Source organism: Salmo salar, chromosome ssa23 (genome assembly GCF_905237065.1).
Source record: "Salmo salar chromosome ssa23, Ssal_v3.1, whole genome shotgun sequence".
NCBI classification, from domain to species: Eukaryota; Metazoa; Chordata; class Actinopteri; order Salmoniformes; family Salmonidae; genus Salmo; species Salmo salar.
In genome coordinates this window covers 11,124,081-11,381,849 of record NC_059464.1, presented here as the reverse complement: position 1 = coordinate 11,381,849, position 257,769 = coordinate 11,124,081, and the positions used below count along the sequence as shown (strand labels likewise).

The 257,769-nt window shown below is 42.6% G+C and overlaps 3 protein-coding genes, 2 long non-coding RNA genes and 1 pseudogene across 13 annotated transcripts; 4 read left to right on the top strand and 2 right to left on the bottom strand.

Annotated features, from left to right (window-relative positions):
* The first annotated feature begins 9,716 nt into the window (after positions 1-9,716).
* LOC106583993 (syntaxin-binding protein 3-like) lies at positions 9,717-20,578 on the top strand (annotated as a pseudogene).
* On the top strand, positions 14,741-15,732 carry LOC123723842 (uncharacterized). Its single transcript, XR_006761547.1, has 3 exons — positions 14,741-14,924; positions 15,202-15,267; positions 15,611-15,732. It is a non-coding gene; the product is annotated as an uncharacterized lncRNA (long non-coding RNA).
* Positions 20,579-21,792: 1,214 nt separating the features above from the next.
* On the top strand, positions 21,793-49,637 carry LOC106584051 (G-protein-signaling modulator 2). 3 transcript variants are annotated; one of them, XM_014168867.2, is made up of 14 exons: positions 21,793-21,970; positions 39,487-39,708; positions 40,544-40,679; positions 43,728-43,867; positions 44,067-44,190; positions 44,368-44,483; positions 44,724-44,879; positions 45,134-45,242; positions 45,557-45,728; positions 46,140-46,216; positions 47,357-47,554; positions 47,807-47,969; positions 48,264-48,496; positions 48,719-49,637. In XM_014168867.2, exons 1-14 carry the CDS (start codon positions 21,942-21,944, stop codon positions 48,896-48,898), a joined length of 2,055 nt encoding a protein of 684 aa, XP_014024342.1. In that variant the 5' UTR covers positions 21,793-21,941; the 3' UTR covers positions 48,899-49,637. The 3 variants fall into 3 exon arrangements, with proteins under 3 accessions (XP_014024342.1, XP_014024341.1, XP_014024340.1); XM_014168866.2 differs by lacking the exon at positions 21,793-21,970 and adding an exon at positions 33,798-34,082 and having other exon boundaries at positions 43,779-43,867; XM_014168865.2 differs by lacking the exon at positions 21,793-21,970 and adding an exon at positions 33,800-34,082.
* Positions 49,638-69,307: 19,670 nt separating this feature from the next.
* LOC106584050 (uncharacterized) lies at positions 69,308-87,302 on the top strand. 2 transcript variants are annotated; one of them, XR_001323682.2, is made up of 6 exons: positions 69,308-69,514; positions 72,583-72,609; positions 72,968-73,058; positions 75,163-75,244; positions 86,081-86,464; positions 86,581-87,301. It is a non-coding gene; the product is annotated as an uncharacterized lncRNA (long non-coding RNA). The 2 variants fall into 2 exon arrangements; XR_006761561.1 differs by having other exon boundaries at positions 69,406-69,514; positions 72,583-72,719; positions 86,581-87,302.
* Positions 87,303-132,214: 44,912 nt separating this feature from the next.
* Positions 132,215-221,234, bottom strand: LOC106584049 (rho GTPase-activating protein SYDE2). 6 transcript variants are annotated; one of them, XR_001323681.2, is made up of 8 exons: positions 218,653-220,746; positions 196,829-197,563; positions 170,931-172,123; positions 167,275-167,401; positions 146,331-146,512; positions 145,708-145,939; positions 136,277-136,345; positions 135,298-135,317 (listed from the first exon to the last, which is right to left on the bottom strand). XR_001323681.2 is itself a non-coding variant. In XM_014168863.2 (7 exons), the coding sequence occupies exons 1-7, from the start codon at positions 220,859-220,861 to the stop codon at positions 134,560-134,562; spliced, it is 3,336 nt and encodes a 1,111-aa protein (XP_014024338.2). In that variant the 5' UTR covers positions 220,862-221,234; the 3' UTR covers positions 132,215-134,559. The 6 variants fall into 6 exon arrangements, 5 of the variants coding, with proteins under 5 accessions (XP_014024338.2, XP_014024334.2, XP_014024335.2 ...); XM_014168863.2 differs by lacking the exons at positions 136,277-136,345; positions 218,653-220,746 and adding an exon at positions 220,753-221,234 and having other exon boundaries at positions 132,215-135,317; XM_014168859.2 differs by lacking the exon at positions 136,277-136,345 and having other exon boundaries at positions 132,215-135,317.
* Positions 221,235-227,676: 6,442 nt separating this feature from the next.
* Positions 227,677-242,171, bottom strand: LOC106584048 (UPF0690 protein C1orf52 homolog). Its single transcript, XM_014168858.2, has 3 exons — positions 241,727-242,171; positions 230,091-230,304; positions 227,677-228,643 (listed from the first exon to the last, which is right to left on the bottom strand). Exons 1-3 carry the CDS (start codon positions 242,033-242,035, stop codon positions 228,489-228,491), a joined length of 678 nt encoding a protein of 225 aa, XP_014024333.1. The 5' UTR covers positions 242,036-242,171; the 3' UTR covers positions 227,677-228,488.
* Between the last annotated feature and the right edge of the window lie 15,598 nt (positions 242,172-257,769).

Here is a 257,769-nt window from a genome sequence, read left to right as displayed (position 1 = left end):
AAATTTGATCTCCAGCTGTCCCATAGTAATGAACATGTCGGGAGTCGGGATGAGACAGACAGGCAGGCAGAATTTCGCAGCCAGTCGAAATCATGAATCAGCTGGCATCATTTTTATGGATATATACAAAGAAATGTAAATTGATTTTTTTTTTAAACGAAACAAAGTGCAGCTAGTTTGCAGTCTTTCCAGCTTTAGTTTGAAGTGATTGTGTTAGCTGTGTTGTTGGCTAGCTCCTCTGAACAACAGTGACCTGACAAGAAAGCACATTTTCTTGCCAGGCGAAATCGCGCCTCATTGGCTCATTGTTATTGATGTATCCAAATAAATGTCACAAGAAAACAGCATAAACAATTATGGATCAAGCTAAAAACCCATAGCCTAACGTTAGCTAGCTAGCTGCTAGGAGGACATCATGTCATTGGATGAGTGGGTGAGTGACAGACTTTTCCCCCTCGTATGGCTACACAGCTAGAGATGCACGTGTCATCAGGTTTGGTGGCAAGAAATGTGAATCGCTTTGCTAGTTATGCTAAATGACGGTTATCCAGTTAGCATATCTCTTGTTCTCAAATTCACTCTGGCTAGCTATCTACTCTGATTTCAGAGCACTCTTGTTTGAGTGTGCCAGAGTGCAGAATAACTGATGAATTTACAAACACACAAGATCCACTGAATATGACTGGTGTCAGTAAATGTAGGCAAAAAAAGTAATAATTAGTCACGAATGCTCTATAAAACATGTATACAGCCTAACCAGCTCTGCTAGGGCGAGTAAAAGGGTAATTGAGGTGTTCTCTCATTTGTGTCTGGAAGTAGCTAGCAAGCTAGTCAACTTCAGCCAGTTAGCTTGGGTACTTGATTGGGACAACACATGCATTGTCAGGCAAAACTGCATTGTTGGTTAAGGGCTTGTAAGTAAGCATTTCACTGTTCTACACCTGTTGTATTCGGCGCATGTGATAAATAACATTTTATTTTCTTTGAAGCTGCAAATCAAATCAAATCAAATTGTATTTGTCACATGCGCCGAATACAACAGGTGTTGACCTGACAGTGAAATGCTTACTTACAAGCCCTTAACCAACAATGCTTTAAGAAGTTACGATTTTTTTTAAAATAAGTGTTAATAAGTAAAAAATAGATAAGTAGAAAATAGAAAATAAAAGTAACAGATACTTAAACAGCAGCGGTAAAATAACAAGCAAGGCTATATACAGGGGGTACCGGTACAGAGTCAATGTGCGGGGGCACCGGTTAGTCGAGGTAATTGAGGCAATATATACATGTAGGTAGAGTTAAAGTGACTATGCATAGATTATAAAAAGAGAGTGGCAGCAGCGTAAAAGAGGGGTCTGGGTAGCCATTTGATTAGCTGTTCAGGAGTCTTATGGCTTGGGGGTAGAAGCTGTTAAGACACTTTTTGGACCTAGACTTGGCGCTCCGGTACCGCTTGCCGTGCGGTAGGGTGGCTGGAGTCTTTAACCATTTTTAGGGCCTTCCTCTGACACCGCCTGGTATAGAGGTCCTGGATAGCAGGAAGCTTGGCCCCAGTGATGTACTGGGCCGTACGCACTATCTTCTGTAGTGCCTTACGGTTGGAGGCAGAGCAGTTGCTATACCAGGCAGTGATGCAACCAGTCAGGATGCTCTCGGTGGTGTAGCTGTAGAACCTTTTGAGGATCTGAGGACCCATGCCAAATCTTTTCAGTCTCCTGGGGGCGTATAGGCTTTGTCGTGCCCTCTTCACAACTGTCTTAGTGTGTGTGAACCATGATAGTTTGTTGGTGATGTGGCACCAAGTAACTTGAAGTTCTCAACCTGTTCAACTACAGCCCCGTCAATGAGAATGAGGGTGTGCTCGGGCCTCCTTTTCCTGTAGTCCACAATCATCTCCTTTGTCTTGATCACGTGGAGGGAGAGGTTGTTGTCCTGGCACCGCATGGGCAGGTCTCTGACCTCCCCCCTTATAGGCTTTCTCATCGTTGTCGGTGATCAGGCCTATCACCGTTGTGTCATCAGCTGACTTGATGATGGTGCTGGAGTCGTGCCTGGCCATGCAGTCATGAGTGAACAGGGAATACAGGAGGGGACTGAGCACTCACCCCTGAGGGGCCCCCATGTTGAGGATCAGCATGGCGGATGTGTTGTTACCAACCCTTACCACCTGGGGGCGCCCGTCAGGAAGTCCAGGATCCAGTTGCAGAGGGAGGTGTTTAGTGGTGAAACATAAGATATTACAGTTTTTAAGTGTATGTTGTGTAGTAAGATGTTAGTAGACCATGTTTCTCACCCTAATAATTTAGTCTATTTAGCACTCTTCATTTTGCCTACTATTCTGACTTGGTGGTGCACATGTAGCCTATAACCTGTTTTAGATAAATGTAATAATTGTAAGAGCTTTCATTGTCTGCTTATATGCCCCCTTTATTTATCCTACGGTTCTGACTTGGTGTACAGGGAGAATACTGTAAGAACGACCCATGTTCTGAATTCGGGGCTGTACATTTTAAAAATGCTAAAAAATAGTTATATTGACTACGTCCGTCCAAGCTCGCTCATTAATGTCTTAATCGAAATTACGGATTGCCTCTTATCTGCTTGTTGTCTCCTTATGCCATAGTTTGTACTTCTAAATTGTCATTAGAAACCACATTTGTTTAAGCAAGTCAGCCATATCAGCTATGTTTTTTTTAAAGGCAGTAAATGAGGCTGAATGAACTGTTTCGCTACCAGACAAGCCAGGTCTAGCAGGGGTAAGGTGTTGGGACTGCTGTTGGGACAGCTTTATATAGGCCCAAACAGTTTGTGGGTGTAACTAATGTGAAATGGCTAGCTAGTTGGCAGGGTGCGCACTAATAGCGTTTCAATTGGTGACGTCACTCACTCTGAAACCTTGAAGTAGTTGTTCCCCTTGCTCTGCAAGGGCCGTGGCTTTTGTGGAGTGATGTGTAGCGATGCTTCAAGGGTGACTGTTGTATATGTGTGCAGAGGGTCCCTGGTTCGAGCCCAGGTGGAGGAGAGGGACGGAAGCTATACTGTTACATTGGTGCCGTGACCCGGATCACTGGTTGCTGTGGAAAAGGAGGAGGTCAAAAGGGGGGTGAGTGTAACCGATGTGAAATGGCTAGCTAGTTAGCGGGGTGCACACTAGTAGTGTTTCAATCGGTGCCGTCACTCGCTCTGAGACCTTGAAGTAGTTGTCCCCCTTGCTCTGCAAGGTCCATGGCTTTTGTGTAGCGATGCTTCAAGGGCGACTATTGTCTATGTGTGCAGAGGGTCCCTGGTTCGATTCCAGGTAGGGGCGAGGAGAGGGACGGAAGCTATACTGTTACATGGGCACTGTCACAGTTTTAGTGCAATTCATGTATTGTTTAGTGGCTTTGCTGGCATGCATGCCACTTTTTTTTGGCCCACCAAGATTTACATGCCACTGGTTACTGGGTTTTATTTATTTTATTTTACCTTTATTTAACTAGGCAAGTCGGTTAAGAACAAATTCTTATTTACAATGATGGCCTACCAAGGAACAGTGGGTTAACTGACTTGTTCAGGGGCAGAACGAAAGATTTTTACCTTGTCAGCTTGGGGATTCGATCCAGCAACCTTTCAGTTACTGGCCCAACGCTCTAACTGTGTGTGTGTGAGAGAAGAATGTCAATACAAATAGTCTGGGTAGCCACTTGGTTAACTGTTCAGCAGTCTTATGGCTTCAGGTGCCTTTTGGTCCCAGACATGGCACTCCGGTAGAGCTTGCCATGTGGTAGCAGAAAGAACAGTCTGACTTGGGTGGCTGGAGTCTGATGATTTTTAGGGGCTTCCTATGACACCGCTTGGTATAGCAGTCCTGAATGGCAGGGAGCTTGGCCCCAGTGATGTATAGTGCCGTGCGCACTGTCCTTTGTAGCACCTTGCGGTCAGATGCAAAGCAGTTGCCATGCCAGGCTGTGATGCAGCCAGTCAAGATGCTCTCAGCCTCCAATAATTCCCTCTTCCTGACTGTGTTGGTGTGTTTGGACCACGGTAGGTCCTTAGTGATGTGGACACCGAGGAACTTGAAGCTCTCGACCCGCTCCACTACAGCCCGGTCGATGTGAATGGAAGTGTGCTTGGCCCTCCTTTTCCTGTAGTCCACGATCAGCACCTTTGTCTTTCTGATGTTGAGGGAGAGGTTGTCCTGGTACCACACTGCCAGGTCTCTGACTTCCTCCCTATAGGCAGTCTCATTGTCATCGGTTATCAGGCCTACCTCCATCGTGTCGTCGGCAAACTTAATGGTGGTGTTGGAGTCGTGCACGGACACGCAGTCATGGGTGAACAGAGAGTACAGGAGGGGACTAAGTATGCACCCTGTGTTGAGGGTCAACGAGGCTGATGTGTTGTTGCCTACCCTCACCACCTGGGGGTGGCCCGTCAGGAGATCCAGTTGCAGAGGGGGAGGTATTCAGTTCCAGGGCATCACTTAGTGATGTGCTTGGCTTGGAGGGCGCTATGGTGTTGAACGCTGAGCTGTAGTCAATGAACAGCATTCTCATGTACAGTAGGTGTTTCTTTTGTCCAAGTGGGAAAGGGCAGTGTGGAGTGCAGTAGAAAGAGCATCATCTGTGGATCTGTAGGGGCGATAAGCAAATTGGAGTGTGTCCAGGGTGTCTGGGATGATGGTGTTGATGTGAGCCATGACCAGCCTTTGAAAGCTTTTCATGGCTACAGATGTGAGTTCTACGGGGTAGAGTGCTGCACCTGCGGGTCTTGACAGAGATCATTGCGGCGTGGTCAGCATTTTTTTATTGCTGCAGGCGGTCAGACAGACGACTTTGGGGTGAAAATATTTTTGTTGTCCCGCAGATTATTTGGAAACGGTTGTCTACCTGCTTTGTATGCAATAACCTAAGCCTACCTATTATAGTAAAAGCAACTTTTTGCATTATTAACACACAGAAATCACTGCTTTGACTTCAGTAGCCTTCCTCTCCTAGCTGGGTGTGCGAGTTCAAGTGCGACTAGTGTGTGTGGTCTCATTGAAATACAGTAGGCTGCCTACATGGGTGGAGAATTACGTGGCAGTTAACATAAATATGAAATTAACTTAAATATGATTAGACTGTAGTTTACAACAGTGTCTGTAAACAAATATGATTAATGGAAAGAAGTGGAGGGCGCTCAACCAACATGATTCGAGGTGCAATGACATTTTAATTATAATTAAAAAGGAAAAGGCACAACCTGCACATTGTTTAGGCTACTATGGTGAGTGAGCGTTGCACCTTTTTATTTTGAATAAATATTGATTACCCATTTATTTTTCTGCCTGCAAATTATCCAACAAGGTAGTCTATATCCTATATGCAAAATGTAGCAAGTGTCACTGTCATTGTTTTTGCTGCTTTAAGTTCAATAGCCATACGTGCGAGATCAGGTGCGCTTGTAATTTGAGTAGGCTATAGCCTATACATGGGCAGAGAAGCACGGGGCAGATACAGTATCTTTCCAAGGAAATCTACTTCCTAAATATGATTAAGTTATACACTGCTCAAAAAAATAAAGGGAACACTAAAATAACACATCCTAGATCTGAATGAATGAAATAATCTTATTAAATACTTTTTTCTTTACATAGTTGAATGTGCTGACAACAAAATCACACAAAAATAATCAATGGAAATCCAATTTATCAACCCATGGAGGTCTGGATTTGGAGTCACACTCAAAATTAAAGTGGAAAACCACACTACAGGCTGATCCAACTTTGATGTAATGTCCTTAAAACAAGGCAAAATGAGGCTCAGTAGTGTGTGTGGCCTCCACGTGCCTGTATGACCTCCCTACAATGCCTGGGCATGCTCCTGATGAGGTGGCGGATGGTCTCCTGAGGGATCTCCTCCCAGACCTGGACTAAAGCATCCGCCAACTCCTGGACAGTCTGTGGTGCAACGTGGCGTTGGTGGATGGAGCGAGACATGATGTCTCAGATGTGCTCAATTGGATTCAGGTCTGGGGAATGGGTGGGCCAGTCCATAGCATCAATGCCTTCCTCTTGCAGGAACTGCTGACACACTCCAGCCACATGAGGTCTAGCATTGTCTTGCATTAGGAGGAACCCAGGGCCAACCGCACCAGCATATGGTCTAACAAGGGGTCTGAGGATCTCATCTCGGAACCTAATGGCAGTCAGGCTACCTCTGGCGAGCACATGGAGGGCTGTGCGGCCCCCCAAAGAAATGCCACCCCACACCATGACTGACCCACCGCCAAACCGGTCATGCTGGAGGATGTTGCAGGTAGCAGAACGTTCTCCACGGCGTCTCCAGACTGTCACGTCTATCACATGTGCTCAGTGTGAACCTGCTTTCATCTGTGAAGAGCACAGGGCGCCAGTGGCGAATTAGCCAATCTTGGTGTTCTCTGGCAAATGCCAAACGTCCTGCACGGTGTTGGGCTGTAAGCACAACCCCCACCTGTGGACGTCGGGCCCTCATACCACCCTCATGGAGTCTGTTTCTGACCGTTTGAGCAGACACATGCACATTTGTGGCCTGCTGGAGGTCATTTTGCAGGGCTCTGGCAGTGCTTCTCCTGCTCCTCCTTGCACAAAGGCGGAGGTAGCGGTCCTGCTGCTGGGTTGTTGCCCTCCTACGGCCTCCTCCACGTCTCCTGATGTACTGGCCTGTCTCCTGGTAGCGCCTCCATGCTCTGGACACTACGCTGACAGACACAGCAAACCTTCTTGCCACAGCTCGCATTGATGTGCCATCCTGGATGAGCTGCACTACCTGAGCCACTTGTGTGGGTTGTAGACTCCGTCTCATGCTACCACTAGAGTGAAAGCACCGCCAGCATTCAAAAGTGACCAAAACATCAGCCAGGAAGCATAGGAACTGAGAAGTGGTCTGTGTTTACCACCTGCAGAACCACTCCTTTATTGGGGGTGTCTTGCTAATTGCCTATAATTTCCACCTGTTGTCTATTCCATTTGCACAACAGCATGTGACATTTATTGTCAATCAGTGTTGCTTCCTAAGTGGACAGTTTGATTTCACAGAAGTGTGATTGACTTGGAGTTACATTGTGTTGTTTAAGTGTTCCCTTTATTTTTTTGAGCATTATAGTTTATTATGTTGCCTAGAAATACATATCGATCACCAATATTTCTGTCTGAAAATCTTCCCAATCCTTAAAGGTAGGCTATAAAAATAGCTCAAGAGAAAGGGCAAGTCTCTCCAACTCTGCTCTATTCAAACTACATCTAGCATATTGGCTGATATAGCCCAGTAATACTGATAGCCTAACATAATGGGCCACTGTGAGAATCATAGGTATTTTAACCTATTTCTTAAGTTATTTTTGCAAATTTGATATTGCCTATAGGATGCAAAATTGCTGGGACCATGGCTGGCAAGTGAGCTGCGTCACATATACCTAAAATAACATTGTGGGCACTGCGGTTGGTGGTTAGGTTTGGGACCAGTTCTTGCGGTAGCAAGTGGAAGTCAGCTAGAAAGCCAACTGGTGTGGGCGGGGTGCAGTATGAAAATCTGTGCGTGCGGGCAGGAGCGGGATGAAGAAATCTGTCCCGCGCATAACTCTACTATGGGGCAATAGTCATTTAGACAGGTTACCTTGGAGTTCTTGGGCACATTGACTGTGGTGGTCTGCTTAAAACATGTAGGTATTACAGACTGGGTCAGGGAGATGCTGAAAATCTTAGTGAAGACATTTGCCTGCTGGTCAGCGCATGCTCTGAGTAAGCGTTCTGGTAATCCGTCTGGCCCTGTGGCCTTGTGAATGTTAACCTGTTTTAAAGGCCTTAGTCATTTCGGCTACGTGATCACACAGTCATCACACAGTCATCCGTGATCACACGTGATCACACAGTCATCCGGAACAGCTGGTGCTCTCATGCATGGTTCGGTGTTGCTTGCCTCGAAGCGAACATAGAAGGTATTTAGTCCTGTATGGATAATTTGCCTGTTTGATGGTTGGTCGGAGGGCGTAGTGGGATTTCTTATAAGCATCTGGATTATTGTCCTGCTCCTTGAAAGCGTCAGATCTAGCCTGCGGATGTTGCCTGTAATCCATGGCTTCTGGTTGGGTTATGTATGGTCACTGTGGGGACGACGTCGTCGTTGATGCACTTATTAATGAAGCCGGTGACTGATGTGGTAAACTCCTCAATGTCATTGGGTGAATCCCGGAAATTATTCCAGTTTGCAAGCAAAACAATCCAGTAGTTTAGCATCCTCTTCATTGAACCAGTTCCGTATTGAGCGCAGGACTGTTACTTCCTGTTTGAGTTTTTGCTTGTAAGGAGGATAGAGTTGTGGTCAGATTTGCCAAATGGAGGGTGAGGAAGAGGTTTGTATGTGTCTGTGTGTGGAGTAAAGGTGATCTAGAGTTTTTTTCCGCCTCTAGTTGCACAGGTGACATGCTGATAGAAATTGGGTAACACAGATTTCAGTTATCCTGCATTAAAATCACCGGCCAATAGGACCACCACCTTTGGGTGAGAATTTTCTTGTTTGCTTAAGGCCCTGTACAGAGTGTTCTTAGTGCCAGCATTGTTTTGTGTTGGTAAATGGAAAGCTACGAAAAATATAGATAAACTCTCTTGGTAAATAGTATTGTCTACAGCCCTGAAACTCAACTCTAGACCTCAAAGCCAGTTCCCCTGAATTTTTTAATTGTTCCCCTATAATCAGGGACTGATTTAGACCTGGGACACCAGGTGTGTGCAATTATTTATCAGGTAGAACAGAAAACCAGCAGGCTCCGGACCTCGTAGGGTAAGATTTGAGTACTCCTGGTCTACAGCTGATCATAAGGTATTCTAACTCAGGCGAGCAGAACCTCAAATCTTCCATAATATTCGAGATTGCGCAACTGTTAAGAGACACACACCACCCCCCTGAGTTTAACCAACGCTTCCGTTCTGTCCTGCCGATTGTATAGGAAAACCAGCTCGGTTTATGTTTTCCATGTCCTTGTTCAGCCATGTCTCTGAGAAACAAAGGATATTATAGTTCTTCAAATCACGTTGATAGGATAGTCTTGAACGGAGGTCGTCCAGTTTATTCTCCACTGATTGTGTCACGTCCTGACCAGTGAAAAGGGTCATTTTGCCATAGTAGTATGGTCAGGGTGTGGCAGGGGGGTTGTTTTGTGTGTTTTGGTGTTGGTTTGTTTCTAGGGGAATGTGTTCTAGTTTTCTGTTTCTATGTTTCATTTTCCAAGTGTGGCCGAGTATGCTTTCCAATCAGAGGCAGGTGTCTTTCGTTGTCTCTGATTGGAAGCCATACTTAGGCAGCCTGTTTTCCTTTGGGTTTTGTGGGTGGTTATTTTCCGTTTAGTTTTTGTACCTGACGGAACTGTTGGTCGCGTTTGTTATTTTGTTGTTTCAAGTGCATTCATTAAAATTCTAAAGATGAGCACTATACACGCTGTGCCTTGGTCTGTTCAAAACGACGATTGTGACAGATTGCACATTCGCCAATAGAATGGAGGATGGAGGTCGTTTATTCACTCGCCGACGTAGTCTCATCAGGTATCCCGCACGCTGGCCTCTATAATGCCGCCTCTTCCGTTTTCGAGTGTCAGGGTTTTGGGCCTGGTCTGAGCAGAATGTCCTTTGCCGCCGACTCACTGAAGTAGAAAGCCTCGTAGAAAGGATGGCGGAAACGTGTGCGAAAAAGTTAAGATCTCTCATGCAACTGTTTGGACTAATGATTGCACCCCTTGACAGACCGCTAGGTCAGTGTATAGCCTACACATCATTGGTCAGTGCACTGTCAAGAAATATACAAATATAATGCACTTGAGTGTAGGGTACCTTTTCCAATATTTAGTATTTTTATATGGCCTGAGAAATATCTTTCATTGATTGTTTTGCCAGTTGGATCATTTGTGGGAGGGGGCAGCTCTGACAGTCAATAACGTAGCCTAGGGATTGACAAGTAGAACGTAATAAATACTAAAGTTAAGCTATCTGCCATTCATCTTTCAACTAGGAATAAAGGAAACAATCATCGAGGATTGCAAGAAGTCAGAAATATGGAAGGTAATGGGACTGGATCTGTTTATTTTGACACAACACTCACTGTTGCGTTCTTGAATGTATTGACTGCATTCCTTCACCGTTCCATCACGTAGACCATGTAATTGGGTTAAGTGCTGTATTCCCGACTGCACACAACCCAGTCATTGTTTTGATACACTGCTGCTTGGGAATGCATTGTATGCTGTGCTTATGATGGACATCTCTCTTGTCTAATGTGAAACATTCAACACAGTGTCTTAATCAAAAGGTATCATATCAAGGTCATAACATACATATTTTCTTTCTCAGATGTTGACACTGGACCACTTCACCACCAAGCTTCTGTCCACGTGCTGCAAAATGTCCGACCTGATGCAGGAGGGAATCACCAGTATGTCACATTAATGGAAATTATAATTTTCATAGATGTCTACTGTTTAGTCTTACTTCCGACCGTTGCGGATTGTAACCATGATTTCAGGCCAACAATATGACAGCAATTGTGGTTGTGCACAATCTGTGGTTGACTTCGATTGTAATTGGAGAATTACATTGCAAGTGGATGTTTTCACACATCAAAGTGACGCTTCTGTTTCATGTAGAAGGGATATGAAAATATTAGATCCCTGTAAGGCTGTCTGTTTTGTTATATGCAAGATGGATATAAGAATGTGTCCCCACAACAGCATAAGCAAGACTGACATATCATTAGCATAGAACTTCTTATGTACTCAATTAATAGTACAAATAACCCAAGGCTACTTCGAACATGTTTAAAGCAGTTAAAAGTGGTGTTATTGATATGTGCGCCATGAACTGAAAGTAAACTGTATTTTCTCTTAGTTGTGGAGGACCTCTACAAAAGCAGAGAGCCTGTACCGGAAATGAAGGCCATCTACTTCATGACCCCGACAGCAAAGGTTCGACATCATTAAATGTCTCTACACCATACTCCACCTCAATATGAAAACGTCTATATTGATCATCATTACAAACAAAATAGTACAACTTGTTCTTCACGTGTTCTAGGTTTGACAGGACTGTGAATGTGTATTTGTAGTGAAATATTTCCATTCTGTGCTGACAGTGTGTGGATGCCTTCATTGGTGACTTCAAGCTGAAACCTAAGAACAAAGCAGCATATGTTTATTTCACTGACTGTAAGTATATACTGAGGGAAGAAATATTATGTCTTTATTATTATAAACCCCTTTTTTGATTGTCAATTCTGGAACTCTCCCCCCTTCAGATTGTTCTGATGAGTTGTTCAGCAAGATGAAACAGTACTGTGCAAAATATATACGTGTCTGCAAGGAAATAAACATTTCCTTCTTGCCCCAGGAGTCCCAAGTAAGTTTTTTTTATTTTCTATTCACATAAGAAACTGATACTCTCCCTTACAAAATAACTTGCACCATGTTAGTTAGGTTATTCATTTTTGTTGGTCTGTGAGTGTCTGTTGGTGCTGGATTTCCGTAGAGCAAAAAGGTACACAAAATCCTGGAAGGGCATTGCTCTAAAATCTTAATATGATGTTATACAATGTGGCAATCTGTCATTGCTAGGATTCTGTAACGGAATATCTGGATACAGTAACACTTGTAGGTTTCATTATTCAAAAGACCTGTTCTGTTGTCAGGAGAAAATGCTTGAGGTGTGTGACTTGGATTCTATTATGTGTGTTTTATCCCTCTAAAAAAACTGCTTTTAAGAATGCAGAACCATGGGAAGATTATCAGTTACCGTGTGTTGATGGCCCATAGTATTGAGAGTGAAGCTGAACACAATGAACTCAGTCAAAATTATTGGCTTTCATAAATGGCATAAACACTTTTCTGGATGCTCATCCTCTCATCCATGTTTAACATCATATTTAATCCTTTTATGAAGTTAATCTGGGTAGTATTTTTTTTATTTATTTAACATGTATTTAACTAGGCAAGTCAGCTAAGAACACATTCTTATTTACAATGACTGCTTACCCCGGCCAAACCCTAACCCGGATGACGCTGGGCCAATTGTGCGGGACTCCTAATCACGGCTGGTTGAGATACAGCCTGGAATCAAACCAGGGTCTGTTATTGACGCCTCTAGCACTGAGATGCAGTGCCTTAGATCGCTGCACCACTCGGGAGTCCTAGTTCCTAATCACCAAGTTCATTTACAAAGGATCATAGCTACATAAAATGTTGGTCCCAATTTAGTATTTTCTTGTTCGAATATCTGATCAGAATCTATAGATAAAGTTGTATTCCCAAATTTAATTTTTAGGTCACATGCACTGAATACAGATAAACTCTCTTGGTAAATAGTGTGGCTACCTCAGGTGAGCAAAATCTTGAGACTTCCTTAGATTTTGTGCACAAGCTGTTGTTTACAAATATACATAGACCGCCACCCCTTGTCTTACCAGAGGCCGCTGTTCTATCCTGGCGAAAAAGCTTAAAACCCGCCAGCTGTATGTTATTCATGTCGTCGTTCAGCCATGACTCGGTGAAACATAAGATATTACAGTTTTTAATGTCCCATTGGTAGGATATACATGATCGTAGTTTGTCTATTTTATTATCGAGTGATTTTACATTGGCTAATAGGACTGATGGTAAAGGTAGATTACTTTCTCGGCGACGGATCCTTACAAGGCACCTGGACCTTCGTCCTCGACACCTCCGTCTCTTTCTCCTGCGAATGACGGGGATGAGGGCCTTATCGGGCATCTGAAGTAAATCCTTCCCGTCTGACTCATTGAAGAAAATGTATTCCTCCATTACGGGGTGAGTAATCGCTGTCCTGATATCTAGAAGCTCTTTTCGGTCATAAGACATGGTGGCAGAAACATTATGTAAAAAATATGCTACAAATAACGCGAAAAAACATACACAATAGCACAATTGGTTACGGGATCGTATACGGTCAGCCATCTCCTTCGGCGCCATTCTCAGTGCTGTATATTACATATGAACTGATGTATACCAATCCACATGAACTGATGTAAACCAATCCTTTATCTTTCAGGTGTTCACTTGTGATAACCCTTGGCCTTCCGCAGTATCTACAGCCCTCACAGTAGCCAGGACAATGGGTAGACACCAGAGACTCTGGCAGCCCAGATTGTCACAATGTGTGCCACGCTGGATGAGTACCCAGGGGTCAGATAGAATAAGTGAGTCAGTTAGAGGAGATCAGAGCTCCTTATGCTTTCTCAGTTTACACCCCTTGTCCTTACACCACTCCAGTGTTTCTGCTGCAGTCATTTAGCTGTGGCGCTGCACCATAGGAAAATCATTACCGCCATGCCCAAAAAATATAGAATATAAAAATATTTCTGCCGAGGCGCACTTTGAAGATGCTAGAACAGTCCACATTTACTTTTCCTCTGCAAACAAAACGAGTAATGAATAGAAAAATCAGACAAACCCGTAGTAGAATAGTTTATCTAGTTACCTAGTCAGATTGTTTTTGTGCTTTAAAAAGAGCTTTCCCAGCTTTCAGGGATCCCAGCTTTCCATTCCTACTTTATTTACTTCTCAACTCTATAAATATGCGCAAACAGAACCAGTTTAAGCCCAGAGTTTTTAGCGGTGGCATGAGTACCCCGGGTGGCATTTTACCCCCAGAGTTTTTAGAGGTGCCATGGGTAGGCCTACATTATATTCACTATGCTTATGCAACACAACTGTGTTTTTTGGGACATACAATTCATCTGTATGATGCTAAATAGTTAAAATATCACATTTGGGATCTAGCTAATGATAAGCTCAGTAGGGTAAATGCAGATAGGCAACCCCATGCTTCAGCCTATTTTTTTATAGCAACTATGCTGCATCAGTTGGGCTACAGGTGATAATGCTCATTGCTAATAGCATACCTGATAATATGGACTGTGCATAGTCTATATGCATGGGTCAAAATGTAAAAGTAATTTAAACAAATACATTTACCAATATGCTATTGGGCTCATTTGTGGCTATATATACAAGTTTGGTGTCAGCATAATATTCTTTTCATACATTTTTTTCAATTGATTGTCCTTTTTTTCAGACCCCCAAAACAAGGGGGGTGGAACCCCTTTTAACCCCCCCCTCCCCTTCCTCCCAATGCTACAAATTTCACAGGAGGAACTGCTGCGTCACTCCTCTGCAGCCCCCAAGCACATTCTTAGAATTGCATTATATAACCGTCGGATATAAAAATGTTATTATATAAATGTCTGTAATGTATAAATTATATATGTGTTCTGTAGCCACACCTTGATTGTTTGCTCACAGAAAACAGTCAGTCACTGCCACAACCCTTGGATGAATAGCCATCTAACTATTATGATATCACATTTACATATCATTTTTTGTCTCAACTGAGCTTTGAGTAAGAACCTTCTAAAATGAACAGAAATTGTAAAAAAAATATATATATGTTTATATTGCCATAATATCCATGATTTAAAAAAAATGTATAACCCATGCCTGACAATGTATATTCCTATCATGGAGACCATGTTGGATAATACCACTCTGGATAATGCCAAGCAGCTAGCAGCGCTGGTGGATAACAAACTGGCCCAGCATTACGAGATGGAAGATAACGACAAGAAGAAGGTGAGGTGGCCATCTTGCCTGCTGTTAGCAGGGTGTTGGCACAATAAATAAGGACTTAACTTAGTGCGTCAGAAAATGTATTATGGATATCATCAAAGAAGACGGATACCAGCCAATAGGTGACATGAAGACTATAATGACATGGCCCTAGACCAGGGGTGTCAAAATTACGGCCCAGTGGGTGACGGCGAGGAAATCATTGTAAAAAAAAATTAGTGCGGCCATCCGGACCTAGTTGAAGACTGAATGCAGCTTGACACCCCTGCCCTAGACATTGTCTTGATGTATTTAGTTAAAAGGTTAGTAGGGGTCATTTGTATTAGTAAGTAATTTAAATATCCGTATCTGGCTTGCTGTTTTTTTGCTGATGTTTTTGTGCTGTTGCCAGTGTCTTCTGTCTTTGTCTGTTTGTCTTAAATTGTTTTTTTTTGTTCGTTTTTATCCCAGCCCCCGTCCCCACAGGAGGCTTTTTGCCTCTTACCAGGCCGTCATTGTAAATAAGAATTTGTTCTTAATTGACTTGCCTGGTTAAATAAAGTAAAATCATTGCTTTTATCATTATTTTCTGTTTTCTAGATCACAATAAGTGTCTTATCCCAGCTTATGAAGAAGATGCCCCACTTCCGCAAGCAGGTGACTCAGGTATGTAGCACCATGTAACCTGGTCTGTTTTGGTTGTCATCCTGAGTTGGTCTTCTCTGTTTGGGTGTGATGCCTCTGAGGCCCAGTATATTGTGGTGTTTCTTTTCTACCTGCTCGCTATGGAAATGATACTGTGGAAAAACAGGTCAGTCCTCTATGTGACTGGGTTTGTATGGAAATGAAAGCTGTTCACTTATACTGCCATGTGGGAAAATGTATTGATATTAGAATAAAATATTAGACTGTTTTTCTCAGCCATGTTTCTATGTCAACCACAGAAAACTGTCCATGTATGTATGACCTTGTGGTTTCTGACTGATGCTGTGTGTTCACTGTTGTGTAGGACCTGGCAGTAGGGTCTGATGTGGAGGGTCAGAAGGTGAAGGACCCGATGAGGACACTGCTTCCTGTGCTGCTGCATCCCCACGACATCTACGACAAGATCAGAGCTGTTCTCCTCTACATCTTCAGCCTCAACGGCAAGTCTGCTGCTCTGACTCACCCTGTGCCCTCACAGTTTTAAAGAGAATCTTTAAATGTACATTCATATTCCATTCACACAGTTCAATGTAACAGCGATAGGTTTAGGCTACTACATGATACTCACATTTTCCCTGTACCCATCATGAGTTTGCTAGAACCTAGCCTATGATGAGTTTACAACTTAGGTGCACACCGATCCAGAGAAAAATGAGATGACAGACAGTGACACGTGGACAGAGTGACATTCAATACCGCCTTGCACACTTTTGCCTGCATCTAGCTTATCTAGGGTGTAATCATTAGTCCAACAGTTGCAAACGAGAGTTTCTATTGAACAAATTCTATTTTTATCCCCGTTTCGATTGCTTCCGTTTAAGAAACGTTTTTCAACGGAATCGGAGGAATGACTACACCCCTGATCACGCATAAACACAGTTCACTTTCATAGCATTGTATTCCTTCTCGTCTCTATGCACTTCCCTCTCACCTTTTCCCTTCGTTTGTGGACATCAATGAACAACACATCAGCTCTGTGTGACCAGGCGAAAAACCTTTCCAAGTCAAACCATCTACATCATTGTCCCCATATTAGCTAATTGTGCACTAACGTTACAGTGTGTAGTCAGTAAGCAGTTACACCGGCGGGCCCCGGTGACAATAAATTAATAAAACCAAAAGCTTACCTTGACTTGACTGGAAGAGTTCCAGTATTGTGTTTGATAGTCATAGCCAGCTAGCTAACATAGCATCCCTCTATTTGAGCCGGGTGTTAGAGTAACTAAATTAGCCAGCTGCATTTGCTAGCAAAGTAAGTGAAAGTGAAGAAAAACTACTCTCTCTCGCTTCTCCTTCATTTTTGAAGAAAATATTTGTTAAACTGTTCTATTGTCTTTCTCTCTTTGAGTCATCTACTCACCACATGTTATGCACTGCAGTGCTAGATAGCTGTAGCCTATGCTTTCAGTACTAGATTCATTCTCTGATACTTTGATTGGGTGGACAACATTTCAGTTCATGCTGCAAGAGCTCTGATAGGTTGGAGGACATCCTCCGAAGTTGTCATAATTACTGTGTAAGTCTATGGAAGGGGGTGAGAACCAAGCGCCTCCTAGGTTTTGTATTGAAGTCAATGTACCAAGAGGAGGAAGGAAGCTAGCTGTCCTCCAGCTACACCATGGTTCTACCCTACAGAGTGCAGTTGAGGCTACTGTAGACCTTCATTGCAAAACAGTGTGTTTTAAACAATTATTTGGTGACGTGAGTATATTTAGTATAGTTTTATCTAAAAAGGATAACTATTTCAATGTTTTACAATTTTATTTTTATGAAATTCACTGAGGAGGATGGTCCTTCCCTCCCTCCTCTGAGGATCCTCCACAAATGTTAATATTTGTGCATAATACAGGCAACTAAATACAATCGTAAGATTGTCTCAATGGATTACATCTTCATTCATCAGATGGTTCTATAATCGAAAAAGTCCCTGCATACAAAAATACCTTTGTTATTTTGATTTACAATGATTTAACGTTTAAAAAACAAACAAATGAGCTTGTTAAGAAGCGAAGATTTTAAGTGGGCTTTTTTTACAGGAACAGATTTTGCCCATCTTTAGTCAGCACGAAGCAGATTGTGCAGTCAACCTTTCTACCTGTTTGGGATTATGGTAAGACTATTTATCAAATTGCAGCCTCCACTACTCTTAAACCCCTGGATGCCGTTTTATCATAGCGCCCTTCGATTTATCACAGGAGACGACAGTTTTATTACTCATCACTGCATTCTTTACCAAAAGGTTAGCTGGACCTCTTTTAAAGTTGCGTAGATCACATCATTATGCTCTTTTTGTTTACAAAGCCCAGCTCCACAAGCTTCCAACTTACATAACTTGTCATTTTAAATCTTAACAGTGAAGTTATCAAACCCGTTCACTCTTGAGACTATTTTGGTGTCATCCGAGTTAGGGGAGGGTTTGGCCGGTAGGGATGTTCTTGTCCCATCGCGTTCTAGTGACTCCTGTGGCGGGCCGGGCGCAATGCACGCTGACACGGTGTACAGTGTTTCTTTCGACACATTTGTGTGGCTGGCTTCCGGGTTAAGCGGGCATTGTATCAAGAAGCACTGTGGCTTGGCTGGGTTGTGTTTCAGAGGACGTTCGGCTCTCGACCTTCGCCTCTCCCGAGTCCGTACGGGAGTTGCAGCGACGAGACAAGACTGTAACTACCAATTGGATACTTCAAAATTGGGGAGAAAAAGGGGTAAAATTAAAAGAAAAAACACCTTGCACCCTATGTTTGGATTAATTTCTTAAAGACTTTTCGTTTGGATGCTTTGGTGTCCCTAGGGTAATCCAGACAGCTGACAGAGGATTTTTAGAATGAACAATTTGTTTATTTTAATTAACTGTTTTGTATCTTAATGTGCATTTAATGTGTATATTTATGTTTATCTATACTTGCTTATTGATGTTTTTTTTTATTATTATGCAGGCTCATTTTCTAAATAGATTTAGTCTCAATGTAAAAGTTCAAGTTTATGATTGACATCCTGTATTGAGACTGTGTGGCGTTCCAGGATGCTTTGGGGAACAAGCTGGACAAAGTGCCAGCTACATGGAACAGATCTAGGGCGGTCAAGTAAGATTTTTTAATTGTTACAATTGCAGTATTTGCTTTTGGTAAAGCATGGCAACAACCTTGTGCACAAGGTTGACATTCATATTTTTTATTTAACTAGGCAAGTCGGTTAAGAACAAGTTCTTATTTTCAATGATGGCTTCAGGAGCAGAACGACAGATTTGTAGCTTGTCAGCTCGGGGATTTGAACTTGCAACCTTTCAGTTACTTATCCAACGCTCTAACCACTAGGCTACCCTGCCACCCATAAATTGCAACCCAAAGGATGGGTTGAGGAAGGGGTTATGGGGGTTAACGAAGGAGTGGCAGTTGGCACTCAAATCAAACTCAGAGGCTTCTCCCATCCCTGGCGTGTGTTATTCCAGTTTGTGACAATGAGTGGTTCACATTATTTTGCTGCATGTCAGTTATACAAGCTGAACTCTATAGCAGGAATCATCAACTAGATTCAGCGATGTATTTATAGAGCAGCTGGTCGTGGGGCCGGAACATAATTAACCACATTCTCCACATTGACCACATTCTCAGATATAATATTTAACTACAACATCATTTCAAATCTTGCTTACATTTGTATATGATCTCTCTATAACGCTTGGGAATACTCGGGACTAGACTTCCAAAATGAAAATCCCTTGGAGACGATTTCTGGTATTGTTAGGCTTTTATGTCCAAGAATGAAAATCCCCGAAAATATAAATCATTTTATGGATTTGTTTTGGGCTCAGAAACCATTTTCTGAGCCGACAGTTGGGGAACCCTGCTTTTATAGTCTAGGTCTCGGATATGGAAGAGATACAGATGTGATTTTATTAATGAAAAAAAATATATATATATGATAATATAAGTTAATAATAATAAGTTCCAATCTCAGACACACACTCTCTCTCTCCACACCCCCTCCATATCTTAATCCCTCTCTCCTGTTCCAGTGCCCGTCAGAAACACAAGGCCAGTTCTCAGGATGAGCGGAGGAGTGGCTCCAGGCTCATCATTTTCGTCATCGGAGGGATCAGCTACTCAGAGATGCCCTGTGCCTACCAGGTCACACAGTCTGTCAAGTCCTGTGAGGTCCTCATAGCTGGGTACCAACAGCAGTGGGTGAATCTCAAAAGTATTCACGGTTAGTTGCATCCTCTCTCATCGCTTCCAAGGTGAATTGAGAAGACTTTTGAGATTCACCCAACCATTGTTATTGTTCCTATTTACAGCCCAGTCAGTACCTGTACTAGTGCTTGACACCCCCTGCTGTAAATAAATGGTAGTACAAAAAACAAGTAATGAATGGAAAATGATGATTCACAGTACAAAAGTATGTTTCTGTCATGGTCTTTAATGTCAGGTAAAGCAACACTACAGAATGTTCTTCATCTGTAATTGTTATGACATTATTTTGTTAGTAAACAAACATGTAATTTTCATTAAATCTCCAGGATCATCCCACATTGTGACCCCGATCAAGCTCGTAGATGATATTCAGGCCCTGAGCAAACCAACCACCACCAAGGAGTCCTTTACAATAGTGAAGGAGTGACCCACCCTGTAACCCTTCCCCCAATGTAACACCAACCTTGCTCCCCTTTTCCCTGTACCCCTTCCTGGAACGTAACACCATTCCCCCACCTCCCATGACCTGCCTAGTTAAATAAAAATAAAAAATCCATGAGCACAAAGCGCTCAATTTCCTCAATGGATGACCGAAAGGAATTCATATTCTAGATACTAGTCATTAGCTATGTGTGTTATTAATACTTCACTTTTGAGCCTGTTGCATATTTGTAACATAACCGTTGTGCCCTACCCTAAAGTACAGTCATTACTTTTTTTCCATCAAATCTAACTGTGTGGGTGCGTCTCAAATGGCACCTTATAATAGGGCTCTGGTCAAATGTGTTGTACTGCTGGGGAATAGGGTGCCACTTGAGATGCACCCTGTGTTTTGTTTTTGTCTCCCCTGAAAACACTCATAATGTTCCATGTTGGAAAGCCTGTGAGAAATGCTTAGAGATGTAATTTGGAGGAAATAAGATGTAGAATAGCTAAGCTAATGTTGTACATATGATGTAAGCACTGTCTGCTGCTTGCTAAACTCTCTCACCCTGCTCTTACTGTTTATATTTTCTCACCTATATTATGATTATCAACTGTGTTTTTAACAGATTATTTCTATTGTATTGAATAACTGATAAATAAATGGATGTGGTCCAATGGTGTCTTATTCTTTGGAGTGATTGCTCAATTTGTCAAAATTCTGCTGTGAAAAACAACTAAACTGTAGTGCTAAAGCCATTTACTGGAACACTCATATTGCTCAAGGTTTTTTATAGAATGTGTATGTTTCATCACCACACAATATAATGTTGATTTTTTTTTAATTTTTTTTTTATCAGAAAGCCTCATCAGAACAACAGTAATGTGATCTTCGCAACACTTGTACCAAAAGCCAGTCCTCCAGTGGGCTACTACAGACAGGAAGCAGAGGCAAAGGTTCAATAGAGAGGACAATAAGAGCAGCAGGGTTTTTGACTGGTATCTGGCAGAGCTGGGACATGGGTATCGGGTGGACGAAGTGTCCTCATAACTGAGGGAGACAATGGGTCTCCCCCTCTCTGAGAATATGAGGCTTCTGTTATGTAATATATCGAGTCTGTCATATGTTTAGCCAGTCTCTGAAGAATACAGGATCACAGCCATGTTTTACATTGTGTCAATTGATTGTTGCTGGTGAATCAGCATTGGTGTGTAGGCTACATATACTACTAGTGCCCCATATTGAATTTTTCAGACAAATTTTGGGGGATAAGTGCACAGAACACTTTATGAATTGATAAGGATGTGTATATACAACATAAAATATATTAACAAAATGTTTCCACGTCTTTGGTTTTCAGATCAGCGTGTAAGAGGAAGCTGCTGTAGAGTATTGAGACTGATCCATCCCTAGTATGAGAGAGAGAGCAGAATTTGGCTCACAAATCGGTTTTTGAACACAGTATATAAATAGAGAACAGGAGATTGAACATCATTGATACTACAGAGGACAAGACTTCCTCAAATTGTTGTTGCTAAATTAATTGAGCAATAAAGCATTATTAGTGATCATTAGGTGGACATGCATGTAATTTCTTCCATTTACCTCATTGAGAGTCTTGTGAATCAGATTGCATTTCTTATTCAAATATTAGACTCATTAATAGACTAACACACTAGACTCGTTTATAGACCAAGTCCATTGATAGTAGTCTAATGCCACCTTTGTTTCAAAATTGACCTTGAAAACAGTAACAGTAAAGTAAAAATACAATATATCTAGACTATAGGTATGTCGAAATGTAAGGATACAGTGTTACAATAAGGCGTGGTTTGCTTCAAGTTGTGTTTAGCGCCATTGGCCAATTTCGTATTTTATGGGGGGTGGGCACTGGAGAAAGTAGTGAGGCAAACATTTTTCACTTCAATGATACGGTCTATTTGCTAAAAAAAATCTACATTACCGCGAAATTGAAAATATGTATAGGATTTGCGGTTAGGTTTTTAAAGTCTAAGCCACATTGAATGGGCGAATCCGAATTCACAATTATAAGGTAAGTTTGCTCAGGCTACTAATGCGAAAGTGCCAGACGACTCCACGCATGAAAACAGTTTCTTATTAACTTTGGGGCTCATATGGAAATGTGCATGGAATTGAAGTCTAAATGCATGAATATGTAAGCTACACTAACTATGTTTTACTGTACTGTGCTTGAGAAGCCTCTTGCGTGCTTTGTACTGATCTGACATACACTAACAGCGAAAAATGGCATACTACCAAGTGGACCAACCAACAAAATGTAAATTAGGGAGTAAAATGCTTGATAGGTCCTAAAATGATAAGGGTAAAACAGTTTTAATCTATAAGGTAGGTCATATACTTCGAAATCAATTGGTATATTTCATTAGGTTTAATTACTGTCTGAATAGGACAGGATATTGGGCAATAGGTGGTGTGTCAGATCTGACTTTGTGTACCAGTTCCTGACTCCAGCATGGTGGGCATGTTCATGATGTAAATATATATATATTTTTTTTACCTTTTATTTAACTAGGCAAGTCAGTTAAGAACAAATTCTTATTTACAATGACGGCCTACACCAACCAAACCAGCCACAACAACTACACCAGCCACAACAAATCTGAACTCATCATGAGGGGCTGTAGTGGCTCGCCGGTCTGTGTACCCTCATCCAGAGTGAGTGACAAAATCGATGTGGGCCTCCCTGTCTATATTTCGAACATGATTATTACAAATTCAGGTAGCTGGCTCGGCCAATTTACCAATGGAACATGTTTTAGCTGACATGGGCTATTTGAGTGAGTAAAATAACAAGAGAGAAACTTCTGATGCACAACCAAATGTGTGTATTATACTATTCTAACCCACTAAATTGAGACCCTGACAATTGTTTTTTTGTTTTGCTTTTTGAGGAATTGATCTGCGGACATACAAAAAGGGGGGCGGTTGCCCATCCCTGCTCTACAGGATATTGGCCCTAATCCTTCCAGTGCGAGGCCTGGTCTTACTGTATGTTGTTACTGCATTAAGTTACTGAGAGAGCACATTGTAACTGGAATGCTTTTCTTTATTAATCCACCATAACATTGGATTTAGTGTGCTTAACAAACTAACCGTTTTGTTTATAGGTGACGCCTGGCTTGATATTTGAAACTCTCTGACCTTGACTTTTGGCGTACACAGTTCTGTTCAAGCCCCCAACCCTTTACACGCTGAATGTGTGTATTCCTTTGTTGAATGTCTTGCCCGACCACTCTATAGTCTGGTAAAAAAAAAAACTCCAGGTGTTGTGGAGTTTCTTAGACTGCTCAGCTGATTCCGCTTTGTCCAGCTGATTCCGCTTCTGGTTGCTGCTACTGTACCTGTGTCACTGAGTCTGTGTTGCTATTGTGCTGCACATGGAGAATAAAGCCTTTTTCTCACCCAGCATCTCCAGTTTCCCTCTAATAAAACAGAGAGGAGGAGAGAGGGTGATCGAGAGATGGGGGAGGTTTACTTGTGAGGTCTTTGCTGTTGTTTTCCCCTTGTGAAACGTTTGTGTGGTGTGTTTTTTTTAAATATTTTTTTCCACTGTCTCACTTACCCTCTGGCACTCACACTGTCTCACTTACCCTCTGGCACTCACACAGCAGTGGCTGCCTGACTTCCTTTTGAAAAGGTTTGCATCTGGTTTAGTTTTTATTTGAGCTACTACATTTTATTTCTCCCAAAGTGTGTATTGTTGGTCGTGATTCCTCCACCATGCTCTCCAGCTCTCTTTTTCTCCGCCTGGTTTTAATTTAGATCGTAAGGACTTCTGTACTTGTTATGCACCCAAATGGACAGCAGTGTTTCTCTGCTTAGTGCGCAGGACGAGGCGCAAGCTCTTCATTCCCGCCACATATATAAAGTATGTGTGCTCTCTCCTCTCATTTTGGGCATGTAACTATGCCACCCTTTTTGGAATGTAATTTGATGTATTGGTTAGTTCAATCTGTGTTCCCTGTGGTGACAGTGACCGGAGGTAGGCGATTCTCTCCTTCAGTCTCAGTAAACCTACATCCCAGTGGGAGGCCAGTGATATGGAGTTGAAGTAGCCTTAACAGGCCTGGGTTGTAAGCAGTGTTTTGTTCCTGTCAATATTTAATAGCAGAATGAAACATTACTGAGAACCCTCAAGTGAATGCCTTGCTTTCTATTGTCTTTATAGTTTGGCCTCAGTCCTCCACAGTGCAGACTGTGAATGTTCTGCTCTCCATTTTGGAGCGTGTCTCTGAACTGAAGCACATTTCAAAACATGTCCAACTGTCATTCCGCAGACCGGTTTGCCTGGAAATGGAGCAAACTGGTCCGATATATCCGTATAGTGAAGATTACATAGCAACGTCTCTCTTGCTTGTAAAAACATATCCCGCCCCATTTTACTGGGAGTAAAGATCCTGGTCAACAGACAAATAATCTGTCATTGCCATGTGCATGACTGAAACTTTAATTCAATATAACCTAGACTGGAGGTGTGACCAAACCAGTGCTTTGATTCCACCTGTCCCTGTGAAAGCTAATAGGTTAACGTAGTGGTTCACCGTAGCATACACCCAAGCCGAGGGCACCTTGGGCCAGGACAGTCGTTACGGTCGTTCCATGTCATTTCACCAAGCCATGACAGCCACCACCCTCAGATTGTTCTGAAATAATTTCTGTATTTAGAAACGGTTAAGATTCGCATTCCTGTAACGTTATTTTGTCAGTATAATGTAATCTCTTAAGAATTCAGCTAATTGATTGCACCCAAATTGGCCATTTTTAATTTATAGGATTCATATAATGTTTAATAACTATAGTACCCAACATTTGTTTTTAGACAGTGAGTTAGACATATTCCTTTCAGACATAGATATAGATATACTATATACTTGTTGTTGAGGTGGGATTGGCGTTGGGAATGGAGGGTCCCTGGGTAGCTTTTAACCATTTCTTTGGATTCCTCATGTCTAACTTGGTTAGAAAAATGTTTGATACAAATCAGATGTTAGGGACTATATTTATTGAATATTAATCCTATAAATTAAAATGGCCGATTTTTGGGTCGACTCAATTTATATTTCAACAAAATGTTGCAGGAATTCTAATCTTATCTGTTCTGAAATTGTTTCTGTTAGAAACAATCTGAGATGGTGGGTGTCAATCCCCCCAAAAATTGGTGCTTTTTGAGGTGGAACAACCCGTTTTAATGACTTAATGCACTAAATACAGACAAGTGGATTTCTACAGATTGGCCTTATTTACCCGACTGGAGGATAAGTCGAGGGCCACCACAGTGCCTTGTAGGAAATGGAGTTCTTACCCTGTTTTGATGTGCTGCTGTAGTATCTACGGCTGCACAACTAACTCCATCATGGACATTTGACTTCATTATATCTGTCAGTCCACCCTTTCTCCAAAGTTCATATCAGGGGTGACTGAAACTCGTGTAGGGGTTCGCTGAATCTCATCTTCACCAATTTTAATAATCTGTTTCAAGTCAGTATTACACTACATGACCAAAAGTATGTGGACACCTGCTCTTCGAACATCTCATTCCAAAGTCATGGGCATTAATATGGAGTTGGTCCCCCTTTACTGCTATAACAGCCTCCACTCATCTGGGAAGGCTTTTTCACTAGATGTTGAAACATTGCTGCGGGGACTTGCGTCCATTCAACCACAAGGGCATTAGTGAGGTACGACACTGATGTTGGGCGATTAGGACTGGCTCGCAGTCTGCATTCCAATTCATCCCAAAGGTGTTTTATAGGGTTGAGGTCAGGGCTCTGTGCAGACCAGTCAAGTTCTTCCACACCGATCTCGCAAACACCATTTCTGTATGGACCTCGCTTTGTGCACAGGGGTCATTGTCAGGCTGGAACAGGAAAGGCCCTTCCCCAAACTGTTGCCACAAAGTTGGAAGCACAGAATCGTCTAGAATGTCATTGTATGCTGTAGCGTTACGATTTCCCTTCACTGGAACTGAGGCCTAGCCCGAACCATGAAAAACAGCCACAGACCATTATTCCTCCTCCACCAAGCATTACAGTTGGCATTATACATTCGGGCACGTAGCATTCTCCTGGCATCAGCCAATCCTAAATTAGTCCATCGGTCTGCCAGATGGTAAAGTGTGATTCATCACTCCAGCCGACGCATGGCATTGCACATGGTGATCTTAGGCTTGTGTGCAGCTTCTCGGCCATGGAAACCCATTTCATGAAGCTCCAGATGAACAGTTATTGTGCTGACGTTGCTACCACAGGCAGTTTGGAACTCGGTAGTGAGTGTTGCAACCGAGGACAGGAGATTACGCGAACAGCCTCTAGTAGAGATGAGGACAAGCGTATTGACTTGTGAGTTGGAGGGGATTTGGGAAAGGGTGAGGTCAAAAGAGGCAAGGAGGGGAAAGAGAGAGATGGAAAGAAATTAATTGAAGGCAGATGTCTGGAAGTTGAAGTCGCCCAGTATGAAGAGCGGTGAGCCATCAGGAAATTAGCTTATCAAGGTGTCAAGCTCATTGAGGAACTCTCCAATGGCACCTGGACTGTTTCGATGATGATCAAATAGCACCACCAATGCCAGACAGAAAGGCGGTTATAAACAGGAGCAACCAACTGAATGATTTTGATGAAATCAATTTTCGGGGACCGTTTCTGTATGTACAAAGAAAATACAGCTACATTTGTTTGCTTGAGTCATAACTTTCATCTGACTCTCTTTGGGGAAGGCCCATCCCTCCTTCCCTTCAAGTATTGAACACTGAGGTTTTTGGCATCTGGAACCTTCAATTGTGAAACAGGAAATTTGTGTTGTGTAAGTGAACTTGACTGTATGCCCAAGCCAACTGCAAGGTAGAGTTCTGGGAACTTCCATGACGTCATTGGCTGTATAGATGGATGTCATATTCCCATCAAGTGTCCCTCAGATGCTGAGTACAGGAATCTTAACTGGTTCTAAATAAATGTCCAAAGTGTGCACTCCCAATTTGCAGTTCTTCAGCATTGTTGCGCGTTGGAAAGGTGAAAGTCATGTCTCACGGATTTTCCCAAACTCCTCTTTGTATGCTCAGCTTGAAGGATGGCGTATGTTTGGTATATGGAAGAGTGGTTTCCAGTGTCTCAAACATTGAGCTTTCAACCAAAAAGATGCTGCGTTGCATTAATTGCAGTGAGTTTGGCGGATGCCAGGAGAATGCTACCTGCCCGAATGCAGTGCCAACTGTAAAGTTTGGAGGAGGAATAATGGTCTGGGGCTGTTTTTCCTGGATTGGGCTCGGCCCCTTATTTCCAGTGAAGGGAAAGCTTAACACTTCAGCATACAGTCGTGGCCAAAAGTTTTGAGAATGACACAAATATACATTTTCAAAGTCTGCTGCCTCAGTTTGTATGATGGCAATTTGCTTATACTCCAGAATGTTATGAAGAGTGATCAGATGAATTGCAATTACTTGCAAAGTCCCTCTTTGCCATGCAAATGAACTGAATCCCCCAAAAAACATTTCCACTGCATTTCAGCCCTGCCACAAAAGGACCAGCTGACATGTCAGTGATTCTCTCGTTAACAGAGGTGTGAGTGTTGACGAGGACAAGGCTGGAGATCACTCTGTCATGCTGATTGAGTTCGAATAACAGACTGGAAGTTTCAAAAGGAGGGTGGTGCTTGGAATCATTGTTCTTTTTCTGTCAACCATGGTTACCTGCAAGGAAACACGTGCCGTCATCATTGCTTTGCACAAAAAGGGCTTCAGAGGCAAGGATATTGCTGCCAGTAAGATTGCACCTAAATTAACCATTTATCGGATCATCAAGAACTTCAAGGAGAGTGGTTCAATTGTTGTGAAGAAGGCTTCAGGGTGCCCAAGAAAGTCCAGCAAGTGCCAGGAACATCTCCGAAATTTAATTCAGCTGCGGGATCGGGGCACCATCAGTACAGAGCTTGCTCAGGAATGGCAGCAGGCCGGTGTGAGTGCATCTGCACGCACAGTGAGGCGAAGACTTTTGGAGGATGGCCTAGTGTCAAGAAGGGCAGCAAAGAAGCCACTTCTCTCCAGGAAAAACATCAGGGACAGACTGATATTCTGCAAAAGGTACAGGGATTGGACTGCTGAGGACTGGGGTAAAGTCATTTTCTCTGATGAATCCCCTTTCCAATTGTTTGGGGCATCTGGAAAAAGCTTGTCCAGAGAAGACAAGGTGAGCGCTACCATCAGTCCTGTGTCATGACAACAGTAAAGCATCCTGAGACCATGTGTGGGGTTGCTTCCAAGCCAAGGGAGTGGGCTCACTCACAATTTTGCCTAAGAACACAGCCATGAATAAAGAATGGTACCAACACATCCTCCGAGAGCAACTTCTCCCAACCATCCAGGAACAGTTTGGTGACGAACAATGCCTTTTCCAGCATGATGGAGCACCTTACCATTAGGCAAAACTAAGTGGCTCGGGGAACAAAACACCAATATTTTGGGTCCATGGCCAGGAAACTCCCATTGAACTTGTGATCAATCCTAAAAAGGCGGGTGGACAAACAAACAACCCACAAATTCTGACAAACTCCAAGCATTGATTATTCAGTATTCCATAGTAACATCTTACAAAAATATTTAAAGACACTGAGGCAGCAGATTTTCAGAAAATTAATATTTGTGTCATTCTCAACTTTTGGCCACGACTGTACAATGCCATTCTAGACGATTCAGTGCTTCCAACTTTGTTACAACAGTTTTGGGAAGACCCTTTCCTGTTTCAGCATAACAATGCCCATGTGCACAAAGCGAGGTCCGTATAGAAATGGTTTGTCGAGATCAGTGTTTGAGAACTTGACTGGCCTGCACAGAGCCCTGACCTTTCACCCCATCGAACACCTTTGGGATGAATTGGAATGCCGACTGTGAGCTAGGCCTAATCGCCCAACATCAGTCCACGACCTCACTAATGCTCTTGTGGCTGAATGGAAGCGCAACAATGGTCCATCATCTAGTGAAAAGCCTTCCCAGAAGGGGGGACAAAGCGGGGAGCAAATGGGGGACTGACTCCATATTAATGCCCATGATTGTGGAATGAGATGTTTGACGAGCAGGTGTCCACATACTTTCATTTAGTGTAGCTCAAGTGATTGAAGAAAACAATAGCCATGGATTCACAAATGGAAATATCGGGAACCCTAACTGGTGCTGGTTCGAGAAGAACATTGGTACGTCCTGCTGCTACTTCATGTTTCTCTCCTCTTCCTTCATAGCCAACTCAACATGAAGGATTTGCATCTTCAAATCATGCTCTTTTTAAATACATTTGTTTGCGCTCATGAAATTCCATGGCCAGTTTCATGCATGCTCAGCCTCTGTTTCACTAACCTGGGCCAGAGGACAAAATCTCCCCTACTGGCTGATGCAGATGTAGTGGGTTGACCTTCATTTTGTTAAGACAAGTGATGATTACATTGCTGCATTAGAGAACATTTTATTTATTTATGAGTTGAGTTCATTACATAATATTCATTGCAGTCCAGGGATAGCACATGTTGAAAGAATGTTTCCTACCAAATGAGGATTGGAACGGTCCCCCATCTGAACTGTTCAGATGGTCCTCATCAGGGATACCTTCCAGGGGTTGCTGGCTATCAATGATCCCGTTCAACAAGTCCCCCAGCTCATCTTTCTCTGGTCTTGAAACGCTCCCTACGAGCAACAGCATTTGCCTTTTTTTAAGTTGATCTTCGTTTTTCCACAGGACCTCAGACTAAACAACATAGAAATTATATTAGTAATTATGTATGCTATTGTTTGTTACATTAGGTAACTTTCTCCAATTCCACACAATGCTTCTGTATTTGTGTCCCATCCCTGTTTTTTTTTAAGCATCCTCAGGTCAGCACCAAGTGCACATTGTTAATCTAATCAGGCTTCACAAAGATTAACTGGTTAGTCCTTACTTACCTTAGTCTTGGACTGCCTATCTCAAATTAACCAAGGTCTCAGAAATCAATTTGTTTTCATCTGGATGAATTGAAGTAAAATTAGCCTAGTCCCGATTTTAATTAAACTCCGTGGAACTGCCCCTAGTTTATTAAATCTGCCATTTTTAAAGTCATGTCCCCCTCGTCCTTATCTTAAAAAGGTCTATATAACACACTAGTGATGCACCGATATTACATTTTTGGCCAATACCCAATACTTTCCCTGCAAAAAAAAGATACCGATAACCAATATTTTTTAAGCATTCTAGTACTGTTAAATAGTTAACACATACACTTGGACGCAGCGGTCTGTCACTGCATCTCAGTGCAAGAGGCGTCACTACAGTCTCTGGTTCAAATCCAGGCTGTATCACATCTGTGTCCCATAGGGTGGCGCACAATTGGCCCAGCGTCGTCTGTGTTTGGCCGGGGTAGGCCGTCATTGTAAGTAAGAATTTGTTTTTAACTGACTTGCCTAGTTAAATAAAGGTTACACACACACACACACCACGCTGACCAAAAAGTTATTTTGTTGGCATTTACATATGTCCCCATTACCAGTAAAACATAATCAAAACCTATTTCTTTCACTTACTTGCTGTGCTGTTTCGTTGGTCATTTGTTCAGTCGTTTCGTTCTCAACCAGGATTTCATCATACATGTCAAGCAGTGAAGTTTCAGTTCTGTCTGTCCGTGGCCTCTTCTGTCGTGGGTCCTCTTCCTCGGTGCACGCTGTCACTGTGTCTGTTTCCATCTTGTCCAGCTGTGTATGTAACATTTCACGTGAACCCTGTTTCTTGTCTGCATCAAAGTAGCGGTCCTTTTACATAGCATCGAGCATGGTGGCGACACAGTAAAGAGAATGCCACTGAATCGCTTGTTCACAGCCTGTGTGGGCAGTTTTGTTGAGCAGGCGCTTAAATGCCATGACAGAGGGTGTCACGTCTGCTGCAGTCGCAATTGATGAGTTTATTTCTCGAGTCAGTTGTTCGAATGGAGCTACCTAGTGTGTTCATGTTCTCAAATGCCATTGAAATGGCAGCAGCGGTATGACAGCTAGCACATTCATGAGCATGACATACGACTTCAGTTCGAAATCCTCGACGACCCATTGCGCTGTCAGACTCAGCAATGCTCATGGGGCTGATATCGCTGGTCCAAATGTCAGTCGTGAAGCTAATGGCAGTAACGCTATTACTGTGCAACTCCGGTAGGGCAATATTTGAAAAATAGCGCACTTGGTAGTGTGTACCGGTGATCGACCAGTAGGCGAAGAGCCAACATCACCCGCGACAGAGAACAGTTGATTGTCAAGGGCAATGATTTCCATTATCTTGGTGTTAATGGATTTCGCCTTTGAGTTGTCTCGCTGAAATTGTTTGTTTTTCAAATGACTGCTCGACTTGTTGACTGCTCGATCCACACAGCAGACATTGTGGGCTAGGTTAGGAATGCTGTGTAGCGCTACAATTTACGTGGCGTCATTACGTCATGTACCTACGTTATGTTGGTATGCATGTCAGCTTTGACATCAGTTTTGCACATCGGCGTTAAACTAGACATCGGGCCGATGTTAGCATTTTTAGCTAATATCGGCCGATTCTGATATATCGTGCATCCCTATAACACTGTCGTTGTTAGAATCTTAATATGACAAACATGTAATAGTTATAACCAGTTTGGACATATAATTTTTTTGAATGGTTTTCCCCATTGCCCCTCCTCCTCCTGACGTTAGGGCCTGCTCCACTCCTTTTTCTGAGAGTTGAAGGTGCCGTGCCCAGTTGATAATTACCCCCATAATTGCCTCAACTGAACCAAAACTAATTTCACAGATATAACAATACTTAATTTATTTTAAGTATAATATGATGGTGGAGAATGGTTGTTGATGAGCGAGGGGAAGTGAACGATGCATAATTATGTAATCACCAATTTTTGAATGAAGAACAGGGCAGGTCATTCTATTGCATTCATCTATTCTAATTATAATCTCAAAATGGTGTACCCTATATCAGTCCACCAAATACCAGCAGTTTTATTAAGGTGTCAGCATGCTTCAGTTCGCCTAGTAGGTGACCTGAACGATTGTGCTTGCATACTCCCTTAAAATACCTTTTTGAGGGCCCCCCGAGTGGCACAGCGGTCTAAGGCATCACTACAGACCCGAGTTTGATCCTGGGACATGTCACAGCCGCCCGAAACCGGGAGACCCATGAGGCGGTGCATAATTGGCCCAGCATCCTCCGGGTTAGGGGAGGGTTTGGCTGGCCGGGATGTCCTTGTCCCATCACGCTCTAGCGACTTTGGCGGGCCGGGTGCATGCATGCGGATGCAGTCACCAGTTGTACGGTGTTTCCTCCGACACATTGATGCGGCTGGCTTCCGGGTTAAGCGAGCAGTTTGTCAAGAAGCAGTGCGGCTTGGCAGTGTCATGTTTCGGAGGATGCCTGGCTCTCGACCTTTCCCGAGTCCGTACGGGACTCACGAAATGGGGAGTTAAAGGGAGATATAAATAAATGTTTTAAAGACCTTTGCTTGAAAAATGAAAAAAGCGTCAGTAGTACCGTTTTGTCAATTTTTGAAATGCCATAGCCAGAATACACTCCCTCAAAATAGTCAGATTTAAGAAATGTGTCATTCATTTTGATGTTTTTTTCCCGAGGAGATCCTAGTTGCGGAATTTTACATCCAAGATGTTTGGTGCAGTATTTCTCATTGAGAAATATTTTGCATCTGATGCTGTTTTGCATCATATGATACAAAATGCATCATACGGGGATGATTTCCCTATTTTGAAAGTAAAATATCTTAACTTGATTGCTGACAAGCAAAACATTTGGGAACTATGTCAACAATGGAGTAGTGAAACAAATACCAAAAGATAGTTTTGGGGTGGAATTTTCCTCTAGACCTTAATGGAGTATGCTACACAGTGAGTGCATGCGTAATTTACAATGGCAAGACCAAGACAAATGGATGCACATGCTGCGTTACGGTTGCTACAAGATCTAAATGAAAACGTCTCCGATGATCCAGAAATGGCTGATGTCATTTCTGATTCATGCTGAATGGCTTTCCATATCTGGGAAAGGCTGCAGCCAGGTGAGGCTGCAGCCAGGTGAGGCTGCAGGTGAGTGAGTGTTGGATAATGTTTCGCATCAGATGGCATGGCTGTACTTGGTGAAAGGAGGAACTTGCTGCTGGCCTGTTGCCTTGTTCTACAACATGCTTGACTTGGCTGCTATCAACGCACGGGTGTTGTTCATGAGTCTGACACACAGGGCTACGTGAGACATATGAGGGCCAAAGCAGCAGCAAAGATTCCATGCGAAGAAACTGGCAGGTGGGCAGATGCACTTGGAACAGAACCCATGACCATGGTCAATTTGGGTGCAATCAATTAGCTTAATTTCTCAAAGAACAAATTATATTAACAAAATAAATTTGCAGGAATGCTAATTTTCTGTTTTTAGGGACCACAGCATTTGGTCCCTAAAACAGTGTGCTGAACGATCAACAGACGAACTCTAGATCCACATTCATTGAGTTGTCTGCGTGCCATAAGGAGTGAGTATGCCCAGCCTCAGAGTTGACAGGTATTTTGTAACAAAAGGCATTAGCCAATCCCGGAGCCATTTAGCTATCCCCTGTAATTACCTCTGAACTTGCTGGTTAATGAAATGTGACACGCACCAGCAGGTGGCCAAGAGGAGGGAGGAGACTATATGCTGCCGTCGGCTTAGCCCTGCTTAGTGTAGTCACCACCACAACCCCTGAACCCATATCCTGTATGTGAAACCTACTTTTACCTTGAGACTGCAGCCCTGACTAGACTGTCAACAGAAGATTTGACGCTCTGGACGTCCAAATGGGAGGGGTCAGGAGTCCAGGACAGAAGGCGGTTTATAGCCCGAAGTTGTGCTGTTACTGCAGGTCAGAGAGACGGTTTTAGAGACTGCGTTGGAGTCTTCCTGGGGATATATTTTTTTTTTTTACGGGGTCTGGGCTGGCTAACGGTTCACCGCCGTTGGTATGTGTATGCACGCCAAAGGACAGCAACTGAGTTGTCTCTCCCTGAAGGAGCCGGTCTCGATCATAGCCAGTGACGGAGTGATCAAGAAGCTTGAGATGTCTTTCCTATCAAGGGTCCGGGAGTGGGTTAGGATGAAGAGAGGCAGCAGGTACTGTATGTTAGCTATAGGTGCATCACTGAAGTCTCTGGATGACTGCTCTTGACTGGCCCATATGTCAGGCCCAAAGACAGATTAGCTTTGCATGGGTGTCGGGCGTTTTATATTGTAATCGAACTCTAATCACAGTAATGATTTGTCTTGATGGACATTGGTTGTGGTTGTTCATCAATGTACTATTTTCCTATCAGCTAATGTTCATTGAAGTTTGAATCGGATGCTGGAAAATGCTTGATTGGTAGTGAGGAGAGCAGGAGTTTACTGTATTGCAGGTGTTGGATTGAGTTGACGATGTTTTTGCCACTTCAGGCCGTGTGCATACAGCATGTGTTATATGCTGTGCCATATGGAGGTGGGGGAGTCATGCTTGGACAAAGTCATGTTAATTGTGATGTAATAATAATCCTATAGTTTACATTCCCTCAGCAGTATACTCTCCTGGTAGGTACTGTAACCTCGTCCTCAGGCTAACCCAGGAAGAGTCTGGTGAACGGCACTACTCTTCTGGAGAGACCATATAGAAATGCCTGTTGTTGTTTTGCTGCCTCTGTCTATGGTGGCATCAGAGGAAGCCTGAAGCTGTACTTTTTAAGAAGGCAAAATAACTTCCTTGAGGAGTAACCAACCACAGCTGTTTTTTAAGCTGATGGTGGCAGGGTGTGGACTGTGAAGTTCTACAGTATAGATGCAGATCCTAACCATATACACGGATGGGTGTGCTGTGGAGCCGAACTGTCTCCGTGGAATGATGTTTGGTTCTGTATACCAACATGACAAATGTATTTCAGCAGTCCATGTCATTGGTCTAGTGTATCCTGAGTGCCAGTCTGTGCTATCATGCCAACTATTGTCATGCCATGTTTGGCTTGAAAATGACAGCAATTATCATGAGCACAAACAGATCTGGGACCAGGCTAGGTCTGGTATGCTCTGATAGGGACAGCACTCTGACCTCTAACTCATATGTTTGCTATTTGCGATCTTATGTGTGTATTTGTTCTGGTGGTGGTGGTTGTTGTCGGCTTTTAACACTAGAACCGCCATAGGCCAACAGCCATTGATATTTGATTTTGTAACTATGTCCTGCTCCTTCCCTGACTTTTCCTAAATGTTTGTATTTTACACTACTCATTTGTCCAAATTTTTAAATCAATAACCGAAAAGTATTTAGGGTCTTTTTACCTCTTTGTTTCCCACACCTATTTCTAACATAATCCGCCAAGACAATGTGCTGTGGGACGTTGGTACCCAGCCACGCGCTAATGCGTCACTCTCTCCTCACTGAATGAATCACAAATGGATGAAGGGGTGATAATTGTTCACCTTACTTGACAGTTGAATTTAAGTTGGGCCTAACTGAATAATGAGGTTGATTTTTCATTTAGAACACCAATAGTGTAATGAGGAGTTTTATGCCTATTCATCAGCTTTGGCGCTCATGTTAATTTGACAGCGTTCCTTAAAACCTGTTTCGGATAGTGGGCAGTATTTTCACGTTTTGGATGAAAAGCATGCCCAGAGTAAACTGCCTGCTACTCGGGCCCAGAGTCAAATATTTGGATAGGAAAAACTCTGAAGTTTCTAAAACTGTTTGAATGATGTCTGTGAGTATAACAGAACTCATATGGCAGGCAAAAACCTGAGAAAAATCCAACCAGGAAGTGGGAAATCTGAGGTTTGTAGTTTTTCTAGTGATTGCCTATCCAAACTACAGTGTCTGTGGGGTAATTTTGCACTTCCTAAGGTTTCCAATAGATGTCAAAAGTCTTTAGAACCTTGTTTCATGCTTCTACTGTTACTGGGGAGAGAATAAGAGGTGTCTCAACCAGTGGACTGCCTGAGAGCAATGAATTGTTTACTACGCAGGCACACTGTTCCTTTTTCCTCTGTAATGAATACGCTATTGTCCGGTTGGAATATTATCTAATATTTATGATAAAAATACCCTAAGGCTTGATTGTAAACATCGTTTGACATGTTTCAACGAACGGTAATGGAACTTTTTGACTTTTCGTCTAGGGTTTTGTGCTCGCGCATTGTGCCTTTGGAATAGTGATCTGAACGCGCGAACAAAATGGAGGTATTTGGACATAAATATGGAGTTTATCGAACAAAACAAACATTTCTTGTGGGAGTCCTGGGAGTGCATTCCGACGAAGATCAGCAAAGGTAAGTGAAGATTTATAATATTATTTCTGAGTTTTGTTGACTCCAGAACTTGGTGGGTAACTGTATAGCTTGCTTTGATGGCTGAGCTCTGTACTCAGAATATTAAACAATGTGCTTTCGCTGTAAAGCTATTTTGAAATCTGACACAGCGGTTGCATTAAGGAGAAGTGTATCTATAATTCTTTCAATAACTGTTGTACATTTTATCAACGTTTATGATGAGTATTTTTGTAAATTAATGTGCTCATTCGCTGGAGGTTTTGGAGGCAATACATTTTCTGAACATCACGTGCCAATGTAAAATGGGGTTTTTGGATATAAATATGAACTTTATCGAACAAAATATACATGTATTGTGTAACATTGAGTCCTGGGAGTGTCATCTGATGAAGATCGTCAAAGGTTAGTGATTAATCTTAGCTGTATTTCTGGTTTTTGTGATGCCTCTCCTTGCTTGGAAAATGGCTGTGTGGTTTTTCTTGTCAAGGTGATGTCCTAACATAATCTAATGTTATGCTTTCGCCGTAAAGCCTTTTTGAAATCGGACAATGTGGTTGGATTAACGAGAAGTTTATCTTTAAAATGGTGTAAAATAGTTTATTGTTTGAGAAATATGAATTAAGAGATTTTTGTTTTTGTATTTCGCGCCCTGCTATTCCATTGGCTGTTGGCGAGGGGTCCCGCTGGCGGAACGGGGTTCCGCTGTTGGAACATCTGTCCTCAACAGGTTTTAAGGGTTGATACCATTCTCTTTTATGTTTTAGCTGTTACAGGACAATTTTATTTACTGTAATTCTATTACTAATCTAATTTATTGTAAGGGAAACAGGAACATGCTATGTGTTGCATTAGGCCTTCAGAATGACACAAACCATATCCTTGACTCTATCCATCTTGATGAGCAGAAAACAAACGATGCCAGTCGGCCTGCAACTAATTTTGTACGTGATGAGTTAGCCTGTAGACAAGATTCAATTGACAATCTGATGAGCATATTCTGCAGTTTCGATTACACTTTGTCAAATACAGTGCATTTGTTATTGTGTTTTTTTTTTGTTTATTTGGTAAATATTTTCTTAATTGTTCTTGAACTGCACTGTTGGTTAAGGGCTTGTATAAGTAAGCATTTCACATTAAGGTCTACACTTGTATTCGGCGCATGTGACAAATTAAGTTTGATTAGAAAGTATTCAAACCCCTTCAATTTTTCCACATTTTATGTTACAGCCTTATTCTAAAATGTATTCGATAGTTTTTTTTCCCCTCATCAATCTACACACAATACCCCATAATGACAAAGCGAAAACCTTTTTTTTTTTGTTGCTAATTTATAAAAATGAAATAATGATGCCTTATGTAAATAAGTATTCAGACCCTTTGCTGTGAGACTCGAGATTGAGCTCAGGTGCATCCAGGTTCCATTGATTATCCTTCATTGTTTCTACAAATTATTGGAGTCCACCTGTGGTAAATTCAATTGATTGGACATGATTTGGAGAGGCACACACCTGTCTAAATAAGCTCCCACAGTTGTCAGAGTAAAAACCAAGCCGTGAGGTTGAAGGAATTGTCCGTAGAGCTCGAGACAGGATTGTGTTGAGGCACAGATCTGGGGAAGGGTACTTAACAATTTCTGCAGCATTGAAGGTCCCCAAGAACACAATGGCCATTCTTAAATGGAAGAAGTTTGGAACCACCAAGACTCTTCCTAGAGCTGGCCAAACTGAAAAATCGGGTGCGAAAGGCCTTGGCCAAGAACCTGTTGGTCACTCTGATAGAGCTCCTGAGTTCCTCTGTGGAGATGGTTGTCCTTCTGGAAAGTTATCCCATCTCTGCAGCACTCCACCAATCAGGCCTTTATGGTAGAGTGGCCAGACGGAATCCACTCCTCAGTAAAAGGCACCACAGCCCTCTTGGAGTTTGACAAAATGCACCTAAAGACTCTGACCATGTGGTCTGATGATACCAAGATTGAACTCTTTGGCCTGAATCCAAGTGCCACTTCTGGAGGAAACCTGGCACCATCCCGAGCTGAATTATGGTGGTGGCGGCATCATGCTGTGGGGGTCTTTCAGCGGCAGGGACTGGGAGACTTGTCAGGATCAAGGCAAAGATGAACGGAGCAAAATACAGAGATCATTGATGAAAACCTGCTCCAGAGTGCTCAGGACTTCAGACTGGGGTGAATGTTCACCTTCCAACAGGACAACCACCCTAAGGACACAGCCAAGACGATGCAGGAGTGGCTTCGGGACAAGTCTCTAAATGTCCTTGAGTAGCCCAGCCAGAGCCTGGACTTGAACCCGATCAAACATCTCTGGAGAGACCTGAAAATAGCTGTGCAGCAACGCTCCCCATCCAACCTGACAGAGCTTTAGAAGATCTGCAGAGAAGAATGAGAGAAACTCCCCAAATACAGTTGTGCCAAGCTTGTAGCATCATACTCGAGGCTGTAATCGCTGCCAAAGGTGCTTCAGCAAAGTACTGATTAAAGGGTCTGAATACTTATGTAAATGTAATGTTATTATTTTTTGCTTTGTCATTATGGGGAATTTTGTGTAGGGGGGGAGAATTTATTTTATAATAAGGGTGTGGAGAAAGTCAAGCGGTCTGAATACTTTCCGAATGAGTTGTATGCTAAAGGGGACGCCCAGGCAATGTTTTCTAGCGGGTACTTATATGCTGAATGGCCATGTGGTTCTAGTGTTAATATTGTTTTACCCTGTCTGCCGCACAAAATGTCCAGGTGCAATAAAAATTCCTTTCATAAAGATGTGTTGGTTACATTTAACGCACCTATAGGCAGAACTTGGCGTCTTCTGAGGTTAAGGGTCTCTAGCTGTGAAATCTGCTATAGGGGTCTTAATAGATAATTCTATGTGTAATATATGCTCTACTTTGTACTAAATGGGCCTGGCACTGGGAGAATGACCGGATAAGGATCTTCATATAATGAGAGTTTTTAGGGGAGAACGTGACTGACTCTGTTGCATACATTTTCTGCCTTCCCCCTTTGTTCTGCACCCTGTTTTATTAAACATTTTAAAATACAGAAGTGGTTCGCCTTATCCTTTTTGAATATATAATTTCCACACCTGAACAACCTAAAATTCAGAACAGATGAAAGTACACCAACTTTCCTCCTAAATTAGTTTCTGTTCCTAGACTGTCTGATCACAAAAGTATGCACACACAGAAATTGGGCTATAAAGTGTTTTTCTCCTAGGATGGAGATGTCATGTCTGGAGCTGGCCCTGAAGGGAGAGCGACAGTGTAAGGTGGGGGATTACCGCGCTGCGGTCTCCTTCTTCGAGTCGGCCATCCAGGTGGGCACAGAGGACCTCCAGATCCTCAGCGCCATCTACAGCCAGCTGGGCAACGCCTACTTTCACCTGCAGGAGTACAGCAAGGCTCTGGAATACCACTGCCATGACCTCACCCTCACCAGGTACACACACTTAGCAGGACCTCACACTGACCAGGTGCACAGCACCACCATGACATCAGAACACCACTACAACCTCTCTGACCTAACCTAATATTGCAGGCGTAAAATAAGCACGTGAAACTAAATTCCATACATTCTGGTCTTGACGAGAAGGGGGAAAAAACTGTTGGGAGGTTCTCTTCTGCACTGCTCAACCAATCCAGTAAATGTGGAGGAGTTAAGATGGAGTTATTGGACTCTACAGAGGCTACTTGGGTGCACACTACCGCCATGACCTCTGACCAGGAGCACACTACCACCATGACCTTAGGAACCTAAGGTCCGCCTTAAGCCACTGTCTTTGGCCAAGTGAGGACGTCATAAGACTGATGTGAGACTTTGCTGCCCTTATAAACTGGTCCAATGAGAGGTTTTGTTTCACTCTTAAATTTACATTTAAGTAATTTAGCAGTTGTTCTTATCCAGAGTGCATACATGTTCATACTGTTCCCCCTTGGGAATCAAACCCACAACCCTGGCGTTGCAAGTGCCATTCTCTACGAACTGAGCCACACGGGACCATGTGAACTGTGAAGGTCTAGAGAAATGAGAGCTGGGGGAATGGCAAAGTGACCAAGTGATCAGTTTGTTGGTTTGCGTGGAAAATTAGCAAAGCACCCAGGTCACAGTATCCCGTGGGGATGAAATATTTCTCACCTGAAATGGGAGCCTTACTAGAGTAGGGAGACACATTTCTGATTTGTGGAACGAATTCTAATTTCTCCTTTCTGGGTCAAGAATGTCTGTCATGGTACAGTAAACCATTGATGTTTCTCATTCTGTGATTTCTCTCCAGAACCATTGGGGATGAACTTGGAGAAGCAAAAGCCAGTGGCAACCTTGGAAACACCCTGAAGGTTCTGGGACGGTTTGATGAAGCAGTGGTCTGTTGCCAAAGACACTATGACATTACCAGAGGGATGTACGATAAGGTGAGATATTCAAACGTAATCATTTAATCACAAGTGTTAGGTTCTGAACAGAGTAAAAACCTCAAACGGATGACTAAGAAAAGCTCAAACAAAGTTTATTCACCCACTGGGTCAAACAGCTATCTGTTTACACAAGCACATATATTTATACACTCTTACTAGGCGGGGTGTCAACTCTTTCCACATCTAGACAGCCAATACATCGCTGTTGCTAGTCAGGAACTTAATTGGTTCCTCTTGCTGGTGTAGTCATGGCCCCGCCTCCTGCTAGAACCTTCGTGTGCATGTAAGTATGTGTGTGTAACAGGACTGTTCCTTGTCACTTCACCTGACCTGACGCCAAAATCCTCACTTCTCCCTAATCCACGGCTGTCCTACCTTATCAGTTACTGAAACCAAACTGTTGCCCTTTGCCTCCCTCCTTAGGAGCCATGAGATTTAACAATACCTTATTTTAGTTTTTTGTCTCTCTTACCCCCCTTTTCTGGCCAATTTTGATCTCGTCTCATCACTGCAACTCCCCACCGGGCACAGGAGGCGACGGTCGAGTCATGCGTCCTCCGAAACATGACCCGCCAAACTGCACTTTTTAGCAACCGCCCGCTTAACCCGGAAGCCAGCCGCACCAATGTGTCGGAGGAAACACCGTTCAACTGAACGGTCAGCCTGCAGGCGCCCGGCCCGCCACAAGGAGGTGCTAGAACGCAATAAGCCAAGTAATGCCTTGCCAGCCAACCCTCCCCTAACCCGGATGACGCTGGGCCAATTGTGCGCCGCCCTATGGGACTCCCAATCACGGCCAGTTGTGATACAGCCTGGGATTGAACCCGGGTCTGTGGTGACGGCCTTAGACCGCTGCGCCACTCGGGAGGCCCAACAATACCATGTTTTGACAGAATGTAAACTTTATTCACTCCCCCTTCCTCACTCAGTAACTTTCCATTCAACTAGTTCTCATCCAACCTCCATTGACCCCCAACGTATACCATCCATGTAAAGTAATCAATAAGTTCTAGTATGGTAACATGAATAAATATATTTCAAGCTAGAATCCAACACAAGTAAATAATATTCTTGGATTGTAATGAACACTACTCAGCAACCCCAGTCCTGGAGAGCAACATGCTATTCTAATCTTGGTTCCAGCCCAACACTAATATCTTATTCAAACGTTCAATCAAAACATCAAGAACTTGCTTAATGAAGATTTAGTGCTAGACTGGAACGAAAGACCACTGGTTGTGGCCATAACAGGGAGCTTGTTCTTCCACTACTAAATAGTTGGGGAACTAGAATAACTGATTAATAATTACAGTTGAAGTCGAAGTTTACATACACCTTAGCCAAATACATTTAAACTCAGTTTTTCACAATTCCTGACATTTAATCGTAGTTAACATTCCCTGGCTTAGGTCAGTTTGGATCACCACTTTATTTTAAGAAAGTGAAATTTCAGAATAATAGTAGAGAAAATGATTTATTTCAGCTTTTATTTCTTTCATCATATTCCCAGTGGGTCAGAAGTTTACATACACTCAATTAGTATTTGGTAGGATTGCCTTTAAATTCTTTAACTTGGGTCAAACGTTTTGGGTAGCCTTCGACAAGCTTCCCACAATAAGTTGGGTGAATTTTGGCCCATTCCTCCTGACAGAGCTGGTGTAACTGAGTCAGGTTAGTAGGGCTCCTTGCTCGCACACGCTTTTTCAGTTCTGCTCACATTTTCTATAGGATTGAGGTCAGGGCTTTGTGATGGCCACTCCAATAGCTTGACTCAGTTGTCCTTAAGCCATTTTGCCACAACTTTGGAACTATGCTTGGGGTCATTGTCCATTTGGAAGACCCATTTGCATCCAAGCTTTAACTTCCTGACTGATGTCTTGAGATGTTGCTTCAATATATCCACATCACTTCCCATCATCATGTTGCCATCCATCGTTATGATTGGAGGAGAAAGGGGGGATGCTTGCAAGCCAAAGAACACCATCCCAACCGTGAAGCACGGGGGTGGCAGCATCTATTTTGTGAAGTGCACCAGTCCCTCCTGCAGCAAAGCACCCCCACAACATGATGCTGCCACCCCCGTGCTTCACGATTGGGATGGTGTTCTTTGGCTTGCAAGCGTCCCCCTTTTTCCTCCAAACATAACAATGGTCATTTTGGCCAAACAGTTCTATTTTTGTTTCATCAGACCAGAGGACATTTCTCCAAAAAGTACGATCTTTGTCCCCATATGCAGTTGCAAACCGTAATCCGGCTTTTTTATGGCAGTTTTGGAGCAGTGGCTTCTTCCTTGCTGAGCGGCCTTTCAGGTTATGTCGATATAGGACTCATTTTACTGTGGATATAGATACTTTTGTACCTGTTTCCTCCAGCATCTTCACAAGGTCCTTTGTTGCTGTTCTCTAGGAGACAGAACGTGTCTCCTTCCTGAGCGGTATGACGGCTAGGTGGTCCCATAGTGTTTATACTTGCGCACTATTGTTTGTACAGATGAACATGGTACCTTCAGGCGTTTGGAATTTGCTCCCAAGGTTGAACCAGACTTGTGGAGGTATTGGCTGATTTATTTTGATTTTCCCATGATGTCAAGCAAAGAGGCACTGAGTTTGAAGGTAGGCCTTGAAATACATCCACAGGTACACCTCCAGTTGACTCAAATTATGTCAATTAGTCTATCAGAAGCTTCTAAAGCCATGACATCCTTTTCTGGAATTTTCCAAGCTGTTTAAAGGAACAGTCAACTTAGTGTATGTGAACTTCTGACCCACTGGAATTGTGATAGTGAAATAATCTGTAAACAATTGTTGGTAAAATGACTTCTCTTGCACAAAGTAGATGTCCTAACCGACTTGCCAAAACTATAGTTTGTTAACAATAAATTTGTGGAGTGGTTGAAAAACAAGTTTTAATGACTCCAACTTAAGTTTTATGTAAACTTAAGACTTCAACTGTGTGTGCTGATGTCTAGACTAGTTTGACGCCCAAACCTCTGTTTGTGTGCTGGGCAAGTATTTACAATGTTGGTCTGTGTGTGTGTGTGTGTAGGTTGGGCAGGCCCGAGCGCTGTATAATTTTGGCAACGTTTACTACTCCAAGGGGAAGAGCATCTGCTGGACTGGAGGGGAGCCAGGAGAAATCCCAGAGGAGGCCAAGTTTGCGCTAAACAAAGCCACGGAGTATTACGAGTGAGTTAATCAGTGGGCTTCTAATATAGAGTCTGCCTATTCTGTAAAAGAGAGCGTAGTGGTGAATAAATATGTCTTTTGTGAATTTCTGTGACCTTTTTAATACTTTTATATGATGGAGTCAGCTGATAAATAACATAGTAAATGACAGTGTGTGAATGTGTTACCTGTAACACTTTTTCGTCTTATTATTGTATAGATTAAACCTGTCCATTGTGATGGACTTGGAGGATCGGGCAGCACAGGGACGAACCTATGGTAACCTAGGTAATGCATACTATCTGCTCGGAAACTTCCAGAAAACTGTGGGGGCCCATGAACAGGTACATACCCTAAATTAGTGGCATCACAAGTCTCAGTACATGACTATCAGGGTTATTATATATATGATGCATGTGTGAATATTGTTGTATGATATTATATGTTCTCATTACTTTATTTAGTAGAAAAGAGAACATATCACTCTGACCACTCAAATTCTTCAATGATTTGTTTTGAAGCGTCTCCTCATCGCTAAGGAGTTTGGGGACAGGGCGGCTGAGAGGAGGGCCTACTGTAACCTAGGGAACGCCTACATCTTCCTGGGCCAGTTTGGAGTGGCAGCTGAACATTACAAGTGAGTGGACTTACTTCCTTTGACCAATTGACCATCAAAGGCCCAGGGATTTCTCAGACACTACTGCCAAGTATGTTTGGATGTGGGAAAGAATAAAAACAAAAAAGAGTTCAAAGTGTCGGGGGGAATTATAATCTAATATGTTTCTGGAAATCTCTTACCAAAGCCCCACAGTTAGGGGCAAGCAAGATTAGTTTCTGGTGACCTCTTCCTTATCATCCCTTGACCTCTGTCCCCCAGGAGGACTCTGCAGCTGGCCAGGCTGCTGAAGGACAAGGCTGTGGAAGCTCAGGCCTGTTACAGCCTGGGGAACACCTACACACTGCTGCACGACTACGAGAGAGCCATCGACTACCACCTCAAACACCTCATCATTGCACGGGAGCTCAAGGACAGGTACTTACAATACTTGGTTGTTTATGGTTGTCGATCGTGTATGATCATGACCGTCTTCTTTAATTATGAGTCCTCGGATCATGACCGTCTTCTTTAATTATGAGTCCTCTGATGGCTATAGAGACCAAAGTTCTTCTTTGCCTAAGACGTGCATTGTTCAAAAGGCTTATGCAAAGTGTTCACACTAGGGAAGTGTACTTTCTGAGTTGGCATTACTCAATCTCCCTTCTGTCTGTTCTTCTGTGTTTGTTCAGAGTCGGGGAGGGAAGAGCGTGCTGGAGTTTAGGAAATGCCCACACGGCCCTGGGGAATCATCAGGATGCCATTCACTTTACTGAGAAACATCTGGAGATATCCAAAGAGGTGTTACTGCCTGGTCAATGTTTACTCCACCTCCCTATCTAATGGATGTTATCAGTACCTGTCATCTAGACACAGATCTTTCTACATGGAATTAACCTGCTCATTATTATCCAATAAGTCACAACTCTAGGAATTCCGTATGAATAAAACAAACGAGGTAATCTCTTCCAGTACCGAGGGGAGGGGTGAGGACAACAACACCTCGACTCTCTATATGGCCAGATTATTCCCCTGCTGTGTTCGAGTTGTTCTTCTTATGCAGTTCTCAGTTTTTTTCTCTCTCTAATACACTTCTAATCCTGTATTTGGTCCAGACTGGAGACAAAAATAGCGAGGCAACAGCCAGGATGACCTTGTCAGATCTGAAGTTATTGCTGGTTATGGGTCAGAACCCAAGCTCAAGCCTCAACACCAACAGCAGCTCCAACTTTAACAGCAACAGCTCTGTTCTGACTGAGAACCTCAGGAAGCAGAATACCTTACCAGGTACAAGTCCTTGCCGTCCTACCAGTAACAATGCTACAGCATTATTATTATCATTATTATCATTATTATGATGTACTATATATATTGATTTTAGTGAAAATAAATATGGTCCTGTGTGGCTCAGTTAGTAGAGCATGGCGCTTGCCACATCGATCATGGGTTTGATTCCCACTGGGGCCACCCATGCGAAAATGTATGCACACGGGTACTGTAAGTCGCTTTGAGTAAAAGCGTCTGCTAAATTGCATATAATATTAGTATAAAAAAAACATTATTCCATTTGAACTCATTATTCTGAACCGTACACAAATCTGTAGTTCAGTCAGTCCAGGTCCAAAGCCTGGCAAAGTGACACATGCAAATAGATACATATGGCACACACACCGACTTCTTCTGATGTGTTCGTTTCAGGCGTTAAGTCAGAAGGAAGGAGGAACAGTATGGAGAACTTGGAGGTGGTAGAACTGAGTCCTGAAAAAACTGTGGAGGTGGGTACAGAAAAACGTACAGTACACATGCATATTAAGACATTTACATATGCTTATGAGCAGGAATATCCCCGATCTGTCATGTTACTATTGTATTGATTTACACTACCGTTCAGAAGTTTGGGGTCTCTTAGAAATGTCCTTTCTGCAAAGAAAAAGCCATATCTCAGACTGGCCAATAAAAAGAAAAGCTTAAGATGGGCAAAAGAACACAGACACTGGACAGAGGAACTCTGTCTAGAAGGCCAGCATCCCGGAGTCGCCTCTTCACTGTTGACGTTGAGACTGGTGTTTTGCGGGTACTATTTAACGAAGCTGCCAGTTGAGGACTTGTGAGGTGTCTATTTCTCAAACTAGACACTAATGAACTTGTTCTCTTGCTCAGTTGTGCACCGGGGCCTCCCACTCCTCTTTCTATTCTGGTTGGAGCCAATTTGTGCTGTTCTGTGAAGGGAGTAGTACACAGCGTTGTACAAGATCTTCAGTTTCTTGGCAATTTCTCGCGTGGAATAGCCTTCATTTCTCAGAACAAGAATAGACTGACGAGTTTCAGAAGACAGGTCTATGTTTCTGGCCATTTTGAGCCTGTAATCGAACCCACAAATGCTGATGCCCCAGATACTCAACTAGTCTAAAGAAGGCCCGTTTTATTGCTTCTTTAATCAGCACCTCAGTTTTCAGCTGTGCTAACATAATTGTAAAATGATTTTCTAATGATCAATTAGCCTTTTTAAAATGATGAACTTGGATTAGCTAACACAACGTGCCATTGGAACACAGGAGTGATGGTTGCTGATAATGGGCCTTTGTACGCCTATGTAGATATTCCATTCAAATTCAGCAGTTTCCAGCTACAATAGTCATTTACAACATTAACAATGTCTACACTGTATTTCTGATCAGTTTGATGTTATTTTAATGGACAGAAAATTTGCTTTTCTTTCAAGGAACAAGGAAACGTGTAAGTGACCCCAGACTTTTGAACAGTAGTGTATGTAAATACCGTTTTTATTGATTGGTTATATAGCGATGGCGACGTCTCAACTAAACTGCCTATACACACCACCTATCACTCCCCTATCCTCCATGTTTCTTTTCATGTACCGGTACTCTTGTCTTCATGTACTGCCCTTACAACAGAACTGGGACGAAGGCGTGTTCAGGCCTCCTAATCCTAAATCCAGCATGGCCAAGGCCTCCTCCAAGCTGTTCTTTATCAACCGGCTCAGAGGGAAGAAACACAAGAAGCACAGCTCTCCTACCAGAGACGGAGTTCTCCAGGACACCAGCAACAAACCCACAGCCCCAGAGATGGACACACAGAAGTCAGAAGCCAAGGTAGCTTCAACCATAGAGATAAGCCTACATAGTAGCGTAATCATATAATTGGTCTTGCTATTATTTTAAATGCATTCCTACGGGTTCAACAGCCTACTTGGGTTTAACTACAGTAGATAACATGGAGGCTGGGCATGTTGTGCAGTCTATTGTAGCATTCTTGTCTTAGTAATGATAGCCTTTTTATGGTTGTCATTATATCTGAGACTTTTCTGGTTTAAGTGGGTGTTTTGTGCCTCTTTTCTCCTGTAGATTGGAGGTTCTGACACTCTGGGTGATGAAGGCTTCTTCGACCTCCTAAGTCGTTTCCAGGGCAGCAGAATGGAAGACCAAAGATGCTCCTTATTGGATGACCAGAGCAGTCTTACCGACCCCTTCTCTCTCTGTACCACCCCGCCCGTAGTCATGAGGAAATGTAAGTTAGTCTCGCCCCCCTCTGTATGCCATGTCTACCAATGTTCCTGGTTGGCACTTTGTGACCTACGCATCGTCCAATGCCTTTCCTGTACGTGCCTTCCTTATCCTATTCACTGGTGGTAGGAGCTCATGTACTTGTGATTTTCCTCCTTGAATTTTGTGTTCATAATAAAAAAACTATTGCTTTGGCAAAGGAGATGTAGCTTTCAGGCTAAACTGAAACTACTCCTTCCTTTTCCCCCTCTTTCTACCATCACCCCTTTCTCACCTCTCTGTCCTCTGCTACCTCAAGTAACTACTTCCGCGTGCGAGGCCAACCTGGAGCCTGGGCATTTCCTGGACCTGCTGGCCACCTCCCAGGGCCGTCGGCTGGACGAGCAGAGAGCCAGCGTGGGCAGCAGCTTCCCCGGTCTACGTCTCTGCACCTCCAATCATTCCCTCAGCCCCCCCATCAGTCCCCTGATGACCAGTGCTGACAAGCCTCAAGCTGATGACGTTTTCTTTGACATGCTAGTCAAGTGCCAGGTAATCAAGACAGCCTACAGTAGGCTATTTTAGCTGGTTCACTGAAAATGACTTGACTATTCAGAAGTTAGTAAAAGCCTCATTTGCTTACACCTTAGTACCTATTGTAAAGATGAATTGTAACTCATAGACCAAATTTATTGAAAAATACCATATATCAGAAATTGACTGACACTGTTGATTTGAGATCAAAATCTGGTCTGTTCTGATGTGCCTGTGTAGGGTTCTAGACTGAACGACCAGCGGTGTACAGAGCCCCCTCTCCCCACTAGGGGTTCTACTGTCCCAGATGAGGACTTCTTAAGCCTCATCCTGCGATCCCAGGCCAACAGGATGGACGAGCAGCGGGTCCCACTACCTCCCAGCTCTGACGCTGTCCCTAGCCAGCCCTGCCCAGACTGATGCCCTATATGTCCGCCTACCTATCCTCTAACTTCAGCTCAGCCCTGAACTCCTCACAGCCTGTTCCAGACTGACTCTATCCCACTTTTACCTGCCCAGGCATGAGCTCCTCAAGACTGATGCAATCATCACAGGGTTTCCTCTACCACAGCTGAAAATGTATTTACCCTGTGAACCCAAATAACCTCTGCCAGACATTCACAACAGTACTCGCTTTACACTCTGGATTCACACAGCCGGGCTCAGACAGTCAATTACATGGTTCTCCAACTCCACACAACTTTCAATGGATTAGTGGACAGTCTTCTGTCAGGGAATCATGATCTGAGCCCCCACACTACTCTAGAATCACCAGATTTGAGTTGGAAGAAGCGACATGAACTTGACTATTGCTGAAATGTTAGATTTTTTTTTTTTACTTCTATACATAGTGGTTGAGTTGACACTTTCTATTACTGTACAGAAATGTTATTCTGGCAGAGTTTCATTTTTTTTTATGGTGACCCAGCCTTTCAGCTGAACCAGACATTACAATGAACTTTGACACCAATTTACCGGACATGTCATAAACACCTTTTAATGAATTGTACATTTTGTGACACACAAGCTTATGTTGATAGAAGGATAAAATAATATGATGTGCAAAAAAATAAAATGTACAGGTCAGCAATGTTTTTTACTTCCAGTTTATGCTGACCATGGGGAAATAAATCCTCATTTTAACACTTTTTTTCCTCCACATTTTCTCCCCAATTTCGTGATATCCAATTGGTAGTTAGTCTTGTCCCATCTCTGCAAGTCCTCTACGGACTCGGCAGCCATGTGTCCTCCGAAACACGACCCTGCCATGCTACACTGCTTCTTGACACACTGCTCGCTTAACCCGGAAGCCAGCCGCACCAATGTGTTGGAGGAAACACTGTCCAGCTGGCGATCGAAGTCAGCTTGCAGGTGCCCGCTACAAGGAGTCGCTAGAGTGCGATGGGACAAGGAAATCCCGGCCGGCCAAACCCTTCCCTAACCCGGACGACGCTGGGCCGCCTCATTGGTCTTCCGGTCGTGTTTAGCTGTGACACAGCCTGGGATCGAACCCGGGTCTGTAGTGAAGCATCAAGCTGTTTCCAGTAGCCTAATCCACTCTTAATTCAATGCTCGCTCATAACTAGAAGCAAAATGTCCTTTGGAACTCCAGCTAAAAAGCTACAATCTACTGGGCTAAGGAAAAATATGTTTAGGGAAAGGCAACTTATGGCAACATTAGTCAAATGAATGGTGGAAAGTCTTTGAACAATTCACTATTTAATGTTTACAGTACATTCAAATAATCATCTCAAATATAAAGCTGGTGTATATCAGTAATGTTCATCAGTGCCTATCATCATGTGGTCATCAACTTCTGTACATTTTATCAGGCATTTTACACCGTGACTATTCATAACAGGTCCTACCTCGTCCCCAGGCTCGACGCTACTGCTTAGAGAGTTGGCTGGTAAATGCGATTTTAAAATGGGTCTAGAAGTTCAGGACAATAACAGTTTTGCAGGGCTAAACCATATAGTAATGTGCTGGTCATGGTTATGTACACGGTAAGGTTTCTTAGAGATGACTAACTTCAGGAGACAGATGAAGGTCCACTATGGCTGTCTATTGATTCAGATCTGTTTTTCTTGTGAGTCGGGGGGGAAACAACTTTTTAGAGGTTAGTTAAGTTACATTGGTTGATTTTGAGTAAAAATCTAACAGGTAACATCTAACCCCTGTGATGTCACTCAGGTTGATCTCACTTGGGGAAGCAGCTGGTTATGGAGGAACAGGCACTGGAGCCCGACTCCCCTCGACCTGGCAGCATGCTGAGGTGGGCAGGTCTTTGCACTCTGACATGAACACAGGCAGAGCTGACACTGGGATCCACTCATGTTGCTGCAAGACAAACAAGAGGATTGTTCTGATGAATATTTTGAATAGAAAGAATTGGAAAAAGGGAAAAAAAAGCAGGTGAAATGTAATAACAGAAGTGCATATTCGAACAGCAGATCAAAATATTAGGCTTAGAAATCAGTTGAAGTTAGGGTAAGGGTTCATGTCTGCTGGCTGTATACACTGCCTATAATGCATCCTAACCTTGCTGGTGTCGTAGGTATCGGAGATGAATGTGTAGAGGTAGACTCTGCTGAACAGCCACACCAAGTAATCATCTGCTGTATGTCCTTAAATAGGATGTGTCATCTCTGTTGGCCAAGGAGAACAGGCACTCTGATACTGTGTTCCAAAACTAACAGCTAAACAAAATGGTTATGGTAATAAAATAAGTTTTCCCAGTTAAGTCTCCTTTTTCTGTTAACTCCTGCACCTGTGTGGTTGAGTGGCAACACTCCAAACACAAAGATCAATCCCAGTTTGATGATGTGGCAGGGCCCGAGCACGATCCAGCCACAGAAACGGTACCCCAGGTAGATGATTCCGGTACCGAAACGCTGCTCTCAGGGTCAGTGGGAATCTAGGAATACCCAAGCACAATACACAGATCAATGGAATTCTGGTGGAATTGATCAAAGCATCAAGTGTTGAATTCAACATGAGTGTCTTGCATTGTATCTCTTGAAATAAGTAGCCCATGTAGTGTATGACTCCCATCAAAATGAGAACTGTGCCTGTCCCAAGAAAGATGCTGCAGACATTGTAATGGGTCAGAATCTAATGGGGGAAAGAACTGAAACACTGTCACCACAAATGAAACATGAATGTAATGTGTGAAGGCTAATGAGACACACATTACAAAACTTTACCTTTGTCTGGATTTCTATTTTGAGAATGGAGCCGATGACGATATACCAGACTTTCAGAAACTCCAGTCTATCTGACCATGGAACCTCAACACTGGCGGACTATACAGAAGTCTATGTACTACTGTCGATTTACATAAACAGATTTACACAGGCAGACATTTCTTTCTAAACTCAGTAAAAAAAGAAATGTCCTCACTGTCAACTGCGTTTATTTTCTGCAAACTTAACGTGTAAATATTTGTATGAACATAAGATTCAACAACTGAGACGAACTGAACAAGTTCCACAGACGTGACTAACAGAAATTGAATAATATGTCCCTGAACAAAGGAGGGGGGGGTCAAAATCAAAATGAACAGTCAGTATCTGGTGTGGCCACCAGCTGCATTAAGTACAGCAGTGCATCTCCTCATGGACTGCACCAGATTTGCCAGTTCTTGCTGTGAGATGGTACCCCACTCTTCCACCAAGGCACCTGCAAGTTCCCAGACATTTCTGGTGGGAATGGCCCTAGCCCTCACCCTCCAATCCAAAAGGTCCCAGACGTGTTCAATGGGATTGAGATCCGGGCTCCTCGCTGGCCATGGCAGAACACTGACATTCCTGTCTTGCAGGAAATCATGCACAAAACGAGCAGTATGGCTGGTGGCATTGCGATGCTGGAGAGTCATGTCAGGATGAGCCTGCAGGAAGGGTACCACATGAGGGAGGAGGATTTCTTCCCTGTAACGCACAGCATTGAGATTGCCTGCAATGACAACAAGCTCAGTCCGATGATGCTGTGACACACCTCCCCAGACCATGACGGACCCTCCACCTCCAATTCGATCCCGCTCCAGAGTACAGGCCTCGGTGTAGCTCTCAATCCTTTGACGATAAACGCGAATCCGACCATCACCCCTGGTGAGACAAAACCGCGACTCGTCAGTGAAGAGCACTTTTTGCCAGTCCTGTCTGGTCCAGCAACGGTGAGTTTGTGCCCATAGGCGACGTTGTTGCCGGTGATGTCTGGTGAGGACCTGCCTTACAACAGGCCTACAAGCCCTCAGTCCAGCCTCTCTCAGCCTATTGCGGACAGTCTGAGCACTGATGGAGGGATTGTGCATTCCTGGTGTAACTCGGGCAGCTTTTGTTGTTGCCATCCTGTACCTGTCTTGCAGGTGTGATGTACCGATCCTGTGCAGGTGTTGTTACACGTGGTCTGCCATTGCGAGAACGATCAGCTGTCTGTCCTGTCTCCCTGTAGCACTCACTGTCTCTTAGGCGTCTCACAGTACGGACATTGCAATTTATTGCCCTGGCCACATCTGCAGTCCTCATGCCTCCTTGCGGCATGCTGAAGACACGTTCACGCAGATGAGCAGGGACCCTGGCGTCTTTCTTTTGGTGTTTTTCAGAGTCAGGACACTAAAGAGGCCTTTCTACTAAGTTTTCATAACTGACCTTAATTGCCTATGGTCTGTAAGCTGTTAGTGTCTTAACGACCGTTCCACAGGTGCATGTTCATTAATTGTTTATGGTTCATTCAACAAGCATGGGAAACAGTGTTTAAAGCCTTTTACAATGATCTTTGAAGTTATTTGGATTTTTGCGAATTATCTTTGAAAGATAGGGTCCTGAAAAAGGGACGTTTCTTTTTTTTGCTGAGTTTTATATATAAAAAAATATGCGGATTCATGACTGACTGGCTGAGAAAAGACGTCCGTCTTGTCCTGACATGTTAATTCTCAATTGGAGATCGAATTTCAATATTGAAACAATGTTGTAAATGTCGAGAGACAGACAGCAACGTTTATACAACCGGCTTCGAACGCGTCTCAACCAATCACAATGCTTGTTTTGACCAACCAGTTGTAGAAGAATCCTATAAGACTCCTAAAAGAAAAAGTCTAATCATTATGCATAAACAGATACAGTATCTATTTTTTATTTACCATGATGACATAGTGTAGAAGAAGACATTACTTTCTTGTAATCATATCAGTAGACTTACAAACTGAAGTTGAATCCTGTTGAGCACAGAGTGTGTGCAGAGTGAGGGAGGGGATGGCTCTTACAATGATGAGACAGTCAGAGAGCAGTGGGTAGTTCTTAACCGACTTTAAAATACAGTGAAACCCGAAAGGATACATTTTTCTAAGAACACATAGAAAACAAATTGTCATACTGGGAATCTGTCTGCAATCTGCCTAGCTAATAGGTTAAGTGAAGTAGACAAACAGATTGAAGTCAGATGGCATACCGTGACTTTAAAGTCATAGCAGTTTGGCAGCTCTCTGTGTCTGACTGTCTGTAGATTTATGGCCTGAGAATGGCTTTGGAATGTATAACGTCTGTTTTTACGGGCTCCTGACCAATTCTGCTATTTTGTGTTTTTTTTTTTTTTTACACAAAATGTTTTCTTGGACATGTTTCCTATGACTGGAAAGAGCTTCTGGACATCAGAACAGAGATCACTAACCTCGATTTGGATAAAGATTTCTACTTCAGTTGGCGTCACAGGACATATTGCTCACCCCGGACCAGGCCCTAATCCCTGACAGTCGGAAGAGAAAGAAACAGCGATGTAAAGGCTGACGTAACTAATCCACCTCCACCCTCTCTTCTATTGGCGACAATAACTGGAGAACAAACTGGACGAGCTCCGTTCCAGACTATCAACGGGACCCGAAGAAGAAACTTTGCACATACACTGCTGCCATCTAGTGGACACAATCTAAATTGCAACTGGGCTGGAATAATACATTATGGCCTTTCTCTTGCATTTCAAAGATGATGGTACAAAAAAACGTTAGATTTTTTCTTTGTATTCTCTTTTACCAGATCTAATGTGTTATATGTAACACGTTAGATTTGGTAAAATATAATACACTGCTGCCATCTAGTTCTTTGTATGTGCAAAGTTTTAGACTGATCCATTGAACCATTGCATTTCTGTTAAATGTTGTATCAGGACTGCCCAAATGTTCCTAATTTGTTTATTAATAACTTTTCATGTTCAAAACTGTGCACTCCTCAAACAATAGCATGGTATTCTTTCTCTTTTAATCGCATTAGCTTACGTTAGCTCAACCATCCCACCGATCCTGAAGAAGTTGAAAAAAACACTGGCACATCTTGAGCACTGATCCACAACTGGAAAAGACGTTTAAAGAACCCCTCCGGTTAGTCCAGACAAACCCCCGACATCAGTCAAATGGTGGTGAGGTCTGATCTTCCACCGGAATTTAACTCTTTTTTTGTTAATACATGATTCCATATGTGTGTTATTTCATAGTTTTAATGTCTTCACTATTATTCCACAATGTAAAAAATAGTACAAATAAAGAAAAACAATGGAATGAGTAGGTTTGTCCAAACTTTTGACTGGTACTATATATTTTGGGATATGAGGACAGTCTTTTTGACCTAACGAAGATCTGTTTTAGATCTAAACGTTGTCAATAAAGCGATGAATTGGGAGCAGTGTGGTGCCAGGACAACAACCTCTCCCTCAACGTCAGCAAGACGAAGGAGCTGATCGTGGACTACAGGAAATAGAGGGCCGAGCACACCCCCATTCACAATGACGGGGCTGTAATGCAGCGGGTCGAGAACTTCAAGTTCCTCGGTGTCCAAATCACTAAGGATCTATAATGGTCCAAACACACCAACACAGTGGTGAAGAGGTCAGGAGGCTGATCCTCAAAAAGTTATACAGCTGCACCATTGAGAGCATCTTGACTGGGTGCATCACTGCTTGGTATGGCAACTGCTTGGCATTCAATCGCAAGGAGCTAGAGAGGGTAGTGTGGACTGCCCAGTACATTGCTGGGGCCGAGCTCCCGGCCATCCAGGACCTCTATAACAGGCGGTGTCAGAGGAAGGCCATACAAATGTTTAAAAACTCCAACCACCCAAGTCATAGACTGTTCTCTGTGCTACCTATGGCAAGCAGTACCGATGAACCATGTCTGGATCCAACAGGACCCGGAACAGCTTCTACAGTGCCTTGCAAAAGTATTCACCCCCTTGGCGTTTTTCCTATTTTGTTGCATTACAACCTGTCATTTAAATAGATTTTTATTTGAATTTCATGTAATGGACATACACAAAATAGTCCAAATTGGTGAAGTGAAATGATAAAATATCACTTGTTTCAGAAAATTATAAAAAATAAAAACAGAAAAGTGGTATGTGCATACGTATTCACCCCCTTTGCTATGAAGTCCCTAAATAAGATCTGGTGCAACCAATTACCTTCAGAAGAAGTCACATAATTAGTTAAATAAAGTCCACCTGTGCGCAATCTAAGTGTCACATGATCTGTCACATGATCTCAGTGTGTGTATGTATGTATGTATGTATGTATGTATGTATGTATGTATGTATGTATATATATATATACACACACACAGTTGAAGTCGGAAGTTTACATGCACTAACACGGAACCCAAACCGGCTGCGCTATCGTGCATAAATGTATTTTGTGCCCCTAAACCAAACGCGATCACGACACACAGGTAAAAATATCAAAACAAACTCTGAACCAATGACATTCGTTTGGGGACAGGTCGAAAAGCATTAAAGATGTATGGCAATTTAGCTAGTTAGCTTGCACTTACTAGCTAATTTGTCCTATTTAGCTAGCTTGCTGTTGCTAGCTAATTTGTCCTGGGATAAAAACATTGAGTTGTTATTTTACCTGAAATGCATGGGTATACCCAATGAGGAGATGGCACGTGGGTACCTGCTTCTATAGACCAACGAGGAGATGGGAGAGGCAGGACTTGCAGTGCGATCTGCGTCAGAAATAGGAACAACTTCTATTTTAGCCCGTGGCATCGTAGATGCTTGTTGGCGTGCGGGTGCCAAGACCTCAGCCAAGACCTCAGAAAAACAATTGTAGACCTCCACAAACCTGACTCAGTTACACCAGCTCTGTCAGGAGGAATGGGCCAAAATTCACCCAACTTATTGTGGGAAGCTTGTGGAAGGCTACCCAAAACGTTTGACCCAAGTTAAAGAATTTAAAGGCAATGCTACCAAATACTAATTGATTGCATGTAAACTTCTGACCAACTGGGAATGTGATGAAAGAAATAAAAGCTGAAATAAATAATTCTCTCTACTATCATTCTGTCATTTCACATTTTTTAAATAAAGTGGTGATCCTAACTGACCCAAGACAGGGAATGTTTACTTGGATTAAATGTTAGGAATTGTGAAAAACTGAGTTTGAATGTATTTGGCTAAGGTGTATGTGAACTTCCGACCAAGACCAAGGAGCTCTCCAAACAGGTCAGGGACAAATTTGTGGAGAAGTACAGATCAGGGTTGTGGTATAAAATAATATCAGAAACTTTGAACATCCCACGGAGCACCATTTAAATCCATTATTTAAAAAAATTCTAAGAATATGGCACTCACGGACCAGGCATGGAGGGCAATAATCAGAGAGGCAACAAAGAAACCAAAGATAACCTTGAAGGAGCTGCAAAACTCCATAGCGGAGATTGGAGTGTCTGTCCATAGGACCACTTTAAGCCGTACACTCCACAGAGTTGGGCTTTACGGAACAGTGGCCAGAAAAAAAGTAATTGCTTAAACATCTAGACGTTCCGCTAGCGGAACACCTGCTCCAATATCCAATGATGGGCGTGGCGCGAATTACAAATTCCTCAAAAATCCCCAAACTTCAATTTTTCAAACATATGACTATTTTACACCATTTTAAAGACAAGACTCTCCTTTATCTAACCACACTGTCCGATTTCAAAAAGGCTTTACAGCGAAAGCAAAACATTAGATTATGTCAGCAGAGTACCCAGCCAGAAATAATCAGACACCCATTTTTCAAGCTAGCATATAATGTCACAAAAAACAAAACCACAGCTAAATGCAGCACTAACCTTTGATGATCTTCATCAGATGACACGCCTAGGACATTATGTTATACAATACATGCATGTTTTGTTCAATCAAGTTAATATTTATATCAAAAACCAGCTTTTTACATTAGCATGTGACGTTCAGAACTAGCATTCCCACCGAACACTTCCGGTGAATTTACTAAATTACTCACGATAAACGTTCACAAAAAACATAACAAGTATTTTAAAAATTATAGATACAGAACTCCTTTATGCAATCGAGGTGTCCGATTTTAAAATAGCTTTTTGGTGAAAGCACATTTTGCAATATTCTGAGTAGATAGCCCGGCATCACAGGCTAGCTATTTTGACACTCACCACGTTTGACCCTCACCAAAGTCAGATTTACTATAAGAAAAATTGTATTACCTTTGCTGTTCTTCATCAGAATGCACTCCCAGGACTTCTACTTCAATAACAATTGTTGGTTTGGTTCAAAATAATCCATAGTTATATCCAAATAGCGGCGTTTTGTTCGTGCGTTCAAGACACTATCCAAGGGTGACGAAGGGTTACGCGACCGACGCGTTTCGTGACAAAAAAATTCTAAATATTCCATTACCGTACTTCGAAGCATGTCAACCGCTGTTTAAAATCTATTTTTATGCTATTTTTCTCGTAAAAAAGCGATAATATTCCTACCGGGAGTCGTTGTTTTCGTTCAAAGACGAAAGAATAAAAACATGGGGTCGCCTCGTGCACGCGCCTCCTGTCTCCGTTCTCTGATCGACCACTATCAAAATGCGCTAGTGTTTTTCAGCCAGGGCCTGCAAAGCCACCATTCAGCTTTTTGCCGCCTTCTGAGAGCCTATGGGAGCCGTAGGAAGTGTCACGTTACAGCAGAGATCCCCTGTTTTGGTTAGAGATGATCAAGAAGGCCAAGAAATGGTCAGAGAGGACGTTTCCTGTTTGGAATCTTCTCGGGTTTTGGCCTGCCAAATAAGTTCTGTTATACTCACAGACACCATTCAAACAGTTTTAGAAACTTTGGAGTGTTTTCTATCCAAAGCCAATAATTATATGCATATTCTAGTTTCTGGGCAGGAGTAATAATCAGATTAAATCGGGTCCGTTTTTTTATCTGGCCGTGAAAATACTGCCCCCTATCCATAACAGGTTATAGAAAAAAATAAGCAAACATGTCTGGTGTTCGCCAAAAACCATATGGAAAAAGGTTCTCTGGCCAGATGAGACTAAAATTGAGCTTTTTGGCCATCAAGGAAAACGCTATGTCTGGTGCAAACCCAACACCTCATCCCCCTTGAGAACACCATCCCCACAGTGAAGCATGGTGGTGGCAGCATCATGCTGTGGGGATGTTTTTCATCGGCAGGGACTAGGAAACTGGTCAGAATTGAAGGAATGATGGATGGAGCTAATTACAGGGAAATTCTTGAGGGAAACCTGTTTCAGTCTTCCAGAGATTTGAGACTGGGACGGAGGTTCACCTTCCAGCAGGACAATGACCCTAAGCATACTGCTAACGCAACACTCAAGTGGTTTAAGGGGAAACATTTAAATGTCTTGGAATGGCCTAGTCAAAGCCCAGACCTCAATCCAATTGAGAATCTGTGGTATGACTTAAAGATTGCTGTACACCAGCAGAACCCATCCAACTTGAAGTTGCTGGAGCAGTTTTGAGTTGAAGAATGGGCTAAAATCCCAGCAGCTAGATGTGCGATGCTTATAGAGACATACCCCAACAGACTTGCAGCTGCAAAAGGTGGCTCTACAAGGTATTGACTTTGGGGCGGTGAATAGTTATGCACACTCAAGTTCTCAGTTTTTTTGTCTTATTTCTTGTTTGTTTCACAATTAAACATATTTTGCATCTTCAAAGCAGTAGGCTTGTTGTGTAAATCAAATCATACACCCCCCCAAAAAAAGTTTTAATTCCAGTTTGTAAGGCAACAAAATAGGAAAAAGGCCAAGCTGGGTGAATACTTTCACAAGCCACTGTACCCCCAAGCCATAAAACTGCCAAAAAGTTTGTTAAATAAAAAGCTACCCGGACTGTCTGCATTGACCCTTTTTGCACAAACTTTGACTCGCTGCTGCTACTGTTTACTATCTGTCACTTTATTCCTAGTTCTATGTACAAATCTACCTCAATTACCTCGTACCCCTGTACCAGTACCCCTTGTATATAGTGAAGTTATCATTACTCATTGTGTATCTATTATTATGTGTTTTACTTTTCTATTGTTTCTGTATTTACTTTATCTCTGCATTGTTAGGAAGGGCCCATGAGTAAGCATTTCACTTTTAGTCCACACCTGTGGTTAACAAATCATGTGATGAATAAAATGTAATTTGATTTGATTGAGTGAACTTGATCTTCACATTCAACAACCTGCAAGCCACAAAGACAAACACAGTAGCCTATTACTGACAAGTACAACAACCTACATTTAGGACAAAAACGTGAGGGATCCAGCTGTGAATATTATGTTTGTTTACAGAGCTGTCACCCCACAACCATGTACTGTAAGCAAAATACGTTTTTGTGAATTGGATATAGTTGATACAGTTATACTACTTATGAATATAGTTTTAATAATGTTTTTTTTTTGCAGGAAAAAATGAAACATTTAATATTAGGGCCTGATACCTTTTGAAATGCACAACGAAATTCAACAGATGCTCCTCTGTTGTGCTTCCCATGGGGAACACAGGAAAACTCTCAAGGCATTCTGTTGGGGGGTAAATAACAAACAAGTGACTTAAGCAATCTTTTTTTTTATTGCAGAAATGTTTTATCAAAAACCTCATCAGTCCAATTCATAACATTCTGTTCAGACCTTTCTGACAAAGGGATTAAAGCAAATCCAACCTCCTACACACCACTGAAGGCTAAAAACTGTAAGTGACATTTAGTATACAGTATACAGCAACCATTAGCCTACCAGTTTCAATCTGTGCTTCTACAGTATATCAAAGGTCTAATTGGCTGGTGCGATGCTTCCGTTCCTTGAGGATTCCTGGCACAGAGACTGACGAGAATGGATATCCCCTTTCTTCTCATACACAAGGTTACCAATGGTGATTTTTCGCAGATGAGAATACTACATCAACTGTAACGTACTTTACTCAAATTATGTTTTATTGACAAGAGAGGATTGGATAAACTTAAGGGAACTATCAAGCTATGACAGAACAAAAGTTGGAGGCAAAACGAAACATGATGCATCATACATGTCAGACTACATTTACAGTGGGGAGAACAAGTATTTGATACACTGCCGATTTTGCACGTTTTCCTACTTACAAAGCATGTAGAGGTCTGTAATTTTTTATCATAGGTACACTTCAACTGTGAGAGACGGAATCCAGAAAATCACATTGTATGATTTTTAAGTAATTAATTTGCATTTTATTGCATGACATAAGTATTTGATCACCTACCAACCAGTAAGAATTCCGGCTCTCACAGACCTGTTAGTTTTTCTTTAAGAAGCCCTCCTGTTCTCCACTCATTACCTGTATTAACTGCACAAGAAACAGACATTGGGTAGGTATTTCAGTGGAATCATGCTCCACAAACACTGCCAGTAATAATGCATCAAAATGAAAGGAGCTAGGTACTGTGCTGGACAAAGTCCTCAGACAACAGATCTATACAAACTACTTCACGTATAGAACTCAAATTGTTCCTGAGGATGCAAAATAATGTTTACTATGTGTTGGGACTAGGGAAATATGCTTGGTGAACAGTATTTTGAGTCAACCCGAGCACTACTTTCTGCCACCTTTGGTCTCTTGGCCCTCCCACCCCTACAGGAGTTCAGCTCCCACTCAGCCCAGTCAAAGCTCTTCTCTGTCCTGGCACCCCAATGGTGGAACCAGCTTCCCCTGAATCTAGGACAGCAGAGTCCCTGCCCATCTTCCGAAATCATCTGAAACCCTACCACTTCAAAGAGTATTTTAAATAATCCCTTCCCCTCATTTAGGAAGAGATGCTCGAATGTCATGAGGTTTTCCTCTTTGAACTGGGAATATAAAAGTTATTTATTACACACACAGGATGCATTCCAATATAATATAATAGTGGCTTCCTACACTATGTATGCGAAAGTTGGTGGTCACTGTCTCAATGAGAATTGGGGGCCAACCCTGGGCATGGACCCCAGCCGCTAGGAGAATACACAAGGAGCAATTTCAAAATTTGGTTGTGCATCAGCAGTTTTCCTCTTGTTATGCCAGTCATTGATATTCAGTCAATTAGCCCATGTCAACAATTCTTTGTTGTTGATTGGTAAACCAGCCTAGCCAGCTATCTAATCATGTTTTAATTACCGACCAGTCACAAAGGGGCACGTGCGCAGGGGCCCTGACCTCCAGTGGTCCCCCATTGATTTTGTTAGCCACTCTCACTCAGATATCATATTATTAACATGGCATAGGTCATGGCAAAATAGGTCGAATTTCATGAAATTGTTTAGAAAATGCAAACATTTCTCTCCTCCCCATCGCAAAATGTGTAGAAATGCAGGAAAAGATCTGTAAAACTGAACATTTCTCTCTGCCCCATGGCAAAATGAGTAGAATTGCATGAAATTTCTTGTAAAATTACTGGATATGAGATACTGTAATTCTGGCAGTTGGAATTGTTTGAAACCATGACACTGCTCATTTGCATGATCAGGGAATGGCAGGATCTGTGCCTCTTTCTATGTTGTGTCTTTATGGTTTGGATATGGAATAGTTCACAACTAAAAAAACTTCAACAAGCCTCTCTGTTGACTATCCCCTCATTGGTCAGTGCCTGGATGGTAATGATGATGGTAATGATGGTGATCTTGATGATGTGGAGCCTCAGTTTCCAATGGTTTCCGTCTCCGTGCTCTGTATTTCTCACAGGGGTTCATGTAAAAGTATTTGATATTTCCCTTGAGGTAGTCCGATGTCTCCAGGTCCTGATGTTGCCGATGGTCTGCCCAGGCAGCATGCCCAGTCGACTCATACACAGAGCTGTATGAACCACCCAACTTCTCCATCTCTGAAGGAAATAGAAAATATGTCCAACCATAGAAATATAATCTATTTCTGTTCTAGTAGTTCTCTTTCAGCGTTCACTTTTACACAATAGGTAGCCTAACCCTATAGCTATTCACAAATCCTTTCCAAACATGCTGTGGGACCAGAACCTGTTCACCAGAAATGTAGTTTACTTTACCATGATAATAGCCTAACTTAAATGCTTTGCACTGTGGCTATTCCTCATTCTTGGTGACACTGACATACCTGGAGTGTATTCATTCTGCCAATTCTGTTGCAAAACGGAACGAAGCGGGGAGGGACTTACCTGATTTTGTCCTGTAGAAACTCTTGTTTAAGTCCCCAATTCAATATGTGTTGCAACAGAAACCATTTACCGTTTAAGAAACAAACGGAAGCAAACAGAGCAAACGAAACAGGGAGGGACCTACCTGAATTTGTCCAATAGAAACTCTTGTTTACGTTGCAAAACGTTTTTCGTTTGGAGTAATTAAATGGTTTCTGCAACAGACCAAATGTTTTGCAACAGAATCGGCGTAATGAATACACCCCTGTAACTGGTAGCCTATCATCATGACATTGTTTCTCTCTGTACATTCTTTCTGCGTTTGTCATCAATCATTCATTTGGAAAGTAAGTAGGGGAGAGTGGGGTAAGTTGAGCCAATGGCCACCATACCCTATACAAATTATTACATTTAGTTAGTTTCATGCATAGTATTTTTGCAATGTGTCATGCACATGAACTCAAAATAGTACATTTTTTATTGCTACAGAGCAGACATATTCATTTTCCTGTGTATATGAAACAGGGTTGGTTATGTTTCCACTTGACACTGCAGAAATATGTATTTTATGTTTAGGTATTTCTATTGGTTAGTTGAATTTACATATAAATAAGGTGTTATGCCATTGGTCAAGCTTGCAGATATGGGGAAATCGCAAATGTCAATTCTTCTCAGTCTGATATTGACATTCAAGTGGTAGGTCACGTTCTGAAATACTATATTCTGTTTTCATATTTACAATGTGTACGAGTTCACTATGTAAACTTCCAGTTGTACTGTATATACAGTTGAAGTCGGAAGTTTACATACACCATAGCCAAATACATTTAAACTCAGTTTTAAACAATTCCTGACATTTAATCCTAGTAAAAATTCCCTTTTTTAGGTCAGTTAAGATCACCACTTTAATTTAAGAATGTGAAATGTCAGAATAATAATAGAGAGAATGATTTATTTCAGCTTTTATTTCTTTCATCACATTCCCAGTGGGTCAGAAGTTTACATACACTCAATTAGTATTTGGTAGCATTGCCTTTAAATTCTTTAACTTGAGTCAAACGTTTTGGGTAGCCTTCCACAAGTTGGGTGAATTTTGTCCCATTCCTCCTGACAGAGCTGGTGTAACTGAGTCAGGTTTGTAGGCCTCCTTGCTCGCACACGCTTTTTCAGTTCTGCCCACAAATGTTCTATAGGATCTAGGTCAGGGCTTTGGGATGGCCACTCCAATACCTTGACTTTGTTGTCCTTAATCCATTTTGCCACAACTTTGAAAGTATGCTTGGGGTCATTGTCCATTTGGAAGACCCATTTGCGACCAAGCTTTAACTTACTGACTGATGTCTTGAGATGTTGCTTCAATATATCCACATAATCTTCCTCCTCATGATGTCATCTATTTTATGAAGTGCATCAGTACCTCCTGCAGCAAAGCACACCCACAACATGATGCTGCCACCCCTGTGTTTCACGGTTGGCATGGTGTTCTTCGGCTTGCAAGCCTCCCCCTTTTTCCTCCAAACATAATGATGGTCATTATGACCAAACAGTTCTATTTTTGTTTCATCAGACCAGAGGACATTTCTCCAAAAAGTACAATCTTTGTCCCCATGTGCAGTTGCTCTGGATACAGATACTTTTGTACCTGTTTCCTCCAGCATCTTCACAAGGTCCTTTTCACACCAAAGTACGTTCATCTCTAGGAGACAGAACGTGTCTCCTTCCTGAGTGGTATGACGGCTGCGTGGTCCCATGGTGTTTATACTTGCGTACTATTGTTTGTACAGATGAACGTGGTACCTTCAGGTGTTTGGAAATTGCTCCCAAGGATGAACCAGACTTCTGGAGGTCTACAATTTTTTTCTGAGGTCTTGCCCGATTTATTTTGATTTTCCCATGATGTCAAGGTGAGTTTGAAGGTAGGCCTTGAAATATATCCATAGGTACACCTCCAATTGACTCAAATTATGTCAATTAGCCTATCAGAAGCTTCTAAAGCATAACATCATTTTCTGGAATTTTCCAAGCTGTTTAAACTTAGTGTATGTAAACTTCTGACCCACTGGAATTGTAATACAGTGAAATTATAAGTGAAATAATCTGTCTGTAAACAATTGTTGGAAAAATTACTTGTGTCATGCACAAAGTAGATATCCTAACCGGCTTGCCAAAACTATAGTTTGTTAACAAGAAATGTGTGGAGTGGTTGAAAACAAGTTTTAACGACTCCAACATAAGTGTATGTAAACTTCCAACTATAACTGTATGTTCAAGGTGGGCATTTCTTAATAAAACAACTTTGAAGTAATGACCTTAGGCAAATCGATGTAGTTGGAGCTAGATTCCACAAAGCCTGACCTCTACTCCATGCCATTGGTGAAGTTAACCAGAAACAACCTTCACCGGAGTGGAGTTTAGTCTGCTACCGTTACTATAATGTTTAATATTAGTAGGAGTTACCCTTAGCTAGCCAAAGAAGAACAGCCACGTCACCCTTTTTCCCCATCGTCGCTAGCTAGTTCGTTTACATACTTTGTCATTTCTATCCTATCCATCAAAGTGTTTTTCTACACCCTGTTTAGTTTCACCATGTGTCACCCAATGTCTCTACAAATAGTTTTAAGAGTTAAGACAGTAGCAAGTATTTGCCATAAGATGTCGCCACAGCACATGTTTTGTTCTGACTAGCTGGCTCTGTAAACTGGGTTGAAAATTACACTGAGGACTTGTGAACAAGCCTCAATCGATATCCATGGATTTTTTTCACACACCAGACAGAAAGTAGACAAAACAGAGTAAATAAAGTAGGTGTTTGATACAGCATATTAACTCTCAATACCTTATACTCCACAGCAAATATCTCTGTGATTAGGCCTAACTACAGGGATGTCCACAAAGAGACCCAAGAGCACAGCCAGTGTGGACAGTAAGGGGAAGGCCAAAGGTGTGTATGACCCTCATATATAATAAGTATATGGTATAACCTCTTGAGTACATATAACTTTGGATCACCATATTTATTCACCTTTTTATATGATGCTAATGCAATTTAAATGAAAAGTAAAATGAAAGTACATAAAGTATGACAATTGAACATTTCTGCTGTTTTGAATCCATGTAGACAAAAAGGCTGATGAGTCTCCTGTAGGAAGTGTTGCAGGGTCTGGTAAAATTTATTTGATGCATTATACAGGCTAACAGACATTTTCCTGAATGTTCCTGGCTCATTTTCTGTAGATCAAACTCATGATACTGCAATGGCTAACACTTAAATATAGAAAAATAAGCGGGGGACTGCCCTGGCATGAGTTCACTGAAATTCACTGGACTCTCTTCTACTGCTCCAGAAATGTAGACCACTGACACTATTTTTCTGATGTTTCCCATGAAATTCAATAAACCATTAGCAACCTGAATTCTGCTTTCCGAATAGGCCAGCGATGGGTCTCTAACACAAAGGGTTGTGTGAAAAACGCTTTGCCTAAATTACTGCGGCCTTCGCTATAGTAGAATCTTACTATAGCCTGACTGATTTACAATTTGGTAATAAGGACATCATTTCCCTCTGAACGATCAAGTCTGTCTGATAAACAACAGCATGGTCTACATCTGGTTTCTCATCAATTCACATTACTATCGCAGCAGAAATAAACACAGTATTCTAACGTGTTCCTGTTCCAAAACAAACAGGACAGAGAACAGCTCTTTGCAAAGTACCCTCCTGATTGAATGGCAAGCCTGTATATGAATACTTCCATTTGTGTGAGAGGGCCTGGCTCCTACGATACATGTCGTTCACTCAGAGAGATACTAAGGGTTCGAGAGGAAGCCTAAGGCCTGAGCCTATTTTACTCTCAAACAGTGATGTAATGTGCACGATATACTCATCAGTGCTGACTCTTTGTGGGGGAAAAAACCTGTATACCCTCTGCATGCTTTTGATGTGAGCAAGGGTGTACTGTTGCAGACCCTGTGGACATACACATGACTACTGGTATAATATTTTTTTTTACAACTCAATCTCATCCCTACATTGTCAGAGGCAGAGCTGCTTTCATGTACTGTATTTCAACGCCACTCCTGCAAACATGCTTTTGGTAATCTGTCTCAATTATAAGTCTTAACAAATGCAGGCCAGACCAGCAGAGGAAAGGGGTATCTTTTTACTTTAGATTAGGTCATCGGATCTTGTGTAAAGGGAACATGAGAGTGTTATGCACTTGGGAGGGTCGTCTTAGCTGATGCAGTATGACACAGCCCTATAGAATATAATGTGTTGGAGTTGCTCTGGAGAATAGTTTAAGCTATAGGCTAAGTATGTTTGGTCTGTTTTTTGTAATTTAAAAAGGTGTGTTAGACAAAGTTCAATAGTTGAGCATTTAAACTACATGATGATTCAATATGATTCACCTACTGTTTTTTGTTGTTGTGGGGGGGCGTTCTTAGCCACGGGAAGTAGGGTTGCTGCAGCAACCACTGAAAAAGAAAAAAAAAGAAAAAGAAATTGTAGACAAAAAAATGTTTTGCTCACAAAAGTAGTGCACTGGGCCTTTACAAGTATTAGCAGAGCGATATAGCCATCTGTAGCACATGCATCAACAAAACTCATCTGCCACTAGCCATAGAGGAACCTTCTAGGGTCATATTCAGTAGGGCACACCATAGCAAAACATTTTGCCACGGAAAATATAAATAAGTGTTCTTATTGGACAAATTCCATAAACAGTCTGACCCTTGTCCCTCTCACTTCCCCATGACTTTGACCTCTGCCACCCAGGAGCTGTTTGGGTGTCGCTGTGATGAGGACGTCACTGGGGACAAGCCCTACAAGATCTTGAGAAAAGAGGACATCGTGCAGGACATGAGGATTAGGGCGGCTGTGTCTGATTAGGGCGGCTGTGATTAGGGCGGCTGTGCCCACCAGATGGTGCTGGTAGGCTGATCTAAGTCCTTATTTTCATGCAATATCCTTCCAACCAATATGATGGTTGAATCAGAGATCTCATGATTAGGTCTAGGGTCTAGGTATAACGCAAACGTCTAGCAACCCAAAGGTTGCGATTTTGAATCTCATCGCGGACAGCTTTAGCATTTTAGGTAGCAACTTTTCAACTACTTTTAAGCTACTTCGCAACTACTTAGCATATTAGCTAACTCTAACCCTAACCTTAACCCTTTTAGCTAACCCTTCCCCTAACACTAACCCTTAAACCTAACTCCTAAACTTAACCCTAACCTTAACTCTAACCCCTAAGCCTAACTCCTAGCCTAGCTAATGTTAGCCAGCTAGCTAACGTTTGCCACCTAGCTAGAATTTGTAACATATTATACGTTTTGCAAATTGTACGTTTTGCAAATTCGTAACCTATTGTTCGAAATGGACATCCCCCAATTAATACATACTATACGAAACGTAACATATTATACTAAATCGAGGGTCTCGGATTTACGCAGAGAATAATACGAAATGCTCTGAGACCAGGTTGTGGTCCCAGATCTGTTTCTGTTTTTAACCATAAGAGATGGCAAGACGGCACAAACACGTCTGGGAAAGGGCTACCTAGTACCCACCTTTCACTCTATTTCTGATAGAGTCAAAATATATAAAGACCCATCTTACACTTCTTACTCCACCTAGCATCCACCTTTCCTGTGTTTTGTAGCATGCCCCAACTGTCACGTCCTGGCCAGTATAAGGGTTAATTGTTATTGTAGTTTGGTCAGGACGTGGCAGAGGGTATTTGGTTTATGTGGTTCGGGGTGGTGGTTTTTCTAAAAAGGGCATTTGATTTATGTATTCCGGGGTTTTTGGGCACTGTTCCTTGTTTATGTAATTCTATGTTTAGTCTAGGTAATCTATTTCTATGTTGAGTTAATTGGGGTGGACTTCCAATTGAAGGCAGCTGTGTGGTGTTGCCTTTGATTGGAAGTCCTATATTAGTTGGGTGTGTTTGTCTGTGTATTTGTGGGAGATTGTTTCTTGTTTTGCTGAGTGTGCCTTTCAAGACTGTTTCGTTGTTCGTAAGTTTGTTTCATTTTGGTGTGTTCATTCTGAGTTAATAAATGTCAAGATGAGCGTACACATACCTGCTGCGTTTTGGTCCTCCATTACCAACGACGACCGTGACACCAACACTAGACTAGATCATTAAATATCACTCCGCTGTGTGGTGTAGTGCCGTTTCCATGGTGACGTGTGGGTGGTTGTTTGTCCTCTCTAACACCCTGTGACAACAACTCAGGCTCTTACTGACCCAGACCCCCCAGCCCTTGTTAATGATCTTGTGCTAATACTGTTAATGTCTTACTCACAATGACACACATTTTGATCATTTAGAGTTAAAAATCATGACCAAATGTTAAAATTATGTTGAGTCTAAAGTTTTAAATAGATATCACTGTTTTAGTCAGTGTACTTCTGCTCTGGTTTAAAAGTATCATATTTCTAACACCCGCATGTTATGCAAACCTGCAATTCCCTGTGTGCAGTGCACTGTGCACTCAATGAACTTTCTTGTGTGTGATAAAACAGGACTACCCTTAGGATGAGCTCCTCCTGGTCTACGGCAGGGACTTAATCTACGTATCCAGCTTCTACCTGCTTCTAAAAGTGGAAGCAAAGGACAGGCACCTAAAGGTGAGTCCATTTATTACCAGTAATCTTCTCGTCAGAATATTTTTTTTTTTTTGAAATATTTTTTATTGAACACACACAAGAATGGTGTATAGGTATAAAAGACAAGTTTACAGTTCTTATCTAAACATAAGAGAACAGGCATTAACCAAAAGACCCAGAGTTCTGGGCACAAAACAAATATTACAAAACAAGACATACAGAACAAGGACAGGTAGAAAGAAAAAAGGGTCGATGTAACCCCCCACTTATACCCCCCCTTATTCCACCCTATTCCCCTCCCAACTACTCGGGTGGCGGGGCCAGCACATGCTGCCCAAAGGTAGATTACCATATGACAATTGAGAGTGCGTTAAAAAGTGCAAATTCACAGCGCCACCTGGTCCAAGTAAGAGAGGAAAGGATGTTGATAATATTTTGTTCAGAATATATCTAATTCTTTCTAAGTGTACAGTGTTTGCCAATTCGCTGAGCCATAATTTGGTAGACGGCGCTTCTCTCTTTTTCCAAAACAACAAGATGAATTTTTTGGCTGAAATGAGACTGTAAAAGATGAGTTGTTTTTGGGAGTTGGTTAATCCGTTTAGGGAATCGGACACTCCCAGGATTATCAGAAGTGGGTCTGGGTCTATTGAAGTCTCCAGAACTTCAGAGAGGACCCCAAAAATTCCACACCAATACCCATACAAGTTAGAGCATAGCGCAAAGCAGTGGAGTAGTGTACCCTGCTCAGCCTGACATTTATCACACATAGGGGATGTACCAGGAAATATCCTATGCAGTTTGGTTTTGGAATAGTGTAATCTGTGTAGTACCTTGAATTGTATGAGACGATGTCTGGAGTTAATGGAGCAGGTGTGGATATACTATATCCTCCCAGTTTGCCACCGAAATATCAGTCCCTAGTTCTTCCTCCCATTTTGCCTTAATGGCATCAGTAGAGGGTGCTCTAACAGATTGAAAAGCGCCATATATACGAGATATCAGTTTGTCTGAGTTGGGGCATATTTTTATGCATCCGTCAAACATGGAAGGTTTAGCATTCCCAAATGTTGGGAGGTGTTTTCTAACATAGTCTCTAATCTGTAGGTATCTGAAAAAGTTACTTCTGGGAAGATTATAAGTTTCCCTCAGCAATTCAAAGGAAGCAAAGGTCGCTCCAATATATAAATCCCCTATGGTACTTATCCCCAACTCTCCCCATCGCTCAAAGGTGTTATCAAGGTTAGAGGGGGCAAAGGAGGGATTCCTGGCAACAGGAAGCATGAATGATATTGGTCTAAGCTCAAAGTGGACTTTAATTTGCTTCCAGATTCGGACTGTGCTATGTATAATAGGATTGTTACGGTAAAGTGACATCTCCAGATTGACAGGTGACAAAATCACAGCACCAATAGAAAAGGGGTGACACTCCTCACGCTCCATACTAAGCCAGCTGGGTGGCGGGTGTGCGTCATCCAGCAAAAAAGTAACAGCGCGGAGGTTGGCGGCCCAGTAGTAAAATATAAAGTTTGGGAGAGACAATCCTCCTTCCAACTTGGATTTACAGAGGTGTTTTATACCTATCCTGTGTGTTTTATAATCCCAGATGAAAGGATTGATAATAGAGTCCAGTTGTTTATGAAAGGATTTAGGTATGAATATTGGGATGTTCTGGTATAGGTAGAGCAGTTGTGGGAGGAAGACCATTTTAATGGCATTAATTCTTCCGAGCAGAGAAATTGGGAGAGTTCTCCAAAATTGTATGTTTGCCTTGAGTTTTTGCATCAGAGAGGGGAAATTCTCTTTAAAATAGTAAGGAGTATTGTTTGGTAACTACAATTCCAAGGTAGGTAAATTTTTCTGAAGATAGCTTAACTGGAAGATTAATTCACTCTTGTTCCAATTTATTCTGTATCCCGAGAAGGTACCAAACAAATTAATCACCTCCAGAATAGCTGGAACACTATCTTGGGGTTCTGTTACATACAGGAGAATGTCATCTGCGTATAGGGAAATCTTATTTAGAGTATCTTTAATATTATAGCCGTGTATTGCTGCATGAGATCTGACCGCTTGAGCGAGAGGTTCAATAATTAGGGCGAAGAGCATAGGTGACAGCGCACAACCCTGCCTTGTCCCTCTGTAAAGGTTAAATCGGGGCGACAATGATTGGTTAGTGAGTATTCTCGCACAGGGGTTCCTATATAAAAGTTGGATCCACTTTATGAACCCATCTCCAATATTACATTTCTGTAGGACCTTGAATAGATAGGGCCACTCAACTTGGTCAAAGGCCTTTTCGGCGTCAAGAGATATAACGGCAAGGTCCACGTTAGGTAACCTCTGAGAATGCATAATGTTGAATAGGCGCCTGAGATTGAAGAATGAGTTTCTGTTAGGGATAAAGCCAGTCTGGTCCGAATGGACCAATTTGCCAATTAAAGTGCTAAGCCTGTTAGCCAAAGTTTTTGCTAAAATCTTTTGGTCTGTATTAAGGAGGGATATTGGTCTGTATGACCCTACCTCTTCCGGATCCTTACCCCTCTTATGTATAACTGTAATAAACATCTCATTCAAAGTGGATGTGGAGCGCTCCATCCTCGTTGGCCTGAACCAACATTTTGTGTAGGTAGGGAGAGAGCATGTTGCTGAATGTTTTGTAGAATTCACCAGGGTATCCATCTCTTTAGAGATTTTATTGTTTCTCTAATTTCTTCAAGAGATATTTCCTTATTCAGGAAGTTAGAGTCTTCCTGGTTCAGGGCAGGAAGATTACAGTGCTCCAAAAAGCTTTGCATAATTAAGGGGTTAGGATCCGCTTTAGATGTATATAAAGTCTCATAAAACTGACGGAATCTGTCATATATGTCTTTGGGGGAAGAGAGTAATTCCCCAGATACAGATTTAACTTTGTGAATCATTCGGTCACTCACATTCTTTCGAAGTTGTCTGGCGAGTAGTTTGTGTGGTTTGTCACCAAACTCAAAATATTTTTGCTTGGCATAGAGAAAAGATTTAGCAATTTTAGCAGAGAGGATCTGATTGTATTTACATTTTAAATACATTATTTTTGTTATGTTTCTCCCTAGATGGGTGTCTAGCATTCTCCCTATCCAGTAAGTGAATTTGTCCCTCCAGTTCTACCAATTCTCTTCTGTTTTGCCTACTCCTGGCGGTCTGAAAGGAGATGATACAGCCTTCCCTGTGGCTCAGATGGTAGAGCATGGTGTGTGCAACGCCAGGGTTGTGGGTTTGATTCCCATGGGGGGCCAGTACAAAAAAAAAAATGCATGAAATGAAAATGAAATGTATGTATTCCCTACTGTAAGTCGCTCTGGATAAGAGCGTCTGCTATATGACTAAACTGTAAATGTAAAAATGTCTCAAATAAGCCTTCAGCATTTCCCACAGTAATGCTGGGGAAGTCTCTGTGTTGTCGTTGGTATCAAAGAAAAATGTAATTTGGTCTTTAAGATGTTCACAGAATGTTGGTTCTGTGAGGAGCTGAGGATTCAACCTCCAGACCCTCTCGTTTGGTACGATGTCACCCAATCTCAGGGAGAAGGTGAGTGGACTGTGGTCAGAGATTATTATATCATGATATCTCACATTACAGGTATAGGGGAGTAGTTTAGCATCAACCAAAAAGTAGTCAATTCGAGTAAAAACATTGTGAACATGAGAGTAAAAGGAGTATTCCCTACCCGTAGGGTTAGAGATCCTCCATATATCAAATAAGTTAGAATTTTTTATGTAGGTATTCAAGAATTCGCTTGAATAGGAGGTAGGGGTTCGCCGGGTAGAGGATCTATCCAAATATTGGTCTAGTACACAGTTAAGGTCCCCTCCAATGACCAGGACATGGGAGATATCTGGAATCAGGGCAAGGACTCTTTTGAAAAAAGAGGGGTTATCAATGTTTGGCCCATAGATATTTAGTAGAGTTACAGAAGTAGAGTGGATCTCTCCTATCACGATCACATAACGACCCTCTTTGTCCACATAGTGGTTTTATGTAGAAAGGGAATTCCTTTCCGTACCAGAATCGCTGTGCCTCTCGTTTTGGCAGAGAAGTTAGAGTGATACACTTGCCCCACCCACTTACATTTAAGTCTGTTATGAGAATAGTTTTTCAGATGGGTTTCTTGCAAGAATATAATATCAGACGAGAGTGCATTCAAGTGGGCTAGGACCTTGCCTCTCTTAATTGGTTCGTTTAACCTCTATGGGCTAGGTGAGACGCTTGCGTCCCACCTACTCAACAGCCAGTGTAATCCCGTGGTGCGTTATTCAAATTCCTCAAAAATGCAAAAACTTCAATTTTTCAAACATATGACTATTTTACACCATTTTAAAGATAAGACTCTCGTTAATCTAACCACACTGTCCGATTTCAAAAAGGCTTTACAACGAAAGCAAAACATTAGATTATGTCAGCAGAGTACCCAGACAGAAATAATCAGACACCCATTTTTCAAGCTAGCATATAATGTCACATAAACCCAAACCACAGCTAAATGTAGCACTAACCTTTGATGATCTTCATCAGATGACAACCCTAGGACATTATGTTATACAATACATGCATGTTTTGTTCAATCAAGTTCATATTTATATAAAAAAACTGCTTTTTACATTAGCATGTGACTAGCATGTCACTAGCATTCCCACTGAACACTGCCGGTGAATTTACTAAATTACTCACGATAAACGTTCACAAAAAGCATAACAATTATTTTAAGAATTATAGATACAGAACTCCTCTATGCACTCGATATGTCCGATTTTAAAATAGCTTTTCGGTGAAAGCACATTTTGCAATATTCTCAGTAGATAGCCCGGCATCACAGGGCTAGCTATTTAGATACCCAGCAAGTTTAGCACTCATCAAAGTCAGATTTACTATAAGAAAAATGTTATTACCTTTGCTGTCTTCGTCAGAATGCACTCCCAGGACTTCTACTTCAATAACAAATGTTGGTTTGGTTCAAAATAATCCATAGTTATATCCAAACAGCGGCGTTTTGTTCGTGCGTTCAAGACACTATCCGAAAGGGTAAATAAGGGTGACGAGCATGGCGCATTTCGTGACAAAAAAATTCTAAATATTCCATTACCGTACTTCGAAGCATGTCAACCGCTGTTTAAAATCAATTTTTATGCCATTTTTCTCATAAAAAAGCGATAATATTCCGACCGGGAATCTGCGTAGGTAAACAGACGAAAGAAAATAAAGCATTCGGTCGACTCGGGCACACGCCTAAGCCCATAGTACTCTGATCGGCCACTTGCCAAAAGCGATAATGTGTTTCAGCCAGAGCCTGCCTCGATATCGTTCAGCTTTTTCCCGGGCTCTGAGAGCCTATGGGAGCCGTAGGAAGTGTCACGTTATTGCAAAGATCCTCAGTCTTCAATAAAAAGAGCCAAGATGAAACACAATTTGTCAGACAGGCCACTTCCTGCATGGAATCTTCTCAGATTTTGGCCTGCCATATGAGTTCTGTTATACTCACAGACACCATTCAAACAGTTTTAGAAACTTTAGGGTGTTTTCTATCCAAAGCCAATAATTATATGCATATTCTAGTTACTGGGCAGGAGTAGTAACCAGATTAAATCGGGTACGTTTTTTATCCGGCTGTGTAAATACTGCCCCCTATCCCCAACAGGTTAAACCCTTGACATTCCAGGAAGTGAATGTAAGCCCCGCCCTCCTCTCATTTGTAGTTCCTATGGTGGCCTGCATAACATGTAAGTTACTAAAAAGGTAAGAAAGCGCACCAAACCATCACGATCAGCATATGTAGCACCTACACCCGATCAGTATCCAACCCACCCCTCCCCCCCCCTGCAAGCACCTTTACTCTCCACCCTGTTCCCCTGCTTTCCCCAACATTTACCCCTCCCATCAACCCACATTTAACAGGCATACACAAATAGGAGAGAAAAAAAAACATGAAAATAAAAATAATCAACACATTGTCTGGCCGATGCCAAAAAAGCACGGCGCGACCTCGAACAAGAGGTAAAACAAAAATAAAATCCCAACTGTACGTTCACCTCTCACTATCCTAGAACTTCTACTAACATATGAACTGAGGAGGCTCCCGCGATTGAAGTGTTCAGTTAGCATCTATTAAACCTAAACAGAATAAGTTGCAACTTAAACATATTGTGCACTTAAGCTTCATCTTGGGTCAATCCCTGAGATAAGCAAGATATAGCATCACAAGATTACATTGCTAAGCAATGCCGGTCTAAACATAAACCATCAGCAACCGACATAGACAGCAGTACAATTACATATTGTGGGTTAGGAGATGGGAACAAGGATTTTGATAAATTGAACGTACCCCCCAATCAAATTATTATTATTTTTTTTTAATAAAATATATATATTTTTTTTAATAAAAAATTAAAAAACAATAGTGATCTATATATATATATATATCTATCTATATACATACACACACATATATACATACACATACATACACATGCAGACATACACACATACGTACATACATACACACATACATATACATACATACACATACACATGTGCACACATACACACATACACACATCCACATATATACACATGTGCATACCTACATACACACACACACACACACACACACACACACACACACACACACACACACACACACCGCGCATGTATATACACACATACCCACATACGTGCATACACACACACACACACACACACACACACACACACACACACACACACACACACACACACACACACACACACACACATATACATACACACATACATTTACGCACATACACACCTACGTACACATACATACACATGTATACACACACATACAAAAAAATATACTTATAAAAATAAATATTTTTAAATATATACAGATACATACACACACACACACACACACATACATACATACATACATACACCCATACACACACATCTACATACACACCCCAGAATAATAATCTACGCTAATTTAAAATATACACATACCTAATACTAAAATGCTAAGAGAAAATAATAATAAAGTACAAATGCTAATTATATGTACGCACACCTACACAGACACAAGCCCCACGGAGGTCTGGTGGGAATCTAATCGTGAGAGCGGGCCAGGCTATGACAAAGGCAGAACAGCACAAAACATGAACATGCTATCCAGGTGTCTGCGTCTGCCCCTTCCCAGCCATCACCCCCAGACCCCCGCAAGCAATAAATAAATGGTATGGTAATAGGAATAATGTAAGAATTGAAAAATAAATAACGAAACAAAACAAAAATGGGGGAATATAAGTATATCCATCCGAAAGTGTCAATGATCAGACCTGGAAGGCCTCCCAAACAGGCATCACCCTGAACCCAGTCAGAATTAAAGTGAAATTAACGTTAAATGAGAGCTCTGACCGCCCTCCATTGGACAACTCAGCGTGTTACATGTTCGGCAGCCCTTGTTGAGACCGTTTAGTACGGTTTCACCCGTTATGGTATAGTATGGGTTCGAGTCCATGAGCAGACCCTAACACACAATGACAAGATACTCTAACCCGTACGGGGGATTGGCGTATATTCCCGGATAAACTTCTCTGCGTCCAATACCGAGGAGAGCCAAATCTTCTCCCCAGAAGGCGGGGTAATTCTTAGTCTTGCAGGGAAGAGCAAGGCTGGGCGAAGATGGAGTTTGTAGAGTTTGGTCATGACATCTCTGTAGCCGGCGCGGTGCTTTGCCACATCGGGCGCATAATCCTCATATACACGGAAGGGGTGCCCTTTATGTAACAGGTTGCCCCTCATTCGAGCCACACGCAGGATAAGATCCTTGGTCTTGAAACTGTGAAAACAGATGATTACTGGGTGAGGACGTTGGCCCGGTCGAGGCACTGGGACAAGGGCGCGATGTGCACGGTCCAGTTGGGGACCTGAAGCCAAAACATCCGATCCCATTGCATCCTTCAATAGCTTGGCGAAGAAGTCGGTGGGGCGAGAGCCTGCCTCCACCCCCTCTGCCAGACCAACAACGCAAAGGTTATGACGTCTGGATCGGCCCTCCAGGTCGACCACTTTCACAGAAAGCCTCTGCACACTATCCTGCAATGACGTGCATAGCTTCTCTAACTCGTCGATCCTACCAGCGTTGAATTCAGAAGCTTTCTCAAGGTCCACAATACTCTGGCCCTGCGAGGGGACCGTTCGAATGGTGCTCTCAATTTTAGTGTCCAGTTCAGCAATAGTAGCCTTAAGATCCTCAGCTATAGCAACACGTAGTTCTCCCAAAGCCCGGGTAAGGTCTGTAAGTGTCACGTTGTTACCTGTGCCCTCCGCCATGTCTGTCTCGTTGTTTGGCGGGGAGTAGGCCTCCGAAGTGGATTTATTGTCCTTTGGTCGCTTATTACTCGGCATTTTCACATAGAAAGTTACAATATTGTATTAGAAAGAAACGTTTGTTGTAAAAAGTGCCATAAAGTAGGTTAGGTTAGATTATTTCGCAAAAAAGTTGCAGGAGCCTCTCACACACAGCCGTTCACTCCAACATGCTAGCTCCGCCCCAGAATAATATATTTTTTTAAACAGTGTGTATTCTGCACATACTCTGTGACATACAGTAGACAATCACATGTTACTACTGTAAATAAATGAATTATAAAGAATAATGAAATGAAAATAAATGATCAAACTCAAAACAGCTCATGAAGAATATCATCATTCCTATTCTCATCATTTATAATGTGTCTGACTCATGCAGCTCATAGTGGCTGTGTGGGATGAGGGGGCTTTGGAGCGAGAGTCATCTGAAGTGTTTGCAGCACAAATTCAACAATGAGTTGGAAGGAATAGGTGACAGTGGCTAACCACAAGCATTGCAACTGGTAATTCAGACTGGGAAAATACGTTTTGAACGGTCATCCAATTCGGAATTGTAAATCTTTTTCTTTGATGACAAAATTTGCTGACGAAGGACCGCCGCTCACAACAAGGTCAGTCCAAAAATGTCTTATATGTTGCTACATAAATTATGTAATATGCCAGAGAGATATGGTCAGTCATATCAGCTATGTTTTTTTAAAAGACGAGGCTGAATGAATTGTTTCACTGCCAGACAAGGCTCCGCTGATAGCCAGGTGTAGCAGTGGTAAGCTGTTGGGACTCTGCTGTTGGGACTCTGCTGTTGGGACAGCTTTATGTAGGCCCTTACAGTTTGTGGGCACCGCTTGTCACTGTTATAGTGCAATTAATGTACTGTTTAGTGTTGTGTAGTGGCTTTGCTGGCATGCATCCCACTTTCATTTTTTTTGCCCCACCAAGATTTACATGCTAAAATCACAACTGAGTACTGCATTCTGAATGAAATTACTCGTAAGGCCAGTAAATTACTACAGAGTTTCAGGACTAGGTTTAGTAAAAGTCCTAAAATACAGTATATTACCATTTTGTGTGGTGGTACAGAATTCTTAATCATGGGTTCAACAAATATAGCCACTTACAAGGCACGCCTTAAAATATGTTAATGAGCCAGAGACTCTTTCCAGCACACACAACATTTTCATTCTACATTGTTTTACTTTTGAAATTACAGAGAGGTCTTACAGTGTGCTGTAAAACAAATGTATGGTATTTTACGGTGCATTATACGGTAATCTGCTGTATTCAGTTTATACAGTATCATAATATCGATTAATACAGTAAATGACAGATCAAATTACAAAAGTGTCTAACAGTGTAAGGATTACATTAAAAATGACCCAGCTGCTCTGTCAACCCAGCGTGAAAGTAAAAAATACCCAACTGATGGTTAAATTAACCCATGTTTGGTATAATCGCAACAAGCCAACATGTTTGGTTATTCACGCAACCCAACTGTCTGGGTCAAAAATAACCCAGCGTGTGTTCTGTCCAATATTAATGAAAAAATATACAAATATCCACATCCAACTTATCAGGTGCTTGACAGAAGTACGTGTCATGACGAAGATCTAACTCGGATCAACATTTTTTATTTTTTGTGTGTCTGATTAAATCACCATCGAAGCATAGCAGAGTTGCAGACATTTCTTTTTTCTCTGTCCAATATTTACCCAGCACTGGGTTACCAAAGAACACAAATTGGGTTGTTTTTAAACCAGCATTTTGTAGGTGTTGAGATACAGGTGTTGACACACTCTGACTAATAAACTTCTTTGTGCTGTTGTCATCTCAGGTTGTGTTATGGGATATATCCGCCCACGTAGGACAATTACAGAGTACACGCACCAGCAGTGGAAATAACATCGCAACGAACACTAACGTACAACCCAATGTCCTAAAAACACTGACTTGGTCCCCGTGGTATACCTCATGTGAGGTCATTGTTAAGTCTATCAGGAGTCACATTTCTGTTTCATTATATTCACTTCAGTCTAGATCCCCAGTTCTAAGAGTTAGCGTTAAAGCTCTGTGACACAGTGTGATGATGATGTTGGCTCGTGGCTCACTGAGTTTCTCTTCGTCCTCAGCCTTTAAAATAATTAAATGGGAATGCAACGGTCCTGATGGTCCTTTTCAAGCCAACCCTGATGATCACAACAAACCAAACCTAACCCACATACTCAGGCAACAGTTAACTACACATTCTTTTTTTATGCACTCCTGCACACGTTTCACATCACTGCTGCAACGTGACCATAAGCTTTTCACCTAAAACACCATGATGGGTTTGGGAAAAAAGCTTGCGCGGAATAACTGACACAGTCTAACTTGACTTTGTCAGGAAAAGACTCTGCACCAAAACTCAGCAGGACAGACAGTGTCTTTCTTCTCTGTTTCACCATGCTTTCCACCGGTCCTGCGTCACAGCATGGAGAAGACTAAGCTATGCGACTGCCTAAAGCATCTAAACTGAAACAACCATTTCAGTAACGGGTGCAATAAATCCAAGTAACATATTGAATTAGTTAGAAACATTTTTGTAATTTATATTTGAGTAGCATAAGATTAATTAATGAATCAATCAAACACAAACATAGATTTTGAAACAAGTATCAAGTATGAAGACAAAGAAAGAAAGATGCTCATCAGAGAACAGGGTACAACAAACAATTATAAAAATATACCTGCAGTAGAGCATGCTGGTAATGATAATATTATAATGACGGATGTGGTTCAAAGTGATGGGTGTGATTTTTACGCCCCTGTATTAGTTAAATACGTATGGCATTGTGTTAAATAAGTATTTTATTTATTGACAGCATATTCACTTAGGATCTAATTTCGTGAATTCCATGGAACTGAAAAAGGGTGAATGCAACAACCATGACTGTGTCACTAACAAATACTGTAAGGCCATGGGTGGTAAACTCTAGAATTTACTCAAAATGCAAGGCACTCGAATAAGGCTTGAGTAAGGCTTTACACTAAGCAGTGTGTTAATGTAACACTTTTCCAGTGTCTATATGGGTCCACAGACTCCACACTTTGTTGATTTAACACTCTCAGTGTATTTTGTTTTCCAACACTGGAGAATTTGCTTTGTAACCATACAACCTGGTGAGCCCAAAGCCATTGCCATCTCCATCCCATATGGAGGTGGTCTCCCGAGTGGCGCAGCAGTCTAAGGCACTGGATTGCAGTGCTAGAGGCATCACTACAGACCCTGGTTTGTTCCCAGGCTGTGTCACAACCGGCCGTGATCGGGAGTCCCATAGGGCGGCGCACAATTGGCCCAGTGTCTTCAGGATTAGGGGAGGGTTTGGCCAGTGGAGTAGGCCGTCATTGTAAATAAGAATTTGTTTTTAACTGACTTGCCTAGTTAAATTAAATAAATATCCAACCTTCATAAGTCTCTATCGCTGTTTATTACACACTTAGAAGTAAAAGAGCCTCAAAGAACATTTTGGGGTTCAAAAGATTGCCGCACAGTTGTTTTTTATTGTCACACATACCAGATAGGTGCAGTGAAATATGTTGTTTTGCAGGGTCAGCCATAATAGTAGTTCAGCACTACTGGAGCAAATTAGGGTTAAGTGCCTTGCTCAAGGGCACATCAACAGATTTGTCACCTTGTCGGTTCAGGTATTCAAACCATTGACCATTTGCTTACTGTCCCAAAGCACTAACCAGTAGGCTGCCTGCCGCTATTTGAGGAACCCCTATGTAAAGGTTCAAATAGAATCCTTTTTGTGATGGGAGGGGTAACATTTTTTACCTTTTTAATAATATATTGTAGTGGCGACACCCTATCATAAGATTGGAAGCGTGGCTTATTGGACATCTGGCATTCAGATAGTTACTTTTGGCTACCCGTGAGTGTAAATGTCATTCCTGTTCATAATGTTAAAGGTTATGAACAGTCAAAATCATGTTTTTCAGTAAATTGAATGATATTTGGATGAACCAAATCAAAGTAGAAAAAATGACTGTTGCTTCTACGGTATGTTGATCAAGTTCGATCATAAAGTTACTGTGCCCCTCCCCCATGTCAAACACTTGGATTCAGGAGGCGGGATTATTGAGGGGATAGGGTGACATCACCCTAACTCTCATTTTAATACACCAATGGTAACATGATTTATTTATTTATTTCACCTTTATTTAACCAGGTAGGCAAGTTGAGAACAAGTTCTCATTTACAATTGCGACCTGGCCAAGATAAAGCAATGCAGTTTGACACATACAACAACACAGAGTTACACATGGAGTAAAACAAACATACAGTCAATAATATTGTAGAAAAATAAGTCTATATACAAAGTGAGCAAATGAGGTGAGATAAGGGAGGTAAAGGCAAAAAAGGCTATGGTGGCAAGGTAAATACAATATAGCAAGTAAAACACTGGAATGGTAGATTTGCAGTGGAAGAAAGTGCAAAGTAGAAATAGAAATAATGGGCTGCAAAGGAGCAAAATAAATAAATACAATAGGGAAAGAGGTAGTTGTTTGGGCTAAATTATAGATGGGCTATGTACAGGTGCAGTAATCTGTGAGCTGCTCTGACAGCTGGTGCTTAAAGCTAGTGTGGGAGATAAGCGTTTCCAGTTTTAGAGATTTTTGTAGTTCGTTCCAGTCATTGGCAGCAGAGAACTGGAAGGAGAGGCGGTCAAAGGAGGAATTGGCTTTGGGGGTGACCAGAGAGATATACCTGCGGGAGCGCGTGCTACAGGTGGGTGCTGCTATGGTGACCAGCGAGCTGAGATAAGGGGGAACATTACCTAGCAGGGTCTTGTATATGACCTGGAGCCAGTGGGTTTGGCGACGAGTATGAAGCGAGGGCCAGCCAACGAGAGCATACAGGTCGCAGTGGTGGGTAGTATATGGGGCTTTGGTGACAAAACGGATGGCACTGTGATAAACTGCATCCAATTTATTGAGTAGGGTATTGGAGGCTATTTTGTAAATGACATCGCCGAAGTCGAGGATCGGTAGGATGGTCAGTTTTACGAGGGTATGTTTGGCAGCATGAGTGAAAGATGCTTTGTTGCGAAATAGGAAGCCAATTCTAGATTTAACTTTGGATTGGAGATGTTTGATGTGAGTCTGGAAGGAGAGTTTACAGTCTAACCAGACACCTAGGTATTTGTAGTTGTCCACATATTCTAAGTCAGAACCGTCCAGAGTAGTGATGCTGGACGGGCGGGCGGGTGCAGGCAGCGATCGGTTGAAGAGCATGCATTTAGTTTTACTTGTATTTAAGAGCAGTTGGAGGCCACGGAAGGAGAGTTGTATGGCATTGAAGCTCATCTGGAGGATAGTTAACACAGTGTCCAAAGAAGGGCCAGAAGTATACAGAATGCTGTCGTCTGCGTAGAGGTGGATCAGAGACTCACCAGCAGCAAGAGCGACATCATTGATGTATACAGAGAAGAGAGTCGGCTCAAGAATTGAACCCTGTGGCACCCCCATAGAGACTGCCAGAGGCCCGGACAACAGGCTCTCCGATTTGACACACTGAACTCTATCAGAGAAGTAGTTGGTGAACCAGGCGAGGCAATCATTTGAGAAACCAAGGCTATTGAGTCTGCCGATGAGGATGTGGTGATCGACAGAGTCGAAAGCCTTGGCCAGGTCAATGAATACGGCTGCACTGTATTGTGTCTTATTGATGGCGGTTAAGATATCGTTTAGGACCTTGAGCGTGGCTGAGGTGCACCCATGACCAGCTCGGAAACCAGATTGCATAGCGGAGAAGGTGCGGTGGGATTCAAAATGGTCGGTTATCTGTTTGTTGACTTGGCTTTCGAAGACTTTAGAGAGGCAGGGTAGGATAGATATAGGTCTGTAGCAGTTTGGGTCAAGAGTGTCACCCCCTTTGAAGAGGGGGATGACCGCAGCTGCTTTCCAATCTTTGGGAATCTCAGACGACACGAAAGAGAGGTTGAACAGGCTTGTAATAGGAGTTGCAACAATTCCAGCAGATCATTTTAGAAAGAAAGGGTCCAGATTGTCTAGCCCGGCTGATTTGTAGGGGTCCAGATTTTGCAGCTCTTTCAGAACATCAGTTTACTGGATTATGGAGAAGAAGAAATGGGGAAGGCTTGGGCGAGTTGCTGTGGGGGGTGCAGTGCTGTTGACCGGGGTAGGGGTAGCCAGGTGGAAAACATGGCCAGCCGTAGAAAAATGCTTATTGAAATTCTCAATTATAGTGGATTTATCGGTAGTGACAGAGTTTCCTATCCTCGGTGCAGTGAGCAGCTGGGAGGAGGTGCTCTTATTCTCCAAGGACGTTACAGTGTCCCAGAACTTTTTTGAGTTTGTGTTGCAGGAAGCAATTTCTGCTTGAAAAAGCTAGCCTTGGCTTTTCTAACTGCCTGTGTATATTGGTTTCTAACTTCCCTGAAAAGTTGCATATCACGGGGGCTGTTCGATGCTAATGCAGAACGCCACAGGATGTTTTTGTGTTGGTTAAGGGCAGATGATAATGACAATCTCTTACCTAATTTAAATAAGTACTTCCAACATCTGAGAAGTACTGAAATGGAAATTAACCTTCATCAAGCATTGATGGTTTCCAGCCAATTGTATAGAAAATAGATTAACTACTCAACGTTTTAAAAGTTTTAGTTTAGTTTATTAATTTGACCATTTAAAAAAAGAAGCACACATAAAACTTAAAAAAGCCATACATGAACATGAATAAAATCATTGAGGATAACACACAATACAGTCTGGTACTTATTTCCATTGTGGTCCTCTTGAGACAAGATGGCTAGACAAGATTGAACACAGTATGGCAGTGAAATAATAAAACAAAAACAGAGAAGAAGAACATCTATCTCATCATTCCAGTTACATCATAGGGGTTATTCATATTGGCACAGAAGACATCAAACATATTTTTACTTCATTTTTAAAGCTGCCCAGAGAGGATGTTGTTTTTATGGGCAGAGACAACTCATTCCATTCTGAGGCTCCAGTATACAAGAAAGTATCTTTCCCAGCATTACTCCTGAACCTGTACAAGCACACATCAGCAACACCTGATCTGGTGCTGTGATTGTGTGCATCCCTTACACGAGGAAAGTAATCACTTAGATATCTGGGCGCAGGACCATAAATACTCCTGTAAACCAAACCTAGTCTATTCTGGGACACCCTAGCCTCAACAGGCAGCCAGTTTAGTTCCTGGAAGCAGCTCCTGCCTATGTGAGTACGTGGACTCACCTTCAATACTACCCTGATCAGCTTATTCTGGGCTATCTGGAGCTTCCCCTTCATACATTTAGATAAGCCCCCAAACCAGGAAGTACTAGCATAGTCAAAATGGCATTGAATGAGGGCACTGGCTAGCACTTTCACTGAGTCCTTATCAAGCAGCTTGGACATTCTAGCCAAAAACTTAGTCCTGGCATTAACCTTCCCTAGCATCTTATTGGCCATGCTCACACCTTCCAAGCTTCCATCAAGGATACATCCCAAGTAGCTAACAGAGGTTTTAGTAGTCAGCACCTCACCCCCTAACTCCACTCTGATTTCAGACGACCTACACAATTTAGGTCTGGATCCAAAAATAATTGCTTCAGTTTTCCCTAAGTGCAGAGATAGCTTATTATCTCCAAGCCATTTGCGACACTATTTATCCAAGGCAAAGATACCTATATGTCTCCCCTTTCATCTGTGTCTGGTGTTAGCTAGTTACTGACTAGCTAGGTCTTCAGCCAGCATGGAACAAAATGGGGGGAAAGGGTAGTTTAAAACTCTGACGCAGTTGTCATGTCAACACATCCATCATTGCGTCTGTGAACCGCTGAACAAGAGACATGCCAAACGGGAAATGTATAAAAAATAAATAATTGTCATCATTGATGCAATGTTGCTTGAGGTGATTTTCCTGCAACTATGCTCACCACATCCATTATTCTTGTCATAGGCATTTCAAAGAGCTGTCAGTCGAGCTGATGAATATAAGGTCTCCGCCCACTCAGCCTGTCTTTTCAACTTCCTGGTAGTTAGCCATGAGAGAGAAATAAATGTTCTCATATGTTTTGACATTTTGCATGTGAATCAGAATGACTGTTTAAGTTACTAAACTGAACATTTTTGTGTTCCTCTCTCTGCACGCTTTTCTCTCTCTTTGATTTTATTTTCTTTCGACCGACTAGGGGACAGTGCTAGTAACAGTGGCTTGACTGCGGCTGGTGCTGTTCCCCTAGTCCATGGACCTCTCCGACACCTGAAGGACTGGGGACGAAGGAAAGGTAACAGTCTAGTCCCCCCGGACCCTCTGAGCCACCTTCACCACTCATATCACCCTCAATCCCTCCACCAAGACAGTTCAGGGGGCCACCAGGCAGTCAGTGGTGAGGCATGCCAAGACCTGTGAACAGCCAAGAACCACCGAATAACATAAACTACCCGCCAGAAGCCCTCAACCCCAGTAACCCATCACCATGACCCTGAAAATACCATCAGAACAGAAAGACACACTCCAGATGGCTGTTCATGTTTACATCCCCACTAGGGAATCCATCCATAGATACCACAAGGTACGTAGAGAGAACTGCCCCCACGGATGCACTCACACTGAACACCCTTCCCACCTGTTTGTGAGTGCTCCGTGGCCAGGTGGGTCTAAGCCCTGTTTATTCCCTCTGTCCTCCAGCGTCCAGCCTTTGCACTTCCTCCAGCACCAGTCCCAGCATCAACTCAGTTCCCGGTTTCCAGTACCAGACCACGAAACGAGACACAGACCTTCACTTCACAGATTGTTCTTCCTCCCCTCTACAGACCCGGTACCCAGCCATGGTTACCAGCCCCTTCGTCAACCCTGGACACAGCATTGGCCACCACAACTGCCACCTCCACCCAGCCACTGAATATACATTTTTCTATGGTGTTCATCATTTTTTTCAGCATACCTTTTGATGAGCAGTTGATTAGATTTTTCTGCTATGATTTCATGACTTATTGATGTAATTCCTTATTATTTATTGAACTGTTTATTTACTGAATTATTGATTATCTTTTAACTTGATTGAAATGTGTACATGGTTTAACTTAATATACAGTATAATATAAATAATATTAACATTGCTGTTTACATATAGTAATAAAGTGGTAACACATACACCTCTATAAACATCACTGGAACTACAAATCTTTGCATCCAGCCTTAGCATGTACTTGACAGTACAACAAAACTGATGAACAGGAATTACATTTAATCTACTGGGTAGCCAAAAAAGATCTACAGTGCCTTGCAAAAGTATTCACCCCCTTGGTGATTTTCCTATTTTGTTGCATTACAACCTGTTATTTAAATGTATTTTTATTTGGATTTCATGTAATGGACATACACAAAATAGTCCAAATTGGTGAAGTGAAATGAAAAAAAAATACTTTTTTTCAAAAAGATTATATAAAATAAAAAACGGAAAAGTAGTGCATGCATATGTATTCACCCCCTTTGCTATGAAGCCCCTAAATAAGATCTGGTGCAACCAATTACCTTCAGAAGTCACATAATTAGTTAAATAAAGTCCACCTGTGTGCAATCTAAGTGTCACATGATCTTAGTATGCATACACCTGTTCTGAAAGGCCCCAGAGTCTGCAACACCACTAAGCAAGGGGCACCACTAAGCAAGAGGCACTATGAAGGCCAAGGAGCTCTCCAAACAGGTCAGGGACAAAGTTGTGGAGAAGTACAGATCAGGGTTGGGTTATAAAAACTATCAGAAGCTTTGAACATCCCACAGAGCACCATTAAATCCATTATTAAATAATGGAAAGAATATTGCACCACAACAAACCTGCCAATAGAGGGCTGCCCACCAAAACTCACGAACCAGGCAAGGAGGGCATTAATCAGAGAGGCAACAAAGAGACCAAAGATAACCCTGAAGAAGATGCAAAGCTCCACAGTGGAGATTGGAGTATCTGTCCATAGGACCACTTTAAGCCATACACTCCACAGAGCTGGGCTTTACGGAAGAGTGGCCAGAAAAAAATTAGCAAACATGTTTGGTGTTCACCAACCCAACACCTCTCATCACCCAGAGAACACCATCCCCACAGTGAAGCATGGTGGTGGCACCATCATGCTGTGGGGGATGTTTTTAATCGTTAGGGACTGAGAAACTGGTCAGAATTGAAGGAATGATGGGTGGCGCTAAATACAGGGAAATTCTTGCGGGAAACCTGTTTCAGTCTTCCAGAGATTTGAGACTGGGACGGAGGTTCACCTTCCAGCAGGACAATGACCCTAAGCCTACTGCTAAAGCAACACTTGAGTGGTTTAAGGGGAAACATTTAAATGTCTTGGAATGGCCTAGTCAAAGCCCAGACCTCAATCCAATTGAGAATCTGTGGTATGACTTAAAGATTGCTGTACACCAGCAGAACCCATCCAACTTGAAGGAGCTGGAGCAGTTTTGAGTTGAAGAATGGGCTAAAATCCCAGCGGCTAGATGTGCCATGCTTATAGAGACATACCCCAAGAGACTTGCAGCTGTAATTGCTTCAAAAGGTGGCTCTACAAAGTATTGACTTTGGGGTGGTGAATAGTTATGCACACTCAAGTTTTCAGTTTTTTTGTCTTATTTCTTGTTTGTTTCACAATAAAAAAATGAAACACCATTGATCAAGTGCTTTGAAGTACACTGCTCAGCGATTTCAACGCATGCATCTCAGCTCAGGAATCAAACTTAACAGCACTAGGATTTACACATCCTTTGCACATCCTTTGCAAGCCAACATAACTTTTAGGCCTGATGTGTTTGGTAAACTATGAGCTTCAGGGCACTGTATTAGGGTAAAACAAATGTGTCACTGGGCTACACACAATACCCCATAATGTCAAAGTGTAATTAAGGTTTTTTGAAATTTTTACAAATTAATAAAAAATGTAAAGCTGAAATGTCTAAGTCAATAAGTATTCAGGAGTAAACATTTGCTTAACAAGTCACATAATAAGTTGTATGTACTCATTCTGTATGCAATAATAGTGTTTCACATGATTTTTGGATGACTACCTTATCTCTGTACTCCACACGTATGTGTGGAGTACAGAGATAAGGATGGATCAACAATGTTGATAAGGATGGATCAACAATGTTGTGGTCCCGTGTGGCTCAGTTGGTTGGGCATGGCACTTGCAACGCCAGGGTTTAATTTCCCCCGGGGACCAGTACGAATGAAAATGTATGTACTCACTACCGTACGTCGCTCTGCATATGAGTCTGCTAAATGACTAAAATGTAAAATTCCACAATACTAACCTAATTGACAGAGTGAAAAGAAAGAAGTCTGTACAGAATAAAAACATTCCAAAACATGCATCCTGTTTTTCTAGAAGGCACTAAAGTAATACTGCAAAAAAAATGGCAAAACAATTAACTTTTTGTCCTGAATACAAAGTGTTATGTTTGGGGCAAATCCAATACAACACATTACCGAGTACCACTCAAGCACAAGCATAGTGGTGGCTGCATCATGTTATGGTTTTTCAGGATAAAAAAGAAACGGAATGGAGCTAATCACAGGCAAAATCCTAGAGGAAAACCTGGTTCAGTCTGCTTTCCACCAGACACTGGGAGATGAATTCACCTTTCAGCAGGACAATAACCAAAACCACTAGGCCAAATCTACACTGGAGTTGCTTACCAAGAAGGCAGTCAATGTTCCTGAGTGGCCGAGTTACAGTTTTGACTTAAATCTACTTGAAAGTGTATGGCAAAACCTGAAATGTGTTGTCTAGCAATGATCAACAACCAATTTGACAGAGCTTGAAGGATTTTGGAAAATATAGGGCAGGGTAGCCTAGTGTTTAGAGTGTTGGACTAGTAAACGAAAGGTTGCAAGTTCAAATCCCTGCGCTGACAAGGTACAAATCTGTTGTTCTGCCCCTAATCAAGGCAGTTAACCCACTGTTCCTAGGCTGTCAATGAAAATAAGAATTTGTTCTTAACTTACTTGCCTAGTTAAATAAAGGTAAAATAAAAATGTTGCGCAATCCAGGTGTGGAAAGCTCTTAGAGACTTACCCAGAAAGACTCACAGCTGTAACCACTACCAAAGGTGCTTCTGCAAAGTATTGACTCAGGGGTTTGAATACTTATGTAAATTAGATATTTCTGTATTTCATTTTCAATACATTTGTAAATATTTATAAAAACATGTTTTCACTTTGTCATTATAGGGCATTGTGTGTGGATGGGTGAGGGGAAAAAAATGATTTAACCCATTTTGAATTCAGGCTGCAACACAACAAAATGTGGAATAAGTCAAAGGGTATGAATACTTTCTGAAAACACTGTATGTATAGTGTTGGGGAAGCTACTTCATGATAAATGATATCTACATTTGAAATGCCATAGACTACTGATTGCAAGAACAGTTCACTCTAGAGTCAGACGTTAACAGAATGTGTAATTTAGACTATTAACCACAAAAACTATGTTTTAGGTGAGAATTAGGCAGGTCTAATGCCCCCCAAAAATTACATTCTTGCCCACTTTTAGCAAAAAAGCGCTACAGTACATACTGCCAGTATTGAGCTACTCTGCTACATGGCAAAAAAGTAGTTAACTACTGAAAACACTACCAAGATTTTGTATTTAAATGTATTTAAATTACTAGCTGAACTACATATATTCACCTTGGATATCTCTTGGTGAAGGCCACAGGACTGAAAATAAATGCATGTAACCACCATAAGGCTAAAACCCTTGAGCAGGGCTATTCAATTCAATGCCTGCATCTTCTCTCCCTTCATTCACTGTGGCTCTGTTTGCTCCAGTCAACATCCAGTATCCAGAGTCAACAACACTCACACACACCTCACTCCAGCTCTTAACTAAGCCCCTGATTGGTCTGTTACAGCCGATACCACACACACATACACAAACACACGGCTGATATAAAACACACATCTGATTACATTTCCCCCTATGTGTTGACAGAACGAACAGTGTTAGTTCTATCAGCTAAAGGCCAATTAACGATGAGTGCTTTGAAAGGTATGCTCTTACTAGCACCTGTTACTAACTTATCAAACATAGTGCACAGTATAGGGAATAGGGTGCCATTTGGGATGAATCCAGTGACATACATCAAGGCCCATCCAGTAGACATACAGTAATATATACAGCATCTCCAAGCATGCAGCTATACTGTTTAGTCTAGATCTCTTTCCAATAATCCAGTGATCTCAGCCCTCATGAGAAACAGAGCCAACGACTGTGGTCGCCAAAGTAAAACGTTTAATCGCATGCTCTGCTTTAGGCAGTATGTACAGTAATATAAACCACATTCTGGTTTAATTTACACTGTTAACAAAGCAACTAACTACAGTGTTTGATTTCTGTCTTTGGTGGAATATAATAGAATAGAAATGATCATTCTGTTACAATAAAGTATTTATAAATATCTATTCTAAAGAGAGAATTCAATACTGTACATTTAGTTGTTTTGTTACGAGTGGAAATTCAAACCAGAATGTGGCTTATATTATAGTTACAACTCTGTATCTTCCATAGTATTATGTTACGGTGACTATTGATTGACCTTTTCAGTGTGTATGACATCCTGCAGTTTGCGGTTTGTTCTCTGCTGTTTTGTATGACTACCACACTATAAACCCCAAGGCATGTTTAACTCAAATACTTATAGTAAGTTGAACTCAAAGTCAATGAACAGTAATTATTACTTAAAATGTTTATATGGTACTGACTCAAAACTAAATGAGAAGTCACATCAAGTACATTTTTTAAGTCAGGATAACATTTATTTTTATCCAGCATGCTCTACTGTAGGTTCATTTTTTCAGGAATTGTTTTTAATATCTGTGTTTTTGCATGTACATTGAGTGATTGATTGAATAATCCTATGCTACACAAAGATAAATAACATACATTTTTCTAAACAGAGCCACTCATTTTGTTGGATTTTTTGCACCCGTTACTGAAATGGTTGTTCCAGTTTTAATGGCTTAGCTAGTCTCCTCACACTGTCCCTGTCTCTGGCAGTATGAAGATTGCAGGTCAATAAAAATTCCAACTGTTGGATATCCTAACTCTGGCTGGATTCCAATTGGAATTACATGTCCCTTTGCAAGCCAGCATAATATGACTTGCAGGTATGATTGTGGAATTCTGGTGAATTTCCCAGGTTTTCCAGAAATACCTGTTGGAAGATTAAAATCTGGGAATTTTGGTTAAAGATACTGGAATTCTGCAACCCTATTTGCATGCTTAATGTGGCCTATAAACCAGAAATGTCATGGCACTGTACTAGAGTAAAGCTAGGCCTCAACAAGGCCTTACGCGTTATGTATTGTCATAAAGAGTTCAACGATAATGTTCACCTTGGATGAAGGCCACAGAACCATATCTCTGTCACTAACAAATACAGTCATGGGTAGTAACTCTACAATTCACTTGAAAAGGCAAGGCACACTGGGAAATTATATTGGATCTGTGGGTTGGTGGGAGCGTTACATTTTTGTTGATACAACTCAAATTTGGACACCCTATAGGGTCACAGTGACTATCGGTTTGAGTAAAGAATACAAAATCACTTTAAGTAACTGTACTCAGATATATTAAGTACAACGGGTTTCCTCAAAAGTATTGAGTAATGACAGCCATTGTGGTTTTGTAACGGTTGTCGTCTGGAATGGAGGACCAAAACGCAGCAGGAATGTGGATGCTCATCTTGATATTTATTTTAAATAACAAGAACACCAAAAACAACAAAACAAAACGCAAGAACAACAAAACAGTCTTGTCAGGCTCACACAGGCAAAACAAGAAACAATTACCCATATATAGAACTCCCAATCAGAGGCAACGAGAAAACACCTGCCTCCAATTGAGAGTCCAACCCCAATAAACCAGACATAGAAATACAAGAGACCAGAGACCACATAGAAATACAAACATAGAACATTACCCAAAAACCCGGAAATAATAAATCAAACGCCCTACTAAATAAACCACCACCCCGAACCACATAAAACAAATACCCTCTGCCGCGTCCTGACCAAACTACAATAACAAATAACCCTTATACAAGAACACCAAAACCCGGAAATAATAAATCAAACGCCCTACTAAATAAACCACCACCCCGAACCACAAACAAATACCCTCTGCCACGTCCTGACCAAACTACAATAACAAATAACCCTTATACTGGCCAGGACGTGACAGTACCCCCCCCCCCTAAAGGTGCAGACCCCGGATGCACCTCATAAATAAATAAAAAATAAAAATAAAAAAAAAATCCCCCTAAACTAAAGGGAGGGAAGGGAGGGTGGCTACACCCCCCCCTCCCCAACCCACCTACAGGAGGTGGTTCTGGCTCCGGCCTCCAGAATGCAGACAGACTTAATTAGTTTCGGGCCGTAGGCAGACTCCCCTTGTTCCGGATCGTAGGCAGACCTCTTCCTTTCAACACTGTAGGCAGACTCATTAAATACATAGTTAATCATTTTTAGTTCCGGGTCGCAGGCAGACCCCCTCGGTTCCGGGTCGCAGGCAGACCCCCTCGGTTCCGGGTCGCAGGCAGTCTCCCTCGGTTCCGGGTCGCAGGCAGTCTCCCTCGGTTCCGGACTAGACACTGGTGCCGGATACTCTGGACCGCACACTGGTGCCGGATACTCTGGACCGCACACTGGTGCCGGATACTCTGGACCGCACACTGGTGCCGGATACTCTGGACTGCACACTATTGCCGAACTCTCGAGGCTGGGCTGACGCACTGGAAGCCTGATGCGTGGTGCTGGTACTGGAGGTATCAGCCTGGGAACACGCACCTCAGGGCTAGTGCGGGGAGCGGGGACAGGCCGAGTCGGACTGGGTTGACGCACTAGAAGCCTGATGCGTGGTGCTGGTACTGGAGGTATCAGCCTGGGAACACACACCTCAGGGCTAGTGCGGGGAGCGGGAACAGGACGAGTCGGACTGGGCTGACGCACTGGACCATAGAGGCGTACTGGCGGTCTCGAGCGCAGAACTGGCATCGCTCTAACTGGCTGGATGCCCACTTCCTCCTGGCAAATGCGGGGCGCTGGTATTGTGCGTACCGGCCTAAAAATACTTGGCCTCGCCACAGTACCCATTACCCCGAAGCACGGGACCTGTCCATTCCCTGGTTGCCCAGAAAAGGTACGGGGATTTGGCCTGGGGCTCAAACCTCGCCCAGCCAAACTACCCATGTGCCCCCCCAAAAAAAAATTATTGGGGCTGCCTCTCGGGCTTAAATGCCAGTCGTGTTCCCCGGTAGCGTTCCCGGTCCTCACCAGACTTCCTCCATGGGCCCTCTCCGGCCAGAATCTGCTCCCACGTCCATTTCTCCCACCAGTCCATATTGAATTCCCCTTGCTCCTTACTCCGCTGCTTGGTCCATTTGTGGTGGGAGATTCTGTAACGGTTGTCGTCTGGAATGGAGGACCAAAATGCAGCAGGAATGTGGATGCTCATCTTGATATTTATTTTAAATAACAAGAACACCAAAGACAACAAAACGAAACGCACAAACAACAAAACAGTCTTGTCATGCTCACACAGGCAAAACAAGAAACAATCTCCCACAAACACTACACCAAACAATTACCCATATATAGGACTCCCAATCAGAGGCAACGAGAAAACACCTGCCTCCAATTGAGTGTCCAACCCCAATAAACCAGACATAGAAATACAAAAGACCAGAGACCACATAGAAATACAAACATAGAACATTACCCAAAAACCCGGAAATAATAAATCAAACGCCCTACTAAATAAACCACCACCCCGAACCACATAAAACAAATACCCTCTGCCACGTCCTGACCAAACTACAATAACAAATAACCCTTATACTGGTCAGGACGTGACAGGTTTACAGTTTGACAGGATGCTGCTTTCACTGTAGAATACAAATCTTCTATTAGATCATGTAAAAACATTTATCATTTTTGTTGGTTCTTACCATGGGAAAATACTAATGTCCTTTGTGCTTGGCTATTTGACTTAGATGTGTTTTTTTCTACTTCTAAATGAAACATTCTTGAAAGTTTTCCTCATTTCAAACTCACTCGGTTCCCACCTTATCAGATCTAAACACTAACACTAACAAAGTGCCCAAAATACCAGAGAATGGGAGAACTACTCAACTCAACACAAAGCCGACGCTTTAAAGCTTTCACCCCTAATTTACGCATGATATTCAAACACTTACGTTAAAAGGGTCAACAAGGCCCTCTTACCGACCTAATGATTTCTGAGTCTAATTTTGGAATGATGAGACGGTATAAATTACAATCCAATCGGACTTAAAAGCACTTTGACCGTTATACAATTCATTTTAGCAGGATCTCAGATAGTGAATCAGTGAAAGCAGCTATAGCAGAGAAGGGCTATAGTAAGAGGTTTATAGGACAGGTCAAGGGTGAATGTCACAATTGGCTTTTAGACATATTACTGTGGTCCATCTACATCAGGGGTCCTGTCAACACGAGCCTCCCTAACAGGTCAGAGCATATAATACCAGGTGACACATCTTCAAGTAACTTGTCATGATGACTTTATAGTGCTGTTGTCTAATGATATCACTAGCTACATGCCTTTCACACAGCTTCATTTACCAAGGAAGAGAAGAGGTGTTAGGCAAGATTTTGAAACACAATGTACTGTATGTGCATTAATAATAGCAATGGAGACTTACAAGGTAACCCTTTCTTCATGCTCTATGCTTGCATGGAGTGAACATTAGTTCATTAGGCAAGGATTTTCTACTACCTAATTAAGTGTGGCTCTTGTTTTGTGTTAAGTGTGTATGTGGTAAAACGTTTCATTAATATCCACGGACGCTCTGTGGTTTAAGTAAAACCAGGCAATCATTAAAGTGTCCCTAGGGAACTAGCCCTATAAAAAGCACATAAGCAATAACATCTGAAAAATATGTGTATGCGACCAATAACATTTGATTTGATTTAAAACCATGGAGGGATGGATAGCATTACTCTAGAACAAAAATAGATCCACACACTATTCTATGCTCCCAAGTACTCTGTTATTAGAACGATGATTCAACCCTAACTGAGAAAGCATTACTTACCATGACAAGGACTGAAATTGCTAGTCTGTGCTGTGATGTAGTAGATATTTATTCATTTTCTTTCTCTCTGTGATAAGGTCTCCAGAATGGGGGTACCGATGGAGAACAATGATGGAATATATATTCAGAGGGTCAGTGGTGTATAGTACTTAAGTAATACAACTTTAAAGTACTACTTAAGTTGTTTTTTGTGGTATCTGTACTTTGTTTTACAATTTATATTTTTGCCAACTTTTACTTCACTACATTCCTAAAGATTCCTAAAGAAAATAATGTACATTTTACTCCATACATTTTCCCTGACACCCAAAAGTACTCGTTACATTTTGACAGGAAAATGGTCCAATTGACGCACAAGAGAACATCCCTAGTCATCCCTACTGCCTCTGATCTGGCGGACCCACTAAACACAAATGTAAATTATGTCTGAGTGTTTGAGTGTGCCCCTGGCTATCCGTCAATAAAAAAAGAAAGAAAATTGTGCTGTCTGGTTTGCCTTACCCAATTGGATTAATAAATATTGTAAGACTCCAACCATCTGCATCTGGGTCTCGCCTTGTGTCATGATAATGACTGGTACAGTATATGCTCAAAGTGACATAAGCATAAAATATCTGACTAAATACAATCATCCTATTTAAAAGAAATACTGAATTACCCTCTGTCTGTCTCTGTCTGTGTCTGTGTCTCTCTGTCTGTCTGTCTCTCTGTCTCTCTCTGACACCAGCAGTGTGATGTTTTGGGACATCTGTGCTCCGAGGGTGGCAACCCAGACCATGGCCGACCAGAGGAAGGAAGTGGAGAAACCCCTGGAGAATCCTCACAGAGTTCCCAACACCTTCAAGCACCTCGACCTGGAAACCACTATTCAGGGTACAGCATAACATACTGTAGCATTACTGGTTTCTAACAAACCCTGTTGTTTAGTGGTAACACTCCTGGCACATATAATGTGAACCCAGAGACCAGGGTTCAACCCCCATGTCAACCATTCTTACCTTCTCATCTACCTTCCCCTCCACTTCTAATCTGTCTGAGTTACAAATACAGTAGAACATAATGAAAGATAGTAGTGTTTCACTCTTTTTTGAAATATATATGAAATATGCCTGATTTAGTAATGTACTGTGTGTTTGACAGTTCTCTAAAGGTATTAGGTAGATGTCAAAGCTATTCTCTCTGTTATGTCAGGTTTCCCTGCCTAAGATCAAAACCGACGCAGAGTACAAGCCTTTGAAATTCAGCCTGCGAGACAACACCTGTGACAACCATACAGGTAGAAATGCAGGTGAGCATCTCTCTTCCCTCTGTTTATTTCTCTTGCTGTTAGTCTTCTTTTCCTCTTCTCATGTCCACCCTTTTTTCTATCACCTTGAAGCAACATAGGTGAGCAGAACACTGAACTGTGAAGGCAGGAAGCCCCCGAAAAATCTGTCTTTAAATCAGGAATCATAGGAGAAAGATATAAAAGATATAACAGATACGAGACTGGTTACTCTTTGTAATGGACCGTGCAGGGCACACACTATTTTTGGATTGTGTTTTTCAGTGTGTGTGAGTGTGTGTCTGTACATTGCGTATGACCTGCTTGTGTATGATGTGTGTGAGTGTGCACTGTCTCAGATTCTACTTTGGATCAGGGAGCGCCGTGATCAGTGGGGCATGGCCGCCCACACCGTCTCGGCTATCTCTTATCTGGTTTCACACTGTTTTTAACGATCCGTCACAGAACCAAACAAGGCTCTGATAGTGAAGGGGCAATAGCTTTGTTGACTGTCAGCTGTTTGCAATATGCTGCCAAGCCCCTGGGGCCAAAAGATGTTCCTTTGTCTTGGGTGATACATCAACAAGAAAACCAGCTTTGATGAAGGTTATGGAATTAATACACTTTAAGTTACTGAGCCCAAGGTCAGTTTACCTTGTGTTATTCCTTTGAATGACTTTCCTTTATCTGTCCAGCCCTTATATTTAGCCTCACAACACAGTGTTTTACCATTATATTTTCAGGACATCCAGGGCTACAAGTAGAACACAAACAATTTGACATAAACAGTTGCCTTCATGAGTTTTATTGACAAATGTCAGGTTGTCAATAAAACAAATAAGGTCTGCCAAAGCAAAAACCTGTGTAAAATGAATTTATATGAATACTGTACGTTCAGAAATTGTTTGCTCAGTGGGAAATTAATTAAGAAAAGACAGAAATGCCAAAGGTGGAGGTGTGGCTGTTTATATTCAGATCCACATTCCTGTAAAGCTTAGAGAGGATCTCATGTTAAATACTGTTGAATTAATATGGCTACAGGTTCATCTGCCTCACCAAAAGCCCATTCTGGTGGGAAGCTGCTACAGACCACCAAGTGCTAACAGTCAGTATCTGGATAACATGTGTGAAATACTTGACAATGTATGTGATATCAATGGAGAGGTATATTTTCTGGGTGATTGAAATATTGACCGGCTTTCATCAGGCTGCCCACTCAAGAAAAAGCTTCAAACTGTAACTAGTGCCTGCAACCTGGTTGTAAGGGGGTGCGTAACTGGTGGCAGGGAAGTCAGACGCAGGAGAGCAGAACTAGGTAATAGCCGGAGCAGTTCAATCGAAAAAAAACAACGGCATAAAGAATAACAAACATGGGTACAAAACCCGTTGCGCACCAGTAAGCATGTGCACAAGCACAAACACTTACAACAAACAATTCCACACAAAGACATGGGGGAGAACAGAGGGTTAAATTCACAACACTTAATGAGGGAAATAAGAACCAAGACAAAACAAATGGAAAATGAAAAGTGGATCGACGATGGCTAGAAGACCGGTGACGCTGACCACCGAACGCTGCCCGAACAAGGAGAGGAACCGACTTCGGTGGAAGTTGTGACACTGGTTCAGGTTATCAATCAACCTACCAGGGTAATTACAAACAGCACAGGAATGAAATCATCAACATGTATTGATCACATCTTTACTAATGCTGCAGAAATTTGTTTGAAAGCAGTATCCAAATCCATCGGACGTAGTGATCACAATATAGTAGCCATATACAGGAAAACCAAAGTTCCAAAGGCTGGGCCTAATATAGTGTATAAGACGTCATATAATAACTTTTGTAGAAATTCCTATGTTGTTGAGGTAAAGAATATTTGTTGGTCCGTGGTGTGTAATGAGGAGCAACCAGACGCTGCACTTGACACATTTATGAAATTGCTTATCCCAGTTACTAATAAGCATGCACCCATTAAGAAAATGACTGTAAAAACTGAAATCCCTGTGGATTGATGAGGAATTAAAAAATGGTATGGTTGAGAGGGATGAGGCAAAAGAAATGGAAAATAAAATACAATTGTATTTGTCACATGCGCAGAATACAACAGGTGTAGACCTTACAGTGAAATGCATACTTACAAGCCCTTAACCAACAATGCAGTTTTAAGAAAAATACCAACAACAAAAAATCTGAAATAAAAGTAACAAATAATTAAGAGCAGAAGTAAAATAACAATAGCGAGGCTATATACAAGGGGTACTGGTACAGAATCAATATGCTGCAAAATGAGAAATCCTGTGACTAAACTGAATAAAAAGAAGAAGAAACTACAATAAGAAACAAAGATAAATTACATAAAGAATGACAGTAAAAAGCTTTGGAGCACCTTAACCTTTTCACACATGAGTTTCAAATATCTCTAACGGTCACCCCAGCGTGAGTTATTTTATGCATGTGATATCAGAATGAACTCACTGTTCCAAAATGTGATTGTTACGCAACAGAACCGTTAACACTCGCTGCCTGCTAAATATCTATAGGCTATGTTTCAACTTGTCAATTTAAAATTATTTTTGAACAAGTTGTATTTTCAAACAACAGTTTGAATTGCGGTGTGTTCCGCTTCCTCATTAATTCACATAGAAGTAGCCAATTTCAGTGTCCCTTTTCAAGGAGAGCCCTTCCCCATTTTTTCTGCACATCAAGTATGCAGACATTTGCGCAGTCTTGCAGGAACTGGCAAATTTTTTGGCTGGCGCTAGCATTGTTGTTTTCCTTACAAATAATAACTTTGGACATGTGTGCATTCCTATCAAAGTAAGTGCCTTATTTTCTGTATATCGTGTTGTCGTTTCTATTGTACCATACAGTAAGTATGTATGTATGGATCATAATGTATTTACAGTTTTATTCACATGTTTTCAAGTACCGGTGACAAATAATGCATTCCGATTATTGCATAGATTGCAATGGACACCTATGATTTGTGTAAAATATTTTTGGGGTATTTTGTTGTACTGATTATAATGAGCTAATGCTAAGCTATTTTCCAGCTATATGTGGCACCATGTTTGTTGGCATTATACAATGCATTCTGTGTGTCACGTAAATGTCTGTCAGACCAAAGATGTTATAATGAGGTGCAGGAATGGTTCACTTATTTTTCGAGTAAACCTCCAGAAGTGAATGAAGGGAAGCGAATGATCGTAGACGACACACCCCCTTCAACATGCATACTGCAAACAGACCAAACTCATCTTGTCTCCTCTTATTGTCTTTGGTTGACACGAAAAAACAAACATGGCAGTGCGCACAAACTACCCATCGTCATATTACTTTTGATTTCTAGAAATTGTTTTACTCAATTATTTCGATCAATGTTGAGCTCACCTGTGACGTGATGAATAAAAAAAAAAAAAAATAGTAATTGCTATTAGCTAATTCATATTCTGGTCTCTGTCAGCCGAGAGTTCTCTAAATATGACCGCTTGTGTTATGTCAATCTTTCCTCAGTTGGCGCTAGGACTAATGTAGCCTACATTTTTCAGTTTAGATGATTGTGTATACTGTTGCTACTTCTGTGAATGTCTGAACATTGCATCCCAAAATAAATTGGTCACATTTAGGACATACTTTGTAAGGACTGTGTTTGTGCAAAATGTTTGTGTGAAAAAAACAGTGTGGCTAGCTCAAATGCTGACTGTTGCGTCGATTGAAACTGGGCATTTTAAATAAGCATTCTAATCACACCGGTATGAACGTTCGCTGCAGGGACCACTGTAGAATGATCGCACCTGTTTGTTGGTACGTGTGAAAAGGTTGAGGCAAACTCTGCTCCATCATTAATTGAATCAGATGGCTCATTCATCACAAAACCCACTGATATTGCCAACTACTTTAATACTTTTTTTCATTGGCAAGATTAGCAAACTTAGACATGACATACCAGCAACAGACGCTGACATTACACATACAAGTGTATCTGACCAAATTATGAAAGACAAACATTGTAATTTTGAACTCCATAAAGTATTTATTTTATTTTATTTAACCAGGTAAGTTGACTGAGAACACATTCTCATTTACAGAAACGACCTGGGGAATAGTTACATGGGAGAGGAGGGGGGATGAATGAGCCAATTGTAAGCTGGGGATGATAAGGTGGCCATCAAATCAAATCAAACTTTATTTAACACATGCGCCGAATACAACAAGTGTAGACTTTACCGTAAAATGCTTACGTACAAGTCCTTATCCAACAGCGCAGTTCAAGAAGAAGAAAATATTTACCAAGTAGGCTAAAATAAAAAGATATAATAAAAAGTAACAGCATAAGAATAGCAACATGAGACTATATCCTCTTGACGTTACCCTAGGATAGGGGGCGCCACAGCGCATTTTGGAAAAAATTCGTGCCCATTTTCAACGGCCTACTAATCAAACTCAGAAGCTAGGATATGCATATAATTAATACCCGTGGATAGAAAACACCCTAAAGTTTCTAAAACTGTTTGAATGGTGTCTGTGAGTATAACAGAACTCATATGGCAGTCAAAACCCCGAGACCGATTGAAACAGGAAGTGGAATTCTGAATTGTGGACTCAACTTCACGTCGTTGCCTATTAATCACACCGTGAGCCATCGTTCATTGAGCACTTCCTATTGCTTCCACAAGATGTCGCCAGTCTTTACAAAGTGTTTTGAGCCTTCTACTGTCGAAACTCAGTGAATGAGACGCGTTGGAAATTGGTCACAGGGGGAGGGCCATCACCATTATGACGCCGGCGGCCCTGTCTACCCCCACCTTTGGAAACGTTTTGAAACACAATGCGATCATCCCCCTCGAATCTTATTGGCTCTCTTGTTGAAACAGGCCCTGAAGATTTATGTTATACAACGTTTGACATGTTTGAACGAACCTAAATGGGAAGAATTTCTTTTTTCTTTTCGAAACGGCTGTGGCGCGCTCGGCAGAGTTTTTGGATACACCATTCAGACGCGCTAACAACAGCAAGCTAATGGAACATAAAGGATGGACTTTTTCGACCGAAAATACATCTGTTGTGGACCTGGGATTTCTGGAAGTGCTTTCTGATGAAGACAACTAAAGGTAAGGGATTATTGACAATATTATACAACATTAGATGTGATATGCGATTGTTCCAAGATGGCGCCGAGCTGTATTTACTAGCTCATTTTCTGAGTATCGCCTCCCCTTTTATCGCTAAGTGTGATTACCCAGTAAAGTTATTTTTAAATCTGGTATGACAGGTGCTTTAAAGAGATATTCATCTATAAATCTTAGAATGACAATATTACATTTTAAAAATGTTTTCGAATAGTAATTCAGTAAATTGTATCCCTGTTTCCCTGGATGCATTTGACGGGAAAATAGTTAGTCAACCAGACGCCGATGTAAAATGCTGTTTTCATATATAAATATCAACTTTATTGAACAAAAGAATGCATGCATTGTGTAACATGATGTCCTAGGTGTGTCATCTGATGAAGTTTGTAAAAGGTTAGTGCTGCATTTAGCTGTTTTTTGGTTATTTGTGATGCATGTGGTTGGTCGGAAAATGGCTATGTTGCTGCTTTTACGATGGACTCCTCTAACATAATCTAATGATTTGCTTTTCCTGTAAAACCTTTTTGAAATCGGACGACGTGGGTCGATTCAGGAGAGGTGTATCTATAAAACGATATGAGACAGTCCTATATTTGAAAAAAATAAAAATTAAATTTCGTTATGCTAATGTCGCTAGGAGTTTTCCCTGGATTTTGATCCCGCAGACGGGACGGGACGCTGGAGAGGATATATAGGGGGCACTGGGACTGAGTCAGTGTGCAGGGGTACAGGCTAGTTGAGGTAATCTGTACATGTAGGTGGGGGCGAAGTGACTATGCATAGGTAACAAACAAACAGTGAGTAGCAGCAGTGTACAAGAGGGGGATTTGTCCGGTGGCGATTTTTATGAATTGTTTAGCAGTCTTATGGCTTGGGGGTAGAAGCCTTTTGGTCCTAGAAGGGTAGGAGCCTTTTGGTGCTAGACTTGGCGCCGCTTGCCGTGCTGTAGCAGAGAAAACAGTCTATTACTTGGGTGACTGGAGTCTCTGACAATTTTATGGGCTTTCCTCTGACACCGCCTATTATATAGGTCCTGGACGGCAGGAAGCTTGGCCCCAGTGATGTACTGGGCCATTCGCACTACCCTCTGTAGCGCCTTACGGTCAGATGCCGAGCAGTTGCCATACCAGGCGGTGATGCAACCGGTCAGGATGCTCTCGATGGTGCAGCTGTAGAACCTTTTGAGGATCTGGGGACCCATGCCAAATCTTTTCAGTCTCCTGAGGGGAAAAAGGTTTTGTTGTGGCGTTTTCACGACTGTCTTGGTGTGTTTGGACCATGGTAGTTCGTTGGTGATGTGGACACCAAGGAACTTGAATCTCTCGACCTGCTCCACTACAGCCCCATCAATGTTAATGGGGGCCACAATCAGCTCCTTTGTCTTGCTCACATTGAGGGAGAGGTTGTTGTCCTGGCACCACACTGACAGTTCTCTGACCTCCTCCCTATAGGCCGTCTCATCACTGTCGGTTATCAGGCCTACCACTGTTGTGTCGTCAGCAAACTTACTGATGGTGTTGGAGTCGTGTTTGGCCACGCAGTCATGGATGAACAAGGAATATAGGAGGGGACTAAGTACACACCCCTGTGGGGCCCCAGTGTTAAGGATCAGCGTGGCAGACGTGTTGTTGCCTAATCTTACCACCTGGGGGCGGCCCGTCAGGAAATCCATGATCCAGTTGCAGAGGGAGGTGTTTCGTCCCAGAGTCCTTAGCTTAGTGATGAGCTTTGTGGGCACTATGGTGTTGAATGCTGAGCTGTAGTCAATGAACAGCATTCTCACATAGGTGTTCCTTTTGTCCAGGTGAGAAAGGGCAGTGTGGAGTGCGATTGAGATTGCGTCATCTGTGGATCTGTTGGGGCGGTATGCAAATTGGATTGGGTCTAGGGTGTCCGGGAGGATGCTGTTGATGTGAGCCATGACTAGCCTTTCAAAGCACTTCATGGCTACCGATGTGAGTGCCACGGGGCGGTAATCATTTAGGCAGGTTACCTTCGCTTCCTTGGGCACAGGAACTATGGTGGTCTGCTTAAAAGGCATTTAGCTCGTCTGGTAGGCTCGCGTCACTAAGCAGCTCGCTTCTGGGTTTCCCTTTGTAGTACGTAATAGTTTTCAAGCCCTGCCACATCCGACGAGCGTCAGAACTGGTGTAGTAGGATTCAATCTTAATCCTGTATTGACACTTTGCTTGTTTGATGGTTCGTCTGAGGGCATAGCGGGATTTCTTATAAGCGTCCGGATTAGTCTCCCGCTCCTTGAAAGCAGCAGCTCTAGCCTTTGGTTGGTAGCAACCTTATTATATTAAACCTACAATGCAATGCTCTCTCTGGGCTGGCTGGTGAGCTAACTAGCAAACGTAGCTATACACAATAATACAAAAGTCAATATCAGCATGTGAAGTAGCTAGTTAGCTGTGAAATCACCTAAACGAACTGCACTATCAATTTAGGAGTCCACAATCTCACCATGTTCAACCTGCAGATCGATGTGCCTCACAGAGTGGAGTCTGACATTGGCAACGTCCATGTAACGGCACCATGCAAGGCACCCTGGACTGAAGAGGCAGACAAATAGGAGAAATGTGGTGGACCCTGTTAAATTATACATTTCTCCAGGTAGGAATATCGCAAAAATATGATCAATGGCTCATTCGAGAAAAGACAGTATTGAAATCTGACATGTATGATAGACGTTTTCGCAATCTCAAAGTCGTATTCCTATTAACTTCCAGTGTAGTGAGAGCAGCTTTATCTCAATGCTACATTATATCAGAACATTGTTTGCTTGCTTGAACAGAAATAGCTCAGATACACATGAAACCATGAAATGACCCCGGGAATCGATAGAACAGAACATCGCTCAGAAATGCACAAAAACAATACAACATTCAAAATGGGTGAATCTTTCCATTAACATTAACACCTTACTTTAGCTGTAAAAACACAGTAACTTGTTGTAGATTTACTGTATTTTTTTTTACAGCAACTAGACAAAAACCTCCAGGAGACCATGACATAACGTTCTAAGAACATCCTAAAAACGTTATTGGGGAAGTCCCAGGAACAAATCGGGAACTATTTCACATTAGATCATGTTTTCACATGTGCTCAAATGTTGTCTCGTGTAGTTTTATGGTATCACATGTTAACATTTTGCATCCCCATGTGTCACATTTATTTCACATTCGTTTCACGAGATCATGTTTTCACATGTGCTCACATGTTGTCACATTAACTTCACATGAAATCACATGTGAAATTCATGTTTTTTTCTGTAAGGGTTCTCTGTGGAGTCTCAAACAATACCTACAGTATCTCCTATTACTGTATCTTCCTAATCATAATGTAGTTTGTTTAAGCACAGGTGAGGTCAGTCAAGAAACAAAACAAGCCATAGACTATCTTGGGAATAGATGGCTGCTATACAACAATAGTCTCACTACTAAAGTATTGAGCCATTCAGCAATTTATAGCCAATTACAGGAGATTGGTTCCCTCATCTCGTTTTGGCAGGGCACAGTAATGTGATTACTTAATAATAAATTGTGTCTCGTGTCACTATAGCTTCAGGGTCGACAGAGGTTATTTGTTTGTACATTAATGGAAATATGCTCCCTATACAGCACGTTGCTCTCAGCATGTTTAAATTATTAGTTAATAAAGATGACAATCTGCTTCACACTGTATGTCTTGCAAAAATATTTTCTCGACCCAAAGTCAGATGTGCTTAGCTACTCCAATTCTGTAAAGTCAAGCAGAGTGTGAGAGAAGCAGGAATCTGTTCTCTCTCACGACTATTTCATTGTTGGGTATTTCATTCTCAGTAGCAGCGAGCTGGAGAGATATACAGTGTGTAATATTGACATCCACCTAATAGTCTATCAGAGGGAGATTGATTGCTTTGGACTGAAGCAAAGCAGTGGTTTTCAGACCAAGGAAAGCACTCCTTTCCAAACTAACTGGTTTCACATAGCCATCAGATCCATTATCTGATGCTTGCGTGGGAAACTTTGAGAACTGTGAAAACTGAAAGGCAGGCAAATGGCTGTGATTTCAACAAAGGTCACTGCATAACATACATAGATTTCACCTTTTGTACCCACAAAAAAGATCTTGCCCGTTTTTTAAACAACCTGTCTAGAGAGCATAGTTGTTGTTGAGCAACCTTTGCTGTTTGAGAGGTTTGTTATATTCCCCTGTAAATCACTCGTTCTCATTAAACAGTACTTAGTCTGTAACCATTTCAAATCAAATCAAAGTAGATTTTTTCACCTACACAGATTAGCAGATGTTAAAGCATGTGCAGAGACATGTTAGTGTTTCTAGCTCCAGCAGTGCAGTTAAATGTCTACATTTCTTGTTTCTTCTTCTTTTTGTTGTTGTTGTGTATTACTATTGTACTGTTCAACTGCACTGCTGGAGCTAGAAACACAAGCATTTCAAATATTAAGAAAAAAAAGAAGGAACAAGAAATGTAGAAATACCAGAACGAGAAATGTCAGAATCCAAAATATAAATATGTGGTGTGTATAGACAGAATAGACATTATAGAGTGCATTCGTAATGTATTCAGACCCCTTGACTTTTTCCACATTTTGTTACATTACTGTAAGGACAGATGCTTGGAGACGAGAAGCAAGTACAGGGAGCGAACATTTAAATAATAAACAGACATGAAACAGAACACGGTCAGTGTCTGGACAAGGGAAAACAAAACAACAATAATGCTGACACGGGGATGAAACAGAGGAAACAGACAGACATAGGGAAGGCAACCAAAACGTGAAGGAGTCCAGGTGAGTCCAATGAGCGCAGATGCACGTAAGTATTCAGACCCTTTGCCATGAGACTCAAAATTGAGCTCATGTGCATCCTGTTTCCTCTGATCATCCTTGAGACGTTTCTACAAATTGATTGGAGTCCACCTGTGGTAAATTCAATTGATTGGGCATGATTTGGAAAAGCACACACCTGTCTATATAAGGTTCCACAGTTGACAGTGCATGTCAGAGCAAAAACCAAGCCATGAGGTCGAAGGAATTGTCCATTGTGTTGAGGCACAGATCTGGGGAAGGGTACCATAAAAATTCTGCAGCATTGAAGGTCCCCAAGAACACAGTGGCCTCCATCATTCCTAAATGGAAGATGTTTGGAACCACCAAGACTCTTCCTATAGCTGGCCTCCAAACTGAGCAATTGGGGGAGAAGGGCCTTGGTCAGAGAGGTAACCAAGAAACCAATGGTCACTCTGACAGAGCTCCAGAGGTTCTCTGTGGAGATGGGAGAACCTTCCAGAAGGACAACCATCTCTGCAGCACTCCACCAATCAGACTTTTATGGTAGAGTGGAGAGATGAAAGCCTCTTGTCAGTAAAAGCCACATGACAGCTCGCTTGGACATTAAAAAAAAGACTCTCAGACCATGAGAAACAAGATTCTCTGCTCTGATGTAACCAAGATTGAACTCTTTGGCCTGAATGCAAAGCGTTACGTCTAGAGGAAATATGGCACCATCCCTACAGTGAAGCACGGTGGTGGCAGCATCATGCTGTAGGGATGTTTATCAGCGGCAGGGACTGGGAGACTAGTCAGGATCAACGGACAGATGAAAGGAGCAAAGTATAGAGAGATCCTTGATGAAAACCTGCTCCAGAGCGCTCAGGACCTGAAACTGGGGCGAAGGTTCACCTTCCAACAGGACAACGACCCTAAGCATACAGCCAAGACAACTCAGGAGTGGCTCTGGGACAAGTTTCTGAATGTCCTTGAGTGGCCCAGCCAGAGCACAGACTTGAACCCGATCGAACATCTCTGGAGAGACCTGAAAATAGCTGTGCAGCAACGCTCCCCATCCAACCTGACAGAGTTTGAGAGGATCTGCAGAGAAGAATGGGAGAAACACACTAAATACAGGTGTGCCAAGCTTGTAGTGTCATACACTAGAAAACTCAATGCTGCAATTGCTGGCAAAGGTGCTTCAACAAAGTACTGACTAAAGGATCTGAATGCTTATGTAAATTAGATTTTTCAGTTGAATTTTTTTTATACATTTGCAAAAATGTCTAAAAAACTGTTTTTTCTTTGTCATTATTGTGTATTGTGTGTAGATTGATGAGGGGAAAAAACTATTTAATCAATTTTAGAATAGGGCTATAACGAAGCAAAATGTGGAAAAAGTCAAGGGGAGTGGACTGTATAAGTAGGAAAAAGGTATGTACAGTTGTAGCTATATAGGATTAGCTATTTCGAGAATACAGTATGTACATATAAAGTGAGTAATCAATAAGCTTAATTTCTCAGAAATAAAATACAATTTCAACAGAATAATGTTGCAGGAATGCTCATCTTATCTGTATCTAACTACAGAAACTATTTCAGAACAATTACCATTATGTAAACATTATTCACGCGACCAGTGTTAAATGACTCTGTGTACCTACGGCAACAGTCAGTCTCTAAGGCGCAGGGTAGCGTATCGGGTGATAGCCGGCTAGTGACAGTTTCTAAGGTTCAAGGCCAGCTAGTGATGGCTGTTTAACCAGGCAAGTGCCCGTGATACAAGTCAGTATTCGACGTCCCTCCATGTCTGATGACGACGGGAGATGACGTGGAAACCGGCCACTAGGGGCAACAGTGATTGCTGTTACCTTCAAGTAGGTTTCGGTTTTGCTAGGGTGTTGTGGATGGCCGTAAAATGCTTGCAAGTTCAAGATTTTGTTTTAGGCCTGTCTCAAACCTTAACCCTTACCTTAGCCATTGAAAGTTAATGCCTAACCTTAAGAATTTAGAGTTAATGTCTAAACGTTACCCTAACCTTAAAAACTTGGAGTTAATGCATAAACAAACCATAAACGCTCTGAGATTTGACGTTTGGAACAACTTCGAAATTTGATTTTTGAGAAACATGGATGAATGTCTAATTCTGACATGAGACTGTGAAATCTGGATGAGTTTAACAGCCTGATGCCCTAGAGATAGAACCTAAACTCATATGAAGGAACACAATTTAAATCATCCCCCAAATTGTACCTTAATGTATCTTTGCCACCCCAAAATGGAATGTCTGCTAATCTTAACCATATACCATTGTAGAACAATAAGGGAAGATGACAGTGATTATGATTGAAACCTGCGTTTATCCTTTTTGTTCAGAAATTATACCGTATTTGGCTCAGAGATGATGTTCATTTATTCTCTTTCCTCTCAAATAGACAGAACGAAATGACTGTTATGGCATAAATGAATGTCAAGATGATCGAAGACTAGCTTAGGGCTAGAGAATATATTTATTTTCAATTCAAACAAATCTCTCTCATCCACCCATTGTTTTACGCTCAGTTGGAGACACAACCACACAAATTAAATTCCGACTAGACCAAATACTTTTACGACTAGGCTACATAGACGCCAACCTCAAGAATGTAAAAACAAACACAGTAATTACTGTTTTCAGAAATGTGTTTAGATTTTCTTTCGTCTGTCCCTGATAAGATTGAAATTCAAAATGCTCTTTATTAAAAAAAAACTCTCTCACTTTCTCACTCACACCACACACTGAATTTGTACTTGCTAGTCCTGGCCTGTTGCTAAGGAGTATGTGGACTGGGATGTGGATATGAAACTAGAGTTAAGGTTAGGGTTGAACCGGGATGTGGGACATGAAGCTATGGTTTGGGCCAAGATTAGACCTCTTGAAATTCAACCATAGCACTGTTGCGGTGTGAGAAAGAACAGTCTCTTGATGAAAGTATGTCCATGGCAACACTGTGGCATTATGTGACCTCCTGCTGTCCTCCTACCAGCACAGCACTGCGGTCTCCATCTGACTCTGCTTTCATCCGCTCCTATTTGCCTTCCTGTCATGTGAGGTTTCACGCTGCCGCTTTAGTGTTCACATCCACTTCAAGCAGGGGTGTGTGTGCGTGCATGTGTAAAAATAAACGTGTTAAGTGAGTGTATGTTCGTGTGTGAAGATAAACGCGTGTTTGTGTGTCTGGACGTGCAAGTGTTTGCGTTACGTGTGTGGGCTCTTGAAAACATTCTTTAGCCCCTGCAGCTGGGCCTAAGAGCTGAGATGAGCATGTGTGAAATGTGTGGAGTTCGCAGAAAGATTTAGACCTCCCTGTGAAACCCCCAACCCTCTACCCCCCACCCCCTCCCTACCCCTTCCCTGGACCCCCACACCCCCACTAAGAGCAGCTAGCAGCGAGGGCCAGGCCAGCACAATGTCCCAGCCAATGGCTTAATTTGACAGATCAGATTTACAGGCCTCCTGCCCAGCACCTGCTTGCGTTGTTTCCCAGGATTTGGAGGAGAAACCTCAAGAGGCTGCCAGCGGTGATAAAATAGGAATGCAGCCCAGGCCAGGCAAGGAAAGCATCCCCCCGTAGTTTCTTCAGATGTCTCGCAGTTACAGATCTCTTATTTTTATGTTTGGGAAATCTCTGTGGCTTAGATGCTTAGATGAAGAAATCAACTGAGGAAAATCTGACAACATGAATACGCTCCTTCTCTGGAGGGGGGGGGATTCTGGCGAGTTCAAAGGGTTTATGAGAGTTGTTGTTTACTGTTCTGTGAGGGCTACAGCGTGACCATCTTGATAGCAGCTACAGCATACTTTCTGTGTTTGACTGTAGGTTTAACAATGTAGTTTGACAATGCATACTTTCTAAAACTACAACCACCAACCTGTGTATGCTTAGTCAAGTATCCCCTCATGAGCTTCTCAACTATAACTTATGAAACAGTGTCATAACTGCATTAATGCAGATTATAACTTTGTTACAACCACAGATATATGTATGTTGGAGCACATTCAATAGCCAGCCTGGGAGTGCAGCAGTCAGATCAGGTCCCAGGGAGAGTTGGGGACAGAGTGGTGGGAATATGAGGGGTCCTTTGTCACCCTTCGCTTGTTGGTGCTCGGGGGACATATGGATGCCTGCCTGCCTGCCCCATCCCTCAGACCCCCCTACACCTGCCTCACTGACCCCTCCTCCTCCCTCTCACCCCTTCCACCTCCTCTCTCTGACAGGTCCGTGTGAGTAAGTCATGGAGAGTGAAGTCCCCTGTGTGGCGTTTCATCTGTCCGACATTCTATCCCTTACATTCTTTACCTTGGTGTTCTCCATGCTTTCTCTCATACTCTGTGTATTTATCTTGCGTTCTCTCCCTCTCCCTCTCCCTCTCCCTCTTTATGCTCGCTCAGAGATGGTATCGGACCCATGGCGTGACAACCTGGCAAAAGCTAGCTGCCCCCGCATTTTGCAGTATCCCCTCCCTCCCCTAATCCATCCATTGCCCTCCCTCCCTCCCTCCCTCCCTCCCTCCCTCCCTCCCTCCCTCCCTCCCTCCCTCCCTCCCTCCCTCCCTCCCTCCCTCCCTCCCTCCCTCCCTCCAGTGTCTTTCATGGTAACCACCGCCTGTCACTGGTGACTATGGAGCTGTTTACCCATCTCGACCTCAAATGTAACCCTGTCCCTCTCTTTTCAGTTTCCCTATTTCACCCCCCAGGGAAGAGTGCCCCCATAACAAACCAGACCAAACTCACCCCATTTATTCCCAAAAGCATCACTGTCAATCTCAAACCCAGCCCCTGCATAGGGTAAATTCATAAAAAGTTCAAGCAATTCTTTTTATTTTTTTTCCCAAGCTACAGATGGCTATATCGGTCCGCTAATACAGAATTAGTAAAGGCCCAGTGCACTAATTTTGTGAAATAATTTTGTTTTATTTATTCTGCAGCACCCTCAGCACCCCTAATTCCCATGGCTATGCAGACATGTGTGTATGTGTGAAAAACTCACTCATTATTTATGAGGAAGCTCTCTCTTCACTGCATGTACCTGCAAGCAAACCAAGATTCACACAGTTTTCTGAACAATTTAATGAAAACAAATCCAGATTTCAATAGTGTACATAGAAAATATAGAGTGTAACAAATGACATTTTCAATCGAATAGACACTTTGTGGCACTGTGTTAAATGAGTGGTGTGGGTGGTGAGCCACTGGTCTCAGAAAGCATCAGACATCAGACTGAACACTGGACACCAGGATTGGGATCAATTCCATTTCAACTCAGCAAGTAAGCTGAAATTCCAATTAAATGAACTGAAATGGAGTTGACCCCAACCCTGCTGGTCACAGGGTGTCTTATAAGGTGTCAGACTGAACAGTGGGTTAGGGTAGGATGTCAGATCTCAGACCCATGTCCCTCAGTATGACTTTCTCCAAGGACAAGTATTCCTGATAAAAAACATTCTATAGCCCCTGCAGCTGGGCCTAAGAGCTGAGATGAACATGTGTGAAATGTGTGGAGTGACCTTTTGCAGAGAGATTTAGACCTCCCTGTGCAACCCCCATAGCTTTATGTCCCACATCCCGGTTCAACCATAACCTTAACTCTAGTTTCATATCCACATCCCAGTCCACATCCTAGGGTTAGGGTTTGGGTTGTGGTTGGTTAGGGTTGAACCAGGAGGTGGACATTAAGCTAGGGTTAGGGTTGAGGATAGGGTTAGATGTACACCAGGATGTGGGCATGATGATAGGGTTAGGGTTAGGATTTGGGTTGTGGTTAAGGTTAGGCTTAGCGTTGAACCAGGACGTGGAAATCCTAACCCTGGCTTCATGTCCACATCCCGGTTCAACCCTAACGTTAGCCTCAACCACAACCATAACTCTAGTTTAATGTTGACATCCTGGTTCAACTCTAGCCCTAGCGTCAACCACAACCCTAACCCTAACCCTAACCCTAACTCTACCTTCATGTCCACATCCTGGTTAAACCCTAGCCCTCAGCCAACACTGTTTACATTGTACTGTAATTACACAGTAATAACAACACTGTAATGTAAAGTGTTTAACACTTAAGTTGATTTTACAGACTGATCATGAATTTGCTGCCACACATAAATCACTCATGTTTCCTCTAAAGCCCCCTCAGGGATGGGAGGTAAATTTCATTAGTTGACCTTTGAACCCATAAGAGATCAGGTGGCCAAGGTATTGGAATGGATTGTTACCTCTTGACTCCTTTCATTTTCTCTTTTTAAAGCTATGTTGAGTTTTGACTAAAGTCTAGGCCTACTCTATCCACCATAAAGCTGACAGCTGAGGCACACAGTGTGTGTGTGTGTGTGTGTGTGTGTGTGTGTGTGTGTGTGTGTGTGTGTGTGTGTGTGTGTGTGTGTGTGTGTGTGTGTGTGTGTGTGTGTGTGTGTGTGTGCGCCTGCCTTACAGTCCCAGTGCGCTCCGGGTAACCTGATCTGAGACGATTTAAGCAGAACTTTGAGAGGAGACTGGGTGGTGTCATCTAGGCATTCTGGAATAGCAAAACCACTGCACTTCCTCCTCTGAGGCTTGAATCATCACCACAACCAATATTGTATCAATCAGGCCAGGGGCAAATGTATGAGAAAGGAATGAAGCCAGAATTTGTGGTGAATAAGTGGACGCTAGTTGAGATGTTTCGCTTGCAAATTGTAGGGGTCCAAATCTCGATGACAAAGACCAACGCAGCTGTCAAGGGATATTTTAAAGCTTACCGTTCACTTTGCTTTCTCCTTCATCCCCACCGAAGCCAACGCTGATCCTCATCCTGTTCTCACACTGAAAGGAGATTGCTTTCCTGAAGAAGGGAGCGAGGGAGAGAGAGTAAGAGAGGGAGGGGGAGAGAGAGGGAGAGAGAGACATAGAGAGAGATAGGAGGAAAGAAAAATAGAGAGGGATAGAGAGGGGTGATTCCTCTAAGAGGAATTATTAGCCTTATTAAAATGAAATTTACTAGTCCTGAGTGACAGACAAATGGTGGCGGAGCCTCAGAGGCTAGGGGATAGTTGAGGGGCCAGTTTGGAGACAGCGAGCAGGGCTACTCTATGTTGTGTGGCACCGACCACAGGATCAGAAGCGCCGCTTCTCTGTTTTTTCCTCTCTCCCTTTCCTCTTGTCCTCATCGTCTCCCCATATAACCCTGTCTCCTCTCATCCTTTCTTCTCCCTCTCATCACACCCCTTCTCTGTTCTCCCCTCTCTCCATTCTTTACTTTCAACTCTTTACTCTTTATCTCCTATCTTCTTCATCTTCTCTAATTATACCCCCTCTCCACTCCTCCTCTCTTCCTCCTCTCATCTCACCAACCTGCTCCTGAACACAGCTAGCTACCAGAGGAATCTGTCAGTGATTTATCAGAGATATGCTCTACAGGCTTCAGATGAGCTTCCAAGTAACAGGGCTGCCGCCGGCAGGAAGAAAAGACCAGCAAAAAACATCAGAAGGAAGCAGGACTTTGGGTAAAATGTGATTAATAGTCGTCCTATTGAAGGAAATAATTATTTGACCCCCTCTCAATCAGAAAGATTTCTGGCTCCCAGGTGTCTTTTATACAGGTAATGAGCTGAGATTAGGAGCCCACTCTTAACGGGAGTTGAAGTCGGAAGTTTACATACACCTTAGCCAAATACATTTAAACTCAGTTTTTCACAATTTTGACATTTAATCCTAGTAAAAATTCCCTGCATTAGGTAAGTTTGGATGACCACTTTATTTTAAGAATGTGAAATGTCAGAATAATAGTAGAGAGACTGATTTATTTCAGCTTTGATTTCTTTCATCACATTCCCAGTGGGTCAGAAGTTTACATACACACAATTTGTATTTGGTAGCATTGCCTTTAAATTGTTTAACTGGGTCAAACGTTTCGGGTAGCCTTCCACAAGCTTCCCACAATAAATTGGGTGAATTTTGGCCCATCCCTCCTGACAGAGCTGGTGTAACTGAGTCAGGTTTGTAGGCCTCCTTGCTCGCATGCACATTTTCAGTTCTGCCCACACATTTTCTATAGGATTGAGGTCAGGGCTTTGTGATGGCCACTCCAATACCTTGACTTTGTTGTCCTTAAGCCATTTTGCCACAACTTTGAAAGTATGCTTGGGGTCATTGTCCATTTGGAAGACCCAATTGCAACTAAGCTTTAACTTCCTGACTGATGTCTTGAGATGTTGCTTCAATATATCCAAATCATTTTCATTCTTCATGATGCCATCTATTTTGTGAAGTGCACCAGTCCCTCATGCAGCAAAGCACGCCCACAACATGATGCTGCCACCCCTATGCTTCACGGTTGGGATGGTGTTTTTCGGCTTGCAAGCCTCCCCCTTTTTCCTCCAAACATAACGATGGTCCTTATGGTCAAACATTTATTTTTTTGTTTCATCATCTTTGTCCCCATGTGCAGTTGCAAACCGTAGTCTGGCTTTTTGATGGCGGTATTGGAGTAGTGGCTTCTTCCTTGCTGAGCGGTCTTTCAGGTTATTACGATATAAAACTGTGTTTTTACTGTGGATATAGATATTTTTGTACCTGTTTCCTCCAGCATCTTCACAAGGTCATTTGCTGTTGTTCTGGGATTGATTTGCACTTTTCACACCAAAGTACGTTAATCTATATCTAGGAGACAGAACGCGTCTACTTTCTGAGCGTTATGATGGCTGCGTGGTCCCATGATGTTTATACTTTCGTTCTATTGTTTGTACAGATGAACGTAGTACCTTCAAGCGTTTGGGAATTGCTCTCAAGGATGAACCAGACGTGTGAAGGTCTAGAATTCTTTTTCTAAGGTCTTGGCTGATTTCTTTTGATTTTCCCATGATGTCAAGGAAAAAGGCACTGAGTTTGAAGGTAGGCCTTGAAATACATCCACAGGTATACCTTGAATTGACTCAAATGATGTCAATTAGCCTATCAGAAGCTTCTAAGCCATGACATCATTTTCTGGAATTTTCCAAGCTGTTTAAAGGCACAGTCAACTTAGTGTATGTAAACTTCTGACCCACTGGAATTGTGATACAGTGAATTATAAGTGAAATATTCTGTCTGTAGACAATTGTGTCACCACAAAGTAGATGTCCTAACCGACTTGCCAAACCTATAGTTTCTTAACAAGAAATTTGTGGAGTGGTTGAAGAACGAATTTTAATGACTCCAACCTAAGTGTATGTAAACTGCCGACTTAAACTGTAGGTATTCAGAACCTTTACTCAATACTTTGTTGAAGCACCTTTGGCAGTGATCACAGCCTCAAGTATTCTTGGGTATGACGCTATTAGCGTGGCACACCTGTATTTGGGGAGTTTCTCCCATTCTTCTCTGCAGATCCTCTCAAGCTCTGTCAGGTTGGATGAGGAGCATCACTACACAGCTATTTTCCGGTCTCTCCAAGTCAGGGCTTGGGCTACTCAAGGACATTCAGAGACTTTTCCCGAAGCCACTCCTGCGTTGTCTTGGCTGTGTGCTTAGGGTTGTTGTGCTGTTGGAAGGTGAACCTTCACCCCAATCTGAGGTCCTGAGCGCTCTGGAGCAGGTTTTAATCAAGGATCTCTCTGTACTTAGCTACGTTCGTCTTTCCCTAAATCCTGACTAGTCTCCCAGTGTTGCCACTGAAAAACATTCCCACAGCATGATGCTGCCACCACCGTGCTTCACCCTAGGGATGGTGCCAGGTTTCCTCCAGACGTGATGCTCGGCATTCTCGGTTTCAACAGACTAGTGAATCTTGTTTCTCGTGGCCTGAGAGTCCTTTAGGTGCCTTTTGGAAGCTCCAAGCGGGTTATCATGTGCCTTTTACTGAGGAGTGGCTTCCATCTGGCCACTCTACAATAAAGGCCTGATTGGTGAAGTGCTGCAAAGATGTTTGTCCTTCTGGAAGGTTCTCCCATCTCCACAGAGAAACTCTGGAGCTCTGTCAGAGTGACCATCGGGTTCTGGGTTACCTCCCTGCCCAAGGATCTTCTCCCCCGATTGCTCAGTTTGGCTGGGCGGCCAGCTCTAGGAGAGTCTTGGTGGTTCCAAACTTCTTCCATTTAAGAGTGATTGAGGCCACAGTGTTCTTGGGGACCTTCAATGCTGCAGATTTTCTTTGGTACCATTCCCCAGATCTGTGCCTCAACACAATCCTGTGTCGGCGCTCTAGGGACAATTCCTTCAACCTCATGGCATGGTTTTTGCTTAGATTGATGAGGAAAAAAATGTAATCCATTTTGAAATAAGGCTGTAACGTAACAACATGTGGAAAAAGGGAAGGCGTCTGAATACTTTTCAAATGCACTGTATATACATACATACATACATACATACATACATACATACATACATACATACATACATACATACAGTACCAGCCAAACATTTGGACACACCTACTCATTCCATGTTTTTTCTTTATTTTTTTACTGTTTTCTACATTGTAGAATAATAATGAAGACTTCAACACTATGAAATAACACAAATAAAAAGTGTTATTTGATATTTAATATTCTTAAAAGTTGCCAACCTTTGCCTTCATGACAGCTTTGCACACTCTTGGCATTCTCTCAACCAGCTTCCACCACCTTGAATGCATTTCAATTAACAGGTGTGCCTTGTTGAAAGTTAATTTGTGGAATTTCTTTCCTTCTTAATGCGTTTGAGCCAATCAGTTGTGTTGTGACAAGGTAGGGGTGGTATACAGAAAATAGCCCTATTTGGTAAAAGACCAAGTCCATATTATGGCAAGAACAGCTCAAACAAGCAAAGAGAAATGACAGCCCATCCTTACTTTAAGATGTGAGTGTCAGTCAATCCGGAAAATGTCAAGAACTTTCAAAGTTTCTTCAAGTACAGTCGCTAAAACCATCAAGCGCTAATATGGAACTGGCTCTCATGAGGACTGCCACAGGAAAGGAAGAACCAGTGTTACTTCTGCTGCAGAGGATAAGTTCATCAGTTAACTGCACCTCAGATTGCAGCCCAAATAAATGCGTGAATCAGGTCTTCATGGTCGAATTGCTGCAAAGAAACCTCTACTAAAGGACACCAATAATAAGAAGAGACTTGCTTGGGCCAAGAAACAGGACCAATGGACATTAGACCGGTGGAAATCTGTCCTTTGGTCTAATCAGTCCAAATTTGAGATTTCTGGTACTAACCGCCGTGTCTTTGTGAGACGCAGAGCAGGTAAACGGATGATCTCTGCTTGTGTGGTTTTCACCGTGTGTGGTTCCCACCGTTTGTGATTTATTTAGAATTCAAGGCACACTGATCCAGCATGGCTACCAGAGCATTCTGCAGCGATACGCCATCCCATCTGGTTTGCGCTTAGTGGGACTATCATTTGTTTTTCAACAGGACAATGACCCAACACACCTCCAGGCTGTGTAAGGGCTATTTGACCAAGAAGGAAAGTGATGGAGTGCTGCATCAGATGACCTGCCTTCTAACAATCACCCGACCTTAACCCAATTGAGATGGTTTGGGATGAGTTGGACCGCAGAGTGAAGGAAAAGCAGCCAACAAGAACTCCTACATGACTGTTGGAAAAGCATTCCATGTGAAGCTGGTTGAGAGAATGCCAAAAGTGTGCAAAACTGTCATCAAGGCAAAGGGTGTCTACTTTGAAAAATCTGAAATATACAATATATTTTGATTTGTTTAACACTTTTTTTGGGTTACTACATGATTCCATATGTGTTATTTCATAGTTTTGATGTCTTCACTATTATTGTACAATGTAGAAAATAGTACAAATAAAGAAAAACTGATTAGAGTAGGTGTGTCCAAACTTCTGACTTTTACTGTACATACACACATATACATAAATATACATACATATACACATACATGTACATACATGCATATAAATACACACATATATATATATATATATATATATCATATATTTTTCAAATATATTTTCCTTTATTATTTTCCACTAACCATATCATCCCTTCCCTAATTGGAGTAATCTAATGAACAACAACACATAGGCTTCTACTTCCAGCTTATACATACTATTTCCATTTTACGGACACATTCTATTTTACAATAGTTATATTTTGTTTGTTTTTAGTCCTGTCTTTCCTTTACCCTCAATCTTTCCCATCTATTTCTGATGTCCATCCAGTTTGATTTCTATATGCCACATATTTTTAATTGTGCTGCTTCACAAACATTCTGAACCTATAGATATTTTACAGATACAGTATATTTTACATTAGTTATCTTGTTGTTATTGGTCCCACCTTCCAGCTCCATTCAACCCCTCCCATCTATCTCTTAACACCATCCATATTGGATTTCTATTTGCCATACATTTGTCAACTGTGCTGTGATGTTTGACAAAAGTTCTGAACCTTTCTATTCTCATAGTTTCTACAGATTGTAAATTAAAGATAAATATTTTTGTTAAAAGTATTGTTATATTATTGATCGATTGACTATGACTTTTCAAATCACCCAGTAGTGCTCTCTGCAGAGTTAGCTCCAGATAAATCTTGCTATTCGTCAGGTATTCCTGGACATGTTACCAAAAACGAGCTACATATGGACAGTACCAAATTAAATGATCTAATGACTCTGTCTCTTCGCAGCAAAATCTGCAGAGCTGGGAAGGTTGTATCCCTCAGATATATAACATTATATTGGTTGCAATAATTTTGAATAATAATTCAAAGTTTTGAATCCAGCATCGTTTTGCGTGTCAGTTCATAAACCATGTGCCATGGAATCAGTGCATCAAGACAATATAGTTCTTCCTCTGTAATTGGGCCTTCACATGAGTCTTTCCCCACTATTCCACCCACTAAAACCCCTCCCCATCCCAAGTTCGGTTGTCATCCCAGACCACCCACATCCCCCTGGATCCCAGGGCCCCCAATAAACCGGGTCCCATCCTTCGAAAAGAGCACACAGTGCCATTCACAGAACAGAAGCAGATCAATCGCCCTCACCTTGATTTGCATTAAATATGGGTAATTCTTGGGCTCGGGTAATATTTCAGTCCCTCTGACTTTTTATATTATATTTCAAGTATTGGGTCACCAAAATGAAATGTTAAAAGATTTTATATATAAATTGAAATGTCCAGTATAATGAATTGAAATAGACATAGCATTAATTTAAACTTTATTATTAAAAAATCCATTTTTTAACCAACACTAAAAATTGTGTCATGTCCCCAGGCCTTTCACTTAATTTTTACTTGGGGAATTAATATTAATATGTGCACATAATTCATAACTTTTGCCATTAATGCAAACATATATTTGTGTTCTTTTGTTGAGAAAGTATTTTTATCAAATAAATGCATGATTATTGATTAAAATCACACAATTTAGCTCTGTCCCTCAGTCTACACTCAACCCAGTCACGCCAACAAAACTCCGCCAATAAAAATGATCAGTCCACCCTTATGTGCCATCATCAACAGGAAGTGACATCATTCAACAATTTTCAACTGCATGGTACAGAAACAGGCAAGTAATCACATTCTTTTATATCTGTAGTTTGTTGTTTTTTAAAGTCAGGTGGGGATCGTCGAGCTGACCAACTCAACCCAGTTACATGAAAAAAATATACAATCTATTAATTTCATGCACACCATGCGGTCTCCTGTCCTTCACCACAAGAGGAGCAGAGGCCATTTTGAATAAAAAAACTCAACCCCGACACACTCAACCCTGTCACATGTTTCATCGTAACGGGGTTGTAAATTTGTGACAGGGTAGAGTTATTTACTTTATTTATGAATATTGCATCTAAACAAATGAATTATTCAATATATTATACATTATATATTGTGTATATTCACTTATGAAACATGCTGTAATGTGTTCCATGTGAACAAAAAATATATTTTAAGGCAGGTAACCTAGTGGTAGGAGAGCTGGGCAAGGCTCTTAACTTCAGTTGTTCCTTTAAGTCGCTCTAGATCCACAAGTGTCTGTACTGCACTTTTTTAGCCTTGCGCACAGTATAAGCAGAGAGGCAACGTTCTGCTTTTCACAACAGAATTACACAAACGTGGATTCAAAGTTGGTACATGGAACTTTTTTGAGTCATGCCGAGGAAAAGTGGCTCCTGATGGTGTGGGAGGAACGTTGAAGAGAACGGGGGACAGGTTGGTGGCTAAGGGCCGTGATATCAGTGATGCACAGGAGCTTTACAATGCCCTCAGTGAGACAGACACATCAGTGAAGCTGTTCCGATGTTGAACGTTCGATGGAGATTATGCCAAGCCCAATAAAAATAGTGCCCTCCACCATGAGAATACACCAGGTCATCACCCTTGCTCCTGGTGAACTGATGTCTCATGATGTCAGCTGCCTTTGTTCAACAAAGAAGGACCTAAACTGTACATGCTTTAACACACAGCACTTCAGTTTCAGGCAGAAGGTCCTGGCTGATCCAGAACAGCCAGCCAATGAGGAAAATCCACAACCTGTGGACGAAATCCAGTGGGGAAATCCAGGTCTTCTTGGGCAGTGGTTTGTAGTGTAATGTGATGATGACCTTTATCCAGGCATCATCCTCGGCACGGATGAAATGAGTGTACAAGTGAAATGTGTGCATGGCGTAGGACCAAACAGATTTCTCTGGCCTTCTCGAGATGACATCGACTGGTATCAGTTTGATGAAGTCCTTGAGATGATTCCACCCCCACAGCGTGTGACATCCCGCCACGTAGAGGTTGAGATAGATGTGTGGGCCAGACTCTCAGGAAGAAAACCATGAATGAATGAATATGGAGCTCCTGAGAGGAAGGATAGTCATGCTGACACTAGTGCTGTAGTTACAGCTGTTCTAGTGTTCTAATTGAACTTGGAAACTTTTCCTACAGTTTGATGACGCGTTGAACTTTTCTGATGAAACCTGTTGAATGTTATTAATTACTCTAATGCCTGATGTGTTTTTATTTGTTTCAATATTTATTGCAGTTCGGTTAATAAAACCCAGATTATTCTAAATATATCTAATGCCCTTATTACATGGTTGCATACAATAAAATGCAATGTTTTGGGGGTAAATCATGGAGGGATTTTGACAGTAAACTAGACTAGTTAATATGGAAACCGATGTGTCTCTTCAACCCCATTACAGTATTCAACCCCGTCACCCTAGTCCGAATCCCGTCAAATGACAATATTTGTTCAAAAAAATGGCAAAGATGAATAAATATGAATTTGATGTTTTCTGAGCTCAGTCTGAAATGTTAAGGACAATCCCAAGGAGATTAGATTTATGTTAAAATTCTGAATTGAAAGCATTTTTTTTTTTTAAATGATGAGCCCGCTGACACATAATGTTTCTATTTCAGGGTTCAATATAGCAAAATCATTTCATATTTATAATCATTGAATTGGTTTTGGGGTGCACATGAGCATTAGATACATGTTGATTTTATAACAAGTATATTTTATAATCATATTCAGACAACTTCCATATTGTCTGTGATGGGGTTGAAGAAAATTGGTCTCCATATCAGACAAAGATGGACAATAATAAAAGGGCTTTAAAGCCTGAGGTGGGAAAATCTGTTTTCTTTAAGGTTTCATATGTAGTTAATGTTGTGGGGTGTTCAGAAAATGAATTTATTCTAGTAAAAAAATTGTATGGTGTAGTTGTAGTTTATTACTTTAACAAATGTTGTATTTTATTGCTTTTCTATGTATGTATTTTATTACTTTTCTATGTATATATTTTATTACAATTCCTACCATGGCTAGTACTGGGTGTTCCATTATTCGACTCCTCTATGGGAATTTTGTAATATTTAGAATAGCCATGGAGTAGTCTTTCTGTCTCGGAACATTTGGTTATCAATATGCAGTTCAAATCAAATCTAATTGTATTAGTCATATACACAAATTTAGCAGATGTTATTCCGGGTGTAGCGAAATGCTTGTGTTCCAAGCTCCAACAGTGCAGTAGTATCTAACAATTGAAAACAATACACAAATCTAAAAGTAAAAGAGTGGAATAGAGAAATATCTAAATATTAGGAGGAGCAATGTCGGAGTGGCATTGACTAAAATACATTGGAATAGAATACAGTATATACATATGAGATGAGTAAAGCAGTATGTAAATATTATTAAAGTGACTAGTGTTCCATTATTAAAGTTGCCAGTGATTCCATGTTTATGTATGTAGGGCAGCAGCCTCTAAGGTGCAGGGTTGCGTAGCCGGGTGGTAGCCGGTTAGTGATTGCAATTTAACAGTCTGATGGCCTTGAGATAGAAGCTGTTTTTCAGTCTCTCGGTCCCAGCTTTGATGCACCTGTATTGACCTCGCCTTCTGGATGATACCGGGGTGAACAGGCCGTGGCTCGGGTGGTTGATGTCCTTGATCTTTTTGGCATTCCTGTCCTCTCTGTCAGAAACGGTGTACACGTTCGAGTTGGATTTTGTCGACAGCTTTGCGTGGGATTTGAAGCACGGTAAAGAAAGATTTCCTTCACAACATTTTCAGGAACTTCGCCATCTTTTTCTTGGATACCAGTAAGTACCAGATTTAACCTCATAGATCTGGTCTGTATGTCAAGTAAGGCTTCTCACAGAAAGATGTTCCCTTTTTTAAGTTCATTAACGTCCTTTTCAATCTTATTGACTGTCCCTTAAGGCTTGTTTGTTTCTTTGAGCTTTGCCTTCAACTCCTTTATATCTTTACTGACTAATTCAAGTATGCCCCGTTTGTCATTTATCAATTTTAACAGATCTTTTTCCACCATTACCATTCCCGGTGGTGAAAGCATACATTGTCTGTGTTCGTCGAGGAGTAGGGTTTTCTTTTGGAGATTGGTTCTCCTTGTTTACTCTCCGTCATGTTTGGGTATTGCTTGTTTTCGTAACATTTTTGATACATTTTTATAGCCTTGTGTGTGTTGTTATCCAGATTGAAATGTTATTACCCATGAGAGTGTAAAGTGCTAATATTTAGTCTAACATACAGATATTGAATATTACGTTTTTATCTTGAGGCGATCTGCACCGCTGTGTTCAATCCACCATCTTACCTATCTTGGGGGTACTGTTTGTTACTTACATTTACATTTACATTGTCATTTAGCAGACGCTCTTATCCAGAGCGACTTACAAATTGGTGCATTCACCTTATGATATCCAGTGGAACAACCACTTTACAATAGTGCTTCTAAATCTTTTAAGGGGGGGTTAGAAGGATTACTTTATCCTATCCTAGGTATTCCTTAAAGAGGTGGGGTTTCAGGTGTCTCCGGAAGGTGGTGATTGACTCCGCTGTCCTGGCGTCGTGAGGGAGCTTGTTCCACCATTGGGGTGCCAGAGCAGCGAACAGTTTTGACTGGGCTGAGCGGGAACTGTGCTTCCTCAGAGGTAGGGGGGCCAGCAGGCCAGAGGTGGATGAACGCAGTGCCCTTGTTTGGGTGTAGGGCCTGATCAGAGCCTGAAGGTATGGAGGTGCTGTTCCCTTCACAGCTCCGTAGGCAATCACCATGGTCTTGTAGCGGATGCGAGCTTCAACTGGAAGCCAGTGGAGAGAGCGGAGGAGCGGGGTGACGTGAGAGAACTTGGGAAGGTTGAACACCAGACGGGCTGCGGCGTTCTGGATGAGTTGTAGGGCTCCCTGCACAGGCAGGGAGCCCAGCCAACAGCGAGTTGCAGTAATCCAGACGGGAGATGACAAGTGCCTGGATTAGGACCTGCGCTGCTTCCTGTGTGAGGCAGGGTCGTACTCTGCGAATGTTGTAGAGCATGAACCTACAGGATCGGGTCACCGCCTTGATGTTAGTGGAGAACGACAGGGTGTTGTCCAGGATCACGCCAAGGTTCTTAGCACTCTGGGAGGAGGACACAAGGGAGTTATCAACCGTGATGGCGAGATCATGGAACGGGCAGTCCTTCCCCGGGAGGAAGAGCAGCTCCGTCTTGCCGAGGTTCAGCTTGAGCTGGTGATCCGTCATCCACACTGATATGTCTGACAGACATGCAGAGATGCGATTCGCCGCCTGGTTATCAGAAGGGGGAAAGGAGAAGATTAATTGTGTGTCGTCTGCATAGCAATGATAGGAGAGACCATGTGAGGATATGACAGAGCCAAGTGACTTGGTGTATAGCGAGAATAGGAGAGGGCCTAGAACAGAGCCCTGGGGGACACCAGTGGTGAGAGCGCATGGTGCGGAGACAGATTCTCGCCACGCCACCTGGTAGGAGCGACCTGTCAGGTAGGACGCAATCCAAGCGTGGGCCGCGCCGGAGATGCCCAACTCGGAGAGGGTGGAGAGGAGGATCTGATGGTTCACAGTATCAAAGGCAGCAGATAGATCTAGAAGGATGAGAGCAGAGGAGAGAGAGTTAGCTTTAGCAGTGCGGAGAGCCTCCGTGACACAGAGAAGAGCAGTCTCAGTTGAATGCCCAGTCTTGAAACCTGACTGATTAGGATCAAGAAGGTCATTCTGAGAGAGATAGCAGGAGAGCTGGCCAAGGACGGCACGTTCAAGAGTTTTGGAGAGAAAAGAAAGAACGGATACTGGTCTGTAGTTGTTGACATCGGAGGGATCGAGTGTAGGTTTTTTTCAGAAGGGGTGCAACTCTCGCTCTCTTGAAGACGGAAGGGACGTAGCCAGCGGTCAAGGATGAGTTGATGAGCGAGGTGAGGAAGGGGAGAAGGTCTCCGGAAATGGTCTGGAGAAGAGAGGAGGGGATAGGGTCAAGTGGGCAGGTTGTTGGACGGCCGGCCGTCACAAGACGCGAGATTTCATCTGGAGAGAGAGGGGAGAAAGAGGTCAAAGCACAGGGTAGGGCAGTGTGAGCAGGACCAGCGGTGTCGTTTGACTTAGCAAACGAGGATCGGATATCGTCAACCTTCTTTTCAAAATGGTTGACGAAGTCATCCGCAGAGAGGGAGGGGGGGGGGGGAGGGGGAGGAGGATTCAGGAGGGAAGAGAAGGTAGCAAAGAGCTTCCTAGGGTTAGAGGCAGATGCTTGGAATTTAGAGTGGTAGAAAGTGGCTTTAGCAGCAGAGACAGAAGATGAGAATGTAGAGAGGAGGGAGTGAAAGTTTACTTTACACCTATGTCATTAGGGCACCTCAACTCATCCTCTTCAGTCTGTGCTTTTGCAAGTACATTGATTGATTGATTTATTAATATTATGCTACACAAAGATAAATAACATACATGTATCTAAACTAATCCAATCAGTCAGATTTGTTGAAACTGTTACTGAAATGGTTGCCCAGTTTAAATGGCTTAAGTAGTTTCCTCACAATTTTGAATGCAGGTTGCGCTTGAATAAAAATGTACTGTTGGATATCATAACACTGGTTGGATTCTAATAGCAATTACACTTCACTTCACTTTGTAAGCCAGCATAATGTGACTTGCAGGTATGGTTGTAAAATGTTAATATGTTTTCCACATTTCCTAGGACTTCCAGAAATCCCAATTGGAAGGGAATAAGCAGGAAATCTGGGAAAGTCACACGAATCCTGCAACCCTACTTGCAGGCGTGATGTGGCCTGTAACTCTACAATTCACTCGACAAAGGCAAGGCACACTGGGTCATTATATTGGAGGTGTGGCTTAGTGGCTTTCAGTTAGTTAATTTTGGCCACCCGTGAGTGGAATTTCTGTTCCAGTTTAACTGGTCTATGATAGAGGCACATTATATTTGAGGCATGGCTTAGTGGGAGGGTGGCTTTCAGTACTTATTTTTGGCCACCCATGAGTAGAAGTGTTGTTCTATTTTAAATGGTCTATGGTAGACATACAATTTTACCTCTGACAGGGAATAATTAGCTAGCCTATCCAACGACAGTCCGTTCTCCTGTATCAAAGGTACAACATTGTCTGAGTTGGTTATCTAACTAGCACTAAGGTGTATGCAATCTTTCAACAATGATATTTTCCATGTACAGAATTTGTTTCATGTAAGATTTTGTATATGGAGCACTGTATTAAAGGTCCTGAACAGTCATTCTGATTCCCATGTAAAATAGCCGTTTGATTGACTGAAATACCACCCATAATGTTTTGGGAGAATTTTTTGGGGGCATCGCGCGATGATATGGTGTGTGCTCCTCCCACTACGACTTGGGAAACCATGCAGTTTATTAGGCTACAGATGAAATAAGTTATGCTGAACTTCAAAGGATGGTGAAAGTGCACTGTATGAGCTTGATGCTCCTTTCCAATAAATGTTGAGGGTCTTATTGTGGTGACATGATGATCGATGCTTGACTGCCATTTGAAAAATGTAAATATTCCATAATAATGTCATCATGTAGACTAACCTACCCGCACTGTATCTGCGAACTGTTGGCTAGAGCACGTGTCAAGACCAGACTAGGCATATTTGCTATTTAACAAAACTATCAGTAGAGTTGAAAAAGCGATGGAACATTATTAGACTTTTATTCGGTACATGAAAACTTAAGCAAAAAAGTTCTACGTCATCACTTACGGATTATTATCAGTTATGTGGATTTTAGAACATTCACATGAAAATCTGTCACCAATTGGATGGAAACATAGCTATTGATATCATATTTTTTTATACATCTCCCGTTTGGCATGTCTCTAGTGATGCATTTTACATCATCACTGACGGATGTGTTGACATGACAACTGTGTCAGAGTTTTGAATGATCTTTTCCCCTCTTTTGTTCCATGCTGGCTGAAGACCTAGCTAGCCCGTAACTAGCTAACACCAGACAAAGATCAACGGGAAGACATAGAAGTGTTTGCCATATATGAATAGTGTAAACTTTTATTTGCTGACACCCACAGTCAAATTTTGGCACCAGTAGAGTAGCTATCTAGCTACATAAACCATGCCCCTCCTCAAACATGGCTTCTCCGATGTTGGTTACAAGGCTGTACTTGTTTAAATTAGGTAAGAGAATATCATGTTACCATTGGTGTGTTAAAATGAGAGCGGGTGATGTCACCCTATCCCCTTAATAATCCCGCCTCCTGAATGCAAGTATTTGACATGGGGGAAGGGACTAGTAACTTTATGATCAAACTTTATCAATGGAGAAGCAAAAAAAAAATCATACTTTGGTCATCATACTTTGATCTGGTTTTTCATGAAATTGGATGATATTTTAGGGAGGCAAACTTTGTCCTTTTGGCGGTCCAGAGAAACTACGTTATGCCGCTGCTAGTAGGCCACTTTTGGTAAGCAGAACTGGTGCTGGGGTTCATCCCCACTGTTCATCCCGCAGTGCCAGTTCTGCTTCTCTGAACGGTGACCAGAGAGATTTTTTTATGCTGTGTTTTTTTTCTAATTAATACTTGATGTAATGTATACTGCTCAAAAAAATAAAGGGAACACTTAAACAACACATCCTAGATCTGAATGAAAGAAATAATCGTATTAAATACGTTTTTCTTTACATAGTTGAATGTGCTGACAACAAAATCACACAAAAATAATCAATGGAAATCCAATTTATCAACCCATGGAGGTCTGGATTTGGAGTCACACTCCAAATTAAAGTGGAAAACCACACTACAGGCTGATCCAACTTTGATGTAATGTCCTTAAAACAAGTCAAAATGAGGCTCAGTAGTGTGTGTGTGGCCTCCACGTGCCTGTATGACCTCCCTACAACGCCTGGGCATGCTCCTGATGAGGTGGCGGATGGTCTCCTGAGGGATCTCCTCCCAGACCTGGACTAAAGCATCCGCCAACTCCTGGACAGTCTGTGGTGCAACGTGGCGTTGGTGGATGGAGCGAGACATGATGTCCCAGATGTGCTCAATTGGATTCAGGTCTGGGGAACGGGCGGGCCAGTCCATAGCATCAATGCCTTCCTCTTGCAGGAACTGCTGACACACTCCGGCCACATGAAGTCTAGCATTGTCTTGCATTAGGAGGAACCCAGGGCCAACCGCACCAGCATATGGTCTCACAAGGGGTCTGAGGATCTCATCTTGGTACCTAATGGCAGTCAGGCTACCTCTGGCGAGCACATGGAGGGCTGTGCGGCCCCCCAAAGAAATGTCACCCCACACCATGACTGACCCACCTCCAAACCGGTCATGCTGGAGGATGTTGTAGGCAGCAGAACGTTCTCCACGGCTTCTCCAGACTCTGTCACGTCTGTCACGTGCTCAGTGTGAACCTGCTTTCATCTGTGAAGAGCACAGGGCGCCAGTGGCAAATTTGCCAATCTTGGTGTTCTCTGGCAAATGCCAAATGTCCTGCACGGTGTTGGGCTGTAAGCACAACCCCCACCTCTGGACGTCGGGCCCTCATACCACCCTCATGGAGTCTGTTTCTGACCGTTTGAGCAGACACATGCACATTTGTGGCCTGCTGGAGGTCATTTTGCAGGGCTCTGGCAGTGCTCCTCCTGCTCCTCCTTGCACAAAAGCGGAGGTAGCGGTCCTGCTGCTGGGTTGTTGCCCTCCTATGGCCTCCTCCATGTCTCCTGATGTACTGGCCTGTCTCCTGGTAGCGCCTCCATGCTCTGGACACTACGCTGACAGACACAGCAAACCTTCTTGCCACAGCTCGCATTGATGTGCCATCCTGGATGAGCTGAACTGCCTGAGCCACTTGTGTGGGTTGTAGACTCCGTCTCATGCTACCACTAGAGTGAAAGCACCGCCAGCATTCAAAAGTGACCAAAACATCAGCCAGGAAGCATAGGAACTGAGAAGTTGTCTGTGGTCCCCACCTGCAGAACCACTCCTTTATTGGGGGTGTCTTGCAAATTGCCTATAATTTCCACCTGTTGTCTATTCCATTTGCACAACAGCATGTGAAATTTATTGTCAATCAGTGTTGCTTCCTAAGTGGAGAGTTTGATTTCACAGAAGTGTGATTGACTTGGAGTTACATTGTGTTGTTTAAGTGTTCCCTTTATTTTTTTGAGCAGTGTATAATAATCCTGTTCTAGACTTCTGAGAATATACTTAACTGAAGTTGTGTTTTTTTTTCTCTCCTCCCTCCTTGAGAGAGAGGGTTGCTTAAGCAACACACGCAGAGGCTGAGTTTACACAGGCAGCACAATTCTGATCTTAAATTCAGTAATTGGTCTTTTGATCAACCAGATCAGCTCTGAAAAAGATCTGCCGTGGAAAGAGTTGAAGTAAAAAAGACTAATTAGTGGAAAACATATCAGAATTGGGCTGCCTATCTAAATGTAGCCACTGATGCTTATCTAAGGAGGGTTTAGGGAGGTTGAGGGACACGGATGGAGTAGGCCTAGTTTCAAAGAGACCTATATCGCTCTCTCTCCTTCTCCCTCTCCCTCCAGAAAATGATCAAAAGATAGATGAGTTCACTCCAACAGACGGGCTGATATCAAGTGACGGCTGCGGCCCTCACTGACAAAACAAACTAGAGTTATGTCTACCTGGTCTTTGTCTCCTCATACGGAGTTTCAATTTGCTTATTTCATTAAGATGACAGAGAAAACTACTTCAAAGGGGAAGCGATCAAACGTTATAAGTTTAGGAAATAGTTTTAAAATAGAATTTTGATGTTTGATTATGGGTCTGCCAACTGTAGCCTACTGTACCTAAATAAAAGTGGAAGATATCAGTAAATTGTTCTGTGTACAGGACAGTGTCAGCCAGGTCAACCGTGATACAAGTCCGTATTCAACATCCATCTATGTCTGAGGTCGTCAGGAGATGACATGGAAAGTGGCCACTATGGGCAACAATGAGCATTGTTACTTTCAAGTAGGTCTTGCATCTGCCTCCGATTCCAAAGGTTGCAAGTTCAAATCCAGTGATAGAAAGTCATTTTTGATATTTTAGTTTTAAGCCTATCCCAAACCTTAACACTTACCTTAACCATTCTGAGTTAATGTCTAACCTTAAGAATTTGGAGTTAATGCCTGAACTTAATCCAAACCTTAAAAATGTTGAGGTAATGCCTAAATTTAACCTTAAACATTTTGAAATTTGACGTTTGAGAAACATGGATGAACATCAAATTCTGATGTGAGACTGTGAGAGCTGGTAGACAGTGTACCTTTACAATACTTTATAACACTTACCTGCTTATTCATATAGTTACATCATAGTTATATATCTTGAAATAACAGCTTTAAAACTTTCTTAAGGGCACGGAGACAAACTGTTGCCTACTTGACACTCAGACAAGCACGTAATACAGTATAACCTGAAATGATATACAACTTGATATTCTCTATGAAAACTTTGGCTTGCTCTAAAAGGGCTGAAATGTCAATCTAGATTTAGACTGAATCAAAAGCGCTGGGAGAATTATAGATTTTTTTCACAGGGTGATAAAAAGCATAGCCACAGGCTACAGTAGTACTACAGTCACCAGAAGTACTGGTGTGGTAAACTCTGTACCCTGAAGCTTCACTGTAATGAACCTAGTTCATAACAAAAATGCCACACGAACGCCCATTAAATCAAAAAAGTTACAAAACCATTTACAGCTCAAATTTCACTGGATCATCTGGAATTCTATGTTCACTCACTGCTGAAGGTGTTTATAATTGTAATGTTACCACTTGGGATGGGCCACTCAACAGGGCTACTATGATGAGGGCTGTCTTTTGGGAATGTCCCCGAAGCAGTGTTGTGCACCGGGAGATTCCCACAGAGTACAGGGGCAATTCCCAAAATCATTTGGAAGAAGCCAGGAACTTTTCTCTTCTTTCTTGTGATTTATTGCTTTGCTCCAACTGTTAGCGAAAATAGATTAACAAAAATTCCTGCAGAACTCAACATCTAAATCACTAATTAAAATAAAACAGGAAATCACAATAGATTTCCAGGAAGCAACACAGTAGAAACTAAGATCCAATATTTACTGTTGTTTTAGTGTTATGACATTGTAATAAATTGTCAAAAGTGAATAGCAAAATGGTGTATAAAAGACACATGCATCTCAAAATGGAATGCTTCACTGTTTTACTTGGTCCACTTTACTCTCAACAGGGCAATCATTTGGCCTCAGAAAATGATTGAAATCAAATGGAATAAATGTTGTAACCAGAAAGACGCAAAGACACGTGAAATATATAATTTAATATGACCATACATTTCTCACGATCAGTACAAAGTAATATTCTGTTTAGTGACACTTTCATCATAGCTCTCTATTTCCAAGAGACAGACAGGACAAAGATGAAACGAAACGATTATTACAAAAACAAGAAGAGTACAGTACACACAGACAATTATGTATGTGTGCACTTTGCATGTGGACATCTGGCACAAGATCGAGAGAGGAAGGAATGCATTGATAGAGACGGAGAAAAGGAAGCTCATAGAGAGTGAAAAGAGACGGAGATGATACTTGACTAGCTTAGTCGCCTGTGAGTGCGTGTGTCTTCCCTGTGAGTGTGTGTGTGTCTTCCCTGTGAGTGATAAACAGCTGTTAGACTCTACTGGCACTCTGCTGAACCTTTCAAACTGAACCTCCAGTCTACACGCCATCCATGCCTGGAGGTAAGGAACCAGTGCCAGACCAGAATTTCAACCAGAAAAACATACTTATGTAATGGCATGTAGGGCTTTGTTCAAAAGTAGTGCACTATGTAGGGAATATGGTGTCATTTCGGACACAACCACAGCTTGACACTGGATAGTTTTCCCATCACCATCAGAAACGACTGCACTGCCATAGCCTCAGGGATTAGCTAGCTAACTGAATGATTTTCCTTTGTTTTATTATTTGAATTTAATGTCAGTTTGAACAACCTTGTTGTTAGTATGTGTGCGCGAGCAGCTGCCAAAGGGAGGACAAAAGAGTGCGATAGGAACACATTTTAAATAATTATGTACACATAAATATGATACGATAATCTCAGGAGATGGGAAATATACTTGTTTATGTCAGTTTAAAGCTTTTGACCATGCAACAATGCTCATCAGTACCTTTAAAACACAAATATGTACACAGCTCAGACTAACCAGCGACAAAAACAGATGGCAAATATGTACAAAAAAAATATAACAAAAATAGCAATATCTCTTATCCTGCAAGAACATATTTCTATCTAATTTATTTTACAGCTTAAAATTGTACCATTAGTCCAGCACGTTTAAGATGTGTACAGGTAGCTTGAGGGGGAGGAAACAAAGCAACGCAACATATAGTCTGAGACAGTTACTATCTATAGATTCATACTACAAGGTAATGGAGAGCATTTAAATATGCCTGTATGGAAATATATATTAGCTGTAAAAAAAAGAATATACTCCAAAAACATTGATATATACATATATTTGTTAAATACTGGTCATTCTAAATCCCTGGATATCTGAAAACTTGCTTCCATCTATGAATTTAGGTAGAGGACTCTCGTAGCCCTCGCTGTTTCTATGAAACATGGGAACTGCTGTTCTTCAGGCAGTACGTACCGAAACATAAGTTTCCCATATTTGGCTTTTGCCTCTTTAAACCCGCAAGTGATCACTGTCTGTTTCTAGATCATGTAGGAGGTTGGGGAGAAGGTAATGAAAGAAAAACAGACAGCAATGGTTTTCATCAATGTCATCATATTCACAGATTATTTTTTTCAAATACATTAAATCATTTTTCTATCTGTCTTCTATTTGCTTTAGATTAGCTACTCTGCGTGTTCCAGCGAGTAGAGAGAAACACTTAACACCCGTATCTCCTCATTTATATGTGTATCTCCATCGTATTCAAGCAGCTGTGTCTGTGACTTTGTATATGATGGAGCCTGGGATAGACCCACAGACCCTATCTGCCCATTCGACAGAGCCCAGCAGCGTTGTCCTTGTGCCCCAGGAGGAGGGTTCAGTGGGCTAGCCGCTAGCTGGTGGCTTTCCTCCCAGTACATAGCCAGCCATACTGCATGTATCATATACTGTACCTAAACCTCATCTACTATACAATAAAGCCTGCCTCATAAGTGCATTGTTGTACATCATAATCGTACCTCAATAGAAAAGCTGTCCCCTGCCTTAAAGTCCAACCTTCACACAATTAAGGCACTGTTTACACCCCTGGGGGTCAATGGGTTCTTCTAATAAGAAGAGAAGCAACAACAACAAACACACAAGCGGACAAGAACAAACAGAAACAAGTCAACAAAAACAAAACATTAATGAAACATCCCGTAATGTATTGCGAGTAGGTGCTAAATGAAGTGTCCAGCCAATCACACACCAGAGTTCTAAACACCAGAGTTCTGCAGGAACGCACAATACTGTTGGTGCACATGCCACTGCGTCGTCATGGATTCACCACGGCGACCCTGCGGCCCAATTCCTGAACCTCAACAACTCCAGTCTTGAGCTCCTAGAATAGTTAAGCCCCCCCCCCCCGCCATTGGGGGCGTGTGTTTGAGTCAGTATCCTGTTGAGCTGTGTGTGTGTTGAGTCAGTAGCCGACGTTGAGCTTGTTCTTGTTGAGTTCTCTCTCCAGGTTGCCTATAAGCGTGTCGATGCTCTCCTGCAGGTCTCGCAGGTTGACCTTGTTGCTGAGCACAGGGCTGATGTCCTGGATCTTCATGTAGGCCTGGTACGTGTGCTCTTTGGGGAGATGGAGGGGCAGGATGCGCTTATCATCATCATCATCATCATCATCCTCATCATCACACACCCTGTCATCTGACGGTTGACTGCCACTGGAGCCATCGCTCTCCTCCACTCTCCTCTCTGCTGCTCTCTCCTCCTCCGCTTCCCTCTCCTCTTTCTCCACGTCTACAGGTCCTTCCATCACCTCCTCGGGTAGCAGGGGCTCCTGTTTGGCTGTGGCTGGCTCTGCCTGTCCCCTGTCCAGTAACCATTCCTGTCTCTGCTCCTCTCCTCCTTCCTGTCCCTTGTCCTCTACCCCCTCCAGTTCCTCTTCAGTGACCTCCATATCCTCAGAAGGAACATCAGCATAGTCATTCTCCACCCGGGACCGAGGAGAGGGGAAGTAGCTCTCTCCACAGCGGCTCCAGTCCCCGGCGTAACGGTTGCTAGGGCTGTCCAGTCGGCCCGGCCTGGGCCGCAGCACCCCGGCCATCTCTGCATTGCTCAAGTTCAGCACCTGGGGGCGGTCCTTCCTCCGACGTAGGGGGGGAACGGCCAGCTGGTCGGCTGGGCCGGGGGGCTCAGGGATGGGGGAAGAGGTCTTTTCATGTGGGTCCACCACTGGAAGGAGAGATAGAAAGACAGGGAGAAAGAAAGAGTTAAAGAGTAAACAGGAAGCGATTCAGTCAGTGCCATAGTCCTCGCTGTGTTAACTCCTTGTGTATGACACATGCTCTTCAAGCAATGTTGGTGTAAACCAATTACTCAAATCCAATATTCATATTTAAAATGTTTACTTGTAAAAAATGTATATTACCCCTTCTTTCCCCCAATTTTGTAGTATCCAATTGGTAGTTACAGTCTTGTCTCATCGCTGCAACTCCCATACGGACTCGGGGGAGGCAAAGGTTGAGAGCCGTGCGTCCCCCGAAACACGACCCAACCAAGCCGCACTGCTTCTTGACACAATGCCTGCTTAACCCGGAAGACACCAATGTGTCCGAGAAAACACCGTAAACCAGGCGACCGTGTATGCGCTCGGTCCACCACAGGAGTCGCTAGAGCGCGATGGGACAAGGACATCCCTGCCGGCCGAACCCTCCCCTAACGAAGCTGGGCAAATTGGGCGCCGCCCCATTGGTCTCCCGGTCGCGGCCGGCTGGTCGACGGAGCTTGGACTCGAACCAGGATCTCTAGTGGCACAGCTAGCACTGCGATGTAGTTCCTTAGACCACTGTGCCACTCGGGAGGCCCTCATTTGAAATGTTTTAAGCACACTGTACACACAAGGTCCTCCTGGAGTTAAATTCAGGATCTAAAAGTGGTATTTCCGACATCAACCCATGCCATGTTGCAACGACATGCTAAATCCACTCCAACACACTCTACTACTTCACTTCTACATCTAGTACCTTTTAACTTAGTCTTCAAATACTAGGTACAAATCACATCTAACCTAACACACATCCCTGCTTTGGGGTGAAGAAGGAGAGGTGGGGGGCGGGGGAAATCACATGATATGAGCATGTCTGATCTAAGGAGAAGAACACTGAGCACTCCAACCACCACTTCCCAGTTACCTGTCCTCCTGTAGGTCTCTCTGTGTACCTAGTACACTGTGTCCCCGACAGTACATCTTTAGATACCTCCTACAGTCAGTGGCGGAATAAAACAAAAAACAAAAAAAAACATTTCAGAGGTAAAACAGACAATGTCCACTCACTGCAACAACAGCAACCTGTCAGTCAGACAGTTTACAGGAAAACACCTTTGCATTTGACTTGACTTTTACATCTCCTTTATGCTGAAGGAGGAAGAAAGTAAAGTACACAAACCCCACAGTGGTACAGTAGAGCCAACCGTTGGTTCTGATATCATACCGTATGAATAATACTTTGAATCATTGTAAACCCATTGAGAAACTGTTGATGGACAAATAATGCTTGTGCATCTCCCATTGATCCAAAGATAAGGAAATAACCCTGAACTCCCCTCCACCCCATCCTGCCACACACCTTCCTGGATACTTCCACATCCAGGGCTGCTACCACTGTACTGGGATCAGTTAAAAAAAGATCCAGAGCCTCAGACACCCTTCCTCTCTCCTCGCTCCCCTACACGCCACTACTCTGCCATAGTGTGATCTCTCTCTGACCACAAAATAAACACCACAGCATGCACCAAAGCCAATGCACCAAAAACCAAGGCCCGGCAATCACATACAGTAATACACATAAACATATCAGCCCACACGCACGCACGCACGCACGCACACTCTGGCAACCCATCATTCAGGGCAGGTGGCGCAGGTCATTGACAACAGATAAAATTACGTAAAATCACGTTATATCTACAGTAGCTTTGATTGGACTGATTATGTCAACCTGTTTTGAGTCCCACCTTTTAAGCTAAGGTGTGGCGCCTGTTTCACATGTTATTTTGACATTAATACGTGTCACATATCAGTTTGCAAGCAATGTAAAAAAAAAATATCATTGAGTTAATAAAGCTGCATACAAACTTGGTCTATTTTTGCTTTCTTGAGTAAGGCAGCTCCAAAATGCAGGTGTTTCAGCCTAGCGCTTTCTGTGGTGGTGCGGCAGCCAGCGAAAATACGGAGCGTAGGGGTTGGTAATATTCTCTAGTTGCACCATGATTGGGTAATGTTCTCTAGTTGTGCCGTGATTGGCTCAGTGCTCTGTCACTCATGGGGACACTACGTCACAGCCAAATCTAAGGGTAGAGATTGAAAATTCGAGCCCCTTGGGTGCTGCCATAGAGTAACATAAGAAGTGCCCATCCAAGAAAGCTCAAGGTCATTGACAACAGATAAAATGACGTCAAATCACGTTATATCTACAATAGCTTTGATTGGACTGATCATGTCAATGTCATACTTTCAAAATCTTAGCTAATAAGCTAGCAGTCATCATCATTTATCAAGTCGACAATCTACTGGTAAATGCTTTTTAATCCTTGTCATATGAAGATAAAGAATTAAGAGAAATTATAGATAAAACGTATCGGTGCTCATCGGCCATTGGACATAAACATTACACAACAAGTTGGAAATCGCAAATTCAACCATGAGTGGTTTGGAAGGAATTATTGGCTAACGGCAAGCATTGCAAAGCAATCACTAGCCTTCTATTCAGTGGGGTTGGTGTGTGGTTCCAATTCTGGGTTTAAGGGTCTCTTTCCAATGTGAAATATACCTGCTGGAGCGCATGCTACGGGTGGGTGCTGCTATGGTGACCAGTGAGCTGAGATAAGGAGGGGCTTTACCTAGCAAACGACTTATAGATGACCTGCAGCCAGCGGGTTTGGCGACAAATATGAAGCGAGGGCCAGCCAATGAGAGCATACAGGTCGCAGTGGTGGGTAGTATATGGGGCTTTGGTGACAAAACGGATGGCACTGTGATAGACTGCATCCAATTTGCTGAGTAGAGTGTTGGAAGCTATTTTGTAAATGACATCGCAGAACTCAAGGATCGGTAGGATGGTCAGTTTTACGAGGGTATGTTTGGCAGCATGAGTGAAGGATGCTTTGTTGCGAAATAGGAAGCCAATTCTAGATTTTGGATTGGAGATGCTTAATATGAGTCTGGAAGGAGAGTTTACAATCTAACCAGACACCTAGGTATTTGTAGTTGTCCACATATTCTAAGTCAGAACCGTCCAGAGTAGTGATGCTGGACGGGCAGGCAGGTGTGGGCAGCGATCAGTTGAAGAGCATGCATTTAGTTTTACTTGCATTTAAGAGCAGTTGGAGGTCATGGAAGAAGAGTTGTATGGCATTGAAGCTCATCTGGAGGTTAGTTAGCACAGTGTCCAAAGAAGGGCCAGAAGTATACAGAATGGTGTCGTCTGCGTAGAGGTGGATCAGAGAATCACCAGCAGCAAGAGCGACATCATTGATGTATACAGAGAAAAGAGTCGGCCCGAGAATTGAACCCTGTGGCACCCCCATAGAGACTCCCAGAGGTCCGGGCAACAGGCCCTCTGATTTGACACACTGAACTCTGTCTGAGAAGTAGTTGGTGAACCAGGCGAGGCAGTCATTTGAGAAACCAAGGCTGTTGAGTCTGTCAATCACCACATTCTTATCAGCAGAGTCGAAAACCTTGGCCAGGTCGATGAATACAGCTGCCACAGTATTGTCTCTTATCGATGGCAGTTATGATATCGTTTAGGACCTTGAGCGTGGCTGAGGTGCACCCATGACTAGCTCGGAAATCAGATTGCATAGCGGAGAAGGTACAGTGGGATTCAAAATGGTTGGTGATCTGTTTGTTAACTTGGCTTTCGAAGACCTTAGAAAGGCAGGGTAGGATAGATATAGGTCTGTAACAGTTTGGGTCTAGAGTGTCTCCCCCTTTAAAGAAGGGGATGACCGCGGCAGCTTTCCAATCTTTGGGGATCTCAGATGATACGAAAGAGGTAGAACAGGCTAGTAATAGGGGTTGCAACAATTGCGGCGGATAATTTTAGAAAGAGAGGGTACAGATTGTCTAGCCCGGCTGATTTGTAGGGGTCCAGATTTTGCAGCTCTTTAAGAACATCGGCTATCTGGATTTGAGTGAAGGAAAAATGGGGGAGGCTTGGGCAAGTTGCTGAGGGGGGTGCAGGGCTGTTGACCGGGGCAGGGGTAGCCAGGTGGAAAGCATGGCCTGCCGTAGAAAAATGCTTATTGAAATTCTCAATTATCGTGGATTTATCGGTGGTGACAGTGTTTCCTATCCTCAGTGCAGTGGGCAGATGGGAGGAGGTGCTCTTATTCTCAATGGACTTTAAAGTGTCCCAGAACTTTTTGGAGTTTGTGCTACAGGATGCGAATTTCTGTTTGAAAAAGCTAGCCTTTGCTTTCCTAACTGCCTGTGTATATTGGTTCCTAACTTCCCTGAAAAGTTGCATATCGCGGGGGCTATTCGATGCTAATGCAGTAAGCCACAGGATGTTTTTGTGCTGGTCAAGGGCAGTCAGGTCTGGAGTGAACCAAGGGCTATATCTGTTCCTGGTTCTACATTTTTTTAATGGGGCATGCTTATTTAAGATGGTGAGGAAAGCACTTTTAAAGAATAACCAGGCATCCTCTACTGATGGAATAAGGTCAATATCCTTACAGGATACCCGGGCCAGGTCTATTAGAAAGGCCTGCTCGCTGAAGTGTTTTAGGGAGCGTTTGACAGTGAGGAGGGGTGGCCGTTTGACCGCAGACCTATTACGGACGCAGGCAATGAGGCAGTGATCGCTGAGATCTTGGTTGAAGACAGCAGAGGTGTATTTGGAGGGCAGGTTGGTTAGGATGATATCTATGAGGGTGCCCGTGTTTACGGATTTGTGGTTGTACCTGGTAGGTTCATTGATCATTTGTGTGAGATTGAGAGCATCTAGCTTAGATTGTAGGACGGCCGGGGTATTAAGCATGTACCAGTTTAGGTCACCTAACAGTATGAGCTCTGACGCTAGATGGGGGCAATCAATTCACATATGCTGTCCAAGGCACAGCTGGGGGCAGAAGGTGGTCTATAGCAAGTGGCAACCGTGAGAGACTTGTTTCTGGAAAGGTGAATATTTAAAAGTAGAAGCTCAAATTGTTTTGGCACAGACCTGGATAGTATGACAGGGAGATATGTATACCGTAGCTAAGAAAGTAATACTAAGTGTATGTTGTGTAGTAAGCTGTTAATAGCCCATGTGTCTCACCCTAATAATTTGGTCCCTTTTCCCCCTCTTAATTTCGACTACTGTTCTGACTTGGTGGTGCACATGTAGCCTCGCCTGTTTTAGAGAAATGTAATCGAATATTGTAAGATCTTTCATTGTCTGCTTATATGCCCCCTTTATTTATCATATGGTTCTGACTTGGTGTACAGGGAGAATACTGTAAGAACGACCCATGTTCTGAATTATATTTCAAAAGCGCTGAACAAATAGTTATATTGACTACGTCAATCCTAGCTCGCTCATTTATGTCTAAAACGAAATGATGGATTGCCTCTTATCAGCTCGTCGTCCCCTTATGTCATAGTTTGTACATCTCAATTGTCAATAGAAACCACATTTGTTTAAGCAAGTCAGCCATATAAGCTATGTTTTTTTTAAAGGGCAGTAAATGAGGCTGAATTAACTGTTTCGCTGCCAGACAAGGCTCAGCTGATAGCCAGGTGTAGCAGTGGTAAGGTGTTGTGACTGTTGTTGGGACTCTGCTGTTGGGACAGCTTTACTTAGGCCCTATCAATTTATGGGCACCGTTTGTCACCGTCATAGTGCAATTCATGTATTGTTTAGTTTTGTGTTGTGTAGTGGCTTTGCTGGCATGCATCTAAAAAATATATTTGTTTGCCCCACAAGATTTACATGCTAAAATTGCCACTGCACACACATACAGTACATTAACACTCTCCTCCCCGACACAAAACAAAGCACGTACAGAGACCAAGCCAAGCATTCTCCCACTCATACACTCCCAGACACACACTCCAGGCCTATGCAACAATGCATTGGAAGGTGTGGACCTTGTGAAGAAGCTGAAAATATCCTATAATGGTTTTTAAATGTTAGAGTAAAGCTGGGAGAGCTATGGGCTAAGGTTAGGACTGGAATGTCCTTAATTATAGACTGGCCACATTACACACTGAGCTGAGGAAGTGGGCATAAAGGACAGGAGGTATATGTGTGTGTGTGTGTGTGTGTGTGTGTGTGTGTGTGTGTGTGTGTGTGTGTGTGTGTGTGTGTGTGTGTGTGTGTGTGTGTGTGTGCGTGCGTGTGTGTATAAACATAGGGTTGCAGGCCAGCCAAGACTTAAATTTCAGCTTGGTCAAGGTTAGAGTTACTCACTCAGGACACACCTCTAGGCTCTAGCCAGGGATGGAAACTACACTGTGACCCCCAAGTATGTTTTACTCAAATACTTCTAGTAAGTTGAACTCAAAGTAAATGAAAAGTGATTATTACTTAAAATGTTTATATGGTACTGACCCAAACTAAATGAGAAGTCGCATATACTACATTTTTTAAAGTTATGATAACAAACTTTTTACCCAGCATGCTCTACTTCAGGTAGATTTTTTGGAAATGTTTTTAATATCTGTGTTTTTGCATGTACATTGAGTGATTGGTTGATTCATATTATGCTACACAAAGATAAATAACATACAATTTCCTAAACTGATCCAATCATTTGTTAGATTCTTGGCACCCATTACTGAAATGGTTGTTACAGTTTTAATGGCTTAGATAGTATCTGCACATTGTTCCTAATCCCGGCAGTCATTATGAAATAAGGTTGCAGGTGAATAAAAATTCCAACTGTTGGATTTCCAAACTCCAATTCCAACAAAAATTACACTTTGCAAGCCAGCATAATGTGACTTTCAAGCTTCCAGAAATCCCAGATGGAAGATTCAAATCTGGGAATTTGGAGAAAGTTACTGGAATTTTGCAACCCTACTAACAGGCCTGACGTGGCCCGTAAACCATGAGTTTCAGGCCACTGTATTAGGGTAATGCTAGGCCTCAAAATAAGGCCTTAAGAGATATGTAATGTATCATCATAAAGAGCTTAATTATAATGATAATATTAGCCAAGGAACTCACTTGAAGGCCACAGGTTCAAAAATGTATGAATTCAAGAACCATGTCTCTGTCACTAACAAATACATTCATGGGGGGTAAGTCTACAATTCGCTCGAAAAAGGCAAGGCACACTGAGAAATTATATTGGCTTAATGTTGGCGAGGCTTCCAATTTATTATTTTTGGCCACCCGTGAGTAGAAGTGTTGTACCAGTTTAACTGGTCTATGGTAGAGCTAGATCTTTGCAGCTGACAAATTAATGGGTACAATATTCAACAGCAGTCTGTTCTCTCAGGTACAAAATTATCTGAGATGGTTTCCTTGGACTGAATATCTAACTAGCACTAACATGTTTGCAATCTTTAAATAAGGATATATTCCATGTACAGAATTTGTTTCATGTAAGATTTTGTATATGGAGTACTGAAAGTATTCATACCCTTTGACTTTTTCCACATTTTGTTGTGTTACAGCCCGACTTAAAAATGGATTCAATAGATTTTTTTTCTCACCCATCCACACACACAATACCCCATATTGACAAAGTGAAAACATTATGTGACTTGTTAAGCAAATGTTTTACTCCTGTACTTATGTAGGCTTGCCATAACAAAGGGGGTGAATACTTATTGACTCAAGACATTTCAGCTTTCATTTTTTATTAATTGGTAAACATTTTGAAAAACATAATTCCACTTTAACATGATCAGGTATTGTGTGTAAGCCAGTGATAAAAAAAGTCAAGGGATGTAAATATTTTCTAAAGGCACTGTATACAGTTGAAGTCGGCAGTTTACATACACTTAGGTTGGAGTCAATTAAACTCCTTTTTCAACTTCTCCACAAATTTCTTGTTAACAAACTATAGTTTTGGCAAGTTGGTTAGGACATCTACTTTGTGCATGACACAAGTCCTTTTTCCAACAATTGTTTACAGGCAGATTACTTCACTTATAATTCACTGTATCGCAATTCCAGTGGGTCAGAAGTTTACATACACTAAGTTGACTGTGCCTTTAAACAGCTTGGAAAATTCCAGAAAATGATGTCATGGCTTCAGAAGCTTCTGATAGGCTAATTGACATCATTTGAGTCAATTGGAGGTGTACCTGTGGATGTATTTCAAGGCCTACCTTCAAACTCAGTGCCTCTTTGCTTGACATCATGGGAAAATCAAAAGAAATCAGCCAAGACCTCAGAAAAAAAATTGTAGACCTCCACAAGTCTGGTTCATCCTTGGGAGCAATTTCCAAATGCCTGAAGGTACCACGTTCATCTGTACTAACAATAGTAAGCAAGTATAAACACTATGGGACCACGCAGCTGTCATACCGCTCAGGAAGGAGACGCGTTCTGTCTCCTAGAAATTAATGTTCTTTGGTGTGAAAAGTGCAAATCAATCCCAGAACAACAGCAAAGGACCTTGTGAAGATGCTGGAGGAAACAGGTACAAAAGTATCTATATCCACAGTAAAACAAGTCCTATATCGACATAACCTGAAAGGTCGCTCAGCAAGGAAGAAGCCACTGCTCCATAACCGCCATAAAAAAGCCAAACTACGGGCTAACACAACAAAATGTGGAATAAGTCAAAGGGTATGAATACTTTCAGTGCTCCATATGCAAAATCTTACATGAAACAAATTCTGTACATGGAAAGGAGGAATGGGCCAAAATTCACCCAACTTATTGTGGGAAGCTTGTGGAAGGCTACCCAAAACGTTTGACCCAAGTTAAACAATTTAAAGGCAATGCTACCAAATACTAATTGAGTGTATGTAAACTTCTGACCCACTGGGAATGTGATGAAATAAAAGCTGAAATAAATCACTCTCTATTATTATTCTGACATTTCACATACTTAAAATAAAGTGGTGATCCTTACTGACCTAAGACAGGGAATTTGTTACCAGGATTAAATGTCAGGAATTGTGAAAAACTGAGTTTAAATATATTTTGCTAAGGTGTATGTAAACTTCCGACTTCAACTGTATTGTAAGGTCTGTCGTCAGGAATGGACCAAGGCGCAGCGGGAATGTGGATACTCATATTTCTTTAATAAAAACACGCAAAGCATCCACAGGGAAAAACAATAAACAATACTCACGACGACAGGAACAGTTTTGCAGGCACACCAAACGCAGTGCAAAAACAACTACCCACAACCACAAGGAAAAACACACAGTACTATATAGGACTCCCAATCAAAGGCAACTCAACACACCTGCCTTCAATTGGGAGTCCAACAACCAACTCACACGTAACACAAAAATCTCTGCCACGTCCTGACCAAAACTAATACAATTGCTCCCTCTGCTGGTCAGGACGTGACATGTATACACAACACTATGAAGTTAAATTGGTTAGAGAGAATGTTAGAGATCTGAGGGGATTAGACAGTTACTGTATAGTCTTACAGTTTTCTCTTCCCCATCCTCCTTAAGAGGCAGCACATCCATCGGCACAGGATTTGACAACCAAACCCCCTAGCAACCCTACGCTCATCTTTCTTTCATATCCCTATATCCCAGTTATACTCAACAGTGCATATCTGTCTCTCGTATCACCGTGCACACAAAGAAGACAGCTGCTGAGAGCAGAACAGAGACACATTACCAACCATAGAGCCACAGTTGGTCCAGGATGTCTTCGGATGCATCCCAAATGGCACCCTATTCGCTTTTACAGTGCACTTCTTTTGACCAGGTCCCATAGGGCTCTGAACAAAAGTAGTGCACTATATAAGGAATAGGGTGCCATTTTAGACGCATACTTTCTCTGGACGGTGATTTATATAAAAGCGTCCTTTTTCCCCCTTGCTTGGTTTACAGTAAGGCTTTGGCCATCCCGTCATGATGAAGCACTCTGTGGAGCATTTAATCTACGATGAATGAACAGATGTGGCGAATGGCTATCTGCTGGGGTGTGTGTGCGTGCGTGCGTGCGTGCGTGCGTATGTATGTGTCAGCCAAAGCGCCATCCCAGCCTTTTAAAGTCATGTTTGGAACAGAACCACAGCACAGTGCTGGGAACAATTTCCACTAGAAAGCATCCAGGGGAACATAGTGTCCTTCTAAGAAATGGCTTGTCTGATTTTGGGTGAATGCTTAAGTCTGTTATTACTTGTTTATTAAGTTGTTGGTTTAGTAATTCAGAATGCCGATGTGCTGTAGACACACTACTCAACGGCCTAATCTAAAAGGCTGATACATTCACTGCAGGAGTAATGAGCCAGTAATTAAGATAGTCATTTAGTAAATATAAAAGGCCTCTAGATCCAGTGGTACTGCATGGTACTACACCATGAAGTATACTGGTTTAGAATGTATCCCTGACCAAGATGGCTGCCATTATCACCTCATTCTAGAGTTATGAAGGTTCATTTCAAACACCACTCTAGTATTGTAATGTATATCTATGGTGGAGGTTACCTGGCCATAGCTGCAGCAGGTAGTGTAGCACTTCGATATGTTTCTTGAAGTGCAGGGCGCTGGCCAGCTCCTCCGAGTCGATGAAGACCCGGTTGCTATGACAGCTGGCCTCCTGGCGTTGGCTGAGCAGCACGGGGCCGAAGCATACCGCCAGGTTCTGACACGTCATCTTGTTGACCTCATGGTGTGACGCCACCAGCTTCAGATGGTCCAGCAGCCTCCGCAGGGTCAACTGGGGTAACAGAGACAGAGAGCATGCTGGGTAAGGGTGGATTAACACTGACCAATGACACGGCTCATTTTAGAAGCACAAACACACTAAGGGAAAGGGAATACCTAGTCGGTTGCACAAAAATGCATTCAACCGAAATGTGTCGGTTATTGGGTCTTTGTTTATGTTATTGTTATTTCCCTCAGCTACTGTTATTTTCCAACATCAAGAGGGTTTGAAACTGTGTACTGTGAACGCTGCACAGTACTAATGAACATTACTGAAGGAACTTGGTGAATGTAGAGAACCAAGAGCACTGTGAACCCAAAAAGGCAACTGCAAAAGCACTTTGTGACAAATGTTGATTCATGAATAAACTTGATTGATCGATTGAAGAGGAACTGTCCCTTACCCTCTCCACATCTGGCAGGTTCTCCAGGAGACTGACGGTGTGTTCTGTGTCTGCCGGGTCATTTTCACATCCTCCTGCTCCGATACGCAGAGGTCTCTGAGCCATAGAGTCCAACACAGTCTCATACAAGTGCTTAGTGATAAGGGGGTAGGGCAACTCACGCAGGTAGTCCTTCAGAACACCTGGAGAGAGAGAGAGAGAGAGAGAGAGAGAGAGGAGAGAGAGGAAGAGGGAGGGAGGGGAAGAGAAGGGTGAATGAGAGGGAGTGGGAGAGAGAGAGGGAGGAGATGGCGAGAGAAGAAGTAGGGGAAGGGAGGTGAGAGAGAGTATGAGAAACCCTTCAGTGAGTTAACAGAAAAATAATCTCTGATCATAACAACTCTGATAATGATGATGACGCTGCTACTTAAGAGGACAGCAAAGATTTTCACCAGAAAGGAGACAATGAACAACACCACTGTCTGTTTGTGCTCTGTGGACCTAATCAGCTGGGCTTCATATGTTTTTTTTTTTTTACACGGCTCAATGAAGTGAAATACCTCTTATGTACTACTTCACAAGACAGCTTAAAATACCTGACAAATCCCTAACAATATTAGCTTTTCTCAATAACGACTCTTCATAAAGATAAGTGTTTTCTTCTCCCCTTTTATTACAGCAGGCCAGACCTGGCACACACTGCTGGCTGCCAAGGCTTTTAAGACTCTTTGTTGTGGTGGGCTCTATTCTGATTGAAATCAGGTGTGACATGGCAGCCTCAGAATGTCGGAGAAGGTGGTGGGGCGAAGAGGGTGGGGGGGACTCGGTTCTGTGATGGCGTGGGCGTTCACACCTGTAACTCCAGCCACATTCAGCCTTCACCAGGCGCAGACAAAAGAGACGAACAAACATAAAGCCCACACTGTCTATATACACTAAGCCCCTTGCCTTTTCTTTTCATGAAGGAGGAGGACAAAAAATAACAGACAAATACAGAAATAAAGAAGAAAAAAGTATTGACAGCGTGTCAATTCTTTGAGGTGGACTGGATTATTTTCTTTCTTTTGTGCCTAAGTACCCAGCTAGCACATTTGGTTCATTGGAAGTTGTGGGAACGTATAATCTTTTGTGTTTACGTTCTGAGAACAAATGTTCTGGGAATGTTATTCTACCCCCCAAGACATAAGACTGCTAAATATTTAGTAAAAAAAATTGAGAACAAACTTTGAGGGCGTTCTTCTACTCCCTAGCCAGAAGACTGCTAAATAGTTAACCAATTAGATACCCGGACTATCTGCATTGACCCTTTTTGCGCTAACTTTTTTAAACTCATCACATATGCTGCTGATACTATTTATTATCGCTCACTTTATTCCTAGTTATATGTACATATGTAACTCAATTACTTTGTACCCCTGCACATTGACTCGGTACTGGTACCCCGTGTATATATCGTTACTCATTGTGTATTTATTATTACGTTTATTATTACGTGTTTTACTTTAGTATTATTTATACAGTTGAAGTCGGAAGTTTACATACACTTAGGTTAGAGTCATTCAAACTCGTTTTTCAACCACCCCACAAATTTCTTGTTAACAAACTATAGTTTTGGCAAGTTGGTTAGGACATCTACTTTGTGCATGACACAAGTCATTTTTCCAACAATTGTTTACAGACAGATTATTTCACTTATAATTCACAATTCCAGTGGGTCAGAAGTTTACATACACTAAGTTGACTGTGCCTTTAAACAGTTTGGAAAATTGCAGAAAATGATGTCATGGCTTTAGAAACTTCTGATAGGCTAATTGACATAATTTGAGTCAATTGGAGGTGTACCTGGGGATGTATTTCAAGGCCTACCTTCAAACTCACTGCCTCTATGCTTGACATCATGGGAAAATCAAAAGACATCAGCCAAGACCTCAGAAAAAAAATTGTAGACCTCCACAAGTCTGGTTCATCCTTGGGAGCGATTTCCAAACGCCTGAAGTTACCACGTTCATCTGTACTAACAATAGTACGCAAGTATAAACACCATGGGACCACGCAGTCGTCATACCGCTCAGGAAGGAGACGCGTTCTGTCTCCTAGAGATGAACGTACTTTGGTGCGAAAAGTGCAAATCAATCCCAGAACAACAGCAAAGGACCTTGTGAGGATGCTGGAGGAAACAGGTACAAAAGTATCTATATCCACAGTAAAACGAGTCCTATATTGACATTGACGCTCAGCAAGGAAGAAGCCACTGCTCCAAAACCGCCATAAAAAACTTTCACTGAATGTTTTAATAAGACGTTTAGTAACATTGCTAGCTTATTTGGGGTTAACTTTTTTGAAATCCAAGCACAGATAGGCATTAATCGTGCAAACACATTTCTTTTTTATTGTGACATTGGGATTTTTTTTTTTTATCACTTCTAGAATATGGCTGTAACGTAACAAAATGTGGAAATAATCAAGGGGTCTGAATACTGACTCAAAATGTTCTATCTTATAACAATAAGCATTTGTGCCAATTTGAATTAAAAATGGTTCAGTGGGTACTGACGGAACATAGGGCCGAGGGAACATAGGGAACATAGGAAGAGTTTAATGTACATTTTTACCAATATTTTATTTCTAACATTCTACATTACAACTCACCGTCTAGTAGTTTCATAGTGACAATGTTCCCTAACAGATTTAGAGGAGCAAAGAGAGCAGGAATCAATCTTCACTTTGTAATCCTGTCCATTCCCATTGTCCACTTAAGGAAGAGAATCATTAACTTAATGCTGTCCCGTCTATTTCAGACTGCCTGGCATAATCACCATCCCTGCTACCCACTAATCCAGCCAGAGACAGGAAACAAAGAGCAGATTGACCATTAAGTGGGAATCTGGGATTAGGCTGCTTTTTAGTGGTGGAATAAACAGGATTTCCTCCCCAGAGATGGAATAATAAAGTACTGTTCCATTCTATTCTCATTCCAGTGCATGAAGTCTGGCAGGAATGCAGTAGGTGGACTCCTGTTGACATAGTGATGTACAGTGCATTCAGAAAGTATTTAGACCTTGACTTTTTCCACATTTTGTTACGTTACAGCCTTATTCTAAAATGTATTAAATAATAAACAAATCCTCATCAATCTACACACAATACACCATAATGACAAAGTGAATAAAAAAAAAATACATTTTAGCAAATGTTTCAAAATAAAAAACAGAAATAACTTATTTACATAAGTATTCAGAACCTTTGCTATGAGACTCAAAATTGAGCTCAGGTGCATCCTGTTTCCATTAATCATCCTTGAGATGTTTCTCCAACTTCATTTGAGTCCATCTGCAGTAAACACAATTGATTGGATATGATTTGGAAAGGCAGACATGTTTATATAAGGTCCCACAGTTGAAAGTGTATGGCAGAGCAAAAACCAAGCCATGAGGTCGAAGGAATTGTCCGTAGAGCTCCGAGACAGGATTGTGTCAAGGCACAGATCTGGAGAATGGTACCAAAACATTTCTGCAGCATTAAAGGTCCCCAAAAACACAGTGGCCTCCATCATTCTTAAATGGAAGAAGAATAGAACCGCCAAGACTCTTCCTTGAGCTGTCTGCCCAGCCAAACTGAACAATCTGGGAGAAGGGCCTTGGTCAGGGAAGAACCTGATGGTCACTCTGACAGAGCTCTAGTGGTCCTCTGTGGAGATGGGAGAACCTTTCAGAAGGACAACCATCTCTGCACACTCCACCAATCAGGCCTTTATTGTAGAGTGGCCAGATGGAAGCCACTCTTCAGTAAAAGGCCCATGACAGCCCACTTGGAGTTTGCCAAAAGGCACCTAAAGGACTCTCAGACCATAAGAAACAAGATTCTCTTGTCTGCTGAAACCAAGATTGAACTCTTTGGCCTGAATGCCAAGCGTCACGTTTGGAGGAAACCTGGCACTACGGTGAAGAATGGTGGTGGCAGCATCATGCTGTGGAGATGTTTTTCAGCAGCAGGGACTGGGAGACTAGTCAGGATCGAGGATTGTAAGTCGCTCTGGATAAGAGCGTCTGCTAAATGACTTAAATGTAAATGTAATCCTTGATGAAAACCTTCTCCAGAGCGCTCAGGACCTCAGACTGGGGCGAAGGATCCCCTTCCAACAGGATTGTAAGTCGCTCTGGATAAGAGTGTCTGCTAAATGACTTAAATGTAAATGTAAATGTAATCCTTGATGAAAACCTTCTCCAGAGCGCTCAGGACCTCAGACTGGGGCGAAGGATCCCCTTCCAACAGGACAAGGACCCTAAGCACACAGCCAAGACAATGCAGGAATGGCTTCAGGACAAGTCTCTGAATGTCCTTGAGTGGCCCAGCCAGAGCCCGGACTTGAATCCGAACGAACATCTCTGGAGAGAACTGAAAATAGCTGTGCAGCGACGCTCCCCATCCAACCTGACAGAGCTTGAGAGGATCAGCAGAGAAGAATGGGAGAAACATCCCAAATATAGGTAAGTCAAGCTTGTAGCATCATACCAAAGAAGACTCAACGCTGTAATCCCTGTCAAAGGTGCTTCAACAAAGTACTGAGTACAGGGTCTGAATATTTACTGTACCAGTCAACATTTTGGACACACCTACTCATTCAGGGGTTTTTCTTAATTTTTACTATTTTCTACATTGCTGAATAATATTCATGTTGGAACCAAAAAAGTGTTAAACATCTAAATATATTTTATATTTCAGATTCTTCAAAGTAGTCACCCTTTGCTTTGATGATAGCTTTGCACACTCTTTTCCACCAGTCTTGAAGGAGTTTCCACATATGCTGAGCACTTTTTGGCTGCTTTTCCTTCACTCTGCAGTCCAAATCATCCCAAAGCATCTCAATTGGGTTGAGGTCGGGTGATTGTGGAGGCCAGGTCATCTGATGCAGCACTCCATCACTCTCCTTCTTGGTCAAATAGCCCTTACACAGCCTGGAGGTGTGTTTTTTTTGGGTCATTGTCCATCATGAAGTGCTTTGAGAGACTAGTCAAGGACCATATCACCTCCACCCTACCTGACACCCTAGACCCACTCCAATTTGCTTACCGCCCCAATAGGTCCACAGACGACGCAATCGCAATCACACTGCCCTAACCCATCTGGACAAGAGGAATACCTATGTGAGAATGCTGTTCATCGACTACAGCTCAGCATTTAACACCATAGTACCCTCAAATCGTCATCAAGCTCGAGACCCTGGGTCTCGACCCCACCCTGTGCAACTGGGTCCTGGACTTCCTGACGGGCCTTCCCCAGGTGGTGAGGGTAGGTAACAACATCTCCACCCCGCTGATCCTCAACACTGGGGCGCCACAAGGGTGCGTTCTCAGCCCTCTCCTGTACTCCCTGTTCACCCACGACTGTGTGGCCATGCATGCCTCCAACTCAATCATCAAGTTTGCAGACGACACTACAGTGGTAGGCTTGATTATCAACAACGACGAGACGGCCTACCGGGAGGAGGTGAGGGCCCTCGGAGTGTGGTGTCAGGAAAATAACCTCACCCTCAACGTCAACAAAACAAAGGAGATGATGGTGGACTTCAGGAAACAGCAGAGGGAGCAGCCCCCTATCCACATTGACGGGACAGTAGCGGAGAGGGTAGAAAGTTTTAAGTTCCTCGGCGTACACATCACGGACAAACTGAAATGGTCCAACCACACAGACAGCGTGGTGAAGAAGGCGCAGCAGTCCCTCTTCAACCTCAGGAGGCTGAAGAAATTCGACTTGTCACCAAAAACACTCACAAACTTTTACAGATGCACAATCGAGAGCATCCTGTCGGGCTGTATCACCGCCTGGTACGGCAACTGCTCCGCCCATAACCATAAGGCTCTCCAGAGGGTAGTGAGATCTGCACAACGCACCACCGGGGGCAAACTACCTGCCCTCCAGGACACCTACACCACCTGAGCCACTGCCTGTTCACCCCGCTATCATCCAGAAGGCGAGGTTAGTACAGGTGCATCAAAGCGGGGACCGAGAGACTGAAAAACAGCTTCTATCTCAAGGCCATCAGACTGTTAAACAGCCATCACTAACATTGAGTGGCTGCTGCCAACATACTGACTCAACTCCAGCCACTTTAATAATGGTAAAATTGATGTAATAAATGTATCACTAGCCACTTTAAACAATGCCACTTCATATAATGTTTACATACCCTACATTACTCATCTCATATGTATACACTGTACTCTATACCATATACTGCATCTTGCCATCTTGATGTAATGTATCACTAGCCACTTTAAACAATGCCACTTTATATGTTTACATACCCTACATTACTCATCTCATATGTATATACTGTACTCTATACCATCCACTGCATCTTGCCTATGCCGTTCTATACCATCACTCATTCATTTGTTAGCTAGCCAGCCATCGAGGTTAGCTAGCCAGCTATTTCCGTCCCCCGCGACGCCTTTTTTCCTAACCCAGCCAACTATTACCGATGAGCAGCATTGTAGAAACTAAATACATTACAAGGAACGTCTTGATTAGTGTTATGTTAGCTAGCTAGCTACAAAGTTGCTTTGTATCATGACAAGGTGTAGTACTGAAACTATCGAGGTTACCTAGCCAGCTACACATTCAAAGTCAACAACGCAGCCACTGCTAGCTAGCCTACTCCACCAGCCAGCAGTACTGTATCATTTTAGTCAATAAGATTTTTGCAACGTAAGCTTAACTTCCTGAACATTCGAGACGTGTAGTCCACTTGTCATTCCAATCTCCTTTGCATTAGCGTAGCCTCTTCTGTAGCTTGTCTACTATGTGTCTGTCTATCCCTGTTCTCTCTCCTCTGCACAGGCCATACAAACGCTCCACACCGCGTGGCCGCTGCCATTCTAACCTGGTGGTCCCAGCGCGCACGACCCACGTGGAGTTCCAGGTCTCCGGCAGCCTCTGGAACTGCCGGTCTGCGGCCAACAAGGCTGAGTTAATCTCAGCCTATGCTACCCTCCAGTCCCTAGACTTCCTGGCGCTGACGGAAACATGGTTTACCACAGATAACACTGCTACTCCTACTGCTCTCTCCTCGTCTGACTACGTGTTCTCGCATACCCCTAGAGCATCGAGCCAGCGGGGTGGTGGCACTGGAATCCTCATCTCTCCCAAGTGGACATTCTCTCTTTCTCCCCTGACCCATCTGTCTATCTCCTCATTTGAATTCCATGCTGTCACAGTTACCAGCCCTTTCAAGCTTAACATCCTTATCATTTATCGCCCTCCAGGTTCCCTTGGAGAGTTCATCAATGAGCTTGACGCCTTGATAAATTCCTTTCCTGAGGATGGCTCACCTCTCACAGTTCTGGGTGACTTTAACCTCCCCACGTCTACCTTCGACTCATTCCTCTCTGCCTCCTTCTTTCCACTCCTCTCCTCTTTCGACCTCACCCTCTCACCTTCCCCCCCTACTCACAAGGCAGGCAATACGCTTGACCTCATCTTTACTAGATGCTGTTCTTCCACTAATCTCATTGCAACTCCCCTCCAAGTCTCCGACCACTACCTTGTATCCTTTTCCCTCTCGCTCTCATCCAACACTTCTCACTCTGCCCCTACTCTGATGGTATTGCGCCGTCCCAACCTTCGCTCTCTCTCTCCCGCTACTCTCTCCTCTTCCATCCTATCATCTCTTCCCTCTGCTCAAACCTTCTCCAACCTATCTCCTGATTCTGCCTCCTCAACCCTCCTCTCCTCCCTCTCTGCATCCTTTGATTTCCTCTGTCCCCTATCCTCCAGGCCGGCTCGGTCCTCCCCTCCTGCTCCGTGGCTCGACGACTCACTGCGAGCTCACAGAACAGGGCTCCGGGCAGCCGAGCGAAAATGGAGGAAAACTCGCCTCCCTGCGGACCTGGCATCCTTTCACTCCCTCCTCTCTACATTTTCCTCTTCTGTCTCTGCTGCTAAAGCCACTTTCTACCACTCTAAACTCCAAGCATCTGCCTCTAACCCTAGGAAGCTCTTTGCTACCTTCTCCTCCCTCCTGAATCTTCCTCCCCCCCCCCCCCCTCCTCCCTCTCTGCGGATGACTTCGTCAACCATTTTGAAAAGAAGGTTGACGACATCCGATCCTCGTTTGCTAAGTCAAACGACACTGCTGGTCCTGCTCACACTGCCCTACCCTGTGCTTTGACCTCGTTCTCCCCTCTCTCTCCAGATGAAATCTCGCGTCTTGTGACGGCCGGCCGCCCAACAACCTGCCCACTTGACCCTATCCCCTCCTCTCTTCTCCAGACCATTTCCGGAGACCTTCTCCCCTACCTCACCTCGCTCATCAACTCATCCTTGACCGCTGGCTACGTCCCTTCCGTCTTCAAGAGAGCGAGAGTTGCACCCCTTCTGAAAAAACCTACACTCGATCCCTCCGATGTCAACAACTACAGACCAGTATCCCTTCTTTCCTTTCTCTCCAAAACTCTTGGTACGTGCCGTCCTTGGCCAGCTCTCTTGCTATCTCTCTCAGAATGACCTTCTTGATCCTAATCAGTCAGGTTTCAAGACTGGGCATTCAACTGAGACTGCTCTTCTCTGTGTCACGGAGGCTCTCCGCACTGCTAAAGCTAACTCTCTCTCCTCTGCTCTCATCCTTCTAGACCTATCTGCTGCCTTTGATACCGTGAACCATCAGATCCTCCTCTCCACCCTCTCCGAGCTGGGCATCTCCGGCGCCGCCCACGCTTGGATTGCGTCCTACCTGACAGGTCGCTCCTACCAGGTGGCGTGGCGAGAATCTGTCTCCGCACCACGTGCTCTCACCACTGGTGTCCCCCAGGGCTCTGTTCTTGGCCCACTCCTATTCTCGCTATACACCAAGTCACTTGGCTCTGTCATATCCTCACATGGTCTCTCATATCATTGCTATGCAGATGACACACAATTAATCTTCTCCTTTCCCCCTTCTGACAACCAGGTGGCGAATCGCATCTCTGCATGTCTGGCAGACATATCAGTGTGGATGACGGATCACCACCTCAAGCTGAACCTCGGCAAGACGGAGCTGCTCTTCCTCCCGGGGAAGGACTGCCCGTTCCATGATCTCGCCATCACAGTTGACAACTCCCTTGTGTCCTCCTCCCAGAGTGCTAAGAGCCTTGGCGTGACCCTGGACAACACCCTGTCGTTCTCCACCAACATCAAGGCGGTGACCCGATCCTGTAGGTTCATGCTCTACAACATTCGCAGAGTACGACCCTGCCTCACACAGGAAGCGGCGCAGGTCCTAATCCAGGCACTTGTCATCTCCCCGTCTGGATTATTGCAACTCGCTGTTGGCTGGGCTCCCTGCCTGTGCCATTAAACCCCTACAACTCATCCAGAACGCCGCAGCCCGTCTGGTGTTCAACCTTCCCAAGTTCTCTCACGTCACCCCGCTCCTCCGCTCTCTCCACTGGCTTCCAGTCGAAGCTCGCATCCGCTACAAGACCATGGTGCTTGCCTACGGAGCTGTGAGGGGAACGGCACCTCCGTACCTTCAGGCTCTGATCAGGCCCTACACCCAAACAAGGGCACTCCGTTCATCCACCTCTGGCCTGCTCGCCTCCCTACCTCTGAGGAAGCACAGTTCCCGCTCAGCCCAGTCAAAACTGTTCGCTGCTCTGGCACCCCAATGGTGGAACAAGCTCCCTCACGACGCCAGGACAGCGGAGTCAATCACCACCTTCCGGAGACACCTGAAACCCCACCTCTTCAAGGAATACCTGGGATAGGATAAAGTAATCCTTCTAACCCCCCCCTTAAAAGATTTAGATGCACTATTGTAAAGTGGTTGTTCCACTGGATATTATAAGGTGAATGCACCAATTTGTAAGTCGCTCTGGATAAGAGCGTCTGCTAAATGACTTAAATGTTAAATGTAAAAATTAATATATTTTTATTCATTTCTTTACACTTGTGTGTGTAAGGTAATTGTTGTGAAATTGTTAGGTTAGATTACTCGTTGGATATTACTGCATTGTCGGAACTAGAAGCACAAGCATTTCGCTACACTCGCATTAACACCTGCTAACCATGTGTATGTGACAAATAAACAACGCCATAAACGCTGTCTGCCATCTGCCCGGTAAAGCTGAAACCGGAATTCAGCCGTTTAGAGCACATTTCTCCAGCGTGCCAGTGGTCATCGAAGATGAGCATTTTCCCACTGAAGTCAGTTATGACGCCGAACTGCAGTCAGGTCAAGACCCTGGTGAGGACGTCGAGCACACAGATGACCTTCCCTGAGACAGAATCTGACAGTTTGTGCAGAAATTCTTTAGTTGTGCAAACCCACAGCTTCATCAACTGTCAGGGTGGCTGGTCTCAGATGATCTCACAGGTGATGAAGCCGTAAGTGGAGGGAAAGGGGGATGCCTAGTCAGTTGTACAACAATGCATTCCACTGAAATGTATAATTTTTTTACCTTTATTTAGCTAGGCAAGTCAGTTAAGAACAAATTCTTATTTACAATGACGGCCTACCCCGGACAATTGTGTGTGTGTGTGTGTGTAGCAACTCAGAGCAGAGAGATTGCAGCCATTATGTGTGGGGTAAACAATTAGCCTGCTATGACTCCGCGGTTGGAGTACCTTAACCCCTGTTGGGGCCTGACACACACACTCACACAAAACACAAGGCAAGGTCAGGCTCAGGGGTGAACAGGTGTCCTTGCTCTGCAGGTGTTACCCTTATTTTCACAGCCTGTCTGACAGGCAACAAACATGCCATGGAGAGGAGGACTGTTGTTCAGGGAAGGTGTTTTGGGATTTTGTGCCAGTAATTAGCTTTGAATTGCCTCAGAAAGTTTTTTTGGTCAAAATTGTAATCACTGAAAGGCAAATCTCACCATAGATCGGCCCGACAACTGAAACAGTAGATTTTTGCAGAAACTCTACAGAAATATCAGGAAACATTATAACATCCATACACTACAAAACCAACACTGTAATGGGGGCAATGCTCCAAAACCTTTGAACTCTTGTTAAAACAAAAACTGCAGGCTGCCGTCGGCCGGTGCCACCCTAAAGCAAAAAATATCAGACTTGTTCTCCCCTACCAACACTACAACCCCAATTTCCTCACCCCCACTACCCCCCATCCCCTCGAACCAGCAGACCAGTAGAGAGAGGGCCGGGAGGGGGGTGTCCAGTCCTTGTGTTGCCTCCAGGTGTTGCTGACACCGATCCACCCACTCACACAGGGCCAGGGCTGTAGGTCTTTGTATGGCGGGCTGACCAACTCCCTCCGGGGCCTCCCTGCCTCCTGGTGGCCCAGAGCTCAACTAATCCACCATGCGTGAGTGAGCCAAATACCATCTGTGTTTGTTTGGCAACAAAGGGGTCACTTGTCTTTCCATGTCTTCACTGCATGGGGAGGGCTGGGCTGGAGTGGAGGGGCAGAGGGAGGAAGGAAGTGGACTGGCGGTATGAAAAATAATTCAAGTCAGCTAGCTGAGCGACAAACTGGGGTCTGTATCCCTGATAACAAACTAGGCTTGCAAAACGAGGTAATCTATGGTAGTCTATGGTAACTTTGTTCATTTATACTTGAATAACCTTTTTAAAAAGTATTCATATACAGTGTAAATGTTTTATATCTGTGCCCATATTGTCCATGAGTTTCTAGTAGAAAGACCATGGGGCTTAAGAGAAAATAGCCTAATTAATGAAAAAAGCATCTAATCAACAATGGCATTATTTTCTATTAATTCTGCAACTCTTCTAACTACTGACTTTAACTCACAACTGCCACCAGTTTGGCGTCAATATTTACAACAAAGACATTGACATTATGTATTTTACAAAGTGTGTAAAAAATATATAAAGGACATGCTGAAACCCTTATATTAAACACCAATGGTATTCACTAAGTTGACGGTATATATTTAGGATAATGTTTGACAACTTTGTCACTATTTTAAAATCATCGTACTTAATAATTTTTTATATAAACTCAGCAAAAAAAGAAACGTCCCATTTTCAGGACCCAGTCTTGCAAAAAATTCGTAAAAATCCAAATAACTTCACAGATCTTCATTGTAAAGGGTTTAAACACTGTTTCCCATGCTTGTTCGATGAACCATAAACAATTAATGAACATGCACCCGTGGAACGGTCGTTAAGACACTAATAGCTTACTGACGGTAGGCAATTAAGGTCACAGTTATGAAAACTTAGGAAACTAAAGAAGCCTTTCTGCTGACTCTGAAAAACACCAAAAGAAAGATGTCCAGGGTCCCTGCTCATCTGCGTGAATGTGCCTTAGGCATGCTGCAAGGAGGCATGAGGACTGCAGATGTGGCCAGGGCAATAAATTGCAATGTCCGTACTGTGAGACGCCTAAGACAGCGCTACAGGGAGACAGGACGGACAGCTGATCGTCCTCACAGTGGCAGACCACGTGTAACACCTGCACAGGATCGGTACATCCGAACATCACACCTGCGGAACAGGTACAGGATGGCAACAACAACTGCCCGAGAAACACCAGAAATGCACAATCCCTCAATCAGTGCTCAGACTGTCCGCAATAGGCTGAGAGAGGCTGGACTGAGGGCTTGTAAGCCTGTTGTAAGGCAAGTCCTCACCAGACATCACCGGCAACAACGTCGCCTTTGGGCACAAACCCACCATCGCTGGACCAGACAGGATTGGCAAAATGTTCTCTTCACTGAAGAGTTGTGGTTTTGTCTCACCAGGGGTGATGGTCGGATTCGCGTTTATCGTCAAAGGAGTGAGCGTTACACCGAGGCCTGTATTCTGGAGCAGGATCAATTTGGAGGTGGAGGGTCCGTCATGGTCTGGGGCGGGGTGTCACAGCATTATCGGACTGAGCTTGTTGTCATTGCAGGCAATCTCAATGCTGTGCGTTACAGGGAAGACATCCTCCTCCCTCATGTGGTACCCATCCTGCAGGCTCATCCTGACATGACCCTCCAGCATGACAATGCCACCAGCCATACTGCTCGTTCTGTGCAGGATTCCCTGCAAGACAGGAATGTCAGTGTTCTGCCATGGCCAGCAAAGAACCCGGATCTCAATCCCATTGAGCACGTCTGGGACCTGTTGGATCAGAGGGTGAGGGCTAGGGCCATTCCCCCCAGAAATGTCCGGGAACTTGCAGGTGCCTTGGTGGGAGAGTGGGGTACCATATCACAGCAAGAACTGACAAATCTGGTGCAGTCCATGAGAAGGAGATGGACTGAAGTACTTAATGCAGCTGGTGGCCACACCAGATACTGACTGCTACTTTTGATTTTGCCCCCCTCCCTTTTGTTCAGGGACATATTATTCCATTTCTGTTAGTCACATGTCTGTGGAACTTGTTCCGTTTATGTCGCAGTTGTTGAATCTAATGTTCATACAAATATTTACACGTTAAGTTTTCTGAAAATAAACGCAGTTGACAGTGAGAGGACCTTTCTTTTTTTGCTGAGTTTATAAGACCACACAGAGGCCCAAAGATAATTACAGACACCTGTGATAATCTCAAGTACCCAAAAAGGCCACTAGATGTCATGTGATAAAATCCTTGAAAGTTATCCAAATTCTGGTAGTTTACAGGTAAACATAGAAAGTTAGCAGTAATATAATACCCTCCCTTTGCAACCCTATAACAAACTAACAAGTGAAAAAGGAGTCTCCACTTTCGGTTTCTTCTTTGGAGCAACTAGCACCCCAAAACACTGGCCTACCTTTCACTGTTCTGTTCATTTTAGAACATCACTGAGGCTTTTTGTTAGCTTCCTGCCAAGCAGAAAGTTGCTTGAAAGGGCTGATAGGGCTATCCTCTCAGATAACTGTCAAATGTCCTTGCATTAGCTACCAGGTGGAGCAACAACATCAGTTAACCCTTGTGTGGTGTTCGGGTCTGTAAGGACCCATATTCAATGTTTACTAAAATAAAAATGATACAATGATTGAACCTGAGACTCATTGGCCTTGGCTCATTTTCTGTGAAGAACATGTAAAATAACACATTTTCATTGAGTGCACACTGCACCCCCCTACACATGTATATTACATATGTGGTGTTTCGGTCCACTTGAACCGAGGGTAATAATAGTGTGGAAAAGTGTGTGTGTATGTGTGTAGGTGAAAACAAGTACAAATTAAACAAAAAGGTTTGCTGTGTGCCTTCACTCTGTCCTCCTCCTCCCTGGCCTAGCACCAAGAACCTGTCTGTCTGTCTCCCTGCCTGTCTGCCTGTCTCCCGCTTTTCTCGCACTCTTTACCCTTTGTAGTGTGTGAAGATGAAGAATTTTCAGAATATGAGGACCATATCTCTGTCAATTCGGTGTCTGACAGGGAGTTGGAAGAAGAGGATGAGATTTACCCCCAGCCAGTCCCAGGACCAGCCCGTCAGCAGCCAGCTCATCAGCAGCTTGAAGGAGGAGAAATACGGATGTCATTTTTTTTTTATTGTGAGGTCTTCTTGCCCAAGGAATGAGCCACCCCGCATGGCTGCCAACGTGATAAGGATGCAACCAGGGCCGACGCAGATGGCGGTTACTCATGTGCAGGACATAGTCTTCTTTTGAACTGTTCATCCCAGACACCATTCTGAAAATGATTCTGGACTGCCCTAATTTGGAGGGAAGGTGTGTTTTTGGAGAGAGACGGAAGGAGATGGACCAAACTCATTGACATGCATACTTTGGGGTTCTTATCCTTGCTGGTGTTTTCACATTCAAATGGGGAATCCACAGAATCCTTGTGGGATGCAAAAACTGGCAGATAACTTTTCTGTGCAACAATGTATCTGGAAAACTTCCACATTATTTCCAGGATTATCCACTCCGATAACCGAGACACCAGACCAGTTCGGCGGCAGAGAGACAAGCTAGCTGTAATCAGGTCAGTGTGTGGGATAAGTGGGTGGACCGCCTTCCTCTGTTTTACAACCCTGGACCCAACGTTACTGTTGATGAGCAGCTTATACCATTTAGGTGCTGCTGCCCCTTCAGGCAGTACATATCATCTAAACCCGCAAAATATGGAATCAAGATCTGGGCTGACTGCGATGCTGCTTCATCATATGCGTGGAACTTGCAAGTGTATACGGGGGCGCCAGGGGGAGGAGCCCCTGAGAAGAACCAAGGGATGCTGGTTGTCTTGGACGTGACAGGGACTCCGTGGCCGCAACATCACATGTGATAAGTAAAACAGCGCCGGAGAAAAAGGCAGTTTTATGTGCCGCCAACCGATTGCGTTTTTTGGTTCGTAACTTATTTTTTTACTTATTTTGTACATAATGTTGCCGCTACCGTCTCTTATGACCGGAAATAACTTCTGGACATCAGGACTGCGATTACTCACCACGGACTAGCAGAATCCTTTTTTTCCTTTGACGAGTCTGACGAGCCCGACGCGAACGATATACTACTTTCTCGGGAAAAGGCCCAGATCTGCCTTATGAGAATTCGTAGGCGATCGAATAAACCCCCACTTCCTTCCATTCAGCTAGCAAACGTGCATTCTTTGGAGAATAAAATACCTTCGCGGAAGATTAAACTACCAAAGGGACATTCAAAACAGTAATATCTTATGCTTCACAGAGTTGTGGCTGAACGACGACACTATCAACATACAGCTGGTTGGTTATACGTTGCACCGGCAGGATAGAACAGCAGCGTCTGGTAAGACAAGGGGCAACGGACAAAGTGTTTTTGTAAATAACCGCTGGTGCACGATATCTAAGGGAGTCTCGAGCTATTGCTCGTCTGAGGTAGAGTATCTCAGGATAAGCTGTAGACCACACTATCTACCCAGAGAGTTTTCATCTCTATTTTTCGTAGCTGTTTACATAGCACCACAGTCAGAGGCTGGCACTAAGACAGCACTGAATGAGCTGTATTCCGCTATAAGCAAACAAGAAAATGCTCACCCAGAGGCGGCCCTCCTAGTAGCCATGGACTTTAATGCAGGGAAACTTAAATCTATTTTACCAAATTTCTATCAGCATGTTAAATGTGCAACCAGAGGGGAAAAAAAAACTCTGGACCACCTTTACTCCACACACAGAGACGCATACAAAGCTCTCCCTCGCCCTCCATTTCGCAAATCTGACCATAATTCTATTCTCCTGATTCCTGCTTACAAACTCAAATTAAAGCAGGAAGCACCAGTGACTAGATCAATAAAAAAGTAGTCAGATGAAGCAGATGCTAAGCTACAGGACTCTTTTGCTAGCACAGACTGGAATATGTTACGGGATTCCTCCGATGGCATTGAGGAGTACACCACATCAGTCATTGGCTTCATCAATAAGTGCGTTGATGACATCATCCCCACAGTGTCTTCACTGACATTTTCAACCTCTCCCTGTCCGAGTCTGTAATACCAACATGTTTCAAGCAGACCACCATAGTGCCTGTGCCCAAGAACACTAAGGTGAACTGCCTAAATGACTACCGACCCGTAGCACTCATCTGTAGCCATGAAGTGCTTTGAAAGGCTGGTCATGGCTCAACACCCAACCCTAGACCCACCTGAATTTGCATACCGCCCCAACAGATCCCCAGATGATGCAATCTCTATTGCACTCCACACTTCCCTTTCCAACCTGGACAAAAGGAACACCTATGTGAGAATGCTATTCATTGACTACAGCTCAGCGTTCAATACCATAGTGCCCTCAAAGCAAATCAATAAGCTAAGGACCCTGGGACTAAACACCTGCCTCTGCAACTGGATCCTGGACTTCCTGACGGGCCGCACACAGGTGGTAAGGGTAGGTAATAACACATTCGCCACGCTGATCCTCAACTCAGGGGCCCCTCAGGGGAGCGTGCTCAGTCCCCTCCTGTACCCCCTGTTCACTCATGACTGCACGGCCAGTCACGACTCCAACACCATCATTAAGTTTGCCAATGACACAACAGTGGTAGGCCTGATCACCAACAAGACAGCCTATAGGGAGGAGGTCCGAGACCTGGCCGTGTGGTGCCTTGACAACAACCTCTCCCTCAATGCGATCAAGACAAAGGAGATGATTGTGAACTGCAGGAAAAAGAGGACCGAGCACACCCCATTCTCATCGACGGGGCTGCAGTGGAGCAGGTTGAGAGCTTCAAGTTCCTTGGTGTACACATCACCAACAAACTAACATGGTCCAAACACACCAAGACAGTCGTGAAGAGGGCACGATAAAACCTATTCCCCCTCAGGAGACTGAAAAGATTTGGCATGGGTCCTCAGATCCTCAAAAGGTTCTACAACTGCACCATCAAGAGCATCCTGACTGGTTGCATCACTGCCTGGTATGGCAACTGCTCGGCCTCCGACTGCAAGGCATTACAGAGCGTAGTGCGAACGGCCCAGTACATCACTGGGGCCAAGCCTTCTGCCATCCAGGACCTCTATACCAGGCGGTGACAGAGGAAAGACTCCTGAACACCTAATCAAATGGCTACCCAGACTATTTGCATTGCCCCCCCCCCCTCTTTTACACCGCTGCTACTCTTTGTTGTTATCATCTATGCATAGTCACTTTAATAACTCTACCTACATGTACATATTACCACCTCAACTAACCGGTGCCCCCGCACATCGACTCTGTATCGGTACCCCCCTGTATATAGTCTCGCTATTGTTATTTTACTGCTGCTCTTTAATGACTTTTATTTCTTATTCTTATCTGTATTTCTTTTTAAACTGCATTGTTGGTTAGGGGCTCGTAAGTAAGCATTTCACTGTAAGGTCTACTACACCTGTTGTATTCGGCGCATGTGACTAATACAATTTGATTTGATAACTTTTTTACTTCGCACAAGCTGGGACAGGAGCTCCTCAAGAGGAAGCTGACGATGGTAGGAACAGTACGAAAAAACAAGCCAGAGCTCCCACCTGGGCTGTTAAATACACGGAACAGGCCTATTAATTCCTCTGAGTTTGTGTTCACGGCTGTCACGTCCCTAGTGTCCTATGTGCCAAAGAAAGGCAAAAATGTGGTACTCATGAGTACGCTGCATAGGGATGGGCGAGTCTGTGTGGCCAGGAAACCAGAAATCATAATGGATTACAATGCCACAAAAGGAGGGGTGGACAATTTAGACAAGCTGGTGACTGGCTACAGCTGCAAAAGAAGAACCCTACGCTGGCCCACTTGTGATTTTCTTCAACATCTTGGACATCTCAGCTTACAACGCGGTTGTCATTTAGATGGCATTGAACCCAGATTGGAACAGAGGGAAGCTCCAGAGGAGACGGCTCTTTCTCGAGGAGCTGGGCAAGTCATTGGTAAGACCTCAAATCCAGAGGAGGCAACATATCCCAAGGACCCCAGCTTCTGCAGCCATAGTGAGGAGGATTCAGGAGGAGGATGCTGGTGTGAGTGATGTTGTTGCTTGTATGTGTGTGTGTCTGAATCTCCTACCTTGGCCTGCTGTAACTATATATGTGCGTGACTGAGTGAGTGAGTGAGTGAGTGAGTGAGTGAGTGAGTGAGTGAGTGAGTGAGTGAAATATTAGTAAAATTCCTGAACTAAGTGTTTTCATCATTGTAGATTGCAGCCGGTAGCAACAAGAAGAAGCGCTGCAATGTGTTGGGACCCAAGAAGGACAGGAAGACAGTACACATGCATCAAGTGCAAGAAATACATTTGCAACCACACACAGTAAAACTCTGTCCCTCATGTGGTGTATAGACCGGCCTTAATTTGTGTTCAATGGGGCTCATTTATAATTTTCATAAAATACTGTATGTAAAATTTGTCCTTCCAATTTGTTCAGTTCAAAGCAATAAACATCAATAGTGATGAAAACCTTGTTTCATTTATATTTGTTCAAGATAAACATGATTTATTCCACCCATGTTTTGATTATATAAAAAAAAAAAACGCTTTTATTGATAAATGTGATCTAGCAGAGGTAAATGGCAAATATTAACCATGTATGCTGTCTATACTGCTTGTAATTGATATAAGTCAACATCTAAGTATTAAGTATTTTTTTATGTAAATTGTTATGGCTGTATTGGGTCCATCAGACCTGTGAACATTGGGCGAATAACAAAAACATGAACACCACACAAGGGATCCTTGTATAGGCTCCTAGCTATGTTACATCGGCTAAAAATAAATGATACTTCAAGAAGAACTGTTACTGACCCTGTTACTGACCCAGTAGGCCTCTCAACTGCCTCCCTTGGTTAAGCATTACGGATTCTACAAGCAGGACCAGAGGAGTCCGAGGTAATCTCTGCCCGGTGGACTGAAACACACAACCGTGACTAAAAGTAAATCGAGCAGCTTGTCCCTCCATCTGTGCTCCTGTCTAAAGGGGCTGTGGGACTGGAGGGTGGCTCTGTGGACACTGGATCCTGGGGGAATGTTCCCTAGTCAAAAGGGGCTGAGAGAGAGAGAGAGAGAGCGCTTCTGGCCCCCTACACCTCCCTCCCTGATTTAAGCCACATCCCAGCTGTTAACACAGACTCTGATTCAATTACAGTACAGATCTGCAAAGTCTAGACTCCTGCTGTCTGTCTACTGACTCCATGTTAACCTACAATAAAACGTCTGAATGTACATAGCAAAAACTTTATGGGGTTAAACTGAAAGTGCAAGAAAAATCTAACCCCAGAAAATCTGCTGATACAAAAACAGAGTTAGCTAAATAAATTCAGTTCATTTATGTCAGCTACTGTTCTGTATTCAGAGCATGACAACCATGATGAGGCTGTTTAGTGAAGTTGGTAACTTTGTCTGGGATCAAGGTTTGAAACAAAGGAAGGCCAGGCAGCGCACATGTTTTGCAAGCTTTGGATTGAACTTTGACTTGGTCTTCCTTTTCACTACCTCTGCCTTTTAAATTAGCCGTGTGACAAGCCAGCCCTCACCGACACCTCTTAGCTCATACTTTTGGCATGCTTATTAGCTAGCCTCTCTGTCTCTCTCTCTGGCTGGCCTGACTCCACTTAAACCACCAACCCCCATACCCCAAGCCCCTCTATCTACCACCGCTCTCTGCCCAGCCTAACCCAGCCCTGCCCAGCCCAGGACAACCACCCTTCCTCTCTTTCTCTCTCTCCCTCACTCCACTTCCTCAGCCCATCTGTAACAGCCGCATGCTCGGCAGAGCAAATTTAGGCAGCAAGCAAAAAACAACAATCCACACTGGTGTTGGCCCTTTTTTTATTACCCGTTCAACTATTAACTGTGTTCTTTGCTCTGCCATGCAATGCATTCAGATCAAAGCAGGCATCATACGAGGACACCTATATGGGCCTCTTCCTAATCCCACAATGCAGAGGGCTTCCATGGTCTTCCTCTTTTTTGGTGGGAGAAATCCATGAGCAAGTATTTTTCTATTAACTGTCTATTCCCGGAATCTGTATTCATTGGTTGACTGAAGGTGACATGGCAGGCAGACTCTAGAAGTGAACAGATAATTGGTGTTTGTTAATTCAGCCATTTTGATCAGGGTAATATCCTTCTGCAGGGGAAAGGGGAAAATTGGACATTCACGCCAGTCCCCACATGTTCAGGCAGAACAAATAATATTTAGCCAATGAAATAGTTTGTCCTAGTTTGTCACTGACACTGATAGAAACCAGTGAGGAATTACAGTACTTTAAGCAGAGTGAAACTGGGATATTGTCTCCTCTTGTGTAGATAATGGCAAAACTGTGTATGTGTGTGTGTGTGTGGGCGTGTTCCGGAGGTGGTCAGAGAGAGTGGTGTGTCAGAACCAGGAAGAGAGGAATGAAGGATTGACCTAAATGCACATTGGCCTGGATGGTTGGCTGGTTCGTGTGAGGACTCTCCCCTCAGGCACACTCACATACCGGTGGTATGCTGACTGGAATGCTTTTACTACAAAACACGCACGCACGCACAAGCACACACACACACGCACAGACTCGTATGCCATGTGTATACGTCACGCACACAGCAAGGGTTTTAATATATGTTAGGGGACAGAGGTTCTGATGCGGTTGGCAGTGTAATGTTACCTGTGATGACGTTGATGTCAGGGTAGGTGTTTTCACAGAGCTCCACTCCTAGGCTGTCCCTCTCAAAGGCCTCCCGCAGCTCCTTTTTTACTGATGCTGAGCCACACAGACGGTAGAGGCCCACAACCTGCAGAAACACACACACAACCAGGTTGAATACACACACACAACTTGCAAAAGCACACACCAAGGTTAAATATTTTCCCAAATATAACCATTCACAACCCATTCACCCACATACACAATCCAGTCTCAATTGGTTCAAGGCTTAAAAATTCTCCTTTAACTTGTCTCCTCCCCTTCATCTATATTGATTGAAGTGGATTTAACAAATGACATCAATAAGGGAGCATAGCTTTCACCTGGATTCACCTGGTCAGTCTATGTTATGGAAAGAGCAGGTGTGGAGCAATGTTTTGTGTATATTCAGCATGACATTCATGTGAGCATTATAATATCACTACAACCCAAAATGAATGTGAAATGCAGTCATAACTTAGCTATGACAGCAATTTATTTAGACTACTTTGCATTTGTCTGGACATGCTATCAGTAGCCAGCCATCAGCCATGGGTGGAGCATTGCACTCTGGGAGTTGAAATGCTCTCTGGGAATCGTAGTATGCTGTGTAAAATCCATTGTATTTCTATGGTGTGTAGACTATATTGCAATATAGAAGCTTCAGAAATGAGTTTAAAAGTGTTTTTTTTATGTCATTTTGGATGCTCTGAGTCTCATATGGTTTTGCATAAGGAAAATGTATGTTTTATTTTTTGAAAGAAATTGAATATAGAAGATATTCTACTTGTTATTTTAGTTCTACCGGTTATTAACATATTGTTTCATGTTTAAAAAAAGAAAGCCCAGTGGTTACTCTGTGACTTTAGCTAATCAGTTTTTTTTGTTGTTGTTGTGGTATCGTTTCGGTATCGAGTATCGTTTTGGTATTGAGTAATGTTTCAGTATCGACTATTGTGATACTAAACCTGGTATCGAAGTCAAAATTCTGGTATCGTGACAACACTAAGCTGGACACAATATCTATAGTTTTTACAGACCTACAGGCTCCAACCACATGTCTATACAGGCTACTTGCCACACTGTTTGTGCCTGAGATGTCTCAGTTCTGTATAGCATTTCTAAACATCCCTCCCTCACACGAGAGGGAGAAAAATGGGCAGATTAGGCAAGGATTTAGCTTTGTGCAAAAGTAAACAGAAGTCACTGGGCACAATGAGCAAGTCCACTGAGAGAAAGCTCTACCTTTAGTTTAGGGTCAGTAGAAGCTCTGCTGAGCAACATACATACACGTGTACACACACACACACACACACACACACACACACACACACACACACACACACACACACACACACACACACACACACACACACACACACACACACACAAATAGGAAATACTGGTCTGTCCTCATCTTAATTAAAAACAACAGAATGGTTTAGTGTGGTGAGTCAGGGACTTTCTGAATGAACCCTGAATGAGTGAGCATACACACACACACATGTTGGACCCCTAACTAAGCCAATCAGTAGGGAGTGGAACTTTACAGTGTCACGTCCTGACCAGTGAAAGAGGTCATTTGCCATAGTATTATGGTCAGGGCGTGGCAGGGGGGTTTGTTTTGTATGTATTTTGGGTTTTCTGTTTCTATGTGGGTTTGTTCTAGTTGTCTATTTCTATGTGTTGATTTTCATGTTCGGCCAGGTATGGTTTCCAATCAGAGGCAGGTGTCTTTCGTTGTCTCTGATTGGAAGCCATACTTAGGCAGCCTGTTTTTCCTTTGGGGTTGTGGGTAGTTGTTTCCCGTTCTAGTCTGAGTACCTGACGGGACTGTGTTGGTCGTTTTGTTATTTTGTCAAGTGTCGTCATTAAAATATTGAAAATGAGCACTATCCACGCTGTGTCTTGGTCTCCATTTCACGACCCCTGTGACACACAGGTTGAAAAAAGATGGTTGCACCTGCAACATTTACAGACTTCTGACCCCTCATAGCTTCTAGCAAAACAATGCAAGCGCTACAATTCACAAAATCGGATTTTATACTTGGTCAAATGACTTTTTACTTGAGAGAACACAACTAGCGCAGCTGATATCAGCTGGCTATTTTTCTCAATATGTCTGGTAGAGACAATGTACTTTCTTAAAGAAATCTGACACTACCAAACACAAAAAAAACACGCATTACAGCATCCACACACATTACTCGCTTCTGTGACACCAATCTGCAGTCTTTTCAGAACAGCCACAATCATCCCCCAAGTGCCTTAAAAGCTTCAGAGCCCCTCGGGCCATGCATTGGTGGAGACATTGAAACGAGAGTAGTCTCCATCTAGGGATACACATAATTATGTCTAAAGACATGCTACGCTGTGTGTCTGGCTCTCTCTGCCTGCCTCAGTGACACATCCTATAAATTCCTGTGTAATCTGGTGTAGATTCCCTCCTAACCCCTCTCAGCATGGGCCCCTGGGGGAACCACGGGGTAAAGATGGCTCCAAACTGCATCTAGTGATACATAGTCATATCCCCTTACATAAGCTCTACTATGTCTCTGACATATGTGTGTCTCTTTAAACAACAGAGAAAGAGAACAGGAGAGAGAAATGGAGAGAGCATGCAGAGAGTGAGAAGGGGAGAGAGAAATAAATGGAGGAGTACAAAGAAAACACAGGTAATAAATGAACTTGGCCAGTGGCTAAAACCATTAGCACAAAACTGATTGGCCCAAATGCATAGCCACCCTAGTGAGGGACCGGCCCATGACATGCTCAGTATCTAGGCCAGACAGCCCCTTCAGAGTAACACTGATAAATGTCCTCTATAAGAACCTGAAGGAAGGTCTGCCTATGAGCCTGCTGGTAGCCATAGTCCCCGTCCCCTACTGAGGGCGAGCCCATGTAGAGCAGCCAGCCAGAGGACTGATATATGAGCTGTGTTATGTAGTGTGGAGAGGCCTGGAGAAAGGCCCTGGAGAATGGCCCGATGGAGGTTGCCCCACCAAGGACCAGCCACTCAGGGCACCTGCTGCCCGTAGCATCCTCCCTAAGATGGATGGATTTTCTACGGCAGCAGCCAGACACTTTTACGGCTGGGTGGCATCCCAACTAATTAGAAGAAACCAGTGCCAAAGGAGAGAGACTAATTAGAGAGTCTCTCTCCTTTGGCACTGGGCTTCAAAGAAGAAGACGGGAAGAAGAGTTATAGGGCAGTTCTCATATGGCACATCTGCAGCCAGCCTCCCAATACCCCTGCTGCCTGTCTTGCTCTGTTCCATCTCTCTCTCTCTTTCTGTATCACATAAAAGGCCACTTGCAACATGAAAACAAGAAGGCCTGTTATGTGATGCATGGTCTAATGTCTGCCACTCAACCAGAATCATCCAGAACTCGCCTCTGGACATGTTCCTCTCGCACCGAATGCTGAGTAACCAGGCCACTCACTCAGCTTGCTGGCTGTCACAATATAAAAGCACTGTACCGGCTATTCCTTGCCAAAATCGGTAGTTGGCTAACTAAGAAAGTCCAAGGTCTAAATAAGGGTTCTCTGACAGTCCAAGGCCCGTTGGCCAAATTTTCATTGTTGGACATAAAAGGCTGTAAAAACATTAAACATTAACACCATGAACTGAACTCACCTGGCAGCCTCTCGTCTCGATCTCCGTGATGCACTTCTCGATGAGCAGGGGCAGCATGAGTCCCGTGTTTTCCCTCACCACCACCCTCCAGGCCTCCACCCCAAACATCTGTGGCTCCCGGTCCCCATTGTAGCCTCCATCCAGGGAGTTCTGCCACTGCTCCATCAGGTTCAGCTTCACGTAGATCAGGCCTCGAGGCTCCAGCTTCACCGCCAGCTGATGACTCCTGCTCACCCTGAAGAGTGCCGGTAACACCACTGTGCCGTAACAGCACACCCGGTTCTTCTTGGGTGTGGGGTCCCAGCTGAACACCACTAGCTTCAGGTGCTGGGCGTTCTCCAGCTCAATGTTGAAGGTGTGGTCCATGTCTAGGAAGGTGGTCCGACAGGTGAGCAGGGCAGTGCGCGCCTTGTTGACCGAGTCCACCTGGATGGCACAGTAGACGTCTCGGGAGTCGAAGCGTGGTGGCTTGAGGTCCTCGGCGCCGTAGAAGTGCAGGCTCATCAGGCCCGAGATGTATTGGGTGCACTTAGGCTGTTCTGTGAAGGCGTAGTGGCGGAACGCGTCAATGTCTAGTTCTGTGCCGTGCAGCTTGGGGCTGCCACTTCCTCTGGTTACTCCTCCAGCTCCTGTTTTCTCTCCTCCTCCAGTGGCTGGGTCTTTCTCCTTCCCATTGCCTCCCTTGGCCTCTGAGGACCCGTGCTTCCCAGACTTGGCCACCAGTTCTGGGGAGTCCCCGTCACTGAGGTAGCCCCCCTTGCTAGCCGACTTGGAGGTGCCGCTGTTCTTCTTCTTGCTGTAGCTTTGTTGCGTCGACACACTGCTGTCCAGGTGATACCTCGAGATCACATTATGGCTAGCCGCCGCCCCCTGTCCACCCCTTGGGGACAACCTGGGAGGAGCTGGGCCAGGTTCTGAACCGTAATTGGTTTTGGGATACTGGGTCCTTGTCTCTAAGTTGCTGCTCGCGCTGGCTCCGTTGCAGCTGCTGTTGTTGTTGTTGCTAGGGGTCCCTTTTACGCTGAGCTTGCGGCTGAGTTCCGGAAGCTTCTTCATCTTCATTGAGAGTTTCCTGACAGTGCGTGGGGACTTGATCTTGTCCGGGAATGACCAGTTGAGGGAGCTTCCCTTTTTGGCAGGGTTGAGGCTGGAGGGCGGCGGGAAGCCAGGGATGGCCAGGTCAGGGGCTTCTGCTGCAGGGAAACAACCAGGACAGAGAGAGGGGTAGACATCATTTTAAACTGTGAAAATACACCAAGATAATAGATTACCAAGATAATAAACCAAGATAACACTCAACCTCGTGGCACTAAAGAAGGGCACAGGAAAGATTTCTTAAATACATTTTTTGCCATGTACTTACTGTATACAGTTGAAGTCAGAAGTTTACATACACTTAGGTTGGAGTCAATAAAACTTGTTTTTCAACAACTCCACAAATATCTTGTTAACAAACTATAGTTTTGGCAAGTCGGTTAGGACATCTGTTTTGTGCATGACACAAGTAATTTTCCAACAATTGTTTAGAGAGATTATTTCACTTATAATTCACTGTATCACAATTCCAGTCGGTCAGAAGTTTACATACACTAAGTTAACTGTGCCTTTAAACAGCTTGGAAAATTCCAGAAAATGATGTCATGGCTTTAGAAGCTTCTGATAGGCTAATTTACATAATTTGAGTCAATTGGAGGTGTACCTGGGGATGTATTTCAAGGCCTACCTTCCAACTCAGTGCCTCTTTGCTTGACATCATGGGAAAATCAAAAGAAATCAGCCAAAAATTGTAGACCGCCACAAGTCTGGTTCATCCTTAGGAGCAATTTCCAAACGCCTGAAGGTACCACGTTCATCTGTACAAACAATTGTACGCAAGTATAAACACCATGGGACCACGCAGCTGTCATACCACTCAGGAAGGAGACGTGTTCTGTCTCTTAGAAATGAACGTACTTTGGTGCAAAATGTGCAAATCAATCCCAGAACAACATCAAAGGACCTTGTGAAGATGCTGGAGGAAACAGGTACAAAAGTATCTATATCCACAGTAAAACGAGTCCTAATATCGACATAACCTGACAGGCCGCTCAGCAAGGAAGTAGCCACTGCTCCAAAACCGCCATAAAAAAGCCAGACTATGGTTTGCAACTGCACGTAGGGACAAATATCCTACTTTTTGGAGAAATGTCCTCTGGTCTGATGAAACAAAAATAGAACTGTTTGGCCATAATGACCATCGTTATGTTTGGAGGAAAAAGGGGTAGGTTTGCAAGTCGAAGAACACTATCCCAACCGTGAAGCACAGGGTTGGAAGCATCATGTTGTGGGGGTGCTTTGCTGCAGGAGGGACTGGTGCACTTCACAAAATAGATGGCATCATGAGGGATGAAAATTATGTGGATATATTGAAGCAACATCTCAAGATATCAGTCATGAAGTTAAAGCTTGGTCGCAAATGGGTCTTCCAAATGGACAATGACCCCAAGCATACTTCCAAAGTTGTGGCAAAATGGCTTAAAGACAACAAAGTCAAGGTATTGGAGTGGCCATCACAAAGCCCTGACCTCAATCCCATAGAAAATGTGTGGGCAGAACTGAAAAAGCGTGTGTGAACAAGGAGGCCTACAGATCTAACTCAGTTACACCAGCTCTGTCAGGAGGAATGGGCCATAATTCACCCAACTTATTGTTGGAAGCTTGTGGAAGGCTACCCAAAACGTTTGACCCAAGTTAAACAATTTAAAGGCAATGCTACCAAATACTAATTGAGTGTATGTAAACTTCTGACCCACTGGGAATGTGATGAAAGAAATAAAAGCTGAAATAAATCACTGTACTATTATTCTGACATTTCACATTCTTAAAATAAAGTGGTGATCCTAGCTGACCTAAGACAGGGAATTTTAACTAGGATTAAATGTCAGGAATTGTGAAAAACTGAGTTTAAATGTATTTGGCTAAGGTGTATGTAAACTTCCGACTTCAACTGTATGTCAGTGTTTAGCTTATCACTTTGTGCAAAGATTAGATGTCTGACAGTTGGACAGGGGTTGAAATTAGACTAATATGGGACTAAATTCCATTGCTTTACACTGTTGGCAACTACTTACATGCCAGGTCAGACCATGACAAACTTCACCATTGATAAAAAAATAGGTCAGCCCTTAGCTAATAATTCATTCTAGTGCTGTGTTTAATTGAATTAAATGCTGGGGAAATTCAAATTAGATTACGCCAGATCTTATTAGCAAAGGTGCAAGCAAGCCACATCTGAAACAAACTGCTTTACAAAGAGGAATGCTTCACGGCGCAAGGCTAACATTACTGAAGGCAGTCTGTTACTCTAGGTATAGATACTGTATGTCTGCTATGCATCTACAACTTGCCTAACAGGGATATGAACTTGCATTCAGGAATGTTAGTCAGAGACAAGACAGAAGCTCTGTGGCCAGAGTGAGAGTCTAGTGGGAAGCGTCTGAAGTAGGACTGTCACTGGGCTCAGCCTGCTTCCTACAAACCATCCAGGCATACAAACTCTGTTTCTACAACAACCCCTCTTGCGCAATGCAATTCTATTATTTTGTTGCAGGAGAAGTTTGTCAGGTTAAAATAATCTATCTGGTCCAGCAGCCAGCCAGCGCTGAGCAGGGTGTACAGTGAGGACATGGACCGGGAAATCCTCACCCCTCTGCCTCAGGCCAGGCTAGCTACAGCTTAGATCAGGGATGGGCAATTTTGAAGCTAGTTTGCTGCAATTCTACACATTTTGCAATGGGGCGGAGAGAAATGTTTGCTGTTTTAATTATGATATCTGAGTGAGACTGACTTACAAAATCAATGGCCAGTAATTTGACCATGATAACAAGTTTAGATAGCTGGCTGATAATCAAATTTAGCAATCTAAAAATGTTGACTGACATAACAAAAGAGAAAAACTGCTGATGCACAACCACATTTCGAAATGGCACCTTGTGTATTCTACTATTCTTCTTCTTCTGTTATATTGGCGATCATACAATTTCAATGTGCATCCTGCCACCTACTATACGAGATGGAAACAGGATTCCCCAAAAAATTGAAATATTAAAAAAAAAAACGTACAAAAAATAAATAAATCAACCAACTTTCTGTTAAAAATAAATAAAACAGATCTGATCCCTACACAAGCTCAAGGGGAACCTGGGAGGGCGGGTCTTCTGGCGCCAGTTCCCCCTGCAAGTCTTTCCTTGAGTCCCAAAAACTTTTCTGCTGCAGCCACAATGATGTCTAGTATCTTTTGTCTGGCAGCAAACAAACTACAGGCTGTAGTCTACTATTATAACTCGCAACAGTAAGTTCAGACCCTGACTGAGTTCAAAACAATTGGGGGGGATTAATCGGAGGTCCTTCAAAAGTGGGGTCGCGGGCCGCATGGGGGCAGTTGCCCATTCCTGGACCGGATGCTTGAGCCCGTTTCAAACGTAAAACAGTGCTTTTCCATTCGCTTTCTTAATAGGATTTCCTCCCTTCTTCGTTACCCTCTTCCCTTTTCAATCCTTTCCCTTTCCACACACTACAGGGAAAATACCATCAGCTTCAAGGGAGAAGATGCCCAAAACATGTAACACGGCTGATGTAACTAATTTATACAGTGCCTTTGGAAAGTATTCAGACCCCTTGACTTTTTCCACGTTTTGTTAGCCTTATTCTAAAATGGATTAAACAAAACAAAATCTTCAGTAATCTACACACAATACCCCATCATGACAAAATGAAAACAGGTTTTTATACATTTTTGCAAATGTATTAAAAATAAAAAACAGAAATACCTTATTTACATAACTATTCAGACCCTTCGCTATGAGACTCGAAATTGAGCTCACGTGCATTCTGTCTCCATTGATAACCCTTGAGATGTTTCAACAACTTGGAGTCCAGCTGTGGTAAATTCAATTGATTGGACATGATTTGAAAAGGAACACCCCTGTCTGTATAAGGTCCCACAGTTAATGTCAAAGCAAAAACCAAGCCATGAGGTCGAAGGAATTGTCCGTAGAGGTCCGAGACAGGACTGTCGATGCACAAATCTGGGGAAGTGTACAAAAAAAAAACTGCAGCATTGAAGGTCCCCAAGAACACAGTGGTCTCCATCATTCTTAAATGGATAACGTTTGGAACCACCAAGACTCTTCCTAGACCTGGCCTCCCTGCCAAACTGAGCAATCTGGGGAGAAGGGCCATGGTCAGGGATGTGACCAAGAACCCGATGGTCACTCTTGACAGAGCTCTAGAGTTCCTCTGTGGAGATGGGAGAACCTTCCAGAAGGACAACCATCTCTACAGCACTCCACCAATCAGGCCTTTATGGTAGAGTGGTCCAATGGAAGCCACTCCTCAGTAAAAGGCACATGACAGCCCGCTTGGAGGTTGCCAAAAAGCACCTAAAAACTCTCAGACCATGAGAAACAAGATTCTCTGGTCTGATGAAACTACGATTGAACTCTTTGGCATGATTGCCAAGCGTCACGCCTGGAGTAAACCTGGCACCATACCACAGCATCATGCTGTGGGGATGTTTTTCGGCAGCAGGGACTGGGAGACTAGTCAGGATGGAGGGAAAGGTGAACGGAGCAAAGTATAGAGAGATCCTAGATGAAAACCTGAACCAGAGCGCTCAGGACCTCAGACTGGGGTGAAGGTTCATCTTCCAACAGGACAACGACCCTAAGCACAGAGCCAAGACAACGCAGGAGTGGCCTCGGGACAAGTCTCTGAATGTCCTTGAGTGGCCCAGCGAGAGCCCGGCTTCATTACCCTCTTCCCTAGACCCCGATCGAACATCTAAACCTGACAGAGCTTGAGAGGATCTGCAGAAAAGAATGGGAGAAACTCCCCAAATATGGTTGTGCCAAGATTGTAGCGTCATACCCAAGAAGACTCAATGCTGTAATTGCTGCCAAATGTGCTTCAACAAAGTACTGAGTAAAGGGTCTGAATACTTATGTAAATGTGATATTTCAGTTTTTATAAATTAGCAACATTTCTAAAATCTGTTTTTGCTTTGTCATTATAGGGTATTGTGTGTAGATTGATGAGGGGAAAAAACTATTTAATACATTTTAGAATAAAGCTGTAAAGTAACAAAATGTGAAAAAAGTCAAGGTATCTGAATACTTTCCAAAGGCAATGTATATTGTACAGAACCTAAAACACTCACCAGTGTACGATTTGGTGCACTGCAGTACTAGTATCTACATTCATGTCCTCGAAGACAGTCAATAACTAGTACAAGTAAAACAAAAACTTGAGTTAATTTCTTCAACATTGCATTACTTTCTGGGCACAAGTCTTTTACAGTTGAATATAAGACATTAAATCACTCGAAAACAGGCTACAATGTGCCTATTCTCTCTTTACAGTTCTCGCTTGTGTATCATTCCATTTCTCTGTTTTTGTTTTCAAACTGCAAGTTCCTCCACAGTGCTGAGACAAAGGAGTCATTCTGTTGGCTAATCACTGAAGAGAGCAAAGCAGAGGGAGAGGGAGAGAGAGGGAGTCAAAAAGAGGGCGAGAATGGAGAGGGAGAGAAAAAGAGAGGCAAGATAAAGTAGAAGAGGGCAATATAGATAGAGAGGGAATAGGAGTAAAAGAGAGTAAGAGAGATGAGAGTAAAAAAAAAAATAGTAGAGAAGAGCATGACAACATCCTCTGCTCTATTTTCAGAGAGGCCTGCTGTGCTATTCTGGTTAGGGATAAAAGCTTTGCATGCTTTGGTTCGGCTGGCGCCTAGCTAAACTCGGTTAGGCGAACCGAACGAGTTTGCTCCATACTCCCTTACAAGACCTTCACTTGAAAAAAAGAGAAAAAGCAGCAATAGTACTGTTTGTCCATCATGAGACTCCGCAGCATGGATACTCTTCCTCAAAATAGTCCGAATTAATCTAAGATACTGTAACTCAAGAAATCTGTCATTCATTTTGACGTTTTTGGCAATTTTACATCTGACTAAAATGTTTGGTGCAGTATTTCTCAAGTGAAAAAATGTGCATGAAAACGAGTCATCTATTGTTGAATGACAACAAATACTTCATTGAAGAACCCCTACTGTTGACCGATGAAAGGGCGTAGACTTCGGCTCCGAAATTCGGCTTGCCTTGAGAAAAAATGTTGCGTGCAGCCTAAAAAACCCTTGCCGAAGACCAAAACGAAGAAAAGAAAACCTCACAAAATGCCGTCATTATATATGCACGGAATTTTTCGAACTGTTTCGGATGGGAATCATGCGGACGCCTTAAGAGGGAGGTAGGAAATGGGCAGAGGAGGGGTAAGAGGGAGGCAAGGAGGGGCCAGAGGAGGTGTCAGAGGCTGTAGAAAAGGGGTAACATGGGGGAAAGAATAGTACAGGGTGGGTTGCTGCATGCATGGAGAGGTGCAAAGGAGGAGGTATGGGGGGACAAAGGCACCCCTTTGTCCTGAGAATCAGAGGCCTGGCCAGTGAAAGGGGGTGTTCTCTGACATTCCATAATAAACCATGTTTAGGCTCCCTTCCTTTTCCTCTGGCTGCTGAACATACTTCCCTGTCAGCTAGTGCTTCATCACAATAACAAACACCAACACAGAGAGTGGGAAAAAGCCTCTGGAAGAAGTGCCAAAAAACATCTAAGGTTGGGCCATGTCCCAGATATTGTCCCAGATATTGAGGTTTAGGTTTGGCCGAACTCACGACTCACACTGAAACCACAGGAACACACGTTTGACCAATCAGATTGCGTACCCGAAACGAACCGTTTCATAATCCCCCATAATAAAAAACGTGTTAAGTGTCTGTTCAAAATCATTGTCTTATTTGAAATCTGTTTTCAGATTAGTACATGATGTGGAAATGTCTTCGGCAATTATCCAAAATCTAATGGTATAAACAGAACCCTCATCCACAACAGCCAACCGGGTCAAATCCGGTGGATATAACATTTACCAAGTATAATAATATTACCTAAAAAACTATTTCCAATGACTACTGTGCTGTTTTCCATAGTTCCCTCACAGCTCTCTTCTGTAGCCATTCACCCTCTGGCAACAGCAACAGCAGCGGCAGAGAGAGGGAAAGACACCCGACACCCTCTACCTGATATTCAGGGGCACTGTTTGATACTTAACCTCGGGGGGCCATGTTCATAAGGTCAAAGGGCGAAGGGTTGCATTCCACCCACTGGAACCGGCGCTGGGTGACTACGCCCCCGTACCCTCTGTGACCCACAGGTCGACCCCAGGCAGCCTGCCACTGACACCTCTCACAAAGAGCAGGAATTTATGGCCCTTGGCTTGATTGCCTTTAATAACATTCTGGGCCCAGACAGCTGCTAAGCGAGGGAACGGTCTGTTTGTTTCGAAGGACTGTGTGTGTGCGTGCAGGTTTTTTTTTATAAAAATGGGGCTTAAGTGGTGGGCGTGGCCATTGGTGTGGCCAATGGTGCAGTCGCCAACCTAACATTTTAGAGGCCCTCCTGTTGGCTGCAGTAACAATATCAACCTGTTTTAAAGTTTATTTCCTGCATTTCTACACATTTTGCCATGTGGTGGAGATACCATGATACAGTTTAAAGCAAATTTCCTGCAATTCTACATGTTGCAATCAAAATATGCATTGTATTCATAACCCCCATAACCTTTTTCCACATTTTCTTGTGTTACAGCCTAAATTTCAAATGGATGAAATGAAGATTTTGTGTCACTGGCCTACGCACAATACCCCATAATGTCAAAGTGGAAACAGCTCAGGGTTTTCACCATGACTCCAATGGTGACTTTAAAACAGTTACAGAGTTTAATGGCTGTGATAGGAGAAAACTGAGGGTGGATCAACAACATTATAGTTACTCCACAATACTAACCTAAATGACAGAGTGAAAAGAAGGAAGCCTGTACAGAATAAAAATATTCCAAAACATGCATCCTGTTTGCAATAAGGCACTAAAGTAAAACTTAAAGAAATGAACTTTATGTCCTAAACTGCAAAAATGTGGCAAAGAAATGTACTTAATGTCCTGAATACAAAGCGTTATGTTTGGGGCAAATCCAACAAAACACATCCATGAGTACCACTTCATATTTTCAAGCATGGTGGTGGCTGCATCATGTTATGGGTATGCTTGTTATCGGCAAGGACTAGGGAGTTTTTTAGGATAAAAATAAATGGAATAGCGCTAAGCTCAGGTAAAACCCTAGAAGCAAACCGGGTTCAGTATGCTTTCCAACAGACACTGGGAGACAAATTCACCTTTCAGCAGGACAATAACCTAAAACACTAGGCCAAATCTGCACTGGAGTTGCTTACCAAGACGTCATTGAATGTTCCTGAGTGGCCTAGTTACAGTTTTGACTTAAATCGTCTTGAAAAATCTATGGAAAATGGCTGTCTAGCAATGATCAACAACAGCTTGACATTTTTTTAAAGAAAAATGTGCCAATATTGTACAATCCAGGTGTACAAAGCTCTTAAAAACTTAACCAGAAAGACTCATTTTAGGGAAATTATATATTTAGATATATGTATGTATTTCATTTTCAGAAATGTGCTAAAAAAATGTTTTCCCTTTGTCATTAAGGGGTATTGTGTGTAACACAACAACATGTGGAATAAGTCAAGGGGTATGAATACTTCCTGAAGGCACAGTATACACTGAACAAAAACAAATGCAACATGCAACAATTTTAAAGATTTTACTGAGTTACAGTTCAAATTAGGTAATCAGTCAACTGAAATGAATTCATTAAGGCCTAATCTATGGATTTCACCAGATTGGGAATAAATATATGCATCTGTTGATCACAGATAACTGAAAAAAAAGGTAGGAGTGTGGATCAGAAACCAGTCAGTATCTGATGTGACCACAATTCTTCTCATGCAGCGTGACACATCTCCTTTGCATAGAGTTGATCAGGCTGTTGATTGTGGTCTGTGGAATGTTTTCCCACTCCTCTTCTATGGCTGTGCGAAGTTGCTGGATATTGGTGGGAACTGGAGCACACTGTCGTACACGTCAATCAAGAGTATCCGAAACATGCTCAGAGGGTGACATGTCTGGTGAGTATGCAGGCCATGGAAGATCTGGGACATTTTCAGCTACAAGGAATTGTTTACAGATCCTTGCAACATGGGGCCATGCATTATCATGCTGAAACGAGGTGATGGTGGCAGAAGAATGGCACGACAATGGGCCTCCGGATCTCTGTCCATTCAAATTACCATCAATAAAATGCCATTGTGTTCGTTGTCCGTAGCTTATGCTGGCCCATACCATAACCCCACCTCCACCATGGGGTACTCTGTTCACAATGTTAACATCAGCAAACCTCTCACTCACTCACGCCATCTTTCCTGTACAGTTGGAAACGGGAATCATCCGTGAAGAGCACAATTCTCCAGCATGCCAGCGGCCATCAAAGGTGAACGTTTTTCCACTGAAGTCGGTTTACGATGCCAAACTGCATTCAAGGCAAGACCCTGGTAAGGACGACGAGCACGCAGATGAACTTCCCTGAGACAGTTTTTGACAGTTTATGTGGAAATAATTTGGTTGTGCAAACCCACAGTTTCATCAGCTGTCTGGGTGGCTAGTCTCAGACGATCCCGCAGGTGAAGAAGCAGGATGTGGAGGTTCTGGGCTGGCGTGATTACACGTGGTCTAGATTTGTGAGGCTAGTTGGACATACATGCTACACATGTCATGTGGATGGATTATTTTGGCAAAGGAGAAATACATACATACATACATACATACATACATACATACATACATACATACATACATACATACATACATACATACATACATACATACATACATACATACATACATACATACATACATACATACATACATACATACATACATACATACATACATACATACACTTAGGTTGGAGTCATTCAAACTACTTTTTCAACCACTCCACAAATGTATTGTTAACAAACTATAGTTTTGCCAAGTCGGTTAGGACATCTACTTTGTGCGTGACACAAGTAATTTTTCCAACAATTGTTTACAGACAGATTATTTCACTTATAATTCACTGTATCACATACGCCAAGCATCACGTCTGGAGGAAACCTTGCACCATCCCTATGGTGAAGCATGGTGGTGGCAGCATCATGCTGTGGGGATGTTTTTCAGTGGCAGGGAGTGCGAGACTAGTCAGGATCAAGGCAAAGATGAATGGAGCAGAAATATCCTTGATGAAACCCTGCTCCAGAGGGCTCAGGACCTCAGACTGGGGTGAATGTTCACCTTCCAACAGGACAACAACCCTAAGCACACAGCTAAGACAACACAGGAGTGGCTTCGGGACAAGTCTCTGAATGTCCTTGAGTGGTTCAGCCAGTCCGGACTTGAACCCGGTCGAACATCTCTGGAGAGACCTGAAAATAACTGTGCAGCAACGCTCCCCATCCAACCTGACAGAGCTTGAGAGGATCTGCAGAGAATAATTGGAGAAACTCCAATTAGGTAAATAATAGTTTGCAGGAAAACTAATCGTTTGCCACAGCAGGAAAATAATCCTACAGCAAGATGTGAATTACTATGTGGATTATAGTTAAATGGACGTTTTATGTAGGGGTTGATACATTTTCCATTAGGGCAAATCAATTCTGACATTTTTAAGTGGAAATGTCAAACTTTAGAAGCCTTTTTAAACCTTGAATACACTACAAGTTTGCATTTCCGGCTGTGCATGAAAATTCTCAGCAACAAAAGAGTGAACAAATTAAGATCCGACATCTGTATATAAGGAATAGGATGCCATTTGGGATGCAGCAAGATATTACTGTATTGGTGGCTCTCCTTGTGCTCTAAATCATTCAGTGCTGGATTCCTTTCAGGAGCCCAGAGGCGTTTCATTACAATGGTGACCAAACCCCTGCTAATATAGACTGCATCCGAAATGCCACCATATTCCCTATATATTGCACTACTTTTGACCAAAGGGTGCCATTTGGGATGCAACAATAGCCAGGCATGCAGGCAGTCTCTTCCTGGTCTCATTAGCACAACAACATGGCTACCTGTCAACGCAGCTTGTCCTGCTCTCTACGTAGGCTAAGGAAGCTACTGCAACAGGAATTTAATCTCAGCCCAGACCTCCTCTGTATCTTCAGCAACAGTATGTGTGTGTGTGTGTGTGTGTGTGTGTGTGTGTGTGTGTGTGTGTGTGTGTGTGTGTGTGTGTGTGTGTGTGTGTGTGTGTGTGTGTGTGTGTGTGTGTCTGTGCGCAAGTGCATACGTGCACGCACAACTGTATTTGTGTGTGTGTGTGTTTGTCTATTTTCAAAATTCATGAAATTATCATTAATTTACTACAGTACTGCACTTTTGCTGACTGATCCAATCAAAACAACCATAAAAATAGCGCTGACCACATATGACCCCATCGGTCCAACTACCAGATTCCCGTCCAGGCGCTAAGGGAACACTCTGAAACACTTTGCCTCTAAATGCGCTCTATAGTCCATCAATCATTATCCTCTATACAAACACAGCATTCAGCAAGGAGTCTAAGGGTGTATCCGGTTAGGAAAAAGAACCAACAAGCTGGACAGACAGAGAGAAAGAGGGTCTTGTGTTGGAGTGGGTCATTCTAATCTAACATGTACACAAATTCATTATTATTCAACAGACACTGTTATTATTTAGAGCCAATACAAAGTGTTATCCATTTTTAGCCACTTGTAATAAAGTAGCTTCTGTCCTCTTCATAGCTTTGGCACAAAGTGAAGAAGGGATAGTGAGACTTTATAGGAGAAGAGGAGGAAGAGGAGGGTGAAAGGATGTAGGCATCACAAAAACCTGTAAGAGGAGGACATCATGGTTCCTCTCCCCGTTCTATCCCTCTTTTATTCTAATCTAGGCCTTCTTCAGGCTGCATGGGACGAATCTGGCATTACTGAAAGCAGTGACCCTACTACTCCACTCCTGTCTTTCCCTGCTCCTCTGTCTACATAGCCTGTGACCTGTGGTAGATTGAGTGACAGGTCTCCATTACTCCCTGTGGGGAGAGGAGTGGAAACATTACATGACCAAATAGTCCAGTCAGTCAATCACAGATAGGAGGCCAACAACACAGCACATTAGACATTTGTCTTTTTAAATTAAGTCCTCAACCTCCCCCATCCCCCACCAACCAGCTAGTAGCACACCCTGTTTAAATCAGGGACATGTCTGATGCATTGTCCTCCTGCAAACCCAAAACACAACCTGTCACCCTGCCATTCCCTTCTGTGACAGTGTCACATTTAGATGGAGCAGTCAGCTCCAGTTACATCCCAAAGGATTATGGGAGTATCTTTACCACTTTACAGAGACCTGGCCATGTTAAATCAGAGCTAGGGTTGCAAAGCTACCAGTAATTTACCAAAGTTACTGGAATCTTCAGTAATTTTGGCAATTAACAGGAAACATTTGGCAATCTATTGTAACTTTGTTCATTTACACTTGAATAACTTAAAAAAAAATGTATTCATACAGTGCCTTCATAAAGCATTCACACCCCTTGACTTTTTATTGTGTTACAAAGTGGGATTAAAATTGATTTATTTATAATTTTTCATCAAAACTGTAACTCGGCCACTCAGGAAAATTCACTGTCTTCTTGGTAAGCAACCAGTGTAGATTTGGCCTAGTGTTTTAGGTTATTGTCCTGCTGAAAGGTGAATTAATCTCCCGTCTGGCGGAAAGCAGACTGAACCAGATTTTCCTCATGAATTTTGCCTGTTCTTAGCTCCATTCTGTTTATTTTTATCCTGAAAAACTGCCCAGTCCTTCACGATTACAGGAATACCAATAACATGATGCAGCTACCACTATGCTTGAAAATATAATGAGTGGTGCTCAGCAATGTGTTGTATTAGATTTTCCCCAAACATAACACTTTGATTTCAGGACAAAACATTAATTGCTTTGCCAGATTTTTTGCTGTATAAATTGAGTGCCTTGTTGCAAACAGGATGCGTGTTTTGGAATATGTTTATTCTGTGCAGGCTTCCTTCTTTTCACTCTGTCATTTAGGTTAGTATTGTGGAGTAACTACAACGGTGTTCATCAATCCTCAGGTTTCTCCTATCACAGCCATTAAACTGTGTAACTGTTTTAAAGTCACCATTGGTCTTATGGTGAAATCACTGAGCGGTTTCCTTCCTCTCCGGCAAATGAGTTAGGATAGACGAAAGTACCTTTCTATTGACAGGGTGTATTGATACACCATTCAAAGAGTAATTAATAACTTCACCATGCTCAAAGGGATATTCAATGTCTACTTTTTTTCTTTTTTTACCCATCTACCAATAGTTGTCCTTTACGAGGCATTGGAAACCTCCTTGGTCTTTGTGGTTAAATCTGTGTTTGAAATTCACTGCTTGTTTAAGGGACCTTACAGACAATTGTATGCGTGGTGTACAGAGGTGAGGTAGTCATTCAAAAATCAGGATAAACACTATTATTGCACAGACAGTGAGTCCATGCAACTTATTGTATCTTGTTGAGCAAATGTTTACTCCTAAACTTATTTAGGCTTGCCATAACAGAGGTTGAATAATTGACTCAAGTGATTTTTAGCTTTTCATTTTTATTAATTTGTACAAATTTCAAAAAACATAATTCCACCTTGACATTATGGGATATTGTGTGTAGGCCAGTGACAAATCTCAATTTAATACATTTTAAATTCATTAAATGTGAAAAAAGTCAAGTGGTGTGAATACTTTCTGAAGGCACTGTATATAGTAGTCATGATTTATATAATATTGTCCATGAGTTTCTAGTGGATAGACCATTTGGTTCAAGAGAAAATAGCCCAATTAATGGCTTTATTTTCAATTAACTCTAAAACTCTTCCAACTATAGATTTTCTCCCCCCACATCTGCCACCAGTTTGATGCCAAAACATTGACAACATATACACATACATATACACACACATACACACACACACACACACACACACACACACACACACACACACACACACACACACACACACACATACATACATACATACATACATACATACATATATATATATATATATATACACACACAGTCATATATATATCATGCTGAAACCCTCATATTTAGAATCATGTTTTACAGCTTTGTAATTCTGTTTTAATAACTGCATAAATTTTACATGCGATAAGATCACACAGAGGGCCAGAGATCATTACAGACAACTGTGATAATCTGAAGTACCCCAAAAGGTCATCACGTGATGTCACTGAGAGCAGGGATTTTGCTGTTGTCCCATTGGCCGAGCTAGTTGCCATCCGCCAGTCAAGCCATGTGTGGTGTCACTCACTCTCACAAAGAAAGGTTCAGAGAGAATGTCCCCTCAGAACACTGTTTTGGAAGGAATGTCACAAAGACTATTGTCTTGTAAACGTTGGAGATGTAGGCTGAGGGAGGTTCCAAAACATTTGCTGTTTTCACTCAGACAAATGTAAAAAGTGCTTTAATACTTTAAAATGTCTAACCAACTAGTATTTCCAATAGATATTGGGTAGTTTTGCTCTACTCACAGATACATTTAGTAAAAGAGAAGTGAGCAACACATTGCACTTGTCTGGCATATTATGGCTTTCATAAATAAGTTATGTTGCTATGACTGGAGGAGATAAGAACAGTTTAAGGCAGAAGTTTACAAACACCTTAGCCAAATACATTGAGACTGTTTCACAATTCCTGACATTTAATCCTAATACAAATTCCCTGTCTTGGGTTAGTTAGGATCACCACTATTTAAAAAAAAATGAAATGTCAGAATAAAAGTAGAGAATTATTTATTTCAGCTTTTATTTCTTTCATCACATTTCCAGTGGGTCAGAAGTTTACATACACTCAATTAGTATTCGGTAGCATTGCCTTTAAATTCTTTAACTTGGGTCAAACGTTTTGGGTAGCCTTCCACAAGCTTCCCACAATAAGATGGGTGAATTTTGGCCCATTCCTCCTGACAGAGCCACTCCAATATATTGACTTTGTTGTACTTAAGCCATTTTGCCACAACTTTGGAAATATGCTTGGGGTCATTGTCCACTTGGAAGACCCATTTGCGACCAAGCTTTAACTTCCTGACTGATGTCTTGAGATGTTGCTTCAATATATCCACATAATGTTCCTCCCTCATGATGCCATCTATTTTGTGAAGTGCACCAGTCCCTCCTGCAGCAAAGCACCCCCACAACATAATTTGCAAGCCTCCCCCTTTTTCCTCCAAACAATATGGCCAAACAGTTCTCTGGTCTGATGAAACAAAAATAGGACATTTTGCCAAAAAGTACGATCTTTGTCCCCATGTGCAGTTGCAAACTGTAGTCTGGCTTTTTTATGGCGGTTTTGGAGCAGTGGCTTCTTCCTTGCTGAGCGGCCTTTCAAGTTATGTCAAAATAGGACTCGTTTTACTGTGGATATAGATACTTTTGTACCGGTTTCCTCCAGCATCTTCACAAGGTCCTTTGCTGTTGTTCTGGGATTGATTTGCACTTTTCACACCAAAGTACATTAATCTCCAGGAGACAGAACGCGTCTCCTTCCTGAGCGGTATGACGGCTGCGTGGTCCCATAGTGTTTATACTTGCGTACTATTGTTAGTACAGATGAACGTGGTAACTTCAGGCGTTTGGAAATCGCTCCCAAGGATGAACCAGACTTGTGGAGGTCTACAATTTTTTTTCTGAGGTCTTGGCTGATGTCTTTTGATTTTCCCATGATGTCAAGCATAGAGGCACTGAGTTTGAAGGTAGGCCTTGAAATACATCCACAGGTACACCTCCAATTGACTCAAATGATGTCAATTAGCCTATCAGAAGCCATGACATCATTTTCTGGAATTTTCCAAGCTGTTTAAAAGGCACAGTCAACTTAGTGTATGTAAACTTCTGACCCACTGGAATTGTGATAGTGAATTCTAAGTGAAACAATCCGTCTAAACAATTGTTGGAAAAATTACTTGTGTCATACACAAAGTAGATGTCCTAACCGACTTGGAAAAACTATAGCTTGTTAACAAGAAATTTGTGGAGTGGTTGAAAACCGAGTTTTAATGACTCCAACCTAAGTGTATGTAAACTTCTGACTTCAACTGTATGTCCTTGTTATTCAGGTTTTCTTAGTGTTAAACAACCAGAAAGATGTTTTGCGTTCCACAGAAGACAGTTGTTAAAAGTCCTAACTATGGGTTACTTCAAGATTTGTCAAAATGTCCAAACTACTGTTGCCACAGTAAAAAACAAACAAAAAATACGTATTAAAAGAGACAGCTGTGCGCTCATGCTGGTCACTTGAAATAGACGTCAATTTCGGAAATCGATATGCCTTCTTCGGAGCTCACACCCCCAAAAGAAAGATCACCCAGCAATTGGCGAGAACTCATGAGGCTGCTTATGTCACTGCGCTATGGCAGCTCTAGCAAGCCTTTAGAATATTATGAATACTGATGGTACCTTTTAAATATTTTGGTTTTAATGCCTAAAAACTGTTAACCTTTTGAGTCGTTTGTTTTAACCCTGTAACCACACGGAATTAACCTTGTAACCATACAGAATGAATGTGTCAACAAAAAAAACGTTCATCAAAATGTCAAATTTCGAGGGGAAACTATGAGATCTTGTTGATGTGCTAGCTGTCATCACTATAGATGAAGTCACACTGTCCAGTCTCAACAACACACACTGCTAGATAACTAATGTCCACCCTTACAAAAATGAATTTGTTGCAGCAAACGTCCCGCAAGTTTGCAGAAAATTTGCTGGAAACTAAATAGTATGCCACAAAATGTTGCCAGAAGTTTTCCAACGTTTTCCATTAGTGGTGAATGTGAGGAAAACCTGTGGCAACAACTTCCAAGACCTGTAACCATTGATGACCAATCAGAAGGATTAGAAACATCTGATGGAAAATGGAAACCAAGCTATCTAGCTTGCGACCTACCAAAGTTGTCCAGTGAGTTTCTAACTTATTAAACGTGACATTTTATTTGCTAAATTATGCCTAGTTTGCAATGTCATGTTTTATGGGATAGAGTGAAAGGCTGGGAGGATGCATCAACACCCTGGAAATGTGTTTGTGGTGCAATCACTCGTAACACTCATTTTTTGAGTGATAAATGAGTGTATTGTCTTCAAGATTGATATGGTAAGCAAATACAAGTATTCTCAAATGTAGCCCATACATAGTTTGTAACAATTAGATCTTTCATTGCTTTAAAACTAGTAGTAGCTAACTCATCTTGATCATGTTGTTCCCTCTCTCATTCTAGAAGCAATCAGTTACAAGGCAAACATACAGATTGAGGCCTACAATCAAATTGAGGACAGAGAAATGTGTGTGCACCAGACAGGTCAATGCTTCATGCATGCATGGATTTGAGATGTAAGTTACACTCTCCAAAAAAAAGCTGGGTTGTCTGAATGACTCAAATTGCAGGCATTGGGTCTATAGTTGGGTTGTTTTCTGTAAAAACAGGAAGGTTGGGTTGTGGGGCAAAGTCAACCAATTTTTTTTAGATGCATGCCAGCAAAGCCACTACACAACACTAAACAAGTCCACCATAACATGAGCAAGTGTCACGATGTGGCAACTTACAAGTCTTCTAGAGCGACTTTGTGACTGACTGGAAAACAGGCCCAGACAGAATGGCACATATGTATTAAGATACAGTATCAGTCAAATGTATGGACACAAATACTCATTCCAGGGTTTTTCAAAATGTTTTACAATTTTCTACATTGTAGAATAATAATGAAGGCATCAAAACTATGAAATAACACATCATGTAGTAACCCCCCCCCCCAAAAGTGTTAAACAAATACGAGATTCTTCGAAGTAGCAACCCTTTGCCTTGATGACAGCTTTGCACACTCTTGGCATTCTCTCAACCAGCTTCATGAGATAGTCACCTGGAATGCATTTCAATTAACAGGTTTGCCTTGTTAAAAGTTAATGTGTGGAATTTCTTCCCTTCTTAATGCGTTGTGTTATGACAAAGTAGGGGTGGTATACAGAAGATAGCCCTATTTGGTAAAAAGACCAAAGTCCATTTATGGCAAGAACAGCTCAAATAAGAAAAGAGAAACAACAGTCCATCATTACGTTAAGACATGGTCAGTCACTCTGGAAAATTAAGTAATTTGAACGTTTCTTCAAGTGCAGTTGCAAAAAACATCAAGCACGATGATGAAACTGGCTCTCATGAGGACCGCCACAGGAAAGGAAGACCCAGTTACCTCTGCTGCAGAGGATAAGTTCATTAGAGTTACCAGCCTCAGAAATTGCAGCCCAAATAAATTCTTCAGAGTTCAAGTAACATCAACTGTTCAGAGGAGACTGCGTGAATCAGGCCTTCATGGTCGAATTGCTGCAAAGAAACCACTACTAAATGACACCAATAAGAAGAGAGAAACACGAGCAATGGTGGAAATCTTTGGTCTGATGAGTCCAAGTTTGAGATTTTTTGGTTCCTAACGCCGTGTCTTTGTGAGACGCAGAGTAGGTGAACGGAAGATATCAGTGTGTGTGGTTCCCACCGTGAAGCATGGAGTAGGTGTGATGGTGTGCTTTGCTGGTGATACTGTCTGTGATTTATTTAGAATTCAAGGCACACTTAACCAGCATGGCTACCACAGCATTCTGCAGCGATACGCCATCTCATCTGGTTTGTGCTTAGTGGGACTATCATACGTTTTTCAACAGGACAATGACCCAACACACCTCCAGGCTGTGTAAGGGCTATTTGACCAAGAAGGAGAGTGATGGTGCTACATCAGATGACCTGGCCTCCCCAATCAAACCAACTTCAACCCAATTGAGATGGTTTGGGATGAGTTGGACCACAGAGTGAAGGAAAAGCAGCCAACAAGTGAGTTGAAAACAGCAGTTCTGGGAAACAGGTCAGGGTTCAAAAGCATTCCAGGTGACAACCTCATGAAGCTAGTTGAGAGAATGCCAAGAGTGTGCAAAGGTGACATCAAGACAAAGGGTGGCTACATTGAAGAATCTAATATATTGTATCCAAGACGTCTTGGTGGCGACCGGCAAGTTCGGCATGGTGGCAGCACTTTTACTTTGTGTTTGTTTTAAATGTTACTGGAAATAATTGCATCTGCTATTTAGATGAAAGAATAGTAAATTCTCAGCAACTTCTCAGTCATGCAAACACTTTTGATGGCATCCAGCACTTCGGATTTGGAAGGAATGTTATATACACCGAACTTTCATAGCACCTTGGCACAAACCAAAACGATCATCAAAATCTAGTCTGAAATCGCAAATTAAGGGTGGAGAACTTATAATAACTCTATTCCTTCTCTTATCAGGTGATATCCATCAATGCCCTGGACCTCACTTTATCATGAACCCCATCAAACGGCCTATGCTCCTCTTGCGAACGGTGGATAAAGAGTAACAGCAAAGCTTTGGTATGTTTGGAACGCGCGCAGTGGATTCATCTAAAATGCAGCGATTCTAGCTTTGGACACGGGGTCAATGAAGCTTACCGTTGCTGTCGGTGTGCTGTACCCGCGGGGTGTGTGAGCATTGAAGGTGGAGTGGGATCAGAGGACTTACCGAGAGTGGAGAGTGCACCGGAGGAGGGAGGCAATCAGAGGCGAGTGACGGGGGACGCGGTGGTGAGGACGATGGAGTGGCACCTGGGGAGGGGTGCTCCATGGCGACAGAGGCCACCGGAGGCAGGGCAGTGGGAAGATGGCAGCGCAGTGGGAGGCGAGTTACAAGTGGATCGGGAATTCAATGAGGCCTTTGGGAAGAAGGGCTTACATTTTGTGCACTTAAACGTCCAAAGCCTACTACCAAAGATGGATGAGATACGCCTGTTGGTTTGCAAATCAGAGGTGGGTGTCTTATGTTTTACTGAGACATGGTTGGATTCATCTGTTTGTGACTCAGAAATTGAGATAGGTAATTACTCTGTTGTCAGGAAGAATCGGAACGGTGGGGGAATATGTGCGTTTGTAAGATCTGACATTGCTTTTAACGTCAGATCGGATTTAAACGCTGATCTGGAGATTGTCTGGCTGGATATCTGCCTTCCCAAAACCAAGCCGATTTTGTTGGGGGTGTGTTTTATTGGCCGCCCAAGCAGAATGCATTCTATGAAGGTCTTGAAATTGTGTTGTCAAACTGTAATGATTCGCTGTTGAAGGAAATCATTTTGTTAGGGGATTTCAATACTGATGTCTGCAAAAAGAATAGCCCAACCCACAATGTATTTATGCAGTTTTGTAGATCACTTGCTCTGACCCAAATGATAAAAGATCCCACCAGAATATCTGAAACAGTGCAAAGTACAATTGACTTAATATTGGTGTCTGATAAATCTAAAATATCGCAGAGTGGAGTAATAGTCTATGGAATCAGTGATCATTTTATTACATTTTGCACAAGGAGGATTATTAAAGATATATTTAAGTGTCACAAAACCGTTAGAATCAGAGCACTCAAAGTACTGTGTAGAAAAGTTTAGGGAGGAAGTGGGTAAAATTGACTGGTCACCTGTGCTAGATAGTGTAGGGGTAGACAGGGACATGAAACAAGCTAAAGTTATACCTCTGTATAAGAAGGGGATAAAGTCTGACCCTGGGAATTTTCGGCCTGTATCTATCCTCTGTGTAACATCAAAGATCCTGGAGAGAATTGTACATGAGCAAATGTATGAATGTTAACAAACAGGGTCTAATGTAGGATTTTCAGTCGGGTTTTAGAAAAACATACTCCACTGATTCATGTCTACTTTACATGACTGACTTCATCAAAGAGATTGATGAGTGAAATCTGTGTGGAATGGTCCTGCTTGACCTACAGAAGGCCTTTGATATAGTTAACCACTGTCTCCTAATCTCCAAACTGGAGGCAGTGGGGTTAAGCAATATCCCTCTAGGCTGGGTAGAGTCCTATTTATCAGGAAGGGAGCAAGTAGTAGAGGTTAATGGTTCACTGTCTCAGGCAAAACCAATGAGTTGTGGCGTTCCGCAGGGGAGCGTACTTGGGCCTCTGCTGTTTTTATTGTATATTAATATGAAAGATGCTTGTTCTTGCCGTCTTTTTCTTTTTGCGGATGACTCTACAATTCTGGTGTCTCACAAAAGTAAAACTATGTTGCAGCGCATACTTAGCACAGAGCTTACTAACATTAGCAAATGGCTTGGAGATAAGCTATCTCTGCACTTAGGGAAAACTGAAGCAATTATTTTTGGATCCAGACCTAAATTGTGTAGGTCGTCTGAAATCAGAGTGGAGTTAGGGGGTGAGGTGCTGACTACTAAAACCTCTGTTAGCTACTTGGGATGTATCCTTGATGGAAGCTTGGGAGGTGTGAGCATGGCCAATAAGGTGCTAGGGAAGGTTAATGCCAGGACTAAGTTTTTGGCTAGAAAGTCCAGGCTGCTTGATAAGGACTCCATGAAAGTGCTAGCTACTGCCCTCATTCAATGCCATTTTGACTATGCTAGTACTTCCTGGTTTGGGGGCTGATCTAAACTTATAAAAGGGGAAGCTCCAGATAGCCCAGAATAAGTTGATCAGGGTAGTATTGAAGGTGAGTCCACGTACTCACATAGGCAGGAGCTGCTTTCAGGAACTAAACTGGCTGCCTGTTGAGGCTAGGGTGTCCCAGATTAGACTAGGTTTGGTTTACAGGAGTATTTATGGTCCTGCGCCCAGATATCTAAGTGATTACTTTCCTCGTGTAAGGGATGCACACAATCACAGCACCAGATCATGTGTTGCTGATTTGCGCTTATACAGGTTCAGGAATAATGCAGGGAAAGGTACTTTCTTCTATACTGGAGCCTCACAATGGAATGATTTGCCTCTTCCTATAAAAACAACGTCCTCTCTGGACAGATTTAAAAATAAAATTAAAATATGTTTGTCTTCTGTGCCAATATGAATAACCCCTATGATGTAACTGGAATGATGAGATAAAACAAAAACATAGATGTTCTTCTATTATTTCACTGCCATACTGTGTTCGATCTTGTCTAGCCATCTTGTCTCAAGAGGACCACAATGGAAATAAGTCCCAGACTTTGTTATCCTCAATGATTTTATTCATGTGCATGTATGGCTTTAAGTTTTGTGTGCTTGTTTTTTTTTTAAATGGTCGAATTAATAAACTAAACTAAATTTGATGAACACTTTTTTTGGTTACTACATGATTCCATATGTGTTATTACAATGTAGAAAATAGTAAAAATAAATAACCTTTGAATGAGTAGGTGAGTCCAAACTTTTGACTGGTACTGTACATCATTATTTCACATGGGTTGGGTCACAAGAATTTTCAGATATCAAAATGGTGTCGTGTCAAAAACTAAACTCAGATTTTTTTCACAATTGCTAATTTTGTAGCTTAGACTCTACTTTACATCTGAGGTTTTTGTGTTGTTCCCGCCATTGGATGACACAACATGCTCTTGAATACAGGGTCGGTGTCATTTTAATCAGAAATATAATTCATAGAATGGACCTATCCCTTCAGACCACTGCAATTTAGCTGGTACACTTGAAATGTAAATTGAATTGAAATTGTAACTTCTAATTACTACCACAAAGATGGCCGCCAGCCACTCACCGTTGAATGTCAATATAATTCATAGAAATGACCATTTTAAGTTGATTAATTTCAATAGATTTCCTATGGAGGATTGACAATATAATTTAAAACAAATCAATATTCCCATTCAAGTCAACGTTCTCTGACGTGTGGACCTCCAACCATCCTGGTGGTACCATTTGAAAGTAGAAATGTACATTTTATTCCCATTTTAATAAATGTATCAGCCAAAACATGACATGTACCCTGTAATCAAGAGCATGTTGTGTCTCAACCGATGGCGTGCACAACACAAAAACCTCAGATGGTGTAAAATAGGGGCTAAGCTACATATGTGACCCGATTCAGGAAACTAGGCGTATGTCGCAAGTCACGACTTCACAGGAGAACCGTTTGAATGTGAAATATATGATCAAAATCCGTTTTTTGGCAGAAATGCTTTCTCAAACAAGTGAACTTTCATGTGCCTTAAACGTGTATGCCATCTGTAAATACGAATGCAATTGTTAAATTACGAGCCTAGTTGGTTTAGCCACAGAAAAAGCCAGCAACCTTCCCGCTAGCCATGATTGGCTGAGATAATGAGTGGGCTGGACATGCCGAGAGATGAGTTTGAACAGATTGATCTGTGGTGTAGCATCGTGTCTATAAAATGAGCTGCTCGTTATGTGTAGATAATCCTTTCTACTGCAGTTTTTCGAAACATATAACATCAGCCATGGAGAACTGCAAATATGTTGCTACTGCTCTCAATAACATTGCTGCCCTGAATTTATCAGGCACTATCGACAAAGGTCAGAGGGAAATGTTGTGATGGACTACTTTCTGGAGGACGATCGTGCCATGAGGACTCTGACTGAAAATGAATCAGATGATGAGGAAATCCCTGATTTAGGTAAAAACATTTTTTAGTGATGTTCTCAGAATGCCATTTCGCATTGCTAGTTATAGCCTAATGTTAGCTAGCTAACTAGGTAACATTGAACCTATTTGGTTAACTTTAGCTAGCTATGACAATCGGTTTGCATTGCAAATTAAATCTTGCTGAAGTTTGATGGCTGGCTTGCTAGCTAACATTGTGTATGAACTATCTATTGTATAATAATGCTAAAATATTTGTATCTGGAGTTTGTCTTTCAGCATCAGTAGAACACGCCTGACTCTCCTCCACCAGTCATACAAGGAGAATGGTCTAATGCCTCCCATCAAAAAGAGACCTGGCCCAAGCAAGCACTGATTACAACTGAAGCATGAGGCCTTGTAGCAAGTGGTGAACTTCAACAACTACGCAGAGGATAATGCAATTGTATTGCCAGAGGTATGTGTAGTTGGGCTCTCTTCCTTCATGAATCTGTGGAGAAAAGTGCTGCCCCACATCTCATGCACTAAGCCCAGGACAGACCTGTGCTTGCAGTGCCAGAGGTTTAACTATCAGGTCTTCAGATCTGCCAGAAGCTGTTAAGTCAGCCAAGCTGTGGAAGCAAGAGCAGCATCTCCTGCTTGTTCAGAGTGAGCGGTCTGTCTACCAGAAGATGGTCGTTGACTGCAAGACCACCTGTCAAGACCTGCAGTTGTCTCTGGAGCCCCTACTGAACCAGCAAACAAAGACATCAGGATGCATTACAGCTTTGATTTTGCTCAAAAAGTAACATTTCCTCCTTTATACTGATTAAGGACATAGATGGGTATACACAAAAAAAATATATATATATATATATATATATATATATGGGAGGCAGGCAAATGCCTTTGAGCTGTGTAAAGACAGATTGATAAGGGTGAGACAATTAATTATAATTTATCTTAATGTTATTTTGTTGTTTGCAGGTGCACTATCCTTCTGACACTATGCAGCCAGATCCCATCTACTTTTTAACTCCTTGCAAGTGGGGCTTGTTCGGTGTCTTCTTTGAAGAAAAACCACAACAAGTCAACTACTTGATTGATAAAGGCATGGTCATCCAGCAAAGGCAGCAGCGCAGTCATCAACTACATGCACCATTTCTTCACCAACTACGGAGTTGGGGAAACACGCGTGGACCTGAATTGTGATAACTGCAGTGGCCAAAACAATAACAAGTTTGTGCTCTGGTATTGTGTCTGAGTAAGCGTCATGTAATATTTATAAAATATTTTAATCTGGACACTTTCTGTTCACCAGGAACTTTTCCCTTATTGTAGTCTACTACCACTGTTTAGCACATGACCTTACATTTGAATCCTTAAAGAGATGGGTGGGGCTGGCTTAAGAGGGTGTGAACAATAGGTAGACCTAGAATTCTAGAGAGCATATTCTTTACCTGTAGCTGTGGCTCTGCTGGAACTGGATGGGCACTCCTGAGGTTTGCACGCGAGCAGCATCTGTCTTTGCAGATGTAGAGACGGCCCCATGCAACGTATGGCAATCCCCTGCTGACTCCGCTCTCCACCTCCGCCACCCATGCTCTCCCCCACACCCTCCAGGTTAGGGCTGCATCCCTCCAGAGCCCGCCTGACCCCGGCCTCCACTTCCCTGCTGGGCCTCGTCTGGGGGACGTGAGGATCCTGGGGACGTGTCTGGACCATCAGCCTGACCTGGGGGGTGGAAGTGGGTCTGTGGCTGTGATGCAGCTCTAGTTCCTCATCCTCAGGGATGGGGTTGTACCAGATCTCCCCCTCATCGTCTGCATCATTCTCCTCAGTCGGTTCCACACACCTGGAATGAGGCGCCACACGGGCGTGGCCCATTCTAACGAGGGGCAGGTGTAGGCAGAGGGGGTGGGATAGGGTTGGCCCGGGAGGGTTTAGGTTCTCTGGGGAGGAGCTAAGAGTGGAGAGTGGAGCTTGTCCGTGTCCATTGTATTCCTCTGCTCCCAGACGGTACCGGGGGTCGTCCGTGGCGTGATGCGGCCTCCCAGAGCTCTGCTGGAGCCAGTTACGTTTCTTGGAGACGGTGATGGTGTTGAGCGGGGGTCTCCATAGCGACGTCTCGACGGCCTTGCCCCCGCCCACATCAAGGCCGTTGGCGAAGGAGGAGTGGTCATTTTCTATCAGAGCTGCAGGAGAGAGAGAGACGTGTCAGACTGTAGAGCAGGAGAGACTGAGGCTGCATCTGAAATGGCATCCCATTGTCTGGTCAAAAGTAGTGCACTATGTAGAGAAAAGGGTGCCATTTTGGACGCCTTCTAATACTAGTATCTCACACGACCATCTGCTTACCTGTGCCCCTTCATACAGGAGCCCTAACACACAAAGAGGTATCCAGGCAACTATCACTGTGGAAATTGTGGTGGCTGTTTTATAACCCTTATCGCCACCTGTTGAATCATAGTCTCCCACTTGTTTTCTCAACCCAACATTTGATTAAATGATTCTATTTGCCTTGGGAGGATAACATTGTGTCTTTGCTACTTTCTCCTTCACACTCAACCACAAATACACTATTCGAAAACCAAACACGCCATCTCTCTTCACAGCTGTATTTCACTTCCGACAGTCAGAATGAAATGGGTGTTTTGTCAATATCCTCTTATGCTCTGCTATATTTTGACCAAACAAACGTTTTAATTACTACGCTACAGGCCCTGTACCGCACTAGCACATTAGGCTCCAATGACTTCCCATGTCGGAAATGTCAACTTGGGGAATGTACGAGCTCAAACCGATCAGGCGATAACAAAGAGACGGGACAGAGTCAGAGCACCTCAAACACTCTACACTCCTCAAACAGAGCGGAAAGAAAATCATAAAAACCCCCGCCGCCATGACAGCTGTGAAAATAGAAGAGCGAGGGATAAAGAGGAGGAGGGGATGAAAGGATGAGAATCATGGTTGGGGCGGTTGAAATATACTGAACAAATATATAACGGCAACATACAACAATTTCAAAGATTTTACCGAGTTACAGTTAATTTGTTGGTCACAGATACCACCACCCCCCAAAAAAGGAAGGGCTGTGAATCAGAAAACTAGTCAGTATACCGGTGTGACCACCATTTGCCTCATGCAGCTCAACACATCTCCTTCGCATAGAGTTGATCAAGCTGTTGATTGTGGCCTGTAGAATGTTGTCCCACTCCTCATCAATGGCTGTGCGAAGTTGCTAGATATTGGCAGGAACTGGCAGAGCACCCAAAAACGCTCAATGGGTGACATGTCTGGTGAGAATGCAGGCCATGGAAGAACTGGGACATTTTCAACTTCCACTAATTGTGTACAGATCCTTGCGACATGGGGCCGTGCATTATCATGCTGAAACATGAGGTGATGGCAGCGGATGAATGGCATAACAATGAGCCTCAGGATCTCTTCATGGTATCTCTGTGCATTGAAATTGCCATCGATAAAATGCAATCGTGTTCATAGATTATGCTTCTACACCTGCATTGTTTGCTGTTTGGGGTTCTAGGCTGGGTTTCTGTACAGCACTTTGAGATATCAGCTGATGTAAGAAGGGCTATATAAATAAGTTTGATTTGATTTACATTTGATTTGAATATGCCTGCCAATACCATAACCCACCGCCACCATGGGGCACTCAGTTCACAACGTTGACATCAGCAAACCGCTTGCCCACACGACACCATAAACGTGATCTGCGGTTGTGAGGCCAGATGGATGTACTGTCACATCCTCAAAAACGATGTTGGAGGCGGCTTATGGTAGAAAAATTTAAATGTATTATCTGGCAACAGCTCTGGTGGACATTCCTGCAGTAAGCATGCCAATTTCATGCTTCCTCAAAACTTGAGACATCTGTGGCATTGTGTTGTGTGACAAACATTTTGGAGGGATCTTTTATTGTCCCCAGCACAAGGTGTTCAATCAGCCGCTTGATATGCCACACCTGTCATGTGGATGGATTATCTTGGCAAAGGAGAAATGGTCACCAACAGGGATGTAAACAAGTTTGTGCACCAAATTTGAGAGAAATAAGATTTGTGTGTATGAAACATTACTGGGATCCTTTATTTCAGCTCATGAAACATGGGACCAACACTTTACATTATATTTTTGTTCAGTGTAAGTACAGCCAGTGGCAATATGAACATGAATAGGGACTGATAAAAGGTGGCGATGTGGTAGCTTCTGGCTTGATATTCAAAGGGTTCAGAGAGTTACATCCCCATTCAACACAACAAGAGAAGGGGTGTCTGTGTGTCTGTACAGCTCGCAGCTCTGTGTCTACAGTTTACCTAGCAGATAGTAAAAAGACTCTTACAAGTCGCAAAGTAATTGACCCTGCAAATCATGCAAAGATTGTCTGTCTGACAGGTCCTGTTTTTCTGCTGGGAGTGTTGACAAGCCATGGGCTGATGAGCAGATGCTGCCTGCTGGGAGAGAAAGAGAAAAACCGACAAGCTGGATCTGAGTGGGCTGGATCCTGCTGCAACGCGCATGGCATGGCAGTCTTCTCTCTGTAAAGACAGCCTTCTCTCTCAGCCTAGATGAGCTCTCCACAGGACACGCTAATGACAAGTTCTCGTTTCCTTAAGGAAACAGATTTCATGTCAGCCAGTCTACAACCACCAAATTACAGACTGGCTGCTGAGAATATTTTCATACATACACTACCGTTCAAAAGTTTGGGGTCACTTGTTTCTGGCCTGTAATCGAACCTACAAATGCTGATGCTCCAGATGCTCAACTAGTCTAAAGAAGGCCAGTTTTATTGCTTCTTTAAATCAGAACAACAGTTTTCAGCTGTGCTAACATAATTGCAAAAGGGTTTTCTAATGATCAATTAGCCTTTTAAAATTATAAACTTGTATTAGCTAACACAATGTGCCATTGGAACACAGGAGTGATGGTTGCCGATAATGGACCTCTGTACGCCTATGTAGATATTCCATTAAAAAATGTTTACAATAAAAGCCGTTTCCAGCTACAATAGTCATTTACAACATTAACAAAATCTACACTGTATTTCTGATACATTTTATGTTATTTTAGTGGACAAAAAAATGATTTTCTTTCAAAAACAAGGACATTTCTAAGTGACCCCAAACTTTTGAATGGTAGTGTAGGGTCCAGGGTTGGGTGTTGGTGTGTGTGGACACGTCTGTGTCAGAATAAATTGCTTTCCATTTCTTTTTAACCAGTACAATCAGGAATTTAAGAGAACAGATATCACATGGCCTGTAAAGTTGCGTAAATTGGCAAGCTATTCTGAGTTCTCTAGATGGAGACTAAGATGCTTTTGTGAGTATGTTACTGTGTGTGCGCGTGCATGGACTTCATGGTGAGAGACTAGAGCTCCACTGGGATAAGTTCCCTGAAAAAATATATATATAAACCTCTGAGCTAAGGCTTGGGTTTCCTCTTCTCACATCGACTGACTGCATTTTATTAACTCTTAAAGAAAGCAACAGTTGACTTTGGAATAATTGCTGCCATCTACACTACCCAAATCTCTTCAACCGAGCCTTAAAGTGTAAAGTTCCTCTCACCATAACAGATGTTTTTTTGGAGTTATTGAATCATTTCATGCTTCCTGAGAAAAAAATATTCCTGTGATTCTCAGTCCCCCCACTGAGGCCTACAAAGCAGGTGGTCGGCCCTATGCTGAACCTATTTAGTCGACTCTTTGGTCAATAGGCTGCTGATCGACCGAGATTTCTTTAGTCGAGCAGTAGCAAAAAAAAAGTGTCAAAAGTTTGGACACACCTACTTTTTGCCGGATTTCTTTATTTTTACTATTTTCTACATTGTAGAATAATAGTGAAGACATCAAAACTATCTGTACATTTTTGGACAAACTGATCATAGCGAAAAAATGTCATATCTTTGCATTTCCCACTGTGTAAACACATTGCAAATAGGCTTGCAATAACTCCTGATAAAGTTGGGTAGCTGATATTCAGTGCTTAACAGCCAAATTGATTAGTCACAGCAATCAAGACTAACAAAGCCAATGCAATGGCATATTTTACAAAAGGTGGACCTACCACATGGATGGGTAAGCACGAGCAGAATTATTTTGGATGTCTTTTTTTATCCTGTCTGCACATTGTTTTTTGGTGTTTTATAAAACGGTAGGCTTACCACATACATAAAACTCAATTTCAGGCAACACTGTAGGCTACACCTTAGTAAGCACGGACCGACACCTTTTAGACGTCTTTTTTTGGTACAGTTCCGGACCGGCCTTGATTTCCACATCCACAGACATCACTTTTTGGTCCGACCAAATCTGAACTAATCATTCATGTCTATGTTTGGTTCAGATTTGGTGCGGTCCAGACAGGCCCTGATTTCAATGTCCACGGATTTTTGGTCCGGTCCAGACCAGACAATCTGAACCATCATAGATGTTTAGTTCAGATTTTGTCCAGTCTGGACAAGACTTGATTTGGTCCAAACATAGACGTCTATAAATGACTTCTTTTCGACTTTCATTCAGAACCAAAAATAAGCCTGATTTCAACACCTGGAATTACGTATTTTCAACATTCGGAAAATATACCTTTTCAGCTTCCTGGAAAATATATATTTAAAACATACGGAAAATACCATTTCACCTTTCATCCAGAAGCTAAATTGGATCTAACTTCAACGTCTGGAAATTATGTATTTTAGACGTCTTTTCAACGTCATTTTGCTTACAGGGACTATTCTAGTTTTGCGGGGGCAACATTTTTTGGTCTCACCTATGGCGGCAGAACGGCAATGACCAGACTGGCTATAGGTCAGGCACTATTGTGCCCTATTCAGACGGGATTTGTCTTCCGGGGGAGGTCGGGTAATGTAATTATGTGCACGAGCATAAAACACTACATTTGTCAATTTTGTCGCGTCCGAATCTGCCACATCAGTAATTTGATAAACACTTTGATGTTCAGTGGTGGTCGCTGCAGCAGTGAGACAACGCGTGCTAGTCACAATCACTCGCTATCTTTATTTTATTTTTTTAAACACAGTGTAGCGAGTCCGAGCCTGGCCCAGCACAATTAAATCAATTGCTGGTTGGACTCCCTCAAGTCATTTGTGTGTCTTAATTAGGTTAATCAAACTGTGTGCTAAAAGATTCAGACAAACTCAGTGAATATTGTTGATTAAAACACATAGGATGTGTCAATATATGGAAAAATACATGTTCAAAAATGTCGACCAATCAAATGAACAGACGACTCTTTTGTCAGGGACAGCCCTACTTCGTAATACACTGTGATCTTCATACGGGAACACGCATACATTAAAGAGGGAACCACTTTAGTTCAAAAAGTCTGACTCTGCACACTTCAAGGATACCAAAAACCTTAGAAAGTGCTTCGCCACAGTATATTTACTACGACTAAGCAAGAGGCACGTCAGGAATCTGTTTACAGTGAGCGAGCCAGCAGTCTGTTTGCATTAGCTCGGCTTAAGCTCATGTCCTCTTGGAAGGGATGGTATGTTTACTTTAGCTTATGCTAAGTTCAGGGACTGGCCTGTTAGCTTTAGCAGGTGCTGAGTAGAGGAGATGTCCTGTTAGCTTTAGCATGTGCTGACTAAAGTTACACGAAATGAGTGCATGTTGTGTCTCTTTCATATTTAAAAATGTTTTATATGAATAAAGACTTGCTAAAGTGTCAAACTTCAGAATTTTGACATGTCCCTCTGTGCATCCCTTGACTTCTTTTTTGGCACTGTTACGGTCAACCTGTTACTTTATTAAGGCACTTAATAGGCACTTACTATAGGATGTTTAATTGAACCTTGAGACAGGAAGTGTTTTTTATTAAGTTGTTCTCTTTATGACAGAATGTTAAAATCAGGTGAAATAGAACAGGTTTTTCTCATCAACAGGATTCTAGACTGCGACCATATAGTCACATTTTGCGTCTGTTTGACTTCTCAAAAATAACTGTCATAGAGTCCAGCCACCCAACCAACCCATAGACTGTGCTCTATGCTACCGCACAGCAGTGGAGTAAAGTACTTCATTACAAATTCTTTAAAGTTCTACTTAAGTCGTTTTTTGGGGTATTTATATGTGACAAATTTTACTTAACTACATCCCTAAAAGAATATGTACTTTACTCCATACATTTTCCCTGACACCCAAAAGTACTTGCTACATTTTGAATGGCTAGCAGGACAGGAAAATTGTCAAATGAATGCACTTATCAAGAGAACATCCCTGGTCATCCCTATTGCCTCTGATCTGGCGGACTCACTAAACACAAATGCTTCGTTTCTAAATTATGTGTTGGAGTGTGCCCCTGGCTATCCATAAATAAATAAAAATACTTTTACTCAAGTATGACAATTGGGTACTTTTTCCACCACTGCCGTTGTGGTGCCATATTTTTCCATGTTTTAATAATGGATTTAATGGTGCTCCGTGGGAAGTTCAAAGTTTTGGATATTTTTTTTATAACCCAACCCTGATGTGTACTTCTCCACAACTTTGTTCCTGACCTGTTTGGCGAGCTCCTTGGTCTTCAGGTGCCGCTTGCTTTGTGGTGTTGCAGACTCTGGGGCCTTTCAGAACAGGTGTAAAAATACTGAGATCATGTGACCCTTAGATTGCGCACAGGCGGACTTTATTTAACTAATTATGCGACTTCTGAAGGTAATTGGTTGCACCATATCTTATTTAGGGGCTGCATAGCAAATGAGGTGAATACATATGCACACACTACTTTTACGTTTTTAATAAATTTTTAATTTTTAAATAAGTTATTTTTTTCATTTCACTTCATCAATTTGGACTATTTTGTGTATGTCCATTATATGAAATCCAAATAAAAATCAATTTAAATTACAGGTTGTAATGCAACAAAATAGGAAAAACGCCAAGGGGGATGAATGCTTTTGCAAGGCACTGTAAATCCATTTAATATACACCATCACAATGAATCCATTATTTATTTTAGGCAGGTCTAAAGAAACATTATGATATGGAGAAAATGTATTTCAGAGGAACAGAATAGCATCCCACTGGGCATATACGTCATTTCAACATCTAGTTTTGATTTACATTTGGTTGAGTTGTCAGCTGAAGTGAATTCAACATGAACTCAACAAAACATTTCACCATGTCATTTAGGTTGAAAGTTAGGTGAAAAAAAAGACAAAATGCCCTTATGTTGATGACTTTTTGCAAATCCAATTAGTTTTCCACATTGATTAAATGTCTTCACATAGATTTTTGGGGTTGAAATGACGTGGAAATAACATTGATTAACCAGATTTTTCCCAGTGGAATATTCAGAGTTGGCCTACTGTATGTTATCTGGCTATGCACCATGCCAATGGCAGCATAGGCTAGTCAATTTAGCAGACAAGAGATGTTTATAAATTCCATGCCATTTTTTCATATTATATGATTTTAAAGTAAGAAGAATACAACTGAACATAACTGAATAAAATAGAAAGGATATTGTTCCCTTTCCTGAGCGAGTACGCATAAGAGCTACCATAAAACTTAAATTAAACGCAGTCTCAAATAGCCGCTTGTCCCTTTTAATAGCCCGACAACAACACACATTTCAGCAAATAAACGCCTGTTTAAAATAAACACTGGGTCTAAATGAATTACCATGAATTGTTTACGAGGTTTAATGTTTGATTTGTCACATTAAATAATTCAGTAATGATTCAATAAAATGATGGCAATCATCAGTTTTTTTCAGCAGTAAGAAACTGATAGCCATTGGCTGCTAACAGCTGAGAACGGTTAGCTAACTGGCAAGCACAAAAACAGTCAAAGAGGAGAATAATTATTGTCAAGGAATTTTTATTTATTTATTTTAATAAAGGGATACTAAGACAAAAGAAATGTGACAGTGTGTAAATGATACCACATTAGTGCAGGAAGAAGAAATGGACTAAAATGCTGGATATGAATGCTGGAATTAAACAATTAACTATGCAAATGAAGAAAAGCTGTGTGCATTAAGGAAATAGACAGCTGGCTCAAATAGAAGTCTGTCTCTATTAAGTGCCTGTTTTGTTCAGTGATTTAAGTAAATAAACACCCAGACAGAACTGAGGCGCCACTACAGCCTGGGGTTCGATCCGGCCATGACCGGGAGCCCCATAGAGCAGTGCACAATTGGCCCAGCGTCGTCCAGGTTAGGGTAGGGCTTGGCCGGGGGGCTTTCCTTGGCTCAACAGGCTCTAGCGACTCCTTGTGGTGGGCCGGGTGCCTGCAAGCCTACTTCGATTGTCAGTTGAACGGTGTTTTCTCCGAAACATTGGCACGGCTGGCTTCCAGGTTAAGTGAGCACAGTGCGGCTTGGCAGGTCATAATTTGGAGGACGCATGTCTCAACCTTCACCTCTCCTGAACCCGTTGGGGATTTGTAGCGATGAGAGAACATAGTAACTACCAATTGGGGAGAAAAATGGGCTTAAATATAAATAATAACAGATCCCCCAAAAAATTTGCAGTGGCCTATAGGCTAGACCAATTATGTATCAAAGACATTTTTTTTGCTGTGCTTAATATGCGGTGGGCTATTAGGTTATGTATTGTATAATGGCACAATCATTATTTTAATTCAGGCTTTTTTTGGGGCTTGGGCTCATAAACTCAACTGCGTGTATTTTCAGCAAACTTAACATGTTTAAATATTTGTATGAACATAACAAGATTCAACAACTGAGATACAAACTGAACAAGTTCCACAGACTAACAGAAATTGAATAATGTGTCCCTGAACAAAGGGGGGGGAGGGGGGGTCAAAATCAAAAGTAACAGTCAGTATCGGGTGTGGCCACCAGCTGCATTAAGTACTGCAGTGCATCTCCTCCTCATGGACTGCACCGGATTTGCCAGTTCTTGCTGTGAAATGTTACCCCACTCTTCCACCAAGGTCCCTGCAAGTTCCCGGACCTTTCTGGGGAAATGGCCCTAGCCTTCACCCTCCGATCCAATAGGTCACAGACATGCTCAAATGGATTGAGATCCAGGCTCTTCGCTGGCCATGGCAGAACACTGACATTCCTGTCTTGCAGGAAATCACACACAGAACGAGCAGTATGGCTGGTGGCATTGTCATGCTGGAGGGTCATGTCAGGATGAGCCTGCAGGAAGGGTACCACATGAGGGAGGAGGATGTCTTCCCTGTAACACACAGCATTGAGATTGCATGCAATGGCAACAAGCTCAGTCCGATGATGCTGTGACACACCGCCCCAGACCATGACGGACCCTCCACCTCCAAATCGATCCCGCTCCAGAGTACAGGCCTCTGTGTAACGCTCATTCCTTCGACGATAAACGCGAATCCGACTATCACCCCTGGTGAGACAAAACCGCGAATCTGCCTTACAACAGGCCTACAAGCCCTCAGTCCAGCCTCTGTCAGCCTATTGCGGACAGTCTGAGCACTGATGGAGGGATTGTGCGTTCCTGGTGTAACTCGGGCAGTTGTTGTTGCCATCCTGTACCTGTCCCGCAGGTGTGATGTTCGGATGTACCGATCCTGTGCAGGTGTTGTTACACGTGGTCTGCCACTGCGAGGACAATCAGCTGTCCATCCTGTCTCCCAGTAGCGCTGTCTTAGGCGTCTCACAGTACGGACATTGCAATTTATTGCCCTGGCCACATCTGCAGTCATCATGCCTCCTTGCAGCATGCCTAAGGCACGTTCACGCAGATGAGCAGGGACCCTGGGCATCTTTCTTTTGGTGTTTTTCAGAGTCAATAGAAAGGCCTCTTTAGTGTCCTAAGTTTTCATAACTGTGACCTTAATTGGCTACCGTCAGTAAGCTGTTAGTGTCTTAATGACCGTTCCACAGTTGCATGTTCATTAATTGTTTATGGTTCATTGAGCAAGCATGGGAAACAGTGTTTAAACCCTTTACAATGAAGATCTGTGAAGTTATTTGGATTTTTACAAATTATCTTTGAAAGACAGGGCCCTGAAAAAGGGACGTTTCTTTTTTTGCTGAGTTTATATAGGCCTGTGCATATGCATAAGCTCCAATATATTTATGAGACGTCTTAAACGCTTTTAATGAATCATCACCTTTCAAAGCGGTGTCTATTTCATTGTTTGGCTTTGAAACAACATCCACAACAACTATGTTTTCCACTGAGTTTCAAGCTGTTGTTGAACTTCTTTCTTAAAATTGATCCATCACAGTGAGGTCAAACAATGTAGCCTAACGATAAGTTTTAAAAGCATGAAACTGTTTTGATGATAAGTGTTTGATGTGATTTTCGAGTGCATTTGTATTATGAGAATAAAGGGACAAGAGCGCTGAGTACCAGACCATTACTGAGCTGGTGGTCGTTAGCAAATTGGGTACTTCCAAAGCATCAGCGCCATTCATGTACAGAGCGAATAGGAGGAGATTACCGTGACTCAACGGTCAAGTTGTCACGCCCTGACCTGAGAGAGACGGTTTATTTCTCTATTTTGTTAGGTCAGGGTGTGGGGTGGGCATTCTATGTTTTGTATTTCTTTGTTTTGGGCCGAGTATGGTTCCTAATCAGAGGCAGCTGTCTATCGTTGTCTCTGATTAGGAATCATACATAGGCAGCCTTTTCCCACCTGTGTTTGTGGGTAGTTGTTTTCTGTTTTGTTATAGGTGACCTGACAGAACTGTTGGCTTTCGTTTTTTTGTTCTTGTGTTCTCAGAATTAAATAAATCATGAACACTCACGACGCTGCGCTTTGGTACCCTCTTTAGGACGGTCGTAACACAAGTAGAATTTGACTGCGGTCATGAGTCATGACTGCCGGTGTGGCAGTAATACGGTAACCCCAACAGCCCTAGCCTTAGCTCAAGTTGAATTAGAGGCAGCAGTCTTACAGGCTAGTGTGAGTTGAGCTGGTCACTGCAGAGCTGTCTCCTTTAAGGGGTCTTTCATAAGAGAGAGGGATCGTGCTCCAACACGTAGAACATTCCAGACCACAGCTCCTCTAGATTTACAGCCTTCTCTTAGACCTCCATCACACACGGCACGGCACCACCTTCCCCTAACACTACTCCTTCCATTTGCTACTATCTACTGTACCATCACACTCAAACTGTAAACGCATATGCCCTTCATATCAACATACGATGCTTTGAAAATAAAAATACCATGCCATGGAGACTCAAGCAGGAAAGAACCAACTGAAAAATAACTTCTGCGTGTTCTAGAAAAGTTACTCCTATCATCCATCAACTCAGTAAGCTGTGTGAGAACTAAAGAACTGGTGAAAAACATTTAAACTGGGTCAACCCCAACCGCAGCGTGTGAGCGCAGTATGAGTGTGAGCACGGTGTGTGCGCTGTCTGTGTGTGTGTGTATACCCTGACCTGACCCCAAGATAACGGTAGTTATCCTGAGGCTTCCTTCGACCTGGGCTGCTATTTGGCGTGAGAGTCTGGTGACCTTCCCCACCAGTGTCCACCATGGTCTCCACACACACACATACAAACAGACAGACACACAGTGCAGGCCAATTAAAAGTCACGCAGAGTGAGTGCTGTATCCCTGTGTCTCAGAGAGTGTCCTTCCTGCCCAATGAACATTCAAGACCTTAGGGGTAACAGATGGCCTGGTTAAATAACACACTGGTGTGTGTGTGTGTGTGTGTGTGTGTGTGTGTGTGTGTGTGTGTGTGTGTGTGTGTGTGTGTGTGTGTGTGTGTGTGTGTGTGTGTGTGTGTCCTCTTCCATGCAATCACATGACCCTGCCACCCTGTTGCAAGGGTGAGAATTGGAAACAGTTTCACCCTCCTGTTCACATAGAATTCCAAGAGAAAATAACAAGACGTCTGGCTCTGCCACCCTGGTGCCTCCTCTACCTCATTCATCACCTGATCTGTCTTTAGCATCACCATCATCCATAAATCTATCCACTTACACAAACAGCAGACAAGAGGAAGCATTGTACCTGGTAACCTGGAACTGGTTCTATGTATGTTTGTGAGAGAAAACCATGCAGCTCAGTAACAAGACTTGACGTGATACAGACACTGAGAGTGACAGTCTTAACATGACTTAACAGTGGAGGGAAGTAGACAAAGAGAATCAGATTATGCCACTTTAATAGATTAACAAGAGCAAGGGAGATCACTTTACCCTGGGTTATGTGTTATGGCAAAAGGGCTATGCCACAATTTTGCAAAGCATCAGCTCTTACGACCGGATATATCACCATTATAAAGTATGTGAAACATCTATTATTTGTGAAACGTCTATGTCAACCTTTTAAAGGGTTTATGAATCCTTTACGCATTATAAGTTATATAGTGTGACCACGGACAAATATTACGAGGGGAACAGACTGAGCCACAGACTGAGGCATAACAGGAACTGAGAAAGGGATAGGCAAGGACACAGAGAAAATCACATTTTCAAAGTTCAAACAGCAGGTGGGTGTTTTACCCTGCTGGCTAGCATGGCTATACAGTGCATTCGGAAAGTATTCAGACTGCTTGACTTTTCCCCCATTTTGTTACATTACAGCCTTATTCTAAATGTGATGAAATTGTTAATTTCCCCCTCATCAATCTACACACAATACCGCATAATGACAAAGCAAAAACAGGTTTTTAGACATTTTTGCAAATCTATATTAAAAATATTTTAAATAAAATCACATTTACATCTGCATTCAGACCTTTTAATCAGTACTTTGTTGAAGCACCTTTGGAAGCAATTACAGTCTTCTTGGGTATGACGCTAGAAGCTTGGCACACCTGTATTTGGGGAGTTTCTCCCATTCTTCTCTGCAGATCCTCTCAAGCTGTCAGGTTGGAAGGGGAGTGTCACTGCACAGCTAATTTCAGGTCTCTCCAGAGATGTTCGATCGGGTTTAAGTCCGGGCACTGTCTGGGCCACTCAAGGACATTCAGAGACTTGTCCCCAACCCACTCCTGCGTTGTTGTAGCTGTGTGCTTAGGGTTGTTGTTCTGTTGGAAGGTGAACCTTCGCCACAGTCTGAGGTCCTGAGCACTGGAGAAGGTTTTCATCAAGGAGCTCTCTGTACTTGGCGCACTTTCTTCTTTCCCTCGATCCTGACTAGTCTCCCAGTCCCTGCCTCTGAAAAACATCCCCACAGCATGATACCACCATGCTTCAACATAGGGATGGTGCAAGGTTCCCTCCAGACATGACACTTAGCATTCAGGGCAAAGAGTTCAATCTTGAGTTCATCAGACCAGAGAATCTTGTTTCTCATGGTCTGAGAGTCCTTTAAATGCCTTTTGGCAAACTCCAAGTGGGCTGTCATGTGAATTAGGGATGGCACGATATATCGGTGAACATATCGGAATCGGACGATATTAGCTAAAAATGACAACATCGTGTCAGCCCGATGTGTAGTTTAACGCCGATGTGCAAAACCGATGTCAAAGCTGACGTGCATACCTATATTACATAGGTACATGAAGTAATGACGCCATGTAAAATTTTGCGCTACACGTGCAACACAGCATTCCCAACCTAGCCCACAATGTCTGCTGTGTGGATCGAGCGGTCAACAAGTCGAGCAGTCATTTGAAAGAGTAAGAACATTTCAGTGAGACAACTCAAAGGCGAAATCCATTAACGCCAAGATAATGGAATTCATTGTCCTTGACAATCAACCGTTCTCTGTCGTGGGTGATGTTGGCTTTCGCCGACTGGTCGAGCACTGGTACACAATACCATGTGCTCTATTTTTCAGATGTTGCCCTACCTGAGTTACACAGTAATAGCATCACTGCTATTAGCTTCACGACATACTATGGAACGCAGTTTGGGTCATTGCTGGTCAAAAAGGATACACGTCAAATAACACGATTTGACCCATTACATAAGCTTATAGAATGTTGTGTATTCTGAATTTGCACGTGCAAGCCAAGCGCCACCACTGCTATCACTAGCACTGTCAAAGCTGTTCAAAAAAGTCTGCAAACAAGCAAACACCGGCCACGAATGATGTGTTTACAATACCGCGTTAGTAATAAAGCATTATTTGTTCGACCGCAACTTCTGGAGTAGCTTGCTAACTTTAGCTTGGTACCTAGCTAGCACCAATACAACCAACCTGAAACAATGACCAGTGGAAACTGCAGTCATTTTCATTATTCTTAGCAATGATTTAGGAATCCTTGTGAGTTAGCTAGGTAGCCACTTGTTGTTTGCCTATTGAAATTGAACTTCAGTTCATGAAAATAAATAGCTAGCCAGCTACTTAACCCTGTTGCCCAAAGCTAACGTTATAAGCAACCAGCTAGCTTCATCTGGCTAGTGAGGCTCGACCGGGTTATGTGTTGTGAAGCTAGAAACAATAAGGATTTGGCACATTAGTGAAATTTGCGGTTTGCCTTCAAAATAAAAGTACCTCTTTGAAAGTGATGCAGAAGGTTACAATTAGTGGAATCATGCCATATTTAGACTAGATAATGTTAAACAAGGTTGGAATTGGAAGCAATGAAATGGGGTATCAGTCTACTTGGTGTCAACGACAGAACACAACTGTGAAGAGTTTACGCAAATATTAGTGTTGTAGCTCTTATCGCGGGACTGTGACTGTGTGAAATCACCTCCCCAGTCAGCCTATTGTGTGTATTGACATTTATATTGCACTGTACAGCTTTACCTAAGGTTTGGGGATCAATGCAACGGGGTATCAGTCTACTACATACCTAAAATATTTTTACCAACATCCTCCTCGGAGTTATCAGACTCCAAAACATCCACGCAGTATGGTTTTTCCTCGGGAATAGTGTTCGATACACATAGATTGACAATAAATGTGGCTCAATTCAGTTGTTTCAGAGTCCCACAATAAGAGCTACGACGCTAATGTTCTCTGGGTGTCACTGAGTAGACTGATACCCCATGTCACAATCCATAGGTAAAACTGTACAGTGAAATAAGTATGCCCCCAATGCAATTCTAAAGTGTAATACATTCAGTGTGATTTCAACAGATTTTTGTCAAATGAACAAATTATTGTCTTTTGTTGATTTTATATAACAACATTACAACCTTGTTTAGCATGATCTATTCAATTATGGTACAATTCTACTATTTGTATTCATTTGCATCACTGTCAAATATATACTTTTATTTTGAAGACTAACCGCAAAGTCCACTATTGTGGCTAATCTTTATTGTGGCTAGCTTCACATTTAATCAAATAAGAACTGTCTTATAAATTAGGGTTCTTTTAGATGATGACAGCTAGCATTATAGTTAGCTAGCTAACTATAGCTACTGAAACAGATTATGTCGTTTTTCTATGTTTTTGGAGAATATTATTTTTTTCATCCATGAGCTAGCTAGCTTTTTTTATTGACCAGCACTGTAGGTGCGCAAGACAACTTCACCAGCATCATGGTATTTGTATCGATGAATCGTTGTGACATATGAAATACGAGTGATAGTGTAATCAATGTGTAATAACTACGTAAAAAATGTATGAACGTGTTAAATTATTATGTGACGTGCAGTCATATTCAGGTCCTGATTGGTCAACAAGCTTATTTGACACGTCAAATAGTGTTATTTGACACTCAGTGTTATTTGACACGTCAAATAGTGTTATTTGACGTGTACCTTTTTTGACACGCAAAGACCCAAACTGCGTTCCATAGAAATCCTGGTTGAGAATGAAACGACTGAACAAATGAACAATGAAACAGCACAGCAAGTAAGTGAAAGAAATAGGTTTTGATTATGTTTTACTGGTAATGGGACATACGTACATGGCAACAAAATAACTTGTGTGTGTGTGTGTGTGTTAACTTTTATTTAACTAGGCAAGTCAGTTAGGAACAAATTCCTACTTACAATGACAGCCTACCCCGGCCAAACCCGGATGACGCTGGGCCAATTGTGTGTCGCCCTATGTGAGCCCAATCACGGCCGGATGTGATACAGCCTGGATTCGAACCAGGGACTGTAGTGAAACGTCTTGCACTGAAATGCAATGCCTTAGACTACTGTGTCCATGAGTGTGTGTTAACTATTTAACTGTACTAGAATGCTTAAAAGGCCGCTAAAATTGTAAATATCGGTTATAGGTATAACTTTTGGGGGCAAGGAAAATATCAGATATCGGTATCGGCACATCACTAGTCTGAATACTTTCCGAATGCACTGTATACAGCCAAGTTATCATTACTCATTTAATTTTTTCCTCATGTTATTTTTTTCTATTCTTTTTCTATTTTTCTCTCTGCCTTGTTGGGTAGCTAAGGAAGCATTTCACTATTAGTCTACACCAGGGGTTTACAAAGCATGCGACAACTGTTTTGCAAAAGTAGTTGACTGCAAGTGTTACTCAAGGTTGAAAATGCATGGCACTACGTCAGACAGCAACTGGCTGTCAGTTTGTAGGTGCTCAGTGTGGATTGCGAACGGCTCTAGCAACTTCACAAGCTGCTCTAGCTTGGCCCAGTCGCGGGTCAGCAAGTTGGTCGGTGTGGGTTGCGAACGGGTCCAGCAACTTCACAAGCTGTTCTAGCTTGGTCCAGTCATGCTCCGTGCTCGCCCTCTGATTTCTTCCCTGTTAGCTAGTGATAGCTAGTGATAGTGATGCGCAAGCTACCCACTGGGCAAAAACTGGTTTAATCAACGTTGTGTCCATGTCATTTCAGCAACAGAAAATCTATGTGAAGACGTTGAATCAACTTGGAAAACTGATTGGATATGCAAAATAAACTAAAACCTAAACCTAACCTAAATCCAATGACATGGTGACATTTGTTGTTGATTTCACGTTGAATTAACGTTAGTTGACAACAAGGTACTAAGACTATACATGGAACAACCACCCACAAACACAAGAGAAAAATAAACCCACTTAAATATGGCCTCCAATTAGAAGCAACGATAACCAGCTGCTTCTAATTGGAGGTCGTTCCCAAAACTAACATAGAAAAAGACAAACTAAAAAACCCACATAGAAATAGAAAACATAGAACATAAACCAAAAACCCCGAAACACACTAAACAAACACACCCCTGCCACGTCCTGACCAAACTACAACAACAAATAACCCCTTTTACTGGTCAGGACGTGACACACCAAATGTAAATGAAAACTAGATGTTGAACTGACGCCTGTGCCCAGTGGGTAGGCCTATTTGAAACATCGACATCTACTAGCAACATTTACCCACCAGATTCAGAAGCTCGAAAACCCCACTAGAAAAGAAAGCTTGAAAACGCTATTTTATTTCGGCCCAAAGTTTAGAAGAAAAAAACACACACACGCGTACGTACACACACACACACACACACACACACGCACATATACACGCACACACACACACGATAAGACATCTGACAACTTCTCACTAGTCTATTTTAACCTACTTCCCTAGACACTCAGACTCACATCACTGTGAATAGCAAGTACAGTGTAGGTGATGAATCTACAGGGGATTTTCACACTAGACTTTAAAATAACTGTAGTAAAATATAATTTACACTCCAAATCGAATGAATGATTTTCCTGACTTCAAAGTGAATTCTAATTTCCAATTAAAAAACCAGGAGGGGGATAAACAGGGATCACTGTTATTGTCAGCCCAGACACATATAAATATCTGCATAAATTAAGAGAGAGCCCATAAAAGGAGAGTTTATAGTCTGGGTCACGCTTTGAGAGGTTTGTGCATTTCTTTTTTAAAGTGAGAGAGAGAGAGAAAGGTGAGAGAGCGAGAGAGAGCGAGAGAGAGCGAGAGAGAGAGAGAGAGAGAGAGAGCGAGAGAGAGAGAGAGAGAGAGAGACCCACGGGGTAGGATACGCTTTAGGGCTGACCTTGGTAAATACTTTATCACTCCCCATTTTGTTCATTCATTCTGAGGAATTAAGTAACAGGGTGCAAACATGTTAAACAACATGAATGGCATTCTAAATATTCACTCCCAGGTCCTTTTAAAATGCAAGTTACCATGGAGATGTGGGTTGGGTAAACTTATGAAGTAAGGAGGGGGGGACATGACAGCCCAATCCCCCCACTTTCTTCTTTCCTATCCCCAACAACAACCTACAGAGAGAGGAGGAAGGAGGTGGAAACGGAGCTGCACTTCCTAACCTCCTGCCAAATGTATGACCATATTAGAGACACATATTTCCCTCAGATTACACAGATCCACAAAGATTTTGAAAACAAACCCAATTTTAATAAACTCCCATATCTACTGGGTGAAATCCCACAGTGTGCCATCACAGCAGCAATATTTCTGACCTGTTGCCACAAGAAAAGGGCAAACAGTGAAGAACAAACACCATTGTAAATACAGCCCATATTTATGTTTATTTATTTTCCCTTTAATACTTTAACTATTTGCACATCATTACAACACTGTATATAGACATAATATAATATTTGAAATGTCTTTATTCTTTTGGAACTTCTGTGAGTGTAATGTTCACTGTTAATTGTTATTGTTTATTTCACTTTTGTTTATTATCTTCTTCACTTGCTTTGACAATGTAAACATTTGTTTCCCATGCCAATAAAGCCCTTGAATTGAATTGAGATACACCTTCCCTTCCCAGGTTCCTGAGCTAGTCTTTTCTACACATCCCTTTTCATACACAGCAGAAATAGCCTAGATGCTTGTATGTCTCTCTCCCCTCTCTTTCTTCTCTCTTCTCATGTTTGTCAACTTCAACAGGTATGGTAAAAAGATTAATAGAGTGACAGAGATGGAAAAAAGAGAGAAAGATGAGGAGAGAGATACAGACGAGAGCGAGTCGAAAAAGAGAGAGTAGAAGGTTAGCAGCACCCGTCCCCTCTCTCACCCCCAACCCCCGGTTGCCCTTTTCTTGTGGCAAAAGGTCACAAATATTGCTGCCGTGTGAATGCACACTGTGGCACACCGTGAGGGAAATATGTGTCTCTAAAGACAAACAGAGGCCTTTCCGCTGCAGTCTGGAGATCACACTATTTCTAGCACTGCACCAGAGAGAGTCAACAACAGCACTCAGCACATGTGGCCTAACGCCCTATTGATTTACCCTGGACCTGACTCTCAACCCACCACAGTCACACACACACACACACACACACACACACACACACCATGGAACACCAACTGGACATGGCAGGGATAGGTTTTCTAACATGGTAATATCAAAACAGGACATCCATTTGTGTTACAATGTTTTCATCTCAAATTTTGCTGGTAAGCAACATTAAACATTAATACACATTATTACATGTATTGTTGAAGAGACATTTTTTATACATACAGTTGAAGTCGGAAGTTTACATACACCTTAGCCAATTACATTTAAACTCAATTTTTCACAATTCCTGAGATTTAATCCTATTCAAATTTCCCTATCTTAGGTGAGTTACGATCACCACTTTATTTTAAGAATGTGAAATGTCAGAATAATAGTATAGAGAATGATTTATTTCAGCTTTTATTTCTTTCATCACATTCCCAGTGGGTCAGAAGTTTACATACACTCAATTAGTATTTGGTAGCATTGCCTTTAAATTGTTTAACTTGGGTCAAACGTTTCGGGTAGCCTTCCACAAGGTTCCCACAATAAGTTGGGTGAATTTGGGCCCATTCCTCCTGACAGAGCTGATGTAACTGAGTCGGGTTTGTAGGCCTCCATGCTCGCACACGCTTTTTCAGTTCTGCCCACAAATTTTCTATAGGATTGAGGTCAGGGCTTTGTGATGGCCACTCCAATACCTTGACTTTGTTGTCCTTAAGCCATTTTGCCACAACTTTGGAAGTATGCTTGGGGTCATTGTCCATTTGGAAGACCCATTTGCGACCAAGCTTTAACTTCCTGACTGATGTTTTAAGATGTTGCGTCAATATATCCACATAATTTTCATCCCTCATCATGCCATCTATTTTGTGAAGTGCACCAGTCCCTCCTGCAGCAAAGCACCCCCACAACATAATTCTGCCACCCCCTTGCTTCACGGTTGGGATGGTGTTCTTCGGATTGCAAGCCTCCCCCTTTTTCCTCCAAACATAATGATGGTAATTATGGCCAAACAGCCCTATTTTTATTTCATCAGACCAGAGGACATTTCTCCAAAAAGTAGGATTTTGTCCCTACGTGCAGTTGCAAACCGTAGTCTGGCTTTTTTATGGCGGTTTTATGAGCGGCCTTTCAGGTTATGTCAATATTGGACTCATTTTACTGTGGATATAGATACTTTTGTACCTGTTTCTTCCAACATCTTCACAAGATCCTTTGCTGTTGTTCTGGGATTGATTTGCACTTTTCGCACCAAAGTACGTTCATCTCTAGGAGACAGAACACGTCTCCTTCCTGAGCGGTATGACAGCTGCGTGGTCCCATGGTGTTTATACTTGCGTACTATTGTTTGTACAGATGAACGTGGTACCTTCAGGCGTTAAGAAATTGCTCCCAAGGATGAACCAGACTTGTGGAGGTCTTCAATTATTTTCTGAGGTCTTGGCTGATTTCTTTTGATTTTCCCATGATGTCAAGCAAAGAGGCACTGAGTTTGAAGGTAGGCCTTGAAATACATCCACAGGTACACCTCCAATTGACTCAAATGATGTCAATTAGCCTATCAGAAGCTTCTAAAGCCATGACATAATTTTCTGCAATGTTCCAAGCTGTTTAAATGCACAGTCAGCTTAGTGTATGTAAACTTCTGACACACTGGAATTGTGATACAGTGAATGATAAGTGAAATAATCTGTCTGTAAACAATTGTTGGAAAAAATGACTTGTGTCATGCACAAAGTAGATGTCCTAACCGACTTGCCAAACTTATAGTTTGTTAACAAGAAATTTGTGGAGTGGTTTAAAAATGAGTTTTAATGATTCCAACATAAGTGTATGTCAAATTCCGACTTCAACTGTATCCACCACCACCTGTTTCACCGTTATCAAGAGCATGAGACTACAGAGTGAGTTAGTGGTTATTGTTACTATTACAGCGTGACCCTCTATAACCCCGTGACGCAATATTCTGTGTTAAAATGTATCGTAAATTAGTGTGTGAAGGAGAAGAACCAGATCCCGCCACCAGTTAGACTTTAGAGAATCCTAATAAGGAAAGCAAAGAGGCCGGTCAGACAGGCATTCATTCCGTCCCTTTGGTTTGCATCCAGAGGGGGGAGATTGAGACCACCACCACCAGACGAAGTAGTTTAATATGGGTGAAGGAGGTTGGAGGAGGACAACTAGTGGGAGATTCCCTGGATGGGAGAGTGAATCCACTGGGGGGGCCACCACCACCCCAGGAGAGGCCTTCCTACCTGACTTCTGCGTTGCCTGGCCCTGGCATGAGACCACTGCGGCTGGTTTAGCCCTGTCAACTCTGGTCATCAGGGCTTCTGGTTTAGATCCACCTGGCCCCGAGCTGACCTGGCCCTGGCTGGGCCGTGGTGCCCTATCCAGGCCACCGTGAGCACCATAGGGTTGGGGCGTGGACCCTGCAATGCGCTGCTTCATCTCAGATGACAGTAGGCGGCCTTTGTGCATCCACTCCTGCATCTTGTTGACGGTGACACCATGGGGCTTGCCAGAACCTCCCTGGTCCAGAGCCCAATTACTCATCTCTCTGTCTCGATTGTTGTTACCACCCTGCTGGGGTTCTGCATTGTCGGATGACCCGGTAAGGCTGTTGACCGAGCCTCTACTCTCGTTTAACTTGCCATTGTCACCGGTGTCTTGGAGCAGGTCGTCGCTGCTCGTGCCACCATCGTAGCTAGTCTGTTTCTCAAATGGGTCAGAGGCTCCAACAGCTTTCGGCCTACTTGCTCCATCCCCATCCTCACAGGCCCCAACAACCGAAGGGCTTTGGGAACCGAGGCCCTGGATACAGGGCCCATTGTGCACACCACTGGAGTATTTGATAGTTCCGTCACTAGTGGAACGCAGTAAGGGGGGCCTAATCCTGCTAGCAGATAGGTTCACAAGGCTCTTGCTAATTAAATTATTATTTTCATTCAGTAGGCACAATAGGAGCGAGTCCATGTCAGACACCTGTTGGGCACTGTACTCTCCAGATGACAAAGCATCACTGCCCACGTGCTTGAAGGAAGACCATGAGCACATGCTCTTCTGATCTATAAATCCGTTGACACTGACCTGACCTTCAAAACGAATATCATGCATGGCGTTTATAAGCAGGTAATACGCCTCTTTCAACTGGCTATGTAGTCTGTCTGTCTCCTGCACACTGTCACTGATGACATGTCCTCTTGGAACATCTCTTCCCGACTCTATGCTTTCTACTTTATCAGAGCCTTTTCTGTCATTCGGTCCCACTGACTCCGATATGTAAAAGGGGAGAATTTCGTTATCATAATAATCGTCATCCTCGCTATCTATAGAGTGGTGTCGGAGTGTTCCCTCTCTAGCGCATATGAAATGGGAAGCCACGTTTACGTCGCACATCTCCAATTCAGTTGGGAAGAATGTGGGGCTCTGCAAATGTGTCACCCTAATGTTGTCCCCGGTAAATTCAGGCGAGCTCCCGTAACTCTCGATGTTTCTAATAACAATGTTTTCCTCGGTGTAACTACCGGTCGGATGATGTGCACATAGGACATCCAGCGGATACATTTGCATCCAGTTAGTTGTAACGTTTGTTTCCAATATTTGGTTGTGGCCAGGAAGCAAATTTGCCTTGCCTTTTAAATCATTTATTGACCTCTGCGCGTTCTCTTCCTTGTAGTTGTACACAGTTTGATGGCAGGAGTCTGCCTGCCCGTCGCTGACTCGAGTCTTTAGATATGTATCAAAGCAGTCATTTGTCCCATTGCTCTTTGAAACAGGAGAGTGGCCACCTGTCAGTTTAACTACCTCTCGATCTACAACACCAGGCCGTCTGTGGTATATAATGTTATTATTAGGACTACTGCCACCGAACCCTATGGAGTCCCCTGCGCTGTACTGTCGCGGAATGGGGCCAAAGTGTTTTCTCTGTTCGTGCGGTCTCCCGATGTGTTCTTGTTGTACTTGTCTCGAGAAGTAGCCTGGCACTTGTTTATGGATTCTGCCCATCTCGTATCTATCGTGCCCCCCGTACTGCGTTGCTATTTGAAGTGAGACCCCCAAGAGTTCTTCATTAACTCGACCCCTAAACCCCGAGCCTTCGCTACCCTGATTGTCTCCCGGCCCCCGGCTAGTGTTTATGTGCATGGTAGCTGGAGCCTCGTCCTGCTGGGGAAACACACTAGTCTTAACTCCTACCGTGCTCTGCTCCCAAACGGATCCAACCGTGTTTTCTACAATCCCGTTCACATAACTCTCGTTACCTCTCATGATATGGTCTGCCACACAATGCAACTCTGCGAACATTACTACTGGACGAGCTTGTCCGTGTGGGTTTTGAGAAACTTTTTCTTTACCTTCTCTGCCCCCATTAGCTGCAGCGCCGTATCCACCAGCCGGTGTCCCTTTCTTGGATTTCTTCCCCCGAAGTTTTGCTAGTAAAGTCCTCCGCAGAGGATCAGCCATTCCTTACTTTCCACCCGGTGTTTCTCCAGTTTCAGTACACGCCCCCTGGTCGGTAGAGACCGAGTTTGAGTAGCCTTTCTGTGGACAAAACTCGCCGAGCGTACGGAGTCCTCTCCATTCTCCACTGACACATCTAATATGCCCCCTTCAGTGTCTATAGCTAATTAGCTTGTTAGCTCACTTGCACCTCTCGTTTTTCACTCCCTCTCTCTCCACACTTAGCTATCTGTCTCCCCTCATCTCTGTGCTTGCAGTTAAAATATTTGGAATATTTTCTGGCGGTGATAGGAGCGCGTTGCGCAAACTCGTGCGCAAGCAGTAGGTTCAAAATGTTTAGCTGGCTGCTACGTTGTACAACTTCACCGAATATCTTGTGAATTTGGCTACAAAGTATCCCAACGACACAACGTGTGACATTGTATCCCAGAGGTAACATGTGACAGATTAGTAAATCACTGGTTACTTTCCAGTGAATCTAAACGTATTATGCAAAGTTATATAGGCTTGGTCGTGCATAATACAATTATATTACTACTACTAATATAATAACGGTTTCAAATGTGGTTTCCATGCCAATCCACAAACTATAGACAACTCATATAGCAATAATATATAAGTGTTTATCACCAACATGTTTGTCAATCTCAATATATTTTATTGGTTTTTACTGACTTGTCAGTGCACGCATTTCCCGGAGGATATGGAGTACAAAGCATCAGTGAACCTGATGACTTCTGTGCATGTCTGCAGAACAGATTTACAAGATGCTCAAGATTTGTTTTAATGAGTTGAGCATGACAATAAAACCACAAGAAAAGATGGTAGACAGAGTGAATAGACTAAGTATTGCTATCTCCCTTCACTACCAGTAAGCTAAAACACTTGATTGAACAGGTTACTGATTACTTATGCATTCATTTTTCTGTACTTTCTTGGAGAATAAGATAAACGTATGTCACTTTATGTACTGATACAATGTACTTACACAAATTATTCCCTTTTTTGTTCTTCTGGAATAAGACCTATGAGATAGTGTTGCTGGGAAATCCTTATTTTTAAGTGAACAGCCTTTATAGTGTTCAAATCCAACAGCACTTTGTCCTTGACCTGCTTAATAATAAAAGTGCAAGACCATGAGTAGCCTTCTGCTCAAAGGCATCATGTGCCCCCTCAGATGTGTCCTGTTTAAAAATGTTAAATAAAAATCTATATTTTGGGGGGGGTTTGTTGTAAAAATGGTTGTTGTTTCTCTGTTATACTACTAGCCCCTTATACATTTTATGAAGTTGGCATTAGCTAGCCAAGATTGGGAACCTATCTCCCAACTTCATAACTAGCTGCCAAGAAGCCATTTCAGGCTATCAATTAAGTTAGAGTAGCTAGCTTGTCTAAGTATCTTAGCTGCCATGCCTGCTGGCAAGGTTGGTAGACATGAAAAGCAATAAATTACTAAATAAGACGCACATACCTTTCAATCTTTTACCGAGATTTTAGCAGTGATGCAGAGAAGATGTAGTTTCTTAAATAAAAAAATTCAAAATAACACCAGTCAGGGGGTAACAGATGGCTCTAGAGGTGTGCTTAGATATGCAGAAAAATAAAAACATTTATTGAATAAACATATAATTAAGCATAATTCTCCAATTTAGAGACAGGGGGAGTAGCCCCCCTCCAACCATCCTCATGCACTTTGTGCCCCCCTAGATTGTTGGGAATGCATGACGCTGTCATAGATGAGCCTATAAAAACATGGACACAGTCTAGTTTTATTTCCTTAAGCATAACACCGTGAGTGAAGTCACATGGTAAAGCAACATTAAGTTAAGGTCTCTAGTAGAATGCTAGTTGTGCAACAACTAACGTTGCCAAGTAGTGAGAGCATCCTAGCCTGTTCCAAGTGCCTTATACATGTAAGAGCACATTGCAATTTACACTGCAAGCTCCATGATACAACAGGGAAAGAAGAGGATGATTTGTTTCTTTTTTCAATCACTCACTTTCCTCTTTGTTATGGATGGCAGGGGCAGAACATCTGCTTGGCAGGACCCTATACAGACAAACCTGTGGTTGTGTGCTTGTGTGTAGGCTGTGTGACTGTGTGAGAGAGAGTGGTGGACAGAGGGCTTTGCAGCTGTTGGGGCTCTCGTCCCGATGGCTGGCCATTGTTCCCAGTCTCTCCCCCAGACTGGTTTATGGGCCTTCACATTTTTTCAATGCGCACCGCAACTAAATGTATGGCCATGACATGCAGCCTTTCTCAGGTTATAAATTAGACTGGATCCCTGACTGTCAGAGCTGCAGCATTGCAAAGGGCCTCCTTTATGCTCAAGAGAGTCACTATTCCTTTCACATGCATTCCTCTGTATCCTCTCACCATTTGGAATGATGAGAAAACCATGAAAACAACACAAAACGAACTCTGTTTTCAGTTGAGAACAGAGTGTTAAAGGTTCCAGGCATAAGCGACATAAGCAGTCACTTAACGACCCCGGCCTTTTGTTATGTCACTCACTAAAATGTTTCAGATTGGTAAATTAGCTGGCTAGACTAACTTAACATGGCCGAATTACTGACCGGCATGAAGGGCATGTGCCCAGAGGCCCTGACCTCCAGGGGGCCCCCATTGATTTTGTTCGTCACTCTCACTCAGATATTTTAACATGGCAGAAGTTATGACAAAATGTGTACAATTTCAGGAATTAAGTTATAAAACTGCAACAATCTTTCTCAACCCCATTGCAAAACGTGTAGAATTACAGGAAATTTGCTGTAAAACAGCGTTTTTCTCTCCACCCCATGACCCTAGCCCCCCAAAAGGCTAAAGCCAGCCCTGATTGTCCCTAAAGTGAATAGTTAGAATTTGTTTATACATTGATATACAGACATTAATCTGTATTCCAACCACTGCCAAACAAAATGTTGTCATCACAACATCTTCCCTGAAATCTTACAAATCCTGACACAGCTTTATAAGTAGTGCACACCGTTAAGCATCAAGACAACACACTCATCAACACACTGACACTCCCAGGCTAGACCAGGGCAGGGTTATCTTTAAGCCTCCAGTCCAGTGCATGCGTTTGCTACTTGACCTTCTCCGGACACTTAAGCCTCTTCAGGCAGAACATGACGATGACAGAGATGTAGAGACACACATCTCTAACCGTAAGCCTACTGCTGTCCAGGAAGGCTATCAGGTTATTGCTCTGGCTCAGCGGGTTGGCCCTCTGCTCTGCCTTTGTCTCTGCTTGGCTTTATCGACAGACAGCCAATAGCATGTTTATCATCACAGAGGTCTCCTCATCTCCCTCCCTGCTACTGTTCACCATCCATCCGCAACCTCTCCTCTCCCTCTTTGGCGTCTGGCACCAATTTACTGCCACACACCATTGATCTCAGGCATGTCCACATGCTAGAGAGAGGGAGTGTGAGAGCGCGCGAGCGGAAGAGAGAGTCTTTCCTCTATAACACCACCAAAATGCCCAGGGCCCGGTTTCCCAAAAGCATCTTAAGGCTAAGTTCATCTTTAGAACCATCGATGGTTGATCGATGATCCACTATATGTTTAGACATTTTATGATAATTATGTTGTCACCTAAAACACACACACATCTCGATAACATGTGTTTAATGTACAGCTGGGACAGCAACGTGTTGCCTTACATGAAGCATTTAATGACATATTTAAGAAAGGATTTGTTCCTAGCTGATATCCAGGGTTTTCCCGCTCTGCAACATCTGTTTGTCAGAATGGGCCAGACAGTGGTGTGAAAAGCAACGGTTTGCTTCTAGAAAACATCTGCCCACGGCCCCTGCTGGCAGTGGGAGTGAGAAGAGAGACAACACAAGGCGTGCCTCTCAGCACCAAGCGGACCTGGGTTCAAACACTATTAGAAATCGTTCAAATACTTTGAGCGCTTGCTCTAGCTAGCCTGTCTGGAGTTGTCAGATGGGCAAGTTTTGCAGGTTTTGGACTCTTCTACTGACCAGGCAAGCGCAATCAAGCGCATACAATCACATTTATTTGAAATTATTTCAAATAGTATTTGAATCCAGGTCTGCGCTTCTCAGCAGCACCCACCACCCAGCATTCCCTGCAAGCCTCGCTGACAACCTGACAGCCCTCTTTCCTGGCACTTAGTAGTCCTCTCTCTCTCTCAGGGCGTAAATGTAGACCACAGGACAGTAAAGCAGCACATAACAGCAGTGGCCAGAGCCATGGGATTATATTATTGGTGATGTTATACCATCATCATTTGGGTTTAATACAACTAGCACATGGAAAAAACTAGGAGTATGAAATCAAACAAGGTCTTCATTAATTAAGTATGTCCATATCACTAAGGTATAGGGTCACTGGAAATGAGTAGTTAAGGACTTTTAAGAGCAAGGTAGCAACAGCCAGAGCTATGGATTAAAGAGGTCTCATCCCAGAGTGCACTCTGTTTTGCCAGGACATCATCATCATCATCATCATCATCAGGGCTTGAATTTACTTGATATGTGACACATAACATACTGTACAGGATGTCATCATATGATCCAATATTACACTTGGGAGTTCACTTATCAGCCATATATAAGGGAAGTTTGACTTGCATGACATTTACAGGGGACATATACTTGACCTTACAGTAAGTGTATCATATCATGCCTAGTAAATCACTAAGTGATGTATAAATAAAACAACACTTAGAGGACATAGGCCTGCTTGACCTTACAGTAAACGTGTGGCATGCTGTGTCATGTCATGCCTGTTTGTAACATTTCTTTCTACGCTTGGAGTAGTTCACTGGTGATGGATGAATTCATCTGAAGAAAAACAAAAAACAAAAAAGGTCATTGGTCGAGTACACAGATTTGCAGGTGTTACAGCGAAATGCTTGTGTTACTAGCTCCAACAATGCAGTAGAACGTCTAGCAAGTACCATACAAATAATCACAAAAATCTCAACAAGAAATCAAGAAATGACAGAATGGGTCCAATCAACAACCTAGAGTGAAAATATTAGAGTGAGCTGAGCATGTGTCAGAATCCAGAGTATAAATAGGTGGTGTGTATAGACAGTATATAATTTGGAAAGAAGACAGATTGGCAGTATTTCAATTACTTATGAGTATTTTGTCAATTTTACACTGGGCTGAACTACACGTCAATGTATTTTGTAACAAGACACTTTCGAGAGCTGTAATTTGTTTTTTCAAAATAATTTTCTATGCCATTTTTAATAGCAGTTCACCATTCTGAGGACCCCTTTCACTCCGCATTGATATCAGAAGTCTGATGGCACCATTGTGTGATAAGAGCGTCTGCTAAATGAACAAAATATATACAGTGCCTTCAGAAAGTATTCACACCGCTTGACTTTATCCAAATGTTGTTGTTAGTCTGACTTTAAAATTGATTAAATTAAGATTGTGTCACTGGTCTACACACAATACCCCATATAGTCAAATTGGAATTGTTTTAGGACATTTTTACTTATTAATAAAACATCTAAAGCTGAAATTTCTAGTCAATAAGTATTCAACCCCTTTGTTATGGCAACTCTAAATAAGTTCAAGAGCAAAAATGTGCTTAGCAAGACACATAATAAGTTGCATGGACTAACTGTGTGTGCAATGAAACTGTTAAACATTTTTGAATGACCTCCTCATCCTTGTACCCCACACATACAATTATCTGTAATGTCCCTAAGTCGAGCAGTGAATTTCAAAGACAGATTCAACCACAAAGACCAGGAAAGTTGTCCAATGCCTCGCACTGTGGAATAAGTCAAGGGGTATGAATACTTACTTTCTGAAGGCACTGTACAACTAGAGCAAATTAGCCTTCCCCACTAGTGAGACGGTAATGCACTGTATATGGCTTATGCATTGCTGACAGGAGTTCTTTCCTTCCTCCCAGTCATACATGTGAATTTCCACACTACATTGCAAAACCCACGTCTCCTGTTTGGCATTCACTATCTTGAACATTGATGGATGTTACCTTGCTGGTCATCCACCGAGTCAGGGGAGAAGTGTTAGTTACCAACCGCAAAATATGGTTGATTGATTTTCCCATCTCCTGCTCCAGAGCTGGATCAGGTACACATTTCAGGCAAGGCCAGGCACATACCTGGAACAGGAATATGATCAAAAGCATCATTTACCAGTATTTCAGATTAGCGGTCGATGACTGATATGGCAGGAATTCCTCTGATCACAGAACAGTTGCAGTTAAGAATTGCGGAAACATCTTTTTTTTCTAGGGCTAAATACCCATTATATTTGCTCCATTGACTACTGGAAATTTCTGAACCGGGAATGCACATTTCATGCATGTCAATCAGAGCACATTCTCAAAAATACAGGTTCCAAAATGTCAATTTCAAATACACCTAAGTGCTGTTAAATATGAACAACGTATGATAATAGGAACTCTGTATTCATAAACAGAATGTCCATACCACCATGGTATAGTTTCATTGGAAATAACTAGCTATAAAGCACATGAGGGCTAAGGAAATAAAAAAACTGAACAAGAGTTAAAGTAATGTTTAACAGATAGAATCATTTCACAGGTGTTTCCAGTCATCCTTTACTTATCTGAAGTACACTGCCAGTACAGCATGTGGCAAAATGTTCCAAGTGACTCCTTTCACACTCGTTTCACAACATGGCACCTTGAACGTCACTTTGCTCCCCCCTGGTGTCTCACTCAGCATTTTGCTTTGTTCATTACAGTTATGCTTGATTGACCATATAGCGTTCACGTCAATGTACAGTAGACTTCTTTGGTCAAGCTAAAGAATGAAAGCTAATCAACAAAGTCATTAACATTCCCTTTATTGCATCAGTTGTGTATGACAAGGGAATGTACTACAAAACTGACATTAAAACTGTCAGTGTGTGGTTAACTGTATACATATTGTACAGACACAGTGAAAGACACGGCAACATAAGTTACTACAACTGCAAATGAGCCTTTCCCTCCAGTGAAAAGGTTGTGTACCAAATGTGGCCCAATGGCGCCATCAGGTGGATATTTTATGTAAATGAAAAGTTATCCGCTTGGTTTCAATCAGTCTATCGAATGCAGTGTTTCTTGACCTCGCTCCCTATGTTCTCGCCAACAGACACACTAATAATGCAATGTCTTTACCGTACATTTCTTACTATTCAAAAATAAAAAGCCATATACATTATTTTTTTTTTTTATCTACCCATGGTCCAAATGAACCCATTTTCGATTTCCCCCAAAGCAGTTGAAAGACATTCATCCAAATGAAGCCTATAATATGTTGGTCAGGCAGTTGTTTTACAACGAAACATTGGACAATACCTACAGACACACAAACTCAGGAATAAATGCGGTTTCCACTAGTGTCTGGATAATATGCACGTCAAAGATATACCAAGGGATTACAAATAACAGTCCAAATGTTTCAATAACATCTATATCATGTGTACTGGGTAGACGAGCACTGGACCATTCACATAACCGGGGGCTGGACACAGGAGAAGAGAGAGGAGTGTGAGGGTGTCTGAGGGGGAAAGCTGTAGGACAGTCCCTGAGGGTTAATGCACCCAGACTATGGACCAAAACCCAAATCAAAGCCCAGGTTTCAACCAGATCTAGGCCTCAGTCCGCGTTCTGCCTGAGAATCCTCTTCTCTTCCTCTACGAAACTCTTGTCAGAGGTGGCCTGGCCCAGATCCCTCTTCCTCTTCTCCTTCTGTTGGAAGCTCTCTACCCTCCTCTTTTTTGCTGACACGGATGCCTTGTCTCCGTCCTCGTCTACAACAGGGAGAAAACAGCACATCAGAATTCTAATTCAGAAATTAACAGATTGCATAGCCACCTACTGTGCTTAGGGCTTACCTAACCAGCACCGATTTCACCCCCTGCTATACATATCAAGTTACTGTGTATCAGCGAGGGAGAGAGAGAAATTATTTTCTGTATGAAAGTCATTGAGAGATGTGCAGGCATAGATATAGAACCCAGGTAGATAAGCAGATACAGAGTTAAAGATGGTAGCGCAAGTTCACTCCACAGCTTGAAATGTCTCCACACGCGTCACAGAATTGCTAACTTCTCGGTAGCACAACTGGCTAGTACGTTGTCAAGCGAGCAGTAATGTCGGTTTGCGAGTCATTGGGCCCTGGTTCAAGCAGCTGTATGAATTTGTACAGTGTACCTCGGGTAGTACCAAATAAGATGGAAGCTATACCACAGACAAAAGGGGAAACCCAGACAAATCACAGCGGCTATAAATCTGAAGCATCCGTTTAGAACTTCTCGCCGCTAAATACTTACTTGACCCTTTCTAAAAGTTTTTTTGTTGTTGCATTGCTTAGGAGTGCAAGGGCGAATTTAAGTTTATTGGTCAGATACACTGTTTAGCAGGTGTTATAGCAGTGCAATGAACTAACTAGCTCCTAACAAGGCAGTCGAATGTCAAACAATTACAATTGTACGAAAAATACAACAAAAAGCAAGATTAAGAATGGCGGGACGAATCCAATGAACAACCCAAATAGCACTGTAGCAGTATCAAAACGCAATTATGCATACAGTACCAGTCAAAAGTTTGGACACACCTACTCATTCCAGAGTTTCTTTAGTTTGACTATTTTCTATATTGTAGAATAATAGTGAAGACATCAAAACTATGAAATAACACATGGAATCATGTAGTAACCAAAAAAGTGTTAAATCAAAATATATTTTATATTTGAGATTCTTAAGTAGCCACCCTTTGCCTTGATGACAGCTTTGCACACTCACAATCCAGTATATAAATAAATGGTGTGTATAAACCATACAACTAATACAATTTAGAATAGTAGAAATATTAGAATAAGCTATGGTCAGGGATACAGTGACCAAACGGGAAGTGACCAGTGGTTCGATGTCTCTACAAGATGGGAAAGCAGTGTTGGCTTTGAGTGTGTGTGAGTGACTGTTTTGTGTGAGTGAGTGTGCATCACCTGGTATGCTGAGTGAGTGTGTTTCAGTAAGCGTTCCCTAACAGAAATATGCAAATACATAATAAAACACACCAATAGGATCTTGCTAGTGGTTGGCTCTGCCCACCTCCTTGCTTGTTTCTGACCATTTTTCTTCATTTGCTCCCATTGGAAAGAACGCCAATGATAAATCTTGGGTTAGTTGTCAGTATTTTTGGCTATACTAAGCAGGCAGACCCTGGTCAGTCATACAGATATTGTTTTCCCCCTACCTGAATCTGATGGCTGTTCATCTGTGGGCAGGAAGACAGCGTTGCCAGTGTGAGGCTGTGGAGCGTCTTCTCCGTTATCCTCGTAGATGTTGGACCACTTTATGGCCATGTCCATACCTGGGGGAGCTCCCTTCTTGGGCTTCTCTGTTTCTGTGGCGTAACTCTGAGGAGGGGGCACCGCATTCGTCTTCCACATCTTGAACTCCTTGGCAGGCTGCAGGCAAAAGATAATTATAATCAACTCCCATTTTACTTTAAAAAACAAAAGGGTTCCCCTATTCATCTGTGCCTTAAGTGTACGGTTTACAATGCAACACATTTTACTGCACCTATCCGGTCTATGTTACAATAAAACACATACACTAAGTGGCCGGTTTATTAGGTAAACCCCATTCACAAAATTAGTTTGCGCCTACAGACAGTGAATCACGTGGCCGTGGCTTGCTATATAATGCAGGTAGACAGGCATCGAGACATTCAGTTACTGTTTGATTGAATGTTAGAATGGGCAAAGCAGGTGACCTAAGCTACTGAGCGTGGTATGATCTGTGCCATGCGTGACGGTTCTAGGGCTGTGGCGGTCACAAAATTTTGTCAGCCAGTGATTGTCTAGCAAATAATTGGCAGTTGCACGGTAATTGATCGTTAATTAACATAAACACATTTAGTATCTCCTGGCTTCCTGGCCTACAAGCCACTGATGGAGACCTTTGGAACATCTACAGTCTATTAAATCCATGTAATATAGCCTACACATTCACAATAAATCCATTATTTATTTTAGACAGGTCTAAATAAACATGATATTAAGAAAATGTTGTCTATTTCAGAACAACAGAATAGCATACTCTGAGTTGTCCTTATGTTAGGTTCTGATCTGGCTATGCCATATGGCTGTAGGCTACACTAGTTCAATTAGCAGACAAGATTTGTTCAGAAATCCGTGGCATTATTTTATATTATGAAAAATTCAATTGAACAAAGCTGAATAAAATAGAAAGGATATTTTCTCCAAACGATTTGAGGGAGTGCGCACATGCGGCTATTCTGTGTCGAGCAGTTAACAAAGGAATAGGTACTATTGCATGCTTAATTTAGAGTTATTAACCTGTTAGGGCTAGGGGGCAGTATTGACACGGCTGGATAAAAAACATACCCGATTTAATCTGGTTACCACTCCTACCCAGTAACTAGAATATGCATATACTTATTACATATGGATAGAAAACACCCTAAAGTTTCTAAAACTGTTTGAATGGTGTCTGTGAGTATAACAGAACTCAAATGGCAGGTCAAAACCTGAGAGATTCCTTTACAGGAAGTGGCCTGTCTGACCATTTCTTGAACTTATTTTCCATCTCTATCTTTTACTAAGGATCTCTGCTCTAACGTGACACTTCCTACGTCGTCCATAGGCGCTCAGAGCCCGGGAAAAAACAGAATGTCGTCATCCCAGCCCCAGGCTGAAACACATTATCGCCTTTCTCAAGTGGCCGATCAAGGGACTCTGGGCTTAGGCGCATGACCCGACCGCCCCCGCCTTTGTGATTTTTTCCTCTGTTTGCCGAAAAGGAGATTCCCTGTCGGAATATTATCACTTTTCTACGAGAAAAATGGCGTAAAAATTGATTTTAAACAGCGGTTGACATGCTTCGAAGTACGGTAATGGAATATTTAGAATTTTTTTGTCACGAATTGCGCCATGCGCACGACCCTTCTTTACCATTTCGGATAGTGTCTGGAACGCACGAACAAAACGCCGCTATTCGGATATAACGATGGATTATTTTGGACCAAACCAACATTTGTTATTGAAGTAGCAGTCCTGGGAGTGCATTCTGACGAAGACAACAAAAGGTAATCAAACTTTTATAATAGTAAATATGATTATGGTGAGTGCTAAACTTGCCGGGTGTCTAAATAGCGAGCCCGTGATGCCTGGGCTATGTACTTAGAATATTGCAAAATGTGCTTTCACCAAAAAGCTATTTTAAAATCGGACATATCGAGTGCATAGAGGAGGTCTGTATCTATAATTCTTAAAATAATTGTTATGCTTTTTGTGAACGTTTATCGTGAGTAATTTAGTAAAATGTTAGCATATTCCCCGGAAGTTTGCGGGGGTATGCTAGTTCTGAAACGTCACATGCTAATGTAAAAAGCTGGTTTTTGATATAAATATGAACTTGATTGAACAAAACATGCATGTATTGTATAACATAATGTCCTAGGGTTGTCATCTGATGAAGATCATCAAAGGTGAGTGCTGCATTTAGCTGTCTTCTGGGTTTTGGTGACATTATATGCTAGCTTGAAAAATGGGTGTCTGATTATTTCTGGCTTGGTACTCTGCTGACATAATCTAATGTTTTGCTTTCGTTGTAAAGCCTTTTTGAAATCGGACAGTGTGGTTAGATTAACGAGAGTCTTGTCTTTAAATAGCTCTAAAATAGTCATATGTTGAGAAATTCAAGTAATAGGATTTTTAAGGTTTTGAAAATCGCGCCACAGGCTTCAAGTGGCTGTTACGTAGGTGGGACGAATTCGTCCCGCCTAGCCCATAGAGGTTAATGTAACTTCAGTTGTTCTACAAATGTTGGGCTATATGTTTTGATTTTTAATACATTGTAAGGCTACATGATGCGACTAATGATGATTTGAAAAAAGTCGCTTGAAAAGGCATGAGTTCTGCTTTGTTTTTATTGTGCAGGCTGTACACACTTCATCAGTCTCTCATTCACAAATTGACAAGCACTTGATATTTCCTCTAATTTCCCGGTGGCATCCCCTTTGTCTGGCCATAATGCACCCTAAAACAATCCATGCCTTTTGCAGCCAGTAGCCGTTGTGCCCTTGGGCTAATTATAATAATTAGAATGCCCTTCTCCCTGAGTGCTGCGTGCTCTGAAGCACTACTCACACACATGGCTCTCCATCACGTGACTCGAGTCTTTCTCACAGGCTACAAGTGAAGACAGACACGTCGAGGACGCAACTGCGTGTGTTCTTATCCAATTCGAGGCGCATACATACTGAAGATACTGGAAGAACTGTCCACATTTACTTTTCGTCAGCCAACAAGATGGGTAGACCTAACAAACAGCAAAAGCACTAGCCTATGTCAATCTACTATCACCAATTGTACAAAAGTTGATTTATTCCATTCTGTGCGAGGAATAAATATTACAAACATAGTCTGGGACAGTTGTGGGATGCGATAGATCCCAAATTAATACAACCACTAGCATCAAAAATACTTTTTTACACAACGAGGCTGATGCAACAGATCATAATGTTTACCTCTCAAATTTTGATAAACTATTAGGCTATTTCTTCACATTATAAGCGCAGCAATGTCCAAACGGCAGTAGGCTATAAGCGCGAATGTTCCATTGGCGGGAAAACACCATTATCAAAAGTGACCGCAAATGCGATTATACATGTAATGCTTTTATTATAAAGGTGCATTTTTATGGTGAAAAATATCTTCCCCAAACGTGAAACTCACAGGCTGCTTATGTATGCCAGTTAGGCTCTACACCCCTTGTAAAGCAGATTAATGTGCTTCATTTTAAGAAGTTATTTGGCCACTTTAGTGATACAAACCTTATAGGCCTATGGGCTAGGCAACATGAGGTGTGCGACAGATTCGAAAAAGCAGCAAAAAAAGGCATTGTTTCTTACCTTATGCTGTGCATCATTCACAAGTGGTAATACATAATTCACAAGTGATAGTCTGATGGGTGACAATATTAGGCTATTCTTGATTTAAATTATGTCTTTAGATACAGTATGTTAAATAATATGTGTGAAATTTGTTTTGATTTAGAAAGGTGCATGATAATGGTCCAGTCTCGAAACAGGGGCAGGGGAAAAAAATACAATATCATCTATGCACTTAAATAGCAAATGGAGGACGCTTTTCCCGTGGTTAATTTTCATGCCAGCCAGGTAGGCAATACTCCTGTTGCAAAGAGAAGCAATGTGCTTAATAGTAGGAAAATGAAATAAATATAGTAAGCCTAGCCTATATAAAGCTGATGGGACCCTCCTCTATTAAAAAGAGGTCATCACTGTTTTCTAACACAATTGAATAGCCTATACCAATGTTGCGCAACATCAGCTCACGGCCTCTCATGAAGTGTTTGATTAGATTTGATTACATTTGCATTGATGTCAGAGGGCTTAGAGGGACAATGGAGTGCTGAGTTCCAGGCAGTTAGCACGTTTGGTAGGCTACTAATGACCATCAGCATCAGAGCTTTGGAGAAGCCTAATTACCGTAACTAAACGGTCACATGGAATTTGGCTGCCTTCATGACTGCCGGTGTGGCGGTAATACAGTCACCGCAACAGCCCTAGCCAGTTCCAGTATCTCAGAAACGTCCGGCCTCCTGGGATTTTCACGCACGACAGTGTCATGGTGCGACAAACAAAAAACATCCAGTCAGGGGCAGTCCTGTGGGTAAAAACAGCTCGATGAGAGGTCGAAGGAAAATGGCAAGAATTATTTCAAGCTAACAGGTTAGCCACAAACGGGCAAATAACGGCGTAGTGGTGTGCAGAACGGCATCTCGGAACGCACAACTCGTCAGTCCTTGTCACGTATGGGCTATTGCAGCAGACGACCATGCTGGTTTGCATTCCTATCAGCTAAAAACAAGAAGAAGCGGATCCAGTGGGCACGCGATCACCAACACTGGACAACTGAGGAGTGGAAAAACATTGCCTGGTCGAACGAATCCCGCTTCCTGTTGCGTCATGCTGAAGGCAGAGTCAGGATTTGGTGTAGGCAACAAGGCCCCATCCTGCCTGGTGTCAACGGTACAGGCTGGTGGCGGTGGTGTAGGGAATGTTTTCCTGGCCCATTGATACCAGGCTGTTCTGGAGGCAAAAGGGGGGTCCGACCCGCTACTAGATGAGTGTACCTAATAAACTGGCACTGAGTGTACAAACATTAGGAACACCTGCTCTTTCCATGAAAGACTGACCAGGTGAAAGCTATGATCCCTTATTGATGTCACTTGTTAAATCCACTTCAAATCAGTGTAGATGAAGGGGAGGAGACAGGTTAAAGAAGGATTTTTAAGCCCTGAGACAATTGAAACATGGATTGTGCATGTGTGCCATTTAGAGTGTGGACGGGCAAGACAAAATATTTAAGTGCCTTTGAACGGGGTATGGTAGTAGGTGCCAGGCGCACCGGTTTGTGTCAAGCTCAACAGTTTCCCGTGTGTATCAAGAATGGTCCACCACCCAAAGGACATCCAGCCAACTTGACAACTGTGGGAAGCACTGGAGACAACATGGGCCAGTTGACAACTTGTAGTCCATGCCACAACGAATTGAGGCTTTTCTGAGGGCAAAAGGCTGTGCAATACAATATTAGGAAGGTGTTCCTTATGTTTTGTACACTCTGTGTATACAGTAAAAATATAATAATAAATGCTATTTAGCAGATGCTTTTATCCAAAGCGATTAACAGTCATGCATGCATGCATTTTACATATGGGTGGGTGGCCCCAGCAGGAATCGAACCCACAACCCTTAGCGTTGCAGACGCCATTCTCTTATGACAGTAGTTATAGTAGTTATAGCTACCAGATTGTAACAGGCTAATGCTATGTTCCATTAGCCATTTCAGAATAGGTACTGTTTGGTGAAGCAGAGAATTTGACCAACCTTAACTTGGCGATACTATCATCGTTCTCGATTTGGCCAACCTAGGGGTGCAAATTGACTAACCAACCCTCATTAACTGGGCAACAAACAGCAAAACATTTTCCAAACAGTCAAATGACATGACCAACAGAAAATACTATCCATGCAACACAAGGAATGGACATTTTTCATTAAGAGATACATTTGAATGAAAACAAGCAACAATAGCAAGCCTATCGTCTAACACTCAAAAGGCTAAAGCCTATTATTGAACACACAACTGCTGTAACGAAGCACTTCATCAAACCTCCTTTTTCAAACATTTACCAAAATGCAATTCGTAGGAAAACACTGTTCTAAACAGTGCACTTAATGCGAGCGGTTTCATATATGACAGAGATTAAAATTACTATCAGAAACTTAGAAAAGAGGCGGAATCTAATAGCAACAACTAGGATGTGCTGCTAATATGGCTAGGATTGTGCCATTGGCTTGTTGATATAAAAAAGTTGATATGAAAACCAATAGAATAGGAGAGAAATGCTGGTAATTGGCATGAGGAAGCTTTTATAAAAGAATTGCCACCACATTTCTATGGTTGGATTTTTGCTAGGCTACTTTGAAGCAAGGTAAGACATTCCTCAATATTTGGAGTAAAACGTTCAGGTTTCAAAGAATGATACTGCCTCAACCGTGGTAATGTGGTGGGTGACGAACTGATAGCCTGCCTACCGTTGACTATAGCTTATGCACTCGAATGGCGGGCGCGCTTTAATTACGAGTTGAAATTGAGAAATAAAAATAACTATTTTTAAAAGTGTGGTCATCAAAAGAGGTTAACACGCGACTGCATTTAGAATTTGTTGCACAATGACTGGGTTTATAAAAAGAACATTTCACTCTAGTACCAGCTTTGAGGAGCTGCTCTCAGGTGAAAGGCTATTCCGATCCTCAAACTAGTTTCTGTATGCTTTGTGCGTGTGATAAATAAGATACACGACGACTAATGAAAATACAGTCGAGAAAATTAATTCCCACTAAAGCATGACTGGTCAAATGTATTTTCAGCATCTAAAACCGATTAACGGTTAAGATCCCTAGGCCAAACATTTATCTTCTAAAATGTCTGTGTCAAATCAAAATGATCTGCTCCAGCTGCAGGTGGTTCTTTTGAACTTAGAAAATGCTCTGTTATTTAAAAAATAAATGCTTTGCTCCATGAAATAATCCAACAATATGTACGCCGCCATCTTGTCTATTTAAAATCTTCTCTCATTGATTGAGACAGGTGGGTCAACCCCAAAGTGTCTCGATCAATGAGAGAAGATCTTGTGCCCAAGAACGCCAAAGTAACCTGTTTAAATGACTATCACCCTGTAGCACTCACATCTGTAGCCATGAATTGCTTTGAAAGGTCAAGGCTCACATCAACATCATCCCAGACACCCTGGACCCATTCCATTTCGCCCTAACAGATCCACAGTGGCGTATATTCATGGATGCCAAGCTTCCCCCAAAAAACGGACCAAGCAATAATTAATTTTTTATTTTTCATTTTGCCTCTCTTGTATAAAAAGTATAAAATAGCCAATCAGCGTGAATTGTCCTAGCGCACCAAAAAAAAGTGTCAAGGGAAGCCAGTTTGGATTTGGCTTCACTCCTATCACATCGCATTAAGAGAAATACGCAATTGACAGAAACAACTTGAATTGTTGCATCTTGTTGTGTTCCATCCGGTGGCTAGCTAGCTAAAATTGACCCTTTCCTAAATTAGCCTTGTGGTTTTACTTAATTCTCTGTACTGGGCAATGATTATAACGGCAATTCTGATCCAACCATAAATTCAAACATTGTGCCCCTGGACTGAAAGAATATAAGTTCAATATGTAGCTAGATGTAGAAGGCTAATGTTAACTAGCTAATGCAGCCCACAAAAGGAAATTAGGCTAGCGAACAAGCATTTTAGCCAGGAAGCTTAGGACAACAAAAACTAAAAGCGTGTACTGTATGACAGAGTCAAGAACGCACGCAAACACACAAATCAGAACCATGGACAGCCACCTCATATTTAGCTTAAGTTGATTGAACTAAATTGTTTTTTTGTTTCTTTTAGTTGTCACTGTAGACTAATAAGCATAGGTGATTTGATGATGTTGAAATGGTGATGGAATAGTGGAGGCAGCTCCTGTTTTATTTGCGACTTGCAGTAACTGTGGTTCTAAATCAATAGTTATTTAGTAGTCTGAAAATACTTGCTTGACCATGATGTAGGTTATGTAACTGTTTGTTCCATGCAATATGCTTTCTGGACTTCACAGGAAAGAGGTTGCCATCCGGTTTTGTGATGAAACAAAGGTGTGGTTGAATCTATTCTGCCACTGTGTCTTCTTCTTGTCTCGGCCTTAGGCCTATATATCATGGTTGCAAGGCAAATGAACTAACAGGGTATAGAGCAAACACAATTATCACAACATAGGTTGTAATATGTAATATCTGGCTTGGCTCCCCCAGTGATTTCACCCATGCACCGCTAGTGTTGCACTCCACATGGCCCTTTCCCACTTAGACAAAAGGAACACCTATGTGAGAATGCTGTTAACTGATTACAGCTCAGCGTTCAACACCATAGTGCCCTCTAAGATCACTAAGCTAAGGACCCTGGGACTGAACAGCCCCCTCTGCAACTGGATCCTGCACTTCCTGATGGGACGTCCCCAGGTGGTGAGGGAAGCAACAACATCCGTCACGCTGACCCTCAACACGGGTGCGTGCTCAGTCCCCTCCTGTACTCCCTGTTCACCCACGACTGTGTATCCCTGCTCGACTCCAACACCATCATTAAGTTTGCAGATGAAACGACGGTGGAAGGTCTGATCACCGACGCCGTGATAGCCTATAGGTAGGTGGTCATAGACCTGGTAGTCTGGACTACAGGAAACGGAGGGCTGAGTACGCCCCCATTCACATCGATGGGGCTGTAGTGGAGTGGGTCGAGAGCTTCAAGTTCCTCAGTGTCCACATCACTAAGAGATCTATCAAGGTCCAAACACACCAACACAGTCGTGAAAATGGCACGACAACACCTTTCCCCCTCAGGAAGCTGAAAAGATTTGGCATGGGCCATCAGATCCTTAAAAAGTTCTACAGCTGCACCATTGAGAGCATCTTGACTGGCTGCATCACCGCTTGGTATGGCAACTGTTTGGCATCCAACTGCAAGGCAGTACAGACGGTAGTGCATACGGCCCTGTATATCACTGGGTCGAACCCTCTGCCATCCAAGACCTCTATACCAGGCAGAGGAAGACCCTAACAATTATTGTCAAAGACTCCAGACACCCAAGTCATAGACAGTTCTCTCTGCTACCAGACAGCAAGAAATACCGATGCGCAAAGACTGGATCCAACAAGACCCTGAACAGCTTCTCCACCCAAGTCATAAGACTGCTAAATAGTTAGTTAAATAGTTAACCAAATAGCTACCCAGGCTACCTGCTTTGACCCTAACTCATCACATACATTGTTGCTACCATTTACCATCTGCCACTTTATTCCTAGTTAAATGTACAAATCTACTTTAATTACCTCCTACCCCTGCACATCTACTCGGTACTGGTACCCCTTGTATATACTGATGTATTTATTATTACGTGTTTTACTTTTCTATTATTATTTTTTCTTTGCATTGTTGGGAAGAGCATTTCACTTAGTCCACAGATGGAGGCATACACATTGTTGGATTACTTCATCGAGTAAAACATTTATTTTAATAAATGGGGCATTTTCTAAATTCTAACGAACCACCTGCAACTGGACACAGACATTTGAGAAGATACATGTTTGGCTGAATCGAGAACAAAGATAGTATCGTCAAGTTAAGGTTGGTCGAAAATTCTCTGCTACGCCAAACAGTACCTATCCTGTAACACTAATGGAGCATCACATTAGCTGTTACAATCTGCTAGCCATTATAGCAGATGAGCTGGCAGTCAAGTAAAACTTGAAAATCCCTGGAATAGAGCTTGCCAGTTGACGAGCCGTGGAAAGTTAGCGCAAGTGGATGATGAGTTCGAATCAAACAGCGCATCAAGCAAAGTTGGTGAAGACGAATGTTCTGAATGGACAACAGTAGTATCGAAAAACTGGAACAAAAAGGAAATTGTCAAAAATTGGAGTGGAGGATACGTATATGAATGAAAATGAATTGTTTCTTGTTGGGATGCATTTGTTGAGTAAGAAAGCATATGTGGGAGACCCGTTTGAGGTGTCGAAAATGGTGAAGTATGCGCTGGGAAAAGTAGTCTGTCATAGTTACCAGTAGTGGTCTTATTTGGATTAATTGTATTTCTGAAGAACAGAGGAAGGTTGCAGTGAGAATCTGGACAACAGAAGGTGTGTTTTGAACTTTGGAGTAGAGCACCAGTCAGAGGAGTCATCTCAGGGGTGACGACGGATGTTCAGGTTGAATCCCTGAAGAGATTTCCTGGTGTGGTTGGTGCCTGGCGTCTGACCAGCTGGGTGAATGGAAAAAAATAAGAAAGTCTGTCAGTCCTGTTTTTTTTTGTTGATAAAGAGAAAATACCTACGCATGTGAAGCTTGGTTATGTAAGATACGCTGTAAGAGCTTTCGTCCCCAAACCATTGCAGTGTAAGAATTGTAAAGGATTTGGCCATGTTTCAAGTGTGTGCAGATGGAGAGAGTATATTGAAGAACGGTGTGTAGAAGGACGACAGTGTTGCAATTGTGGTGGGGATCATGATCCCAAGTTCCTGGAGTGCCCTGTAAGGGTGAAGGAGATTGAGGTGGCAAAAGTTAGAACGGTCAATCAAATCTCCTATGTAGAGGGGATTCAAAGAATTGAGAAAACAAGTGATGCTAGTGAAGATATGGTAGTGGACGCACCACAGCGTAGCTGCAAGTCAAAAGATACCCTGTGTGTTAAAAATGTGGATTTTGTGGCGTTCATGGCCACAGTTACAAACTGTACAGCCCTAAAAAAATTGTCAAAGACCCCAGCCACCCCAGTCATAGACTGTTCTCTCTACTACCGCATGGCAAGTGGTACCAGAGCACCAAGAAATGTTTTTGGGACTTAATGATCTTACATCTGAAGACTTGCAAGGGTTACTGGTACCAGAAGACCAGACCTCCCAGGATCCCCTTGAGCCTTTGTTGGGATGAGATCTGTTTTTTTATTAACAGAAAATGTTTGATTTATTTTATTTACTGTTAGTTTGGTAGTTAATTCCATTTGTGGGAATCCTGTTTCCATCCCACACTGTATGTCGCGGAATACACATTAAATTGTGTGATCGCCAATATAGCAAAGAAGAACTCTCCAACCTGTAGTCCTAAAACATGGAAATAAATTAACTCTGGTTTGTTCAGCCATCCCTATGGCAAAAAACAGGGTTTGGGAATAAACGCCGAAAATAAGGTCTAAGGTTAATACAGGCTTAGGAGGTCGTATACGTTTTGTTATATGAGATAATAGCAGTCAGTTAACGAGACCTTTATGAATTATGAAACTTTTATATGTTTTTTATTATCACAAATTATTCAAAATTCACAAACAATGACGTTAGCTGATGAAGGTTATCTCACAGAACAAAACTATAAGATCAAAACCTGTGACTACCACAGACATTTTTCAGCTTTTATCCCAAAACGCCATTAATTTTCCTCATAGTAGCCTTTGTCCAAGGAACCATGGCGGAGTAAGTGTCTACAAAAATAATTACTATTTCTCTCTAAACCTGTGGCAACACTGTAGTGTTGCTTGCTTGTAAAACTAACGTTATCTAGCTGGTAGAATACAGTACAGTGGTGTTTCACTGGCTAATGTAACACTACACTGACGTTAGCTACTAGCAGTAGCTGCTATATTGTTGTATCGCTGTGGGAATTAGCTAGCTAGTTAACGCCACATTTCAAGCTACACGGAATGCTAGCTAGCTTCGTATTTTTACAGTACCTCTTCGGGAGCTTTCACGGCGCGGCTCTCCCAATCTATCTGTTTATTCAATGGGTTGTACAGGAAGGATGGCTTGGCAACCGACTTGAAGAGCTCGTCGGGTTTGGGTAGAGGAACTCCACTAACCGCCCGCTTGGTCCCGTGTTGGGGAGATTTGTTGCCGCTTCCAGTAGCATCGTCCCCCCCCTTTCCTCTCGATTTCTTCTGGCCCTGTTCATCAGAATCGCTGCTGTTACTATCGCTACTGTCACTCAGATCATCGTAACTCATGAAGTAATGGAAAGAGTCTGGTTTCTTCTTATCAACCATACTGATGAAAGGATTACATTAGCTAGTAATACGATGAATTTAACTTTAGAGATAGGAATATAATGCCCTAGCTAATTAGCAAGCAACCTTGATGATTTTGCTGGTTACTCCATTTTGAATCACTATTGCCGTAAGATTTGTAATACCCTAAAAAGTTGTCGTAAAACTATTTTCTTAAAGGAGCAGTAGTCCCTTTTTTCAAGACACTCTACATAACTTTTGTGAACAGTTATTTTCCTCAAACTCAATGCACAACCATATTGTATATTTACCAAAATCAAAATGTATTTTCATTTCTTAAACCAGGGCTGTAATATACAGTGTGTGTGAGTGTCTCCTAACTGACAGATTATTCGTATGGTATACAGTATATACTGATAAAAATATAAACACTACATATGTTGGTCCGATGTTTCATGAACTGAAATAACAGATCTAAGAAATTTTCCATACGCACAAAAAGGTTATTTCTTTCAAATTTAGTTCACAAATTTATTGACATTCCTGTTAGTGAGTATTTCTCCTTTGCCAAGATAATACATCCACCTGTGACAGGTGTGGCGTATCAAGAAGCTGATTAAACAGCATGATCATTACACAGGTGCACCTTGTGTTGAGGACAATAAAAGGCCACTCTAAAATGTGCAGTTCTGTAACACAACATAATGCCACAGATGTCTCAAGTTTTGAGGGAGCGTGCAATTGGCAAGGTGACTGCAGGAATGTCCACGAGAACTGTTGCCAGATAGTTGAGTGTTCATTTCTCTACCATAAGTCGCAGCCAATGTCATTTTAGAGAATTTGGCAGTACGTCCAACCGGCCTACGTGTAACCACAACAGCTGTGGACCTCCACATCTGGCTTCTTCACCCGCGGGATTGTCTCAGACCAGCCTCCCGGACAACTGATGAAACTGTGGGTTTGCACAACCGTAGAATTTCTGCACAAACTGTCAGAAACCATCTCAGGGAAGCTCATCTGAGTGCTCGGTATCCTCACCAGGGTCTTGACCTGACTGCAGTTTGCCGTCGTAACCGACTTCAGTGGGCAAATGCTCACCTTCGATGGCCACTGGCACGCTGGAGAAGTGTGCTCTGCAAGTATGAATCCCGGTTTCAACTGTAACAGGCAGATGGCAGACATGTATGTACGTATGTATGGCGTTTTGTGGGCAAGCGGTTTGCTGATGCCAACGTTGTGAACAGAGTGCCCCACGGTGGCCTGGGGTTATGGTATGGGCAGGCATAAACTGAGGACAACAAACACAATATAATTTTATTGATGGCAATTTCAATGCACAGAGATACCATAACAAGATCCTGACGCCCATTGTCGTGCCATTAAACCGCTCCCATCACCTCATGTTTAAGCATGATAATGCACAGCCCTATGTCGCAAGGATCTCTACACAATTCCTGGAAGCTGAAAATGTCCCAGTTCTTCCAGGGCCTGCATACTCACCAGACATGCCACCCATTGAGCATATTTGGGATTCTCTGGATCGACGTGTACGACAGCGTGTTCCAGTTTCTGCCAATATCCAGAAACTTCGCACAGCCATTGAAGAGGAGTGGGACCACATTCCACAGGCCACAATCAACAGCCAGATTAACTCTATGCGAAGGAAATGTGTTGCGCTGCATGAAGCAAATGGTGGTCACACCAGATACTGACTGGTTTTCTGATCCACGCCCCTACCTTTTTTTTAAGGTACTGTCACCAACAGATGCATATGATACTGACTGGTTTTCTGATCCACACCCCTACCTTTTTTTAAGGTACTGTCACCAACAGATGCATATCTGTATTCCCAGTCATGTGAAATCCATAGATTAGGGCCTAATGAATTTATTTAAATTGATTGATTTCCTTATATGAACTGTAACTCAGTAAAATCTATGTTGCCTTTTATATATTTGTTCAGTGTATATTATTTTGCAAAACTCTTTTGGGGGCCAAAAATAATCACTTGTGGGACGGTTTTGGTCCGCGGGCCACCTGTTGCCAACCCCTGACATAGAGTACTCCACATCTCATGAATATAGTTATGTTATACATGCAGCATATTGTGAACATAATGGTTTGAATGAGTACATTTTATACTTGTCTCTTATCTCAGGTGAGTCGATATTCACGTCAAATGATGTCATTCCCGTTCGACCACGCCCACAAATTGGTGAAAATAAAAATGATTTCCCATTGCAAAAGAGTCAACTTCGTTGCTGATTTTTTTGTTATACAGAAATAACAAAACATGCCGAAAAGCTGCTGTGTTGTTCAATGTACTTGTAACCAGGTCAAAAATCCCGACCTATGGTTCACAATGCTCCAATGTAGCGAAATAGAGCCTGAGAGAAAAGCCCTGTGCGGCTTCAGGCTATTCGGCGTGGAAGAGTGGGAAATGTGGGGACCCGGTGTCCAAGGAGTCTGGCTACAGGTAGCTACAGTATGTGTGTGGAAAACATTTTATCACACGTAAAACATTTAACTGGTTTAGCATAGTCTGTTTGTAACTCCAGTCACTACTGTATAGTTTGTTTATGTTGTTGGTCTTGGCTAGCTTAATGTTCCGGTCTGCTCGTTTTAGTCAATTACAAAAAAACTACATTTAAGAAAAGTACAAAAGATTACTTTTCAACATTGCCTGCTCCCGAGCGTTCTCACTATTTAGCAAAACGTAATATTGTAGGGCTTCCATCATGCCCCTTTTCATGATGGTCTAGGAAAATAAACATTTACATTTCTTCTCATGTTCCTCTTCCAAGGCCATCCAGTTGTAAAAATATTTCAATTATCAAATATACGACCACAAGGGAGCGATGTAACACTTATTTTTGAATGTGTGACTGAGGCAAGAGACTGCTAGTGCAGACCAATCACTGTCTACTATATCAGCCTCCATATCATGCACATACGTCTCTAAGAAGTCAACAGTTCAATTTGATGTTAGAATTAAGTTTATTGTACAAAGAAGATGAAAAGCTAAAATCAAGATGCAGTGTGAAAATAATATGTTAATGGCTGAGCTAGATTACCACTCTAACCAAACATCTAAAACAGAAATGGGCAACTCCAGTCCTTGGGGGCTGGAGTATTGTCAAACGTTTCCCCCATCCCTAGCAAACAGTTGATTAAACTAATTGTATTCTAAACTGAAGATCATGATTAGTTGATTATTGGAGTCAGGTGTGTTAGCTGGGGCTGGGGATAAAGTGTGACACCAATCAGGCCCCTGAGGAATGGAGTTTCCCATCCCTGATCTAAAATACACAAACCAAGAAACCTGAGTCAAAATATGGACAATTCTGAACCCTTCTATACAGTGGCAGATTTAGGCATAGGCAACATGGGCAGCCGCCCAGGGCGGCATCTTGCCGGGGGTGGTATGGGGCGCCCGCACAAAAAAAAAAAAAAAAAAAATGCAATATTTTTTTTTATAAATATTCCGAATGGTGACATTTGTACGATCGGTTCTCTATCGCTCATTTTCACGTCATGCCAGTGAAATCATGTGACCGTGTGGGACTGTGGGTCAATTAACCTTGTCGGAGTTGGCACCCTGATTCTAGATTGTGAGCTAGGCAGGCTACTGCCTGGGAAGGTCTCCCACTCAGAAGTACGAGATGGGGAGGGGGCGGGGGTAGGTTGACCTCAGGTCTCCCCACTGGAAGCCCGAGGTAGGGGGGCGGGGGAATCTATCAAATAGCGCACCTCTAACTTTGTATCGTACTAATGCAATTAGTTGTGCTTCTACACCTGCATTGCTTGCTGTTTGGGGTTTTAGGCTTGGTTTCTGTACAGCACTTTCAGATATCAGCTGATGTAAGAAGGGCTTTATAAATACATTTGATTTGATTTGTGCAATTTAGTTTGTGTTTCCTGTTTGAAGTACAATAGTGTAATAATCAGGTTCTCTTTTTTATAAGTGTTATTCTATTTGTGCATTTTTGTGATATAGGATTTCTGCAATTTAGTTTTATTGGTGTGTTCTTTGTTAGCAATAGGGTTATAGTGTAATAATTTGATGATCTTTTTTTACTTGTATTTACATACTACAATTTGTTTCTATTTGTCATTGTTACCACTTTTTGATATTTGTGAGTCTTATTTTTGTATATATATTTATATAGGTTTAAATGTTACGATTAATTATTTGTGTTGTTCCAAATGTCTGAATATAAATTACAGTTAGTGCAGGATGGTGCTTTTTTTGTTGTTGGAGGGGGGGTTCGCCCAGGGAGCCATACAAGCTAGAACCGCCACTGCTTCTATGGGATACACAAGGTCACTCAAAAGGTAAATCTCAACATTTTATCGTAGTTTATGAGGAATTCAATCTTATTTTTTACTTTTTTATTTCACCTTTATTTAACCAGGTAGGCCAGTTGCGAACTGGCCAAGATAAAGCAAAGCAGTTCGACACAAACAACACAGAGTTACACATGGGATAAACAAACATACAGTCAATAACACAATAGAAAAATCTATATACAGTGTGTGCAGATGTAGTAAGATTAGGGAGGTAAGGCAATAAATAGGCCATAGTGGCGAAATAATTACAATTTAGCATAAACACTGGAGTGATAGATGTGCAGAAGATGACATGCAAGTAGAGATACTGGGGTGAAAATGAGCAAAAAAATAAATAACAATATGGGAAAGAGGTAGTTGGGTGGGTTATTTACAGATGTGCTATGCACAGGTTCAATGATCAGTAAGCTGCTCTGACAGCTGATGCTTAAAGTTAGTGAGGGAGATATACAGTTGAAGTTGGAAGTTTACATACACTTAGGTTGGAGTCATTAAAACTTGTTTTTCAACCACTCAAACCATAGTTTTGGCAAGTCGATTAGGACATCTACATTGTGTGTGACACAGGTCATTTTTCCAACAATTGTCTACAAACAGATTATTTCACTTATAATTCATTGTATCACAATTCCAGTGGGTCAGAAGTTTACATACACTAAGTTGACTGTGCATTTAAACAGCTTGGAAAATTCCAGAAAATGATGTCATGGCTTTAGAAGCTTCTGATAGGCTAATTGACAATATTTGAGTCAATTGGAGGTGTACCTGTGGATATATTTCAAAGCCTACCTTCAAACTCAGTGCCTTTTTGCTTCACATCATGGGAAAATCAAAAGGAATCAGCCAAAACATCAGAAAAAATTGTAGACCTCCACAAGTCTGGTTCATCCTTGGGAGCAATTTCCAAATGCCTAAAGGTACCACGTTCATCTGTACAAACAATAGTACGCAAGTATATACACCATGGGACCACGCAGCCATCATACCGCTCAGGAAGGAGATGTGTTCTGTCTCCTAGAGATGAATATACTTTGGTGCGAAAAGTGCAAATCAATCCCAGAACAACAGCAAAGGACATTGTGAAGATGCTGGAGGAAACAAGTACAAAAATATCTATATCCACAGTAAAACGAGTCCTATATCGACATAACCTGGAGGCCGCTCAGCAAGGAAGAAGCCACTGCTCCAAAACAAAATAAAAAAGCCAGACTACGGTTTGCAACTGCACATGCGGACAAAGATCGTACTTTTTGGAGAAATGTCCTCTGGTCTGATGAAACAAAAATAGAACTGTTTGGCCATAATGACCATCGTTATGTTTGGAAGAAAAAGGGGGAAGCTTGCAAGCCGAAGAACACCATCCCAACAGTGAAGCACGGGGGTGGCAGCATCATGTTGTGGGGGTGCTTTGCTGTAGGAGGGACTGGTGCACTTCACAAAATAGATGGCATCATGAGGGATGAAAATTATGTGGATATACTGAAGTAACATCTCAAGACATCAGTCAGGAAGTTAAAGCTTGGTCACAAATGGGTCTTCCAAATGAACAATGACCCCAAGCATACTTCCAAAGTTGTGGCAAAATGGCTTAAGGACAACAAAGTCAAGGTGTTGGTGTGGCCATCACAAAGCCCTGACCTCAATCCAATAGAAAATGTGAAGCAGAACTGAAAAAGTATTTGCGAGAAAGGAGGCCTACAAACCTGACTCAGTTACACCAGCTCTGTCAGGAGGAATGGGCCATAATTCACCAACTTATTGTGGGAAGCTTGTGGAAGGCTACCCAAAACGTTTGACCCAAGTTAAACAATTGAAAGGCAATGCTACCAAATACTAATTGAGTGTATGTAAACTTCTGACCCACTGGGAATGTGATGAAAGAAATGAAAGCTGAATAAATCAATCTGTCTACTACTATTCTCACATTTCACATTCTTAAAATGAAGTGGTGATCCTAAGACAGGGAATTTTAACTAGGATTAAATGTCAGGAATTGTGAAACACTGAGTTTAAATGTATTTGGCTAAGGTGTACGTAAACTTCCGACTTCAACTGTAAGTCTCCAGCTTCAATGATTTTTGTAATTCGTTCCAGTCTTTGGCAGCAGAGAACTGGAAGGAAAGGCAGCCAAAGGAGGAGTTGGCTTTTGGGATGACCAGTGAAATATACCTGCTGGAGCGCGTGCTACAGGTGAGTGTTGCTATGGTGACCAGTGAGCTGAGATAAGGCGGGGCGTTACCTAGCAAAGATTTATTGATGACCTGGAGCCAGTGGGTTTGGCGACAAATATGAAGCGAGGGCCAGCCATTGAGAGCATACAGGCCACAGTGGTGGGTAGTATATGGGGCGTTGGTGACAAAACGGATGGCACTGTGATAGACTACATCCAATTTGCTGAGTAGAGTGTTTGAAGGCTATTTTGTAAATGACATCGCCAAAGTCGAGGATCGGTAGGATAGTCAGTTTTACGAGGGAATGTTTGGCAGCATGAGGGAAGGATGCTTTGTTGCGAAATAGCTAGCCGATTCTAGATTTAATTTTGGATTGGAGATGCTTAATGTGAGTCTGGAAGGAGAGTTTACAGTCTAACCAGACACCTAGGTATTTGCAGTTGTCCACGTATTCTAAGTCAGAATCACCGTCCAGAGTAGTGATGCAGGTGTGGGCAGCGATCGGTTGAAGAGCATGCATTTAGTTTTACTTGCATTTAAGAGCAGTTGGAGGCCACGAAATGAGTGTTATATGGCATTGAAGCTCATCTGTAGGTCTGTTAACACAGTGTCCAAAGAAGGGCCAGATGTATACAGAATGGTGTTGTCTGCATAGAGGTGGATCAGAGAATCACCAGCAGCAAGAGCGACATCATTGACATATACGGCGAAAAGAGTCGGCCCGAGAATTGAACCCTGTGGCATCCCCATAGAGACTGCCAGAGGTCCGGACGACAGGCCCTCTGATTTAATACACTGAACTCTGTCTGAGAAGTAGTTGGTGAACCAGGCGAGGCAGTCATTTGAGAAACCAAGGTTGTTGAGTCTGCCAATAAGAATGCAGTGATTGACAGAGTCGAAAGCCTTGGCCAGGTTGATGAAGACGGCTGCACAGTACTGTCTTTTATCGATGGTGGTTTTGATATCGTTTAGGACCTTGAGCATGGCTGAGGTGCACCCATGACCAGCTCGGAAACCAGATTGCATAGCGGAGAATGTACGGTGGGATTCGAAATGATCGGGGATCTGTTTGTTAACTTGGCTTTCGAAGGCTTTAGAAAGGCAGGGTAGGATAGATATAGGACTGTAACAGTTTGGGTCTAGAGTGTCTCCCTCTTTAAAGAGGGGGATGACCGCGGCAGCTTTCCAATCTTTAGGGATCTCAGACGATACGAAAGAGAGGTTGAACAGGCCAGTAATAGGGGTTGCAACAATTGCGGCGGATAATTTTAGAAAGAGAGGGTCCAGATTGTCTTGCCCAGCTGATTTGTAGGGGTCCAGATTTTGCAATGGGGCATGCTTATTTAAGATGGTGAGGAAATCACTTTAAAAGAATAACCAGGCATCCTCTACTGATGGAATGAGTTCAATATCCTTCCAGGATACCCGGGCCAGGTCGATTAGAAAGGCCTGCTCGCTTAAGTGTTTTTTGGAGCGTTTGACAGTGATGAGGGGTGGTCGTTTGACTGCGGACCCATTACGGACGTAGGCAATGAGGCAGTGATCGCTGAGATCCTGGTTGAAGACAGCAGAGGTGTATTTAGAGGGCAGGTTGGTCAGGATGATATCTATGAGGGTGCCCGTGTTTACAGATTTAGGGTTGTACCTTGTAGGTTCGTTGATAATTTGTGTGAGATTGAGGGCATCTAGCTTAGTTTGTAGGACGGCCGGGGTGTTATGCATATCCCAGTTTAGGTCACCTAACAGTACGAACTCTGAAGATAAATGGGGGGCAATTCATTCACATATGGTGTCCAGGGCACAGCTGGGGGCTGAGGGGGGTCTATGACAAGCAGCAACAGTGAGAGACTTATTTCTGGAAAGGTGGATTTTTAAAAGTAGAAGCTCAAACTGTTTGGGCACAGACCTGGATAGCATGACAGAACTCTGCAGACTATCTCTGCAGTAGATTGCAACTCCGCCCCCTTTGGCAGTTCTATCTTGGTGGAAAATGTTGTAGTTGGGGATGAAAATTTCAGAAATTTTGGTGGCCTTCCTAAGCCAGGATTCAGACACGGCTAGAACTGGCGGAGTCTGCTAAAGCAGTGAATAAAACAAACTTAGGGAAGAGGCTTCTGATGTTAACATGCATGAAACCAAGGCTTTGGTTTATCTAGGCTCTTGGTGTATAATGTTGTCATGTGGAACAGCAAATTAGTTTGCAGGGGGGCAGTACGTTTATCAGCAATGAAACTTGTCATCACTGATAGAAAAAATATGAACCCTTGAATAGATTTTTCTTTTGGCGAATCTATTTGGTGAAAAATTCAGATTATCACATGCAAAACCCTTGGTGGGATGAGGTGATTATTATCACTTTCAGCAGTAGAATACAACTGCAGCCCATTTCTATTCTACTGCCTGCTCTGCTCTGGTCAAAAGTAGTGCACTATGTAGGGAATAGGGTGCCATTTGGACGTATGCCTAGAAAGCCACTGACTGAGTGAAATCTGCTCTGCGCTGGATCAACATATCATAGGAAAACATTATCCTGTCTCGTTTTTGCTCGAAGTTATTCGTCAACCAACTGACATTTATGTCAATTGGCCATGCTCCCAGCAGGCTTTGCGCTGCCAATGGGAAAAGATGAGCGTCAACCACTTGATGTTTATGTCAATACACTGCAGTCAATGGGAAAAGATCAGTGTTGGAGGGTTGACGTGTATGTCAATACATTGTGTTCAATTTGAAAAGATGAGCGTCACAGAGTTGATGCTTATGTCAATACTTTCCAGTAAATGGGGGGGGAAATATTAAAAGACGAGGCTTAGACAGACAGACATGTCTCTCTATTCCCCCTCTCACAGTCCATCTTTCTCCTTCTCTTTGCCTCCCTCTATCTCCTCTACCCCATCCTCCTTTCTCTCCCTATCTCTTCTTTCTCCCTCTCTGCTTTCTATTTCTTCCTTACTGCTCTCTCTTTTTCCCTCTCTGCTCTCTCTCCCGCCACTTCTCCTTCTCCCCCTCTCTCCTTCCTCCACAGACAGAATATTGACACATAAATATGTGTCAACACAGGCCATCCCTGTAAGGTCACGATGGGTTGTGTGAAAGGATGGGTAGCTTCAAGTGAGATCTGCCTTTCTGCAATGTAGTCGGGGTGGGCCGACTTAATTAATAGTGACACGTGGCAAGGACCACAGACTACAAAGGCAAATCCAGCTATGTGGTGCCCACTGAAGCCTCCCTCCCATACGAGTTTAACACAGATTGCATCCCTGGCTGCGTCCTCAGAGTGTGCGCTGACCAACTGGAGGGTGCCTTCTCGGACATCTTCAACCTGTCCCAGGCTGTAGTCCCCACTTGGTTCAAGAAGACCAGCGTCGCCCCAGTGCCCAAGAAAACCAAGGTGACATGCCCAAATGACTATCGCTCTGTCACATTCACCCCTATCATCATGAACTGCTTTGAGTGGTTGATCGTGGTGCACATCAAGGCCAGCATGCCAGGCACACTGGAACGACTCCAATTTTCCTACCACTCCAACAGATACACGGAAGATGTCATTTCCATCGCTATTCACACAGCCCGAACACATCTGGACAAGAGGAACACCTATGTGAGAATGCTGTTCATTGGCTACAGTTCAGCATTCAACACCATTGTTCCTTCCAAGCACGACACCAAGCTCAGAGTCCTGCATCTGCAACTGGATTCTGAACATCCTGACTGGCAGACCACAGGCTGTGAGGATTGTCAAAAACACTTCCTCCACACGGACTCTTACCACAGTCCCCTTGGGGTGTGTCCTCAGCCCTCTGCTGTACTCCCTGTTCACACACGACTGTGTGGTTTGCCTGACACCAACTCCATCATTCAAGTTTGCCGATGACACCATAGTTGTAGGCCTGATAATTAACGACAATGAGTCAGCCTATAGGGAGGAAGTGCTAAGTGAACAGGTATTGTGGTGCCGAGACCACAACCTCATCCTCAATGTCAGCAAAGCAAAGGAGTTGATTGTTGAATTCAGGAAGCAGAGGAGGGAACACGCCCCGATCTACATCACGAGGACTGCTGTAGAGAGTCAGCAGTCACGAGGAAAGTAGAGCGTCCACATCACCGAGGACTTGACATGGATCCACAACACCACCACTCTTGTCGAGGGTGAAACAGCACCTGTACTTCCTAAGGCGGCATGCCATGCCGGGTCCTTTCTAAATACTACCGCTGCACGATCTAGAAAGTCCAGACCAGTTGCATCACATCCTGGCATGGGAATTGCTCCATCCAGAACCGCAAGACCCTCCAGCGGGTGGTGAAGACAGTCCAGTACATCACTAGGGCAGTGTTCCAACCCATCTCATGAAATCTATTTGAAACGGTGCCTGAGGAAGTCTCACAGCACCGTCAAGGATCCCACACACCCCATTCACGAGCTGTTAACTCCCTTACTGCCAGGCATACTGTATCGGAGCATGAGGTCTGATACCAACAGGCTGAGAGACTGTTTGGATCTTCAAGCCATCAGACTGCTGAACACTCAAACTGGACTGACCACCTGCACTGACTCTCCGCTCCTTAGCACTCACTCACTCACTCACTCACTCACTCACTCACTCACTCACTCACTCACTCACTCACTCACTCACTCACTCACTCACTCACTCACTCACTCACTCACTCACTCACTCACTCACTCACTCACTCACTCACTCACTCAGAGAGAGTACCCCCTTTCTGATACTTGTGTAAATATTGTACTATAAATGGTGCCTTCCTTTATACTTATGCTAAAATGTTTTTCTATTCTACTGAGTCATTTACTTTGTTTGTATTCTGATCTTTTATTGTTATGTAGTTTACGAAAGTTAAATCAGGAAATCTGGTCTTAATGCTTGTTTAACTTCATCCAGTAAGCATAACTTTTGTTTTCTAGTAGGAATGAATACAAACGTATCATCAGCAAAGCTTCTTGTTTCTTCCCTTCTTTCCTGGAATGTCCGTCACCGATTTACAGTACCTTATAGTACGGTTGCTATTTAACCTATGGACTCACTTTTGCAATTATCACCTTCCTCCCTCTCAACCAATTGGTGTAAGTCTTTGAGTATTTATGTATTTATGTCAACTTACCTTAGTTCTCTCATTTGCTGTTTTTCAGCAACAGTTTGACAACCATCCACCTCCCAACAAGCTATAATAACCTTAAGGCCCGTCATTGGAACTCCTTTACCCCAGCGAGGGGGTTTCGATGCTACCTGCCATCACTTCATCTGGCTCAGAGGATCTTCCCTCGGAGACGAGGCCATACCCCAAACTATTTAATGAAGTTTCATATTGTATTTTGTCTTTGTTGTTCATTCTGTTAAGACTGTACTCAATTGAAGTTGCATTAATAAATATTTCTAAGGTTGAGGCCTTAACTCTAACCTTCTCAGCTCAACCCTAGCTGTAACCCTTACTTCTTGTCCAGTAACTCTATCCCCCACTACTTTGCAGAAAGGTAGGCCTCACTTGAAGCCTGACGTAGAGTTAATGTGCTATTGAGTTACATTGGCAGAACAGTTATTAACAGTGTCTCTTAAGATTTGTCTTTTCACCTTTAGGTTATTGTGTACTGAGTGGAATCACAGAGGTACAGGCCAGATGTAAAATCGAAAAATGTAATGTGCAGGCTTTCAATTTGGGGTTTATAAAATGTTTAAATTCATAATGGTTATGAACTAAGCTTTGTTGCACTGAGCACGACCTTGGATTTCTGACACCTTTTTTGGAGATTGTCTAGGAAAGTTTGTGGCTTTCAGTTTGCAGAAAAGGTTCTAGTTGAATGTTACCAATATGTAGTGTTTAACATGTGTGCAAATGCTTAAACTAAGTTTTGAATCTAGACTAGAAACAAAATTCAGGTACTTTTCCATAGAAAAGTATTACCTACAGCCCTCATATAACCTTGCCGCATCCGTGGACTGCAATTGAGCAAGCTAACCGTCCTTCCACACAACCCATCCTGACTTTATAGGGACGCCCTGTGTTGAGGTTCTGTTTACTGTGGCAACAGGAAATGGCTTAGTTCATTCTCAACATGGTGCTTCATTCTTTCCCTGCAGTCAAACAAAAACACAATCTTCCATCCTCTGTAGAACGATCAATTCTTAAAGGTCATGAACAGTCAGTCATGTTTTTTTGTTAAATGTGATGAAACCAGATCAAAGTATAATGAACAAAGAATGAAAAATGACTGTTGCTTCTACATTGATGAAGTTTGATCATAAATTTACCGGTCCCCCTCCCACATGTCACACACTTGGGAGTCAGGAGGAGGCATTATTAAGGGGATAGAGTGACGTCACCCTAAATCTAATTGTAATACACAGACGAAGGCCTTGAGGCCGATACATAAAGCTTAAAAGAGCAGTGATACTAGCAAGAGCTGTCTGCGGGTTTCTTTATTTATCTTTCTCATCTTATTCAATTGTTACCATGCACCTACAACAAAGATAGCGCAGATGTGCGAGTGACTTTTGAATACACCAATGGTAACATGATTCTCTCTTACCTAATTCAAATAAGGCCCGCCTTGTAACCAACATCGGAGAAGGCGTGCTTGGAGGGCCGTGGTTTAAATAGCTACTCTACTGGTGCCAACATTTGACTGTAGGGTGTCAGCAAATATAATTAAACGTTTACACTTCATCTATGGCAAAGATACTTATGTCTTCCCTTTCATCTGTGTTTGACTAGCTTGGTCTTCAGCCAGCATGGAACAAAAGGGGGGGTGGGGGGGTGGTCATTCAAAACTCTGACGCAGTTGTCATGTCAATACATCAGTCAGTGCTGCTGTGAACCGTATGACAAGAGATGCCAAATGGGAGATGTATATATATATAAAAAAATGGACATCATCATTGATGTAATTCCATTGTTTCAGTTGCTTTGTGTATCACCAAATTTTACTTGATGATTTTACTGCAACACTGCATCCACTTTTCTTGCCACAAGTGTTTCAAAGAGCTGTCAGTCAAGGCGAGCTCATGAATATGAGATCACAGACCTCTCAGCCTGTCTTTTCAAACTGCCTGGTAGTTAGCCATGAGAGAGAAAGTATTTTTTTGTCACATTTTGAGCATTTCAATCCCCCCAAAAAATATTAGTCACTCAAAAGGCTATTTTACATGGCAATCAGAAGAACTGTTTTGGGACCTTTTTTAATGTATAGACATGAAACTGCCTGCCTGTCTTAGTTTTTGACCAATTTACCCATTGCAGCTGTATCACCAACTTTTTTTGTCTTGAATGCAATGTATTGACTTTTCAATGCTCTTGAGAGAGAGAGATAACTTTCGCTCAGCATCATACAGGCACCATCTGATCCTCTCTGCTATAGGCTGTGGACATTGGTAGCCATCTGTATGTGAACCTCCCTTCAATGAATGTTTCCCAATCTCCTATCTGACAACAGAGAAGGCCATTGGGGAAGAGCTTGTTAACGAGCCTCCAAGCTCTCATTGGAGACAATAGGTTGCGTCTGAAATGGTACCCTATTCCCAATAAAGTGCATTACTTTAGACCAAAATAGTGCACATTATAGGGTGCCATTTCAGACGCAACCTATTGCCTCCAATGAGTGCTTTGAGGCCTGTTAACGAGCTCTTCCCCAATGGCCTTATCTCTGTTGTCAGATATGAGATTGAGAAACATCTTCAGTGGAGGGAGGTTTACATATAGATGGCTAATGCAATGTAAATACGCCGGGGATAGCTAGATCAGATGTGGATGGTGGAGTGTCATTCACTCCCAAGTGTGTATTATCATCTCTCCAGCTGGAGGGACAGTTGGCGATAAGCCCTATTGGATTTCTCAGGGCTCACATTACCCAGCATGCTCTTATACAGCGAGAGCAGGGCAGGAAAAAGAGTTCCAGTAGTAGAGAATATACAAGTAACTGCCAAAATAAAGGAAACACCAACATTGTGTCTTAATAGGGCGTTGGGCCACCACGAGCCGCCAGAACAGCTTCAATGCTCCTTGGCATAGATTCTACAAGTGTCTGGAACTCTATTGGAGGGATGTGACACCATTCTTCCACGAGATATTCCATCATTTGGTGTTTTATTGATGGTGGTGGAAAACGCTGTCTCAGGCGCCACTCCAAAATCTCCCATAAGTGTTCAATTGGGTTGAGAGCTGGTGACTGACACACACACATACACTTTAAACCTCCTTTGCTCCTTTGAGACCCCTCTTTCAAGGTCAGAGCTTTTCTTCTACTCATGGTAGCCAAAATAATGGGCAACTGGGCATTTTTATCCATGACCCTAAGAATGATGGGATGTTAACTGCTTAATTAACTCAGGAACCACACCTGTGTAGAAGCACCTGCTTTCAAAAATATAAACGCAACAATTTCAAAGATTTTACTGAGTTACAGTTCATATAAGGAAATCAGTAACTAAATGAATTAGGCCCTAATCTATGGATTTCATATGACTGGGAATACAGATATGCATCTGTTGGTCACAGATACCTTAAAAAAAAGTAGGGGCATGAATCAGAAAACCAGTCAGACCCTGGTGAGGACGACGAGCACGCAGATGAGCTTCCCTGAGACGATTTCTGACAGTATGTGCAGAAATTCTTCAGTTGCGCGAACCCACAGTTTCATCAGCTGTCTGGGTGCCTGGTCTAAGACATTTCAACAGGTGAAGAAGACGGATGTGGAGGTCCTTGGCTGGCATGGTTACACATGGTCTGCAGTTGTGAGGCCGGTTGGCCGTACTGCCAAATTCTCTAAAACAACGTTGGAGGCAGCTTATTGTAGAGAAATGAACATTCAATTCTCTGGCAACAGCTCTGGTGCTCCCTCAAAACTTGAGACATATGTGGCATTGTGTTGTATGACAAAACTGCACATTTTAGAGTGGCCTTTCATTATTATTATTATTATTATTATTTTTTTAACCTTTATTTAACTAGGAAGTTAGTTAAGAACAAATTCTTATTTGCAATTACGGCCTACCAAAAGGCCTCCTGCGGGGAAGGGGGTTGGGATAAATGTAATAAAAATGAAATGTAATAAAAATATAGGACAAAACACACATCACAAGAGAGACAACACAACACTGCATAAAGAGAGACCTAAGACAACAACATAGCATGGCAGCAACACATGACAACACAGCATGGTAGCAACACAACATGACAACAACATGGTAGCAACCCACAGTTTCACAACACAAGGCGCACCTGTGTAATGATCATGCTGTTTAATCT

Coding starts and splice junctions, on each gene's coding strand:
- LOC106584051 (XM_014168865.2), top strand. CDS start 33,934: ATGTGTATGCACGCCAAAGGACAGCAACTGAGTTGTCTCTCCCTGAAG. Junction 44,484..44,723: donor GTGGCAGCTGAACATTACAA/GTGAGTGGACTT, acceptor TCTGTCCCCCAG/GAGGACTCTGCAGCTGGCCA. Junction 45,243..45,556: donor ATCTGGAGATATCCAAAGAG/GTGTTACTGCCT, acceptor TATTTGGTCCAG/ACTGGAGACAAAAATAGCGA.
- LOC106584049 (XM_014168859.2), bottom strand. CDS start 220,702: ATGTTCGCAGAGTTGCATTGTGTGGCAGACCATATCATGAGAGGTAAC. Junction 197,564..218,652: donor CCAGGCAACGCAGAAGTCAG/GTAGGAAGGCCT, acceptor TCTCTCCTGCAG/CTCTGATAGAAAATGACCAC. Junction 145,940..146,330: donor ACCTGCCAGATGTGGAGAGG/GTAAGGGACAGT, acceptor CTGTTACCCCAG/TTGACCCTGCGGAGGCTGCT.
- LOC106584048 (XM_014168858.2), bottom strand. CDS start 242,035: ATGGTTGATAAGAAGAAACCAGACTCTTTCCATTACTTCATGAGTTAC. Junction 230,305..241,726: donor CCGTGAAAGCTCCCGAAGAG/GTACTGTAAAAA, acceptor TTTTGCCTGCAG/CCTGCCAAGGAGTTCAAGAT. Junction 228,644..230,090: donor TGAACAGCCATCAGATTCAG/GTAGGGGGAAAA, acceptor TCCCTGTTGTAG/ACGAGGACGGAGACAAGGCA.